Below are 246,542 nucleotides of genomic sequence, written 5' to 3' on the forward strand. Positions count from 1 at the left end.
AAGAGGACTGAAGTTGGGACAATTGCTAAGACACCAGGCTTCAAGGTGTGCGGGGAGTCTTACCTAACCAATGTTTGCAGTGGTGTTGTAGGCATGTTGGTCCAGGATATTTAGAGAGACGAGGTGGGTGAGGGAATGTCTGTTGGTGAGAGAGAGACGAATTTTTCAGGCTCTAAAGAGCTCTTCTTCAGGGCCCCTGAAGTTGGTTCAGTAAAAGTTATTACTTCACCCATTGTGTCTCTAATCATGTCTATTGTTAATGGACTGATGGCTGGCTTTCCCAGGTTCGTTCTGTTGGCCCTGCTCCCTTTCCCAAAAAAGTGCTCTTGGTTTAAAACCCTTGGATTCGGTGCTGGTTGAGGAGAGAAAGTGTTGCCCACCAGGGCACCCAGGGTGGTACATGTAGTTTCCCAGGTTTCTGGATGATGTTACTTTCCTTTTCAGAAGGAACTCCTAGAAAATTTAACTGGGCCCTTTTTGCTGATGGTAACACCTGGCAGAAGGGTTACATATGTAAGCCGGGTTTGAGTGAGCTCTCCTCTGACATCTAGTGATGAGCTGGGGAAGAGACTTCAGGACCAGACTGTGTTTGCGTAGACATGCCCACTCTGCCTAGGTGCGTAGCAGGTGGCTGGTATGTGGATTTTGTGTAAAGAGTCCTGAGGCAGTTTGACTTGCCTCTTTGTAGGGGTTAGCAACAGAAATCCTTAGACTCAAGCATGAGTCTTTTCTTGCAGATGGTGATTTCTAAACCTGACATCAGGCTGGGCAAAGCTAGGAGCTGAGGCCTAGAGCTTGTGTGGGAACGGTGGCCAGGGAAACTGCTTGCTGTGAGGTTCCCCACAACTTGCTCAAATCTGTAAAAGCTGGGTTAAGTGACGCAACCCCAGAACATCATGTCGTGGGAGCAGGGAGCAGCAGCGGGGATAGTGGCAGTAGAGAGAGAGTGGCCAAGCCGTGGCAGAGAAGCAGTGGCAGCTGTGAGCCAGTTGCAGAGGCAGCAGAGGCATTGCTTCACTCTCCCCCCCGCCCCCTCCGGGTGGGAGATGAATCCTGTGAACGCACCTCTGGGTCTTGGCTAACCAATGGTGAGCGGCATGCACGGGCGGGGGAGGTCAGTGATGTGGTAAGGGACATTCATTTTGTAAGACTTTCACGCTGGCTAGGTGGGAAACTGAGGCAAAGGACACTGCCCAATGCACTGTGAGGGCTGTTTGCTTCTGGTCTCGTGCTTTGGAATGTGGTCATGGTGTTTTCCCAAATTAATGCTGGGTCCCTTTCCCTTTTATTAAAGGTTTGACTTTATTATACATAGATTCAGGGCTTCCGAGTAGGGAAGTGTTACCACTTAGAGGTGCCAGGGATGGTGATAGATTTTACTAGATTACTGGGTGGGGGTTTGAGACAGTTCTATTTCTCAGATAAGCACAGCCAGACTGGGTCAGACCAAAGGTCCATCTAGCCCAGTATCCTGTCTGCTGACAGTGGCCAATGCCGGGTGCTTCAGGGGGAATGAACAGAACAGGTAATCATCAAGTGATCTGTCCCATCATCCAGTCCCAGCTTCTGGCAGTCAGAGGCTCAGGTTTTGCATCCCTGACCATCCTGGCTAAAAGCCATTGATGGACCTGTCCTCCATAAACTTATCTAGTTTTTTTTAAACCTACTATAGTCTTGGCCTTCACAACATCCTCTGGCAAAGAGTTCCACAGGCAGACTGTGTGTTGTGTGAAGAAATACTTCCTTCTGTTCATTTAAAACCCGCTGCATAGTAATTTAATTGGGTGACCCCAAGTTCTTTGTTATGTGAAGGAGTCAATAACATTTCCTGATTCACTTTCTCCACACAAGTCATGATTTTACAGACCTCTGTCATATCACCACTTAGTTGCCTCTTTTCCAAGCTGAACAGTCAGTTTTTTTAATCTCTCCCCACATGCAAGCTGTTCCATCCCTCTAATCAGTTATGTTGCCCTTCTCTGTACCTTTTCCAATTCTAATATCTTTTACAGATCTGCATGTAGTATTCAAGGCATATGCGTACCATGGATTTATATAGTGGCATTACGAGTTTTTCTAGCTTTTGCTGTTTCACCAGTTCAGGCTATTTGAATAGCTGAGGCTAGAGTTAAATCTCTCTTCAACTGTAGCTGCTGTGAAAAGTTTTTCTCTGTTAACCCAATAACCAGCCAGCCTCTGATATTTTCAATTAAATTCAAAATCAGTTTTCAGCCAATGTATGCAGAGCTCTTATAAAACATTCAACATTTCCCCTGGTTCTTGGATTCTCGGGCGAAAACATGTTTTTCATAAACTGCATTTCTGTGGAGTATAAAGAATGTATCACATCTTTGTGACTGTCTTCAATAAAGTCAAAGGGTTTTAAAAAGCTATGCTCTGCTTGCTTCCCCATGGCATAAATTAAAGAAGATGCCTGTATGTTTCCAGTTGTTTTGTGGAGTTTGTTTGCAATTCAAAATCTTGCAAAATACTGCTTCCAATCTGTCTATTCTGAAGGTTTGCCAAAGCTGAAGTTCTCTGGAACATGGAAGAGTGTCGTGTTGATGAGATCCTGCTACCTTCGTTGCTGTTTGACTTGTGTTTCTGTTCCTGGTTTACTCCTGACACCATGTCATGCTCCTGTCCCAGATATGGACTGGCTACAGAGTTTGCTTATTCATGCTAGATGTGTTCATCATAAGATCTGTTAATGCTCTGCCAAGTATGGCTGAGATTACTTAAATCTGGTGCTTTTACATACACTGCCCCCTGGTGACTGAACAGTTTAGCATTTCATTGCCGCAGTTCTTTTAGCCTAACCAACCCAGTTCTTCTTCGAGTGCTGCTCATCTCGCTTCCAATAGGTGTGTGCGCGCTGCGTGCACAATCGTCGAAGATTTTTACCCTAGCAACACTCAATGAGTCGGCTGAGGCACCCCCTGGAGTGGCGCCCTTACAGTGCCGGATATATGCCCCTGCCGACCCAGCACCCCCTCAGTTCCTTCTTACCGCCTGTGACAGTCGTTGGAACTGTGGAGCGTGGCATAGCTGATCTCCACCTCCCTAGCTCTTTACTTGTTGTACTGTAGATAGTTGTTTAGTGTAGTTTTTAATAGTTTTAACAGTTATAGTGTAGTTAATGTAGATCAGGGGTTGGCAACCTATGGCACATGTGCCGAAGGCAACACACGAGCTGATTTTCAGTGGCACTCACACTGCCCGGGTCCTGGTCACCAGTCCGGGGGGGGGGGGGGGGAGGGCGGGAGGGGTCTGCATTTTAATTTAATTTTAAATGAAGCTTCTTAAACATTTTAAAAACTTTATTTACATACAACAATAATTTAGTTATATTATAGACTTAGACAAAGAGACCTTCTAAAAACATTTAAATTATAATTATTATAAGTAAATGTATTACTGGCACACAAAACCTTAAATTTGACTGAATAAATTAAGACTCAGCACACCACTTCTGAAAGGTTGCCAACCCCTGGTGTAGATAGTACTTGGAGGGAACGGGGTTTATCCCCTTCCCTCCTCCCTGGTACCAGGGCCCATGCCTAGGTCTCCGGGTTTCAAGCCTTGCTCGGCCTGTCTCAAGCCGATGCCTACGGGAGACCCCCACGACTCCTGCTTGAAGTGCCTGGGGAATCCCATCAGCCAAATAAGTGTCGCATTTGTAAGGCTTTCAAGCCTCGGACAAAGAAGGAGAGGGATTTTCATTTAAAACAGCTCCTAAAGGAAGCGGCACTTAGCCCGGTGCCCTCGGCACCACGTGCAGACCAGGCGCCGTCGGTCCGAAGCGTGCCTCCGGCACTGGAACAACCCGGCACCAGCAAAGACTCTCGGCACCGGATGTCTCTGGCACTGGTACAGACGCGACATTGCTCGCTGTCTCCATGGCCCAAGAAGCAGAACAAACCACCTGCTGCTCCTGTACAGTTGCAGGCACCACCTGTGCCCCCATTGGAGCAACAGACCATACCGTACTGCCCCGTGAAGGCTCCAGCTCCGGCACCGTCGATTCCGGCGCCGCAAGCGCCATTGAGTCCGGTGCACACAAGCTCCCCGGTGCACACCATGGTCGAGCTCAGCCTGCCATCCACTCCAGAGACCTTCTCCACCGCTTGTGACCTGATTGCGCTGACTGAGCCTGGACCATCTCACCCTCCGGCACCGCTGGTGCGGACTGTCCCATCCATGGGGAAGCCCGCCTTCATGCGACCTCCATCGCAGAGCGAGACAGCTCGGCACCGATCTCGGTCCCATTCCAGGTCGCTATCCTGATCCCGTCGATGGTCCCAGTCTCAGCACCACTCGCAGTCCCAGCACCGATCCCCATCTCAGCACCGGTCGTATTCGCGGCGCCGCTCCGCCTCACGAAGGTCTCCCTCCTGGTATGATCGGTACCGGTCCAGATCTCGGCACCAGTCCCAGCACCAGTCGTCTCGCAGCCGATTCTGGCACCGCCCGGGCCGGAGGTCTTCGTTGAGATCTAGATCGGCCTCCCAGCACTGTTATGACCATCGGTCCCGATCCCGATCGCAGTACCGCCCGAGACCCTGGCACCAGTCCCCATTTCCCAGGCGCGGAGCGACAGAGTGGAACGGTGCAATGCAGCATGTGCGTTCGGCCCCACCTTGGCCTTCACGACCAAATTCGACGTTGTCCCAAGCGGGGAGTGGCTACCACATCCAGGGCCAAGACACGGATGGTACTTGCCAGGGGCAAGACAAAGGACAGGATCCTGACCGGGGACCCCCGCAATGGTCCTTTTGGACCCCTTGGGCATACCACCAAGCCCAAGGTGTCCCCTCAGGCGCTTCTTGCTCTGCCCATTCGGAGCCCCGGGTGCTGGAGGCCATTGTGAGCCGCCCTCCCCAGGTAGCCTTGGAGGCGACTGCCCTGCCATCAGATCAGGCCCAGGCCCCTACTGTGGTGGACCTAGGGCAACCGGACCCTCCCCAAACAGACCTTCCCCAAGATCCACTAGTCCCGGGGGTGTCCTCCTCATCCTCGCCTGACGAGGCTGTAGCAGGCATGTCCTCCTCTGGCCCACCGCCTGTAGATCATCGTGCACACCAGGAATTGCTATGTAGGGTGGCACAGAACATGAACCTCCAGGTGGAGGAGGTGGTGGAAGTTGAGGATCCGATGGTGGACATTTTATCGGCCGATGCCCCCACACGTGTAGCCTTGCCGTTTATTCGGACCATCCAGGCTAATGCCAATACGATCTGGCAGTCCCCAGCATCTATTCCTCCCACAGCCAGAGAGCTGGAGAAGAAATACTTGGTGCCCTCTAAGGACTATGAATATTTGTATATTCACCCCCAACCTTGCTCCCTCGTTGTACAGTCTGTGAACAAGAGGGAGAGACACGGCCAGCAAGCGCCCGCCCCTAAGTCCAAGGACGCCTGGATTTATTTGGGTGCAAGATATATTCAACTGGTGGCCTACAGCTCAGGGTAGCTAACCAGCAGGCCCTCTTGAGCCGTTATAATTATAACACCTGGAACTCGATGGGGAAGGTCAAGGAGTTGGTTCCTCAGCAGTCCAGGGAGGAGTTTGGAGTCTTGCTAGAAGAGGGCAAGAAAGTGGCGAGGACATCCCTGCAGGTGTCTTTAGATGCGGCGGACTCGGTGGCGGACTCTAGCCTCGGGCGTGGCTATGCACCACATTTCATGGCTGCAGGTGTCCGGTCTTCCACCGGAGCTGCAGCAGACAATTCAAGACCTGCCCTTTGATGGCCAGGGCTATACTCAGACAAAACTGACCCCAGACTTCAGAGTCTGAAGGACAATTGGGCCATCATGTGCTCTTTGGGCGTGCATACCCCGGTGACACAACGTAGGCCCTTCTGGCCCCAACCGCAGCGCACCTACGCTAACCCTTGACTGCGGCAGGACTTCACTAAAAGGCATGGCCGCGACAGTAGTAGGAGGCAATCTGGTCTCAATCAGGCCAGAATCAGGGCCCCCCAAAACCATCGGCAGGGCCCAAGCAAAACTTTTGAAGGTGCAGCCGAGGATGGAACACCAGTCTCCTTGCAGGATCCTTTCCCGCCTTTCTTCAACTGCCTCTCCTATTTCCTCCCTGCGTGGTCCTGCATAACGTCAGACCACTGGGTCCTACGCATGGTGGAAACTGGATACCATCTTCAGTCTGTTTCGCCCCCCCCCCTTCCACCCTGCCTCCCCGTCCCTCTTCAGGGACCCCTCTCACGAGCAACTCCTCTTACAGGAGGTACAGGTGCTCCTGTCTATTGGAGCGGTGAAAGAGGTCCCAAAGGATTTGAGGGGCAGGGGTTTTTACTCCCATTACTTCCTAATCCCCAAGGCAAAGGGGGAACTACGGCCCATCCTGGACCTGCGCGGACTCAACAAATTCATGGTAAAGTTGAAGTTCCTCATGGTTTCCCTGGGGACTATTATCCCTTCCCTGGATCCTGGAGACTGGTACATCGCCCTCGACATGAAGGATGCATACTTCCACATAGCAATTTACCCGCCTCACAGGTGATTCCTTCGCTTTGTGGTCAACCAACAGCATTTCCATTTTACTGTCCTTCCCTTCAGCCTGTCCACAGCACCAAGGGCCTTCACAAAGTGTATGGCCGTCGTAGCGGCCTCGCTCCGCCGACATCGGATCAAAGTGTTTCCGTACCTCAATGACTGGCTCATTCGGGGTCGCTCCGAGCTACAGGTGCGGTCTCATGTTCGGTTCGTCATGAGCTTGTTCAGGCAACTGGGCCTGCTGCTCAACACCGAAAAGTCCACTTTGGAGCCAACCCAAAGAATAGACTTTATTGGGGCGATCCTGGACTCGAATCTCGCCAGGGCGTGCCTACCACAGGCCCGCTTCCAGTCCATGATGACCATTATTCACGGCCTCCAAAGCTTCCCGACCTCAACAGCACGCACGTGTCTCGGTCTTCTGGGCCACATGGCCTCGTGCACCTTCGTGACCAGACATGCCAGACTACGCCTCCGTCCGCTTCAGATCTGGCTCTCCTCAGCGTACCGTCCAGGCCGAGATAGTTTGGACACAGTATTCACTGTGCCGATGGGGGTCTTATCCTCTCTGGGTTGGTGGCTAGACCCCCGCTTTGTTTGCGGAGGGGATGCCATTCCATGCCCCACAGCCCTCTCTAGTCCTGACCACGGACGCATCATCTCTGGGCTGGGACGCTCACATCGTGGACCTTCGCACACAAGGTCTTTGATCCGCACAAGAAATAACCCTCACATCAACATACGGGAACTGAGAGCAGTACTCCTGGCGTGTCAGGTATTCCACGAACACCTTCATGGCCGTTGTGTCTCAATCCTCACAGACAACACAACGGCCATGTTTTACACCAACAAGCAAGGTGGAGTGCGGTTGTCCCTCCTCTGTCAGGAAGCCATTCACCTGTGGGAATTCTGCATAGCCCACTCTATCGACCTGGTGGCGTTGTTTCTCCCAGGTGTCCAGAACACCTTGGCAGATCGCCTCAGCAGGTCCTTCCTGGCTCACAAGTGGTCGATAAATCCAGACGTTATCCATTCTGTTTTCCGGAAGTGGGGATTTCCCCACATAGACCTTTTCGCTTCTCATGAGAAGTGCCAGGTGTTCTGCTCTCTCCAGGGACGCTCCCCAGGCTCCCTGTCGGATGCCTTCCGTGGAAAGACCACCTGCTCTATGCCTTTCTTCCATTCCCGTTGGTCCACAAGGTCCTTCTCAAGTTACACAGAGACAAGGCCCGCTTAATCTTGATCGCTCCGGTGTGGCCCAGACAACACTTGTACACCACTCTCCTCGATCTGTCGATGACCAAACCAATTCCTCTACCATTGTGGCCGAATCTGATCACGCGGGAGCATGGCAGGTTATGTCATCTGGACCTGCAGTCCCTCCATCTCACAGCATGGATGCTGCATGGCTAACTCAATCTGAGCTGCGTTGTTCCCGCTCAGTGCAGCAAGTACTCTTGGGTAGCAGAAAGCCCTCTACTAGGTCCACATACCTGGCTAAACGGAAGCGCTTCTCCTGCTGGTGTGCCCTAAGCAACACTGTCCCTCTGGAGGTGCCAGTACCTACCATCCTAGATTATCTCTGGTCCCTGAAACAGCAAGGCCTAGCTGTCTCATCCATCCGAGTACACCTAGCAGCGATTTCCGCCTTCACCCTGGCGAAAACGGGCGCTCGGTTTTCTCCAATCCAATGATCAGCAGGTTCCTCAAGGGTTTGGAACATCTGTACCCACAAATTCGACATCCGGCCCCTACGTGGGACCTCAATCTGGTCCTATCTAGACTCATGGGTGCCCCCTTCAAGCCGATGGCCACCTGCTCGCTTCTGTACCTTTCCTGGAAAACAGCTTTCCTCATCGCTATCACCTTGGCGAGATGAGTGTCGGAACTTCGGGCCCTCACATCGGACCCACCGTATATGGTGTTCCATAAGGACAAGGTACAGCTGCGACCACCCCCCCACCTTCCTCCCTAAGGTGGTGTCTGCCTTCCATGTCAACCACGACATCTTCCTCCCGGTCTTCTCCTGAAGCGTGCGGCTTTGGAAAGGAGAGCAACAGCTGCATTCCCTAGATGTTCATAGGGCTCTCGCCTTTTACATTGAATGAACAAAACCTTTTAGGAAGACGTCCCAGCTGTTTCCGTAGTGGTGGCAGACCGGATAAAGGGCCTCCCAGTCTCCACACGGTGAATCTCGTCCTGAATCACATCATGTATTCGTGCGTACTATGACTTGGCTGGTGTCCCAGCTACACACCTGACCGCCCCCCTCCACTCGGGCTCAAGCTTTGTCCTCCGCCTTTCTGGCTCATGTGCCCATTCAGGAGATCTGTAGGACAGCGACTTGGTCATCGGTACATACCTTCGCTTCCCACTATGCCACAGTGCAGCAGTCCAGGGGTGATGCTGCATTCGGTTCAGCAGTCCTCCATTCTGCAACATCTCACTCCGACCCCACCGCCTAGGTAAGGCTTGTGAGTCACCTATTTGGAATCGATATGAGCAAGCACTCACAAAGGTGAGTAACCATCTTTTCTTTTTAACTGTTGTTCTTCGAGATGTGTTGCTCATATCCATTCCAAACCTGCCCGCCTTCCCCACTGTTGGAGTAGCTGGCAAGAAGGAACTGAGGGGGCGCTGGGTCAGCTGGGGTATATATCTAGTGCCATGAAGGCGACACTCCAGGGGCCTCCACAGCCAACCCCACCGGGTGTTGCTAGGGTAAAAATCTTCCGATGATTGTGCACACGGCGTGCATACCTATTGGAATGGATATGAGCAATACATCTCGAAGAACAACAGTTACAAAGGTGAGTAACCGTCTTTTTCTTCTAGGGTCATTTGCTGACCTTTTTATAAAGTTTAATATTACAGGCTGAGTTGGACTTTTCTGACCTGGCTTGGTACCTTCAATAAGCCTGACCTCTCATCACTGAAGGGTTTTGCCACTAGCCTGGAGCCTGCAAGGGCAGAGATTCCAGGCAACAGGTGAGAGAATTCCAGAAGACCCCAGAGAGACTTGAGCGGCCATGTGCCCTTCATGCCATGAATTGTGCAGGGTGCAAGCTGGCTTGTATAGTCAGGCACTTGTGAAAACAAAGTGTAACTGTGAGGGTGCAAAGCCAGAGCATGAATACAGCTGGGCTGATTTTAGGGTTACCATATTTGTGCCTCCAAATGGAGGACACTCCCCGGGGCCCCGCCCCAGCCCCGCCCATGCCCCCCCCGCCCCAACTCCGCCCCCTCCCAAAGTCTCCGCCCCCTCCCCTGCTTCCCGCGAACATTTGAGTCGCGGGAAGCCTGTAGCAGGTAAGGGGGAGTGTGGGGGGAGGAGGCGCGGCCCAGGCTGGCCCCCGGCGGCTCCAGCCTGGGTCGGCTCGGGCCCTGGGGTGCCGGCCCCGCGGCCCCGGCTCCCGCCCCCCGGCCCGGTGACCCCCCGGCCCCGGCCCGGCTCCCGGCCCCGGACCCCGGCCCGGCACCGCGCCCCCGGCTCCCCGCGCCCAGCCCGGCCTGGCACTGCGACCCTGGCCCGGCCTGGCCCCTGGCCCGGCACCCCGCGCCCGGCCCGGCCCCATGCCCCCGGCCCCGCGACCCCGGCCCCGCACCGCCAACCCCAGACAAAGAGGCCCCGGCTGAGCCCTCCCGATTTTCCCGGACATGCCCGGCTTTTGGGGATTTCCCCCCGGACAGGGATTTGAGCCCCCAAAAGCCGGACATGTCCGGGAAAATCCGGACGTATGGTAACCCTACTGATTTAGTTGGGGATTGGTCCTGCTTTGAGCAGGGGGTTGGACTAGATGACCTCCTGAGGTCCCTTCCAACTCTGATATTCTATGGTCGTTTGAAAAGCAGTCAGCCCACTGCCTGCAGTACTGCTCCTGGGACAGGTCATCTCTGCCTAGTATCTGATACTCTCTGCGCCGTCACAGGGCTTGAGAAAGGGGAGGAGGGAGAATCCTGTGATGAACCCCCACAGAGGCTGGCACAGCCTTTCAGTGGCTGAGGACAAATGTATTATTTGCTTCTGACTCACTGGGTCTATAATCCAAAAGTACACAGAACAATCACCATTGTTCATTTTAAGAGCCGGGATCCTGCCTCTTCTCCAAATAATGCATGTGTCACAAGGATGGGAGTGTGTCCAAAGCACTCAGCACCCTCCCCCCGCTCCTCAGCTCAGAGGGAAAGCATGTCCTCACCCTTCCCACGCACCTCAGGCAGGGGAGGTGGCTTTCTGGGAAGCTCAGCCACGCAATCGTGCAGAGCACTGCACAGAATACGCTGTGACCCGACAGGAAACCCTCCAGGGATGGGATTCTGAGCACCCAAGGCCAACGTTTTCTAGGCAAACAGAGGGAAAAGAGCTTTTGCTTTATTCCAGGCAGCTGGCCTGCACACACCGCCTAGCCTGAAAAATAACACCGGACCAGCTGTTCTGCAGCAAACTGATAAATAGGAACTAAAAGGTGCCCCATGCACTCCCATGGCAGCGGGCTCCTTATGCCAAATGATACGTTGTGCTTACTGCACTAATGCGTCTGTGCATGGATGCAGCATTGCCTGCCGGGCCCCACAAATCCAAAAATCATGCTTCAGAACCCCAAAAGTCATGAGACTGAACAAATAAAGCAGCAGTTATTTGGGGGGTTGTCAGCTGGTTTTTGAGCTCCCCCTGAAGTCCCCAGAGTATGTGCAGGACAATTTAGTGTTGAGAATTCATCCTAAACTGCACACCAAATAAAAAATGCAGGCTCCTCAACTCCCCCACTTCCTTCCCTGGCTCCTCATTGGCAAGCTCCTACAGACTCCCACAGCTGTCCCTCCCTCCAGCCTGCAATGGAGGGCTTCCCCTGGGCTCCTGTCACCTCAGGTCCCCCTCACTGCCCTGCATGCCAAGCACCCAGCTTCTCTCCCCAGCCCACACCTCCAAAGAACGCGGCACATCCTCTAAGTGAATCTCTCCCTCTGGATCCCCTGTGCATCTGTGCTGGCTGGCTCTGTCGACTAGGGCCCACTCGGAGCAGGAGCCATGTCTCTTGCTGGGGCCTGCACAAGCCCTAGCCATCGTGCTAGCAGACGTTAGCTGGTCGAGGTAAACCACAGGCTCCTCCACAGCCATTACCCCAACCTGCTAAGTCCTGTGAATTGCACCGGGCGCTGTCTTCACTAGGATTTCACTGCATGTTAGTGGCCTTGCAAGAGCTGGCACTGTTTAAGAGGCCCCTTTGCGTCTCGTGAAGATGCACCTGTAGAGCAACAGCAGGGTGCAGCATTAGTGAGGTGCGTAGCTCCTCCAGGGTGATGGCTGACAGTAGCTCTGTGTAGGTCTGGGCTTTTTTGTCACCTCTGGCTAAAGATTTACTCCTTCTCTGGGCCTGATTCTCCTCCTCCTTCTCTCAGTTCCACACCAGTGAAGTCTACTGGCTTCAGTGGTGTAACACCTGCCTTACACCAGCGTAAGTGACCTGGAGCCTGCTGTCCCTGGCGAGCCATGCTGAGCTGGGAGCTTTCTGCACCCGTGCTGAACACGAGGTTGGGCAGAGGAGACTCAGACCTCAGGCAGGCCCATGAAGGATGAGTGGGGGCGTGACAGGAGTGCGCTACGGCTGTATCGCCATACACGGTTACCAGATAAAGTGCCAGGAGATGGCACTCAAGAGCACAGAGCAGTTCTTGGGTGTCATGGGACCAATAAAACGTGCTGTGCCCTGCACCGGGGGTACTCTGGGCAGGTCTTTCCCTGGGGCTCGGAACAGGAGCTCTGCCCTGGTGCCTGAGTAGCAGCCAACTTCTCACCTGGTCTCATGAGCCAAGTTTACCAGAGCTTGTCCAGCTGTGCCTGCAAGGTGAGGAGTGAAAGGAAGCGTGACCTGCCCCATTCAGGCCCGTCCCCTCCTGTGGCAAGAGCCAGCCATGCAGTTAGTCTTTCTATTCTTATTGCTTCCTACGCTCTCCTGCCCTGAACCCAGCCTGACAGAGTGAGCCTGGGGCTGCCCGGCTCCTTCCCAGGCTGCAGACAGACGGATGCTGTCAAGGAAGGCAGATGTCTCGCTGGGAGCCGGTGCGACTGGCAAAGCTTGGCCCTGAGCAGGAAGAGAGAATTATTGTCCTGATGCTGTTGTTAAATAGCAAATATTTTGTTATCTAGTTATGTAGCTAGAGCTCCGCTGCTCCTCATGGCCTGCGCTGTTTCCTCAGCCTCCTAACTTACCCGATGAACAATCCTGCCGTGTCTCCTCCTGCCCATTCTCCTTTCATACAGATGGCTGGGATTATAATTGAATCTTGACATTCAAAAGGCATTCTAATGTAGGGTTACCATATTTCAACAAGCAAAAAAGAGGACGGGAGGAGCCCCGCCCTAGCCCCACCCCTGCCCCTCCCACTTCCCGCCCCCCCAGAACCCCCAACCCTCCCCCCGTTCCTTGTCCCCTGACTGCCCCCTCCTGGGACCCCTGCCCCTAACTGCCCCCCGGGACTCCACTCCCTATCTAAGCCTCCTTGCCTCTTGTCCCCTGACTGCCCCAACCCTTATCCACATCCCCACCCCCAGACAGACCCCTGGGACTCCCACGCCCCATCCAACCACTCCCCACCCCCTGACAGCCCCCCCCAGAACTCCCAACCCATCTAAACCCCTCTGCTCCCTGTCCCCTGACTGCTCCGATCCATCTCCCCACCCCTGCCACCTGACAGCCCCCCCCAGAACTCCCAACCCATCTAAACCCCTCTGCTCCCTGTCCCCTGACTGCTCCGATCCCTCTCCCCACTCCTGCCCCCTGACAGCTCCCCCCCAGAACTCCCAGCCCCCCACCCCCCGCTCCTTGTCCCCTGACTGCCCCCTCCTGGGACCCCTGCTCCTAACTGCCCTCCAGAACCCCACCCCCTACCTAAGACTCCCTGTTCCTTGTCCCCTAACTGCCCCCTCCTAAGACCCCCCCCAACTGCCCCCCAGGACCCTACCCCCTACCTGTACCCTGACTGCCCAAAACTTTCTCCACTCCCCTCCAAAAGCCCCCCCCCCGTTTCTTGACTGCCCCCTCCAGAACCTCCCTGTCCCTTCTCCTGCCCCCCCTTACCCTGCTGCTCAGAACAGGGTGTTGGGCTCTGTGCCAGCCGGACACATGGCTGAGCTCCCCTGCACAACACAAAACCCGGTCCCTGGCCCTGCACAGGGTTGCCGGAGCGGGCTGCAGGAGGAGGAGCTGCCGGCCGGCTCAGAATGCAGGGAGGGGGGGGTGGGAGGAGGAAGCTGCTCCGGAGTCCAGCCCGGGACTTTCCTGCAGCCCTCCCAGCCGCTCGCTCTGCTCTGCCGGGGGAAATCCCGGACATTGTGAGTGCTTTACAAATTCCCCCCGGACGCTATTTTTAGCACACAAAAGGAGGACATGTCCGGGTAAATCCGGACGAATGGTAACCCTATCTAATGCTGATGGGGCAGTTAGGTGGAGCCCCTTGTGCCACCACAGTAAGCATGAATGGGGCAGTTGTCTGTGATGTGTCATATGGTTTGTACCACACCAGAGTTACAATCAAACACAATTTGAGGTTCCATTTGTGCAGGAGATGTCCACACCTTTGTGCGTTGTCCAAACGTGTCTGAATGCCATGCGCTGCCTATGGGGAAGGCAGAATCCCGGGATTTCTTTCGTTGGATCTTCAATCAGGTCTTTGTTTGGCATGTCACAACAGCCCACGATTCGAGCCAGCAAGTGCTGGAGTCCTCTCTGATGGCCTGTATTGTTGATGCGTGGAGCCAGAAAGGATTCCTGGGTTTGAGTTGGGAGAGTGGCAGTGAATTGAAGTCTTGCTGTTGTAGTAAGATGAGGCCCTGAAACAAACTCTTGTGTCAGAGGCCCAGTCTGAGGCCTGAAGCCTGAACCAAAGTACTTCCAGGCATTGCTAAGCAAAAGCTGAGCTGTGAGCCAGAGGTAGACCCCGCTCACAGAAGTTGGCGAGAAGAGGGTTGTTAGAAGCATGTGCATTCACACATAAGTGCTAGTAAGAGGAACTTGTGCCAAGATGGCACCTATCCTGGACAGCCCTATACAAGGACACTCCATAGACATAATCAGGAACAGGCAGGTGCATCTTAAAGACAGGGTCAAAAGGACAGCGTGATGGATAGATCTGTTTGTCTGAAACAACATGATCAAAGGGGGAGACAGCACCCTAATAAGCCAAGGGGCTGTACCTCAATATGTCAGTAGGGATGAGTAATCTGTCCTGTAACTGAATAAAAGTAGGTCCCGGAGTGCGCATCTTTGTCCAGCCTACGGGGCAGTGGAAAGTCCCACCACTGACTGAGCTGTGTCCATTGCCAGGGGGCACAAATTCGTAGTATGTCCTGTAGAGTCTATAAGAAACTATTACTGTGCTTCGTTTGACAATAAACCTGGCCGGATTCCTTCGTACCTTACTAGAGTCTGTGGTCTTTGGGGGTTCTCTCGGGGTCTGCTGTGTCAGCTATCTGCGCAGAGCCGGGGCAGCACACAGAGGGAACATGCACGCAGCCAACTGTTATCATCATCGAACAAGAGCAGAGCACCACACCAGCAGCTACTGACAACAGGTGTATTGTCAGGTCCAGAGCAGCCAAGGTCCTTTTGTCCTCCTGGACCACAGCAGCATCTCACCTGATGTTGGCTGAAGTGATGCCCACCAACACTGGGAGCCACGCTATTGGCGTGGAACCGAGAGAGCCGCTAACAATCCTTAGCGCATCATTGATTTCAGTGTCATGAGACTGGCGTGGAAGCATCACACTCCCAGCATGTGCCAGCGAGCTGCTGGATGATGTTAACCTTTGTCTTTATCTTCTTTTTGATGTTGTCAGCGTGTTGGCGATAGCTCGGCATCCGATCTAGGGTAATTCCAAGGGACGAAGGACTGTGGTCATGTGACAGAGGCAGACCACAAAAGTCCACTTTCAGAGGCATTTGGGCCTCACGGTTGTTCAAGTGGAAGGCAAAGATGAGTGTTTTTGAAGTGCTGGGATTCAGGTACCAAGTTTTGAGTTACGTCTCAAGTGTTCGGAGGTCATTATTCATGACCTTGTCTGTGGCCTTCAGAGAGGATGCTTGTGTTGCTAGCACAATGGCCTCTGCATAGATGAATTTATGGGATGATGTGACTGGAATGTTTTTTTGTTTTGTTGCTGGTATAGAGACTGAACAGCGCAGGTGCTAAAATGGATCCCTGTGGGAGGCTGTTGTTCATTCTCTGTGATTTGCTGGGAGATTCACCAGGGCGTATGTTGACTCTTGTGTTGCTCAGCATCTCTGTGATGAGTCTGTGTTTGATTAGCATGGAAGGTTAATGATAACTTCAGCAGGAGACCTGTGCACCATACAGTATCATATGCAGAAGAAAGGTCAACCAATGTGGCTGCTGTTTTTAATTTTTGCTGGTAGTCAAATCCGATGTTGCTGGTTAAGGCCAGCACCTGGTTGCAGAAGGTACAACTGGTTCTAAATCCAGCCTGCTCTTTGGGACCAGTTGCTCCACTATTGGCTGTAACTTAGAAGTAGGAGCCACTCCAATAGTTTATAGCATCTGATAAGAAGGGAGATGGGCTGGTAGGTTTTTGGGCTGGTGGCCTCTTTTCCGAGCTTCAAAAGGGCTATGATCTTGGCTCTTTTATATTCTGCCAGAAGAGTGGACGTTGCTGAAGAAGTCTGCCAGCCACCTTCTTGCCTTCAGGCCAATGTTATTCAGGAATTCTGGATATATTCCATCCATTCCTGCTGCTTTCCTGGAGTCAGTGTTGGAGAGACCCTTGTCCACTTCATCTTCTGTGTAGGGGCAGAAAGGGGGTAAACTGGCACTGGCTAGTGCATGGTAAAGTTGTTTATGGACTTGCTGCCATAGGCAGCAGGTCCTGCCCATTGCAAACCATGAATGGGCCAGTTTCTATGTGTCAATTGTCAACTTCCCCGGCTGCCCTCTGTGCTTTCTTCCATGCTGCTCCTGTGCTCGGGCACGCTTCCTTCCTGCTCTGCAAGGCCAACACACACTCTTTTCTCAATGCCCCCAGGAGGTCTAGCTCAGCTGCATCACCATCAAGAAGTAAGGGACCAAAGACATTCTCTGACTCCTTTAGCAACAAAGTAAACTTAGCCAACCACACTGACACTGCCCAGCAGGCTTTAGCAACTGACTGTGACCAACCTTCCTCCCCCACAACCTGTTTGCCGTGTCAAGTGTGATGTTAGGGTGCGTGTCTTTAGGTGGGGACCTTGTGCAATTTTCACACGGGACAGCCATGGGCAGTCGGGGGAGACGTGACGTTCGGAAGGACACTGCGTTTGTGGTGACAGCCAAGCACCCGCTCCAGTGGAGGCTGAAGGGAGAGGCAGATTGGGGATCAGTGATGTGGAGGGGGCATCTGATGCACTGAGTGTGGGGAGACAGAGAGGAAGAGCAGAGCCCTGTGCTCCAGCCCCGGTTAAAGAGAAGAGAGCACGAGGAGCCCTTATGGGGCATTGGTGGTGGGGGGAGAGAGACTCAGAAACCAAGAGCAGAGAAAAAGTGCAGTGTGTAGGCCAAAGCAGCAGTGAGAGCGGAGGAGAGAGCCTGCCCTGGGGAGGGTGCTGCAGGAGGGACTGTGCCGTTGGACAGGCAGTTCGTTGAGTGCTTGAGGCTGAAGCCAACTTGGAGGGGTGGGGAGGAGACAGAGGTTGCAGCGGGCCCAGCGCACCCAGCGGAGGGGAGAGAGGACGGGAGCTAGAGGCCAGTGGGGCCCAGGGAAGAGGAAGGAGTGTGTTAGAGGCAGAGAGGAAGGGGCCAGAGGCGCATGAAGCAAGAACATTAATGAAGCAGGATCCCGGAGCATGGATGGGTGTCGTGTGGGCGGGCTGGAGGCTCCCAAGGAGACTCCGAATGTGGGTCCTGAAGCAGGTGCGCTGAGTGCCATGCACTGGCCTGCCCTGTCTCTGCACTACATGCAGCCTGACTGCAGACTCTGCGTTTGATCACTCGGTGCACGAGAGGGGCTGGTGTCTGGCAGGCGAGTGGAGGGAGCTCTGACCCAGCATGTCAGGCTGTGTGGGACTCAGCACAGATCTCTGTTGCCAACCCACCTGCCCTGTCTTCCTGCCCCATCCTACCCCCCCATCCAGCAGTGCGCAGCCATTGGAGCAGCGTTTAGCCTGCTCCCCAGAGAGCATTGCGCCCTACAGAGCATGGTGCCCCAGGAAAGGAAGGGCTGGGCTGGGAGAGAACTGCCTTTCCCACTCCAGCACCTGCCACCGGGAGTGGCCAGCTGGTCTGGCAGCCTCACACCGGGTCCCATTCAGAGCACAGCGCAGGTGAGATTTGCTGGTACAGTTTCCAGTGAACACCACTGCTCGGGCTGGCACTGCCCCAAACCTGCCCGGCCCATTCTGGTCCTGACATGCCACTCTCAGTGCCCCAACCACCCCCAATTACAATTCCTGCCTCAGTGTCCCCTTCCACGGATGGGCCTCCCACCCCCCACAGGGCTTCCAGCCTCTTCTCCCCAAAAAGAGCTGTGCTCCAGCCCCAACAGGCCACCTGCCCCCTCATTTGGCACAGGAGTGGGTCATTCAGCAAAGTGTTCACTGGGAATTTCCTGGCTCTTGTCAGCTTGTGACAACCTCAGTGCTCGTGGTGTTGGTGTGACGCTCCCTGAGTGACTCCAGAGTGTGGGTCCCAGCCTCAGGGCAGCCTGTCAGGAACCAGGGCATCCCCCCACCCCCGAAACTGGCTACGAGGTCTGTGCTTAGTTTTCACCAACCAAGTATCAAGTGTGATTTCCTCAGGCACCAGCACAGCCTTACCATGGGCTCACAGACAGTCCCCCTGGGCACTCCTTTGTGATGGCTGGTCCCTTCCACCAAGAATCACAGCAATATTCAAGCTGCTGCCAGTCCCAAAGGACCAGTCACTTACCCCAGGTCAGTTGCACCTCAGATCTCACACCAAAGACAGAGCCTGTCGCCAATCCTGTCATAAGCTATATGAAGCTTTATTAAACAGGCAAAGGAAACGAGAGGGTTATTTACAAGGTTAAAGCAGGGTCAGCAGAGATGCACATAGTCGAATAATTTCACTTAAATAATCTCTTGCCTGGATTACTTACAGACATTCTTACCAAGTTTCACTGCTTGATTAACTGTCCAGTGAGATCCAACAGTCTGCCTTTGTGACCCTGGAGCTGGCGTGGTTTGGGGATGCTGTGAAGAAGCCACAGGCAGCCGACCTGGACTGGAATGTCTGAAAGAGACGTCGCAGGAGACCCCAGGGTGTAAAAGAACAGCCCTCCCAAGAGTGAGAACTGTGTTATTCTCTGACACAAGTTACAATCTTCAGTTTCAAAAGGCAACAGAAGATTCTAAAATCAGCAAGATCCATATGTCCCTAGGGCTAAGCCAACCTAAACCCTGGGGAATCTCTTGATCAGTGGTGGGCAACCTGCGGCCTACAGGCCACAAATGGCCCGTCAGGGTAATCCACTGGCGGGCCGCCAGACAGTTTGTTTACATTTGCACAGCCGCCCGCAGCTCCCAGTGGCTGCGGTTCACCGTTCCTGGCCAATGGGAGTTGCGGGAACCGGCGCGGGCCACAGAGATGTGCTGGCCACTGCTTCCCGCAGCTCCCATTGGCTGGGAACAGCGAACTGTGGCCACTGGGAGCTGTGGGCGGCTGTGCAAATGTAAACAAACTGTCTGGCGGCCTGCCAGCAGATTACCCTGATGGGCCGCAGGTTGCCCACCACTGCTCTTGATTATGCTTAGAAACCTTTCTCCCAGAGTCCAAGCAGCATAGAGATATCAAGTTCCTTTAGCTTGGGGTTTGATCCCCCTCCTGCCATGTGTTCTGAACTGCAAACTCAGCTGATGGGAGGTGTTCACTTGCATGACTCATCTTCATGGGGGAGAGCAGAAGAACAAAGTCTTTTGTCCTTTTTAACATCCCACAATAGTCTGGTGTGTCTGGACCTTTCCTGTTGGGAAGGCTGTAACACCTTCTGCTGAAGCTCAGCACTTCACCCTAATTAATGCTCTCTCCCTTCGGGTGATTTACACAGTCACAGAGGCTCACAACACAACTGCTCAAATATCCCCTTACAATATGGGACACAGATGGTGTAAGTGAGATTAATGCCGGCAGCAACTCACAAGCTTTCAGTTAAAGTCTAAACACAAAACACATTTTTATAATTCTCATATCTGTTTTTACTATGCTAATACCCAGGTGAGCCACGCTGATCCCAGCCCTGGATTTGGCAGAGTTTAGTTGAGACGGGGACTTTGGTCTGAACTGGCACCTGGTCTGCCTGTGTCACAGTTGGTTTCTGCCATCCCTGCTGCCGGGGAGTGACTACCTCTTTCCATCCTTTGCAGCCAATCCTAGAAGGTGGGGGTTTTTTCAGGCTTGAGGAAAGTCCTGAAACATCTCAGACTCCCAGTCAGACAGCTGCAGCGTGTAGGGAAGGGAGGAGGGCACAGGAGAGCACAATGACTTAGGGCTATGAAATGCCTATGCAAATCCAGTGAGCGAAGAACCTTAACACTGGGAGGGAGCAGGTCGCAGGCATAGGTAAGAGCCAAATCAGTGTGTGAGAGTGAAAGTGTGCACATGACAGGTCTGAGTGTGCATGTGTGCATGAGTGTGTACATGCACAGGGGAGTGTGTATATTTATATGTGGGTAAGGGAGCAAGTGTGTGTGTCTGCACAGAGAGAAACTGTAAGGGTGGGTGGATTGGCTAGACTGGGGAAATGAATTTTGTTTTAAAAGTGCTAGTGAATGTGGTTTCAGAGTAGCAGCCGTGTTAGTCTGTATCCACAAAAAGAACAGGAGTAATTTGTTAGTCTCTAAGGTGCCACAAGTACTCCTGTTCTTTTAGTGAATGTGGGTTATTGATGTGTATTAAACACGACTCAGCACCTGGTTATTTACAAATGTGTTGGCTGGTTGTGGCCAGCCCTAAATCCATGGACTGGCCCCATGTTACGAGTTAATGTTTGTAATGTAACGTGTCAGCAAAGTGCTAAGTGTTGTTACATTACAAGGGCAGAAGCAGATGAGCCAGATTTGGGGAGCAGTTCTGTTGCTGCAGGCCTCCCTGGCTAGCCACTTAGAGCCTTTTTCTTAACACTTTCCACTGGTAGTGGCTGTGGGAGGGCTAGTGTAGACAGGGTGCTGCCACTTTTAATATTCTGTCATCTAACCCTGCTCAGAGGAAGCCTGGACAACATTGTGGTAAAAATGCCAGCGGCTGCTTGTGCCTTGAAAAGACACAGTAGCTAGGGGTCCCATGCTGCTAGCACAGCTGGAACTGCACCAGTGCTAGTGCAAAAGTGGGGAAGGCTAGGAAAATATGTGGGTAGCCCAGCCCAGAAAGTCTCACAGGACACAGCTCCACTAATAAACTGAGCTGTCAGCAACCAAGCTGGCGAGAGAGCCTGGGCGTGAGAGTGTGCGCACTGGCCAGGCTGTTCAGGAGTTATTTTTGCCCCATGCCTGCAGTGGCACAGTTATGCTGCCTTCTAGGTGCCTGTCCCACAGTTCCCAGCCTGTGTTTGGTACAGAGTCTTTCTGGGGTTATGTGTTCACTTATTAAATTTATTATCTGTTTTGCCATAGCACCTAGGAATTCCAGTCATGGACGGGAGTCCTTTGAGGCAGGCGCCATACAAACAGAACAAAGACAGTCCTTGCCCCAAAGAGCTTAGTATCAAACAAGAGCTGGAGTGTCTTGGGAACACAAGGAAGCAATTAGACAGTATGGTCGGCATGATAGGCAGTGGTCTTCGCACACCCGCAGCCTAACTGCTGCCTGCTACAGTGGCATTTCTTTGACAGAATCAAGTTCATTCAGTGTTGTACGTTTCCCCTAGAAATGTCCAGAGCCTTCCTATTAATTTTCTAAGAGATTTTCTGGCACGGTTACACCCAGAACACCCAGATTTTCTGATCTACAGCAATTAGCAGAGGAAATGTTCCCTTCCTGCTCTGCAGCTGATACAGTATGGGCCATGCTCTGTTCTGTAATTAATGGTGGGCCCAATATTTCACGTTCATAGTATAAAAGGGATTGAATTGCAATAACGATTAAAGCTGGTTGTTTGTCATAGCAAAAAGTTGGAAAAGTTTTTCATCATTTCAGTTAACAAAAGAAAAGCTCCAGCTCACAGGATCTTAAGGACTCGTCAATGGTTATGAAAAATAAAATAAATATCTTCTGTTTTACAATAGAAATTGTCTAATAGACACCTCCCCACACACTGCATTATCCCAGACTTAGGGCCCCACCATGGCCATTCCAATAGGCGCTAGCTGGCCAGGGCAACCAATAAGAACATAACATAAGAACGGCCGTACCAGGTCAGACCAAAGGTCCATCTAGCCCAGTATCCTGTCTACCGACAGTGGCCAATGCCAGGTGCCCCAGAGGGAGTGAACCTAACAGGCAATGATCAAGTGATCTCTCTCCTGCCATCCATCTCCATCCTCTGACAGACAGAGGCTAGGGACACCATTCCTTACCCGTCCTGGCTAATAGCCATTAATGGACTTAACCACCATGAATTTATCCAGTTCTCTTTTAAACGCTGTTACAGTCTTAGCCTTCACAACCTCCTCAGGTATGGAGTTCCACTGTTGACTGTAAAAAGAAGAACAGGAGGACTTGTGGCACCTTAGAGACTAACAAATTTATTAGAGCATAAGCTTTCGTGGACTACAGCCCACTTCTTCGGATGCATATAGAATGGAACATATATTGAGGAGATATATATACACACATACAGAGAGCATAAACAGGTGGGAGTTGTCTTACCACCTCTGAGAGGCCAATTAATTAAGAGAAAAAAAACTTTTGAAGTGATAATCAAGCTAGCCGAGTACAGACAGACAGTTAGATAACAAGTGTGAGAATACTTACAAGGGGAGATAGATTTAATGTTTGTAATGGCTCAACCATTCCCAGTCCTTATTTAAACCGGAGTTGATTGTGTCTAGTTTGCATATCAATTCTAGCTAGAATTGATATGCAAACTAGACACAATCAACTCCGGTTTAAATAAGGACTGGGAATGGTTGAGCCATTACAAACATTAAATCTATCTCCCCTTGTAAGTATTCTCACACTTGTTATCTAACTGTCTGTCTGTACTCGGCTAGCTTGATTATCACTTCAAAAGTTTTTTTTCTCTTAATTAATTGGCCTCTCAGAGGTGGTAAGACAACTCCCACCTGTTTATGCTCTCTGTATGTGTGTATATATATCTCCTCAATATATGTTCCATTCTATATGCATCCGAAGAAGTGGGCTGTAGTCCACGAAAGCTTATGCTCTAATAAATTTGTTAGTCTCTAAGGTGCCACAAGTCCTCCTGTTCTTCTTTTTGCGGATACAGACTAACACGGCTGCTACTCTGAAACTGTTGACTGTGCACTGCGTGAAGAACATCTTCCTTTTATTTGTTTTAAACCTGCTGCCTATTCATTTCATTTGGTGGCCCCTAGTTCTTGTATTATGGGAATAAGTAAATAACTTTTCCTTATCCACTTTCTCCACATCACTCATGATTTTATATACCTCTATCATATCCCCCCTTAGTCTCCTCTTTTCCAAGCTGAAGAGTCCTAGCCTCTTTAATCTCTCCTCGTATAGGACCCGTTCCAACCCCCTAATCATTTTAGTTGCCCTTTTCTGAACCTTTTCTAGTGCCAGTATAGCTTTTTTGAGATGAGGAGACCACATCTGTACGCAGTATTCGAGATGTGGGCGTACCATCGATTTATATAAGGGCAATAATATATTCTCAGTCTTATTCTCTATCCCCTTTTTAATGATTCCTAACATCCTGTTTGCTTTTTTGACCGCCTCTGCACACTGCGTGGACATCTTCAGAGAACTATCCATGATGACTCCACGATTTTTTTCCGGACTGTTGTAGCTAAATTAGCCCCCATCATATTGTATGTCTAGTTGGGGTTATTTTTTCCAATGTGCATTACTTTACATTTATCCACATTAAATTTCATTTGCCATTTTGTTGCCCATTCACTCAGTTTTGTGAGTTTTGTGAAATGCCACATGGTCTTATGAAAAGACCTAAGAAATCCTCTTTTTTGGTTGTGTTCCAATATGTGGCCTTATAATCAGGGCCAGCTCCAGGGTTTTTGCCGCCCCAAGCAGAAAAAAAAAGCAAAAAAAAAAGCTGCGATCGCGATCTGCCACAGCTCTACCGCCGCTGCTTCAGTCTTTGACGGTTGGTCCTTCCCTCCGAGAGGGAGTGAGGGACCCGCCGCCGAAGAGCTGGACGTGCCGCCCCTCTCCGTTGGCCGCCCCAAGCACCTGCTTGCTGGGCTGGTGCCTGGAGCCGGCTCTGCGTATAATGATGGACCACACCTTGCAGGCCTTATTCAGGCAAACTTCCGTGGCAGTGCAAATGTTGGCTACACACAAACCTGCACTGCAATAACTAAGGCCATGTCTATGCTAGGAAACAAAGTGTGTTTTTACACACCGTAGCTAACGTGTGCTAGGTTCCCTCCTAGAGTTCACCTGGACCAGCTACATTGAGCAAACCCTGCAATTTGCCCTTTCTGCACTAGGGTGTTACACTGGGTTGGCTGTCTGCTTGTAAAGCCACATTTTTTCCCTCTGTAGACATGGCCTAAATAGGTTTTAATTCACATCTTTTATTACTTCGGTGCCAGGTTGCACTTAAGCTAACTGCAATAGGACCCTATAAATCGGAAATAAGAGGCTGCACGTAGACTTGCAGTGAAATAGCTAATGGTGTGGATTAAAACCACTTTGGTTATTCTGGTGCCAAAGTGGAGAGCAGCCCAAACGAGCTGTGTCTGGGTATGGAGCTCTCTGGGTTTGACCCAATGGTTTTAGCAGTGTTTTCCCTCGCAGGGGCAGAGTAGACACGAGGAGTTAAAGGTGTCTAATGGTACTGATGGCATCAGAGCTTTATTATGCATGTATGATTCTTAACTAGCACGGCTGTGTTTGCTGTTAGCGTACAGGAGCGGGAGAGTTTATGGCCTTGGTTTACAATGTGAGTTAGTTGAAGTTGTTTCTAGGCTGTCCATGGGGTGACTCAGGAGAGACATGTCAGAACCAAATGCTACAGCACAGTTCTGAGAATCAGAGCTTTTGCAGCCTTCTTGCCAGACAGAATAGACGCACCAAGGCTATTTATCTGGAATGATCCTTGTACAGTCCCATCACTGCATTATCTGAGCACCTTGCAAACATTAGTGAAATCATCTTCACAGCACCAATGGGAGGTCTTATTATTATGATTTAACCATTAAACTATGATAGTGCCTAAGCAGGCAGGGCCCCATTGGACAAATGACACTCTGCTCTAAAGAGCTTACAATCAAAGAGACAAGCCTCAACAGGGGGATGAGACCAACAAAGAGGTCAGGGTGGGGTGGAGAGACGGAATAACAAATAACTATTTTAGGATGTGCACTCTTCATAGCTGGCCAGTAGCAGTGATTAGAGCTAGATTCTCCGATGCTCAGTTTCTGCGGGTGGCCATATAAAACGCTAGTGTAAATAGCTCTCTGCCTACCCATCAGGCTGCACTGCCCTGTAGGCATTATGGCAGAGGTGAATTGAAGGAGGGATGTGAAGGAGGATAAAAGGGTGGCTTTATGGATTTGGACTGGGAGCTTTTCCCATTCATAAGTGGGGCACAGGAAGAGATTTGGCATTTACTGCAGGTGTCATTGAAGAGCAAAGGTGGCAGTCAACCTGGAGCTAAGATCAGCTAGATAGGGTGTGCCCTGTAACACACAACCTATAACCTGGTGCTGCTGCTCAGTGTGCCATATGTCAGGGTGGGCGCACTCCTGGGGCAGGGCTGCTGAGGGAGTGCTCTGCTTGGGCAGGCATGCATGAGGGCAAGAGGCGGGGACACAAATTTGCTGGGAGAGAAGAGGCCACTTAAGTTAGATATTTTTAGCAAATACAATAGGCAAACGGCTGGACCCAGCTGATACAGATGGGAATGAAAAGGAAGCAACTGTTTACAAAAAAAATAAAGCCAGGGCAAAGTGGGGCGCCTCAGCACTGCCATCATACCAACAACATTTTCTCCATAGAGGTTTGCACATTTTTAATTAGCAAATGTAGCCCGGAGATGTGGGGCCAGACTCTCAGATGGTACAAATCGGTGTCACGCCATTGAGGAGCTGGCCCATGGTCGAAGGTGCTTGGGTATGGTGATGTGGATGGTATATAAGAACCTAGGCAGACTAGAACAGAGGCTTCGGGTTGTGGGGTGGGGGGAAGGATCCAGCCTGCCTAGGGACAGCCTTTACCCCACAAACACCCTGGTGCTCTCCCTTCTGCATGGTAGAAGGTAGCTCCACCCTAGTCGGGTGCTGTCTTTATTATTGCTGCTTTCACCACATTGGCTTCTAGATCTGTTAAGGCATAAATGATAAAGGTTGCTATCTGGAAGCTGAATGGACAACAGTGATCTCTGACCAGCCTCCTTCCAATGTGTGCAGCTGCAAAGTGTCATAAAGAGTTGATATTTCATTTCACCTCTAGTCTGTTTGACAAAGCTCCATTGTGTAAGCAGAGCAGTATGGCAGGAGGGCAGGGCAGGGCCAAGTTGTTTGCTGGGGCAGGAGGGTGGGGTGAGGGCGATGGGAAGTGCTTAGAAAAAATCTTCCATTTTAGCTGCAGTTTGTGTTCCTGGCGAGTGTCCAAGGGCATAGGTGCTAGAACTAGGGGAGCTGCCGCACCCCTGGCTTGAAGTGGTTTCCATTATATGCAGGGTTTGCAGTTTGGTTCAGTGGCTCTCAGCATCCCCACTATACATATTGTTCCAGCGCCCCTGTCCAAGGGGCTGCTTCTGCTGAAGTCTCTGCTCTTTCCCACACGTTCGTGAACCTGTTCGTGTTCAGGTTAAATAGGGTTACCATATTTTGAGTGTCCAAAAGGAGGACACTCCACGGGGCCCCGGCCCCGCCCCCAGCCCCTCCCCAACTCCACCCCTTCCCCAAAGTCCCTGCCCCAACTCCGCCCCCTCCCCTGCTTCCCGCGAACATTTGATTCGCGGGAAGCCTGAAGCAGGTAAGGGGGAGGAGGCACAGCCCAGTCTGGCTCCCCCGGCGTCCCCAGCCTGGGTTGGCTCGGGCCCTGGCGTGCCGGCCCCGGGCCAGCCCCTGGCCGAGCATCCCCGGCCCGCCCAGCACTGCCGGTCCCCAGGCCAGCCCCCGGCTCAGCACCCCGGGCCCCCAGCTCGGCACCGCCGGCCCGGCCCCTGGCCCCCGACTCGGCACCGCCGGCCCGGCCCGGCATCACCAGCCCGCCCGGCCCCGCACTGCCGGCCCGCCCGGCCCCCGGCTCGGCACCGCCAGCCCGCCCGGCCCCCGGCCTGGCCCCGCCAGCCCCGCATGTCCCGATTTTCCCGGACATGTCCGGCTTTTTGGGATTTCCCCCCGGACGGGGATTTGGAGCCCAAAAAGCCGGACATGTCCGGGAAAATCCGGACGTATGGTAACCCTAGGTTAAAGGATATTCTGAGAGAGTGACCACATCCCTTCAGCGTAGGAACATAAGAACGGCCAGATGGGTCAGACCAAAGGTCCAGTTAGCCCAGTGTCCTGTCTTCTGACAGTGGCCAATGCCAGGTGGTTCAGAGGGAATGAACAGGGCAATTTTGGGAGTAATCCATCCCCTGTCATCCACTCCCAGCTTCTGGCAGTTAGAGGAGAGTAAACTAGATTGAGAAATTCTTTCCAAAGTAATCACTGCTATTAGAAACCCAGGGAGAGTTATTTGAGGGAAAGGATTATTATGCGTTTTAACCTGACAGTGGCCCTTTAAATCTCATTTTTAGTTTGAGTGGGAAGTTTGCAATATTGCCAATCTCAAGAAATCAAAAATCATGAGTCTGACCTCCAATAATCATTTGATTTCCTCTCTCCTCCCCGCCCCCCAATCATGAGATTTGGGGGAAAAATTGTTTTTAGTCTCTTGACTTTCTAACTCCCCTTTACTCTTCTGCCGATGTGTGTGCGAGAATTCCAGCTTGAAAAGTCAACCTTTAATGCACACAAAATACATGCCTCTCCCTGGCTGTTCAGATTGGAGACTCCACTTACCCTCAACTCACTCCTAACTTAGGGGAACTGACATCCCTTTCCTGTGATCTCTAGGCATCACGAACGACTGCTGCTTGAAGCAGCCAGTTCTGGAACCCACCAGGGAGAGGCAATTCTTGATTCAGTCCTAAGTGCAGAATAGCATCTCATCCAAGAGTGAATATAGCTGAACCACTTGGTAATAGCAACCATAATAATTAATTTAACATTCCTGTGGTGAGGGGATACCAAAGAAGCCCACCATAGTAGCATTTAACTTCAGAAAGGGAAACTACACAAAAATGAGGAAGCTACTTAAATGGAAATTAAAAGGAACAGTCACAAGAGTGAAATGCCTGCAAGCTGCAGGGAAACTATTTAAAAACACCATAATAGAGGCTCAAACTAAATGTATGCCCCAAATAAATGTAAAAAAACCCCAAACAAACAGTAAGAGGACCTAAAAAATTCCACCATGGCTAAACAGCAGAGTAAAACAGGCAATTGGGGGCAAAAAGGCATCCTTTAAAAATGTGATGTCAAGTGTACTGAGAAAAATAGAAAGGTGCATAAACTCTGGTAAGTCAAGTGTAAAAGTATAATTAGGCAGGCCAAAAAAGAATTTGAAGAGCAACTCCAAAAGACACAAAAATGAACAGCAATTTTTTTAAGTAGCTCAGAAACAGGAAGGTTGCCAAACAATCAGTGGGGCCACTGGATAATCGAGGTGCTAAAGGAGCATTCAAGGAAGACCAGGCTATTGCAGAGAAGCTAAACAAATTCTTTGCATTGGTCTCCATTGCAGAGGATGTGCGGGAGATTCCCACACCTGAGCTGTTCTTTTTAGGTGCTAAATCTGAGGAACTGTCGCAGACTGAGGTGTCCATAGACGAGATTTTGGAACATATAGATTTAAAAATTTTATTAAGATGATGTTTAAAAAAAAGTGAACTGTACAGCGTTTAAGCACAGAAGTTTCTGGTTATCAGGGAATAACGTACAGATTATCGAGGTAGTACTGTTTAATTTAAGTCACCAGGACCCGATGGTATTCCCCCAAGAGTTCTGAAGGAACTCAAATATGAAATTGCAGAACTATTAATTGTGGTATGTAGTCTATTGCTTAAATCAGCCTGTGTACCAGATGACTGGAAGGTAGCTGATGTAATGCTGATTTTTAAAAAAGGCTTCTGAGGCAATCCTGGCAATTACAGGCCAGTGAACCTAACTTCAGTACCAAGCAAATTGGCTGAAACTATCAGAATTATCAGAACAGAATTATCAGACACAGAGATGAACATGATATTTTGGGGAAGAGTCAACACAATTTTTGTAAAGGGAAATCATGCCCCACCAATATATTACAATTCCTTGAGGGTGTCAACAAACATGTGGACAAGGGGGATCCAGTTTGTATAGTATCAGGGGGTAGCCGTGTTAGTCTGTATCTACAAAAACAACAAGGAGTCTGGTGGCACCTTAAAGACTAACAGATTTATTTGGGCATAAGCTTTCGTGGGTAAAAACGAAAAAAGTCTCTACACATCTGAAGAAGTGAGGTTTTTACCCACGAAAGCTTATGCCCAAATAAATCTGTTAGTCTTTAAGGTGCCACCAGACTCCTTGTTGTTTTTGAGTGTGTATAGTGTACTCGGACTTTCAGAAAGCCTTTGACAAGGTCTCTCACCAAAGGCTCTTAAGGAAAGTAAGCTGTCATGAGATAAGAGGGAAGGCTTCTCTCATGGATCATTAACTGGTTAAAAGACAGCAAACAAAGGGTAGGAATAAATGGTCAACTTTCACAATGGAAAGAGGTAAATAGCAGGGTCCCCTAAGGATCTGTACTGGGACTTGTGCTATTCAACATATTCATAATGATCTGGAAAAGAGGGTAAACAGTCAGGTGGCAAAGTTTGCAGATGATACTAAATTACTGTATGGATCCATCAGGAGCTCTTTAATGACCTGAAAATCAACAAGGAATGCTACAAAAAGTGGAAACATGGACAATTTGCTAAAGATGAGTACAAAAGGATCGCACATGCAGCAACAAAATCAGAAAGATTAAGGCACAAAATTAGTTACACCTAGCAAGGGACATAAAATGCAATAAGAAATGGTTCTTTAAATAGATTAGAAGGAAGCGAATGATGAAGGAAAATGTAGGTCCTCTACTTAGGGGGGAAGGAGAGCTAATGACTGATGACATCAAGAAAACTGAAGTGTTTAATGCCTATTTTGACCAAATAAATTTGTTAGTCTCTAAGGTGCCACAAGGACTCCTTGTTGTTTTTGCTGATACAGACTAACACGGCTACTCCTCTGAAACCTATTTTGCTTCAGTCTTCCCTAAAAAGGTTAATGGTAATGGTGACCAAATACTCAATCCGATTAATATTAACCACCGGGGGAAGAAATGCAAGCCAAAATAGGACAAGACTATGTTACAGATTTTTCAGATAAATTAGCTGTATTTAAGTTGGCAGGGCTTGATAAATTTCATCCTAGGTTACTTCAGGAACTAGCTGAAGCAAGAAGACCAGAGAAGAGCAAACACAGGGGAACAAAGAGGACCCAGGGAATTATAGACCAGTTAGTTCAACTTTGATATCTGGAAAGATACTGGAACAATTATTAAACAATCAGTTTGTAGGGTTATAAGAAATAGCATGGATTTGTCATGCACAAATCATGTCAAACCAACCTAATTCCCTTCTTTGACAAGATTACGGGTCTAGTAGATGGAGGGCAGCAGTAAATGTGATATATCTTGATTTTAGTAAGGCTTTTGACACAGTCTAACGTGATATTCTCATAGATACACTAGGGAAATGTGGTTTAGATGAAATTACTCTAAGGTGAATGGACCACTGGTTGAAAGACCATACTCAAGGAGTAGTTCTTAATGGTTCGCAGTCAAACTAGAAGGGTGTCTCTCGTGGGGTTCCACCGGGGACAGTCCTGGGTCTGGTACCATTCAATATTTTCATTAATGACTTAAATAATAGAGTAGGGTTACCATATTTCAGCAAGCAAAAAAGAGGACGGGAGGAGCCCCGCCCCTGTCCTACCCTAGCCCCCCCCGTCCTACCCTAGCCCCCGCCCCTGCCCCGCCCACTTCCCCGCCCCCCTCAGAACCCCCAACCCTCCCCCCCGCTCCTTGTCCCCTAACTGCCCCCTCCTGGGACCCCTGCCCCTAACTGCCTCCCCAAGACTTCACCCCCTACCTAAGCCTCCCTGCCTCTTGTCCCCTGACTGCCCCCTCCTGAGACCCTCCCCCCCCATCCTAACTGGCCACCTAGGACCCTACCCCCTACCTGTACCCTGACTGCCCCAACCCTTATCCACACCCCCACCCCCAGACAGCCCCCTGGGACTCCCACACCCCATCCAACCACTCCCCACCCCCTGACAGCCCCCCCCAGAACTCCCGACCCATCTAAACCCCTCTGCTCCCTGTCCCATTGACTGCTCCGATCCCTCTCCCCACTCCTGCCCCTGACAGCCCCCCCCAGAACTCCCAACCCCACCCCGCTCCTTGTCCCCTGACTGCCCCCTCCTGGGACCCCTGCTCCTAACTGCCCTCCAGAACCCCACCCCCTACCTAAGCCTCCCTGTGCCTTGTCCCCTAACTGCCCCTTCCTAAGACCCCCCCCCCAAATGCCCCCCAGGACCCTACCCCCTACCTGTACCCTGACTGCCCAAAACCTTATCCACACACCTCCCAGAAAGCCCCCCCCCGAACTCCCGACCCCCCCGTCTCTTGACTGCCCCCTCTAGAACCTCCCTGCCCCTTCTCCGACCCCCTGCCCCCCTTGTCGTTGGCCTTCGGTTCGCCTAAGGGCTCTCTGGGAGCTTGCTGAGTCTGAGCCGTTCTCCCGGCACGCTGGGGAGCAGCGGGGGAGGAGCTCCAGACTGCCGGAGGCGAATGCAGGGAGGGAGGGAGGGAGTGAGCTATGCTGCAGGGGGAGGAGGGACTCTCTCTCGCTGTCGGAGCCCCATGTAAGTGGCACCATCCGGCTGCCCTGTTAGCCGCACGTGCTCTGCATGGGGGGGGGAGGGAAGTCCGGACATTAACAAATTCCCCCCGGACGCTATTTTTAGTTCAAAAATCCAGACATGTCCGGGGGAATCCGGGGGAATGGTAACCCTATAATAGAGTGAAGAACATACTTATAAAATTTGAAGATGGCACCAAGCTGGGAGGGGTTGCAAGCTCTGTGGAGAACAGGATTAGAATTCAAAACAACTGTGACAAAGAATTAGTCTGAATTCAACAAGATGAAATTCAATAAAGACAAGTTCAAAGTAGTTCACTTAGGAAGGAAAAATCAAATGGAGAACTACAAAGTGGGGAATAACTGTCTAGGCAGTAGTATTCGTGAAAACGATCTGGGGGATTGCAAATTGTATGAGTCAACAATGTGATGCAGTTGCAAAAAAAGGCTAATATAATTCTGAGGTGTAATAACGGGAGTGTCATATGTAAGACACAGGAGGTATTTGTCCTGCTCTACCTGGTGCTGGTCAGGCCTCAGCTGGAATACTGTGTCCAGTTCTGATGCCACACTTTAGGAAAGATGTGGACAAACTGGAGAGAGTCCAGAGGAGAACAAGAAAACTGATAAAAGGTTTAGAAAACTTGACCTATGAGGAAAGGTTAATAAAACCCTGGGAATGTTTAGTCTTGAGAAAAGAAGACTGAGGGGGGACCTATTAACAGTCTTCCAGTATTTTAAGGGCAAGTAATGGGTTTAATCTGCAGCAAGCGAGTTTTAGGTTAGATATTACTAAAAATATCTAACTCTAAGGGTAGTTTAGCACTGAAATATGCTTCCAAGGGAGGTTGTGTAACCCCCATCAATGGAGGTTTTTAAGAACATGTTGGACAAACACCTGTCAGGAATAGTCTAGGTTTACTAGGTCCTGCCACAGCACAGGAGGCTGGACTTGATAATTTCTCAAGGTCCCTTCCTACCCTAAATTTCTATAGTTCTATGTTTCTGCTCAAGATTGTTAAGTACAAAGCTGATTGCAAAGGGATATCACAAAACAGGGAGCCTGGGCAACAAAATGGGAGATGGGCTAGATAGACCATTGCTCTGACCCAGTCTGGCCGTTCTTATTACTTGACTCTCTCCTTTTCTGGTTTATTTCCTTTGATAAAAGAAGGGCTGAATGATAAATAATTTGAGGATCACTGACCTAATTAATGTATCATGATTAATGTATATAGCACTTTTAAGGGTTAATCATCTTCTTTTGTACAGTAAGAGAGCTGATCAGCAGCATTCAAATAACCAAGTCCAGATTAGTGAGCCAGCAAATAGCTCTGGAAGAGGCTTAGTGTCGTCAATTAGGGTTGATAAGATACATATTACAGAACTTTAAACTTCTATCAAGCTCATTCATATAAGTGATGTCACAGTAAAAACAATATGGGATTGGTTTAGCCTTTGGCAAGAAGCAACATTTCCCTGTCTTCCCCAGCCCCTCACTTCTCTGTCCAAGACTGGGCAGCGCTCCCCCACACCCCGCTTCTCCCCCTGCTCTGGACCTCCCCTTGCACTCCCCCACCACCCTGTCTTGCCTCCTGCTGCTCCAGACTTCCTCTCCCTGCTGCATCTGCTGTGCCATCCTCTGCATACTCTCCTCCCTCCTGCACCTCATTCCCCTGCAACCCTTCAATCTGTCTCCTGCTCCCCTTACTTTCCCCACCCACCTGTTACAGGGTCTCTGAAGGTCTGTCTACACCAGGGGTTCTCAAACTGGGGGTTGGGACCCCTCAGGGGATCACGAGATTATTATGTGGGGGGTCGTGGGCTGTCAGCCTCCACCTCAAACCCCACTTTGCCTCCAGCATTTGTAATGGTGTTAAATATGTAAAGAATCAGGGGGGTAGCCATGTTAGTCTGTATCCACAAAAACAACGAGGAGTCCAGTGGCACCTTAAAGACTAACAGATTTATTTGGGCATAAGCTTTCATGGGTAAAAAACCCACTTCTTCAGATGCATGGAGTGAAAATTACAGATGCAGGCATTATATACTGACACATGCAGAGAAGAAAGTTACCTTACCAGTGTTGACAGGGCCAATTGGATCAAGGTGGATATAGTCCACTCCCAATAATAGATGAGGAGGTGTCAATGCCAGGAGAGGGAAAGTTGCTTTTGTAGTGAGCCAGCCACTCCCAGTCCCTATTCAAGCCCAAATTAATGGTGTTAAATTTGCAAATGAATTTTAGTTCTGCTGTTTCTCTTTGAAGTCTGTTTTTGAAGTTTTTTTGTTCAAGTATGGCTACTTTTAAATTTGTTATAGAATGTCCAGGGAGATTGAAGTGTTCTCCTACTGGCTTTTGTACATTACCATTCCTAATGTCTGATTTGTGTCCATTTATTCTTTTACATAGAGACTGTCCAGTTTGGCCAATGTCCCTGATGGTGTGGCTGGGTCCTCTGATGGTGTCACTATAGTAAATATGGGGACAGAGTAGGCAATGAGATTTGTTACAGGGATTGGTTCCTGGGTTGGTGTTTTTGTTGTTTGGTGTGTAGTTGCTTCAGGTTGGGGGGCTGTCTGTAAGCGAGGACTGGCCTGCCTCCTAAGGTCTGTGAGAGTGAGGGATCATTTTCCAGGATAGGTTGTAGATCACTGATGATGTGCTGGAGAGGTTTTAGCTGGGGGCTGTATGTGATGGCCAGTGATGTTTTGTTATTTTCCTTGTTAGGCCTGTCCTGTAATAGGTGACTTCTGGGTACTCGTCTCGCTCTGTCAATCTGTTTCCTCACTTCCCCAGGTGGGTATTGTAGTTTTAAGAATGCTTGATAAAGATCTTGTAGGTGTTTGTCTCTGTCTGATGGATTGGATCAAATTTGGTTGCATTTTAGGGCTTGGCTGTAGACAATGGATCGTGTGATGTGTCCTGGATGGAAGCTGGAGGCATGTAGGTAAGTATAGCGGTCAGTAGGTTTCCGGTATCATAGATTATTAGGGTTGGAAGGGACCTCAGGAGGTCATCTAGTCCAACACCCTGCTCAAAGCAGGACCAATCCCCAACTAAATCCCCAAATGGCCCCCTCAAGGATTGAACTCACAGCCCGGGGTTTAGCAGGCCATTGCTCAAACCACTGAGCTATCCCTCCCTCCCCCAAAGGGTATTTCTCACAAGGCAGAGGGAGGAAATGAACCTGGATTTCCCACCCGCCAGTAGAGTACTCTAACCACTATACCACACAGAGCTTATAGGGTGGTGTTTATGTGACCATCACTTATTTGCACTGTAGTGTCCAGGAAGTGGATCTCTTGTGTGGACTGGTCCAGGCTGAGGTTGATGGTGGGGTGAAAATTGTTGAACTCCAGGTGGAATTCTTCAAGGGCCTCCTTCCGGTAGGTCCATATGATGAAGATGTCATCAATGTAGCGCAAGTACAGAAGGGACTGTTAGGGGGCTTATTCCTTCACCCTCTCACTTCCCTGGTCCTTCTCACATGAACAGAGAGCAACAATACCCGAAGTCCAAAGGTGCAAATAATTCAATGTTTATTGGGGTGAACTTCCAGCAAGCATGATTCCAGTGGTGAAGCACTGGAATGCGTTACCTAGGGAGGTGGTGGAATCTCCTTCTTTGGAGGTTTTTAAGGCCCGGCTTGACAAAGCCCTGGCTGGGATGATTTATTGGGAATTGGTCCTGGGATGGACTAGATGACCTCCTGAGGTCCCTTCCAACCCTGATATTCTATGATTCTATGATTCTATGATTCCTTCCTCAGTGTCCCCCTTCCCAGCTCTGACGCCACAAAGCCTTGCCTGTGTCCCTGTTCCCATTCCCCCCCTTAGCAAAACATGATTCCAATTCCCCCCCTTACTTCCTGATTGACTGCAGACTATATAGTAAAACTTAAGTTATGCTTAGCTATACCTTAACCAATCATTTTACTAAAATTTAACTAACTAATCCTAACATATTGTAACATGATTATCTAACCAATTATATCCCATCACCTTAATTGGTTTACGCCCAACAAAATTAATTATACAGCAGACAGAAACAATCACAGAACCAGGCAGAGATTATACAGACAAACAATAGGGAAATGGGGACTACAATGATAGAACAACAAAGAAATGAGGATTTCACACCCCAGCTATTGATAAGTGATTTCTTTCCAGACAGGACGCTATCAAACTACGTTTTTTTTTAAATTTTCTAGGCTCTTCCCTTTCTCTGGAGGTGATAAATTGGATCACCTTTTTAACAGCCCAAAACTATCTTATTTCAGTGCCCGTTCGCTTCCCAGCTTATCGCTGCCCCTGCTGTTTAGCCAAAGGCTTTAGCCTAAGAACAAGGCCTTAGACTATCATAGTGAGAGAAGGCCTATAAACAGGCAGACTGTGATTTTGATTCTTGTTTTGTACTTCTATAACTAGCTAAGTAATAAGAATACACCTAAATTCTTAAAGTATAGGCCTTTGCAGACAGGCCTGAATATCTATATCCTAACAGGGGCGCTAGGGGACGAGAGCTGAGGAAGCGTTGTTCTAAGTCAGCCATAAAAATGTTGGCATACTGTGGGGCCATGCGGGTACCCATAGCAGTGCCATTGACTTGAAGGTATAAGTTGTCCCCAAATCTGAAATGGTTGTGGGTGAGGACAAAGCTCAGCCACTAGGTGTGCCGTGCCCTCATCAGGGATACTGTTCTTGACGGCTTGTAGTCCATCCTCATGTGGAATATTGGTGTAAAGAGCTTCTACATCCATGGTGGCCAGGATGGTGTTTTCAGGAAGATCACCAATGCATTGTAGTTTCCTCACGAAGTCGGTGGTGTCTCAAAGACAGCTAGGAGTGCTGGTAGCGTAGGGTCTGAGGAGAGAGTCCAAATAGCCAGACAATCCTGCTGTAAGAGTGCCAATGCCTGAGATGATGGGGCGTCCAGGATTTCCAGGTTTATGGATCTTGGGTGGGAGATAGAATACCCCTGGTCGGGGCTCTAGGGGTGTGTCCATGTAGATTTGTTCCTGTGCTATAGCAGGAAGTTTCTTGAGCAGATGGTGTAGTTTCTTATGATACTCCTCAGCGGGATCAGAGGATGGTGGCCTGTAGAATGTGGTGTTGGAGAGTTGCCTGGCAGCCTCTTGTTCATAATCCGACCTGTTCATGATGACTACAGCACCTCCTTTGTCAGCCCCTTTGATTATAATGTCAGATTTAAAAGCAACAGAGGGTCCTGTGGCACCTTTAAGACTAACAGAAGTATTGGAGCATAAGCTTTCGTGGGTGAATGCCCACTTCATCAGACGCAAGTAATGGAAATTTCCAGAGGCAGGTATAAATCAGTATGGAGATAATGAGGTTAGTTCAATCAGGGAGGGTGAGGTGCTCTGCTAGCAGTTGAGGTGTGAACACCAAGGGAGGAGAAACTGCTTCTGTAGTTGGATAGCCATTCACAGTCTTTGTTTAATCCTGATCTGGTGGTGTCAAATTTTCAAATGAACTGGAGCTCAGCAGTTTCTCTTTGGAGTCTGGTCCTGAAGTTTTTTTGCTGTAAGATGGCTACCTTTACATCTGCTATTGTGTGGCCAAGGAGGTTGAAGTGTTCTCCTACAGGTTTTTGTATATTGCCATTCCTGATATCTGACTTGTGTCCATTTATCTTCTTGCGTAGTGACTGTCCAATTTGGCCAATGTACATAGTAGAGGGGAATTGCTGGCACATGATGGCATTCTCAAAACTACGATACCCACACAAGGAAATAAAGAAACAATTCAACAGAGCCAGACGTGTACCCAGAAGCCTCCTGCTACAAGACAGGCCCAAAAAATAAACCAACAGAACTCCACTGGCCATCACCTACAGTCCTCAGCTTAAACCTCTCCAATGCATCATCAGTGACCTACAAACCATCCTGGACAATGATCCCTCACTTTCACAGACCTTGGGAGGCAGGCCAGTCCTCACCCACAAACAACCCACCAATCTTAAGCATATTCGCACCAGCAACCACGCACCGCACCATAACAACTCTAACTCAGGAACCAACCCATGCAACAAACCTCGATGCCAACTCTGCCCACATATCTACACCAGCAACACCATCACAGGACCTAACCAGAGCAGCTACAACATCACCGGCTCATTCACCTGCACGTCCACCAATGTTATATATTCCATCATGTGCTAGCAATGCCCCTCTGCTATGTACATTGGCCAAACTGGACAGTCACTACACAAGAGGATAAATGGACACAAGTCAGATATCAGGAATGGCAATATACAAAAACCTGTAGGAGAACACTTCAACCTCCCTGGCCACACAATAGCAAATATAAAGGTAGCCATCTTACAGCAAAAAAATCTTCAGGACCAGACTCCAAAGAGAAACTGCTGAGCTCCAGTTCATTTGCAAATTTGACACCATCAGATCAGGATTAAACAAAGACTGTGAATGGCTATCCAACTACAGAAGCAGTTTCTCCTCCCTTGGTGTTCACACCTCAACTGCTAGCAGAGCACCTCACCCTCCCTGATTGAACTAACCTCGTTATCTCCATACTGATTTATACCTGCCTCTGGAAATTTCCATTACGTGCGTCTGATGAAGTGGGCATTCACCCACGAAAGCTTATGCTCCAATACTTCTGTTAGTCTTAAAGGTGCCACAGGACCCTCTGTTGCTTTTTACAGATTCAGACTAACATGGCTACCCCTCTGTTACTTGACACCAATGTCAGAGTTGTTTCTGAAGCTGTGGATGGCGTTGCATTCTGTACGGCTGAGGTTATGGGGCAAGTGATGCTGTTTGTTCACAATTTCAGCCTGTGCATGTCTGCAGAAGCACCCTATGTAGAGGTCCAGTTTGTCATTTCGAGCATCAGGAGGAGTCTACACAGAATTCTTCTTCTTGTAGTGTTCATAGGAGGGTTCCTGTGGGTCAGTGCACTGTTCAGTAGTGTGCTGAAAATATTCCTTGAGTCAGAGACGATGAAAATAGGCTTCCAGATCACCGCAGAACTGTATCATGTTCATGGGGGAGGTGGGGCAGAAGGAGAGGCTCCGAGATAGGACAGACTCTTCCGCTGGGCTAAGTGTGTGGTTGGATCGATAAACAATATTGTCGGGTGAGTTGAGGGTACCACTGTTGTAGCCCCTGGTGGCATGTAGGAGTTTAGATAGCACTGCTCTACAGCCAAAATGCTTCTGAAATAAATGTAGTCAAACTTTACTAATTCTGGGTCACTGAGAACGAAAATGATGCTTAAAATTGTTGATTGGCTCTAGTTTTCAAGATATGCTATTGGGTCAGTATATACGACCCTTGACTTGGGAATGGCGGAGGATAAGTGAGTTATAAAGGGAAGGGATCTCAATTTAAACCAGAAATGACTAAAATACATCTTTGACTGGATCTATGAATAAATCTATGACTGGGTTTGGACAGTACTTGCTTTTTAGGCAAAACAATGAATGATGCAATCTGAAGCTGGTATTGCATCATACATGATATGAATTGCATCGTGTTATTCCTAGAAGTCATGGATGATGCAATCATAACGAAGCTTACATCACTCTGCTGAACAAATTGCCCTATATCAGCTCTAGAAATCGTACAGTGTCGTGCTCTCTTATATGTCAGTGTTTGATTTTGCAAAGGGACACATTTCTGTTTAGCCAAAGTGAGCAGAGATGCCTCGTACTTGTGTGAACAGTGCAGATAACTTCTGCTATGTTTGTGGTGAAGTGACTTTTGCATCACAAAAGTGCAGTCTAACTACTATGGTTAAGGAAGCCTATCACCTTTATTTTGGCTGCAAAATTGGAGATCAGGACAAGAGGTGGGCCCCACACATATGCTGCAACACTTGTGCAACAAAGCTTCGCCAGTGGTTGAACAGGAAAAGGAAATCTATGCCTTTTGCAGTGCCAATGATTTGGAGAGAGCCAACAGATCATACCAGCAATTGTTACTTCTGCATGGTGCCTCCAGTTGGGAAAGGTGTGTCAAAGAAGAAAAAGCGGACTGTGCATTATCCAAACATTCCATCAGCTATACGCCCAGTACCCCACGGAGAAGGACTGCCGGTTCCTGATGCACCAGAATCATTCTCACTTGAGTCAGACGAGGAAGAGGATGAAACTTCTGGTCCTGAACCATCAATGTCACAGGACCCACATTTTCTCCCATCCTCCTCCTCTGAACCACACCTCATAACACAAGGTGAACTGAATGACCTTGTCAGGGATTTGGAACTACCCAAGAGTAAGGCAGAGCTGTTGGGCTCCAGACTACAGCAGTGGAATCTCCTGGCAGGTGATGTTAGGGTTTCCATGTTCCGTGACCGTCAAAAGGATCTTGTCCCATTCTTCTTCATGGAAGGTGATCTTGTAGCCTGCAACAACATCGATGGTGTGATGGCAGCCCTCAACATCGTTCACGATCCAGATGAGTGGAGACTGTTCATTGATTCATCGAAGATGAGTCTTAAAGCTGTTTTACTGCATAATGGCAATGTTTTGCCATCAATTCCAGTTGGTCATGCAGTCCATATGAAGGAAACCTATGACAACATGAAACAACATTTGAGGTGCATAAACTATGACCAACATCAGTGGCAGCTTTGTGGTGATTTGAAGGTTGTTGCTCTCTTGCTTGGTCTGCAGACTGGATACACAAAGTACTGCTGTTTTCTCTGCGAATGGGATAGTCATGCAAGAGATTCCCACTACATCAAGAAAGATTGGCCACTCCGGCAGTCATTGGAGCCTGGGAGGAAAAGTGTTCAGCATCCACCACTTGTTGAATCAAGGAAGATTTTGTTACCACCCTTACACATCAAGCTGGGTCTGATGAAGAACTTTGTCAAGGCCATTGACAAAACACAAGCAGCTTTCAAGTACCTCCGTGGAAAATTTCCAAGGTTAAGTGAAGCTAAGATAAAGGAAGGTGTCTTTGTTGGTCCTCAGATTCGTGAACTTCTTCGAGATGATGCATTTTACCATGCACTGCGTGGCAAGGAAAAGACGGCATGGAAAGCCTTCCAGTTAGTGGCAATAAATTTTCTCGGAAACAACAAGGCAGACAACTACAGGTTGTTGGTGGAAAACCTCCTCAAGGCATACAAAAGCCTTGCTTGCAACATGTCACTAAAGATACATTTTTTGCACTCTCATCTAGATTTTTGTCCACCGAACTGCAGAGCAGTGAGCGACGAGCACGGCGAGCGATTTCACCAGGACATTGCAACAATGGAGAAATGCTATCAGGGCAAATGGAGCCCATCAATGCTTGCAGACTATTGCTGGACAGTGACAAGAGATGCTCCATTTAATGAATACAAGAGACAAGCCAAGAAGCGCCGAGTAGACACTGAATAGGACTAAACTATGTATATAATAGTTTTTTGCCTTTTGTTTCATAATAAATTTTATTTATATAACCCTTTGGCTGATTTTTAAAGTGTTACATAAACAGGACAGGTGAAATATTATCATGTAAAGCAACCATAAACTCAGAAAAGACCTAGGTTTACAATTTATGATTAAAACTCTACTATCTACACAATATACATAGACATAAAATGTAAAAACTTAAATATCTTAGAAACATTAGCCAATCAGTTGTTTTAATTGTCATATTTGAATTCAGCACACCAAAATACATAATAAATAGCACATTTTATCTCTGAAGCAGACGACTTCTCAAAAATTGTAGACCAGTGTAGTTTACTGTCCTTTTCCTCTGTAGAGAAGTGAAGTGTGCATTGTAAATGGCTTGTCTTGTTTTTGTAAAGTCCAGCCACGTGGAAGTCTGTGTGGAAGGTTGGTTTTATATGAGAGTCTCCAGTTTTAAGAGCTCATTCTTGATCTTCTCCTGTGTGCTGTACAGGATGCTGATCAATCTCTCATCATAGTCAGTGTAGTATGTCGATTGCAAAGGATTTTTTACCTTCAGTCCATTTGGTATGATGTCCATCTGTTTGCACTTGGAGAGGAAGATGATGTCTGTCTGTATCTGTGTGAGTTTTTTTATGAGGCTGATGGATTTCCACGTCTCTTCATGTGTCAGTATAATAATGCCTGCATCTGTAATTTTCACTCATTACATCTGAAGAAGTGGGCTTTTTACGTACGAAAGCTTATGCCCAAATAAATCTGTTAGTCGTTAAGGTGCCACCGGACTCCTCATTGTTAATATGTAAAGAAGTGTTTTTAATTTTAAAGGGGGGTCGCACACAGAGGCTTGCTATGTGAATGGGGTCACCAGTGCCAAAGTTTGAGAACCGCTGGTCTACACAGCAAAGAAAAAGCTGACTTGGGCTCAGGCTGCGGGGCTGTTTCATTGCTGTGTAGACTTCCGGTCTTGGGCTGGAGTCCAGGCTCTGAAGGTCCCAGGACTCTGGCTGGAGCCTGAGCCTGGAAATCTACACAGCAATGAAACAGCCCCGCAGCCTGAGCCCCGCAAGCCCGAGTCGGCTGGCATGGGCCAGCCACAGGTTTTTCTTTGTTGTGTAAATGGATCCAGACACTTCTCACAGTCAAGGTGTTCTGTCCAACCCCCTGAACCATAGTGTGGCTGCCCTCTTGCCTCTGGACATGGCTTCATCTTCACTGAATGCAGCGGCAGGTGGCAGCCAACTTTATTAAGTGTTGTTGTAGCTGTGTCAGTGCCAGGCTATTAGAGAGACAAGGTGGGTGAGGTAATTTCTTTGATTGGACCAACTTCTGTCAGTGAGAGAGACAAGCTTTCGCGCTTACGTGGAGCTCTTCCTCAGGTCTGGGAAACGTAATCGGCATGTCACAGCTAAATACAAGGTGGAACAGATTGCTTTGCACAAATAGTTAACCCATAGTTCAAGGGACCATTCAAGGTGAAGGGGGCGGGTAAGGGGTAAGGCAACTGGGAGGGGTTGTTCATGAGTTACAGATTGTTGTCATAAGCCATAAATCCAGTGTCTCTGTTCAGTCCAGGATTTTTAGTGTCTAGGAAAGTTACGAATTTAAGCTACAAGGCTCATCTTTTGAAAGTGTCTTGTAGGTTTCCTTTGAGGACAAGGCTGCTAGGTCAGACGTAGAGTGATTGCTTTGTGAGAAGTGTTCACCCACAGGAGATGGCGTGTTTTTATCTTTTATCATTGTCCTGTGTGATTTAGTTCATGTGTTCTCGAATGACTGGAGGGGTGGCACCTTTACTGGTACCCAGAAATATGTGTTAACTACTTATGCTAAACAATCTGATCCACCTGGTATTTAGCGCTGAGAACCTTTCCCAGACCTGGGAAGAGCTCCAAGTACGCTCGAACGCTTGTCTTGCTCCCCAACAGAAGTTGGTCCAGTCAAAGCTATTTTCTCCCCCAACTTGTGTCTCAACTTGTCAAGGGTAGCCTCACTCCCACGTGCAGACAGACTGCAGGCAAACGGCAGCATCTCCTTGGCTGCAGGCCCATTGACAGGAATAGGAGCTGGTGGCCACTTTTAATAAGGGGACATTTGTGAGCTGGCGTCTTTCATCACGTTTTCATAAGACAGGTAGAACCCCCCGCCCCCCCCCCCCCCCCCGAATCACTAGTGTTGTGATAAAATCCCCGTAACGAGTTTGGTCACAGAGTGGCGGTTGCCAGTGTCACTCAAACTGGCTGCAGCAGGGCCTTGTGCTGCCCACAGGTGAAGGGTGCAGCCGGACTGCTCACTGGGGAGTGACGGGAACGGGTAACTGGCTGTGTGTGTGTGTGGGGGGGGGTGCCAGCACCAGGAACCAGCTCAGAGCGAAGAGGCTGATGCTGTGAACTGGCCACATGGGCTATTGTCGCCAGGCAAGAGGATGTGAGGAGCATCCACAATTTAACTTGGCTGAATTTATGGATGATTTGACGGGGGAGGGTTAGACTAAGCCGGGGGTCAGCAACGTTTGGCACGCGGCTCACCAGGGTAAGCACCCTAGCGGGCCAGGCCAGTTTATTTACCTGCTGATGCGGCAGGTTCGGCTGATCGCAGCCCCCACTCACCGCGGTTCGTCGTCCCGGGCCAAAGGGGGCGGCGGGAAGCAGCGCGGGCGAGGTATGTGCTGGCCACGGCTTCCGCCGACCCCATTGGCCCGGGACGGCGAACCGCGGACAGTGGGGGCCACGATCGGCCGAACCTGCCGCGTCAGCAGGTAAATAAACTGGCCCGGCCCACCAGGGTGCTTACCCTAGCGAGCCGCGTGCCAAACGTTGCTGACCCCTGGACTAAGCCATTTGAAAATAATCTAACAGATTTCTGGATGAACACAGCACATGTCTGGGGTCCCTGGCTGCTAGGGGCTGAGAGCCCACCCTGCCAGCAGAAGGCGGTGGGAGCAGCCTGTGCTCAGCTACTCTGATAAGGTTGCCAACCCTCCAGGATTGTCCTGGAGTCTTCAGGAATAAAAGATTAATCTTTAATTAAAGATAATGTCATGTAATGAAACCTCCAGGAATTCATCCAACCAAAGCTGGCAACCCTACACTCTGACCACGGGCGGCTCCAGGCACCAGTGCACGAAGCGTGTGCCTGGGGCGGCAAGTCGCGGGGGACGGCCTGCCGGTCGCCGTGAGGGCGGTAGTCAGGCTGCTACGGGAGGTCCGCCGGTCCCGCGGCTTCGGCGGCAATTCAGCGGTGGGTAAGCCGAAGGTGCGGGACCGGCAGACCTCCCGCAGGCATGCCGCCGAATCCGCGTTACCAGCCGAAGGCTGCCTCACTGCTGTGCTTGGGGCAAAATACATAGAGCCGCCCCTGACTCTGACCATCAGGCCCGGTGTGTGAGGCATCCGTGCTAAGGCTGTGTGAGGGGCTGACACGCAAGCCAGCCTTTTGGCACCTTTCCCATCAACATTTATTGTTGGAGGAATATTTTATAAACTTTCACCTACTTTCCAATTCCTGAGCTCACAACTGGGGAAAGCCTGCTAGGCCCAAGTGTTACAACAGGTCTCTTTTAGCTGTTCACCACCCAAAAAACCCTCCCAAATAATTAAAAATCCATCCCCCTTCCCAAAAGGGCACTAACATGCTGTATGTAAACCCTGGCTTTGCATGTCCCTGCCCCACGTCTACCTTGTCTGCTTAGTCTGTGCCGGTAAGGGGCAGGAGCTGTCTCTTGCTACGTGTTTGTGCAGCACCGAGCACACAGGTTCTCGATTGGCCCCGGGCACTAACATACCACAAATTATCACTAATAATGGCACATGAGACCTGTCATCACTGGGATTATCCAGCATGCGTGAGGCTTGGAGCTAGCATGATGCTCCGTGTGTGTGAGGCTCAGCCAGGACTGTGAACCCCAAACAATTAGACAATGTTTGTACAGCACTAAAAACGTTAGACACCCAGTCATAATACTCAGCCCTTCTAATTATAGTGTAAGAAGAGCCAGACCAGGAAAGAGGCCTGGGCTGTGGGGGATGGAGGCCTGTGATCCAGTTAGAGGTAAAGAAACTAAATCAATTTATGGAATATTGGGCATCAAGACAGGTACAAACGGAGATGCTAGTGTTGTGTCACTAGGCATGACCCTAGGTAACTCGGGAGGGTGGAAGACCACAAGTGTCGATGAAGCCTTCCTGCACTAGGCCTAAATGAACCAAAGCTCCTCCATGTTTGAACTTTAATCGACCTAATAAGCCAGTAACAGAGAATGGAATGTGTAACGGTCAGTTATCAGTTGCAACACCGCTCAAACCGGTATAAAGCGGTAGTAATAAGGCCTGCATGCTTCTGGCTGAGAGGCAAAATAACAGATCAAAGGGAAAAGGACAAGATAATGGTTCAAAGAAGAATTACTAATGAGCTAGACTTATAGCCGCCAAGATGACTTAACTGCTTAAATGTAATTGCTACTGCTTAATGTAACTGCTATAGGGAGGAGGGAAAGGGGAAAGGGAAGAGCTTAGCTAAAGTAAAGTATAAAAAGAGAAAAACTGCTTATGTTGGTGTGCTTGATCTGAGACGTGCCAAGTCTCCTTGCACCACTTTGAGATCTCAAATAAACTTTGATTGCTTCTCCACCCTGGTGTGTTCATTGGTGCAATGCACACCGGGCAACAAACCCCGCTATTGCTTTCCTCGGGCACTCTGTGCCGGCAACACTAGGAGGGTGCAGGCCAGGCCCTTTCCCCAGTCTGACTAAGGGGTCTGAGTGACTCAATCTGGAGCATGACTTCAATTCTGAAAGCGGGGGGGAAAGAGGGGGGCAGGGGCTGGGGCTGCCTGGTCCCTGTGAGCTGTGTCTGGAACTGCCAAGATGCTGAGTGCAGAAATATTGACTTTGTTATTTTAGTCCAAAATCTGAGTGCAAATGGCACTGCAGGCAGGCAGCCCGGATTCCATTTTCAGTCCCCCTCTGCCTCCAGCACACACAGGGCACATCCACACCACAAATTAAGGTGTAACAGTAGCATGGCTAGTCATACCCACGCTCGCGTTCCTGTAGCTAGCATGGGTAACAATACTAGTGAAGTTGTAGCTGCAAGGACTTAAACATGGGCTAGCTGCCCCAGCACAAGCCCGCCGGTACCCTGGGTATGTATTTGGGTTGCTAACCACGCTTAAGCCTGTGCTGTCATGTCTTCACTACCATTGTTACCCATGCTAGCTAGATTAAAGATAGCAGGGGTAGGCCTACCCAGGCGCCAATCACATCTTAATTTGCAGTTTAGGTGCATTCTAAGTCCTTCAGAAGAGTGGGGAGTGGCAGGCCTCTCCAGGCAGGTAAGGAGCACGGAAGTGCTGTGGTCGCCTTCAGTGCCCAACCACAATGGGAAATTAAGAACAACCCTCGGACTCTTAAACTAGGGGCGTTCCCCGCTCTGACTGCTGTGCAGGAACATTGCGCTTCTGATGGACATGATGCCGACAATCGTCAGATTATTATTTAGTTGGGCTTGGAAACTGAAAAGCAGTTACTTGGCAAGAACAACACACTTTTATTGAAGTGTAATTGGGGCCCAGTGCCAGCTTGGCTCCTGCAGAAGGAACAGTGCTCATCACATCATGGGTGTGAGTCCTGTTCCAGAAGGAGCTCAAAGGGAGAAAATGCAGCCTCTTTGCAGCTCCATACCCTGAGATCAGTGCTAAACACAGTTGCATAATATATAAAAAGGAAAAAATGTGCAAGATGCAAAGAGCTCTGTATTGTGAATTATTTATACCTCTGGAGAAGTGGCAGGTGGGGCTCTGGGCTCATGTACTTGCCTGTCAATCAGTGTTTAAGCCATGGATGGGTGGGCAATACCTTCTAGCTTTGGACAAATTATTCTCCTCTCACTGTGTCTCCTGTAAAATCCAATCCTTGCATGGATGCAGGAGTGCACACGTTCACCAGTGCCACTGGGGCCCTCCAAACTCTGGTCACTTCAACCAGCTAGCAAGCCAGTGCTCGAGTCAGTGCTCAAAAGCAGGGGACAGCGCTAGGGCAGTGCCCGAGGACATGGTCAGTCTAACTTGGCTGGAGAGTTGAATGGTGCAAGCACCTGTTAGCAGGGCCAACGAGAGTGGGGGGGAAGCCGGTACAAATTACCAGGACCCGGCGGTTCGGAAGGGGGCCCGGCTCCCCCCTCCCCCCCCGTCAGCCCTGTTTAGCCGGTCCGCCCTTGCTGGGGGGCCCGAAAATTTTTTTTCACTGGGACCCGAACCCGCTTTCAGCAGCCCTGCCTGTCAGTAGAGCCCGTAGCCATACCAGTTCTTTGTCCAAGAGTGAGGGTAATTAACCATTGGAACAACTTACCGAGGTTCATGGCGGTTTCCCCATCACTGAGCATTTTTAAATCAAGACTGGGTATTCTTCTAAGAGATCTGCAGGAATTATCCTGGGGCATGTCTCTGGCCAATGTTACACAGCAGGTCAGCCTGGATGATCACAGTGCTCCCTTCTGGCCTTGGAATCTCTGGACCTAAGCAGAATTGTCAGATCAGTGCCCGATGGGCAGGGCCGGCTCCAGGGTTTTTGCCGCCCCAAGCGGCGAAAAAAAAAAAAGCTGTGATCGCGACCGGCGGCACTTGGATGGCAGTTCCACCGCGCTGCTTTCTTCGTCGGAGGCAGGTCCTTCCCTCCAAAAGGGACCGAGGGACCCGACGCCAAATTGCCGCCGAAGAGCCTGACGTGCCGCCCCTTCCCCTTGGCCGCCCCAAGCACCTGCTTGCTGAGCTGGTGCCTGGAGCCGGCCCTGCTGATGGGAGACCTCTAGGAAAAGCCCAGGTGCTGCGTGGAGCATGTGGGTGGCTCGGTAGGGGGCATTGTCCCCTCCCAGGCAGTTCTGGCACCAATGCTGCAGTGTGGAGTTAGGGGGTACTGGGCTGCAGGTGGCTCAGCGGGGTAGTAGAGAGACAAGCTGGGTGAGGTAATACCTTTTACAGGAACAACTTCTGCTTCAACATAGAGCTCTCCTCTGTGTAAAGGTGTCTCTCCCCAACAGAAACTGGTCCAATAAAGCATATTCACTCACCCCACTTGTCTCTCTAATATCCTGGGATTGACATGTCTACAACACTGAGTACAACAATAAGATGGGTAGTGTCCTCAATGTCCCAGAGTGGTGTTAGGCCTCACTGTGACTGGGACCTGAGAATCTTCCTCAGTTCCTGTCCTGACTTGTAGTGCAGTGCTGTTGTGAACTGTACCAGAGGGGGACCACCCTAGCTATGGAACGGTCTCTTTCTGTTCAGTGTGCCACTGCTCTCTCCTCAGTCATATCAGGAGAGGATAATATTGCTGCACACAGGGCTGCTGGGGGGTGGGGGGGGCAAGTGGGGCAATTTGCCCCAGGCCCTGGGCCCCACAGGGGCCCCGCGAGCCCTGGCCCGGCAACAGTCTGGGTCTTTGGCGGCATTTCGGCGGTGGGGGGCCCTTCATTGCTGCCAAAGATGCGGAGCGACTGAAGGGCCCCCCGCCACTGAAATTCCGCCCAAGACCCGGACTGCTGCCGGGTGAGTACAAACGCCGCAGCTCCCCCACTTTGCCCCAGGCCCCCTGAATCCTCTGGGTGGCCCTGGCCGCACAGTGGTAAACAGCTGCCACATTTCACCTCAGAGGTGGCTAGATTTCATTAATGGGGCAAGTGATCCCTGCATCTGTGTAAAGCCTGATTTATTTCCCATTTAAATCAATGCTTCATCTGGGGGCAGGGTTAGGCCCATAGCACATGAAGTGTTTTGGGATCCTTGAAGACACAAGAGAAACATAAAACACTGTTATCAAAGCCAGACGCTCACAGGGAAAGGAGCTGCAAAGAGACCATTGGCTCAAACCCATCTGAGTGGTCATGTGGACGCTCCAGATGGAAAATCTGAAGCCATGTACAGAATGCTACATCTCCTTGATATGTTTGTTTCCAAGCACTTTATGTCCCCTGTATGTTTGCGACTTTGCTTTGTTTGCTAACCTTGTTATTGCTGAGGGAGATTGCTCAGAAACACACCTGCACTGCACAGGTGCTCACCCAAATTTCTCCATCTCTAAGACTAAGGTCTGCTTAACCAAAGCCTGCATCCACTTCATGCAAGTAGGCCCCTCTGTACCCTCTCCTCTTTGGCCATCATTGGAGCAGCCTCTACAGAACACACTCCCTTCTCCTCTCTGACATCAACTCAGCTTGCAGATTCATCAGTATGCTTGTTCCCATAAGAATTAGGTTGACCTCATGTATGAATTGCCTACCTAGTAAGTGTCACCTCTGGGGTACATGGAGGGAGACCCAAGGAGACATTTTTTTCTGGAGAAACACTGAGGGATCTGGTTGAGTGGGGAGATATTTGGGTTTTCATGTCTCATTTTGGAAGCTTCACCTCCCTTATGTGCTAGAGGAATCTAGCAAGAATGTTTACATAGGTGACAAAGCTCCTCCAACACAAACCACTGGGACGCGTCAGCATGTGGAGCTGTGCAGTCTCCTAAGACAGTGGTTTTCAAACCTTTTTCCTGGTGAAGAAAATTGTTGATGTCTGTGACCCAACGGAGCTGGGGGTGAGAGGTTTGGGGCATTGGAGGAGCTCAGGGCTGGGGAAGAGGGTTGGGGTGCGGGATGGGGTCAGGGCTCTGGGCTGGAGGTGTAGGGTGGAGCTGTGCAGTCTCCTAAGACAGTGGTTTTCAAACCTTTTTCCTGGTGAAGAAAATTGTTGATGTCTGTGACCCAACGGAGCTGGGGGTGAGAGGTTTGGGGCATTGGAGGAGCTCAGGGCTGGGGAAGAGGGTTGGGGTGCGGGATGGGGTCAGGGCTCTGGGCTGGAGGTGTAGGGTCTGGGGTGGGGTCGGGGATTGGGGTGCGGGGTTGTGGTGGCATGGGCTTACCTCATGCGGCTCCCAGTCAGCGGCGCAGCGTGGGTGCTAAGGCAGGCTTCCTGCCTGTCCTGGCACTTCAGACTACGCTGCGCCCTAGAAGTGGCCAGCACCAGGTCCGGCTCCTAGGTGGAGGTGCGCAAGCGGCTCCGTGCAGCTCTTGCCCGCAGGTACTGCCTCCCCCAGCTCCCACTGGAACCAGCCAATGGGAGTGCGTTGCCGGTGCTCGGGGCGGGGGCAGCATGCGGAGCCGCGTGGCCCCCCTGCCTAGGAGCCGGACCTGCTGCTGGCTGCTTCTGGGGCGCAGCGCAGTGTCAGAACAGATAGGGACTAGCCTGCCTTAGCCAGGCAGCACTGCTGACAGGACTTTAAACAGCCCCATCGATGGTGCTGACCAGACGTGCCGCAACCCAGTGCCTTGCATTCTGCAACCCATACTGGGTTGTGACCCACTGAAAACCACTGTCCTAAGATGTGCTAGCTCATTCATCACGTCTTATATGCTGCCGCCTAAGGCTCAGAAAGAGGGACCTGTGCAGGCTTTTACATTGACTATCTCACTAACAGAAAGGAACTGTGTCACTCTCAGGACTTGTCGACACAAGAAAGCTGCACCAGTTTAACCTCTGCTGTGACTTTTGAACCAACTTAGTTAAACGGGTGCATAAGGCCAGGGCTGGCTCCAGCGTTTTTGCCGCCCCAAGAGGCAGAAAAAAAAAAACCCCGCGATCAGCGGCACTTCGGCGGCTGCTCTACTGCCGCCGCTTATTGGCGGCAATTTGGCGGCAGGTCCTTCCCTCCAAGAGGGACAGCGGGACCTGCCGCTGAATTGCCGCCGAAGAGCTGGACGTGCCGCCCCTTCCCCTTGGCCGCCCAAGGACTTCCTTGCTGCGCTGGTGCCTGGAGCCGGCCCTGCATAAGGCTGTGTGGATGCTCATAGTTCCATTTAGCTAAAGTCGATTCCTTCTTGAGCTGAGTCCTCCTGCTTTACACTTAACTACAAGTGTCCACACAGCCCTGTACACTGGTTTAACTAAACTGGTTTTAAGTCACCCCTTAGGGTGCCCCTTTCTCATGTAAACAAGGCCTCATTTTAGGGTGCAGCTTTGGGTGTGCCAGGTCCTTCTCAAGTGAGCATGTTCATTTGACTGCCCCTGCTCCACCTGGGAGAGCCCTGCCTAGCAGCTGGGGCAGCCATTTCAAGGTAGGAGCTATTTATAAAGAGCTCCTGGCTTCCTCTTTCCCCAGATCAGCTGGGGAGAGGAAACCTGTGCTGGGACCCAACCAGCTCCTCTGTAAACTCAGCAGGTACGGTAGTGTGTGCCAGCTGGCAAAGGTGCCAGATTACCAGTGAGAATGAGCCTGTTGCTCAGGGTGCAGGAAGGGGTACTGCTGTTGCTCAGGGTACGGGGGGCTAGCTGCAGGCTGACTCCTGTCACTCAGGATAGGGGGGTTGAGTGAGGGACTGATCTCAGGGCTAGCGAGCAGCAGAAGGAGTGACGCTTGTCACTCAAGGCAGGGAGATGGGCAGGAGCTGACCCTGCTGCTCAGTTTTATGCGGCAGCGACAGCAGTGGTGGTGACCCCATTCCCAAGCTGCCCTTGTTTATACATAAAGGGTGTTTGATACTTTACAGCGTGCTGTCTCATTCAAATGAAGGAAGCAGCTGGCAAGAGCCGGAGATGATTTTCTGTCGCTGAGTCTCAGATCCTGCCCGTGACCCTGAGGCACAATAAACCATTCACAGCAGCATGACCCCTTGCCACAGGAGGCTAGTTCCCTCCTCATCCCTGCCTCCTGCTCTGGGAACTGGCCAGGCAAGCCCTGCTCCTCCTGGCCCCAGGCATCACCGGCTGGGCCTTGGTAGTCAGTCATGTGGCTGGCGTCAGCCTCTGTTTGGAAGTGCTGCTGCCGCCAACAGTTTGGCCTGGAGCAAATGGCATCCCTGAATTGCCGTGGCCCTGCAGGACAGGAGCACAGGAACTGATGGTCTCTTTTAAGGCTCCAAATTTCAGGGAGAAGCTGTTTAAAAATGGGACATTTGGGCACTTTACAGACATGCCTGTGAGGCTGTACATGGAAGCATGTGCCAGGGGCTTGAGCACAGGATGGGGGATCAGGAAGCCATGGTCCAGATACCAGTGCTTAAGGAAGGCTCTGAGAAGGTCATGTGTCAGCCCCATGTCTCAGTTTCTCTATTTGTAGTGAGAATAATGCTAGATCCCTGTTTCCCAGAGGCCTGTGAGAAGTAATTATTTATTTGCAGTTATAGTTAGCTGGGCTCCCTCACCTGTTTGATGCATCCACCTGATGTCTCTCAGGTTCCACTTGGATTGTAATCTCTTCAAGGCAGGGATTGTCATCTTGTTCTGTGTCTACAATGCCTTCCTTCATTAGCTCACACAGCCCAACTGGGGTCTCTAGGCCATATTGCAACAATAACAACCATCAAGTCAGTATAATTAAAAACAGAACTCTGCTTTTTAAATATACCGGGGGCACTAGCCAGGATATAGCTAAGAGCCTCCCAGCTCCAGCTGTGATCCAGCTGCTTTGCACCACGCAGCTGTCTGAGCCTCACCAAAGGCTTCCTTCCTTTCCAGGCTTCTCTCTCTCCCACCAGCTGGGAAATTCAATCCAGGACAAGCAGGGCTGGCTCTAACTTTTTTGCCGCCCCAAGTAAAAAAAAAAAAAAGAGCGCCGCCCCGCTGTAACGCCCCCCCCCCAGTGCCGTGCCGCCGAAACACCCCACTGAGCACCGCGCCGCTGAAACAGCTTTCCTGAGCGCCGCGCCGCCGAAACAAAAACAAACCCCCCCCCCCCGAGCGCCACCTGGCTGAAACAAAAACAACAACAAAAAACCCTCAAGCGCCGCCCCACCGAACCAAAAAAACAAAACAAAAAAACAACCTGCGCGCCCCCCACCACCCCAAGATTGGCCGCCCCTTACAAGGTGCCGCCCCAAGCACGTGCTTGGTCGGCTGGTGCCTGGAGCTGGCCCTGAGGACAAGGCTGAAAAAATGGAAATGGCCCCATCAAGGGAAATACTTTGGCTTCTCAGGGGCTGTATAAACCCCTTCTCGATAAGGAAAAGAGAAAAAATGTGTCTTTCCTTTCTCTGGAGAAGGGTTAGGAACAAGATGCTGCAGTGACTTACAGCACAGAAACAGCAGAGCTAGGTGGGCATATATTCAGGGCCGGCTCTAGACACCAGTGTAGCAAGCAGGTGCCTGGGCGGCCAATGAAGAAGGGGGCGGCATGTCTGGCCGTTTGGAGCGAAGGACCTGTCGCCGAATTGCTGCCATAGAATGAAGCGGCAGTAGAGTGCCGCCGCTTGCGATCGCGGCTTTTTTTTTTTTTTTTTTTTTTTTTTGCTGCTTGGGGCAGCAAAAACGCTAGAGCCGGCCCTGCATATATAGCATTCAATCCTACTCTCTCCTAGTGCATAGGCTCACAAACAGGCCCACAGCCCCTTTTATCTGCTTTACCAGAGACCATTCAAATTTGCTGCCAGAATGTCATTGCTGGCAAGGCAGCGCTCTGTTTCCCCAGAACGGGGTGCTGCGGTTTTCTCTGAGGTCCAGTCCTGAGTGTTCTGGCTTCCCACGGTGTTTGTTAACCCAACAATCTGAATGCACTCTCTCTCTCTCCCCTCAGGCTCTTAGCCACCATGCTGAAGTCAAACAAGACAATAGTGAAAGTGGTCCTGGCAGTTCAGTCCGTTGTTTTCATCTGCTTCCTCTCTCATCTTCGCAGCAGCTATTCCCCCCAGGAAGAGAAGCCAGCTCAGGTGCACATCCTCATTCTCTCCTCCTGGCGGTCAGGATCTTCCTTCACTGGCCAGCTCTTCAGCCAGCACCCTGATGTCTTCTACCTTATGGAGCCTGCCTGGCATGTGTGGAGAGCCATGTACCAGAATAGGGCCAAACCCTTACAGATGGCAGCACGTGACCTCATCAGGTCTGTCTTTCTGTGTGACATGTCTGTGTTTGATGCCTACATGTCTACGCAGAGGAATAAATCTGATTTATTTCAGTGGGAGGCCAGCCGGGCCCTGTGCTCCCCCCCTGCATGTGACCACTTCCAGCGCAACCACATCATTTCCAAAACCGCCTGCAAGACCCTCTGCAGCAGGTACCCATTCAGCAAGGTGGAGGAGGCTTGCAAGACCTATAGCCACATTATCCTCAAGGAGGTCCGGTTCTTTGATCTGACAGTTCTCTATCCCCTTCTCACCGACCCCTCCCTGAATCTCAAAATCATTCACTTGGTTCGCGACCCCAGGGCTGTGTTCCACTCTCGTGAGAAAACAGTGGCTGCTCTGATGCACGATAGTAACATTGTGGTGGGGCCCCAGAAGAACCAAGGGGAGAGGGGGCCCTACAACGTGATGCAGGAAATCTGTAAAAGTCACATCCGGATTTACACTGAAGGCAGCCAGGCCCTTCCCAGCTTCCTCAAAGGCCGCTACATGCTGGTGCGCTATGAAGATATTGTCAACGATCCCCTGGCAAAGGCTGCACAGATGTATAAGTTTGCAGAGCTCCATCTCATACCCAAACTTCAGGTGTGGGTGTATAATATCACTCATGGGAAAGGCCTGGGGATGCAGGCCTTTGACATCGGCTCCAGAGATGCAGTGAATGTGTCCCAGGCCTGGAGGAAGAACCTGCCCTTCCAGAAAATAGCAAAGTTGCAAAATGTGTGCAAGGATGCCATGGACCTATTGGGTTATCGACTAGTGATGTCCGAGGAAGAACAGAAAGATATGGCACTGAACCTGTTATTTACCCAGGGCCTTCCACCCGGTGACCCAGGGAGCTGAATGCCGAAAATTTGCCTCCTGTTTGTCAGCTGAAGGCTGCAGAATTCAGAACTGTATGCACAAGTGAAAATGTGTGTGTGTGTGTGTGTGTGTGTGTGCATGCGCATATGTGTACAGAGTGATAATAGCAGTTGAGAGGGAACAGAACATCCAAGTAACAGTACCCAAAAGAGTCAGAAATCTCCCAGAAGGCCAATTTAATTAAACACCAATAAAACCACAATTAGCAGGTGTATTCCTGGAGACCAAGAGGCACAGTGAGTGTCAGACACTCAGGCCCCTACCTGTACAAATTCCATGTAAATCCCAGAACTTATGCATTTTTACCTAAGGATTTAGTGGATTTTCCAGCACTTGAAGTTTTTAAATCAAGCTTAGTGTCTTTTTAGAAGAGATGCTCTAGCTCAATCATAAATTATGGGTTTGTTGCAGGAATCACTTGATTAAATTTTCTGTCCTGTATTATGCAGGAGGGCAGCCTGGATGGCTACAATGCTCCCTTCTGGCCTTAAACATCTAGGAATCTATGCAAATATTAAGAGTCCCAGAACAGGTTTAAAACTCAGGTAACCCAAGTATCCTTGATCCACTCAGTTAGTTTTCATATCACTGTCAAACTACATGTAATCAGGGGATGGTCCTGCTATCGTGGTGAATTTGCCTGGCTTCTATACTGCCCCAGGGAGAATTGGAGGTGACAGGTTCTAAGTCGCCACCTCAACAATATTTACCGGATGCCTGCTTAAGCTCGAGAACGCCTCTGCCTTGCTCCCATCTGACAGAGACCTCGTAACCCCGATAAGGCTGGGGCCAGGATCACTGGGGGATTAACCCCCAGTCTCATTATGGGTTGCTCAGGACTGGGGCTAGGGTCTCTCCTCTGTGGGATACTCTCTCCTCCCCAGCCACTTCCCTGATCCACTGATCATTGCATTGAGTTTAAACCACGTACAATTTATTAACCAGCAACTGTAAACCAATCAGGGAAAAATGGAGATGGTGAAAGGATCCAGAAACCAACACAATGGGCACTGGGACACCATAAACTACAGTTTCTCTGGGGCTAGTCACAGCCTATTCCTACACATCCCAAGTCCTGGCTGCACTGCTGTGACACCATGGGTCAGACACCTGCCCTGGGGTGAGGGGTGGGGGATACACGCTCTCAGGCTCCAGGTGGCAGGACGCTTCTTCCCAGCATCAGCCCTCCCATTGGGGTCATGGTCCCTACTCCCAGTCTAGCCTTCAAGGCCCTCTTGTCTGGCACCATCTCCCTCCACTTCTGCCCAGGGCCCCCCTCACTTTCCCCTCTGTTCACTGTGCTCAGCTCCAGTTTGCTTGTGGCATGGCCAGCGTCCGTTATCCTATCTCTGGCCCCACAAATTTCTGCTGTAGCTCAGCCCTGGCACCCCACTGGTGCAGCTGGACAGCGCTGCCGCAGCTCTGGCTCCCCTGGCTTTCATCATAGAATCATAGAATATCAGGGTTGGAAGGGACCTCAGGAGGTATCTAGTCCAACCCACTGCTCAAAGCAGGACCAATTCCCAGCTAAATCATCCCAGCCAGGGCTTTTTCAAGCCTGACTAGGGTGACCAGATGTCCCGATTTTATAGGGACAGTCCTGATTTTTCTTATATAAGCATGGCCCCCCTTACAGTCATCATCTTCTCTCCAGATTAGCCTTACAGGGCCCAAATGCAGTGTTGCTAACTCTTGTGATTTTATCACAAGTCTTCTGATGTTTGGTGAATAAGAATCTGAAAACATGACCCCAAGTGAACCCTTCAGGCTCAGAAATCAAATGGCAAATAATAAGCCCTCAAAATGTACTATTATGGTGCTGTGGTAGCACCTGCTATAGATTTCTGTTCATTTTAAGAATGTATAACAGGTTTCATTTTATAGGTGTAGTTCTTTTTTGGCGCCCCTTTTGCAGTAAATCTGAAATGCTCTGGGCTGTGGCTCTACGTTGCTCCTTCTGCTGCTGATTCAGACAATGTCCGTTATACAAAGCACTGTTTGTTAATGGAGCATATTTTAGAATAAACACTTCTACTGCTGTCTAGAAAACAGAGTGTCACCCATTGGGATAGTGTGTGTGAAGTCCTTCTCTAGTTGATGGTCCACAAAGAGGCAATTACTCCAGGAGTTAAAGCAATAGGGGTTTGAACTGGGAATCTGACAGTTGAATGTTCAAATGCTCCTGCTGATCTGCATGGGAGATATTCTGATTACATGTGATTCACACAGTCAGAAGAAACCTGGGATAATCAATAAATTATGGTGTGAATCACCAAAAGAATACAGGTGTCTCACATTTCAGTCATTGGTCACGTATCTGGTCACACATTGCAGGTGTCACAGATTAGTAGGTTTGAAGGTTTATGAGTGATATTTCACACTAGTAGGCCAGACAAACACAGTAATTAGACATGCTAGGGAAGTGCAGCCACTCCTGGCTGTATCAGGTTACAAAAGTCCATGAGAGGTTACATCCTTGGGCTGGCAGGGAACTGGACTTCTGCCAGGTGTACTGATGTTTATACTCCTAGTGCTGGGTTGACATGGAAAGAGTTAACCTTGTCCTAGGAAGGGCCACAGCTGTTTGCAATGATTGCAAAGACTCTCGGGAGAGGGTGGAGACAGGTAGGAAAAAGAGAAAGAGGTAATAAGGTAGGGTTACCATACGTCCGGATTTTCACAGACATGTCCGGCTTTTTGGTCCTCAAATCCCCGTCTGGGGGGGAACTGCCAAAAAGCCGAACATGTCCGGGAAAATGCTGGCATCCCTGCCCCAGTCCCATGCTCACCTGAGCGGCTCCCGGAGGCTGCGAGCTGTAGGCGGATTCCCTGCTGCAGCGGCGGCTGCTGCTGCTGCTCCCCCCAGACACCTCAGCTCTGTGCAGCTGAAGAGCGGAGCTGCCCGAGCGCTACCAGCTTCACGGTTTGCCAGGCAGCCTCCAGACCCTGTGCCCCTGGCCGGGCGCTTCCCCTCCCGGGCTCCGGCTGCGCTGAGGAAGCGCCCAGCCGGGGGCACAGCGGGTCTGGAGGTCTGGGGGCTGCCCAGCAAAGCGTGAAGCCGGTAGCGCTCAGGCAGCTGTTTCGCATGGCTGGGAGGGAGGAGGGGGAATGCGGGGCGCTCAGGGGAGGGGGCGGAGTTGGGGCGGGGACTTTGGGGAAGGGGCGGGGACTTTGGGGAAAGGGTGGAGTTGGGGCGGGGCTGGGGGCAGGGCCCCGTGGAGTGTCCTCTTTTTTAAAACCTTAAATATGGTAACCCTAAATAAGGTCAGAGGAAGGAGGGGTGTAATGGGAAGAACTTGCCAGGCTCTCCAAAGGGACCAAACCCTGGGAAGGGCTATGAGAACTATTGAGCTATTGCCTAAAAGGGTGGAGGACTAAACCCTGTGTAGTGGGGCAGTAATCCCACTCCTGCCCTGAAGGGCTTAAAACAGCCCTGCAAGAGGGCTGTGGTGGTGAACTAGTAAGCCTGGGCTGATTGGGGAAGGCCTAATCAGGCCTCAGCAGGCCCTATAAAGGGGCTGCTAGGCTGGGAAACCCCCCAGGCTGCAGGCCTTGTTAAAGGCCAAGAAGGGTATTGGGGCTGCAAAGGGGCAGCCAAGGGCAGGCAGTGTCAGCAGGTCCAAACCCTCCTTGCCAATGATGAGTGGCAATTATGCTGCAGTCTGCCCCAGGGAATGGGGGCTAGATGGTGACTGGCAGTAGCCCAAGACTGAGGTGAGGTGGGGACAGGAGGTTGGGGGTTCCCTGGGGAGGGGAGACCCAGTGAGACTGTGGGGTACTGCATGGGGCAGAACCCCGAGGTAAGGGGCACCGGGAGGGACACTGGGGCCAGCGGCAAGCAGGACGCCAGCCTGCAGAGGGTGCTCCTGAGTGGAAAGAGCTAATTCCCTGGATGAACAGCAGGAGGCGCCGCACCGGTGAGTCGTCGCACAGCCACAAAGGGGAGAACAGGTGGGCCCAGAGAAGTGCAGGAAGACCATTGAGGCTGTGATAGCAGATGACAGGCTTTATGTTAATGGGTTATTTTGGACATTTTACTCTGGAAGACTTGGAGGCTAAACCTTTTCCAGTCTCCCACCATGGTGGAAGAAAATTGCCACCCATAGAGGAAACTGAGGCACAAGTGCCTCATCCAGATTTCTTCAGGTCTCCAGGGCTAGAGCACCCACAGATTAAAAAAAGGTGAGTGCTGAGCACCCACCGGCAGCTTTCCCCCCCCCCAGCAGCATCTTCCGCCTGCCCCGATCAGCTATTCCGCAGAGTGCAGGAGGTGGTGGTGGGGAGGAGTGAGGGCCAGGGGTGCTTGAGGGAGGAAAGAGACGGGGTGGAGAAGCATTGGGGGGAAGGGATGGAGTGATGGTGGGGCCTAGGCTGGGGACGGGGGAGTACTGCCTGTCATATTAGAAACTCTGCGCGTATGAAAATAGCTATCCCATCCTGGGTTTGAAAACCAGTCAATTTCTGTATGTTTGTAGTCTTTACAGAGAACATTCTCCCCTGTATGTTAATATTAGTGATAGGACAGGGACTCAAAAAGAGCAATGCATCTGGAAGAAAGCGACCTAGTATTATAGGAAGGGGGGTGGTAGCATGTGGCAGTAAACTGGCATAAGAGCAATTACTAATGGCATATTCTCCTGTAGAAGGTCCTCAGCTGGCTGCAGCTGGAACTTTGTGGTCAGGGCTAATCACTGACTTTGTCAGGAAGTCAAGATGATGGGAAGATAGTATTGAACAAACAAGATTAATCTGGACAATGGAAGGAAAGACTGCGAGAGTTAAACATGACCAGCCTAGAAAAAAGGCACCAAGGTAAGATTCTATTATGCTGTGTGTGTAAGTATCTATGGAAGGAGCTGCTCAACCAACTATGGTCACAATCTGAAACTAAAGAAGGCAAGGCTTATGGTAAATGGTTTTTTAGTCAAATGATATAGAAAGGCTGGTGGTATGTGAGCAATTAAGACGAGAACAGAATCTTCTCTACACTAGGAAAATGACCTGCTGCTGAAAATGGTTGTTAGCAAAGGAAAGTCTCAATCACATGTTCTGTAATGGCGCTGAAAATAGTTTTATTCTATCTGCACTAGCAGTTAAACCATCTTCAGCAATGGGTCAATTTCCATAGGAGACATTACCATATGTGTCTGGTTCTGCTCGTTAAGAGAGCGGATCCCTCTTGCAGCAAGACAGAGTATAGACTATATGATCCTTCCCTTCACAAAATGATCTTGTTTCTCTGTCACCCTTGGTTCAGGATGCTTTTTCTAATGATGCATACAAGGATGTGAGCTCATCAGTCTATCCGTCTATTCAACACAGCCTTGTTACATTCCATTTCGATGTTTTTCCATTTCTGTTGTAAATGTAAATCCTGTCCTCCTGCAGAATATCTACAAATGACTGTATGCCATATGCTAGCCATTCCTTCCAGAGCAGAGACAACTTCTGAATCTTAAACAAAGGGCTCAGCTACAAGATCATTGAGGAAATTAATAATAGAATGAATTATAAAAAGGCTGCTATTTGATTTACTTCTGTCTGTATTTAGAGCTTGGGTATAAGTCTAATTTGAATCCAAATTAAAGACCATGTTATCAATTCTAACACCCAGTACTGGTTCATACCCCTTAGCAACTCAACAGTATAGTATAGCCACAAATAGAAGATCTATATACTCCATCTATAAAGATTTCTTAACTATTCTACCTTATCACTCTGCCACCTGTATAGTGACCATAAAAAACTGGCTGATTATGATCTATCAATGCTGAGTGATGGTTTCCAATGCTTCTGGTATCCAAAGCTTCCCTTTTTGAGTTAGACTGTGAAAAAGATTTGGTGGAGAAGATTCTGGTGAGACATCTCACATTATCTAGATTCCTCAGATTCTCCTTGACCTCACCAACTTGTGAGCAGCGCTGGGTTTGGCATGGGGATTGTAGTAGTCTTTTTTGATGTTTTCCTCTTAAGGGTGGTGATCAGCTGTCTACACTGGTACTGTTAGATATTTTAGTTGCCTCCAATACTGTTGATCATAAGGTGGTGTTGATTTGCCAGAAAATCTGAGTAGGCAGACTGCTCTTCAGGGCTTAATTCCTGTCTTTTGGAAACAGCTCAGAGTATTTGCTCTTCTGTCTCAAGGGTTCTGTATTGTGGGATTCCACAGGGCTCCATTTAGATCTAAATCCCTTATTTTAGGCTCTAAGGAGGGTGAGTGAAGAGGCATGGAATACAATGTTATCAATATGCAGATGACTCCCCATTTTGTCTTTCTCTCATTCTGCCCAGACTATGCAGTTGAGCACCAATACTTCATTGAGATGGGGGGCATATTGAGGGCAAACTGGCTACAGCTCATTCCAGAAAAAAACTAAGGTAGTGATGGTGGTACGTTTGGGAAAGCAGCAAGAGATATTATTTAATTTCTCATTTGATTGCAGGGTGTGTCTACCACTCGTTGACCATGTTTGTCATTTATGGGGGTGTTGGTCCCACTTCCTTCAGGATGATCATATTTCAGCAGTGACCTGGGAACTTTTTTCCATCCGGGCCTTGCCTGGTGGTCACAAGTTTCTATCAATTGTGGGGCCCTCGCTATTATCATCCAGACCTTTGTCACCTCAGAAGTAGACACCGCAAAGCACTCTGTATGGGGCTACACCTGAGATCAACACAGATGCACAAACTTGTGCAAGGTGCAGCTGCCCACTGAAGTGTTCCATGTTGCAGGGATAATGTGACACTGATGCTCTGTAATCTGCATTAGCTGCCTCTTGGCTCCTGTGTGGAGTTTAAGGAGTTGGCTCTGACCTACAAAGCCCTAAATGGTTTATGACCTGCCTACTTGAGAGGCGCCTCTCTGCTCTCAGCAAGTCAGTTGAGCCACTTGAGCTCCTGTGATGTAGATGGTAGGGCGTTCTCAGACAGGGCCTGGTGGTTCTGGAACTTGGGGTGAGATCCATGAAGGGATGTAGACATTGCAATTCTCAGTGTCACAGCACTTAACTTTTAGGAGCCTAGAAAATCACAGGAACATCATTGCAATCCACAAAGCTGCATTAGGCGCCTAGGCTCCCTGTACAATTACAGGGGGGAGAGAGGCACATAAGAATGCAATCTACAAAAGCCAGCATGGTAGGCAGGGAGTTGCTAAGCTAAGCATGGGAGATGCTGATGAGCGGCCTGTGTGCTAAGCCTGCCCCCACCCCTTACAGAGAGAGGCACTTCCCTGCTGACTGGATTTAGGCACCTAGGTCTGCTTAGCGATCCATTAACAGGAAGCCCGCTCCTGCAGTCAGGTGGCTTAGGTATCTGTGACGCTCTTGAGTTAGGCACCTGCCTCGCTACATGCAAAATGCCCAGAGCAGGTAGAGGTGTCCACCTTAAAACTTCTGGCCCAGCAGTTAGAGCATTCACCTGAAATTTGGGAGACCCAGGTTCAATTCCTCCATCTCTTGGCCAGAGGGGGAAGAAAGGATTTGAATAGAGTTCTACCACCTCTTAGGCAAATGCTCTAATCAGTGAGCTATGGGATCTTCTGATGCGGGGTTCCCCCAGTCTCTCCTGTTGAAGTTGTTCTACTGTGGATAAATAATGAAAGAGTGACTGGAGCAGAGGTTATGTCTCCCTTGCAGGTGGGAGACCTAACCACTAGGCTACAGCATCATTTCCATGCTCTGGCCTAATGACTGGCAAAGTATTTATCCACAGTGGTGACTGAGTGAGCCCCACATCAGAATATTCCATAGCTCAGTGGTGAGAGCGCTCTCCTGAAAGATGGCAGAGCCCTGTGCAAATCCTTCCTTTCTCCCCCCAGCAGAAGAGGAAAGTGTGCCTGGGTCTCCCACATCCTAGGCAAATGCTCTAACCACTGGACCAACCATTACAAAGTGGCACCACCAACTCCTCTAGTGGGTTTTCAATGGGATGCGATCCGGTAGGTGTGCTCAAAGGCTGCCTACAAACATCTGGTCTCACCTGCCACTTAAGCAGCTGAACGCCTCTCTTCCCCAGTTCATGAATTGCTCTGGGACTTTAGGCTTAAGACAGGCATTCAAATGTCTAGAGAGAGGCAGTAATGCACATGCCCAGAAGGAGAAACATAGGCACTTTTACTTTTTACTTTGAAAAATGTATGCACCAAATGAGTTTTGGCACCTACAGTGTTGGACGGGAGTTTTGTGGATTACAGTGGAGCCAAAACTGGAAGTTAGGAGCTACATGTGAATTTATTATTCTCCTTTGAATAAAGGCTTTGAATGTTTCCCTATTGCCTTGTAATGGACTGGCTGTTATGGAAAACTATTGCTCTTTCACTGGGTGAGCTGCTGGATCATCCTGGATTAGCGCAGAACATCAGCTGCTGATGTAGTTCTTTCTAAAGTCCCTCTAAATCTGAACTGCACTCAATATATTGCTTTAGTTAAAAGGTAAGAGTCCCAGTGGCCAGTTCTTTGCTGAGGCCCAGGAGGTGTTAGGAAAACTTGTTTCTCAGCAGGTGCAGATTTTTTGTAAACCAGGCTAGTTATATTTCTGCAGGAACCAGAAGTCAGTCTGCATGGCATAAATTTTGTTGGTAATGTTTGTGTTGGATTAGCTTGGTTACTCTTACCTCAGTCCGGAGCTACATGATTGGAACATGAGCGTTCCCAAACTGAGCAGAAAGTCAGCCAATAAACAAATGATTTCAAGATTTACACAATTTGGGCTAACAATATGCTGCTGTTTTTTTTAAAACCCCCTCAAATTTCTCTAGTAGCTGAAGCATCTACAGTATCAGGGAAAAGCCAGGACAGTTAATTTTAACAAGTTCTCACTGTGTTTAGCTGGTTATATTTCCTAATGACCATAGCTGGTTAGACACTTGCAAGGAAATACCAAAGAGATGCACTCTGCAGCTGAAGTTAAACAATTAAAGCTGTCTTCATGCTAACGCAGGCAAAGGTGACTTAAAATGTTAAGGGAGGGGCTTGAAATAAAAAATATTGATCAGTCGTATGGGAAATGATTTGGAAAAGAGAGTGGGATGTTTATAAAAGAGCATCTCTGTGCACACAATCATGTGAATCATAGAATATCAAGGTCGGAAGGTACCTCAGGAGGTCATCTAGTCCAACCCCCTGCTCAAAGCAGGACCAATCCCCAGACAGAATTTTGCCCCAGATCCCTAAGTGGCCCCCTCAAGGATTGAACTCACAACCCTGGGTTTAGCAGGCCAAACCACTGAGCTATCCCTCACCCCCCACCCCCACAGGAAGATGCAGGTCTGGGATTTCTCCTACTGCAGGGATATGTAAACTCATGCCTTTTGGAAGTGAACTAAAAGCAGTTTTATACTGGGCAGGTTCAGAGTAATAAGGCTCCCTTTCAAGAATCACCTTTATAACAAATAAAATTTGTAAAAAGTGTGGGAAGTTTTCTCCTGAACTACTTTTTGCCTGGGCAAAGTGAGATCTAACACTCAACTCAAGGTGTTTCTTGATCTGGACTGAATAACAATAACTTTTGAAAACTGCAACCATTCAATTCCAAAATTTCAGAGAATGTTATAGGCATCAAAGGCCAGATTTCTATGGATTTTGGCAAAAAAATTGAAATGGGGAAATGAGGGACATATGGAGTCCCAGGTATCTGTTTAGGAGAGCCAGAAGCTTCAACCACCTCTGTAATGGTCTATAGATCAGAGAACCAGTTGTTGATAGCCATTGACAGATTCCAGTATAACAATAACAAAGACAATAAGATAGGTTCTTTAAAAAGATTAGGATGAAGAGAATGATGAAGGAAAATGTAGGTCTAATACTTAATGAAGGAGAGCTAATAATTGATATCAAGAAAGCTGAGGTATTTAATGCCTTTTCTTCAGTTTTCACTAAAAAGGTTAATGGTGACCAGATTCTCAACATAATTAGAATTAACAACAAAGCATAAGGAATGCAAGCCAAATTAGGGAAAGAAGTGATTAAATAGTTAGAAATATTCAAGTAAGCAGGGCCTGGTGAATTTCATCCTGGGGTACTGTACTTAAGGAACTAGCTGAAGCAATCTCAGAACTGTTAGCAATTATCTTTGAGAACTCCTGGAGGATGAGTGAGGTCCCAGAGGACTGGAGAAGGGCAAACACAGTACTTATCTTTAAAAAGAAGAACAAAGAGGACCTGGGGAATTATAGACCAGTCAGCCTAACTTTGATACCTGGAAAGATATTGGAACAAATTAATAAACAATCAACTTGTAAGCACCTGGAGGACAGTGGGGTTAAAAGGAATAGTCAGCATGTTTTTTGTCAAGAACAAATCATGCCAAACTAACTAAATTTAATCTTTGATAGGGATACTGGCTTAGTGTATAGGGGAGAAGTGGTAGATGCCAGATATCTTGATTTTTAGTAAGGCCTTTGACACAGTCCCACAAGATATTCTCATAAGCATACTACAAAACTGTGGTCTGGATTAAATTATTGTAATGTGGGTGTGCAACTAGGTGAAAGGCTATACTCAAAGAGTAGTTATCAATGGTTCACTGTCAAACTGGGAGGATGTTTCTAGTGTGGTCACAAATTGAATGAGTCAACAATGTGATGCAGTTGAGAAAAAGGCTAATATTCTGGGGTGTGTTAACAAGAGTGTTGTACACAAGACAGGGAAGGTCATTGTCCTGCTGTACTTGGCGCTGGTGAGGGCTCAGCTGGAACATTGTGTCCAGTTCTGGGCACCACACTTTAAGGAAAGATGTGGACAAACTGGAGACAGTCCAGAAGAGAGCAACAAAAATGATAGTTTACAGAACCTGACTTATGAAGAAAGGTTAAAAAATTTGGGCATGTTTAGTCTTGAGAAAAGAAGACTGGAGAGGAGGGGAATCTAAGGCTTCAAATATTTTAATGGCTATTCTAAAGAGTGTGACCATTACTTGCCATATCCATTGGATGTAGGACTAGAAGTAATGGGCTTAATGTGCAGCTAGGGACATTGAGGTTAGATAGAAAGAAAAACTTTCTAAATCTAAGAGAAGTTAAGCTCTGGAATATCCTTCTAAGGGAAGTTGTGGAATTCTCATCATTGGAGGTTTTTAAGAACAGGTTGGACGAACCCCTGTTGAGGATGTCTATGCTTACCTGATCTTCCCTCAGCAGAGGGCTGGACTTGATGACTTCTCAAGGTCCCTTCCAGCCCTACATTTCTATGATTCTACAATATCCCCAAACTTAACTCTGCACGGCCTCTCAATACAATTAAAAATTCTAACGTCCCGAAAGAGCAAAGAAAAATATGAAAATGGTGTAGGAGTTAGGGGTGCACACAGCCCTGGCATAGAAGGGAAAAGGGTGCACACAGAATCCCGAGTGGGAGGAACGGAGAACCTGGTATAGGGAGAATGGGGGTGCAAACTGAGCTCCTGGCTTGGTGTGTATGTCATACACACAGCCCCTGGCATGGTGGGCAGAATAGGGGACCTGGCATTGGGGAAAGGGGAAATGAGGAGGTTTACTGGAGCTGGAGTGGCTTCTCCCTGCTCCAGCCAACCTCCTTAGTTTACCTATTGACTGATCGGAGTACAGTCATTACAGTTAACTGCTCTAGTCTGAGAAACATGCTTTCATCTCCCCCATTCTTCCCTCATATTGTTTCCTCTATTTGCTTTATGCCTAAATATTTTTACATTTATACACACTTATATTTAACTAATATAACTTAAAGGTACTTCATATAACATGAAATCTCATAATGCATCTGACTAAATGTTATAGGTGAAGAGAAGGAAGTTCTTGGCTGCACTGAGTAATTGAACTTAATGTAGTTTTGATACTCAATAGTCCTTGAAACTTAAACCTATCTGGTAACTACTGCTGCTACTCATGTAAAAAGTGTTTAATCCTTTTTAATCTTATTACATTATTTGCCTCACTAGCTTGGGACCTCCACCTAAACACTTGCCTCTTCCATAAAAATCTAGAGAAACCAGTTTGAAAGGTTTTAATTTAGCATCCACATCATTGCACTCTTGCCATTTTGTTAACCAATAGGTCTTAGAGCACTTTGTAGAGGTAAAAACATGCTACTGGCATTTTAGTGGGTGCATGTATAACATTTCTCTAGCAAGGTCTGCTCATGTAACAGTGTTGAATTGGAGGGATATTCTCTCCCCACCAAGTTACAAATGAATTTAAAAATAATATATTCCCACATTTGCTAACTACCAATTCAACTTAAAACAAAACCAGAGCAACAGGCAGAGACAGACTAGAAAGACTTTAGCGGGACCCTTACTAGCTGTGTTTAAGCCCTTCCAAGCTTTGGTCAGGTACTAGTGATCAGAAAAAGTTTCAATCCTTAGCTAGCATTTGTATCACATACTAGATTAAACTCCCTACTAGAAAGTGTAATTTTATATGATATAAATATATTTAATACCTGCACTCTGCAGTGGAACCTATTCCTTCCTCCAAAGGCTTGGAAACAATGAGCTTAAAACCCATCCTGAGACTAGACAATCATGCCATCTGTTAGGAAGGACTGGTGGCTTAGCAGCTGCTACATGCAGCAATGCTAGAGAGTCTTACAGGATGTACAGGGTTATAAGACCGCTGAAGGGTACAGAAGTCTGGAGCATAAAGGAGAATCAAGATGCTTGCTCTGTACCCCAAGGCAAGTCTTGTCATCACATAAGCCTGTTTACTTTGACCTAGAAGAGAGAGGTTTGTCTGCCTTTGACCACAGGGAAGCCTTACAGGTGCAAGAGAGTGATGCTGTTTTTGTTTGTATAATGAGGCATACTTCCCACCTTAATGCAAATTAAAATATGCTGAAATGCAAGTTCATGTATCATCCCATCTCAACGGACCAATGTGCACACTCTCCCCCCCACCGTGTATAGGAAAAAGCAGATTTCCACTGCTCAGCCATTCGGCTCTGAAGAGATTAAGGAGCTCTCATCTTCACCCAATATTTTAGTTTTAGATTTATCAGCGGGGTACTCAGCATGTACAAAAAAAAAACAACCCAAATATAAAACAAGGCCTTGCATAAACATGGAAACTCAAGGGAAAAGTTTACAGAAAATGATGGAAAGGACAAACTGTTTGGCACAGAGGTCTTAATTTTCGATGTCAGATTTTTCTGTATGAAATGAGATTGCAGGTGGCTATCCTAGAGGCTTCAGAACATCTATAAATCCTCACCCTTTCTTCCATGACGGTCAGAGATGCAAGTCTCATCTCCTGCTCTCCTGTGAGGGTCCCAGTCCATGAACCATCCTTCACAAGTTACTATCTAACTCTTCCTGAACGCAATCCGCTTTACCACATTCTGAGCTCCAAATTTTTCTATTAATTTGCTTCTGACATTTTCATCTGCTTTTTGCAAATCTAAATCATCCTGTCTGGTCCATATAGGGTATCCATCCAAGCGCTGACTGTTATGTAAGAAGTAGAAAGTGGCCTCCACTTCACCACTGTTTTTCAGAAAGGCTTGTGTAACAGTTGAGAGGTCCATGCTGAATTCCTCCATGAAGTGCTGTACTGTCTTCACTGCATCTGCCACCTCAGTGGGGGAAGGGCAAGACCTTATGGGCTTTTCCTCCTCTTGAGGCTCAGTTTCATTTACAGCAGAGTCCTCCGCAGTTACCAATTCTTTCAGTTCCATTTTCTGACTGGAGACTGTTTTTTCAGGGGACTTCAGCTCTTCATCTTTTGCAGGATTTTCTTCCTGAAGGTCAGAGGTCTCATTTTCTGACTAGGAATAAAAGTTAGAGTGAGTGACATTCCACTATAACTCAGGCAAACAAAACTGCTAAATTAGGAGTCCAGAGCAGTGCAGTCCTCCCCTCCTCCCATATGAATCCTTCTAAAGTATACCGATATGTTGAACATGATAGCTGTGCCCAATAAAATCCAAGGTTTCAGAGTAGCAGCCGTGTTAGTCTGTATCCGCAAAAAGAAGAACAGGAGGACTTGTGGCACCTTAGAGACTAACAAATTTATTAGAGCATAAGCTTTCGTGGACTACAGCCCACTTCTTCGGATGCATATAGAATGGAACATATATTGAGGAGATATATATACACACATACAGAGAGCATAAACAGGTGGGAGTTGTCTTACCACCTCTGAGAGGCCAATTAATTAAGAGAAAAAAAAAAAGAAAAGCAACATCACTTGCCACATAACCTCAGCCATGCAGAACACAACGCCATCTACAGCCTCAGAAACAACCCTGACATCATAATCAAAAAGGCTGACAAAGGAGGTGCTGTCGTCATCATGAATAAATTGGAATATGACCAGGAGGCTGCTAGACAGCTCTCTAACACCACATTCTACAGGCCATTATCCTCTGATCCCACTGAGGATTACCTAAAGAAACTACACCATCTGCTAAAAAAACTCCCTGACAAAGCACAGGAACAAATCTGTACAGACACATGCCTAGAACCCCGACCAGGGGTATTCTATTTGCTACCCAAGATCCATAAACCTGGATATCCTGGACGCCCCATCATCTCAGGCATTGGCACCCTAACATCAGGCTTGTCTGGTTATGTAGACTCTCTCCTCAGACCCTACGCTACCAGCACTCCCAGCTATCTTCGAGACACCACTGACTTCCTGAGGAAACTACAATCCATCGGTGATCTTCCAGAAAACACCATCCTGGCCACTATGGACGTAGAAGCCCTCTACACCAATATTCCACACAAAGATGGACTACAAGCTATCAGGAACAGTATCCCTGATAATGTCACAGCTAACCTGGTGGCTGAACTTTGTGATTTTGTCCTCACCCACAACTATTTCACATCTGGGGACAATATATACCTTCAAGTCAGCGGCACTGCTATGGGTACCCGCATGGCCCCACAATATGCCAACATTTTTATGGCTGACTTAGAACAACGCTTCCTTAGCTCTCGTCCCCTAACGCCCCTACTCTACTTGCGCTACATTGATGACATCTTCATCATCTGGACCCATGGAAAAGAAGCCCTTGAGGAATTTCACCATGATTTCAATAATTTCCATCCCACCATCAACCTCAGCCTAGATCAATCCACACAAGCGGTCCATTTCCTGGACACTACTGTGCTAATAAGCGATGGTCACATAAATACCACCCTATACCGGAAACCTACTGACCGCTACACTTACCTACATGCCTCCAGCTTCCATCCAGGACACACCACACGATCCATTGTCTACAGCCAAGCTCTAAGATATAACCGCATTTGCTCCAATCCCTCGGATAGAGACAAGCACCTACAAGATCTCTATCAAGCATTCTTAAAACTACAATACCCACCTGCTGAAGTGAAAAAACAGATTGACAGAGCCAGACGAGTACCCAGAAGTCACCTCCTACAAGACAGGCCCAACAAAGAAAATAACAGAACACCACTAGCTGTCACCTTCAGCCCCCAACTAAAACCTCTCCAGCGCATCATCAGAGATCTACAACCTATCCTGAAAGATGATCCTTTACTCTCACAGATCTTGGGAGACAGACCTGTCCTCGCTTACAGACAACCCCCCAACCTAAAGCAAATACTCACCAGCAACCACACATCACTGAACAAAACCACTAACCCAGGAACCTATCCTTGTAACAAACCCCGATGTCAACTCTGTCCACATATCTATTCCAGTGACATCATCATAGGACCTAATCACATCAGCCATACCATCAGGGGCTCGTTCACCTGCACATCTACCAATGTGATATATGCCATCATGTGCCAGCAATGCCCCTCTGCCATGTACATTGGCCAAACCGGACAGTCTCTACGCAAAAGAATTAATGGACACAAATCTGACATCAGGAATCAAAATACTCAAAAACCAGTGGGAGAACACTTTAACCTGTCTGGTCATTCAGTGACAGACCTGCGGGTGGCTATATTACAACAGAAAAACTTCAAAAACAGACTCCAACGAGAAACTGCTGAGCTAGAATTGATATGCAAACTAGACACAATCAACTCCGGTTTGAATAAGGACTGGGAATGGCTGAGCCATTACAAACATTGAATCTATTTCCCCTTGTAAGTATTCTCACACTTGTTATCTAACTGTCTGTACTGGGCTAGCTTGATTATCACTTCAAAAGTTTTTTTTCTCTTAATTAATTGGCCTCTCAGAGGTGGTAAGACAACTCCCACCTGTTTATGCTCTCTGTATGTGTGTATATATATCTCCTCAATATATGTTCCATTCTATATGCATCCGAAGAAGTGGGCTGTAGTCCACGAAAGCTTATGCTCTAATAAATTTGTTAGTCTCTAAGGTGCCACAAGTCCTCCTGTTCTTCTTTTTGCCAATAAAATCCAATAATCCAAGTACAGCAATGCACAACACCCACGATACAGTGGAATGTGGAAAGGCAGGAGACAAGGGACAGGATTTAAATAAACTAAATCTAACCAGAATCAGGAATTAAGTTTTGTCATTGTGAATTGTGTAAATCTGCTCAAGAAGCACACCCTGCTTGTGACAGTAAGGTCTTGTCTACATTGCTACTTTACAGCGCTGAAACTTGCTCGCTCAGGGGTATGAAAAAACACCCCTGAGCAAAGCAAGTTTCAGAGCTGTAAAGTGGCAGTGTAGACAGTGCACCAGCGCTGGTAGCTACTCCCCTCGTGTGGGGTGGTTTTTTTACAGCGCTAGTGCCGCAACTACACAGCCATGTTAAAGCGCTGCCGTTGGTAGTGAAGACATGCCCTTAGTGAATCACTCCCTACTAGCCAATGGAGCGTTAGCACTTACAACTTAACTCAAAATGACAGTGATGGGCAGATGACCATTCTTTATCAACCATTTTTGGTCTCATCCAACATCCTCCAGTTTCTGGACAGGGTCAAATTGGAAAAAATTAGTTCATGCTCTTTTTACTTGATATGCCACAATGACACCATTCATAGTAAGTTGTGTAGTTAATATCCTTCCTCCTTAGATGCTTTAGCTAGCAGTGTAAAAGTTTAAAATGTTAACTCAGATGACTATTTAAAGTGTTAACACCTAGAAAACATGTCTTATTTTATTTATTATCTGGGAATCAATTGACAGTAATTTTGTAATGTAATTCATCTTAAATCAGAATAGAACATGGAAAACACATTTATTGCTGCTGAAACTATTTTTGCTTCTTCGTTATTAAAAATGTAAGCCATTGGTATAAAAAAGCATGCTGTATCCATATTAAGCCATAATTGCCCAGCTAGAGAGAATACATCTGCACCTGTGAATTAGAGAAATACTTCACAGGATGGCATGCTCCAGATGCTTACAGTCTTACAAAGGGCATTTTAGCCACACTTTCATTGTTAATTTGATTTTAGTCAGTTCTAGGTAACCCTGGGAAGCAGTTTAAGTTATAACCATGATTGTCGGATAGTCATTCTCCAGGGAGATGGCTGGTGTAACCCATGTGTTTATAACTTTATATATACATACCCCATCCTTTCCAATATTGCCAATACTGTCCTCTCTTTGGCACCAACACAAGATCAACTCCCTCTCTGCTACCCTGATGTACCAACCTGTTCTGACTAACCACTGAATTGTTCTCCCACAGTCACTGGTCCTGTTGTTTTTCATGCCACACAAATATTGCACCCACCTGATTTACCACCACTGTCAATTCCTGATTCAATGGTCAAGCTGAAAAGTATCAGAAGTGGGAAGCAGTCTGGGGAATGGTAAAGGTTTTTATCACAAGCAGAGCAGGTCTTGCTGTAAGTAGGGGCCCCAATATGGCCTGCTGCTGAAAACTCCTTTATCCCTGAACTAGCACACCCTAACTAATATTACTACAAAGCTGTAGCAAGAATCAGTATCCCGGTGTTATTCACACAGGAACAAAGTCATATTTAAGATTAAAGTTATTTATGAAGGTTTAAGTAGTAAATTTGAGGCTTAACTAAGTATTTTAATCTATACATCAGAAAACATTCAACACATCTGTGTGATCACGTTATGCAGATACAGCTATCCAACTATGAATGTATACCTCACTGCCTTCAAATTCTTTGTTAGCCAGCTGGAAAAGGCTACCCCCTTTTGTTAATTGGTCTTGAACCACTCCTTGGGGTACATCGGCTACTTCCTTCCTCCAGGACTCTGTTAGAGAGATAGAACATTAGCATTTGCTGTGTAACTGCAATGCTATTATCCTCCTAATCATAATTTGAGATTACATTTCACATCCTACTGACTGCTACAAATAATCAGTTTGGTAGTCTCCTAATCACTCTGAAAGGGTAAGAAGAAACTCATGTTCTGGCAGAGTTAATGGTTTCTGTCCAGACGAGGTATAGGGTGAGGAAGTCGTGGGTCTATGTTCAGTTTTAATAAAGATTCTAGGAGTGATCCAAGGAATTAAACCAGTAAACGTTACACCTATCAAAAAAAATCACACACCAAACAACCCTGATTCATTCCCAGAGACCATCCATTCTGTGCACTGAAGCGATCATGTCATTAAGACAACATGCATCTGCACAAGGGAGCCAAATTAAAGCCACCTGTATGACTTGAAATCTGGCATTTCCTAACTCTTAAGGTTGCAAAGTCAAGAACTCAATGCTCCTTAGATGCTTTAAAAAAAAAAATTTTTTTTTTAATAAAGCTGAGAAATTAAATTCAATCATATGGTACCAAACTGAACTTCCATGGATCACTAGCAGAGTTTGGACTTTCAGATTTACAGAACAGACTTATAGTTTATAAATTCAGAAGGGACCAGCAAGATCATCTAGTCTGACCTCCTGAACATTGCAGGCCACAGAACCTCACCCACCCATTCCTGGAATAGACCCCTAACCTCTGGCTGAGTTACTGAAGTCTGCAAACCATGGTTTAAAGACTTCAAGTTACAAATGAACGAACCATTTACACTAGTTTAAACCTGCAAGTGACCTGTGCTCCATGCTGCAGAGGAAGGCAAAAAGTATGTCAGTGTAGGTGCTCTACCTTCCTGAGAGGTGGTAGTTATGTCGACAGGAGAAAACCTCCTGTTGACATCCCACTGTCTATGCTGGGAGTTAGGTTGGTATAACTACATCCATACCCCTGACAGACACTGTTACACTGACCTAAATTCCTAATGTAGACCAATCTCAGTATCTTGTGGCAATGAATTAACAGCTTAACTGTTGGGGTAAATATTTCCTTTGATCAATTTTAAATTTGCCATCTTTCGTTTCCTTGTATTATGAGATAGTAAAAATAAACAGGGTAATGCTAATTTTCCTACACCACTTATTTTGTCTAAATATCTATTGTACCTTCCTACTCAACTCCTCTCTAAATAGTCACGTTTTCACTCTCCTCACATGAAAACCTTTCCACACTAATTTCACTGCCCATCTGATCTTTGTGCTCTCTTTCTCAAGACAAATCTACCAGAATTGAATAAAGGATTCCTGCTGATGTCATCCCATTACATTTATATAATGGCATTATGATTTAATTCCGTTCAGCCTAAATTACAATGAAAAGCTTCTGGATATGCCTATTAGACTGTGGAACAGTTTCTCCAAGGAATGTGGGGGCAACTCCAGGCTTGGGGCATTTCCAGCCAGACTCCCCCAAACACTGTAAGAGCATACTGGAGGAAACACTAGATCTCCTGCAGCTTTTGCAGCTCAGGTTTCTAGGATTTCATGAATACAGGTCACTGAGGTGTGTTTATGGCTGTGTGCCTGCTATGCTCACCTAATCCCAATGGCTGAATGAATGCTGGTCTACATGGGCGTGACCCAGGTGCTTTGCAGGCCACGGTGGGTGGGTGGCACTTATCCCCAGGCACACACAGGTGGAGAGATTACACAGGGCAGCGGCAGAGCTGGGAACAAAGCCCAGCAAGTCTTTACCCCCCGCCCCGCCGCCCCCGCTTATCCGCACCGCTATCCGCCGGCTGCCGGGCGCCCCTGGCGAGGCTGCGGGGCGGCGCGGGGCCGGGCCCGCCCAGCAGGTACTTGTGCTCCTGGCCCCGCAGGTGCCGCAGGTAGCGGTCTCGCATGGCCTGCCAAGAGTGCGGCGTCAGCCGGGCCCGCTCCATCTCCTTCCAGAGCGCGGTGCCGGTGACGCTGCCCTGCGCCCGGTCCCGCACGTGCAGCAGGATGGCCTCGTCCTCGGAGCCCGTGAAGGCAGAGCGGCCGGCCGGGGCTCCGGCCGGGACCGGGGCCTGCTCCGCCGCCAGCCGGTAGTGCTCAAGCGGCAGCCGCTCGTTCCTCTCCACACAGCACCGCACGTACTCGGTGGAGACGAAGTTGCCCGTGGCCCCCCGCTCGTCGGGCTGGGCCAGCAACACCGCGCCCGGCTCCTGCACGCGGCAAAGGCGCCCGCCGCCCGCTAGGATCAGCGGCGCGAGCTGCAGCTTGGCGGGCCCGGGCCGCACGTAGAAGCGCATGGCGCTGCCGTCGTCCTGCAGGAACAGCGTCCGCGAGCGAGCGGGGCCCGCGCGCTCCGAGGCCATGGCCGGGCGCCGCCGACACGCGCCTTAACTCGCACTTGGAGGCTTCCCGCCACCCAGCACGCGCGCGCACCCGTAATCCCGCCCCGCCCCTTCCCTTCCCTTCCTATCTGCGCGCGCACACAAGCCAGGATGTCGCCAGGCCCTGACCCAAATGGTCTCTGACCCGGAAGTGCTCCTTCTCTCTCGGACCGGCCCGGGAAGATGGCGGCGGCGGCCGGGGCTGCTCCGGCCAGTGACGCGGTGGAGGCTGAGGCCCCTCTTAGCAAAAAGTGAGAGCGCGGGGTTGGGGGTCTGTGCCGGGACCTGGGGAGCGGGCGGCCTGGGCGGGGCCCCGGGAGACGCGGCCCTTCGCTGATCCGGTGTCTGTTTCTTACTAGGTGACGGTCTCTAGAGCCGAGCGCTCGCGCCGGCGCCATGCTGAACCCAGCAGCCGCTCGGCTCCTTCGGGGCCGCTTTGGCTGGGCCTGGCGGGCTCGGCCTCCCCGCGCCGCCTGCCCCGCTCTCCGAAGGCTCCAGGCACTTCATGACCAAAGAAGGTTGGTGATTTGTTGCTCTCGTCTTGAGTGTCGCCACCTCCTTTCTCATGAAGTCCCTGCCCGGGGCGCTACAGGTGGTGGGCGAGTGTCTTGCGGTGTCAGTGACCTTCCCTGATGACAGGTTTCAGAGTAGCAGCCGTGTTAGTCTGTAGCCGCAAAAAGAACAGGAGTACTTGTGGTACCTTAGAGACTAACAAATTTATTAGAGCATAAGCTTTCGTGGACTACAGCCCACTTCTTCGGATGCATACGAGTGGAATAAATATTGAGGAGATATATATACACACCTACAGCGAGCATAAACAGGTGGGAGTTGTCTTACCAATTCTGAGAGACCAATTAAGTAAGAGGAAAAAAAACTTTTGAAGTGATAATCAAGATAGCCCAGTACAGACAGTTTGATAAGAAGTGTGAGAATACTTACAAGGGGAGATAGATTCAATGTTTGTAATGGCTCAGCCATTCCCAGTCCTTATTCAATCCTTTGTTGATTGTGTCTAGTTTGCATATCAATTCCAGCTTATGATTCCTGATGTCAGATTTGTGTCCATTAATTCTTTTGCGTAGAGACTGTCCGGTTTGGCCAATGTACATGGCAGAAAAGGGCATTGCTGGCACATGATGGCTCCAGAAGGGGCTCGTTCACCTGCACATCTACCAATGTGATATATGCCACAGAATCATAATACTCAAAAACCAGTGGGAGAACACTTTAACCTGTCTGGTCATTCAATGACAGACCTGCGGGTGGCTATATTACAACAGAAAAACTTCAAAAACAGACTCCAACCAGAGACTGCTGAGCTGGAATTGATATGCAAACTAGACACAATCAACAAAGGATTGAATAAGGACTGGGAATGGCTGAGCCATTACAAACATTGAATCTATCTCTCCTTGTAAGTATTCTCACACTTCTTATCAAACTGTCTGTACTGGGCTATCTTGATTATCACTTCAAAAGTTTTTTTTCTCTTACTTAATTAATTAATTGGTCTCTCAGAATTGGTAAGACAACTCCCACCTGTTTATGCTCTCTGTATGTGTGTATATATATCTCCTCAATATTTATTCCACTCTGTATGCATCCGAAGAAGTGGGCTGTAGTCCACGAAAGCTTATGCTCTAATAAATTTGTTAGTCTCTAAGGTGCCACAAGTACTCCTGTTTTTCTTCCCTGATGAATCCTCTCATGGAATCTCCCCCCCCCCTTTGCCTGGGGGCCCTGGGGCACCATAGAAACCTTTGTGCTTTGGCACTTGTCTGTGGAGCACGTGGTAGAGTGGAGGTCCTGGAGTGATTAAGGCCAAGATCCTCAAAGGTATTTAGGCTGTTTCTATCTTCCATTTACTTCAGTGGAGGTCAGGCGCTAAATACTTTTGAGAATTTGAGCCTAGAACATAAGAACGGCCGTACGGAGTCAGACCAAAGGTCCATCTAGCCCAGTATCCTGTCTACCGACAGTGGCCAATGCCAGGTGCCCCAGAGGGAGTGGACCTAACTGGCAATGATCAAGCGATCTCTCTCCTGCCATCCATCTCCATGCTCTGACAGACAGAGGCTAGGGACACCATTCGTTACCCGTCCTGGCTAATAGCCATTAACTATTAACCACCGTGAATTTATCCAGTTATCTTTTAAACGTGTTATAGTCCTAGCCTTCACAACCTCCTCAGGCAAGGAGTTCCACAAGTTGACTGCGCTGTGTGAAGAAGAACTTCCTTTTATTTGTTTTAAACCTTCTGCCTATTAATTTCATTTGGTGCCTAAGTAGGTTACAGATATGCATGGTGATTGTTATAGACTGGAGACTCTATATCTGTTGTGCCCAGGGGGAAAACACTTTAGTTTTTTCAAACTGTACTGTAATTATCCTTTGTGCTTCTCTCACTGAAGACTTTTACCTTATTTTGACTGTCTGTTATGTAAAGTTTCTAGGGGTGTGAAAGGTGAACAGTGTAGGGTCAGGAAAAAAACAAGCACATTTCCTCTATATGAGACAATGCCCAGCTAGTACTGCTTTCTCTGAATACTGCTGACTGTAAGGTGAGAGACTGGAGCAGCTCAGAATAGAATTCGGGTACTTATCACTTCCTATGAGGTGGAGCAAGGCAGCATGTCCTCTTGGGGAGATGAGAGAGAGTTAAGTATAAGGTGACCCTTGGACAGAATCTCTCTGGCAAGTGTTTCTTTCTGTAAGTTTCAAAGTGGCTTCTGTGTCTGTTTTCCTCTCTTTTTCTAGTGAGCTGAAGAGACGTTTGAAGGCCGAGAGAAAAGTAGCTGACAAAGAGGCAAAGCAAAAAGAGCAAAGTGAGAAGCATCTGAGCAAATCTGCCTTGACCCTGGGATCTGAGAACGGCAATGGAGCTGATGAGGAAAGCCTGGACCCCAATGTGAGTAGTTTGGCCAATGCCTGTTAGGACTATGAGAATAAGTCTTACTGATTCCTGTTTGATTGCTAATCAGTGCTGAGCTGGAGAGTTAGAAGGGAAGTGAACTATGGCCTGAGCCAGCTCTGAACTGCACCTTTTCAGGAACGTTAGCTGGGAGGCTATTTCAGATGGGTGTTTGGTTTATGTGCTTGCTTGGCCACTCATTGAGGAAGGCAATAACTGTCTGCAATGGGAATTTTGCCTGTACTACCTTAATACTTAAAATGTGAAAAAAAAATTTATGCACAATATAAAGATGATCAAAAAATCCAGTTTATTAATATAACTAATTTCAGCTGAATAAGAAATCTGCTCCCTGTGTTATATATTGTGCTAGCTAGCACAATATATGGTCTGTCTTATAGAATGACTGAGATACGGGATTTATCCTGCAAAAGGAGCGTCATTAGCAGCATTTCACTAGAGTTATGTTCCAACCTTCCAATAAAATCATGACTGATGTGGAGAAAGTAAATAAGGAAGTGTTATTTACTTCTTCATGTAACGCAAGATTCATAGATTATAGGACTGGAAGGGACCTCGAGAGGTCATCGAGTCCAGTCCCCTGCCCGCATGGCAGGACCAAATACTGTCTAGACCATCCCTGATAGACATTTATCTAACCTACTCTTAAATATCTCCAGAGACGGAGATTCCACAACCTCCCTAGGCAATTTGTTCCAGTGTTTAACCACCCTGACAGTTAGGAACTTTTTCCTAATGTCCAACCTAGACCGAACTAGGGGTCACCAAATGAAATTGATAGGTAGTAGTTTTAAAACAAAAGGAAGTATTTTTTCACATAACACACAGTCAATCTGTGGGACTCTTTGCCAGAGGATGTTGTGAAGGCCAAGACTATAACAGGACTCAAAAAAGAACTAGATAAGTCCATGGAGGATAGGTCCATCAAAGGCTATTAGCCCGGATGGACAAGGGTGGTGTCCCTAGCCTCTATTTGCCAGAAACTGGGAATGGGTGACAGAGGATGGATCACTTGATGATTACTTGTTCTGTTCACTCCCTCTGAAGCACCTGGCATTGCCCACTGTCAGAAGACAGGATACTGGGCTACATGGAGCTTTGGTCTGACCCAGTGTGGCCGTTCTTATGTTCTTAGCTGGACAGTGAGGCTGCAAGCAAGGATTACTAATATTCCCCACAAAACCTGCCTGAGGGAGAGGATATACAGTATCTCCTCACTTAAAGTCGTCCCGGTTATCATTGTTACGTTGCTGATCAGTTAGGGAATATGCTCGTTTAAAGTTGTGCAAAGCTCCCTTCTAACGTTGTTTGGCAGCCGCCTGCTTTGTCCACTGCTTGCAGGAAGAGCAGCCCGGTGGAGCTAGCTGGTGGGTGGTTGGAACCAGGGTGGACAGGCAACCCCCCTATCAGCTCCCCGTTCCCCTAAGTTCCCTGTGCAGCAGCTGCCCAGGAGGCTAACAATTGCAGCTGTCCCTCCCCCCACTGCCTTGTGCTGCTCCTGCCCTCTGCCTTGGAGCTGCTCCCTGAGACTTCTGTTTGCTGTGCGGGGGGGAGGGGAAGAAGAGAGGGGCTAATGTCAGGGTGCCCCCCTGCTCCTGCAGCCCGCTTACCCCATCTTCCATAGAGCAGGGGGGACACACAGCAGGTCTCAGGACAGAGGGAGCTCGCTGTCAGCAGCTGCTGTGGTCTCAGCAAGCTGATCTAATTAATAAGGCAGTGTACTTAAAGGGGAAATGCCACACATCCACACACACCCACCCACCCACACACACACACTCTCTCTCTCTCTCTCTCTTCCCTCCCCTCCATTCCTGCTGCTTTGTAGACTGTGAGAGTTAACCCTTGAGGGCTCAGCCAATTGCTAGTTCACCATTTAGCAGTAAGGCATTCCCTGGAAATATTCCACCCTCTGACTCCACCACCTCAACCAAGCTTCACAATCATCATCACTGTGTACCAGTATTAAATTGTTTGTTTAAAACTTATTGTGTGTATATGTGTGTGTGTGTATGTGTATATATATAAAAATAGTCTTTTGTCTGGTGAAAAAAAATTCCCTGGAACCTAGTCCCCTCATTTACATTAATTCTTATGGGGAAATTGGATTCACTTAACATCGTTTCGCTTAAAGTCGCATTTTTCAGGAACATAACTACAATTTATCTAAGGTTTGAATGGTAATGGCTTAAAGCAATGACTCTCTTCTTCTTGCTTCATCACTGCATTCATTTAGCCTCTTCTTAGTCCAACCTCTTAAGTGCCCTCTGCCTTTTTTTTGTGCTTTCTGTCAGAGGAGCTGACTCTTCTGAGATGAAAAAGCCTTAGTCACTCAGGTATTGTCTAACTTGTCAAATAAATATTCACAAGTCAAATCAACTCTGCTTTAACTTGTGAGCTGTACAATCCCTTTGGTGTCTAACATAAATGTTCTTGTTTATGACTGATGACAGCAATATTACAAGATCCGCAGTCAGGCAATCCAGCAGCTGAAAGGAACCAATGAAGATCCTTACCCACACAAGTTCCACGTAAGCCTTTCCCTCACAGACTTCATAGAGAGGTACAGCCACCTGCAGGCAGGAGATCACCTGAGAGACATTACAGTGAGAGTGGCAGGTAAAGACTCACCTGGGACTTGGGGGAGACAGTCTGCCACTTTGTGAAGACAAGCACTTACCATTCTTGGAGGGAGATAGATGGGAATGCCTCCACAACTCTGTGGACCTTGCTCAGCAATTCCTCATGGTGCTAAGGCTGTAGCAGGGTTGGGACCTTTGGGATAGAAGGTAGAGCTTTAGAGTCCTTGACAAGCAAGGGAGCAGGTCTGATGAGAGGGATTAATTCTGAGATTCCATTACCTTGCCAACCAATGATGGGATGGAGGTTGGTGATATGTTGCCTGGGTACAAGGTAGGAATGATGCTGTGCCTTGGCTTGGGCATGGAGTTGTATCTTTGTTTTGGGAAAATGGAAAGCGTTCTGACTTTGACTTGCGGTAACCATTGGACCATCTAACTTTGGGTTTCTAGGTCGAATCCATGCAAAACGTGCCTCTGGAGGGAAACTGATCTTCTATGATCTCCGTGGAGAGGGAGTCAAATTGCAAGTTATGGCAAACTCCAGGTAACTAGGGATAGCCATAGCAGCATTCTAAATCAAACTGTACTTTCTGAGAGGAGCAGATTAGCAGATGACATCTTCTTCTTCCGGATGCCTGTGAGCTTCATTTCAGATTCCTAGTCTGTAGCCAGGTGGTGGCGAACACAGTACAGGACCTCGAGGCTCCTATGCTAGCCAATAAGTGAATATTAAGTAATGAGGAGTCCGGTGGCACCTTAAAGACTAACAGATTTAATTAGGCATAAGGTTTTGTGGGTAAAAACCCACTTCTTCAGATGCATGGAGTAGAAGTGGGTTTTTTACCCACGAAAGCTTATGCCCAAATAAATCTGTTAGCCTTTAAGGTGCCACTGGACTCCTCGTTTGTGGGTACAGACTAACACGGCTAACCCTCTGATACTTGAATATTAAGTGTTTTGGGTGGGAAGAGACTCAGCAGAGCTTGATCTATGGACAAAAAGTGCTTAAAAGGTGCTTATTTTTCCACTTGCAGGAACTACAAATCAGAGGAAGAATATATCCACATTAACAACAAGCTGCGTCGGGGGGACATTATTGGAGTTCAAGGGAGTCCTGGAAAGACAAAGAAAGGGGAGCTGAGCATTATTCCCTGGGAAATCTCTCTGCTTTCTCCATGCCTGCACATGTTGCCCCACCTTCACTTTGGGCTCAAAGACAAGGTAACAACCACTCCTGGTGTTGAAGCCAAACTGGCAGATTTTGTGTGTGTGGTATCATTGGTATCAGTGCACCAAATGAAGATCAAGTTTTATTTTTTTTCTCTTTGGCAATAAGTATAATTTAGATTGTTCTAAAATTATCCATCCTTTTCAGGAAACTAGATTTCGTCAAAGATACTTGGATTTAATTCTGAATGACTATGTGAGACAGAAGTTTATAATCCGTGCGAAGATCATCACATACCTCCGGAGCTTCCTGGATGAGTTGGGCTTTCTTGAGGTAAGGTTTGGTACTTTGCTTCTCTCTGTTTGCTGGTCTTTTTCACACTTCTTCAGCCCCGAGGAGAAACCAACCCCACCTCACGTACAAAATGTGCATGGGAGTGGGAAAAATATACATATTGACTTTGGCTCAGTATACATGTTCTATCAATTTTGTGCCATGGAGCCACAAAGCACACTAAGTGCAATAGAGTTTATTCTTCTTTGTCTGCTCCCTTTCAGGTGACAGGGCAATTTCTGAGGGTTGCTCTTTGACTGAGCAAACCCCAAGTTAGCAATTCAAGTTATCAATTATCTTTGTTCCCCCATTGCGTTCTTCCATAATTGAAGTTTGTTAAATAACACCCTTGAGAATGAGGGGACGTTCTCCCCTCCCTCCACCCACCCCAAAAAAGAAGTCAATCTAACTTACAATAAATACTACCTATGTTTCATGCAAGATATAACAGCGAACAACATACCAGAACAAAAGACTTGTTTATTTCTAGATACTTCCAAATTCCTGTTTCCACTTCCACTCTCAAAGTATGACTCTCTTTGCTACCCACTACTTGGCAAATTTTAACCACTTTATCTACTGGATCCACAAAAGCTGCTAGTGGAGTTGTTTGTGTGAAATAACTAATGAATATATTGCGGGTCTCAAATATTAAACACAGATTTGTGCTGTGTCAAGGTGCCATTACTTCATGACTGTACGTTTCCTATTTTCCTGAAATTAATCACTTGTAAACTACCATTCAAATAGGCCATTTAGGCTTGGTGATCATGCTGGAAATTAACTACCGTGCAGGAGAAACAGCCAGTGTCTTTAATACAAAGTGACTTGGGAAGGCATTGCCACACAAACTCTACAAAAGTTACTCTTTCCCTTCAGATCCTAGATCCGTTCTGAATCTTCCTTCAATAGAGACTCCCATTTGGCTTCCATTTCCTATGTTGTGGACAGACCTTTTTGCTTCCATTGGAACCCTGAGCCTCATTCTGAATCAGTATGAGAAACTCGTTTTCCTTGTTTTTCCCTGTTTTAAATGGTTGCAGTTGGAATAAAAAACTGCTTGTTTTGTACTGTCCCTAAATGAATAACAGAGCTGGATTAATTTCTGCTAATGCAACCCAAGCACCGGACCCCTAGTGGTGGTATTGTACCTAATGCAGTGGGACATGCAGTCTGCAACCCCTACTTTACTTGTGTGGAGGTTAGAGCTGACTGGTCAGCACAACCCTGACAGTGGGTAGAACGAGGCAGACTCTTGTGGAGCCTAACCAAATTGTAAAATTGCCCACATCTTGGGGAGCCCTTTTGAAAGAGGAGCGGGTATCATTGGTATTGCCATCATTTGGGTGAATTGCCATGCCACATCACCTTCTTCCCATCACTGATGGCTGTTTTTAGAAAATGTTTATTTTATCTATATACCTGGCAGATCCTTCCTTTCCCTGGCATTTTACTCTTTATTTGGGCCTAGTGATGTATAGTACTCTTGAATAGACTAAGTTGTGAGGCATGTGGTTATACTCCATTACTCATGCACCTTTAAACACCTGAAAAATGCAGCTTCCGTGAAAGTTAGGTTGGCATAGTCTCCAGGAGCGCTGCAGCCCAGAGAGAGAGAAATCACATGTTGATTTTGCCTGCCTACGTGCTCATATCTACAAGACACATATTTTGAAAACCATTGTATACTGTAGAACTCCTTTGGGGCTCCAGAACTCTGTCTCTCCACACAGACACACATGCAGACAGACCCCTTCTCTTCTCTCCCTCCCCCCCCCCCCCCCAGCTAATTTTAAAATAACAGATCTAGCCGTATAGCCTTATGCTCCTGGAAACTTTTTCAGATGCAATATTTTATATCTTAATTTTAAATAATTAAAACCCCCATCTTTTACCAAAGCAATTACATTTAAAGTAGTGTAGTTTTTGCAAAGTGTTCAGGTAGTGAAAGGCATTCTGCTTCTTTCAGTATTTATTTCTCAGTTGGTTGCTGTCAGTTGCTGCCCCAAGGAACTTAGTGTAATTGGTGAAATGGAGCAGATGGGACACATTGAGAAGGATTGATTAACTTTTGTTTCCATATACATAATTTCACTTGTCAGTGTAGTTTTACAAGGTTTAGACTTCCTGAGAAGCCAGACTTTCTCTGCTGGAGGTTGGTGATATCACTGCAAATGTCTTCAACAGCTTGGCCCAATCCCTGTTCCTTCGCCTACTCCACAGCTCTTTAATTGTGCAGAATATAGTTGTTCCTGCTAAGCGCTTGATAGAGAAGATGGCTTAAATAGACTGACCTTGTTGACTACATAGGAAAATCTTTTATTTCAGAATAATTTCTCTGCTCATGATGGTGAATGAATAAATAGAATGTAGAGATTTTATATCTGAGCCAGGTTCTCTCTTTAACTGAAGTATTTATTGAACACACATTATCAAAATAGTTGTAGCATGGGGAATGGAGGGGAGGGTATGATTGAGTCGGGGGCATGAGAGTATTTGAGCTAAGGTTTAACACATTTTTTTTCATCAGATTGAAACTCCCATGATGAATATTATTCCAGGCGGAGCTGTGGCTAAACCTTTCATTACACATCACAATGAACTGGACATGAAGTTGTACATGAGAATTGCGCCAGAACTCTATCACAAGGTGAGAGGTGATTCCCCCAGTGGGCTAAGCATCACACTTTTCTGACTTTATCTGCCTTCCCAAAATGTGAAGCATAAGATTGAAGTAACGATTAGACTAAAGGCCAGCAGATTTAATTGGGTTGACAAAAGCAACCTTGCTGAGGTGGAGCATGGCTAAAGAGGTGAGCAGGAAAGAGGCCCACATTGATTGGAAAATAGTGGATGTCAGGATAATTGAACCAGAGTTCATTAGGTTTGTCTAGTGCTCCTTTTACCTCTGTTTTTTGCTGATAAGCTTGGGAATGTAGATTTGTGCAATTTTGTGCTAGTCAGAACTTTCTTGACTTCATTTCAGAAGGCTAATGTGACCAGCTGGATTTCTTTGTTTAGATGTTGGTGGTTGGAGGCATGGACAGGGTATATGAAATTGGGCGCCAGTTCCGGAATGAAGGAATTGATTTGACTCATAATCCTGAATTCACAACCTGTGAGTTTTACATGGCTTATGCAGACTATCATGACCTGATGGAGATCACAGAAAAGCTGCTTTCAGGTGACCTAACTAATATTAATTAAAGGAGAATAAGAATCAGTGTGAAGATAGCATGTGATACAGCATGGCATTGATTTTAAGTGCAGTTTTATCTTATAGGAATGGTGAAGCACATTACTGGAAGTTACAAGGTCACTTATCACCCAGATGGTCCTGATGGCCATGCCTGTGAGATAGATTTCACCCCACCCTTCCGGAAAATCAGCATGGTGTGTGAACTGGAGAGAATCCTGGGAGTGAAACTTCCAGCAACGGATCACTTTGAGACTGAAGGTCAGATGAGGAGTCTGTGTGCTTTCACCTCCCCCTCGCTATTTTGGGGCAAAGACCTCTAACCCCCAGTCCATGTTGATTTATAAGCTGCCTTTAATACTGTTTATTACAAGTTGTGTTCTAATCAGATCTGCATGTAAGCTGAGTAGATGGGGTTGCCTGACTGTGGTTTTGTTTGATTTAACTACAAGATTTCAGAGTGTAGTCTTGATGCCCTGCAGGTTCTTGTAAGGGTCAGCAAGGTTCTGCTTGATTGCCTTTAAGACTTCATTGTGTATACATGACACTGTTGGGAGAGTTAGTGAGGAGGCCTGGCTTGAAGTGTTTTCACTGCATTGACACCCAGTGTTGTATCTCTGTTTCGTCTGTCTCTTAGGGAGCAGAGAAGACCCTCTGTATCTGGTAGTTATTAGGGTGTGACAGGTTGAATCACAGAAACCCCCTTGGGGCTGCCAACTGATGTGCCAAGACTACTTCTGCCCCTGCTTTCCTGCCCTGGCAGCTTGGGACTTCAGTGCCCTGCCTGGTTTGAATCCAGACCCGCTAGCCTGCTGCAAACCCAGAGCCAGGTCTGAACCACATCCCCTAACAGCTGTAGGCTTAAACTGAAAGCAGCTTAAGAAGTGGTCCTGTCTTTAACACTCAGATGCCCAACTCCCAATGGGGTCGAAACCCCAAATAAATCCATTTTACCTTGTATAGAGCTTATACAGGGTAAACTCATAAATTGTTCGCCCTCTATAACACTGATAGAGATGCACAGCTGTTTTGCCCCTCCAGGTATTAATACATTCTCTGGGTTAATTTAATAAGTAAAAAAGTGATTTTATTAAATACAGAAAGTAGGATTTAAGTGGTTCCAAGTAGTAACAGACAGAACAAAGTAAATTACTAAGTAAAATAAAATAAAATACGCAAGTCTATGTCTAATAGAGTAAGAAAACTGAATACAGATAAAACCTCACCCTCAGAGGAATTCCAATAAGCTTCCTTTTACAGACTAGTCTCCTTCTATTCTGGGTCCAGCAATCACTCACACCCCCTGTAGTTACTGTCCTTTGTTCCAGTTTCTTTCAGGTATCCTTGGGGGTGAAGACAAAATGGAGGGGTCTCCCCGGGGTTTAAATAGACTTTCTCTTGTGGGTGGAGACCCCCTCCTCTCTCTCTCATTGTCCTTTGAGTGTTTCTTGATGGGGCACTTAATTTGCACATTCCTTTCTCAAGAAGCTGACCAAATGCTTTACTAAGGCTACTTAGAAATCAAGCAAGTACACAGCCAATATTCATAACTTCGAATACAAAAATGATACATGCATATAAATAGGATGAATAGATTCAGTGCATCATAACCTTTACAGAGATGTTACATGGCATATGTAGCATAAAACATATTCCAGTTATGTCATATATACATTCATAAGCATATCTCTATAAAGCCTTATGGGGTGCACCGTCACATAAGGCATGGAGTGCAAATAGGTTGGGGTAGCAACTGGAAGATTATATGGGGCCCTGTGGCTGAAAATGCATCTGCCATTTGTCCCTTGAGTTGACAGTTGTGGAGAGCTGCTTTTAGGTGATTACATAGCAGCAATGATTTGGTTGGGTAGTTATGATCTTTTTTCCTCAGATGTGAGCCTTGCTACCTCTAGACAAGGCTATAATGCACTATACCGCAGTCTACACCAGTGGCTTTCAAACTTTTTTTCCAGTGACCCAGTTGAAGAAAATTGTTGATGCCCACGACGTAACGGAGCTGGGGCAGAGGGTTGGGGTGAGGGCTGCTGGATGGAGCTGGGAATGAGGGGTTCAGGGTGTGGGAGGAGGTCAGAGCTCTGGGCTGGTGATGACGGGTTTGGGGTGCAGGGGAGGGCTCAGGGCTAGGGTGCAGGAGGGGGCCATGGTTCTGGGGTGGGGCCAGGGATGAGAGGTTTGGGGTGGGCTCAGGGCTAGGGGTGGGGCAGGGGATTGGGGAACGGACTTACCTTGGGCAGCTCCTGGTCAGCGGTGCAGTGGAGGTGCTAAGGCAGGCTTCCTTATGTTCTTATGTTATATGTTCTTATGTTCCTGCCTGTCCTGGCACTGCGGACTGCGCTGTGCCCTGGAAGCGGCCAGCAGCAAGTCCACTTCCTAAGCGGAGGTGCGCAAGTGGCACTGCATGGCTCTTCCACCTGCCCCTGCGCGCCGGTGCTCAGTGTGGGGGAAGCACGTGGAGCGCCGCCCTTCTCTCCCCCCACCCCCCGGCCTAGGACCTGCTGCTGGCCGCTTCCAGGGCGCAGCACGGTATCAGAACAGGTAGGAACTAGCCTGCCTTAGCCAGGCAGCACCGCCAACGGGAATTCTAACAGTCCAGTCGGCAGTGCTGAGCAGAGCTGGCGCAACCCAGTGCCTTGCATTCCGCTACCCAGTACTGGGTCGCGACCCGCAGTTTGAAAACCACTGGTCTACACCTTAAATATATCTGAAAACTAAAGCTAGTGAACAATTTGGTAGTTCTCTTAAGTGGAAAATCTCATCATGATCATGTGACATTAGGATCTGCATGGGTTTTCTGGCTTTTTCAGCTGCTTGATTTCGTTTTGTTAGCCCTAAAATAGCTCTGGGACCTGCCTACTTGAGAGACTGCCCCTCTCTTTGTGTGATACTGATGCTACTGCAATCAGCAGAAGTGCTTAACATAGGAGCCCCTTGATTTATGAGAGTGAAGGCTGCTGGCAGATATGCTCTTTGAGGACCTGTCAGCTTTGGAGTATCCTCCCACTGCCTCCTTGATCTGAAATGGTCCAAATCTGTTGACCATTAGGACATTCTTCAAAACTCCTCAGTTTGAGCAGGTATTTGGGAGAAATGATAGATCAGTGGTCCCCAACGCGGTACCTGTGGGCGCCATAGTGCCCGCCGGGGCATTTATGTGCACCCTTCTACTGACAAGGGAGCGCTTCCGCTGGACAACCCGCCGCCGAGGAGTGCGGCCGCCGGACAACCAGCCACCAAAATGCTGCCGAGAAGTGGCAACGCCAAGAAGCGTTGCCATCGAAATGCCGCTGAGTCGGTGGCGACGCTTCTCGATGACGCCGGTTCTTGGCGGCATTTCGGCAGCTGGTCGTCTGGCGCCCGCCACACTCTTCTGGGAACGTGAATATGCTATTGCAACAGAAAGGTTGGGGACCACTGTAATAGATCATCTTTGTAGATAGATATATATTTTTTTTTTATGCCGAGACTGGCTGTTTGTCCACAGTGGCGCTCTCTGTGTGGGATTGTGTTTATAACTGTTGTCAGAGCATCTAGAGTCTGGGATTAGGAATCTTATGTTTGAGTTTAAATTGGCAGCAATTAATACTGCCCTTCGTGCTCTGTGGAAGGCTGAAACTGTATTCCTTAGCTGGTATGTCTCACAGTGTATTATGACAGAAAATACTGAAAGTCATTCCAGTCCTTCTCCATTGTGTCTGGATCATTCTGCAGGTGGGAAGGAGGGGGAGAAGAACTGACTATATGAACAGCTTCTCTAATATTTTGCATTATGAAACAGAAACTCGCAAGTTCTTTGATGCTATTTGTGTGGAGAGAGGTGTTGAGTGTCCACCTCCCAGGACCACGGCCAGGCTTCTTGATAAGGTAAGTGGAGGTGGCTTTTTCATAATCCTGAGATCTGGCCCTCAGTCCTCCTCCAGCACACACACAGGTAGGGACACACCCAGCTGCAGAAAGACAGACACTGAGATCAGCTCTGCATGGGAAAGTTCAGCTAAGGAACTGCCCAGCACTCAAGTGCACACCCCCTCTGGAGTGTAAACCCAAAATTGTATCCTCTTGTGCTGCACAGAGAACTGTACAGCATAAGCTCATAAAATTCGCTCCCTCCCTCAATGTGGAGGAAGATATGCGCAGCTTTTTGCCCTCCAGTTATGAATTCCACAAACTGGTTTTAGAGAAAACAAAGACAAGTTTATTAACTACAAAAGATAGATTTTAAATAAGCGTTAGCAAAGAGATCAAAGCAGATTACTGAGCAAATAAAACACACGCAAACTAAGTTTAATATACTAAAGAAACTGGTTACAAGTTGTAATTTCTCACCCTAAATGTTGTTTTATGGCAGATTGCAGAGGTTCTTGAAGACAAGCTGCTCTTGCTTGCAGCTTAAAACTCCAGGTATTTCTTTCACAGGCCAGACATCTTCCCAGCCTGGGTCCAGCTCTTCTCCCCCGCTTTCTCTTTGTTTCTTAGGCCTTGTCTACACTGGCAAGTTACTGCGCGGTAAAGCCACTTTCTGTGCTGTAACTCCCGAGGTGTACACACTGACAAACAACTTTGTGCGCAGAAACTCCTCAGTTGCAGCGTTGCAAAAAAACCACTTAGCCGAGAGTAATAAGCCTTAAAGCGCAGAGGCTCCAGCGTTGTATTGGCAGAGTAAACATATTGCAGCGCAGAAAGCAATCAGTTGGCCTCCGGAAGTGTCCCATAATCCCTCAAGTGGCCGCTCTGGTCATTGTTTTGAACTCTGCTACCCTGGAGACATGTGCCCCTCCCCTTTCAAAGCTCCATTTCTGACAGCCCTTGCATGCTGTGCTGATCTGCTCCAGGACACAAAGCAAACTATTAATGCGTAATGCTTGTGCTGTGCAGAGAGCTGGGGAGGGAGGCGGGGGCTGATAGTCAGGGTTTCCCTCTCCCCCTGCCTAGGACTGGTTGGTCCTGCTGCTGTCTGAATTCACAAGACAGCATGCTGACACACTCTGTCCCCCAAAACACACGGTCTCTCTCCTCCCCCACCATACACACACACACTCTGCCTCCCCCGCGTGCACACTTCAGTTGACAAGCAGCTGGCAATGTAGTAGGATGCCCATGGAACAGTGGGATTGGGAAATCTGCATCATGTGACGCTGTGCCTGCCCCATGAGGCACTGCAAACCCTTCCCAAAGCACCCTGCGGCCAGTTACACAGTGGGATAGCTACCACAGTGCACTGCTCTCTTTGCCGTTGCAAGAGCTGATAATGTGGATACGCTCCACCGTCACGAGCACAGTGTGGACACGCAACAGTGGTTTAATTCCAGCGCTTTAATAAAAGTGGTATAACTTGTGCAGAAACTTGCCAGTGTAGACATACCCTTAGATATTTCCAACAGTCACCTTGGGCAGGGATTCAGTGAAGAAAGAACACCGATTAAGTCACTCCTTGGCCTTAAATAAGTTTTACATATGGCGGAAACCCTTTTTTCCCCAGTGTGGTTATCTCTCCCCACCCCCAGTGGAAAAATACTGGTATTCTATTAGGGAGTCCAGTACCAGGTGATGTGATCACATGACTCTGCAGTGTCAAAGCAGCCATGAGTCAGAGGTTGTTTCTGGCATCCCAGGAAAGCTTCTAAGGAAGGTGGGAGATTAGCATCTTCAAAGACCTATTGTTTTTTCTAATGGCCTATCCAGACTGATTGCATTCTCCAGGTGTAAACCCAGTTGTAATTGATAGTCAATATTTCTAACTTCTATACAGAAATAAATATGCATGCAAATAGGATAATCATACTTAGCTAATCATAACCTTTCCAATGATATCTCACAAGACCCATCTTGCATAAAACACATCTTAGTTATGCCATATTCATATCATAACAATATCTCTATGAAGAATATGGGGTATAGCGTCACAGACCTGTTTTCCATGAATTTATCTAATTCTTTTTTTTTAACTTAGTTATGCTTTTGGTGATCACCATGTCCCATGGCAATATGTTAATTGTGTGGGGAAAAAGTACTTCCTCTTGTTTAGACTAAACCTACTGCCTATTAATTTCATTGGGGGACCACTGTTTTTTGTATTGTGGGAATGGGTAAGTAACACTTCTCTCTCCATTTTTTTCCATACCATTGGTTATATTATATACCTTTTTCATATGCCCCATTAATTGTTTATCTTCTTAGCTGAACAGCACTAATCTTTTTAATCTCTCCTCATATGGAAGCCATTCCATGCCCTTGATAATCTTTGTTGCCCTTTTGTGAATCTTTCCCAGTTCCAGTATATCCTTTCTGAGATAGGTGACTAGAACTGCATGGTGGGTACACCATGGATTTATATAGTAGCATTACAATATTTGCTGTCCCTTTCCTAATGGTACTTAACATTCTGTTAGCATTTTGACTGTTGCCATGCATTGAGCTGAAGTTTTCAAAGTGAGTCCAAGATCTTTTTCTTGAGTGGGAACAGCTAATGTAGAACCCATCATTATATATGGGTACTTATTGGAATTATTTTTTCCAATGTGCATTACTTTCAGTTTATCAGTGTGGAATTTCATCTACCATTTTGTCACCCAGTCTTGTGAGATTCCCCTGAAATTTTTTGTATCATCTGCAAACATTGCTACTTCACTGTTCACTCCCTTTTCCAAATCGTTAATGAATCGGTTGAACAGCACAGGTCCCAGGCCAGATCCTTGGGAGACCCTACTATTTACCTCTTTCCACTGTGAAAACTGGCCATTTCTTCCTACCTTTTGGTTTCTATCTTTTAACCAGTTACTGATCCATGAAAGGACTTTCACTGTTATTCTATGACTAGTTTCCTTAAGAGACTTTGGTGAGGGACCTTGTCAAAGACTTTCTGAAAATCCAAGTACACTATATCGATTGGATCACCCTTGTCCACATGCTTGCTGATTCCCTCAAAGAATTCTAATAGATTGGTTAGGCGTAATTTCCCTTTACAAGAGCTGTATTGACTCGTGTTTTTCTGTGTGCCTGATAATTCTGTTCTTTAGTATAGTTTCTACCTGTTTGCCCTGTACTGGAGGTAGGCTTACTGGCTTGTGTTTGCCAGAATCACCTCTGGAACCCTTTTTAAAAATCTGCATTATGTTAACTATTTTCCAATGATCTGGTACAGAGGCTTCTTTCAGTGGTAGGTTACATATGGAGAGTAGGATCTGGCCCTCTGAAAGGACCTCAGTTCAGATTCCATAGGGGTTCAAGGTGAAGAAAGGAAATGGCTTGCAGTCTTGCTTGCCTTTACCAGTCCAGAGGTCAGAGGTGCTGGCTTTGTGGAGGTGGGGGGACTGCAGCATCTATAAAATGATTGTGTAGCAGAGATGTACATGAGACTTTCAGTGAATCAGGATGTTTGGCTACATCTAGGAAAACACACTGGAATTTAATTCAGCCCTTTTCCTGTTGCCAAAGAGAATTCAATAATACCCCAGAGATGTTATTCTGTGTCTGTTTATAACAGAACACGTTGTACTGGTGGCAGAGTGATGCAGGTCTGTAGAGGATTCTGGATTGATACCTGGCCTCTTAGTTCCTGGGCTAGTAGGATAAGAGAGAGCTATTTTAGTACAGTGGATGGTCCCAGGTAGGAAGAAATATCTTATAACAGGGATGGCCAAACGGTGGCTTGCAGGCCGCATGTAGCTTACAGTTAAAGTGCGGCTCACCCCAGCCCCCCTCTCGTTCTCCACCTATGAGACTGGGGGGGAGGGGGTTTGGGGCTTCAGACCCACAGGGTACATGCACCAGCCGGGGCTCGGGGCTTTAGTAAGAGCAGGGATGAAGCCCCGGCAGGCGCCTCCCACAGGACTGAAGCCCCGAGCCCTGCCAGGTGCGGCCTGGCTCTCAAACTTCTGAAGACTGTCATATGTGGCTTGGAGAGTCAGTAAGTTTGGCCACCCCTGCCTTATAACCTTGCAGTGACACTTCCTCCCAGTCAGTTAGAAGCAGTGTAGATCAACTCTGAAAGAAATAGGGGATCAAATTTTATTGTGGAGGACCCCTCCCTCCCTCCACACATTCTGCATGAGTGGAGAGAAGAGTGTAATTAGATTCACATGTCCCTCCAAAATGTAAGGTAAATGTATAATACACATACTGGCCCTTTGCTTTGTTTTCCTCTTTTCTGCCCCTTCTCACCCCAACTATTGCCTGATTGTTTTTTTTTCTGGGTGCTTTGTCTAGTGGCTTGTGCCACAGATGTCAAAACTGGAATTAAACTCCAATACCACCCTGAGACACTGTAGGTAATAGCGGTAGGTTTATGTTCTGACACTGGAGTTCTTGTTAAACTGGATGAAGTTTAGACAATAATCTTGTGTTTTATACAGTCCTGGGCTAGATCAGATTTTAACCTCTCCAAGCAGGATGCTTGGCCTGTCTTGCAGGGACTCATCGCTGTCAATGAAGACGTTGCCCTAAGTAGGCTTTTGAAGTAGTGAGTCATCTGTCTTATGGCACCTCCTTCATTATGAGATGTTCTAACATGAAAGTTCGGTCCTCCTGTTTTTCAGCTTGTTGGTGAGTTTCTGGAAGTCACCTGTATCAATCCCACATTCATCTGTGATCATCCCCAAATCATGAGCCCTTTGGCCAAATGGTAAGCGTATGAGATTTTATATAAAGTCATGAAATCATGACAACCTTTTTTATCCCCATGAGAAAAATTGTCTGTGAAAAGGAAAGCTTGACTTAGCAAAGCTTTTGATACGGTCTCCCACAGTATTCTTGCTGCCAAGTTAAAGAAGTATGGGCTGGATGAATGGACTGTAAGGTGGATAGAAAGCTGGCTAGATCGTCGGGTAGTGATCAATGGCTCCATGTCTAGTTGGCAGCCGGTTTCAAGTGGAGTGCCCCAAGGGTCGGTCCTGGGGCCGGTTTTGTTTAATATCTTTATTAATGATCTGGAGGATGGTGTGGACTGCACTCTCAGCAAGTTTGCAGATGACACTAAACTAGGGGGCGTGGTAGATACACTAGAGGGTAGGGATCGGATACAGAGGGACCTAGACAAATTAGAGGATTGGGCCAAAAAAAACCTGATGAGGTTCAACAAGGACAAGTGCAGAGTCCTGCACTTAGGACGGAAGAATCCCATGCACTGCTACAGACTAGGGACCGAATGGCTAGGTAGCAGTTCTGCAGAAAAGGCCCTAGGGGTCACAGTGGACGAGAAGCTGGATATGAGTCAACAGTGTGCTCTTGTTGCCAAGAAGGCTAATGGCATTTTGGGCTGTATAAGTAGGGGCATTGCCAGCAGATCGATCCCCTTTATTCGACATTGGTGAGGCCTCATCTGGAATACTGTGTCCAGTTTTGGGCCCCACACTACAAGAAGGATGTGGAAAAATTGGAAAGAGTCCAACGGAGGGCAACAAAAATGATTAGGGGTCTCGAGCACATGACTTATGAGGAAAGGCTGAGGGAACTGGGATTGTTTAGTCTCCAGAAGAGAAGAATGAGGGGAGATTTGATAGCAGCCTTCAAGTACCTGAAGGGGGGTTCCAAAGAGGATGGAGCTTGGCTGTTCTCAGTGGTGGCAGATGACAGAACAAGGAGCAATGGTCTCAAGTTGCAGTGGGGGAGGTCCAGGTTGGATATTAGGAAACACTATTTCACTAGGAGGGTGGTGAAGCACTGGAATGCATTACCTAGGGAGGTGGTGGAGTCTCCTTCCTTGGAGGTTTTTAAGGTCCGGCTTGACAAAGCCCTGGCTGAGATGATTTAGTTGGGAATTGGTCCTGCTTTGAGCAGGGGGTTGGACTAGATGACCTCTTGAGGTCCCTTCCAACCCTGATATTCTATGATTCTATGAAAGATTTGGTGCCATGTGGCAGTTTTGGACGTCTGACACTTGTCCAGGTCTTGGTTCCTGAGCCAAGGAGCCCATTTCATAGGGCATAAAATACAGGGGGGAAATGTCTATACTGAGTGCCCTGGAGTTTCACAGTGGTGACTGTCAGAGTGGGCATCTCTTCTGAAACCGTGACCTTGTTGTTTTTCATGAGGAAGCTATGTTAGTTTCTGAGCTGCCTGGTGACTTATCTCCTCTGCACAGGCATCGCTCTCAGCAGGGACTGACAGAACGCTTTGAACTCTTTGTGATGAAGAAGGAAATATGCAATGCATACACGGAGCTCAATGACCCCTTCCGGCAGCGGCAGTTTTTTGAAGATCAGGCGAAGGTAGGGAATTGTAGAGATTAGAGACCGAAAACATTTGTGGTTGGGGTGAATGCCAGAATGTGTATTTCCAGTTTACACAGAGTCCTATCTCCTCTTTCTATGTCCCCTGCTGGCTGTTCTAAACATTCCGAACTAACATCACAGGAATCTACTGGCACTGAATCTCTCAATCAGATGGGTCTAACATAAGCTTTTGTAAGAAATATCTCCTACATCAAGTCCAGTCCTATCAGCTCTGCCGGCCACCAAAGGGAGAATTGTTAGAGGACAAATGAGTGATGCAGCAGGCACAGAGGGAAGAGTTTGGAACAAAACACATGGGAAAGATGGAAAAAATGGAGAACCAAAAGAGCTTGTTAACTTTTTTCAAGAACAAAATACTTATTGCATTAGACAATTGATTCCTGAACACTTTCTTAATATATCTTCGATGTATGCAACTGCTGTAGACTGCCATCAGGGTGTAGTTCAGCTATGAATTATATTGATTATGAGAGGAGATATTGACAAGATTATCTATTGAAATGTAATACTAAAAGTTTTAAAGATACCTCCTATAATCCCTTCTTCTGGTACTAGTGGAGTGCTGTGTCTCCAGTATCCCCAGGTACATTTCTTCACATATGCCAGAAGGAATCCTGTGCAGCTTGAGTGCCAGAAACACTGTTTCACAAGACATTTAACTTGGTTAGAATTAGATGTTGTGGGCAGCACCCATGCCATTTTCTAAGGCTATGTCTATACTACTGCGGTAAGTCGGCCTGCACTATGCAACTCCAGCTACGTGAATAATGTAGCTGGAGTCGACGTACCTTAAGTCGAGTTACCGCAGGGTCTACACCGCGGGGGATTGACAGGAGAAACTCTCCCATTGACTTGCCTTACTCTTCTCATCGGGGGGTAGAGTACAGGGGTTGACTGGAGAGCAATCTGCTGTTGATTTGGTGGGTCTTCACTAGACCTGCTAAATTGACCGCCGGTGGATTGATCTCAGAGCATCAGTCTTGGCTCTAGTGTAGACATAGCCTGTGATGTAGCCTTCAGACTACTTCTCCAGACGATAATACCCCGGGATGAGGGGTAAGATCACCCCCCTGTTGTTCATTTCTTCAGCTGATTTTACAAATATTCAGACCCTCCTGGAACATAGCCTCCTAGGTTCTAGGAATGTAGTAGCACCCCTTTGTGGTGACATAGGAATTAGCAGGAGTGTTGACATTTCCTGCACTATGGGCAGTGGGAACTACATCTCACTGTTCATTAATCATCTAGGCAAAAGCAGCAGGTGATGATGAAGCCATGTTCATAGATGACAACTTTTGCACTGCATTGGAATATGGACTTCCACCGACAGCTGGATGGGGCCTGGGCATCGATCGGCTCACCATGTTCCTTACAGACTCCAATAATATTAAGGTAATGGACCACCTGGAGGAAATGGGGTGTAAGAAATCCTGCAAGGTACTCTCTAGTTGTAAAACATAAGGCTACTTATGTAATATGAGACTCTGATTGAAACACCTGTCTCCTTCCACATCTCATTCTAAAGGCCAGGAAATTCAGAGTTATAGCTGAAATCCAAACTCCATAAGCACCATTGTGGGGGATTAAATGGCGTAATGGTTAAAATTGCCTTTTTTCTGAATTAGGCATTTCTGGGGTTTTCTCTCTGACTCCTGGAGTTTCATGATATCCATTATGGGACCTGGGGAAATGCAACTTGAGCATTGAGGAAGTAAAGAGGGTTTGTAATATTTAAGTATGCACGAATCAAGTACTTACAATTTGCTGGTTTAGGGGTTCTTATTTTTATGCAAAAAGGAATGTGAATGGGAGGTAAGGAATAGGGAGAGGGGGGAAGCTGATGGTGGTTGGTTCCCCCCACAGGAAGTGCTGCTGTTTCCTGCTATGAAACCTGAAGACAATAAGAAGGAGGTCGAGCCCAGTCCTTCTGCTGAAGGCACCTCAGTGTGAGAGGCTGCTGATCCTTGCCTATGTCCGGTTGGGAGGAAGATGTTTGCTTTGTCTTCAGTAATGAAGGGTCATGGCCAAAGGTTGCTCCTGCCTTGAAGAGACCAGTGAAAGTTGCTGTATCATGGTTCCTGTAAATGAATAAAAGACGGCACTATCCTGCCTCCTCTTGCTTGGTGTTTGTGTGGAAGGTGGTGGGGTGGCAGCAGCTGTGCCTAATCCAGGGTTTTACCTGCCTGCGTGCAGCCAGGTTTGGACTTCATGGGATGGAGCATGTGGTTTGAAGGGGTTCCTCCCACCTGTGACAGGTCTGCAGATCCCTGTCCTGCAGGATCACGTGGGAGCTCAACCTCGGTTCCAGCCTGGTAGAACTGCAGTTTTTCCTCCATTTTCCCACCCACGGCTTGCTAGGAACCGGCACTGGGTTGGGAGGTACAGGGCCGGATTAATCTTTTGTGGGACCGGCGCCAAACATATCTGTGGGCCCCTTCTGAGGTGGGCCTAGTGGCACCATTGTAAACCCGGTACTGAATCTGAGACATTTTTCATTTTGATCACACACCTCTGCAAGCCTATATGTATTGCCATACACAGCTTCCTCAGCCCCCAGTTTTTCTCATTGAGCTGTACCCATGTGGGTTTACCAGTGTCCACAGTGAGCAGAACTTTCATAATGATCAGGGGAAACTCTCCACAGGGGGAGGGATAGCTCAGTGGTTTGAGCATTGGCCTGCTAAACCCAGGGTTGTGAGTTCAATCTTTGAGCGGGCCAATTAGGGTTCTGGGGTAAAATCCGTACTTGATCCTGTTAGTGAAGGCAGGGGGCTGGACTCGATGACCTTTTGGGGTCCCTTCCAGTTCTATGAGATAGGTATAGCTCCATTATTTAGCTCCTTCCTTATTCAGAAGTTCTGTAGTCATGTCACCCGTACCACTCTATTTCACCAGTCACTATATGTGGTCCTGGCCTCAGCTCAACGAAGTTCCACAGCCAGCAGATATCCAATCAGTTCTGACAATCCCCTCCCCTGGTGCCCATTCTGCCATTTGAGCGAGCCACTTGCAAACACCATTTCCCCAATCCTGGCTCAGTAAGCAATTCGCCACTGGGACCCTGAAATCACCAGCCTTTCTCCCTTTGCTCTGATTTACATGCTATTCCAATACCTGGTCACCAACACCTCTCCTCATGTGTTTCCCTTCTACCCTGTTTGTGCTCCCCAGTCAGTTGGTCCTATTCTCCCCCTGTAACCTGACCTTCCTCTTTCCCTGCTCCCTTTGACATTCCTTTTCTATTGGTGACCTTTGTTCCTTAAGGTTAACTCCAGTTTCTTTCTCTGCTCCTAGCTTAATGGCCCCCAATAGTCACAGAGCCACCTGTAGCTTCTCTGGCTACAGCCATGGGGCCATTTGCCAAAGGCCAGCCTTAGACAGCTGCAGCTTCAAGTCACAGGAGGGTTGGCAATTCCAAGGCTGAGCATGCTTGAACCTTGCGATGGCAGCAGTAGGTACTCTCAATCCTCAGTATTAGCCCTAGGCAACTGCAGTTAGGTGCTTCCCTACTCCAGGCCATGGCTTTGAGATACCCCTCACCTGCAGCAGAGGCCCCCAGTGTCATCAGACATCACCAGTGTGGTGCTCTGCTCTGTCCAATGTTGATAACAGTCGGCTGTGTGTGTATGTGTTCTCCCTGGGTGCGGTCCCAGCTCTGCGCAGATATCTGTCACAGCAGATCTCGAGTGAACCACCCAGTGACCACAGACTTCGATAAGGTATGAAGGCAGCCAGCCAGGTTTATTGCCAAACGAAACACAGTCTCCAGCTCCCCAGATCAGATATCTACAGTTCTGCTAGTACAGGGGTTCTCAAACTGGGGGTTGGGACCCCTTGGGGGTTGTGAGGTTATTACATGGGGGGGTCATGAGCTGTCAGCCTTCACCCCAAACTCTGCTTTGCCTCCAGCATTTATAATAGTGTTAAATATATAAAAGTGTTTTTAATTTATAAAGGGGGTTGCACTCAGAGGTTTGCTATGTGAAAGGGGTCACCACTACAAAAATTTGAGAACCATGGCTAGTACATATGTGCTCTCTGACAAAGGACCGGCTCAGTCAGTGGCAGGATTTACCACTGCCCCCTAGGCCAGACAAAGGCACCTCCTCAGGGGTGCATTCTTATACACAAGTACAAACAAGTTACACATCACTCCTGATGTATTGAGGTACAACCCCTCTATGTGTTAGGGTGCCACCTCTCACCTGGTACATGTTGGTTTGGACAAAACAACACTATCCCTCATATCCTTTTGACCCTGTCTTTGGGATGGGTCAGCATGTTCCCTGTTATCTGTGTGGAATGTACTAGTATCAGTGGTTGTGGTGCCATCCTGGCACATGTTTATATCTCTAGTGTCCAGTACCTTTTAGGTATGTGTATTTTTGCAACATTAGCCCTTTCCTTGCCAGACTATGAGCAGGGCCTGCCTCTTGCTCACAGCTTAACTTTGCTTTATGTTAAAGTCTTGACCATTACTTTAGTTCAGGTCTTAGGCTTCATACTGGGCCTCTGATACAAGGGTTTATGTTTCAGGGCCTCCTCTTACTATATTATGCACCCCTCAGCTAGCATATAGTCATGCAGAAGGTGCAGCCTGGATGATTTTGGAGGCTGGGATGCCAGAAGGTTCCCCATCCCCGAGCAGTAGCTCTGCAACAAACTCACACTGCCCCCCTCCGCAGTGGGACCGGGACCCTGTGAAGACAGTGGAGTTACCCCGTGTATAACCAGTTCCACCCAAAGCCTGTTGAAGTAAGTGGGAGTCTTTTCATTCATTTGTCATGGGCTGCATATAGAGTCTAGAATGAGGTCCTTTGCTTCTAGGAGCACAGTGCATTCTAAAACTATGCTGCACTGGTTTACTATTGTAAACAGGAGGGTCTCACATGACCTACTGAATAATCAACACCCCCATTCTGAAAATATCAGGTGGTATGGTTACAAGATGTGCACAGAATGCAGGCCTGCTTCCTGCATCGTTGCAAAACTGCAGTAAAGTGGAACAATTTTCAGTTTGTGAGATTAGAGGATATCTGGATCCATATTGTAAGGCTGTCCCACATAATGAGGAAAAGTTGAGGTGCTTTGCTGTTCTTTTGTTCCACTCTTAGTTTCTGTGGAGAACTTGCCAATGCAATATTACTGTCATCTTTTTATGGGAAATCAAACTAAAAAAATGGTAATGGTTGTTGAAAATAGCAATTCTGGTCCTAGTTAGCATTGGGAAGAGGCCAGCATTTGTTATTAAATTTTAGCTTACTTTTTCTACAGCAAATTATAGTGGAGACTTGGGAGAAATGAAGTAACAGAGAGTGGCCCAAACTGAACCTGAGTATTCCTGAACTTTGAGGATGTTCAAATCTGGAAGGCAGGTGCTAGATTCCCTTTCTGAATATTAGACAAATCTGGAAAAGAAGCTCAGAAATGGAAATTGAGTCACATCCTCGTGCATGCCTGGTACCTAAAGCTGCCCAGGTCCTCAAGTAGAACCTCTCTTTCCTTTCTTACTATTTTAACTTCTCCTGGTGGGGTCCACATACCTCTGACCCTTGCTAGGCTTCAGGTAAAGATGCATTGTCTATTCATTCCACCCAATTCCTTCGCTGGGGGCTGCCAGCCAAGGCCACCACTATTGCTAATCCAGTTTGGGGAAGTCTCCTGAGAGCGATAGCTGGGCCGACGCCTTGTGCATACATGTTCCCCACTCGCAGCACCGCTTCTAGCGGCCGGCTCCCCACTCACCGCAAGCTCAGGGCGTCAGGTCGCACCAGCCGGGCAGCTACCCCTCCCTTTCCGGTTGGTAGCAGCCAAGGGCATGCTGGGAGATGATGTTCCTTTTCTGCTCCAGGGCCGGCTCGCCAAAGAGCTGCGGGGTCCCTCGGCCTCCGGCCTGGATCCATGCGGGCAGGGGCGAGAGCTGGGGCGCTGGTGCCGGTCTGGGGCCGCGGCGGGGGTGCAATGTCTCATACCGGGGGGTGGCCTCCTGCCCCAGGGCTGCCCGGGAAGGGTTTGCTCTGGGGCTGTGGTAACCGGGGTACCGCCCCTCGCCCGCTACCAGGGAGCCGTAGGTCTTCGCGGGCCCGTGGCTGGCGCGAGCCCCCTCCCAGCAGCGCTCCTGGGCGAGCCCCGCGCGAACAGCCACGTCCGGGTCAACCTTACAGTCTCCGGCACGGGATGGACTTTTGCGCATGCGCTCTCCTCTACCCCCGCCCCTAGAGCGCGCCGGCTCGCAAACGTCCTCGTGCGCGGGGGGCTACGGCCGTAGCTGCAGAAACCAACCTCCTGATAGGTCGCGGGCGAAGCTCGCCTTGGGGCCCGGGCTCTGCTTCCAGAGCAGCCGGGAGCTCGGCAGGCCCGGGTGAGTGTCGCGGCCGGGGTTCCCTGTCCGGCCCCACCCCCACCGCAGTCTCCCGGCGCGTAGGCGGGGCTAAGCTGGCTGGAAAGAAGGCGGGGGCCAGAGATTGGTTGTGTTATGGTAGCACCTAGAGGTGCTCCCTGTGACCAGGCCTCCTTGTGCTGGGCGCTCTGCAGACACCGGGAGAGTCTGCCGTCTGAATGACAGTGGGAGGGGGAGGGAATTGTGCAGGGCAGGTCAGAGCTGGGAATAGAAACTGGGTCTCCTGACTTTCAGTCCAGGGCCTTATCTATTAGCCAGCGCCTTCTTTGGCACTTCTCCAGCCCTCCAGCGACTCTGGGAAACATCTAAGGGGATTAGCTTGTTTGAAATACCACCTGCAAATAAAGTTCTGCTGTATTATGATGACGTGTAGGTGGGAACTGATGACACTAGGGAGGCTGGGGGTTTGGACGGGGGTACTAGGAAAGGGTAATATGTGGTGGTGGACTGGGAAGGGCAGGTGATGCTTTTCTGGTTGTTTTTATGCTGTATCCCAATTCTGTTCAGAAGCTGATGTGGCAGCTGTAGCCATGTGGTCAGCTGATGAAGTTGCTGGTCTGTGCTACACACATTATAGCACCAAGCTTCCTAAGCAGGGGAAGCCGGATCCTAACCGAGAGTGGACTTTACTGGCAGCTGTGGTTAAAGTGGAGTCTGCACCTGAAAGAGAGGCTTGCCTTAATGTTGGGAATCTGCAGGGTGAGAATGCATCTTCCTTTCTCAGTAAATGCCTGTTATGTGATTTTAAAGGTGACCTGTAAAGGAAAAAAATTGTGAGTTTTTTGCCTAAAAAGTGTTTGAATTCTTTCTCTTACTTTTATCCTAGAAACATCAGGGATGTTAAATATTCTTTTCCTGTTTAGTGGAGATCTCCACTGGAGGACCCTGAGAAGTAAAGTGAGATCTTTTGCAGATCTTATTTGAAAGGACAGGGATGTGACTCTAGCAAAATTATCTTCTCTCAGGAAAAATGGAGTACATAATTATTGCTAGCCCAGTATCCTGTCTCTGACAGTGCCCATTTTCGGCTGCTTTACAGAAAGGTCTGTGAAACCCTATAATGAAAAATAATGGCATAATCTGCACAAAGGAAGATGTCCCTTCCTTTCTGTTTATATCACCTAGAGTTTTGTTGTGCCACACATCATTGTATTGTCTGATCACTTCCCATGTAAAATAGACTGGCAATAGCAAAGTTCCTAGTGGGCTTTACAGAGTGTCTTACTCTTCTCCCTTTTTTGGCTTTTGAAAACTCTGCAGGGGCCGGCGGTTTGTAATGTGTGTTTTGTGAGTGTGGCAGATAGGAGGGGTTGTTGGTGTTGCCAATATCAGTCTTGTCTTGGTGGAAGGGCTCTTTCTGGAGGAAGGTTTTGCAACACTTGTGAAGGGGCTTGAACTCTGCAGTCTTCTGCTCTCTGGAAGCTTGTTCCATAGCCACATCTCTTTGATTGAGACCACTTTGTCCCTGGCTGTCACATGCTTTGTTCTGGACTTTCTGATTTGCATTGACCCAACTCTCTTGGCATTTTACAGTTTGGAATTTGATCTCTAATGTAACTGGTCTTGAGTCATTAATTGGTCCTCATCTTCAAGCAGTCTTAAAACTGGCATTGGAAATGGACTGGGAGCCAGTGGAGGGACAGTGCCATGCGGTTAATGTTCTCATGGCACCCTAAACCATGGAAGAGGTGGACAACCGCAGTTTGCATCAGCTGGAGCTGTTGCATTATTCTTACATTCTGCTTCAGACACAGTGAATTACTGTAATCTAGCCTGGAGGTGACAAATGTGTGCATCATTGTGGTCAGATCCTCATCTGGGAGGAAAGGGAGGAGTTACCTAGTAAGCTGGAGGTGAAAAGTGGCATTTTTAGATACTGATGCGACCTGGTCATCCAGGGTTAGTGGGAAGTCTTCACATCACTTTGATGAATGGACATTGTGTGCTTTCAGCGAGAGGGTTCTTCGGTGTTACTCTTTCCGAGCAACTCCACCAGATTTAATAGCCTCACCAGGGTGAGACTGTGTCCCAGCTCATTCTTCAGTGTTTCCCCATTCTGTCCAGCATCACTTCCTGTCCCACATTCTAACCCTCATCAGGTAGTGGTTGATTTACATCCTAAAGCATGAGAGATTAGACTGTCATATAATGTGGATGTTATCATTATTCATATTAATGTTTAATCCTCCTAAGTCCTTGGCCTTGGTGACATCTTGTGGCAGAGAGTTCCACATGTCAGTTGTTCAATGTGCACAAGTATTTTATCACTTTTTAAATGTAAAGGAAGGAAAAAGCTAGAACTTTCTCCCAATAGGCAGCTGACCCACCAGGAAATGTCTGTACTTACTGCGGGCGGATCTGTGGTTCCAGGATTGGACTCCTGAGTCATCTCGGGACCAATATGTAAATCAGTGGTAGAGATGATCCTTGAATTGAGGGATCACCGATGATGAAATGTACTGCCTTTCGATTTCAGTGAATGTTCCTTGTTCTTGTATTATGAAAGAGCATAAACAAGTCCCCAACTGACCTTCTGTATACCATTAATTGTTTTATATGCATTTATCATATCCCCTCTCTGAATGAAACAGTCCAAGTCTCTTCAATCTGTCCTTATACAGAAGTCTTTCCAAGACTCTAGTCATCCTTGTTGCCTTTCTCTGGAACTCTTCTATTTTGCTATATCTTTCCTGAGAAGAGGTGACTAGAAATGAACACCATGTTCAGGGTGCTATGAATCAGGATTCGGGCCTTGTTGTGCTGGGTGCCGTAGCAATGCATATGAAGAGATAGACTGCACAGTCTGAGGCAGGAACTAAGAAGACAAGTGACTACAAAGGATGAGGGGACAGGATCACAGTGAAATACATACCATTTTTATGGAGTTTTGCAGCTGTAGGACCCGTTTGGAGAGTGGAAAAAGAGGATCAATTGAAAGAAACTGAAGGAGTGATCTGAGAGGAGAATTGTGAGAGGACAACCACAAAAGCCAAGATGGTGAGATTTCAGAGTGTTACAGAATTACAGGCTCTGGGTTTGGGCCAAGAAAAGGCAATAGAAATCTTGGGGAGAGAAGTTTCATTGGAGCTGAGGGGATAGAAGTCAGACTGGAGGGGGGTCCAAGATGGAGCTGCAGAAGAGGAACTCTAGACAGTGGTTGCACATGGCATGTTCTCAAATTTGGAGGTGAAGGGGAGAAGGAGATAGGGTGGGCAATATTTGGAGAGGCAGGTGAGGTTGAGGGATGGCACTTTCAGCATTCTCATGTTGTGAGGGGAAGGGGTTAGGGGCGAGTGAGATTAAAGAGGAGTGTCAGGGAGGGATGAGGGGGCAAAGGAGGTCATGAGGCAGGAGGGGGATGGATGTGGTCACTGTTGCATGTGGAAGGTTTAGAGGAGGAGAGCAAATGACAAACCTCTGTCAGTGATGAGGGAAAATATGGGGAAAGGAGATACAAAGATTTTGTGGTAGATTTTTGTCAATCTATTTGAAAGAGCAAAATTTTGCGTAGAGAGGGTGAGGGAAGGAGGGTTTAAGGAAGGTGTCAGACATAGTGACTTGGCAGCTGGGATTGTGGATGTGGCCAGGTCACCACTCTCCCCTTTCTCCAGATCATTGTTAGATATATTTTAACACTAGTCTTAATATGGATCCTTGGTGCAACTGCGGTTAGCCACTTAATCATGGGAAGTGGTTGGTTATTTCTGCTTTGTTTCCTGTCTTAGACTCCCCATGTTGCTTATAATTTATTGGGACTTTCATTAATGACCTATCAACATGTTCTCCTGTATCCTCTGTTTTCTTGACATGCTCAAAGATTGAAGAGGCACAGTTTTCCTTTACAGAAGCTGTGCTTTTTTGTCCCTATAGTATCCTCTCTATCTTGGGGTTGCATAAGTCTGTAGTCATCACTTCAGCTGCTTTACATATTACTAAAGTAAAAGTTGCTGGTCTATAATTCCCAGGATCACTCTTAGTGCTGGACAGAAAAACGTTTGCTACTTTCCAGTCCCCTGGCATAATAATTGATTTTTAATGAGTGCATATTTTTGGTAGTAGCTCATCCACTTCATCCTTAAGCTCCTTCTGAACTCCTGGATGTACCTGCTGCTGGTTAATTTATCAGTGTCTCCTTTGACACCCCAGTCTCCGACGATGCCACATTTACCTTTTCTGTGGTGTCCTTGTCCTCTGTAATTGCTTAATCTGGTGATTCAGTGGAACCACCAGGTTTTTGTGGGCTTCGTATTTCTGATGTACTTAAATTATGTCTTTGGCTATTTGTTCTTCCAATTCTGTCTTAATTAAAGTGGAAGTTACAGAAGTGATTACATGCTGTAGTTTATGTCTGGCTTGGGCTGGATTTCCATTTTCTGATGGATGCTTGCTTTGATTTGCATAACTTCTTGAACCTTGCCAGTTAACCATAATGGCTTAATTTTTTGCTTTCCAGCTTCTTTTTTGTTTGGGGCATACATGTCTTCTGTATCCCTCTTTCTAGTTTTTTATATTCTTCCCAGGATAATATTGAAGAAATTATCTCCTGATCACTTTTGCTTCAATTCCTCAGCTACAGTTACTTCCTGAACCAACTCCTTACACCCCACTCCTACACATAGCCTCTCCTCTGTGCACTTTGGAGTTAGCTGTTCCAAGAAGCAATCATTTAAGCTGTTGAAAAATTGCAGTTTAAGTTTTCAGAAGTGGGTAATGATTTTTTTTGAGTGCACAACTTGATGCATCTTAGAGGTGCCTGCTTTTCAGACAGTGCTGAGCACCCACCCTTTTAAAGTGTCTCTGGGCATCCAAAATCGCTAGTCACTTAGCAAATGTAGACCTTCTCTACCATGTGTTCTGATGTGAAACTGACCAATTAGCATGCAGTGAAATAGGCAAGACCTAAATTTCTGAGTAAAAAAAACCAAACCCACACTTTGACATTCTTCATAAGAATCCAAAAAAGGATACTAACCCAATTTATTTTTTCTTAGCAAGTCTCCTTTAAAAGGGGTTAAGGGTAAACCTGCCGCATCAGCATCTCCTTTGTGCTATGCATTGTATGGTGCATTTCCCTTATGTCGTCTTCCCTATTTGGGGGTCCCTGAATTGATGGTCACCTTGTGTTGTCTGTGTGTAGGACCTCATGTCAGTGCTCCCCTCTTCCCTTGCCACATGCCATGTCTTTCCCCCTACACTGGTGCTGTGCCTGGTACGTGACTTTCCTCATTTCAGTGTGTGTCTGGTAGTCTGGTACATAGCCTCCCCCTCCAGTGGGGTGTGTGTGTGTGAGAGACAGGTGTTACTTCATCCTTCCTCTTGTACCTTGTCTCGTGTGGTGCCCCCATGTGCTGTCTGATTGAAATGATCAAATTAGGGTGATTCTTTTAGAAGTGGTTCAGCTAACTTTAGTATTTTCTTTTTCAGTAACTAAGGAAGTTGTTGCTATGGGGACTGGAACTAAGTGCATTGGCCATACAAGAATGAGGAAAACTGGTAAGTATGGTGTAGAAACCAAGACTACCGATCTTGGCCTCTTTATTACTTGTCATTGGCATGAGCTCAGCCTCCTGAAATGCAACAACAGTACAAGACAAAGTCCCAACCCTATAGGGTTGGGTAGACAGCATTACCATCTAGGTTTGCTGTACTGAGCTCCCACTATCTGCAGCCCTTAAGAGAAACTGACAAAAGCCATATAAATGGACATTGTCAGGTAGTGTAGGTCCCAAATGTATGCGTGTTTACAAAAACAACAAAAAAGGCAAATCTTGTTTTCTAGTCTGATTCCTTCAGAGCCTATTGTGAAAAACACCACAGTAACCAAGCTCCAGAAAAGTGAGAGAAAACGCCTCTTATTTAGCTGTAATCAGCAGCTAGATACCGCACTGATTTCTCTATAAGTAACTGAGAGCTGCTGTGAGAAGTTATTCATCCTGTCTCCTCCCTTACTATGCATATTCATAACAGAGGAGGACCAGACTGCACTTGGCTACTCCTCCTTGGAGAGTGGGGGGGCCACAGAGACTCATGTCAGGAAGTATCCTGGGCAGGAGACATGGCCAAGAGCCTTTCAATACAAGGCTCTTTACCTCTACCTCTGGATTCTGGGGAAGACAGTATAGCAAGAGAAGAGAGCAGGTCTGGCAAAGCTGTTTCTGTGCTCTATTGTGCATTTTGCGTATAAACACATTTTGAAGCCTTTTTATTTTTTGCCTTGCACTAAATGCTATGTCTTGGATTGCTTATTATGGATCTTTCTGGGGTCAGCACCACCACAATGTAATATTGATCTGGATGGTTTCATTATTTATTTTTACATTTTAAATAAAAACAGTTTTCTAACTTAATTTTTTTTATTGCATTGGTTGCAACCAATATGATGTCTTGTAAGATCTAAAGGGTGACATTTACCAGACATATGAGTGAAATTGAGTAGGTTTTTTCATCATCTAAGTTGAGTGCAATGAAACTTAAACAAAGAGAGCCACTGTTGAAAAGTCAACTAGATTTTAAAATTAAATTTTGCTTTAATAATCTCGGGTAGCATTGGTAACCTGACAAATCTATTAAGAGAATAGGGAAAGTTTCTTTGGTGCTATTAGCAATCTCAAAAACCTATACGTCTAAGGCAAAAAGACAACTAGAATGTATATGGATTTTGTGATATTTAAGTTTAATAATTTAATAAAGTGCATTTTAAAAAGTGCAAGAGATTACAGTGAAATGCATTATACAGTACAGTGATGAAAGTGCATATGATTGCATTAAAATGTAAAGAAAGCAAGGATATGTGCTTTAAAGTGCTTTACATAGATATGTGATTGGCAAAAAGGACATTTCTGAGAACCTAAATGGTTTCTTTGCATCATTCTTCGCCTTCAAAAAGGAGAGTCCTAGCCCACATCTGCTGTTTCCTGGTAACAAAGCAGAGGTAGTCTCAGATCTTGAGATGACAGGAGAAGAGATGCTAGAGCAAATCAGTAATATTAAATACAGTAAGTCACTAGGCCCAGATGGTCCATCAAGTTGTGAAGGAGCTCAAATATGAAGTATCTGAACTGCTCACAAAAATATGCAATCTTTCATTAAAAACAGCTACTGTTCAAGAGACTTGGAGAGTAGCAAATGTTGTTGTCCTTTCAAAAAGGCTCTAGGGCAGGGGTTCTCAACCTTTTTCTTTCTGAGCCCCCCCCCTCCCCCCAACATGCTATAAAAATTTCAGGGCCCAGCAAGGGAGGTGGGGGACTTGGGGCTCTGGGCCAGGGGTGGGCCCTCGGGCATAGGCATAGTTTGACTTCTATTTTGGGGGGGCAGGGGCCGGCAGGGCTTGGCCAGCTCTGCAAAGTGGGGTCCAGGAAGGCAGTGCCACCTCTACCCCCTGACTCACTTCAGCAGGCCACCCAGCCTGTCTGGGTTGTGTGTGGTGGGGGTTCAGCTCAAAAAGTTTGAAAACCACTCAGGGTACAGGGAGGGGTTAGCTAGGGGCTGTGTGCGAGCGGGGGGGGGGGGGGCGGTAGCTCCAGGTGCAGGAAGGAGGTAGCTAGGGGCTGGGTGCAGGCAGAGGGGTAGTTCAGGATGCAGGCAGGGGGTAGTTAGGGGCTGTGTGCGGGCAGGGGGTAGCGCAGGGTTGCAGTGAGGGGGTAACTAGGGGCTGTGTGCCTGGAGGGCTCCCCTGTGGTCACTGCTTCCCAAGGGCTCTGCTGGCCACGGAGAGGGTCCCCCTGCCTGGGTGGCTCTTACCAGCTGCTTGAGCTGAGGAGCAGCACCAACCCTGGGCACCAGCAACAGCGGCAGATGGGGGAATCATAGAATCATAGAATCATAGAATATCAGAGTTGGAAGGGACCTCAAGAGGTCATCTAGTCCAACCCCCTGCTCAAAGCAGGACCAATTCCCAGCTAAATCATCCCGGCCAGGGCTTTGTCAAGCCGGGCCTTAAAAACCTCCAAGGAAGGAGACTCCACCACCTCCCTAGGTAACGCATTCCAGTGTTTCACCACCCTCCTAGTGAAATAGTTTTTCCTGATATCCAACCTGGACCTCCCCCACCGCAACTTGAGACCATTGCTCCTTGTTCTGTCATCTGCCACCACTGAGAACAGCCGAGCTCCATCCTCTTTGGAACCCCCCTTCAGGTAGTTGAAGGCTGCTATCAAATCCCCCCTCATTCTTCTCTTCTGGAGACTAAACAATCCCAGTTCTCTCAGCCTTTCCTCATAAGTCATGTGCTCCAGACCCCTAATCATTTTTGTTGCCCTCCGCTGGACTCTTTCCAATTTTTCCACATCCTTCTTGTAGTGTGGGGCCCAAAACTGGACACAGTATTCCAGATGAGGCCTCACCAATGTCGAATAAAGGGGAACGATCACGTTCCTCGATCTGCTGGCAATGCCCCTACTTATACAGCCCAAAATGCCGTTAGCCTTCTTGGCAACAAGAGCACACTGTTGACTCATATCCAGCTTCTCGTCCACTGTGACCCCTAGGTCCTTTTCAGCAGAACTGCTACCTAGCCATTCGGTCCCTAGTCTGTAGCAGTGCATGGGATTCTTCCGTCCTAAGTGCAGGACTCTGCACTTGTCCTTGTTGAACCTCATCAGGTTTTTTTCTGCCCAATCCTCTAATTTGTCTAGGTCCCTCTGTATCCGATCCCTACCCTCTAGTGTATCTACCACGCCTCCTAGTTTAGTGTCATCTGCAAACTTGCTGAGAGTGCAGTCCACACCATCCTCCAGATCATTAATAAAGATATTAAACAAAACCGGCCCCAGGACCGACCCTTGGGGCACTCCACTTGAAACCGGCTGCCAACTAGACATGGAGCCATTGATCACTACCCGTTGAGCCCGACGATCTAGCCAGCTTTCTATCCACCTTACAGTCCATTCATCCAGCCCATACTTCTTTAACTTGGCGGCAAGAATACTGTGGGAGACCGTATCAAAAGCTTTGCTAAAGTCAAGAAATAACACATCCACTGCTTTCCCCTCATCCACAGAGCCAGTTATCTCATCATAGAAGGCAATTAGGTTAGTCAGGCACGACTTCCCCTTCGTGAATCCATGCTGACTGTTCCTGATCACTTTCCTTTCCTCTAAATGTTTCATAATTGATTCCTTGAGGACCTGCTCCATAATTTTTCCAGGGACTGAGGTGAGGCTGACTGGCCTGTAGTTCCCCGGATCCTCCTTCTTCCCTTTTTTAAAGATGGGCACTACATTAGCCCTTTTCCAGTCATCTGGGACCTCCCCCGATCGCCATGAGTTTTCAAAAATAATGGCTAATGGCTCTGCAATCTCACCCGCCAACTCCTTTAGCACCCTCGGATGCAGCGCATCCGGCCCCATGGACTTGTGCACGTCCAGTTTTTCTAAATAGTCCCGAACCACTTCTTTCTCCACAGAGGGCTGGTCACCTTCTCCCCATGCTGTACTGCCCAGTGCAGCAATCTGGGAGCTGACCTTGTGCGTGAAGACAGAGGCAAAAAAATCATTGAGTACATTAGCTTTTTCCACATCCTCGGTCACTAGGTTGCCTCCCTCATTCAGTAAGGGGCCCACACTTTCCTTGATTTTCTTCTTGTTGCTAACATACCTGAAGAAACCCTTCTTGTTACTCTTAACATCTCTTGCTAACTGCAACTCCAAGTGTGATTTGGCCTTCCTGATTTCACTCCTGCACGCCTGAGCAATATTTTTATACTCCTCCCTGGTCATTTGTCCAATCTTCCACTTCTTATAAGCCTCTCTTTTGCGTTTAAGATCAGCAAGGATTTCACTGTTTAGCCAAGCTGGTCGCCTGCCATATTTACTATTCTTTCTACACATCGGGATGGTTTGTTCCTGCAACCTCAATAAGGATTCTTTAAAATACAGCCAGCTCTCCTGGACCCCTTTGCCCTTCATGTTTTTCTCCCAGGGGATCCTGCCCATCTGTTCCCTGAGGGAGTCAAAGTCTGCTTTTCTGAAGTCCAGGGTCCATATTCTGCTGCTCTCCTTTCTTCCTTGTGTCAGGATCCTGAACTCGACCATCTCATGGTCACTGCCTCCCAGGTTCCCATCCACTTTTGCTTCCCCTACTAGTTCTTCCCTGTTTGTGAGCAGCAGGTCAAGAAAAGCTTTGCCCCTAGTTGGTTCCTCCAGCACTTGCACCAGGAAATTGTCCCCTACGCTTTCCAAAAATTTCCTGGATTGCCTGTGCACCACTGTATTGCTCTCCCAGCAGATATCAGGGTGATTAAAGTCTCCCATGAGAACCAGGGCCTGCGATCTAGCAACTTCTGCTAGTTGCCAGAAGAAAGCCTCGTCCACCTCATCCCCCTGGTCTGGTGGTCTATAGCAGACTCCAACCACGACATCACCCTTGTTGCTCCCATTTCTCAACTTTATCCAGAGACTCTCAGGTTTTTCTGCAGTATCATACCGGAGCTCTGAGCAGTCATACTCCTCTCTTACATACAACGCAACTCCCCCACCTTTTCTGCCCTGCCTGTCCTTCCTGAACAGTTTATATCCATCCATGACAGTACTCCAGTCATGTGAGTTATCCCACCAAGTCTCTGTTATTCCAATCACATCATAGTTCCCTGACTGTGCCAGGACTTCCAGTTCTCCCTGCTTGTTTCCCAGGCTTCTTGCATTTGTGTATAGGCACTTAAGATAACTCAATGATCGTCCCTCTTTCTCAGCATGAGACAGGAGTCCTCCCCTCTTGCGCTCTCCTGCTTGCGCTTCCTCCCAGGATCCCATTTCCCCACTTACCTCAGGGCTTTGGTCTCCTTCCCCCGGTGAACCTAGTTTAAAGCCCTCCTCACTAGGTTAGCCAGCCTGCTGGCGAAGATGCTCTTCCCTCTCTTCGTTAGGTGGAGCCCGTCTCTGCCTAGCACTCCTTCTTGGAACACCATCCCATGGTCGAAGAATCCAAAGCCTTCTCTCCGACACCACCTGCGTAGCCATTCGTTGACTTCCACGATTCGACGGTCTCTACCCCGGCCTTTTCCTTGCACAGGGAGGATGGACGAGAACACCACTTGCGCCTCAAACTCCTTTATCCTTCTTCCCAGAGCCACGTAGTCTGCAGTGATCCGCTCAAGGTCATTCTTGGCAGTATCATTGGTGCCCACGTGGAGAAGCAGGAAGGGGTAGCGATCCGAGGGCTTGATGAGTCTCGGCAGTCTCTCCGTCACGTCGTTTATCCTAGCTCCTGGCAAGCAGCAGACCTCTCGGTTTTCCCGGTCGGGGCGGCAGATAGATGACTCAGTCCCCCTGAGGAGGGAGTCCCCGACCACCACCACCCTCCTCCTCCTCTTGGCAGTGGTGGTCGTGGAACCCCCATCCCTAGGACAGTGCATCTTTTGCCTTCCAATCGGTGGAGTCTCCTTCTGCTCCCTTCCCTCAGATGGGCCATCTAGTCCACTCTCCGCATTAGTACCTGTAGAGAGAACATGGAAACGATTGCTCACCTGTATCTCCATTGCTGGTGCATGGACGCTCCTCTTTCTTCTTCTGGAGGTCACATGCTGCCAAACCTCCTCACAATCCTTCTGTCCCTGCTGCGCCTGCTCTGAATCTTCAGAACAATGTGGCCGTAGAAGCATCTCCTGACGTCTGTCAAGGAAATCTTCATTTTCCCTTATGCAACGCAGAGTCGACACTCGTTTCTCCAGCCCTCGAACCTTCTCCTCCAATATGGAGACCAGCTTGCACTTTGTACAGACAAAGTCACTTCTGTCCTGCGGAAGAAAGACAAACATGGCACAACCTGTGCAGGTTACAACAGCTGATCGCTCACCTTCCATATCACCGTCCTCTTAGAAGCTTCCTCAACTGTTGCAGGAACTACTCTGAGAAACCTGCAGATGAAAGCCTCAGTGCGCTCTCCCCACGCGAACTCCCAGGCAAACTCCTGCTGTTAGCCTCTGCTGTTCGCCGCTCAGCTGGTTCGCTGCTGACTGCCCTTATATACCAGTCAGGCCCACTCAAGGCCCACCAACACAGCCCCCCTAATGCAGCACTTAGCGTACCTCCTCTTGGACAGCTCCCAGGCAAACTCCTGCTGTTAGCCTCTGCTGTTCGCCGCTCCATAGTACCATCCAGAGCAGTAGCTGCCCACACTGCCCGATTCCGGCTTCCCGCCTCTGACCTGGCCAAGGAGTGGGGCCTCAGGGGCGGGGAGAGGAAGAGGGATATATGTGGAGCTGCTCCTGGGACTGCCCCACTCTGGCACTGCAGTGAGGGTGGCAGGGTGGGAACCAGTGCTCAGGGTTTCAGCCCCACAGTTCAGGATTTCAGCCCTGTGGTGGGGAGCACAGGGGCATGGGGTTTCAGCCCTGCGGCAGGAGGCGCTGGGGCTCGGGCTCTGGGTTTCAGCCGCGGGGTCCCGTGATCCCCCTGAAAGGGCTCATGTACCCCCATGGGGCCACGGACCCCCTGGTTGAGAACCACTGCTCTACGGGTAATTTGGGGCAATATAGACCAATTAACTTTACATCTATACCTGGCAAATTAGTTCTGTTTTTAAATTTTTGATTCAACCAACAAAACACCCAGAAGATCATGATATAATAGGGTCTAACCAGCATGGATTCTGCAGAGGAAAATCTCATTAATCTCTTAGAATTTCTTGAACATATCAATAAAGTAATGGATAAAGGGGAAATAGTTGGCCTAATTTATTTAGCCTTTCAAAAGGGCCCTCACTAGAGGCTATTAAAGAAGCTATGTAGTCATGGTGTGAGAGGCAAAGTATTGTCATGGATCAAAAACTGTCTAGGAGACAGAAAGGAAAAAGGACTAAATGGTCAGTTTTCATCATTGAAAAAGGTTAACAGTGGGGCCTCAAGATTCTGTACTAGGTCCCATGTTTAATATTAAATGATCTCAAAACTAGGTAAGTGCTGAGGTAGCAAAATTTGGGAATATCTGGGGATCACTGTAGACTGCTTAGAGACCTCTGCATCAAAAAAGCAAACAAGGTTCAGATGCATGAGGAATGGCATGGAGAATACCAAAAATAGTATTCCTTTATATAAATCGGTGATGCGACCTGTGCAGTACTGGGTCCCCCCTCCCAATATTTCAGAATGGGAGGGGTTTCAGAGAAGAGCAAACATGATGAAGGCCCTGGAAAAGTCACATGAAGAGAGATTGAAAAGATTGGTATTGTTTACCTTAGAGAGGAGATGATTAAGAGGGGACATGATAAAAGTACATAAAATAATGAATGGTCTATACAAGGAAGAGCAGGAGCTTCTGTTCCCCTTGTCTAATAACAAGAACAAAGGGACATTCAATGAAATCAAAAGGTGGGAAATTAATAACTTATAAAAGGAAACACACTTTCACACAATGTGCAATTACACTGTGGAAGTCAATGCTGCAAGGAGTAATTTGAAGTTGAGAACTTTAGATTTAAAAAGGGATTGGACATCTATATGGATACCAAGACCTATCCAGAGGTCATACTCTAAAATTAATTATGCCTAATTTTGGAAGAGTTATTCAACCTTGTGGTTCAGGCCTTAAGTCAGTCTCTAACTAGTAAAGACCAGGATGAGATTACCCATATTTGTCTACTGCAAGGCTCTTCCACCTTCATTTGAAACAGCTAGTTCTGGCCCCTGAGAGAGAGAGAATACTTGACTAGATAGACTTTGGTCTGGTTCACTGTGGAAATTTCCATGTTCATAATACATGGGTAAAATCTTTAATTTCCTGTTTCAGAATCAAAAATTGTAATTAGACTCACCTATAGATATTTCACTAACATTTGTAGTAACTCAAATTTATTTCTGTACATTAATATTTCCTGCACTTTTCTGTTCCTAGAAATGGGTGGAGGCTTTCTGATTGTCTAAAGCTTTCTATGATTGAATTTTTGTAGACAAGGGTCATCATCCTCTGAATCAGACACACAAAGTTCCTCCTGCACTTATTTAATCAGAAGAAATTTTGCTTGTAACAGGCAAAACGCATTCAAATTTAGTAAATATTTCAGTTCTCTTCAGTAAATATATCCCAGATCTATTAGCAGCCTTTAGTGTATTAACAAGGGCTCATTATCAAATTTCAAAACATCACCAATTTTCATATTCAAACCTATCGACACTGAATGTTACCTTCTCTAACATTAGTAGAGGAACATTCTAACATTTATTTACGTTGCTAACAGATGATCCAACCAGCCTTTGCTGTTTTTAAAACCTTCCTGAAGCATTAACTCTGAGAATTCCTTGGCTTTTGTCTGGAATGCTGTGTTTTTTAGTCTTACCTGTGGGCTGTGGTTTTTTTGTTTTGTTTTGTTTTGTTTTGTTTTGTTTTGTTTTTAAAGAAGGAGGGTAGTTATGGAGATCACTGAAGATACAGCTCTGCAATCCTAAATGCTTTGGGAAGTTCATTTCCAGTGGGCCCACATCCAGTGTGGTGAATAAATTCTTTGTTTTCCAGTGTGCACACCCATATACTCCCCATCACTATTATACATGCCTGCTCTGAATGCTGTGGAATGAGATCATTACAGGTCTCCCATTCAAGTACTGTCCCAGTTCTGCTTTCCTTGTAGGATCTGACTGGATCATAGCCCAAAGAGGTATGGCTTTAGGTGATGGTCCTTTGGGTTGGTAGTGTGCGGCAAGAGTCACTGCACCATGGTGCAGGAGTGTGACAGTAAGCATTTATGGTAAATGAGTTGTTTAAATACCTTAGGATAGCCTAGTTCAGACAACTGCACTAATACTAGTGTCAGACCCACAAAATGCTGGGGCAGAGCTGGCAGACTGCACAAGTCTACCTCTACTTGTTGTTGCATGTGACTTTTTCCTTCTGTCTGGTCCACAGTAATGTTGGATTATTTAATTTTTTTGGATGCTGCTGCAGGGGATATTCTCAACGACAGTCATGCTGAAGTCATTGCCAAGAGGAGTTTCCAAAGGTAAGACATTAAACCCCTTGTGGTGGTATCTGTTCAGTGGTCTGTTTGGTCATATCCACTTTCCTCAGGACGTTTACGCTATTGTAATGTAAATGCAGGTGTCCTTCACCTGTAAGATTTGGAACACAGGCCCTTTCCCCTCTCCAATGAGCTAAGCTGTGCAAGAAGAGAATGGAAGAGGCTAGCACCTCCCATGTTCCTTCCACAGGCAATATGTTTCTGTCCTGTGCACAGGTCTGTTTTTTTCCCCTTCGGGGCCCCTCTCCTGTCCTACACACCCAGGCTTCTTCCTGCCCATTGTATACAGACTTTGCAAAAATAACTCTTCACATGGGGCTGATTCCAGGTCCTTTGGGCTCACTATGAAGCTTCTGATCAGACAGCAGGTGTCCTTGTGGAGGCTTTTGGATCACATCTGCCTACAGAAGACTAACCAGCCACTTGACTCACTGTAGTACACTTCAGTGTCAGCTGGCTAGAGGTTTGTGGGTAGAGCCCTGCAAATCCGCAGATATGTGAACCATTTTTTGCGGATTGTGGATGGATGCAGATCCAAATTTTATATATTTAAAGCCCTGCAAATCTACGGATATCCACAGATCACTTTTGTGGATCATAGATTGGATGCGGATACAAATTTTGTATTAGTCCAGGGCTCCATTTGTGGGCCTTAATTTAATTATCTTTACTTCTTCCTCTCCTAAATTAAGGGAGTGATTCTCAGTAACTCTTCTTGCCCTCCAGGTATCTCGTCCACCAGCTGTGGCTGGCAGCCTCACACCAACAGGGCAGCATCTTCAGCCCAGGGACTGAGATTGGGAAATGGAAACTCAAACCACACATCACCTTTATTTTTTTCTGCAGCCATACCCCCTGTAAGTACATAAGAGCCAATCCCTCATGCTCTCATCCCTGCCTGGTGCATGTGAGCCAGCTACCCCAACCATGGCTGAGAGAGGGTGAGCCAGCCTCCTTCATATCAGTAACATATGCAGTGGATCAGCATTGGCCTGGCAAATTGGTGCGCTGCACTTTCTACCCTATTGGGTATATTGATGTGGGAAGGGAGCATACGTATAAGCCAGTACCTGGCTCAGTACATACAAATGCTTCAGTCTCCCCTGATTAGATAGAGACATGGGCCACCATTTTCTTGTCCCGAAACTAGCTTCTGCCAGTGGTCCTGTCATACTAAAAGCCTGTCATTTTTCCTGGTTGCTTTGCTTTACCTGCCTACTCACCTCTCATAGGGCGCCCAAGTACGTTTATTATACTCTGTGGGCTAAAGATAATTATTTTATTCCCCAATCCCCCCAAAATCCAAAAAATTAGGATTTTTTTATAAATTGAAATCCAAAACCCATGCTGTATGACTCGCTTCACAGCAGATTTATTCCCCCAACATAAAAAGATGCACTGTCCAAAATGACAATGTTGCAATTCTATAAGCGAAACCCAAGAACACGAGTCCCCAGCCTATTAAGTAGTTAGGCCTATTGATGTTTCATATGTGCTGTGACAAAGTTCCTCCTCTATCTTGGTGGGTCCTGCGCTTATTGGTGGATTTTCTTGCCTCAGAGATTCACCATGTGGGTTGGGGAACAGCCCAGAGACCTTCCCCTCTGGAAGAACCCACAGTCCAGATCAATTGGGAGGTTTGGGGGGAACCCAGGCCCGCCCTCTACTACGGGTTCCAGCCCAGGGCCCTGTGGACTGCAGCTGTCTATAGTGCCTCCTGTAACGGCTGTATGACAGCTACAACTCCCTGAGCTACTTCCCCATGGCCTCCTCCAAACACCTTCCTTATTCTCACCACAGGACCTTCCCCCTGGTGTCTGATAACGCTTGTGTTCCTCAGTCCTCGAGCAGCACACCCTCTCAGCTCCTTGCGCCTCTTGCTCCCAGCTCCTCACACTCACACCACAAACTGAAGTGAGCTCCTTTTTAAAACCCAGGTGCCCTGATTAGCCTGCCTTAATTGATTCTAGCAGCTTCTTTTTAATTGGCTCCTAATTAGCCTGCCTGCCTTAACTGGTTCTAGCAGGTTCCTGATTACTCTAGTGCATCCCCTGCTCTGGTCACTCAGGGAACAGAAAACTACTCATCCAGTGACCAGTATATTTGCCCTCTACCAGACTCCTGTACCCCACTAGTCTGGGTCTGTCACAGTGCCCTTAGATACAGATACACGTTTGTCCCATGTTTGCTTTTTCAACACTGCCCGTACTACAAAGGTTTCACTAAAACATTCCAAATATGCTGAACCATGCTTGACTGAGAAGGAACTGGCATGGTCAGAGTGCAGCCCTTCTAAAAAGCAACAAACTGTGAATTTACATCCATGATTTTCCACCATTTTGATTCAACAAACTGATCCAGTCTTCTTCACTAACATAGATTTGGGACAAGAATCTGGATCTTCAAATCTAAGTGTGGGAAGAGAAGGAAGGGTACTCAGGGTTATGTTCTGTCAGCTATGTATCAGCCCCTTCCTGTTCTAGGTGTAACCCGGAGTGCCTGGGGTAGCCCTCGCTGAAAATGCTAAGATCAGGGTAGACTGCAAAAAGGAGAGCAGATTCTCCCAAAATTGGTGGTTAACACTGAAATTAGACTCACCAACCAGTCACAAACTGTTTCCCCACACTGGTTATCAAGAAGCTAAAAAGAAATCACACAGCCCACTTTATTGCATTCCAGTTCTCTGGCTCCCAATCACATAGGTCCAATACAGTGAGAAGTTATTTAAAAACTCTGTTTACTATACAGAATGTTCTTCTGACCCCAAAGAGCCAGCCACACTACGAGGTCAATATTAGTGCTGCCAGCCAATCCTTTAATGTCTAAAACTAAAGGTTTATTAGAAAAGAACAAGAAGAGTTGTTAAATGGTCAATCATATAAATATATATATTTATATTTAGAGAGAGACTTCAAAGTCCATATACCAGGTTCTTAGCAGTATTGGTGAGTTTGCTGGCTTGAAAGTCCCTCTGAACACATCCATCAGTCCTTTGTTCAGAGCTTCAGTTTGTAGAAAAGTTGCTTCGGAGGTAAGAAGTAGGATTGAAGACAAAACGGAGAAGATGCAGCTGCCCTTTATATTCCTTTTGCCATTTGGCTTGTACTTCCTGTGTCCCAAACACAAGTTTCACAGCACATAGCATGGAAAAGCCTTAAGGCACATCTACACTGGCAAAGTTAGATCACCGCTCAGAGAGCGCTGAAGAGAAACCACTGTTGTGTGTTCACACTGTCAGCTGCCTGCACAATAGCGTGTTCGCACTTGCAGCAGTACTCGGAGCAGTGCACTCTGGGCAGCTATCCCACAGAGCACCTCTTTCTCTTCAGCCACTAAGACTTGTGGGAAGGTGGAGGGGGTTGCCGGGCATCCTGGGTCCTGTCCCAATGACCCGTGATGCATTGCTTCGCATCCTAGAAATCCCTGTGCTTCTGTCCGCATTTGCTGCCATCTTTCAACAGTTTGTTTACTGCGTGCCCTGCCTTTTCGGGCTGCAGGAATGGATCCTGAACTGTTGACCAGTATGCTGCTCGCTCTAACATATCACGAGTGGCAGTGGAGTTATTTCTTAAACTGCAAAGGCAAGAGGAATGCGATATTGATCTCACCACGCATACTAGCTATGACACGAGATTGCTTGTGACATTCACAGAGGTGCTGACCACAGTGGAATGCCGCTTTTGGGCTCGGGAAACAAGCACTGAGTAGTTGGATCACATTGTCATGCACGTCTGGGATGAGGAGCAGTGGCTGCAGAACTTTTGGATGAGGAAAGCCACATTCATGGGACTGTGTGATGAGCTTACCCCAGCCCTGCGGTGCAAGGGCATGAGAATGATAGCTGCCTTGTTGTTGGAGAAGCGTGTGGCAATTGCACTGTGGAAGCTGGCTACTCCAGACTGCTACCGATCGGGCGGTAACCAGTTCGGAATGGGAAAGTTGACCCTTGGACTCATATTGATGGAAGTATGCAGGGCCATTAATCGCATCCTGCTCCGAAAGACCATGAGTCTGGGCAACGTGCGTGACATTGTGGATGGCTTTGCATAAATGGGCTTCCCTAATGACGGAAAGGCGATAGATGGCACACACATTCCAATCTGGCACCAGACCACCTAGCCACCAAGTATATTAATCGGAGGAGGTATTTCTCAGTGGTTCTCCAGGCACATGTGAATCACCATGTGCATTTCACAGACAGGAAAGATGCATGACCCACGCATCTTTCAGAACACTGGCCTGCTCAAGAAGCTGCAATCAAGGACTTTCTTCCCGGACCAAAAGATCACCGTAGGGGAAGTTGAAATGCCCATTGTGATCCTGGGAGACCCCACCTACCCCTTAATGCCGTGGCTTATGAAGCCATATACGGGCAACTTGACAGCAGCAAGGAGCGTTTCAACAACAGGCTGAGCAAGTGCAGAATGACTGAGTGTGCTTTTGGCTGTTTAAAAGCCCGCTGGCGCTGCCTCTATGGGAAGCTGGACCTGGCTGATGACAATGGTTACAGCTGCGTGCTGAACGTTCCATAATATTTGTGAAGGGAAGGGTGAAAGCTTCACTCAGGGCTGGACCGCAGAGGCTCAGCGCCTGAAGGCTGAGTTTGAACAGCCAGAGACCAGGGCACAGCGTGGGGCCATAAGGATCAAGGATGCCTTAAGGCAGCGATTTGAAGCTGAAAGCCACTAATATTTGTTGCTGTGATGAGGATTGCAGTGCTTGTAATGCTAGGAGGTGATTGGTGCACATGATGCAATAAGGGGATTTAACATAATTGTATGTTGCTTTGCAGAGCTCTCTTTGCTTTCAATTAATAGAATAAAGATTGCTTTCAAACCTACACAATTCTTTTATTAAAAGACAACAAACGGAGGAGAGAGTCAAATGAAAAAATACATCAGCATGGAGGGGGATGGGGGATGGGAAGGTCCCAGGAGGAGGAGGGGACCCGGGATGGCTAAAGCTTTGTGTATGTCCAGGGATCATATCCTGCCTTCTCCTTTGGAGTACAATGTAGTGGGTACTGTACTTCAGCAGGGCCAAACTGCAGAGGGATGGGTGTTGAGTGCAGTGGGTAGTGGGAGTCCACACTGCTGCACTGTGAGGAGGGAGGAGTGGAATGCCGCAGGTAGAGTGGAGCCAGGAGGTTGATAAGAGTGTGTTGGCATTGTCTGTGGGGTGCATGGGAAAGAGTTTTGTGAGAGCGGCCGCAGGACAGGGCGGGCGCGTTGCTGCTCAGTTTGAAGAGCTAGTGTTGCCTGGAGTGTGTCTGCTTGGTGCTTCATAATGTTTAAGAGCTGTTCCATGGCTTCTTTCTGACATGCTGCGTTGTCCTTTCGGTCCCTCTTGCTGTCCCGCCACTCCTTCAATTCCCATTTCTCAGCAGCTGAGTGCATCATAACATCACACAGTAAGTCCTACTTAGTTCTTCTTGGCCACTTTCTAATTCTGCGCAGCCATTCTGCCGCCGATAACAGGGAGGCTGGGCTCCCAAGGTCATCTCTGTGAAGTTTGAATGCAACATTTTACAGAAGCGGTATTGTTTGCAACACACACAACCCTGATTCAGTGCTTTAAAACACAGCCAGTACTCTCACACCTATCACTAACTGGCTGACTCCAGGCAAGCACACATGAGCCACAAGACCCTCAAAATGGTGAGTAACCACAGGGGCAGGGTAAATCACTCTTCCCGGACACTGCTGGAAAATGGGCACGTGGCTCGGGCACTTGGGGAGAGCCAGCACTGTAGGGGGGGGCTGATAATCATTCCTGTCCCCACACTTTCAACAGGATGTGATCATTATGGAAGATATCTTGCTGCTGGTGGACTGAGAGCAATCAATGGGACACAATCATTCCGGGGTACAAAATATATCGGAAGGACAGAACAGGTCGTGCGGGGGGGGAGTGGCGCTATATGTGAAAGAAAATGTAAAATCAAATGAAGTAAAAATCTTAAGTGAATCCACATGTTCCATAGAATCTCTATGGATAGAAATTTCATGCTCTAATAAGAATATAACAGTAGGGATCTATTATAGACCACCTGACCAGGACAGTGATAGTGATGATGAAAAGCTAAAGGAAATTAGAGAGGCTATCAAAATTAAGAACCCAATAATAGTGGGGGATTTCAATTATCCCCATATTGACTGGGAACATTTCACTTCAGGACGAAATGCAGAGATACAATTTCTCGATACTTTAAATGACTGCTTCATGGAGCAGCTGGTACGGGAACCCACAAGGGGAGAGGCAACTCTAGATTTAGTCTTGAGTGGAGCGCAGGAGCTGGTCCAAGAGGTAACTATAACTGGACCGCTTGGAAATAGTGACCATAATACAATAGCATTCAACATCCCTGTGGTGCGAAGAACATCTCAACACCCCAACACTCTGGCATTTAATTTCAAAATGGGGAACTATGCTAAAATGAGGGGGTTAGTTAAATAGAAGTTAAAAAGTACAGTGACTAAAGTGAAATCCCTGCAAGCTGCATGGGCGCTTTTTAAAGACACCATAATAGAGGCCCAACTTCAACGTATACCCCAAATTAAGAAACACAGTAAAAGAACTAAAAAAGACCCACCGTGGCTTAACAACCATGTAAAAGAAGTAGTGAGAGATAAAAAGACTTCCTTTAAAAAGTGTCAAGTATCAGGGGGTAGCCGTGTTAGTCTGTATCTACAAAAACAACAAGGAGTCTGGTGGCACCTTAAAGACTAACAGATTTATTTGGGCATAAGCTTTCGTGAGTAAAAACCTCACTTCTTCGGATGCATAGAGTGAAAGTTACAGATGCAGGCATTATATACTGACACATGGAGAGCAGGGAGTTACTTCACAAGTGGAGAACCAGTGTTGACAGGGTCAATTCAATCAGGGTGGATGTAGTCCACTCCCAATAATAGATGAGGAGGTGTCAATTCCAGGAGAGGAAAAGCTGCTTCTGTAGTGAGCCAGCCACTCCCAGTCCCTATTCAAGCCCAGATTAATGGTGTTGAATTTGCAAATGAATTTTAGTTCTGCTGTTTCTCTTTGAAGTCTGTTTCTGAAGTTTTTTTGTTCAATGATAGTGACTTTTAAATCTGTAATAGAATGACCAGGGAGATTGAAGTGTTCACTTACTGGCTTATGTATGTTACCATTCCTGATGTCCGATTTGTGTCCATTTATTCTTTTGCGGAGGGACTGTCCCGTTTGGCCAATGTACATGGCAGAGGGGCATTGCTGGCACATGATGGCATATATGACATTAGAGGATGTGCAGGTGAATGAGCCCCTGATGGTGTGGCTGATGTGGTTGGGTCCTCTGATGCTGTTGCCAGAGTAGATATGGGGACAGAGTAGGCAACGAGGTTTGCTACAGGGATAGGTTCCTGGGTTGGTGTTTCTGTGGTGTGGTGTGTAGTTGCTGGTGAGTATTTGCTTCAGGTTGGGGGGTTGTCTGTAAGCGAGGACTGGCCTGCCTCCCAAGGTCTGTGAGAGTGAGGGATCATTTTCCAGGATAGGTTGTAGATCATGGATAATGCGCTGGAGAGGTTTTAGCTGGGGGCTGTATGTGATGGCCAGTGGTGTTCTGTTATTGTCCTTGTTGGGCCTGTCCTGCAGTAGGTGATTTCTGGGTACCCGTCTTGCTCTGTCAATCTGTTTCCTCACTTCCCCAGGTGGGTATTGTAGTTTTACGAATGCTTGATAAAGATCTTGTAGGTGTTTGTCTCTGTCTGAGGGGTTGGAGCAAATTCGGTTGTATCTTAGGGCTTGGCTGTAGACAATGGATCGTGTGATGTGTCTTGGATGGAAGCTGGAGGCATGTAGGTACGTATAGCGGTCAGTAGGTTTCCGGTATAGGGTGGTGTTTATGTGACCATCAATTATTTGTACTGTAGTGTCCAGGAAGTGGATCTCTTGTGTGGACTGGTCCAGGCTGAGGTTGATGGTGGGGTGGAAATTGTTGAAGTCCAGGTGGAATTCTTCAAGGGAATTCTTCCTTTCCGTGGGTCCATATGATGAAGATGTCATCAATATAGCGCAAGTAGAGGAGGGGCATTAGGGGACGAGAGCTGAGGAAGCGTTGTTCTAAGTCAGCCATAAAAATGTTGGCATACTGTGGGGCCATGCGAGTACCCATAGCAGTGCCACTGACTTGAAGGTATAAGTTGTCCCCAAATCTGAAGTGATTGTGGGTGAGGACAAAGTCACAAAGCTCAGCCACCCCCAACCTGAAGCAAATACTCACCAGCAACTACACACCACACCACAGAAACACCAACCCAGGAACCTATCCCTGTAGCAAACCTCGTTGCCTACTCTGTCCCCATATCTACTCTGGCAACAGCATCAGAGGACCCAACCACATCAGCCACACCATCAGGGGCTCATTCACCTGCACATCCTCTAATGTCATATATGCCATCATGTGCCAGCAATGCCCCTCTGCCATGTACATTGGCCAAACGGGACAGTCCCTCTGCAAAAGAATAAATGGACACAAATCGGACATCAGGAATGGTAACATACATAAGCCAGTAAGTGAACACTTCAATCTCCCTGGTCATTCTATTACAGATTTAAAAGTCACTATCATTGAACAAAAAAACTTCAGAAACAGACTTCAAAGAGAAACAGCAGAACTAAAATTCATTTGCAAATTCAACACCATTAATCTGGGCTTGAATAGGGACTGGGAGTGGCTGGCTCACTACAGAAGCAGCTTTTCCTCTCCTGGAATTGACACCTCCTCATCTATTATTGGGAGTGGACTACATCCACCCTGATTGAATTGACCCTGTCAACACTGGTTCTCCACTTGTGAAGTAACTCCCTGCTCTCCATGTGTCAGTATATAATGCCTGCATCTGTAACTTTCACTCTATGCATCCGAAGAAGTGAGGTTTTTACTCACGAAAGCTTATGCCCAAATAAATCTGTTAGTCTTTAAGGTGCCACCAGACTCCTTGTTGTTTTTAAAAAGTGGAAGTCCTATCCTAGTGAGACAAATAGAAAGAAGCATAAACGCTGCCAAATGAAGTGCAAGAATGTAATAAGAAAAGCCAAAGAGGAGTTTGAAGAATGGCTAGCCAAAAACTCCAAAGGTAATAACAAAATGTTTTTTAAGTACATCAGAAGCAGGAAGCCTGCTAAACAACCAGTAGGGCCCCTTGATGATCGAGATACAAAAGGAGCGCTTAAAGATGATAAAGTCATTGCGGAGAAACTAAATGGATTATTTGCTTCAGTCTTCACGGCTGAGGATGTTAGAGAGATTCCCAAACCTGAGCCGGCTTTTGTAGGTGACAAATCTGAGGAACTGTCACAGATTGAAGTGTCACTAGAGGAGGTTTTGGAATTAATTGATAAACTTAACATTAACAAGTCACCGGAACCAGATGGCATTCACCCAAGAGTTCTGAAAGAACTCAAATGTGAAGTTGCAGAACTATTAACTAAGGTTTGTAACCTGTCCTTTAAATCGGCTTCTGTACCCAATGACTGGAAGTTAGCTAATGTAACGCCAATATTTAAAAAGGGCTCTAGAGGTGATTCCGGCAATTACAGACCGGTAAGTCTAATGTCGGTACCGGGCAAATTAGTCGAAACAATAGTTAAGAATAAAATTGTCAGATACATAGAAAAACATAAACTGTTGAGCAATAGTCAACATGGTTTCTGTAAAGGGAAATCGTGTCTTACTAATCTATTAGAGTTCTTTGAAGGGGTCAACAAACATGTGGACAAGGGGGATCCAGTGGACATAGTGTATTTAGATTTCCAGAAAGCCTTTGACAAGGTCCCATACCAAAGGCTCTTACGTAAATTAAGTTGTCAAGGGATAAAAGGGAAGGTCCTTTCATGGATTGAGAACTGGTTAAAAGACCGGGAACAAAGGGTAGGAATTAATGGTAAATTCTCAGAATGGAGAGGGGTAACTAGTGGTGTTCCCCAAGGGTCAATCCTCGGACCAATCCTATTCAACTTATTTATAAATGATCTGGAGAAAGGGGTAAACAGTGAGGTGGCAAAGTTTGCAGATGATACTAAACTGCTCAAGATAGTTAAGACCAAAGCAGACTGTGATGAACTTCAAAAAGATCTCACAAAACTGAGTGATTGGGCAACAAAATGGCAAATGAAATTTAATGTGGATAAATGTAAAGTAATGCACATTGGAAAAAATAACCCCAACTATACATACAATATGATGGGGGCTAATTTAGCTACAACAAGTCAGGAAAAAGATCTTGGAGTCATCGTGGATAGTTCTCTGAAGATGTCCACATAGTGTGCAGAGGTGGTCAAAAAAGCAAACAGGATGTTAGGGATCATTAAAAAGGGGATAGAGAATAAGACTGAGAATATATTATTTCCCTTATATAAATCAATGGTATGCCCACATCTCGAATACTTCATACAGATGTGGTCTCCTCATCTAAAAAAAGCTATACTGGCACTAAAAAAGGTTCAGAAAAGGGCAACTAAAATGATTAGGGGTTTGGAACGGGTCCCATATGAGGAGAGATTAAAGAGACTAGGACTCTTCAGCTTGGAAAAGAGGAGACTAAGGGGGGATATGATAGAGGTATATAAAATCATGAGTGATGTGGAGAAAGTGGATAAGGAAAAGTTATTTACTTATTCCCATAATACAAGAACTAGGGGTCACCAAATGAAATTAATAGGCAGCAGGTTTAAAACAAATACAAGGAAGTTCTTCTTCATGCAGCGCACAGTCAACTTGTGGAACTCCTTACCTGAGGAGGTTGTTAAGGCTAGGACTATAACAGCGTTTAAAAGAGAACTGGATAAATTCATGGTGGTTAAGTCCATTAATGGCTATTAGCCAGGATGGGTAAGGAATGGTGTCCCTAGCCTCTGTTTGTCAGAGGATGGAGATGGATGGCAGGAGAGAGATCACTTGATCATTGCCTGTTGGTTCACTCCCTCTGGGGCACCTGGCATTGGCCACTGTCGGTAGACTGGATACTGGGCTAGATGGACCTTTGGTCTGACCCGGTATGGCCGTTCTTATGTTCTTATGAGGGTGAGCAGGGAATCAAGGGAGGGTCTTCTCCAAGCCTGCGGCTTCCGCCCTGGCCGCTATGCGGCTTGTCTGTATGCAGCAATGGTCTCTTCCACCCCCACCCCTGCTCCCGCCTCCCATGACAGCACAGTGGCATGGTAAAGTTACCATTAATGGGGCAAGAAACAAAGCAGCTCTGCTGAAGAACCAGCAGCAGCGGATTGCCCAATAGCTCCTCAAGATCTCTGAGGGAGATTCCCATGAAGTGAGGAAGTCAATCAACAGTCTGTTCTGCCGCTCAGACTAGGCATGCGGTGGGAGACAAGCATGCTTTCTGCAACTCTCCTGCCCGCAACAACTCGCTTCAGCAATTCTCAAAGTCAGATCCACTTACCAGGGACCTCCTCTCCTGTTTGCGCTTCACCAAGATCCGACGACTGTGACTGGCTAGGCTTCTCCGGGGTAGAAAAGAGCTCCTGGCTGCATGCATCTCTGGCCTCCGAGTCATCCTCTGCCTCTGGGTCCCCCTCCATATCCTCGTCCAAGATTTCCTCCTCCTGTCTCGGTCCACTCTCGACTGGCATGCGAGCCCACAAAGTATCCACAGGGGCTTTCGCAGCGGAGGTGGGGTTGCCACCGAGTATCATGTCCAGCTCTTTGTAGAACTGGGTGCAGCACTGGAGCAGCGGTTTGCCTCCCACGCCTTGTGGTAGGGGATACGCAGCTCCTTCACTTTGACCCCACGTTGCAATGTGTCCCGGTCATGGCCCCTTTCTGTCATGAATCGTGAAATTTGTCCGTAGGTATCATAATTCCTACAGCTGGAGCACAGGTGGGACTGCACAGCCTCCTCTCCCCAAAAGCTGATGAGGTCCAGCAGCTCGGCATTGCTCCAAGTGGAGGATCACCTGGTACATGGAGGAGGCATGGCCACGCTGAGACCACTGCATGCATCACCGAGCAAACAGGAAGGGGACTTTCAAATTTCCAAAAGAATTTACAGAGTGGGGATGACGGCATGGTCACCTGAGGGCAGAACAGTAGAGTTCAAACCGATGACCAGAGAGGTGAGAACAGGCATTGTGGGTAGGGTGACCAGACGTCCCGATTTTATCGGGACTGTCCCGATATTTCCTTGTTTGTCCGGCGGTCGGGACACTGGACAAACAAGGAAATGCGCCGGAGCCTGGAGCCCGGAAGTGCTCGCGCCCCCCCGCCCCCGCCCGACTCCGCCCCCTCCTCCCCCGATTGGCTCCCTCCACGAATCCCCGCCTCTTCCCCGGGCTCACCATTCCTCCTCCCTCCGCAAGCGCTGGAGGGAGGCCTGGGAGACTATGGGGAAGCGAGACTCAGGGGGAGTGCGGGGCCGGGGTGAGTAAGAGTCCGGCCTGGTCCCCAGCAGGCAGGACTCAGTTGGGTGGTAGGGAGAGGAGGGGGGCGGCCCGTGGGGCCAGGCGGCGGCTGTTCTCACCCCCGGCCAGCGGGACTCGGGAGCAGCCGCTGCTGCAGCTCCCACTGCCGCGGGGGGAGGAAGCGGCCATGGCGCTTGGCGGCTGCGGCTCTGGCGCCCCCGAACCCCCCGAGCCGGGGCCTGCTGCAGGGACCCAGCAGCGTGTACGCTGCGCCCAACCCCTGGCCAGTCGCGTCTGGGCTGCTGCCCAGTTGGTGCTATCGCGCGGCGGCCCCGGGGTGGAGGCATCAGCAGCCCAGCCCCGTTCGTTCCCCTGCGGGACCCGAGCGGAACGGGGGGGGCTGGGGCCTGCTGCCCCCACTCCGGGGCTGCCGCGTGATAGCACCAGCTGGGCAGCAGCCCAGACGCGACTGGCCAGGGGCTGGGCTGGGCGCAGCGTGCGCGCTACTGGGTCCCCGCAGCAGGCCCTGGCTCGGGGGGTTCGGGGGCGCCAGAGCCGCAGCCGCCAAGCGCCATGGCCGCTTCCTCCCCCCGCGGCAGTGGGAGCTGCAGCAGCGGCTGCTCCCGAGTCCCGCTGCCTGGGGGTGAGAACAGCCGCCGCCTGGCCCCGCGGGCCGCCCCCCTTCTCTCCCTACCACCCAACTGAGTCCTGCCTGCTCGGGACCAGGCCGGACTCTTACTCACCCCGGCCCCGCGCTTCCCCTGAGTCTCGCTTCCTCTGAATCTCCCGGACCTCCCTCCAGCGCTTGTGGAGGAAGGTGTGTGTTTTTTTTTTTTTTTTTGGCCCCCCCTCCACCACGCCCCCCCCCCCCCGCGTCGCCCTCCCCCCCGCCCCCCCCGCGTCCCGATATTTGACTTGGGTGATCTGGTCACCCTAATTGTGGGACACCTCCCGGAGGCCAATCAGAGCGCTATAATCGCCACGGTGTCTTCACTGGCACTGCAGGTCTGTAGCCACGGTGCCGAAAGCTGTACGCCTCTCGTTGGGGTGGGATTTTTAAAGCACTACAGCGGTGCAATTTCTGCACACTAAGTGGCTTGGCAGTGTGTACATCTTGGGAGTTACAGTGCAGAAAGCTGCTTTACTGTGCAGAAACTTGCCAAAATAGACAGGGCCTTAGAGTTCTCTGTCCACTGGCCTGCCCTTACATGCCTTGCTGACTCAGAAGGTGTATCCCCTGGCTCCTTTCAGTGGGTTCATTGTACAGCGGATGACCCTTGATTGGCCATCAAACCGGCTAGGTGGTGCTGATGGCAATCTGTCTGGGGTGTCACCCAGAAACACAGCACAAGTTTGGAAATACAGATGTACCATACATATCTATAACACAATACAAAGGTGTTACAAATATATAAATAACATTATCATACTTGGCAAATCATAACATTTTCACTGACACCTTACATGGCATATCTGGCACGATTATTGCAATTTTATAACATTGATAATATTATCAGAGTTTCCATATTCTGTACAGTGTCACACTAGGCTCAACCCTGAACTTTGTATTTGGGATCAGTCATTTTAGCTAAGCAGTAGAAAGGTTCTGTCACTTCTCATGGGAGTTTTTCATTATTATTTTATTTTATTTATTTTGTCCTTGTGTAGTTCCATTTCTTTGTTAATTAGATCAAGTCAGATTTCCACTGAGACTGCAACAATACTGTCATCTGCCTGCAATCTGTCAAGACTCTCTCATACCTCCTTTAGTTGTTTTTGTAATTTAATGTTATTGTTTTGATCCATCTCTGCTCTGTTCAGTGCAAATTGCAACATTCTCATGGTAGCTGGAAGCAAATGGAAACACAGTCTTCCTGAGAGTTCCACCATGTATCATTGCAAAGCTGGGGTGTCAGTTATAAATTTTTAATCAACTAATCATGCCACTGATGTAACTGCTTTCTCAATAAGGTTTAAATAGTTGTTGAACACTAATGTGCCAGACATATCAGATGATTAGAAAAATTCTCAGCTTCAATCTTTTCCATTTTAGTTTCTTCTAAGGAAATGGCGAAGATCTTGTCATTCTTTTCACTGCATTTTTGGGTGGTATTTTCAGCAACTTGGACACAATGTTTTGAAAGGGGGTGGGATTCAGATATAAGATCATTAGCATTAAGCAGGAATGCAATTTCCCCTGTATAGATGTGTACACACATTATCATATCATTTCTCATGCTTGACTAGCCATCTAGCATTAAGTATTTATCTTGATTCCTGTGGGAATTGACATTTAATTTTTCCTGTTTCTTCATTCACAACCTCTATTAGTGTACATGTGAGTTTAAATCTGTTTGGAAAAGATTGTCCAGGGCACAATGCTTTATTCCTTTCCTTTTATGGCTCGTTTTGTGCTATGCTGAAGGTGATATTGTTAGCATAGAAGAGAGTTGCAACTTTCTTATTGAGTTTAAATCTTGGTCTTTCTGTTGCTTCAGTTTAATAATTTCTGACTGAACTTTGCTATTTTAGTGCCAAACTAACAGAAAATGATGTTGAAGAGTTGATGGAAAGCCTGGAACCAGAGACCTTAAATTGTCATCATGGCTACATTTTGAGGATGACAGTGACATACTCATTACTGTTCTGTGCTTTTGCTTAATTAGACAGTCTTATTCAATGGCACATTTGATCTTGAAATACATGGACAAAAATGGATTGTCTACACTTCTGAGATGAGCACACATCTTTTCTTTTTTGATATTTAACCCTTGACACTGATATTTTTACTTTAGAATTCTAGTTTTCACTACTTCAGTCACTTGCTTCCTGTCACTTCAACTTCAAGCATGCTGAATCAGATAAATGCTGACGTTAATCACTGAACGCTAATCACTTGTTTGCTATATTGATTGGTAGCTTTCACATTTACTACACTTAGAATAAGAAATAACCACCTAGTGGATTGAATTCTGTGAAGACTTAAAAAAAAAAATGATGAGCTACTTAGTTAAATATAGTCGTCTTATCAGCTGTCCTGCCCACCTTCCAGAAATTTCTATATTCTATCAAACAGAAACACCCAAACAGTTCACAACTCCATCTATTCCTCTCAACATGATAGTTGATTCTAGCCATGTCCTTACCACAAATGACTCCACCTGTTCCTCTTTCCTCTCCAGAGTTCTAGATTGCTCAGTAAGAAAGTTATATTTTCCTCATTGGTGTTAACAGGAAACTTAGTGTTTTCATTACGTCAGCTAACTTCTTAGAGTAGTTTGTTTTAGAGTGAGATTTTCAAAATCTTTGTCCCAACTCTTTCCAACCTTTGTGTTTTGTTTCTTGTAATGTTAATCTTCTTGTAAGGGGACTGTAATCCTCATTTCCTGGTTGGTCAACAGCTGAGTTTTGGGAACTGACAACGTCCCATCGTGGAAGGGTACGAGAAGTACAGGGAAATAGTGAACATCTGCAATCTTTACTCCAGGTTAACAACGTTTTTTGCATGTCAATTAATGGAACAGTGAAGGTACCCACTGACTGAACGCATATGGAACCTGAATTTAGTTCTTACCTCGTGAAACAGAGTTGGTTCCTTCAGGATAGGCGTGAGGTCCATTGCTGGAGGAGCGTGAGGGCTCCTTGAATTAAATATAAACCAGGTCTGAATTCTCGTTCAAGTCTAATTAAAGTACACCTCTACCCCGATATAACGCTGTCCTCGGGAGTCAAAAAATCTTACCGCATTATAGGTGAAACCGCATTATATCGAACTTGCTTTGATCCGCCAGAGTGCGCGGCCCCGCCCCCCCTGAGCGCTACTTTACCGCGTTATATCCAAATTCGTGTTATATCGGGTCGCGTTATATCGGGGTAGAGGTGTACAGTGCAGTGTCATTTGAAGAGGTTATTCTCCCTGGTACTTCAGGTACTTCTTTTTTTGTTTTTGTTCAAATCTTTAAAAACACGTGGTGGTTGCCTTATCTATGAAGGGGTCTGCATTAAATGGCAAGGAGAAGCAGAAATCTCTTTCTAGGCCAGTGCTAATGTAACTTCCTTTCGTCTAGGTGGAGATGCCTCCATTATTCCAATGACCAAACCAGAGGACCAGCCTTGTGAACTGGTTAGTAGAAAAGATCCAACAAGGCATTCAGCAGATTGCAGTGGCAACCATGATCCTGTGGGTCCAGAAAATAAAAGGAAAACAGAGGAAACTGCAAGTGATTATGTGACCAAGAGAATGAAAACTGTCATCAGTGATTCTACATGTGAGGTCACTGAGAGAATAGCTGCTCAGTATGTTCCTGGCAATCAACAAAACATACAAGACACAAATACCAGCCGCTCTGAATTTATTACAGATGGACAAAGAGAGATCTTAACGTGTGCTAAGGAGACCGGACTAATAGGAGCCAAAGTGATGGATGTTTATAGAACCGGAGCAAAGTGTGTGCTGGGAGAGAGGGATGATGCTCGGAGACCTGGGGTAGAATATCATCATGTTGGGTTACTACGAGTGAAGCCAGGCCGTGGAGACAGGACCTGCTCCATGTCCTGCAGTGATAAACTAGCTCGCTGGAATGTACTGGGCTGTCAAGGAGCCCTCCTGATGCATTTCCTACAGCACCCGGTGTATTTCTCAGCGGTTGTAGTGGGGAAATGCCCATATAGCCAAGAGGTCATGCGGAGAGCAGTTATTGAAAGGTACTTGATCCATAGAAGACCAGGAAGAGTGTACCAAGACTGAGTCATGGAGAGCAATGCCTGTCAGTGTGGTGTAGGGACATGGGTATTAGAAAGTTTGCAGTGCTCAGTCAGACAATCAGCAGAGAGATCAAAGTGATAAAGCAGCCATGTGTGGCTTAGAGGGAAGGTGACTGCTCCTGATGAATCAATAATGAGAATTTGATGTTCTCCAGGAAACACTTCTTGGGTTTCTAACTCTTGCTGTTCTTAATCCTTTGATCTGATCCTAATCCCCCTATCATCATGCAGTCCCTCAAGAAAATGACATCCTTTTCTCTTCGATCCCTGCTCTCTCTCTCCTCTCTTCCTTTTCACATTATAGACAATCCCAACAATGGTTCCTTTTCTTCTGATATTGCTCCCAGTACTCTCAAATCTGTCTCTCTGGCCCCTTCTTAAAGGGGACCTACTGAGATTGATATTGAGTTTGCATTTTTTTTTTTTTAATGAAATACAAAGAACGTCCTGCAAGAATTTTATCAAAATAAAGTTGTTGTTTTTTCCTACTTGCTTTTGACATTTGAAATTCAGGACTTGTCTACCTAGGAAGATTCCCTGGTGACTGTAGATCCAGTGACATTGTGTCACACATGACTTAGTGCTGCAGCAGTTGAGAGGGAAAGATTTTTAGTCAGACTGTTTAAAACTGTTTAAGATGCTTTTGTTAATACCTGTTTAACTCTTAAGACCATTGAACATTTAGGGTTTTTGTTTGGTTCAGACCCATCCAGCTTCCCTTCAGTTAAGCTATCAGAGCACATGATTCATACTCGAGCCTCCACCGTGGCTCTCCAGCAAAACTAGGGAAGGCCAAATTTAGAAATATCAATTTTCTTTTAAAACATAAAGGATAACAATATACTACTGCTATCAGTTACTCTTTTAATTTACCTGGCAGAGGTCTGTGCTGTGGATTTAAATGTCCTGGGTTCAGAACCTGCTGATTGCCCATGCAGGGATCAGTATAATTCTATATGATAAAATTTCTGTTTCTTCAGTTTTCTTTTTACAAACTCCAGGAAATGTCATTAAAAAAATACATTAGAAGACCATTAAGGTTGTAAAATGAAGCTCTCAAAAGTTTGGCAATGCCAAAATTAAGGTTGGCTATGCTACCTTAATTTTGCCTTTTTGTGCAGCGGCATTCTGATACAGTCTTAGATGATCACATATCATGTGGGAGCCTCTACATTTATTTATTGACAAATAAAATTTGCAGAATTTTAAAATATTGTGCACAGAATTTTTGTTTTTTTGGCATAGAATTCCTGCAGGAATAATATACTACAGTTTTTACTTACACATACTATGTATCTAAGATTGTTTCTTCTGGTACTGTGTTTAAATCTGTGTATGCCAGACAGTCCAGGAAAATAATTTTATTTACAAAATGCACAAGGCATGAATTCTGGTGGAGACCTTTCCTCACTCGCTCTGTACCTTACAAAATAAGAGATGTTAAAATAAGGAATATGATTTGTCCTTTTCTTAATTTAATTATATTACTCCTGGTTTTATTCTGAGAATATGTGATACAGCTCCTAACTGGGAAGTTGTTTGTATTAGATTATGGAATAGTCTGTCAATGCAAGTGGTGGATGCCTAGTCTCCAAGGATAGCTAACTGATGCAAATTGTGCATATTTGAACTTTTTAACTATTGCTTATTTGATTTACCTTAAGTTGTCTACATTAGGAGTTTGCACCAATTTAATTAGATCTCTTTTAAAATGAAATTGGTGAAATTTTCTAGTATAGATAAGGCTTTACTAAGCTATTTGGCTCAGCAATGTCATGAGGTACAGAGTTCCACAGATCAAACAAAAGTTGCTTGGTAAAGTATTTCCTTGTATCTGTTCTGACTTCATAGCATTTCAGTTTCATTAAGTGGAGGTTGCAGGGTTATAACTGGGAGTCTGCTGAAGGATCATTTCAGTGACTTGCATTTCTCCATATCTACTGTAGGTGTCAGCACATCTCATTTTTACCTGATGGTTTCCATGTTCAGGAGGTGAAAATGTTGCAGTCAAATCTTCAGTTTAAACATAGCCGCCATGCAATTCAGACAGGTCATGCTAATGGCAAAGCAAAGCTTGTTCCTTGTGGTGCAGGTGAGTGACTTGGACCAATTCCTTAAATACCTACAGAGACCAAAGAGTAAATGGCATGACTTTGGTATATTTTTCCTAAAGCGTTCTCTCTTTAGGGTTTTATGTAGCAAGAGACCGCTTTTATGCCAAGACTTCATCATCATTAGTAATTATGATTAATATTAAATTATTCATACAGCTCCTGAAGTGTGCTGAAGACACTTCACAGAATGTGTAAAAGACTTGGTCAGTGCCCTGAGAAATTTACATCAATAAGACTATATCCTTGTTTCAGTTAGTTATGCATTCTTGTTGGTGTAGGAATGCAGGAGTTGCCATACTGGATCAGATCCACACCAGCTAGCGATTCCTATGTATATAGAGCGTACAAAATAGTATGATGTAAAAGTTTTATTGGCATGAGTCTGGGATGTCTGCCTTATTTATCAGTGGCAGTGATAATTCTCATGCCTTTGCAAAGTATTACATGGATGTCACCACCACATGTGTAATATGCAGTTTCTCTCCATCTGTGGGATATACATGTACCATCTGCTACCATGTACTTCTCTGGCTTAGCTGAAAATTGACTTGGAATGTTTAATGGAGATGTGCCTAGGAATACTGATACATGAAGAAAACTGGTGGAAGGATTGTAAACAAAATAATAGCCATGTCACAGGTTGGATGGGTGCTTAAATAAGCAGGTCCAGGTGCTCCCAGTTTGGCCAGTTAAGAGGGCAGGGCAGCATCTGGGGCTATAAAGAGAGAGGTTGTCAGTAAGGAAGTGGGAGCACAGCAGAGAGTCTGCTGGGAGGGGAGGCAGTGTAGTTAGGGGAGAGGGGCAAGCCCTGGGAGGTGGTGATCAGTTAAAAGAGCAAGGAAGAATCCTGCAGGAGGGACTGAGATAAGCAAAGGGAAAATCCCCTGGGAGCTGTAGCCCAGCGTGGGCTGTGGAACTGTTTTGTTTTTTACTTGTGTTTAGAAAATAAAACTGACCTGAAAAGAGACTCTGGGTGTGGCAATAGGTCCTTCACGGGCTGAAGACATGCCAGCACTGTACAAACCACCTCTGGCCATTTGGTTGCCAAAGATTTCTGTGTTAGGACTGATCTTATTTAGCAACTTCATTGGTAGGGTAGAATGGGAAAGAAACAGTATATTAATAACATTCACTAAATTGGAGGATATTGCAAATGCCAGTGAGGAATATATTTAGCTACTGTGGTGATAAGAACTCGAAATAACTAAAACAGAAAGAGATTAGAAACATTTCCAGGAAATAACAAAATGAGATTTCTCTTGGAAAAATGCAGCTGATTCATCTGGGAAAAGATAATCTGAAACACAGGTACAAGAGGAACCTTAGAAGCAATAATGCTGAAAGAGACCCAAGGTGGGAGTGGACTACAAATCAGACTAGAATTTTTTGCAGTGCAATACAGCAGCTAAAAAACCACTGCAATTTTGAGCTGCTCCCACAGAGGCATTGCATCATGGAGCTGAACGGCAGTGGGTTCTCCATATGCTGCTTGATACAACTACACCTGTGCCATGTTACCAGGAAGACCGAAAAAAAGAGGGAATTCAGAGATGAACAAAAATAACTTATCATGAGGCTGTAGAGATTTGTAAGGAGAGAGTAAAGGAGCTGTAGTTAGTCTATGCAATGATAAATTGGGTACATTATTGTTAGTGTTTTTTATGTATTTATGTTAGAATAGCACTCACACAGTGCTAAGCACTTTCAACCCGTATAAGAATATATAGTCCTGGTACCAGTGACCTTACAATCTAAGATGAGTAGAAACAGACAAAGTATAGGGGAGAGGAATAGATAAATATCAGCTCTTCCCTGCTCTTTTACTGAGCCTTTATTCATTCGCTAATTTCTGATATCACTTTTAAGGATATGTCTACCGATATTTGAAAGGTATAAGTGTGAAAAAGGTTGAGGGATTGTTTAGGGTGGGGGGAGGCAGCAGCAAGAATATAAGCTGACTAGTATGCAAAACTTTTGCCATGAGATGGAATATTCCACAATCTAATATCTCAAGCAAAGCAAGGAGAAGCCTTGTTGTCTGGGTCACTTAAAATATGTTTGACCAAAACATGACAGAATGTATTGAAGGGAACTCTCCTGCCTTGTGGAGAAGAGAGACTACGGGCCAGGTGTTAAAGGTATTTAGGTGTCTAAAGATGTAAATACATGCTTCTGAAAATCCCACTAGGTGCCTGTCAGCATCTTTAGGTTCTTATATACCTTTGAAAATCTGCCCCTAGATGACTTGATTGGTCTTTGCCATCTCTAATTTTTTGTCTGTTTCAGGAGTCTAGTGGGTTATTGGGAAGGGAAGGAATGTTTAATCAACATGTTTCTGTATGAAACTCCAGACTCATCCCTGATGGGACTGGAAAGATTACAATGCTAGTGGCATATTCATTTAAGTTTACCTGAATTAGTCTGGGTAGTGGTATATTGGCATCACAAACCCTTTTGTTTTGCAGTATTGAGAGTTGTGATTTTCTGCTGAGAATCTCTTTGTTCATGATCTTTTTTCCCCCAGCTATCAGCTGGAGTGCTGTCCCTGAGCAACCTCTAGATGTCACCTCAAATGGCTTCAAGCAAGGAACAACAAAGAAAGGAATCGGAAGTCACCAGACCAGGTGTGGTGGTAGTAAGGGCTTGTGATGTCCCTCTGGGAGTGTATCCTTATCAATGTATGTTCCCCTCTCTCTTTTACTTTGACATAGAGTGTGGTGTGTAGGGACTGTGGGCATCATTAGGGGGTAATGCGATGGGAAAGAAATCCCCATGTTTGTTCCATCCCAGACCATGCTCCTACTGCACAGAATAGAGAGTAGGGGCGGGGCAGGTTGAATCTGTGTGTTTATAGGCTTAGCCCCTTCACTGGGATGTTTCTTGTTACCTTTGCCTAATAGAATTTTTCTAATAATTAAACCAGGGGGGATATTTTTAAATGAAACCAGAATCTTTTGTTGATGATGTAGACTAAATTGTCATTCTCTGCCTAGCAGAAGGCAGTGGCCTCCAACCTGGTTATTGGGTAGGAGATGAGCCTGTTATTTGATAGAATTTTCACATATGGCCACCCCCTTTTCGGAGAGGATTGTTCCAGTGCTTCCTTTATTGTTGGAGTAATTGATTTCTTTGGTTGCACTTGTTTGAGATGTGTGTTTTCCCTTGCAGGCTGCAAATCTTATTTCTGCCTGCTTTGTGTGAAGTGTAATCCCTTTATTGGAAGCTGGAACACTTGTGGTTTATTTCTAGCACTTCTGTCTTACTTTTTCCCATGACACTTGCTCTTCTGTGGTCATTAACATGTCAAAAATGGAAGCTGGCCTCTGTCCTCAAAGCTGTACTTTTAAGAAGAGATTGCTGTTTTGTCCTGTCCTGACCAGTTTGGAATGAAAAATTTCCTATGGTATTATCCTAGAATCATAGAACTGGAAGGGATGTCGAGAGGTCATCTAGTCCAGTCCCCTGCACTCAAGGCAGGACTAAGTATTATCTAGACCATCCCTGACAGGTGTTTGTCCAACCTGCTCTTAAAAATCCCCAATGATGGAGATCCCGCAGCCTCCCTAGGCCATTTATTCCAGTGCTTAACCACTCTCACAGTTAGGAAGTTTTTCCTAATGTCCAATCTAAACTGCCGTTGCTGCAATTTAAGCCCATTGCTTCTTGTCCTGTCCTCAAAGGTTAAGAACAACAATTTTTCTCTGTCTCCTTGTAACAACCTTTTATGTATTTGAAAACTGTTATCGTGTCCCCTCTCAGGCTTCTCTTTTCCAGACTAAACAAGCCCAGTTTTTTTCAATCTTCCCTCATAGGTCATGTTTTCTAGACCTTTAATAATTTTTGTTGCTCTTCTCTGGACTTTCTCCAATTTCTCCACATATTTCCTGAAATGTGGCACCCAGAACTGGACACAATACTCCAGTTGAGGCCTAATCAGCGTGGAGTAGAGTGGAAGAATTACTACTTGTGTCTTGCTTACAATACTCCTGCTAACACATCCCAGAATTATGTTTGCTTTTTTTGCAACAGCATTACACTGTTGACTCATATTTAGCTTGTGATCCACTATGACCCCCAGATCCCTTTCTGCAGTACTCCTACCTAGGCAGTCATTTTCCATTTTGTATGTGTGCAACTGATTGTTCCTTCCTAAGTGGAGTACTTTGCATTTGTCCTTATTAAATTTATCCTATTTACTTCAGACCATTTCTCCAATTTGTCCAGATCATTTTGAATTTTAATCCTATCCTCCAAAGCACTTGCAACCCCTCCCAGCTTGGTATCATCCGCAAACTTTATAAGTGTACTCTGTATGCCATTATCTAAATCATTGATGAAGATATGGAACAGAACCGGACCCAGAACCGATCCCCGTGGGACCCCACTCGTTATGCCCTTCCAGCATGTCTGTGAACCACTGATGATTACTCTCTGGGAATGATTTTCCAACCAGTTTTGCACCCACCTTATAGTAGCTGAATCTAGGTTGTATTTCCTTTGTTTGTTTATGAGAAGGTCATGCGAGTCAGTATCAAAAGCCTTACTAAAGTCAAGATATACCACATCTACTGCTTCACCCCTATCTACAAGGCTTGTTACCCTGTCAAAGAAAGCTATCAGGTTGGTTTGACACGGGTACAGAAGTTAAACTGACTGGTCTGTAATTCCCCGGGTTGTCCTTGTTTCCCTTTTTATAGATAGGCACTATATTTGCCCTTTTCCAGTCTTCTGGAATGTCTCCCATCTTCCATAACTTTTCAAAGATAATTGCTAATGGCTCAGATATCTCTTCAGTCAGCTCCTTGAGTATTCTAGGATGCATTTCATCAGGCCCTGGTGATTTGAAGACATCTAACTTGTCTAAGTAATTTTTGACTTGTTCTTTCCCTATTTTAGACTCTGATCCTACCTCATTTTCTTGGTCAGTCACCATGTTAGATGACCAATTGCCACCACCCTTCTTGGTGAAAACCGAAACAAAGAAGTCATTAAGCCCCTCTGCCATTTCCACATTTTCTGTTATTGTCTTTTCTCCCTCATTGAGTATCAGGCCTACTCTGTCCTTGGTCTTCCTCTTGATTCTAATGTATTTGTAGAACGTTTTATTGTTTCCTTTTATGTCCCTAGCTAGTTTGATCTCGTTTTGTGCCTTGGCTTTTTTAATTTTGTCCCTACATACTTGTGTTGTTTGTTTATATTCATCCTTTGTAATTTGACCAAGTTTCCACTTTTTGTAGGTCTCTTTTTGAGTTTTAGATCATTGAAGATCTCCTGGTTAAGCCAGGTTGGTCTCTTGCCATACTTCCTATCTTCCTATGCAGTGTGATAGTTTGCCATACTTCCATACTTCCTATGCAGTGTGATAGTTTGCTCTTGTGCCCTTAATAATGTCTCTTTGAAAAACTTTTGAAAAATTGCACTACTGTGGACGAGACTGCTGGTTTCTGTAATATGAACGTGTCTGGGGATTGACATATCGACAATGTTGATAAGTTGGGATGTGATAGCTCAGAATTGATGATGGGATATAGAGACTTTTGCCTGTGGGTTGCTGGTTCAATTCCAGTTCAGGTGAGTGATGACCAAAAGTTGTAGCTTGTTCAGTAGCTTGTTTGAAAGTAGACTCATAGACTTTAAGGTTAGAAGGGACCATCATGATAATCTAGTCTGACCTCCTGTACAGTGCAGGCCACAGAACCTCACCCACCCCTGAAATAGACTTCTAACCAAGTTACTGAAGTCTTCAAATCGTGGTTTAAAGACTTAAAGTTATAGAGAATTCACCATTTACACTAGTTTAAACCTGCATGTGACCTGTGACTCAGGCTGCAGAGGAAGTCGAAAAGCCCCCAGGTCTCAGCCAATCTGACCTGGAGGAAAATTCCTTCCTGATCCCAAATATCGTAATCCGTTAGACCCTGAGCATGTAGGCAAAACCCACCAGGCAGATAAATGGGAAAATAGTTGGCAGTATTGGCCGTGTTCTGGTACTGTAGTCAGGTGTCCACATCACCAGTCCATTAACTGGTGCCTTGCATGGCCTGTCTGTTTTCCAATCAGCTGGGAACTGAGCAGTAGTGAGCGAGGTGATGGGGAGGAGAATCCTAGATTTAGTCTTACGGAAGGAGAGTAGGAGAAAAATCTCCTTGACTTAGAACTGCTGTTTACCTCTATTAAAAGCCCACTGTACAATGTTTCCAGCTCCTTTCTAGGAACAGGAGGACCAAGAGCTTTATAACTTCAGTGTGGTATTTGGGAGAATATTAATTAATATAGATGATCCTATTTGATTTTTGTAAGTATTTTTGTAAATTGTTTGTACATTTAGTACAAATTGTTTGTTTGTACAGTGAGAGGAACCAGCCAGAGACACTAGCCCATGGGAGCAGAACCAGGAACCTTTTGGACCTATGAATCCTTAGATCTTTCTGCAATTTTCATTGGACTCTTCCTGCTCTGTGCTGATTGGCTGCTTGTTCCATCCCTCCCTCAGTCTCCTCACCTCATCTTCACTCTACATCTGACCCTCTTCTCCCCTGCCCTGTCCCCCTCATTCCCCTTCCCTTTTCTTTCCCTTTAGCTTATCTCCTCTTAAGTAGCCCCCCATCTGCCTTCCTCCCCAAAAGTGGAACTAGCATGCTGTTTGCTGTCATCACATTGCTCGCTCTGCTGGTGTGTTCTATTCCTTCCCCCACCCTGTGTCTGTCTGGTCTAGTTACACTGTAAGTTCTTCAGGGCAGGGACTGTCTGCTGCTCTGTATTTGTACAGCGCCTGGTCCTGTTCTTGGTGGGCCCTTAGGCACTGCCGTAATAAACATGTTAAATAATAATACCTGCTCCTAGAACTGTGGATAAGTGCACTTTATATAATTGCAATAAAGTCAGACCAGAGAGACCAAGAACTGGATGGACTATGGAGGTTGAATTAACCTCTCATCCTGAACGGGTGAGCTGATGGATGGTGTGAGGGAAGCTTACAAGACTGTGCTCCATACTATATCTGTTCTGTGGCTAAGTAGGACTCTCTTCATTTGCACTAATTTAACACATTTGAAAAAAAAAATCCGGTGTTGATCGACCTGCAAAGGGGTGTATATCCTTTTCTTTCTTTGTGACTAAAGCTCAAAAGTTTATTTTCTAACGTAAAGGCTTAGTTTGTTACATTAAAAATTCATGTTTTGTCTACTGTTTTTCCTGGAAGACTTTATGGATCGCTATTATTGCTAAAATTATATAATTGGCTCTTTATGATTTTTAGGATTACGACATAACAGATAGCAAGGAAATGAAACCTGATTAACTGAAGGAGGAAGCAGTTTTATACAGTCTTTTGGCTTTTGTTAATAAAAATTAACCAAACCACTAAACATAATAAAATATCTTTGTTAAAGGCTCAATATTCTAAGCATTCATTTAAGGCTGAAGGCACTCCCCATTCTACTTTCCTGGGTTCTCCAAAAAGTCTTCTGGCAAAAACAGGGAAGAGAAGACTTGATATTCCTGCTATTTCTAAGGTTAAAAAATTGTCAGGAAAAAAACTATTTAACAAACTCCACCTTCTAGGCCTTCCTTATAAATCATCATTTTCAAATGGCACTCACTTTCCTTATTTACTGATGGACCTTTTGATGTCGCACCACTATACTGTCCGAGTGCCTCGCAGCCAGTAATGAGTGTGTCTGCCTGGCACCCCTGTGAGGCAGGGCAGGATTTTTATCCCCTTCCCCTTTGCCCCCATCTGTCTTATTGAGGATTTTATTCACGATAAATAATGTAATTGTTGGCACTTCTGTCAAAGTCTTGTGGGTTGTTCTCTTGCTTGATGTTTGGTGCTGAGCCCCTCGTTTCTGAGATGGATGTGGGCTGGCAGGGGCACAGTCTCTTGCACAGGATGCTGTGGGGATATTGAAATGTCCCCTCTGCAGTCTGCCATAGTACTGGCTAGGATGGCTTTACAGCTTGCTTCTTGGACAATGTAGCTCTTTATCAGTGTATCACTTCAAGTGAAGGGAAAGGAGAGTGGGGAGCTCGGATGGAGCAGCAGAAGTTAAATCATTACGGATCCCTTTACATCATTCAAGAAATTAACAAAGGGTCTTTGTCTGGGCTGTGCTAATGTGAATTGTAAAGGTAAGCATACCATTCCAGATTCCCATGCCACTGCTGAACACAGCCAGAAAGAGAGAGGCCCGAAAATGCTCCTGATACAAAATTCTGATTCACTCTTCTGTAGTATCCCACTGCTGTCTTTGTCAGGGTACACTAGCCTACGGCTGTTCTACGGTGATTCTATGAATGATTACCTCTCCCTTTTGGCTTTCCATGACCCTTTCTTTCTCATCATTTCACTCCTTTCACTTCTCTAGCAAACTCATTATTTGAACATTTAAAACTATAATTAGAAAACCAATTCTAAATTATCTCAGAAACCTACAGAACTGTTAATTGTAGTTGTATTTTATCTTTATGGCCTCTTTCTAAATATTTATAAAATTACCACCATTTTGTGGTTTGAACAGGGAATAACTTTGTAAACGCCCTAAAAAAATTCATACAAGATAGTGTTTATAAGTAACCAGACTTTTCCAGTAAGTGAAGATAGTTACTGTCACCTCCACAAGGCATAGAATGGAAGCAGGGGACCATTTTCTCCAACATATCAACCTCATCTGCAAAACTCTTTAAGGTTTTACAAACAAACAAAAGTGCATTTGTTGAAAAGTTCCTTTCTTGTGTCATCCTCTTCTTCTCCCTGAGAGCAATTCTAGATGTACAAGATTCTGGGAGGTGGCTAGTCATTTGTAAGATTATCCTAGGCAAAGCATTTATAATTGAGGGAAGGAGCAAATTATCTATCATTGCTGTAGGCCTAATGAGACAGGTGTCCACAGCAAAACTGCTGTTTTATTTATCCTACAGCTGATGATTTGAATTCAGTTTCCTCTTCCTATTAGGTCCCGGATCTGTAAGGTGGAACTTTTCCATGTATTCCAAAGGCTGGTGGCTAGTATTTCACAGGAGAATCTGCCAGAATCTCTCAGGTGAGGAATTACTCTTTCTGATTGGTTATAAGGAGAATCTCAACAGATCCCAAGAATGGCTCTGATGAAACCAGAGGCTGCCAATATAATGAAATTTTATTTCTGCTGGGATCAGCATTAAAATTTGACTTTTTAAGGCTACAACATTTGGATATTGGCAAATGCAGTATACGCTTTCTTACATCTGTTACCCAGTTGGAGTTAGCAGTAGTGGTACCTCTTGTATTCAAGTGAGACCATGATATGAAAAAGTTCTTCTTCGAGTGATTGCTCATGTGTATTCCACTATAGGTGTGCGTGCTCGCCACGTGCACCGGTGCCGGAAGTTTTCCCCTTAGCAGTACCCGTAGTGGGGGAGCACCGCTGCGACCCCTGGAGTGGCGCCTCTATATCGCGCCATAAAGGGGGCTGCGTGCTCCCCCCACCCTCAGTTCCTTCTTGCCGCCAGTGAAGGTAGTCCGAACTTCTGCTCCAGCCTTGGCTGCAGTGCTTCTATCCTTAGTGGTATCCAGTTCGAATATGAACACTTTCTCTAGTTCTTAGCCTGGCTCGGGGCATGCCCCATGGTCTAGGCTTCAAGTCGTGCGACTCTTGTCGCAATTCTGTGCCCAGAAGCGATCTGCACTCCCAGTGTCTTCACTGTCTGGGCGAGGCTCACATTAGTGAGCGTTGCAAAATCTGCCGCTCTTTCAAGCCCCGGACAAAACGAGAGCGTGAGATCCGACTCTGGGCACTTCTGATGGAGTCAGCACTAGCCCCGGCACTGGCACATCGACCCGACCCCACGCCAGGCACCGCGTCTTCGGTGCGTAGTGAAGCACCATCCCTAGCTAAGAAGCAGGGAAAGACTCAGCGGCGCCGGGAGAAAGAAAGGGGTTAGGCCAGACCTGAGCTGGGCAGCCCACAATCCCCGTCGGGACCTAGACCTCCAACTCGGGCTGAGCGGAGTAGTCCGGTCCTGTCCGCGCAAGTGTCTCCCGAAGTGCGGATGCCTTCGACGGCAGAGGCAGCCCAGGCCGCGCGCGACATCTTAGCCCTACCAATGCCGGGAGCGCCACTTCAGTTGGGCCCCCGGTCCCGAGGGAAACCACCCTTGGGCGCACATCAGCCCGCCCCGGACATGTCAGAGATCGAGGTGCCTTCCCAGGTTGAAGGGCTGGCCCGAAGCCCGCGACACACTTCCGCCCTGCGGGCCGGGTCTTCTGGGAGTGAGTTTGACTCCTCTGATCGCAGGGACCGTAGACGCCGGGGCAAGAGATGGCGCCGCTCCTCTTCAAGCCGGAGTGAGAGGAACAGGTCTCGGCGCCAACGGCACCAGCATTCTTACGCCAGCGCCCGCCGCGATAGACGCCGCGCTCGGAGTGCGTCCCGGGAGTCCCCGGCACCGCAGCATCATAGCCACAGTCGCCGAAGGGAGTTGAGAGACAGCTCCTTGGAGATCTACCTGTCCTCGTCATCGAGGTCAAAATCTCGGGGCAGGAGACGTCATGACTGGGACCGTTCCAGTTGATCGTACGGCACCGTGCAGTCGTCCAGGACCTTGGCGTCGGCGCCCAGCTGCCCTTCTCCGGGCCACTCTGCACCGCAGGACCAAGCGGCTCTGCTGGGCCCCCACGCGTCTCAGTGGCAAGGGGTTCCCTGGCAAGGACAATGGTGCCAGTGGGCACCGTGGCCCCAAGCACCCACACCGCCGAGACCCCGCTCCGTGGCTGGAGCCTCTCAGGCCCACTCGGCGTCTCCGCCTCGGCACCGTGACCAGGTTGCGGGCACCGAACTACCGGCACCGACCCCAGGCCCGGGTCCGGGTCCGGAGTTCAAGCCGCTGGTGCCGCCGGACGTTGAAGGCACCATGCCAGCTGCCTCCTCGGCGTCGGACGAGTCCATTGCGGTGCCGCCTCCCGTCTCTCAGGAGGACTTTAAGGCTCACCAGGAGCTACTTAAAAGGGTGGCGTCGAACCTCCAGCTCCAGGCTGAGGAGATGGAGGAGTCCTCGGACACTTGAGTCAATGTCCTGACCTCTTCGGCACCGGGCCGTGTGGCCCTTCCTCTGCACCAAGGGGCGATCAATATTTCCACTGGCCTTTGGCAGACCCCGGCCTCCCTGGGGCCCATTGCTAAGAAGGCCGAGAGGAAGTATTTTGTGCCCGCAAAGGGGCACGAAAACCTCTATACCCACCCAGCTCCGAACTCTCTGGTGGTAGAGTCCGTTCACCACCGTGAGCGGCATGGCCAGCCCACGCCCACATTCAAGGACAAGGACGCTTGGAGACTTGATAACTTTGGAAAAAAGGTTTATTCCTCGGCGAGTTTCCAGCTCAGAGTGGCTAACCACCAGGCGCTACTGAGCCACTATGATTTTAATCTGTGGGGGTCACTCCCAAAGTTTGAACCCCTCCTTCAGGACAAGGACAGGAAGGAGTTCTGGGCCTTGGTCGACGAGGGTGCGGTGGCAGCCAAAGCAGCTCTCCAGGCGGCTTCTGATTCGGCGGACACAGCGGCCCGTTCGATGGCTTCGGCCATCTCCATGTGGAGGGTGTCGTGGCTCTCGCTGTCGGGGCTGTCCGTGGAGTCCCAGTCCATCATGCAGGACCTGCCATTCGACGGGAGGGCCCGTTCGCGGACCAGACAGACATGTGTCTGCATGGGATGAAGGATTCCCGCACCACCCTGCAGACACTAGGCCTGTATGTCCCACCCACCAAGGATAAGCCCAGGCCTCAAACCTCCACTCCTCCGGCTCGGGGCAGATACGAACCCCCGCCTAAAAGGCAGAGGGAGCAGAGGTGTCGATCCCAACGCCAGTCCCGTTTGGCCCCACGGCCTGGCCCCTCGAAGGGCAAGAGGCCAGGGAAGAGGCGTTTTTGACTCATTGTGGGGGGGTCACCGGGCCTGTTGCCAGGGGAAACCCCCCCCCCCCAGTTAATAAAGTTGAGTTTTGCCAACCATTTATCTGCCTTCCGACAGCAATGGTCCCGTATAACGTTGGATTGATGGCTCCTCAGCACCATCTCCCAAGTGTACAGGTTGCAGTTCGTTTCGCCCCCTCCCCATTATCCTCCATCCCGGGAGCCGGCCGGAGCTGTGGAGAGGGTACCTCGGGAATTCCAGGGCAAGGGATTTTACTCCAGGTATTTCCTCATCCCGAAGGCAAAGGGCGGGCTCCGGTCCATCCTCGGTCTGCGGAATCTCAACCAGTTCCTGGTTCGTTGCAAATTCCGCATGGTGTCCCTGGCCTCTATTATTCCATCCCTAGACCCGGGGGATTGGTTTACGGCTCTGGACCTCCAGGATGCGTATTTTCACATCCACATTTTTGAGGGTCACAGGCGCTTCCTCCGTTTCCTGGTGGGTCAGGACCACTACCAGTTTACGGTCCTCCCCTTTGGTCTTTCTACTGCCCCTAGGGTCTTTACAAAGTGTGTGGTGGTGGTGGCGGCCCACCTCAGGAGGAAAGGGCTGCAGATCTTCCCCTACTCGACGACTGGCTGCTCAAGGGCAAGTCTCGGTCTCAGGTGCAGGAGCAGATGAACTTCCTGCTAAACACCTGCGCAGCTCTAGGCCTAGTGGTAAACGAGGAGAAATCCACGTTAGCCCCAGTTCAGGGCATAAACTTCATAGGAGCGCTGTTAGATTCCCGGGTGGCCACGGCCTCCCTCCCACGGGACAGATTTGAGATGCTCAAAGCTCTCATCGCCTCGGTCACGGCCTTTCCGGTAACTACGGCACGGGTGTGCCTTCAAATCCTAGGCCATATGGCAGCATGCACCTCTGTGGTGCGACATGCCAGGGGTAGGATGAGGCCCCTTCAGCTCTGGCTGGCCTCCCGTTACTCCCAGGCCAGGGACGGCCTGGACAAGGTCGTCATGGTGCCACCAATGGTGGTGGCAGACCTGCAATGGTGGTCCCTCCCGAGGAACATGCTTCAGGGTATTCCCTTCCGAGATCCCCCTCCCTCACTAGATCTAGTGTCGGATGCCTCAGACCTGAGATGGGGAGCCCACGTGGGGGGCTTCAGGACCCAAGGTATGTGGTCACCCGAGGAACTGACCCTGCACATAAATGTCAGGGAGCTCAGGGCCGTGCGCCTGGCGTGCGTGGCATTTCGCCAGCACATACAAGGGAGGGTGGTCAGAGTCCTCACGGACAACACGACCGCCATGTATTACGTCAACAAGCAGGGGGGCATGCGTTCCCGGGCCTTATTCCAGGAAGCCCAGCTCCTGTGGGAGTTCTGTATAGCCCACAACATCCTCCTGCGGGCCTTTTACCTGCCCGGCAAGAGCAACACGCTCGCGGACCGCCTGAGCAGGGTTTTCTCCCAACATCACGAGTGGTCCCTGCACAGGGAGGTGGCCAGGTGGATCTTCCTACAGTGGGGTACTCCCCAGGTAGACCTGTTCGCCACCGCCCAGAATCGCCTGTGTCCCTGGTTCTGTTCCAGGGCGGGAGAGGGAGACGGGGCGATATCGGATGCATTCCTGCTCCCATGGTCAGGGCCCCTGTTGTACGCCTTCCCGCCCTTCCCCCAATAGGCAGGGTCCTACAGAAGGTGAAGTCAGACGGGGCGAGGATTATCCTCATAGCCCTGGACTGGGCCCGTCAACATTGGTATGGGACCCTATTGCAACTCTTAGCGGCCCCCCTCGCAGGCTGCCGCTCCGCCCGGACCTCCTCTCCCAGGACGAAGGTTGTCTCCTCCACCCCAACCTGGCCCCGCTCCACTGGACAGCGTGGCTGCTCCGTGGTTGAATGAGGAGGAAGGGAGATGTTCTGAGGATGTGAGAAGTGTCCTGCTGGAGAGTAGGAAACCCTCCACACGTCGAACCTACCTGGCCAAATGGTATCGGTTCTCTATGTGGGCGAGGGATAGAGGTTCCTCTCCCTCTTCCGCATCTATCCAGCTCGTCCTCGATTACCTCCTGTCCCTTAGGACCCAGGGGCTGGCGCCCTCCTCGATCAGGGTGCACCTGGCGGCCATTTCGGCTTTCCACCCCCCGGTGCAGGGCCTTTCAGTGTTTTCACATCACGTAAAGCAACAGAGGGTCCTGTGGCACCTTTAAGACTAACAGAAGTATTGGGAGCATAAGCTTTCTTGGGTAAGAACCTCACTTCTTCAGAGTGAGTGAGGTTCTTGCCCACGAAAGCTTATGCTCCCAATACTTCTGTTAGTCTTAAAGGTGCCACGGGACCCTCTGTTGCTTTTTACAGATTCAGACTAACACGGCTACCCCTCTGATACTTCACATCACATGACGTCCCCGTTTCTAAAAGGGTTAGATCGGGCATTCCCTTACGCCAGACCCCCGGTTCCGCTCTGGGACCTGAACCTAGTGCTCTCCCACCTCACAGGGCCTCCTTTCGAGCCTTTAGCCACATGTTCGTGGTCCCATTTATCGTGGAAAGTGGCGTTCTTAGTGGCTATCACCTCAGCCCGCCGGGTCTCGGAGCTCAGGGCCCTGACCTCTGAACCACTGTATATGGTTTTCCATAAGGACAAGCCCTCACCCAGCTTTTTTGCCGAAGGTAGTCACGGCTTTTCACATGGATCACGATATTTTCCTCCCGATACTCTGCCCTAAGCACCATTCCTCTAATGAGGAACGCCACCTGCACATGTTAGACGTGCGCAGAGCGCTGGCCTTTTACTTAGACAGAACCAGGCCATTTAGGAAGTTCCCCCAGCTGTTTATTGCATTGGCCGAGCGCATGAGGGGGTGTCCGGTCTCCATCCAGCGGATTTCCCGCCTGGATCACCTCATGCATTCACACCTGTTACGACCTAGCAGGGGTTCCCCTGCCTCCTATAGTGAAGGCTCATTCGACGAGAGCTCAGGCCTCGTCAGCTGCCTATGTGGCTCACGTCCCTATTCAGGACATATGTAGGGCTGCTATGTGGTCCTCTGTCCACACCTTCTCCTCGCAGTATGCGATCGTCTCCCAGACGCGGGATGACGCAGGGTTTGGTAGGGCGGTGCTCTGCCCAGGTAACCCTTAAATCTTAAAACTTAAAACTCCTACCCACCTCCATTAGGTGTAGCTTGGAGTCACCTATAGTGGAATACACATGAGCAATCACTCGAAGAAGAAAGGACAGTTACCTGTTCTGTAACTGGCATTCTTCGAGATGTGTTGCTCAGGTGTATTCCACATCCCGCCCTCCTTCCCCTCTGTCGGAGTTGTCTGGCAAGAAGGAACTGAGGGTGGTGGGAGTACGCAGCCCCCTTTATGGCGCGATATAGAGGCGCCACTCCAGGGGTCGCAGCGGTGCTCCCCTTCTATGGATACTGCTAAAGGAAAAACTTCCGGCACCGGTGCACGTGGCGAGCATGCACACCTATAGTGGAATACACTTGAGCAACACATCTTGCCAGTTACGGAACAGGTAACTGTCCTTTTGGGGGGGACTTGCTAGTTCAGGTGAGCAAGGATGAGAAACAGTCGGGTTAAAATCCAGCAAGTGTTGGCACAGACAGAAACCAGTGGTGATAATTAACCACTGTTTGGTATCTGCGAAATGATTAGATGGGTCTCAGTGCATTCCCTAGTGCACAGGTGTCCACATCACAAAAACCACTGTTGTAGCTGTTACTAATTGCCAGTAAAGGCACTAGTGTCAGCAGAGAGAAGTCAAGGGTTAAAAGTTTCTCCCTTCAGGTCACAGCGAAAGCCCATGGGGAGTGGGGGCCATGTGAACAGCTTGCATGTCTGCTTCCTGTGCTGTATCTGCTTTGTGTATAGAGACTTTTACTAAAAGCAGCAGCTCTTACCTAGTGGGAATTTCATTATGTTACTAAAGAAAGCAATGCATAAGTTTTTAGGCCGGAAGGGACCATTCGGATCATCTAGTCTGACCTGCATATAATACCACAGGCCATAGAACTCCGTCCACCACTGCTGCATCAAACCTATAACTTCTGGTTGAACTCTAGATCATATATGTTAGAAAGAGACCTCTAATCTTGATTTCAAGATTCCAAGTGATGATGAATCTATCACATCCATTGTTAAACCATCCAAAGGTTAAATATCCCAACTTCTTGGGGAAAAAAGTCTTATTTCCAGTTAGGATTTTTCAACTTCCGCCTATTGGATCTCATTTATGCTTTTGTCAGAAGGCTCAAAGATCCCTGAAAAATCTTCTCCCCATGTAGATACTTCTAGACTGTGATCAAGTTGCCCCATAACCTTCTATTTGATGAGCTGAACAGATTGAAGTCTTTAAATCTCTTTCTGGGATTTTTTTTTTTTTTTTAGACCTTGAATCATTTTTGTTCCTCCTCTGAGCCCTCTCTAGTTTTTCAACATCTTTTTGAAGTGTGGACATGAAAAGTGGAAACATTATTTGAGTTGAGAGAGGCAATACCACCTCCCGACTTCTGCTGGATATGTACATGTTTTAAACATCCAAGGATTTTCCCTTTTAGCCACAGCATTGAATGGGGATCTCTACTTCAGTTGTTTGTCCAACGTGACTTCATAACTGGGATGGTAGGAGCTGGGTTTGTGTGGCGCATTGAGGGCGTGCTGCTGCGTGATTGGAAGGTTGGCTATGTGGTGCTTACATAACACTCTTTCACCTCAAACCTTTTCAGGATTCCTGTGGTTTTGTAATTTCCTATGGCATTTTTGTCCTTTGTCATTTTCTGTCTCTGGACTTCTCCTTGTGGCACAGTTCAGCAGACACACAGATACGAGTGTCTCTGATACAGGCTATGCAAGCTTAGTGTGTACAGCAGGGGGACCTAGCTCTCCACTCAGCCTGCCCTGCTGCTTTCCTGCTACCAACCAAAACACTATAGCACGTAACTTCAAACCGCTATTCCCCCTCCGCTTCCCCTTCATGCCACCTTCACAACATATTCTCTTCCTTCACTCTGGGCTCTGATTCAGAGTGGACTTTTGCTATTGATTTCCAAGCTGTCAAACCGTCCCTCCTCACTCTCATTTGTTTACTGCCTTTCTCACCGATCCCCTGACTGTCTGCCTCACTAACTCCTTTTCTTCTGCATTCAAGTGCATTCTGGTATCCCCTACCTAACACTCCCAAGACTCCACTTTCTTACAGCCATCAGTCCATCTTCTCTTCCTCCTCCCCACTTTGCCTCCTAAGTTCCTGCCTTCATTTCTCTGATTCTCTTCTTGATCCCTTGCAATCTGCCCCCCTTACTCTATTGACACATCTTTTTCCAAAGTCACCAACTGCCTTCTCTGGGCCAAGTCCATGGGTCCCTTGTCTGTTCCCAGGTCTTTCTGCTACTTATGATTATTGATCAATCCCTCCTCCCTAACAGCATCTACTTCTTGGTCTTTGGGACTCCATGCCATCCTGGTTCACCTATCTCTTCAACTGTACTCTCCTTTCTCTTCCCCTCTCCGCCTCTCACCTGGGGGATCTGTATGCACACTGTATTTAATTGCAACACATCTCCTGTGGAGAGCTTGTTTGCTCCAGGGACTCTGATTACTAATTCCTTTAAATTGCAGGGTATGAGGCCTTGGAGATATGGCAGCATAGGTATCTTTCATCATGGCTGGCGGGCTTAGTCCTTTGGCTAGTAGGTCTGGCTAAATTTTTTAAGACTTGCTTGTAAACTTTCATTTAAACACAAGCACAAATGCAAGAGGAGGGAGAAGCTTAGCTGAAGTTAACAAGCGTAGTACCCCTGCACTCTCACACTGTCACTTCTTTCCAGAGTATTGTTCCCCCAGTCTGTAGGTATGGCCTGCATTTTTTGTCCCTAGATTCATGACCTTGCATTTTGTTTGAATGGGTCTGTCTTACCAAGCAGTCGAGATCATTCTGTATGACTGCTCTGTTTTCATCATTATTTATTGCTTCAGCAGTCTATCACCTGTACTAGCAATGATTTTATATTTTCTTCCAGAGCATTGATAAAGATATTAGATAAATAGGCCCAAAACCAGATCCCTGGGGGACTGTATTGGATGCACCCCAATTTGAGGGCAATTCCCCATTAACAATTACGTTTTGAAGGTCTGTCAGCCAGTTTTGAATCCACTTATGTACATTGTGTTTATTTAGTATAGTTCTAATTTTTTAATCAGAATGTCCTTGTGGTACTATGTCCTAGTACATTATGTTAACACAGTTACCTTTACTAACTAGATTTGTGAGCTCAAGTATGGATGAAGACTTGAAAGTAAAGTTTGAAACTGAATAATGGATCAAAGGTGTGGCTTTTGTGTTGTGGAGAAGAGTAGGTGTTGAATACATGCACGTGCCAATGTGTCAGATTTTTTCAGAGATTTGCCTGGGGCTGCAGGAGAATAGATCATCTCTTTTTCTGCCTGCCAATCATGTGAGCATTTCTCGTATAACACTGATTTACATAAACAACGAGGAGTCCTTGTGGCACCTTAGAGATTAACACATTTGGGCATAAGCTTTTGAGGGCTAAAACCCAGTTCATCAGATGCATGGAGTGAAAAATACAGTAGGCACGCATATATATTACAGCACATGAAAAGATGGGAGTTGCCTTACCAAATGGGGGGTCAGTGCTAACAAGGCCAATCCAATCAGAGTGGATGTGGCCCATTTCCAACAGTTGGCAAGAAGGTGTGAGTATCAACAGAGGGAAAATTACTTTTTTGTAATTTACAAAATGCTTTTTCCCAAGTAGCTGAGTACTTTACAGAATTACAGATTATATCCAAGGATCCCCTTTCTGCCCTCCGAAATGCAGCCATCACAGTGGTACCACCACTAATAGTACACTGTATCTTAGGAAGAAGGGTATAATTAGCCAGTAGAGGCCTAGTCTGTCTGCTAGATCCATGGGTCTGAGGTAGAATGGCAGTAGGCCTTTTCATCTCTTTCCATTTATTCCCACAAAACTCTTGCAGATTAGTATTTATATGCCTGCCTGTTTGCCAAGTGGGTCAGGAAGAGCAGTCAGTGCAGTGCAGACTGGCCTCTCACAGGGTTGGGTGTTTGTTCAAAAAGGAAAGGTTAACCTCCTGTTAATAAGAAAACTGAAATCTGTCCATTGTTGTGGTGCATTTCCTATCAGGGAGAAGAAGTTGGAGACCTATTGGGAGTACAAGGAAGCTGCAGCAAACTATCAAGAAGCTTGGAAAGTGCTGCGTAGCCAGGCCCTAGGAGCCTGGGTCAAGAATACCAAGGATTACCTGCAGTTTACATAAAATGGCAGCTGTGTGAGCCCAGCATTGATGGAACCTTCAGACACAGAGTGGGAGATGTTACTTTAGAATGTGGGCCAAATTCTGGCTGTCAGTTGAAGCCAGGACCTTGTCTCTAAGGCCCAGCTGTTTAAAGTGATTTGAGTCATTGCAATGCCTCACTGACTTAGGAGACTAAATCCCATTTTCCAAGGGAGCGTGGGATTTAGGCTGAGCACAGCAACACCTCAATACCTTTAAAAATCTGAGCCTGAGGGAGGGGGATAGAAAAGGGAACTTGTTATGGTTGCTTGTTTGTCATTCTTTATGAAATATTAATTAGACCCCAGTGGTCTTGGGTGGTCACTTCTGAGCTGTATTTACCATGGCGCATGTCAAGGTTGAATCCCCACTCTGGCACTTTGAGTGCAGAAGGTGGGGGCCTGCAAGGATTTTAAAAATTAATATGTGCCACTCCAGGCTTGTATTACACTCCCAAGGTTACAGCTTTTCTCTGACCTTGGTTTGGTAAATGCTGCCACCACCCAAATGCAAAAACCCCCTTGATCCAGCAAGGAGCACTTGGGAATTCCTCCTTGTGAGGTACTCTCAAGCCCTTTCACACCCCCCCCCCACCCTTTCCCCCCCGGGGAAGAGCTGAGAAAGAAAACAAAGGAAATTAGCTGTTGCCACTAGCTAATTAAACAGCATATGCACAAACCTCTTAGGACACCAAAAATCCAATTCTGTTCTTAAAAAAGGTAAATTTTATTAAAAACAAAAAAGAAAAAAACACATCTTGAACTTAGGCTTTTGCTAGATTTTAAAGGAGCACTTCCAAAAATTAAGCACCCAAAATAGCTTTCTTGGGGGTTCAGCTTAAAAGTTACAAGCAAACAAAAGCATTTGTGGTTAGCACAGGGAAGATTCCCCCCCTCCCCCCCAAAAAAAGATTTTATTTATAGAAATAAAGGAAATAACCCTAATCACATCTTTGTAGACATTTTCTGATGTACTTACATATTTGGGGGGCGGGTTCAAATAAGTAATTATAGGTATGATCTGATGGTTTCTCATACCTGGCTTAAAGCGGCTTATAGCATTGTAGCTATGTGTCTCCTCTCTCCGGAGAACAACCACAGACAACAAAGGGGAGTCTTGTTTCAATTTTTAAAAGTTCTAGCCATCCCCTTGGCTCTTTTGGTCAGGTGCCCACTCCTTTCTTTTTACCTGTGGACTTTTTAACCTTTACAGGTAAAGCAAGTAGAGAACAGCTACTCAGAGGGATTTTATAGCTAACTGGCTGGCTGGGTGTCCATAATAGGGAGCTACCCCCCCTTCATTTATCACAGCATATGAGTAGGGGAACTCCTGATCCATCTACTACCAACTCTGATATCTTTGACAAGGGAGATGAAAGTAGGAAGGGGTGACATGCCAGCCTTTTGTTCTGCTGTGGAAAAGATACAGCACCCAAATCTGTTGGCTTGGCACTATCTGTTCTCTCAGACCTCCAAGCCAAGACCAAGACCAATCCCAGAGGACCGAGGTATCTAGTCACCCTACTGATGAGAGATAATTTGATGAGTTGGGTAAAAATGGGGCTCTTAATTAGTCATTTTATTTTTTTATATCCAGATCGTTCCATAAAAGCCTCTGCATTTTACAGTGGGGAAGGTTTTTAAAAAAAATATGAATCAGAGAGCAGAAAGGATGCCACATTTCCATTAAAAACAATTTTCAGTGAGATAAGACACTATGAAGTCTAAGCCAACAGATACATGACAGAAATACTAACACTGAGACACCCAAGCCTTTTATTCACCATTTCTCCTTGGGAAAACAGATCTTGGTTTTATCAGTAAGGGCCTCATGTTACAATGTTACCATTTGGCTTATGCCATGTGTTAACTGAGCCTGTAGAAGCTGGAGAGGCTTCTGGTAGCAGTATACAGTCCCTGACAGGCTTTGCTTTAATAGATGGGTCTCAGCAAAATATTATTAGATGACATCAGCATGGCAGAACAGTCTAAGACTGGTGGGAAATGTCCTAGTCAAACTAGAAGTGTTGTGTGGTCTACCCAGATTCTTCCATCTGGGCAGTTGACAGTTCACATGGACATATTTTCTTCCTTAAATCCAACACTGAGATTATATAATCACCCAAGAGCCACTGTTCTCTCAGATGTCTGTCCTGCTGTAGCCTACATTTTACAAAAACATTGAGCAGAGCGATGGCAGCTGTATCCTGCTCTAATGCATAGGAGGGAGAAATGGAGCTAAGCCTATTGCCTTCCTTGACAATCCTTTTGGTTCACACCGTGGCTAAATTATGGTTTCCTGTAGGAAGTGATAAAGCTGGAGGAAGAGATAGCCTGAGTCTAATCTGTCTCCTCCCACACTTTTCATAGCCAGCATCAACATCCCAGCCCCTCTTGAAAGAACTGAGCTAGTGTAGGGGTAAAGAAGCTGCTATCTAAAACTTGTGTAAGGAACCAGCAGCTGGAGGTCAAGCCAGATCCCAGTATATTTTGGGATTGGGGTGAACTGCAGGAATGTGAAGCATCTAGGAAGAGGGTATGGTCGCTTGAGATGGAGAAGCAGCAGGTCTTAGCAGTTAGTGCACTATAATACACTAATATAAAAACAAACCAGTACATTTTCAAACTCATTACCTCCTCCCTTTCCTAAAGTCTTGTGAGATACCATGTAGCCAGCGTAAACCAGATCTTCTGAATGTGCTTGTTTCCCCCTTTGTTATTCATAAACAGGGTCTCCAGTGAACCTGCAAACCAGACTGGAATGTTTCCATTTCCTCTCCAGCTGTAATGTTAGAACAAGTTGTATAAGGCTAGTTGTACTGCAGCCAGTCTAGCTTTTAGATCAGCAGTTGGGGGACGTAGGTTTTTTTTAACTCTTTCCTAAGCTTTCCCTGTGCCTTTGTACAATGAGCTAGTGTGCCTGCTTCTACTAAGGCATGGCAGGGGGAGCCAGCAGCTTTGGGGCTTCTGCCCAGTGTCATTAACCTTTTGGGATGGGGACAATGAGAGAGTCAGACATGCTGCAGCCTAGGTGAGTTGTTAGTGAACCCACGCCAGAGGGCAAGAATTAAAACACCAAACAAAACAGCACTTGAAAGATTCCTTGGCTGAGCTTGTGAGGCCTTACACACAATTTAATGTTTGCAGTGTTGCAGGAATGTTGGGCCCAGGATATTAGAGAGACAAGGGGGGGTGAGGGAATATCTTTTTTTAGACCAACTTCTGTTGGTGAAAGAGAGGAACTTTGCAAGCTCGTTTCTTTCACCAACACAAGTTGGTCTAATAAAAGGTATTCCCTCATATCCCTTGTCACTCAATTTAATGGCATTTCTCTCTTTCATGAGAAAAAAGGGTTGAACATCACATCCGATCAGCTCCAAAATGTTAAGTAATTGTTGAGGCTGGGGGATAGATCCCTACTGATTTTGGTGAAAAAGGGGAGGGGGACAGTCACGGGCATCTGGTTAACAGAGCTATCAGCTTAACGCTTCTCTGTAATTGGCTATAGCTCACAGAACCAGAGACAACCATGAAGACATTTCCCCTTAACAGCACCCTCAGTACTGTCTAGCCTGCCAATACAGTTTAAAATATTGACATCCTGAAACAGAAAAGAAAGAATGGAGAATAAGTGGGGGGGAGGAATGGAATGTGTGCACACAGAGCCCCTGGCATGTTGAGGAATTGGGGGGTGCATACAACCTCAGGGGGGCATAGGGAACCCAGGGAAGGGGGTGTATACAGTGCATGTAACATGGGGAGAAGGGACAACCCCTGGTGGCAGGGGAGAATGGGGGAAGTAGGGAATAGAGACGAGCACAGTTCCTGGTATGGGAGACCCTGGCAAAGGGGCGAACAGGGTGAAGAGAAGAGCTCCAGGCATGAGGGAGGGGATGGAGTTACAAGAAGTCCCTGAAAAAGTTCTTGTTTTACACCCTTTCTGCATTCTCCAGTGCATAAGTTGAGCTGCCACTGCCAATACTGAAGGGTTTAAAAAAAAGAGGGAATGGGGTGGGGGAAGTAGTCATGTGGGAGCCAAACATCCTGGCTCAGTCACTTTTTTTCCATTCTATAAGTGAGAATGGTTCTACCAAAAGCAGGGATGTGCAGTAAGAAAAATCGTTCGCTCTGTTATGCTGCCAACCTACATGTATCCACCTCTTGATACAATATAAAGAGACCTTTATGGAGCCCTTTCTCATTTCTTTGCTGCAGTCTTTCTTGTGCAGTTCTTTCCTCATGACTCCGGGCTGCTGAGTCTAGACTGGCCAGTAATCTGTGAGCTAATGTAAGAAGAAATAAAGTCATCACTTGTTTTTCAGATATTCATGAAGGAAATTCCAAAGTCATTTCAGCCTGTCATGCTATTGTGGTTAAAGCTTGTTCCTGTCAAGGTTTGGGTAGCTGCGCTTGTGTATTACTAGGGTGTATTTAAAATTTTCAGGGAAGGCTAAGTGATAAACCAGTGAATCATGTTTCTGAATTATATAATCAGCTGCTTCAATTTATGTCCTAACTAGCCAGAGCCTAGTTTTCCCTATGGACAAATGGTGCAGTGTTTCAGTTTAAAGGATACAAAGCTCCTTTTTAATGGTAAAGGATACAAAAAAAAGCAGCTAATCCTATTGCCTTCCTTCCAAGTTTTGAAAACCAGGGCCAGAAAGTCCCTCCAGGCAGAGACTTGCTATGCCAAGTTTCTGCCCAAAACAAACATAGATGAGTGTTAACTCATGAAAAAAGAGGGTTCACAATGGAAATGATGACAGGACCTTAACTGCTGCAGCACTAAATTAATGAAAGGCTTATTGATTAAGAGCACTTTTTCAGATGCAGGGAGCACATGCTACACTATTGAAACCAGCTTTAGTAACAGGCCTCTTTCCAACAAAAGAAAGATAGTACCAGTAAATGTGACCTTTAAAGCCAAACATAGCTTTAGATATAGTGTAAGCTCCTGGAAGCTTCAACGTGTGTAAATTCAGCAGTAGGCTCACCATGATAACCGCCACGTTGACCCTGGCACGTTTAAAAAAAACAAAAACAAAAAACAACCCTCACTAGCACCATAGTGTTAAAAAAACAAAAAACAGGTTCTGTTTGCAGCCTGAAGTATTATGGTTAGTGATTTCCTACTATACTATATTAAGAGAGATGCTAATTCTCCAATAACTCAATTCTTGCCATGTAGCTATCTGCCCTACCCATTATAGCATGAGCGCCCCGGCACATAATTAGAGGCTTCCTCCTCTTTACTTGGCAGCACACATTCTCCTTGTTCTACCCTGTGTAGCCTGAGTATGTAGAAGCAGTGTAGCAGTGTGAACCCAGTGATAAGGAAGTTGAAATCTTATTGCATGATTAATTCTGTTTGTTCTGGGTTTGCGCAAAGGGTGGGCCCTGATTGCCAAAGGCCAGTGCTGTGATTCAGTCCTGGTTCCCCAAGGCCCTTGTGCACCATTGTAAAGAGAAAGTGAAGATCAAAACTATTTCAACTCCACTTACTTTTCTCAGAGCCTGTTTACGTTTAGAGCAGGGGTGAAAGTAATATTAAATTCTTACCGGTATGGAGGCCCAGCCTCGGGCAGATGGGGCAGAGCTGGGGTCAGCCTCCCCCAGCCAGCCCATCTGTGCTGCCTGGCCTGCGCTGCCAGGGGCTCCAGTGGCAATTTAAAAGGGCCCGGGGCTCCAGCTGCTGCTGTGGTAGCGGTGGCAGTAGCCAGGAGCCCCAGCCCCTTTTAAATCACCAGCCCTGGGGCAGCTGCCCCTTCCCCCCCACTCCCCTGGGTCAGTGGCCCGGGGCTGTGTGTGGCAAAAGGGGCATTGATGTTAAAGCATTGTGGCAGCACTTTAATGTTGGCTGGGTACGGGCCGGTACCGGCTTCTTACCAGTACACCGTACCCATCCATTTTCACCCCTGCTTTAGAGTACGTCTACAGCACAGCTGGAAGGTGTAATTCACAGCTCAGGTAGCCATACATGCACTGCTTGGTTGAGCTTGTGAGCTGAAAATAGCAGTGTGGCCACAGTGGTACAGGTGGCAGCTTGGGCTAGCCATCCAAGTACGTACCTAGGACCGTGGACATGATTGTACTTGCCTCTGCCACCATGCCTACGTTGCTATTTTTAGTATGCTAGCCCAATCATGTGTATGGCTGCCCAAACTGGGATTTATAGCTCCAAGCTGCTGTATAGATGTACCCGTTGAGGGTTGTGATGTAACTATACCTATTTTCCAATCATGAATTTGGAGTGACTTTTAATTTTCATGAAATAAAGCAGTGGTTCTCAACCTGTCCCCCGCAGGTCGCTTGCAGCCCAATAAGCACAGAGCTGCAGCCCATGTGACAGCCTCAGGGCCATACACGTAGTATTGGATGCGGCCCACAATGGTAAATAAGTTGAAAACCACTGCAGACTGAAACTTCTCGTAAGAGTATATAACTTTCTCTCACCTATGTTTGCCCTGGCCTGCCCCCTCTCTGCTAATTCCAATCTGGACCTCTTCTACTTAATAGAAGGATTGTCTTGGGAATATGTTCCTTCCCATTCAGAGTCATGCAATATCAGCAGCAATTGCTTACCTGGAACAGGGTTTATATATTTAACTGTCTTCTGTGCAATTATTGATTTTGAAAAAATTAGTCCTACTGTCTCTTTTTGCTCTTCATTTAATCTCCATCTCCTACCTAGTGTATTATTCTCTCCCACTCCTTTGCTGCCTGGTCCTCTTCTGCCCTTGCATGTGTTGTCCAGTATCTTGACTGTCAGCCCTTCCCCATATACACAATCCCATTATCCAGTTCCCTCCTCCCCAGCATCCTTGGACTGAGAGCTGGGTCCCATTGGCAACTCTTGGCTCCTCTCCTAATGAGGACTGGTTGCTCCAGCCATGGTGGTTTGGTCCCCAAGGACAGATCCTTGTTTCCTCCTTTTATGTGCATTAGTGTGCTCCCTCACTGTAGAATCTTGCCGGCCAAAATTAAGGTCAAGAAAGGACATTGGCCACATAACAACATGTGTGTGGGAGGAATTTTTATTGTAGTTATTCCTTAATAGAATTCAGAAAGAGGAACATTAACTTAGTTCAATATGATAAGCATCTTGCTACTGCTCAGAATAATCTAGTGAAGCCAGTGTTTCTAAGAATAATTAATATTTTAATTCTTGTCAAGCTAACACCTCAAACTAAATCCAGAATAAATGCATGTTCCTCTTTTTCATGTTGTAGTAGCCCAACTACTTTGCGTCAATATATAAACAATGTCATTAAATATGTGTTCCAGAGGGGTGAGGCTCTGGGAACTTATAGCCATGAGAACAATGCACAATAAAGAAAAAAAACTCGAAAAACTCTGATAATTTACCAGTCTAATAAAACAAGACCTATCAATATATTAGGAAATTAATCCAGTTACAAATGCATGATGTGTATGGGAGAAACCTCTGTGGGTGTCATAACTGAAAACAATTGGCTATTTACAAGATACATAGCGGGACGATGCAGCAGCCAGACCCCAGCATTCAGAAGCCAAATGTGTTTTCTCCACTGTAGGCCACATATAAGAATCCATCCTCATCCTTCTCCTTCTCATAAAGCTGTCCCATAGTTAGGCTTGAACAAGGGGAAAGAAAAAGAAAACACAATGAGAAGTTGCTCCAGGCAGCAGAGCTGCACATGGTAACAATTACTGTATGGCAAACAGAGATGAAAAACAAAGCTCTAGACTAGAAGTGTAAGTTTAAATATGTGAATGAGAGTATCTGAAATGCTATTGATTCCAGAGAGAGACAGCAGGCATCCACATCCCTTAATCATCACCAATATCCCTGGTTGCTCCTGAGTCCAGATGTTCTAGCACTGGCATCCATAAAGAATTTCTGTGAATCTGCTAAATGCTTGGATTTTTATTGTTAATTTTGTGGGTCTACACAAATGTGGATTTTAGTAGATGCTGTTTGAGGCCTAATGCACTGGTATGTTTCCAGTCTAGAAGTGTTGAAGCTGAAGTCTTGGGATGTCATCACTTTTAGTGGGATCAGAACCTCAATAGCCCACTTCTATTGTTGTAGCTGAAGCACCATCACCACCTATAATTAAGATTGTGTGAACATTTCTATTTATAACTCCCCTTCCCCATTACAGTGTTCAGTTCATAACCCGCTGGACTAATTTTCAAGGCCCAGTCTCTATCCAAAGATGAATTCATTCTGAAAGTTTGTGCAAAATATATTTCAAATTCAACCACTTTAAATGAGAGGTTGGGGGAATGGACACCTTCCCTATGATAAAATAAAAAGGGACTAATCTGAGTATCTCTTGCTCCAAAATGTCTGTGGGTAGCAAATTTAAATTTGGCAGGAAACTAATCCTCATTGACAAGAAGGGCCTTTGAGTGTCCATGTGAAAATAAGTTTTGATTTGACCATGTGATGAAGGCTTTAGACTCGTTTTATGCTGTTCCAGTATTTTGGGAATACCAACATTCCAAACAAAGAAAGGTTGCACTCAGCCTGCAAGTGTGGTTAACCTCACTGCATATGACGGAATTAATCTGCTAGAGGGTGCATTGAAGAAGGTAAGGCTTCTATTATTCTCTGCCTCATTCGCTGCAGTGTAAGGTGTGCGATGATGTCTGTAGTAGTCATGTCTCATTAATTGCACAGTGAGGTAAGAGCATGCCCTACATGCCATTGTCCTAAGTGTGCACCTTGTATAGAACAGGCTGCTCCAGTGCTGTCTATCCAAATAGTTCCAGATGCTGCAACTTTGTATTTAATGACATTTTGTAAGTGTTTGTTGAATATTAAGTGATCTTTAAAATTAAAAAAAAAGTCCTGTGACCTATTATGCTGCTTTATGATGTACAATGGCCTGAAAGATTTGTCAAAAAACAGGTTTTATTTCCTGTTTGTTGTTTAAATTGGACAGGCAGCTTTGTGCCCCTGCAGGCAGCCTGAGGCACTGTGAAATTGTGTTAGCACAAGAGATGAGTAGCTTGTGGGGGAATGGATTTTCAGTGAAGCTGTTTGGCTGAGTGTGCGAGGCCTTACACTCACTTGACAGCATTTCTCTGTTTGGAGATAACACTATGACTCCTGAATGCCACATCCCATCAATAACGTCTCAAGGAATGTTCTGTGCAACAATGGACATAACCTTGTTCATTTTAGTGTGAAGTAGAAAACAGGAAGGGGGTAATGGAGGACATGTGAGCCCCTGACATCTGGTTAGTAGAACCAGCAGCTTCAACCACCTCTGTAATTGTCTAAAAATCAAAAAATGAGTTGAGGCAGCCAGTAACACATTCCAGTCTAATACTGCTCATTTTAACTCTGCCCATCCTCCCGTTTCGAAATGTTGACACTCAGAAAAAGAAAGAAAAGAAAAGAAAAGTGGAAGGAAAGGGAGAATGGGGAGGTAGTAGGGGTGCACACAAAGCCCCTGTCATGGGGGGAGATGTGAATAAGGGGATGGGATGGGATGTACTAGGCTCTGAGGCCCCCTGCTGGAGGCCTCACAGCTCTACCACACCCCGTCCCAAGAAAGAGCAGTAGAGGTGAGTCCTCCAGGCTGCAGAGAGAGACTGCAGGGAAGCAGCCAATCAGATCCCAGCAGGCTCATATAAAAGGAGCTGCTGGGCAGAGCAGAGAGAGCAGAGGCTGAGTGGAGCTAGGGAAGTAAGGATGCTGCTGGCTATAGGGACTCAAGAAAGACTTCATCCTTAAGGTAAGGGTGAAGATGCTGGGGCCATTACAGGGGGTGGGTTGCAGTGAGTCCTTTAAGCAGAGGAGTAGCGGGGTGGCACAGAGGAAGCATGTGGGGAAACAGAGGAATACAAGGAACCTCCTGCTATGTGCAATGAGCTCAACCTACAGAAGCAAGGAAGTGTCTTACCCTCTAGTTAAACCTTGTTTTTTGTTAATGTTTGGGCAAAAAGATGCCTTTGTTAAAGAGTCAACATTCCTGTCCATCTAGTTAACATGTAAAAGTTCACAACTCACATTTGAGATACACACCCAAAGAGGTGTTACTGCACTACCAGGAAGATCAGACTTGAGTAACCAAGCAGGAAGGAAAAAAAAAATCCCCTTTCAGGCCTCATACACAATAAAGAAGCAAAAGGGGGGACCCACAACATGCAATTTTTTAAAATCCTTTGCAGATTCTCTGAAGAGACCATTAAGGTTGCATGGTTTTAAGCATTCAAACATCAAGTAATGCCTTATCTCTGCCATTATTACATGCTGTTTCTCAAATAATGCAGTATAGCTTCTGCTACAACCTTTGGTGCCTGTGTAGTGTCTGCTACTACAATGTGTTTTTCTGTGTATGCCAGCCAGCCAATAAAATGTATTTATATACAAAATGCATAGTGAATAAGACAAGGGGCCATTTCTCTTCATTCACTTTGCATCCTACAAGATTATAATTCAGTACTGTATTATTTAAGAAAGTAGGTGGCTATCTGATTAGTCATACATACCAGGGGGCAGATTTAAGGGTTGTTCCAAGAATCCTGACTATGGTATTCACTTTGGAGCATTTAATCATGCAACCTTAACATTCTCAATGGAACTTTGACCGTTGGTATCATGCTTGGTGCTGTGGAGAACATAGAGTAAGCACAGTACTTGCCCCAAAGAAATTACAATCTAAGAGGATTTTAGTGACTCTCTCTGCTGGATACTAAAATGATTCCTGAACTCTTGCTGAAGTTTAACTTTGTTAAACTTGCTTTCTTGGCCAGAAGTTCACCATCTATGTCTCAGACTCCTACATGGCATATCAATAACCTTCCCCACCATCCTTCCCTGAGGCATGTCACAACTGAGTTGCTTTACAATCATCTTTTTTTCTTCCAGCTTATTCTTATAAATAAGCTGGGGTTTTGTATTTTGCCAGCATTTAAATAAAATGAGAAAAATGAGAGCAATGATATTAAAATAGCAAACCATTCTTCCTTTACTTCCTCAGTGAGCTGCTCCTCAGTATATCATATTGAGGGGTTAACACTAACATCATAGCAGAATGCAGTCCATCAGGCTTATGCAGTGGTGCAAGTAGAATTAATTTCTTACTGGGATGCTGCCCTCATGGGAGGGACACAAAAGGGGGACATGTGACCTCCCCCACATGACTTTCTCCCCCCTCCCAGCTCAGGGCCCCTGCACTCTCCCTGTCCCCTCCCCATGATCCATCCCACGTTACCTGTGGGGGGGGAAGGGGCTCTGTCCTCCTCCTACTGCACCAGAGACTTCTGAACCACAGGGCTCTCTGAAACTGCAGCAGCAAAAAGAGCAGAACGTGGGGCCACTCCTCTGGCGAGGTTGTACCACCCACAGCCCTGTCCTCTGATGGGGTTACTGTACAGACCCCAGACAGGAGACATGGCTGCATGGAAGGGCTGGGGGCAGGGTGGGGGGGTGGTACAGCTGCGCCAGTGGAGCTGCTGGCATGGGGCCACCCGGTGGCCTCCTGTGTCTTTCTGGTACGGAGTACCAGTTATAAATATCTTACTGGTATGCACCACTGAGCTTATGTATCTTTAGTGAAATGCACACAAATTCCAGTCTAATGGCCTCTCACCTGGACTGTGGGACAGTCTTGTCTACAAAGAGGAATATCGCTTTCTCAGATGGCAGTTGAATCCTCTTCCTGATGATCCACATGAATTGGGCCACAGTGATGTCAGATGGAACCAGATACTTCCTCTTATCAATGTCAACAATCTGAGAGCCTGAGACCTTTTCCACAATGACCTATTAAAGCATAGATAGAAAGATGAGGCTTTGCTGGGCGGATCTAGACAGACTATTCTCTCTTGCTAGGACAGGTTTACAATGCTATGGGCAGGTGGATGTCAAACAGAAGGTGAAACGAATCCATCCATCCCTCTAGACAGCTCAAAAAACCCTGCTCAATGTGCCGCAGTCAAAAGAGAAAACAAAATGTTAGTATGCATAAGTAGGGCCCTACCAAATTCACAGTCCATTTTGGTCAGTTTCACAGTCATAGGATTTTAAAAATCGTAAAATTCATGATTTCAGCTATTTAAATCTGAAATTTCAGTGTTGTAATTGTAGGGGTCCTGACCCAAAAAGGAGGGGGGGGGCACAAGGTTATTGTGTGTTTGGGGGAGGTGCAGAAGGGGGGGTTGTGGTACTGCTACCCTTATATCTGTGCTGCTGCTGCTGGCGGCAGCACTGCCTTCAGAACTGAAGAGTGGCGGCTGCTGGCCAGGAGCCCAGCTCTGAAGGCAGAGCTGCCGCCAGCAGCAGTGCAGAAGTAAGGATGGCCTGGTATGATATTGCCACCCTTACTTCTGCACTGCTGTCTGCAAAGCTGGGCCCTCAGTCAGCAGCTGCCACTCTCTGGCTGCCCAGCTCTGAAGGCAGCAGTGCAGAAGTAAGGATAGCATGGTATGGTATTGCCACCCTTCTGTGCTGCTGCTGGCGGCACGCTGCCTTCAAAGAAGATAAAGCAAATACAGAGGATGTTCTGAGATGGGTGACAAAAATGAGGGAATGTGAAAAACCATCAGGACGATTCAGACAAAGAGGGGATGTGATAAAGGTATATAAAATAGTGAATGGGCTAGAGCAGTGGCTCTCAACCATTCCAGACTATCGTACTCCTTTCAGGATCTGATTTGTCTTGCATACCCCAAGTTTCACCTCACTTAAAAACTACTTGCTTACAAAATTAGACAAAAAAAATTGTCAAGAACACAAGTGATCTCTCTTCTGCCATCCATCTCCATCCTCTGACAGACAGAGGCTAGGGACACCATTCCTTACCCATCCTGGCTAATAGCCATTAATGGATTTAACCTCCATGAATTTATCTAGTTCTCTTTTAAACCTTGTTATAGTTCTAGGGGTCATCAAATGAAATTAATAGGCAGCAGGTTTAAAACAAATAAAAGGAAGTTCTTCTTCACGCAGCACACAGTCAACTTGTGGAACTCCTTACCTGAGAAGATTGTGAAGGCTAGGACTATAACAGAGTTTAAAAGAGAACTGGATAAATTCATGGTGGTTAAGTTCATTAATGGCTATTAGCCAGGACGGGTAAGGAATGGTGTCCCTAGCCTCTGTCTGTCAGAGGATGGAGATGGATGGCAGGAGAGAGATCACTTGATCATTGCCTGTTAAATTCACTCCCTCTGGGGCACCTGGCATTGGCCACTGTCGGTAGACAGGATACTGGGCTAGATGGACCTTTGGTCTGACCTGGTACGGCCTTTCTTATGTTCTTAACAGAATAGCCCCCACTCTGCTGCTGGGCTTCTGCCTGCATTTTCTCCTACAGCTACCTAGGTTAATGACAGGGGTTTTTGTTTAAATCAAGAAGTTTAGTTTAAAGGTTTTAAAGAATAGCAAGTGTACGTCGCCCCCTTCCTAACTCCCTCTCAAAACTCCGTTAGCGGCCCCTGGTCGCTTGCTTGCAGCTTTATAAAGCCCTGACTAAGGCTCAGCCAATGAACAGAGGCTTCTAGATGTCAAACCTTGTTTAGAAGCTCACAGCTTCCAACACATTCTTACTGAAAAACTGCTGACTCATTTTTACCGTATAATTATAAAATCAACTGGAATATAAATATTGTACTTACATTTCAGTGTATAGAGCAATATACAGACAATAACTTGTATATGAAATTTTAGTTTGCACTGACTTTGCTAGTGCTTTTGATGTAGCCTGCAGTAAAACTAGGCAAATATCTAGAGGAACTGATGTACCCTCAGAAGTACGCGTACCCCTGGTTGAGAACCACTAGGCTAGAGAAAATAAAGCTCTTTCCCCTATGGACATGTATTTCCATAATTGTCTACTAAGGGGTTTCTTGTACCTTCTGAAGCATGTGGCACTGGTCACTGTCAGGGACAGGATATGGGTCTAGACCACTGCTAGACCCTTACTTTCCTCTTATTCAGTAAGCACAGGCCTCCAAGGGTGTATTGAACATACAATCATGAGTTCAGTGATGTAGTTACTCCCTGGAGCCAAAGGTCACAGCATAAGTAAGGGTGTATGCTGAGAAAGTTCTTGCAATTTGATAAAACTCCTTTACACCCTATCACTGATATCCTCTGCAACCTTAGCCTGACCTTTTATCCTAAGCCTAATTTGTTTTGGAAAAGACTGAGGTGCTAGTGATTAATAAGGAAGCTGGGACTAAGCAAAGGCTGGCTTCAAGCCTGTAAACTATATCTGTGCTTCTATCTTGTTATAATGTAAGGCTGAAGCAGTCTACAGGAATTATTTTGAGGACATTCTATGGCCTGTGTTAGGCAGGAGATAAGACTAGATCATAGAATCATATGACTGGACCTCAAGAGGTCACCTAATCCAGTCACCTGTACTCATGGCAGGACTAAGTATTATCTAGACCAGGGGTAGGCAACCTACAGCACGCGTGCCAAACACGGCACGCAAGCCAATTTTGAGTGGCACGCTGCCTGCCCGGTGAGAGGAGGGGTGGAGGGGCCAGAAAGCGCCACGCTGGGGGAAGAAGCGGGGGAGGAGGGAAGCTTGGCTGCTGCAGGACCAAGCTTCCCCCCTCCCCCCATTTCTTCCCACAGTTTGGTGCATTCTGGCCCCTCCTCCTCCCCCTCCCTCTGCCTGCCGGTGATGGCCCTTGCGAGGGGGCCGGGGGGGGGGGAGAACGGAGCAGAGCCGAGCGGCGGCGTGCTCGCTGCTCTGCAGAGCAGGCAGAGAGAGGTAGGGACGGGCCTTGGGGAAGGGGGTGGAACAGGGCATATCCCTCCCAGCCCCCTGCCCTAAGCGGCTCATGGCAGGGGGCTGGGAGCACCCCCATGAGCCGAGCACCCCAGCCTTCTGCCCTGAACCCCCCACACACCCAGCCTTCTGCCCTGCACCTCCACACACACCCCAGACTTATAGAGAGCGAGACCTTCTAAAAAACGTTAACATGTATTACCGGCACGCGAAACCTTAAATTAAAGTGAATAAATGAAGACTCGGCACACCACTTCTGAAAGGTTGCCTACCCCTGATCTAGACCATCCGTGACAGGTGTTTTGGAGATTTTTAAGAGCAGGTTAGACAATGATGGAGATTTCAAAACCTCCCTGGGAAATTTATTCCAGTGCTTAACCATGCTGACAGGAATTTTTTCCTAATGTCCAACCTAAACTGCCCTTGATTCAATTTAAGCCCATTGCTTCTTGTCGTATCCTCAGAGGTTAAGGAGAACAGTTTTTCTCCTGCCTCCTTGTAATAACCTTTTATGTACTTGAAAACTGTTGTTATGGCCCCCGTTCCCCCAGTCTTCTCTTCTCCAGACTAAACAAACCCAGTTTTTTTCAATCTTCCCTCACAGGTCATGTTTTCTAGATGTTTTAATCATTTTTGTTGCTCTTCTCTGGACTTTATCCAATTTATCCACATCTTTCCTGAAATGTGGTGCCCAGAACTGGACACAATGCTCCAGTTGATGCCTAATCTGCACGGAGTAGAGCAGAAGAATTACTGCTTGGGTCTTGCTTACAACACTCCTGCTAATACATCCCAGAATTAGGTCTGCTTTTTATTTATTTTCAACAGTGTTACACTGTTGACTCATATTTAGCTTGTGATCCACTATTACCCCCAGATCCCTTTCTGCAGTACTCCTTCCTAGGCAGTCATTTCCCATTTTGTATATGTGCAACTGATTGTTCCTTCCTAAGCGGAACACTTTGCATTTGTCCGTATTGAATTTTGTCCTGTTTACTTCAGACCATTTCTCCAATTTGTCCAGATCATTTTGAATTTTAATCCTATCCTCCAAAGCACTTGCAACCCCTCCCAGCTTGGTATCATTTGCAAACTTTGTGCACTCTCCATGTCATTATCTAAATCACTGATGAATGATTAGTGTCACAGTTGTTCCTTCTCTCCTTTTAGAATCTATATTACAAACTTCTACTGGCATAATTGTCAGTCAGATGCATGAAGAGCTGTGATTCCAAACTGACATAGCTATGTCAGCAAACATCACCAGTGGAGGTACAGTTATACTGGCAAAGCTAAACTTTTACTGCTAGAGCTTGTTTTGTTTGGGGGAGGAAAGTTTCCGATACTGCTACAAAACCCACCTTTGTCAATATTGCTCTGTCCAAGTAGGAGTGCTTTGCCAGTACACTATACCAATAGTCCTATACTAGTAAAGCACTGCTAGTGTAGCTATGGCCTGAGATTGGCAATGTCTACACTACAGGTGCTACAGCACTACAGTGGTGCTGCTGTAGTGACACATGTGCTGACTCTGTGGGTGCTCCAGGACTACATTGAGCAGTATGCTCTTTATAGGATCCAGGATATACCTGGAGTAGTGGGTGGGCCTGAGTTCCGGCATTGGCAAAGTGGTGTGAACCATGAAGTGGGAGTCAAGTCTAGCCCAAGCCCCAAGAAGGGGACAGAGCTCATTTAGAAACCTGAGAAGGGCTGAATTCAAAGGGCCTAGAGCTGGAGCTGAAGATCCTAGTGAGAACAAAGACTGTTCACTTTTTGGACTTAGCTATGCAAGAAGGGGTTCATTTTGACTGTGTGACCTGGCTGGAGGGCTGAGCCACTGAAGACCCGCCAAGCAAGGTCAACAACTGATAGGGGTGCCAGGAGCAGGAAAGACTGTAGTACTGCACCCAGCTGCAAGTAAGCACTCAAGAGGTAAGTGTTCCCTCTATATCTATATAGATAGATCTGACATGAGAAATTTACCATTCTTATTGCACACCCATAGGGCTCAAACTATTGTAATGATTCCACCCCAAGTTGATGATATCCATCCGAGCTTCAACACCGCTAATTCCAGCACCCATTCACACAAATGAGCTGTGTATAATTTTCAAAATACTCTAAAACTCAAATGCGGTTAAATTACTTTAAAAACTGGTATGCTGCAACAGGAGCTGGGGTATATTTTGTGGCACAAACTTGGGGTCATTTATATAAGAGGGTACAGCCCCCACAATATGAAGCTGACCTCAATATTTAAATTACTCTAAAATTCACATGCACAAGGAGATGGTCTTGAAAATTTATATTCAGCAACAGGGGCAAGGGTAAATATTCAGAGGAGCAACAGAACACCCAATGAGATGAGTGCGACTGTTCACATGTCTCCTAGCTATTGTCAGGCTGTATTCACCTCAATGAGGTGTTCTCATTAAGTGTGAGACATGATACATCTTGATTTTAGTAAGGCTTCAGACACTGTCCCACATGATGTTCTCATACTCACACTAGGGAAATGTGGTCTAGATGAAAGTACTATAAGGTGGGTGCACAACTGGTGGAAAGACTATTCAAAAGATAGTTATCAATGCTTTGCTGTCAGACTGGGAGGGTGTATCTAGTGGGATCACACAGGGACGGGTCAGTCCTAGTCAATATTTTCACTTATGACTTGGATAATGGAGTGCAGAGTGTGCTTAAATTTCCCAAAAGAATGAGGAGTACTTGTGGCACCTTAGAGACTAACACATTTATTTGGGCATAAGCTTTCGTGGGCTAAAACCCACTTCATCAGATTCATGCAGTGGAAAATACAGGAGGAAAATATATACACAGAACATGAAAAAAAAATGGGTGTTGCCATACCGACTATAACGAGACTAATCAATTAAGGTGGGCTAATTATCAGCAGGAGGGAAAAAACCTTTTGTAGTGATAATCAGGATGGCCCATTTCCAACAGTTGACAAGAAGGAGTGAGTAACCATAGGGGGGGGGGGGGAAATTAGCATGGGGAAATTGCTTTTGCTTTGTGTAATGACCCATCCACTCCCAGTCTTTATTCAAGCCTAATTTAATGGTGTCCAGTTTGCAAATTAATTCCAATTCTGCAGTTTCTCATTGGAGTCTGGTTTTTTGAAGTTTTTTTTGTTGGAGTATTGCGACTTTTAGGTCTGTAATTGAGTGACCAGGGAGGCTGAAGTGTTCTCCTACTGGGTTTTTGAATGCTATAATTCTTGATGTCTGACTTGTGTCCATTTATTCTTTTGCGTAGAGACTGTCTGGTTTGGCCAAAGTACATGGAAGGGTGGCATTGCTGGCACATAGATGTACAGGTGAACGAGCCTCTGATGGTATGGCTGATGTGATTAGGTCCTATGATGGTGTCCCTTGAATAGATATGTGGACAGAGTTGGCAACAGGCTTTGTTGCAAGGATAGGTTCCTGGATTAGTGTTTTTGTTGTGTGGTTGCTGGTGAGTATTTGCTTCAGGTTGGGGGGCTGTCTGTAAGCGAGGGCTGGCCTGCCTCCCAAGATCTGTGAGAGTGAGGGATTGTCCTTCAGGATAGGTGGTAGATTCTTGATGATGCGCTGGAGAGGTTTTAGTTGGGGGTTGAAGGTGACGCCTAGTGGCATTCTGTTACTTTCTTTGTTGGGCCTGTCCTGGAGTAGGTGACTTCTGGGTATTCTTCTGGCTCTGTCAATCTGTTTCTTCACTTCAGCAGGTGGGTAATGTAGTTTTAAGAACGCTTGATAGAGATCTTGTAGGTGTTTGTCTCTGAAGGATTGGAGCAAATGCAATTGTATCTTAGAGCTTGGCTGTAGACAATGGATCGTGTGATGTGGTCTGGATGAAAGCTGGAGGCATGTAGGTAAGTATAGCGGTCGGTAGGTTTCCAGTATAGGGTGGTGTTTGTGACCATCGCTTATTAGCACTGTAGTGTCCAGGAAGTGGATCTCTTGTGTGGACTGGTCCAGGCTGAGGTTGATGGTGGGATGGAAATTGTTTTTCCATGGGTCGAGATGAAGAGGTCATCAATGTAGTGCAAGTAGAGTCGGTGCGTTAGGAGATGAGAGCTGAGGAAGCGTTGTTCTAAGTCAGCCATAAAAATGTTGGCATACTGTGGGGCCATGCAAGTACCCATAGCAGTGCCGCTGACTTTAAGGTATACAAATATAATAGCCCACCTTAATTGATTAGTCTCATTATAGTTGGTATGGCAACACCCATTTTTGTGTGTGTGTATAGATATAGTAGGAAGATAGATATAGATATCTATATCTATATTTTCCACTGCATGCATCCAATGAAGTGGGTTTTAGCCCACAAAAGCTTATGCCCAAATAAATGTGTTAGTCTCCAACATGCCACAAGTACTCGTTCTTTTTGCTGATATAGACTAACATGGCTACCACTCTGAAACCTTAAGTTTCCAGATGAAAATACACTGGGATGGGTTGCAAGCAATTTGGAGGACAGGATTAGAATTCAAAATTACCTTGACAAATGAGAAAACGGGTCTGAAATCAACAAGATGAAATTCAATAAAAACAAGTGCAAAGTACTTGGGAAGGAAAAATCAAATGGACAACTTCAAAATGGGGAATAATTGACTAGGTTAGTGCTACTGGTGAAAAGAAATGAGGGTTATGGTGGATTACAAACTGAATGAGTCGTCCACGTGATGCAGTTGCAAAAAAGGCTAATATCATTCTGGGGTATATTAATGGGAGTGTTGTATGTAAGACAGGAGATAACTGTCCTGCTCTACTTGGCACTGATGAGGCCTCAGCTGGAGTACTGTGTCCAATACTGGGTGCCAGACTTAGAAAAGATATGGATAAATTGGAGGGAATCCAGAGGAGAACAAAAAAAGATAAAAGGTTCAGAAAACCTGACCTATGAGGAAAGCTCAAAAAAACAAAGTGTATTTAACCTTGAGAAAAGAAGACAGAGGGAGGACCTGATAACAGTCTTCAAATATTTTAAGGGCTATTTATAAAGAGGAATATGATCAATTGTTTTCCATGTCCACTGGAGGAAGGACAAGAAGTATCAAGCTTATACTGCAGCAAGAGAGATTTAGATTAGATATCAGGAAAAACTTTCTAACTATAAGAGAAATTCAGCTCTGGCATTGGTTTACAAGGGAGGTTGTGGAATCCGCATTATTGGAGGTTTTAAAGAACAGGTTTGACAAACACCTTATTAGTCATGGTCAAGTTTACTTGGTCCTGCCTCAGTGCAGGAGACTGGACTAGATGACCTGTCGAGGTCCCTTCCAGCCCTAAAATTTCTATGATTCTATCCAATTCAGCTGAATCTGCCACTTTACACTCCCACAATCCTCTTATGTAGCAAAAGGTTGTGCAGAGCCCCTTCTTCCTCTAATACCCCCCTGAAATGGGGTAGGGAATATCTGGCTCCTATCCTCTCCCCCTTATTGCCTCCAGCAGATACATGTGGTAAGCAATGGGCTGAGATGTACCTTCCCTCCACAACCCATGGCATACCAAGCCCTATCAGTGGCACAGAGGAGCCAGGAGGACGACACTGCTGGTAGCTGAATGATAATGAGGTCTGTGAAAGAGCTCTCATTTTCCCCACACAGATGCACCTCAATCATGCCCCCGTCCTTACCATATTACTTTAATAATAATAATAATAAAAAAATAACCTAGGGGATTTCACTGCCCCAAAACTTCATTATTGCAGAGTTAAGGTTGACAATCAGTGCCTTGTACCCTTCCAGAATGCCAAATGCCCCTAGAGACACAAGGTGGGTGAGGTAAAATCTTTCATTGGACCAACTTCTGTTGGTAAGAGACAAGCTTTCTCTCTCACTAACAGAAGTTGGTCTAATGAAAGACATTACCTCACCCACTTCCTCTCTCTAATACCCTGGGACCAACACGGCTATAACTACACTGCATACAAATGTCCCCGTAGTGAGTCTTCTGTCAACCAGGAAATACAGATGTGATGTGCACACCAGCCCCACACTGCAACCTTAACTCTGTCCTCTGAGCGATGCCCAAACCTACCCCTGACAGACATCATACCACACTACCTTACCAGATAATATGGAGTGCAGTTGGAACAGAGCAAGAGTACTGTAGGAAAAATCTAACAGATCTTGTCTTCATTAAAGCAAAAGTTATGTTTAGTTCAGGCATAGTGAACACCAGCTAACTGCCTGTGCTATGCTCAACCACTTCACCCGGAGTTGCCAGATGCTACCACTCCTTGACCTTCATCCTAAGGAATCTCTGGAACATCATCTGCATTTACCCCTGCACTGTATCACACTGTCACAAATACTATCCAACTGCTAGAAATCCTCATAAGAACAGATTGTTGTGCTCCACTACTTGCTTAACCTACATAACTCAATACAAAAACAAGGGACCCATGATCCACCCCCCGGGGGCAGATGCTCCTCTGATATTGCAATATGAGCTCTAGCAACATAAGAACCTGCATCAAGTAATCTCCACCCCAGTTAATACTGCTACTCTTAAAAAGTCAAGAGCATTTGGAGTGTAGGCATGTGAGAATACAGTTGAGGCATACCATAACACAGAAAATGGTACATTTACTTAGTCATTCTTCATATCCACTTATTACACAGCAACTCTGGATAGGGTGACCAGATGTACTGATTTTTTTTATAGGGACAGTCACAATATTTCAGGCTTTCTTATATAGGCACCTATTACCCTCCCACCCCCAACTCCCTGTCCTGCTTTTTCACACTTGCTCTCTGGTCACCTTAGCTCTGGATGATCCATACTTAGTTTATTCCTAGTGGCTATTGTGAGCTCCAAGGGTGGGAGAGCTAGGGGTGCAGAATAAGGCCAGTGTGCACATTATATATGTATTTCCTAGTTTTCAGAGGTTTAAGTATAGGGGCATTTGACATTTGGAAGGGTATGAGGCACTACCGATTAACAAACTCTGCATTAATTGAATTATTGGGCAGTGAATAGACCCTTATGATTAGTTGCTACCCCCAGTAGCAGATCCAATGGAGCAGTAACCCCAAAAAGCTTTTACAGAATTTAAGTTTTCATTAAAAAGGAGTGGGGGGAGGAACCCTACATGTCTTGGCCTTAGGATTGCAAGGAATCTTCCCGCTCTGGCTCCATCAGCACTACAGCTCTATCAAAGCCAGCAAATGGGTACCTGGCAGGGTGAAGGGTGTTCTGCTTTAATAAGGTTTCCTGTAGCATGGTTAGGACAGCAATTATCATATAGAAGTGCATTACCGACCAAGTTGACAAAGAGCACCATTTAAGTGTATTGTAATATCTTAATATTGTTGGCTGCACTGAGGTTATAGGATAGTGAAGTCAGCTAAATATAGTATAGTGCACAGCTGTATATGTGGGACTCAGCAAGGCTGCCACCCCTCTCCCACAGCATCCATCAGACCCAGAACTGTGCAGGGGAGAACCTCCCTCTGAGGGCACTAGGACCAACATGGTATACCCCCTTCTCCACAGCATAAGAGAGGCCATACTGGGTCAGACCAATGGTCTATTTAACCCAGTATCCTGACTGATGCTTCAGAGGGAATGAACAGAAGAGGTCCATTATTGAGTGAGTCATCCAGTCCAGCTTAGGGACACCCAGAGCATGGGGTTGTCCCTGACCATCTTGGCTAATAGCCATTGATGGACCCAACTCTTTTTTTAACCAAGTTATACTAATGGCCTTCACAACATTCCAGCAACAAGTTCCACAGGATGACTGTGCGTTGAGTGAAGAAGTACTTCCTTATGTTTGCTTTAAAGCTGCTGCCTCTTAATTTAATTGGATGACCCCTGGTTCATGTGTTTATGTGAAGGGGTAAATAACACTTCCCTAGTCACTTTCTCCACAGCATTTTTTTTTTTTAAAAACTCTATCCCCCATTCAGCCATCTCTTTTCCAAGCTGAACTGTCCCAGTCTTTTTAATCTTTCCTCACATGGAAGCTATTCCATACTCCTTATTTTCATTGCCCTTCTCTACAAATTTTCCAATTCTAATTTTTTTTGAGGCGAGGCAACCAGAACTGCATGCAGAATTCAAGGTGTGGGCATACTATGGATTTATATAGTGACACTATGATATTTTCTGTTTTGTCTATCCCTTTCCTAATGGTTCCTAACATTCTTAGCTTTTTTGACTACCGCTGCATGTAGAGTGGATGTTTTCAGAGAACTATCCACAATGACTCTAAGATCTTTCTTTAGTGGTAACAGACAATCTCGAACTTGTAATTCTGCAAGTATTTGGGATTGTTTTTCAGTTTGCATTACTTTTCACTTAACACTGAATATCATCTAACATTGTCACCCAGCTTTAATGAGATCCCTTTGTAACTCTTCGCAGTCTGCTTTGGGCCTAATTAGCTTGAGTAATTTTGTATCACCTGCTAATTTTACCACCTCACTGATCACACCCTCTTCGAGATTATTTATGAATATGATGAACAGCACAGGTCCCAGTATTTTAGGGGCTCTATTTACCTCAGTTTCCCCCATATATTCCTACCCTTTGTTTCCTCTTTTAACCAGATACTGATCCATGAGAGGACTTTCCCTCTTATCCCATGACTGCTTATTTTGCTTAAGAGCCTTTGGTGTCAGACTTTCTGAAAGTCCAAGTACACTGTATCAACTGGATCATCCCTATGTGCTTGTTGACACCCTCATAGAATTCTAATAGATTAATGACACACGATTTCCCTTGTGACTGTGGCTTAGTACTGAAGTTAGGGTACTGGCCTGTAAATGCCAGGATTGCCTCTGGAGCCTTTTTAAAACTAGGTATTACATTAGCTACCTTCCAGTCATCTGGTACAAAGGCTAACTTTAAGAAATAGGTTATATACCACAGTTAGTAGCTCTGGAATTTCATATTTGAGTTCCTTCAGTACTCTTGGGTGAATACTATCTGATCCTGGTCACTTATTTAATTTTATCAATTTATTCCAAAACTACCTCTACTGACATCTCAATCTGGGCCAGTTCCTCAGACTTGTCACCTAAAAAGAATGGTGCAGGTGTGGGGACTTCCCCTACATCCTCTGCAGCGAAGAGCAATGCAAAAAATTAATTTTAGCTTAAAAATAGTCTCAATGCAGTCTGCAAGCATTTCACCCTGGTGACTGTTTCTTTTAATTTCTATTTGCTAGCTTCCTTGTTTTTTGTGTACTTCCCTTCTGAAGTTAAATGCTACTTTAGTGGGCTTCTTTGGATTTTCCCCCTACAAGGATGTTACATTTAATTACATTATGGTCACTATTACCAACTGGTTCAACTATAGGCACCTCTTGGACCAGATCCTGTGCTCCACTTAGGACTAAATGAAGAACTACCTCTCCCCTTGTGGATTCCAAGCCAAGCTGCTCCAAGAAGCAGTCATTAATGGTGTTTATAATTTTTCTCTGCATCCCTTCCTGAGGTTATTTCATATTGACTGGGTATATGATAGTTGAAATCCCTCACTATTATTGTATTTTTCGGTCTTTGTGGCCTCTCAAATTTCCCTCAGCATTTCACCATCACCATCCTGGTCAGGTGGTCAGTAGTATATTCCTACTACTATCCTCTTATCGTTCAAGCATGATATTTCTATCCCTAGAAATTCTAAGGTACAGTTTGATTCATTTAAGATTTTTTACTTTGACTTTTTCACATGGAGTGCCACTCCTACACAAGCAAAACCTACTCTGTCATTCCTATATATTTTGTACCCTGGTATTACCTTGTCCCCCTGATCATCCTCATTCCACCAAGCTTCCACAATGCCTAGTATATCAAGATCATCATTTAATGCCAAGCACTCTAGTTCACTTACCTTAGTATTCAGACTTCTAGCATTTGTATATGAGCACTTGTAAATCTTGTCAATGTGAGCATGGAGAAAGAAACTCTAGGGAGGAGCCAGCCAGAGACTCCTAGTTAATCGTGAGACATTTAAAGTGTTGTTGGGCTTTAGAGCTAACACCCCAATAAAATAAATAGGGGTCGGCAGGAGTTCACCTCTTGTGAGTCACTGCTTCTGGTTGGGAAGACTCAGGAAGGCAACACTGTACTGGTTGCACTCAAGTTACATCTGGAAAATCATCTTTGCAATGAAGAGAACCAAAAACTTTTTAAAATGTGGGTTAGTCTGGATATGCCATGCAAGCTACATAAACACATCAAGGGGGGGCAGATGTTCCACATTGCTGTTCTACCATACATTACTGTTAATGCAGGAATCACTTGCTGAAATTTTCTGCTCTGAATAATCCTAGAGGTGAGACTAGGGGCTGTACTAATGTAGCACCACTGCTATAGTGCTGATAGTGAAGATTCATAGATGTTCTATGCCAACAGGAGAGGGCTCGCCGGTCAGCATAATTACTCCACCTCCCTAAGCAGTGCTAGCTGTGTCGGCTGGAGAGTTTCTCCCACCGACATAGTGCTGTCCACAACAGCGCTTAGGTTGGTGTAACTTAAGTCACTCAGAGGGGTGGCTTTTCCAACTCCCCAGTGAATTAAGTTATACTGAAGTGAGTACTAGTGTGTACAAGCCCTAGATGATAACACTGGTCTCTTCTGGCCTTAAATTCCATGAACCTGGGAGGTAAGGTTGGGGGGGAAGAAATGGGGGGGGGGGGGAGAGATGGAAGGATGGCCACAGAAGAAAAGAAAGGAGGATGGTGGGTTAGATATCACCTGCAGATGGAGGAAAGGACCTGCCTAATATTGACCCGCTGCTGTCTGCTCCTCCAAGTACCAGACAAGAACAGAGGCGTGACAGGCCTTATAGGGGAAACCAGGGTGTCTTGGAGGGGAGGGGCCTGTAACAGAGGTACCAGTCTCTCTCAGGTGTTTCTACACTGCCCATCACTTTCATATCAGAATGCTGCATAAATATGTTAGATCTGTAGAGTGAGTCCCAGAGTCAGCTTCAGAGAGGATTCTGTTCATTCCCTCTTCAGGTTCCAGAAGCTCTACTGTGGGGGGAGGGGAGGATGGGACAGCTAGTATGAGTTGCTCTCCTTTGCTCTGCCCAGCATAGTAAGAACAGCCTAAAAAAGGGATCAAGTTTCATGCCTTAATTGGTATTTGTGACTTACAATTAAAAAAAAAAAGTGAGGGAGCTTCAGAGGAAATGAAGTGGGTGGAGTCATGTTAGATTTACTCACCTGAAGTCAGTTGGGTTAAGATTAAGGTTACTCAATTAAATTCAAAATACTTTGTTGGTACTAACAAGCTATACAAATGGTATCAAAGGTAAGTCCCAGCTGCAGTAGGAATATAACCCCTAGTGACAATTGTCAGTAATGGATCCCACCTGGCTCACCTTCAGATGCTAGCACAGAGGTGGGCAAACTATGGCCCACAGGCCACATCTGGCCTGTGGGACCCTCCAGCCCAGCCCCTGAGCTCTAGCCCCCACAGCCTCAGCTCGCCCTGCCGTTAGTGCAATGCTCTGGGCGGCGGGGCTGAGAGCTCCTGGGGCAGTGCAGCTGCAGATCCGGGGCCTGACTCAGTGCTCTGTGCTGCGCAGTGGCGTGGCTGGCTCCAACCAGGTGGCATAGCTGTAGTGCTGCTAGCCACCGGTGCTTCAAGCAGAGTGGTAAGGGAGCGGGGAGGGGGGGTTGGAGAGAAGGCAGAGTAGTTCAGGGTGGTGGTCAGAGGGCAGGGGTGTGGATAGGGGTCAGGGGTGGTCAGAGGGCAGAGAACAGGGGGGTTGAATGGGGGCAGGGGTCCCCAGGGAGCAGTCAGGAAGGAGAGAAGGGACTGGATGGGGTGTCGGGGAGCAGTCAGGGGCAGGGGTTCTGGTGGCAGTCAGGGGACGGGGAGAAGAGGTGGTTGGATGGGGCAGGGGTCCTGGCAGGGCAGTCAGGAATAAGAGGAGGGGTTGGATAGCCTGGCGGGGGGCAGTCAGGGGACAGGGAATGGGGGGGTTGGATGGGGCAGGAGTCCCGGGGGGGCCTATCAGGGGGCAAGAAGCAGAAGGGGTTGGATAGGGGGCGGGGCGGGGCCAGGCCACACCACACCTGGCTGTTTGGGGAGGCACAGCTGCCCGTAACCAGCCCTCCATACAATTTTGGAAACCCGATGCGGCCCTCAAGCCAAAAAGTTTGCCCGCCCCTGTTCTAGCAGGTCTCAATCATACACTGTGACTTTCCTGAAGTGGTCTTTTCCTATCGGGTAAGAGGGCCCACTAATGCCAAACACCAGTGTCCACTACTTTTCAAAGTGAGGTTTTTTCTTTTAAATAACAAATCACCTGCACACATGTATCTATTTCAGACTAAATGCTTCTGGGGGCATTTGTGTATTATACAGTACCAAGTGAAATGGCAGTGTTAACTAATTGGTAGTAACTAATATTTAGCTCTTACATAGTACTTTTCATCAGTAGATCTCAAAGCATTTTACAAATAAGGTAAGCATCATTATTCTCATTTTATAGATAGAAACTGAAGCACAGAGAGATGAAGTGATTTGACTAAGCAGGAACAGAGCTAGGAATAGAACTCAGGTCTCCTGAGTCCCTGTACAGTACTCTATCCACTACACCACATTGCCTCCCTAATAGTCTGTAATAGATCACTCTACTAGTATAGATAAGGCCTAAAAGATCAGCCTCAGGCCTAGGAGAAATATTTGATATGTCAAACATCTGCCCCAGGGGGCAAGTCAATATGTTTGAGGTTTAAGCCCCAACAAATGAAGCATTTGCTGAGGATGGAATGTATCAATGCATTTTGGGATTGATTCCCGCCGTTCTTTGTTGCGGGTTGCCACATATCAGAATACCAGCTCTGATGTCTCTCCCAGGGTTGGTTACTAGAAGCTGGTCTGGATAGAATTCTGGCTATCCTTACTTACTCAAAGAGACTCAGTCTGGGAGAGGGATACTTGTCAAGATGTGAAGTTTATCACCAGGAGATTGTTGATGGGCTAGGAACTGCACACCAGGAGGCAGTTGGATTGGGAAGGGGCAGGTTCAGCTCATCAAGAAGTAGTCAGCGTGGGACAAGCAAGAATAGTATCAGCATGGACTTGAGGAGATTAAGGCGACTGTCAGAATGGAGTTGTGATGTGGGCTTGATGGAACAGAGTTAGGGGAAGGAATATACCAACAAGATAAGGGTCACAGGGTTGCTCCCTGGTTTGTCTGATGGGGTTCATTCATGCACTGGGAGGTTGGGGTGGGGAAGGGTGTGTCAATATCTGGTACTCAGACAGGGTGCAGAGGTTTGCTTGCAGGTATGTGGCTAGAAGATGTTGGAGGTGTTGCTCACCAGGATATGGCATGAGGTGTGGTGACTTAACTCACTAGGACGGTGGTCTCCGAACTTTTTTGATCACACACCCCATCAGTAAAAAATTTTTGAGCACGCACCTCCTGCTCCCGGCACACCCTGAAGGATCCTCTTGTACACCCCCTGGGGTGCACGCACCCCACTTTGGAGACCACAGCACTAGGACACAGCTAGAGGGGAATCCCTTACAGGGACATGATCTCAGAGGGGAGGGAGAGTCATCCACTACTAAGTGGTCATATGGACAACTGTGCAGAAAGGGTTACCCACTAAAATCCTGTCAGATTGGGTGCATGAATGGAGAGCTCACCAAGATGTGACTGAATCATAGTTTAAGGCCAGAATGGATCACCAGATCATCTAGTCTGATCTCCTGTATATCATAGGCAACCAACACCCACAAAACTCAATAAATGAAATTAGATCTCCACAGGAGACCAGAGTATTATGTGTCACAGGCAGAGAATAGGAGGGACCAAAGTGCAGCAGTGCCAAAGGCCCCTGCAATGGCAGGGAAATGACTGGACAGAGAAATGGATATGGTACAAGGTGGAGTCCGGCGGCACCTTAAAGACTAACAGATTTATTTGGGCATAAGCTTTCATGGGTAAAAAACCACTTCTTCAGATGCATGGAGTGAAAGTTAGATACAAGCATACATCTGTAACTTTCACTCCATGCATCTGAAGAAGTGTTTTTTTTTACCCATGAAAGCTTATGCCCAAATAAATCTGTTAGTCTTTAAGGTGCCCCAGGACTCCTTGTTGTTTCTGTGGATACAGACTAATATGGCTACCCCTCTGATGCATAGTACAAGGTGTCACTCACCTGGATGTAGTCAGGGCATATGAGCATGCACAGAGGGTGAGTCACTGAGATGTGACCTGGCTAGAGATCAGGCATGGAGGAAGCAGTCACTAGGATGTAGCTAGGTGAGGGCTGCTCCAATGAGATCACTCATTGGGAGGGTGACAGTATTGGGACCAAAAAGGTGTCTAGAAGATATTATTTGGGAAGTCGGGGATGGTAGTTACTTACCAGTACATAGGTGGGGGTAGATGGTTGGAGGGTTGTGTTAACAGCTAGAAGCATATGCTGCATGAGGCTACTCATCAGAATGTGATCAGAGCGGTGGGTCGCAGGGAGGAGAGGAAGTTTACTGCACCTGGACAGAGTAACAGGATATGGGGGAGGAAGTGGTGTTACAGGAGTACTCACCGGCACACGGTCTGGGTATTTGGCTCGGATTTTTGCAGACTCTACACATCTGTGCTCTGTAAACAAAACATTTAATTAGAAAAATGACAACATGGCTTACACCATGGGCAACGTATGGTAGACCTAGGAGAAATAGGCGAGATGAAGGAGACAGGATCACATAGGAGAATCTTTCCTGCCAGCTCTCTTTCATACCTCCCTATGCTACTTAAGGGACTGAACTCCTGAGTAACAGCGCTGGGGTCCCCCAGGGATGTGTCTCTACTAAAGATGTGCAATGGATTGGTGAGGGTTGGTGAAAGAGGGTCAGTGCCCTCTGCCTGTGGGGGAAGGGGGGACTGGAGAGAGGGGTATCACTGTGTGTGGGGGAGGGGGGCAGTGAGAGGGTGAACTAGGGGGGACTGGAGAGAGGGGTATCACTGCGTGTGGGGGAGGGGGGCAGTGAGAGGGTGAACGGGGGGGGAACTGGAGAGAGGGGTATCACTGCGTGTGGGGGAGGGGGGCAGTGAGAGGGTGAACTAGGGAGGCCTCTGGAGAGATGGTGGCCGAGAGGGGGGCCGTGCTGCGGGCTTTGCGTACGGCACCGCTCGAGCTGGGAGCCTGGTGAGACCTGGGGGCCGTGGGGGAGCAGTGGGTCAGGGCCCTCCTGGGCTCGGAGGGGGCGGGTCAGCAGCGGGGGCAGTGTCCCGACCCAGCGCAGCCCCAGCCCCGCCTCCTTACCCAGCGCATGATCCTCCTTGAACATCCACTTCATGGTGCGGGGCGAAGCGGAGCCAGCGGGGGTCGGTGCCCGGAGGTCCGGCCGGGGGGGTTGGTGCCAGGTCGGGCCGGGCCTGTCACCGTCACAACAACAGCTCGGCGGGCGGGGCTTCCTGCTCACAAATTCCCTAGCAACCAGGCGAAGGGGCGGGGTTTCCGGCCTACGGTGACCGAGCAACCGGGATGGGGGAAGGGCCCTGACATCCGGGGACCTTGGGCTGGGGTCACGTGGCGCGTACGAAGCTTAAATGGTTTGCGCCTGTTTTGACGTTCGTGTGTAAGGCCAGGCGCGGTGGTCCCCCCCCCCCCCGCCGCAGTGAGGCAGCCTGCTCGCCTGGTAACCGTGTCCTCTTTTCGCAGCGCCCTCCCATCGCTCCCGCCGCCCAGCCCGGTCCCAATCCTCCCCCAGCTAGGCGCACCAGACAGCGCCGCTCCTAGACCCCAAGTCAGCCTGCGGTCGTAGGAATAACAAAAGCGTCAACAGCGCTGGCTGCTCCCGGCCCTGGCACGGAGCCCGCGCATCGGGCTAGCTATACTGCGAGTCAGTGACCGCCCCGTAACGTCGGGACGGGAGGCGGAAAGCCCTGTGCAAGCCCAGCGCGAGCGAGGCGTTTTCTGTGCCAGTTCGGAACTAGGAAGGAGAGAGATCCCCTCGCATTAGCAGGGATCGTGAGGTTTGCCTGAGGAGCCCCCTGGCACCGGCTCAGGAACGGGCAGCGACGGCACGACCCGTAGCATTCCCCTGTCGCCCCTTGTGTGGCTCGTCCCGGAACGGGCCCTTTGGACTGAACCGTAAGGCGCCCGTCCCCGTGAGCCCCCGTCGGGCGGGGGGGGCGGCACTCAGGCCTGCAGCAGCAACCGCCTCCCTCCCGCAAGGCGGCGGGTCGCAGACCCCCGCCAGGGACCCTGGGCACTGCGGGAACGGGAGGGACGCGCGCGGGCCGAATTTGGCAACCAACGCCCGGAAAGGTAGAGGCGGAGCCCCAGGCTTTGCCTCTGGTTCGCTGTTGAGCCCACGGGTGCATTATCATTGGATAAGGTCATACTCATCCCACCCAGCTGGAGTCGGGCACTCTGATTGGTTTGATTTCTTGTCAATCTCAGTCTAACAGTTGCCCTGGTAACGGAGTCTGGCTTTGGCGGACGCCTGAGGCCTGCCCGCCATGGCCCAGCTGGAGCTCTTCTCCCACCCCGGGCCCGGCGTCCGCTACCGCGCCGGGCTCTGCTCCACAGCGGCGCTGGGGCTGCTGCTGCTGTGGGCACTCACCTACCTGCCGCCGCTGCTAGTGGCGTATCGGAGTCAGGGTGAGTTAGGTATCTAAAAGGGTGTCATGAGGAGGAGGGAGAGAACTTGTTCACCTTAGCCTCTAAGGATAGAACCAGAAACAATGGGTTTAAACTGCAGCAAGGGAGGTCTAGGTTGGACATTAGGAAAAAGTTCCTAACTGTCAGGATGGTTAAACACTGGAATAAATTGCCTAGGGAGGTTGTGGAATCTCCGTCTCTGGAGATATTTAAGAGTAGGTTAGATAAATGTCTATCAGGGATGGTCTAGACAGTATTTGGTCCTGCCATGCGGGCAGGGGACTGGACTCGATGACCTCTCGAGGTCCCTTCCAGTCCTATAATCTATGATTCTATGAGCTCCCCGACCGGGGGACAGCCCGGACCCAGCCCACGTCCGGTCCGGTGCCTGGCACCCCCCTCGCCCGGCTTCCAGGCCCTGCTGCCCCACCCCCCACTTACCCCCTGGGGGCTGCCCCCTCCCGGCCTGCCTGGCCCCAGGCTCCAGGGCTGGAGCCCAGCGAGGACATTCCCTGGGAACTAAGTATCGGGGGGTAGCCGTGTTAGTCTGTAGCCACAAAAACAACGAGGAATCCGATCACACCTTATAGACTAACAGATTTATTTGGGCATAAGCTTTTGTGGGTTAAAAACCCACTTCTTCAGATGCATGGAATAAATGTTAGTCTTTAGGGTGCCACCGGACTCGTTGTTGTTTTTCTTGGAAACTAAGGCACCCAGCCATCCACCCCCAACCTGACACTCCCTGACCCTGGAGGTCTTGCCCTGGGTGCTGACCTACCTACTGAGGCGTGTCAGAGCCACTGCATGGCAAGGACACCTGTGGCTGTCGGGCCCCAAGGACCCCTGCCTTGCTGGCCACCAGCCCTTCTAGTGCTCCCTTAGGTACTATACCCTCATCCAGCCCTCCAGCAGCACCTCCCTCCACCCTGGACCTCCATGCCCTGCCTACCATCAGTCTCCCAGGAGATGATGTCCCACAGAGCCTCTGAGGCAATGATGCCAATTGGGGTGGCCTGGTGCGAGAATAGCGCTGTCAGGTTGGATTATGGCCTTGATTTCTCACAGGCTTTCTTTTAATTCCACTGAATGAATCTGCCTGGGAACAGACTCCACTCACAGGCAGTGAGTTATATGGGCCCATGGTGCCCATGCTCCACCAATATTCAGGAAGGTGGTCCTGGTTCCACCAATATTTGGGCTTATATTTTCAGAGCCATTCCATCCATACGATGGACTGGGGCAATCGCCTCAGGTCCTGTGCTTTGGGGGTCCCACTCTTCAGGGGGACGTGGGGTCCAGGGCAGCCTGGGGACTAGCGGGGCGCCTGGCGCTGGCAGCAGCAAGCGACCCAGACCACCCTGCTCTGCCCCGCCCTGCCTCTTCCCACCCCTGCTCTGCCCCTTCCCTGCCCCCATTCCACCCCTGCCCCCACTTTGCCTCTTTCTGTCTTCTGCCTCCTCCTGAGCAACACCGGGAGCTGGTGGGGTGGGGCGGAGCGGGCTGGGCTGCTTGTTCTGCATGCGCCAGGCCCCCCGCTAATCCCCTAGGCTGCCCTGGACCCCACGTTCCCCTGAAGCGCGGGGCTCGGGGCGGCTGGCCTGGACTGTCCTATGGACGGGACGGCTCTGCTTGGACCCATTGTGGGCACCACCAAAAATTATACAAACTTGGTGCCCATGACTCCAGTAGACTCAGAACCGTCTCATCCCCCAGCTCAGGGCAAATTTTAATTGGGTGAGTGAAACTGTGGAAGGCCAGCAGCAACACCAGGGAGAGGTCTGACCCTCCCAGGGTTCACTTCTCCTTCACCCTCATTCCCAGCACTGATTCTCCCATTGTTTCTCTACTTGCAGGACTTTGGCTGAAGCAAAGTACCTACATGGAGCAGCCCACAGTACAGTTTCAGTATGAGGTGCTGCTGGTGGCTATGACTGGAGCTGACCCAGGCAGCTTCCTGGCTTGGAGCACATTTCCAGCCTTCAACCACCTCCAGGAAGACCAACTGCGAGTTCCACTCATCTCGGTAGGTTACCTACAATGGGGTGGGGTGGTAAGTGGGTGCCAATTGGGATGCCCTGTTGTTTTAATTATCTGTGTTTGGGGTTCGTGTCAGTTGCCCCACACAGCAGCTTGGGAAGCCTCCAGTGATGAGGGAGGTGGTGACACCAAGTAAAAGGCCCTTATGGGCTGCGGGGATATGTGCAGACCATGAGGGTATATATGATGCAGTAGAGAATGAAAGAGGAAGACATGAGGGAAGGAGGTACAGAGCTAAAATAAGCTGGTAAGATATAATTAGAAAAACATTAAAGAGAGAATGAATGGAGAATGCTGAACAAATAGCTGCATTGGATAAAGGGAAAATAGACACTGGAAGAGATTTTCTCTGCAAGTAGAGAAATAGACACAGTGTCGAAGGGAAAATAGACACTGGAAGAGATCTAAAAAAGAAATGTCACAAAGGATTGTGTAGAGTGTCTTTTGGTTGGCTATTTGATAGTGGTTTCAGCTTCTAACCTCTTGATAGTAGTGCCCAAGTGCCTTGTTCTGATTTCAGTGTCAAACTGTTCTACCTGACAGTCTTGTGAGAACATAGAAGATTAGGGTTGGAAGAGACCTCAGGAGGTCATCTAGTTCAACCCCTTGTTCAAAGCAGGACCAACCTCAACTAAATCATCCCAGCCAGGGCTTTGTCAAGCCGGGCTTTAAAAACCTCTAGGGATGGAGATTCCACCACCTCCCTAGATAACCCATTCCAGTGCTTCACCACCCTCCTAGTGAAATAGTGTTTCCTAATATCCAACCTAGACCTCCCCCACTGCAACTTAAGACCATTGCTTCTTGTTCTGTCATCTGCCACCACTGAGAACAGCTTAGCTCCATCCTCTTTGGAACCCCCCTTCAGATAGTTGAAGGCTGCTATCAAATCCCCCTCACTCTTCTCTTCTGCAGACTAAATAAGCCCAGTTCCCTCAGCCTCTCCTTATAAGTCATGTGCCCCAGCTCTCTAAACATTTTCGTTGTCCTCCGCTGGACTCTCTCCAATTTGTTCACATCCTTTCTGTAATAGGGGGCCCAAAACTGGATGCAGTATTCCAGATGTGACCTCACCAGTGCCAAATAGAGGGAAATAATCTCTTCCCTCGAGCCCCTGGCAGCGCTTCTACTAATGCAGCCCAATATACCATTAGCCTTCTTGGCAGCAAGGGCACACTGTTGACTCATATCCAGCTTCTTGTGCACTGTAATCCCCAAGTCCTTTTCTGAAGAACTGCAGCTTAGCCAGTCAGTCCCCAGCATGTAGCAGTGCTTGGGATTCTTCCATCCTAAGTGTAGGACTCTGCACTGGTCCTTGTTGAACCTCATTGGATTTCTTTTGGCCCAATCCTCCAATTTTTCTAGGTCACTCTGGACCCTATCCCTACCCTCCAGCATATCTACCTCTTCCCCCCCAGCTTAGTGTCATTTGCGAACTTGCTGAGGGTGCAGTCCATCCCATCATCCAGATCATTAATGAACCGAACATTGAACTGTAGAGTCCTGTCATTTCGCTAGTCTGCTTGTTGTGAGTTCAAGGCAAAATGGATGCTTAGCAAAATGGATGTAGCATTATAAGGATATATCTTTTTCCCCCCTGCACATGTAGTCTGTTCATCTTGAGATTCTTTTTTTAGTGTCTGCTTGCTGTAATTAACTTCCAGATATCTGCCTGTAATAAGAGACCATTACCAAGCCATGCATTTCTGATAAAGTTCTTGTATCTTATAGACTAGAGAAGAAGACAAGAATCATGATGGCAAAATGGACCAATTACATTTTAAATTAGAGCTTCCTCTACAATCTACAGAACAAGTACTTGCTGTCCAGCTAATTCTGACTTTCTCCTACCAATTACATGTGAGTAGCTCAGATTCTGTTAATGTAGGTGGCCCTATCGCAATGCTATTTGAGTGCCCAGTGTGACATTCCTGTAGCAATAATGTAATAGATAATAAAAAAGATCATTATTTACATTTTTATTAAGTCTGCTGTATGTCAGGACTAACTAAATCAATGTTTGATTTTTCTCCCTACTTTCCAAACAAAGGGACATCACCTTTGGTTACTCCTGACTGAGCTTTATGGTGCGTATGTCACCAGACTGCTAGAACTCTCCAAGGCAGTAGTACAGTGCAGGGGACAGAAAGAATGCATGGCACTGTGTGAATGCCAGTGTAGCTATGGGGTTCTGGTGGGCACTGAGAATATGCAAGAGTTTGTTAGAAAAGGATGCTACATACTTACATTCCCTTATCTTCTTGCCATATCTAGTGAAATGTCAGCCTCTAGGGGTGACAGTGGCAGCCATTTTAGCAGATATTCTTACCACTTTTTCATATGTTCTTAGATTTTAGAGCCAAGTGTCCATTGTGATCTACTTGAACCTCCTGCATATCACAGTCCAGAAAAAAAAGAGATCTCTCGTTTCTCTAGTTGCACCTGTTCCTGCACATGCACCTCTCCTGAAATGGGAGAACAAGCTTTGGCAACTTGCTGGAACTAATCCTTAGATCAGGTGAAGGCTACACCTGCCACAGTGAGGTTTCAGTAGGTGTTAAGATGAGGAATAATTGTAAAGCATTGTGTTGGACACAAGACGACACAGGAAATGGCATATTTTGTTAGGGATAGGTCAGATTTTGTTTTTTTCTGGTGCTTATTGCCAACTGCAGAGAAGAAGACTTAAGCTTGCGTAGCAGCGCGGCCTGGGAGTCCTTTACCATAACTTTATATTTCCTTATTTTCAGCGGTTTAAGTATAGGTGCGCTACCAGTCAACCTTAATTGTATGTTAACAAAGGTTGGGGGGTTTGGGGCAATTATTAATATGTGGAAGGTTCTGAAATTCTTTGTGCTTTGCCCTTATAATAAATTAGTGTAGGAATCTTCCAGTAGGTTACATGGCCAAAAAGGGCCAAGGAGCCATCTACTTCAGCTCACCCTTTGGGTAGGAATTCCTGCTTCTCAGCATGCATATCCCATGATGAGCATTTTTAAAGTATTTATCTCAGATGAATTTACATTTGCTTAATCATTGGGTTTCCACTATGTCAGATGGCCAAATGTTTGTCTTTTTCATCAGCTATAAAATGTTGGATTCCCTGGTGTGACGTAGAATTCTGTGGGGCTTCTATAAACTAGTTTGAGTAGCAGTTAAGGTAGTTAACTTCTAATAAACAAATAAACACATTCATATAGTTTTCTGTAAGGCATTTGAGTTGGTACTTCATGACATTTTGATTAAAAAACTAAAATGATATAAAATGAACCATGGCACACAGTAAATGGATTAAAATCTGGCTAACTGATAGGATTCAAAATGTAATTGTGAACAGGGAATTGTCATTGAGCGGGTGTGTTTCCAGTAAAGTCCCGCAGGGATCGGTTCTTGTCTACACGCTATTTAATATTTTTTTTTTTATCAATGATCTTAAAGAAAACATCATCACTGATAAAGTTTTCAGATGAGACAAAAATTGAGGGAGCAGTAAATAATAAAGGGGACAGGTAACTGATTCAGAGCGATCTGGATCACTTGGTAAACTGGGTGCAAGCAAACAGGATATGTTTTAATATGGCTAAATGTAAATGTATTCATCTAGGAACAAAGAGTGAAGACCATACTTACAGGATGGGGGACTCTATCCTGGGAATTGTGACTCTGAAAGAGATTTGAGGGTCATGGTGGATAATAAGCTGGAAATAAGCTCCAAATGTGACACTGTGGCCAAATCTGCTAATGTGATCCTGGGGTGCATAAAGAGAGGAATCTCGAGTAGGAGTAGAGAGGTTATTGTACCTTTGTATTTGGCACTGATGTGACTGCTGAAATGCTGTGGCCAGTTCTGGTGCCCACAATTCAGGAAGGATGTTGATAAATTGGAGAGGGTTCAGAGAAGAACCCAATGATTAAAGAATTAGAAAATGTACCATATAGTGCCAGATTCAAAGAGTTCAGTCTATTTAGTTTATCAAAGAGAAGGTTAAGGGGTGACTTAATTACAGTCTATAAGCATCTACCCGGAGAACAAATATTTAATAATGGGTTCTTCAATCTAGCAGAAGAAGGTACAACACAATCCAGTGGCTGAAAGGTGAAGCTAGACAAATTCAGACTGGAAATAAGGTGTAATTTTTTAATAGTGAGGGTAATTAACCATTGGACCAATTTACCAAGGGTCATGGTAAATTCTTCCTCCCTGACCATTTTAAATCAAGATTGGATGTTTTTTTTCTAAAAGATATGCTGTAGAAACTATTTGGGGGGAAGTTCTATGGACTGTGTTTATACAGGAGGTCAGACTAAAAGATGATCACAGTGGTCCCTTCTGACCTTGGAATCTCTGAAGCCTCATGTCTAAAATTATCTGACACTAAAATTTAAGAGCTAAGAAGATGTAAAATAAAACCCATACAGAAATTCTCTAGACTTATAAAGGTAGAAGATTTTTTGGAAAGTTTCCCTATATTCAGTTGTATCTACTGTTCACTGTTTCAGAGGATGTCAACATTTGTGATGCAGAGCATGGCTTTTATCCAGTCGTCCTCCCCTATTCCAGGGTCCCAGCTTTATGTGAACGGAGACCTGAAATTGCACCAGAGGCAGTCACTTAGCCATTGTGGAGTAGACATCAGATACAATGTGAGGAGAACCTGTCTCCCTTTTTCTTCTCATTACCCTTTCTGCATCAGTGATGACCAGAATTACCCCTACCCAGAATTTCTAAACTAAGGTGTGATTGCTGAGCTGGAGGGTGGGAGAAGGTCCTGTGGCTGCCAAGCCATTCAGACCAAGGACTGGGATTATTTATCTTTACAGACAGAACCACTTTGTGTAAAAAAATTGGGTAAAAGCAGCTTTCTGGAGAGTGGGGCATGAAGGTTTTATATTGGCATTAAAGTATCACCTTGTGTAACAGGTATCTGTGATCAATGGCACCAGCCCTTTTGCAAGTGACTACGATCTCACTAACATCATTGCAGCATATCAAGATAGAAATGGTAAGTCTGAACTAATGGCTACCAATCCCAGGACAGTTTATATGTGACTACATATAACAATGTTTGGTGGCTGTTCTCTGAGGATTTGTGTTTTCGGTATCAGTTTGAAAGGCCCCTTAAGGACTTTCATTCTTTTTTCATTGCAGTAACAACAGTTCTTTCTGATTCCAACCCTGTTTGGCTGGTAGGAAGAGCAGCAGATGCACCATTTGTGATTAATGCCACTATCCGTTACCCAGTGGAAGTTATTTTATATCCTTTAGCAGTTGTGTGAACTCCAGTGAGGTAACAAGGTATTTAACAATGTTCTGCACTTAAAATACAGTGTCTGTCCCATTTCATCTGTATGTAATATCAAAGGAGTGGAAAGGTTACTAAACTTTTCTTGGTAAATATGCAGATCCTAAGGTGCAGCAACTTGTGCTTGGAACATTAATGCAGTTTTAGAAACCTGTTCTAGCTCTGTTATGGCTCCATCTTCTAGTGGTTCTCTTATGAAAAGGATGTTCAATTCCCTTAGTCCAATTTTTTTTTCTCGATTTATTTCTAACCTCTTCCTTCTCTAGATATACATACATACATACATACATCTATTCAGTTGTGCTGCATTTAATTTTAAGTTTTCAAGTTTTGTTGGTGTAATAGAAGTTTCAGATGCTTCTTATGTAATGCTCCTTGACTCTTACTACATATCAGCCAGGTTTCTGGGAAATGATCAAATTTGCCTGGATCCAGTATGTTAGTATCCTACTTATCTTTCTTTGGGTGTTTGACAGGATAAAAATCTTCGTGTTCCAGAATCAGGTGCTGACCACAATACCAGTGTTGCCAGTTTCCTCTTATAAACAGCACCAGTCCTGAGAAAATACCTGAAATGACTTTAAAGAGACTTAGGATAAGAGAGTCTACTTAATTTTCATTCTCTTTAGAATTCTCGTATTTCTGAAGATGGGGAACTTCGTAAGTTACATTCTGGATCATGTTCTGTTAATGCTACAACAGACTAGAGTGTCTGGACATTTTTATTTCTTTGTATTTAGTAGCCCTCATGTTGCTGTGAGAGAGCACTGCTTTGGGATTGTGTGCTCTCACGTTTTTGACAGTTCAAGAAGAATGTTATCTTTTGCAATATGACTGCATTTCAAAAGCCATGCAAGCCAACATGGCACCTGTTCTGCTGAAATCTATACCACCTTTGGCTGATCAGATATGCTTTTAATTTGGCTAAAATACACAATATAATAATTGAAAGCCACATGGTAACAATAATTGTGTAAACTACTTGTACTGTCTTAGTTTTGTATATAAGGGCACCACTAATCAGTTCTGAAAACTGAAGTTCTATCAAGCCTTTCAGTGTGTTGAGGAGTGGGAATGGGAGGGGAGAGATTTTAAAAGAATGGGGAAGAGGCAAAGGCACACTTCCCAAGAGTTTGTGGTTCCACGTATGCTTTCATTGACCTGGTACATGTTCCAAAATCATGAACAGGCAACAGTCCTGTCACTTTCTGTGTTGCTCCTTTGTTTTGAGGACAGAATGTTAACATGATGTGAATTAGGTTTTATTAAATGCCAGATATTTTGAAAATGCAATATTAGGTGTCATTTTTTCATTGGATGATGGGCAGACTTAAAGTTGATGTGGGAACATTAATGATCATTTTGGGACTTTATTATTTATTTGTATTACCGTAGCACCTAGTCATAGACCAGGACCCTATTGTGGTTGGTGCTGTACAAGCACAGGACAAAAGGACTGTCCCTAACCAAAAGTACAATTTAAAGTATGATAATTGACAAATGGATACTAACAGATAGATGAATGCAAGGAAACAGTGAGACTGTACTGGCCAGCATGATAGGCAGTGGTAGCAGTTCACCAACAGTGCAGCCATTGTTTGTTTGTTGGCATCATGGCAAAGGAGAGTCTTTTAAGGAGGAAGTTAAAAGCGGTTAATGGGGTAGCTTTATGACTGTTTACTGGAGGCATCTCTCAAGCATGAGGAACATCATGGGGTGGGGAGAGCACGAAGGTGTTTGCCTGAAAATGTAACAAGTGGCGATGGAGGGAGGTATAATTGGCCAATTAGAGGAGACAGTCAACATCTTGATCGCGAATTAGAAATGATAGCTAGGATGAGCATAGGCCATTAAAAGCCTTGAAAGTGAATATAAGCAGCTTATGTTTGGTGCAATAGAGAAGGGGGAGTCAGTGGAGGGATTCAAAGAGAGTAGTTACAGGGTCAAAGCATCAGCATTCTGAATGGAGATGAGCAGGGCAAGATTGCATTTGTCAAGGCCAGAGGAAAGGATGTTTCAGTAATCAAGATGCAGGACTGGATAAGAGTTTTAGCTGTGTGAATCGATAAGAAAGACCATATGTTAGATGTTATGCAGAAAGAATCAGCAAGACTTAGATATAGCCTGGATTTGAGGACTTAGAGAGGTCTGAGTGGAGAGGAGAATGAGGGTGGAATACTGGTTCTGCACTTTGGCTAGCAAAAGGGTATCCGAGAACCTGACATACCAGGGTACAATCCAGACTAAAGAGCAGGTATGTCACCCTTTCCCTGCACTCTTGGGTAATGTCTTGCTGAAGTAGTTCCCACCTGGGCCACTCTCAAACAGCCTTCCAGCATGCAAGCCACCCCCTGAGTGTCTGTCTGTAACAGCAGCCTGCCAGCCACACTTGGGTTACATTCTGGCTCTCACCAGCCTTGGATGTACTGCAGGGTGACCCCAACACACCCTGTCCCAGATTTCTCCCCCAGAAATATGTCCTGTACTCTCCAGCCCTCTCCTGGACAGTACAAAATATTTTAAGTCCAGAAATACTATATCAGCTTATTATCTCAAATGGTTATCAGGCACTTCAGTTTAAACACACTGGATTAGATAAAGCAGTAAACCAAGTTTATTAACTGCAAAGAGGTAGATTTTAAGTGAGTGTAAGTAATGAGGCATATACAAGAAAAACAAAGATAAGATGTTTAATAAAACCTAACTAATAAACTGTATCAGATTCAAGCAAAGTTTCTTACCACATGCTTTCAGCAGTCTTTCTGACCAGAACATGTCGGTCAGGATCCCTCCCCCAGAGACGAACAAATACTTCCTTTGTTGTTTCAGGTGGAGTGAATGCAATGGGCAGGAAGAGAGAGGGGGGTGTCTTAGGGTGTTTGACCCTCCTTTTTATAGTTTCAGTTCCTCTCTTGAAAAACATTTCCAGCTGGGCACTAGGAGACAGCCTATGTGGAAGGATGTTCCCTGATGGGTTTTTCTTACCTGTATGAGTTTTCTTTGTTTCCCTTCCTGCTTGATGACTGTTTACTACTTAAATGCAAATTAAGCAGAACAGACATTCCTTTGTTTAGGACAGATGTTTGCCAACCTCAGTTTGGGCAGGGCTGTTCGGCTTGGAACATGTGTTAAGAACATCATACAGGGAAATCTTACATCTTTACATACAGTGTTGCCACACAGTATCAGAACAATAGTGCCCAGCACATTATGAGTTTCAAATGATACCTTAAAAGACATGCTTCATGCAAAAATTATTACAATAGTGTGTAGGGTTGAACACGGCTATATTCTGTCATACTGGAAAAGGGATTCAGTGGAGTGCTAAGTTAGGCTGAAGTCAGGCTGGAGAGGGTCTAGGATGGAATTGGAGGAAAGGAATTTCAGACAGTGATTGTAAACTGTTACCTATCAGCTCTGTGTTCTTGGGGAACCAGGGTGCAGTACCCAGCCTGCCTAACTCACAAAAGACCTTCCTCCCCCCACAGCCTCTCTTGAACCAAAGCCGATCAGAAGAAAGATTTACAAAAAGCAATGAAAAGGCAGTGGGAGACACACCTAAACCCCTCCGGACAAGGGTAACAGGATTACAGAAACTCCCCTAGCCTCATTTGCATCTAAGGTGGGACAGGGAGGCATCCCCATTAGCGAACAGAGATTCCAAGGCAAAAACCACATGGAACTCTGGGACCAGAAAAGCAGGGAAGCACTGCATGATGGGGGATCTCTGCTCCAGATGTTAATGAACCCATGCCTGCACACACCCAGCTCAGTGGTTATCAGACCAATTCTAGTAATCTTCTATTGGTATCTAAAATACTGAAACTGTGTAACTGCATTGTGAGCTCCCTGGAAGGAACACCACCCATAGCCAGGAATGATCAGTTCCTATTGTCTAGCCTGAACAAAACAACTTTGGTATACTCCCTTACAGGGCCGGCTCTAGGTTTTTTGCTGCCCCAAGCAAAAAAAATTTTGGCTGCCCGCCCCAGCCCTGGGCTCTCATCCTCCCCGCCACCCCAGCCCTGGGCTCTTCTACCCCCCCCCCCCCCGCACTCCCTGCCGCCCCGGCACTGGGCTCTCCACCCCGCACCCCTGGGCTCCCCCCCACCAGTGCTGACTCCACCCGCTCTCCCCTCGCCTCCAGCTGGTCCGGTGCTGGCAGGGTCAGGGTAAGCAGAGGGGCTTCCGGGCCGCGCCTCAGCCCAGGGTCCCTCCAGCCAGGGCTCCCGCCTCCAGGACCGTCCGGGACCCAAGAGGGCAGAGCCGTTGGATCACCCGGCAGAGGGCTGAGGAGCTGAGGCAGGGTAGCCCCAAAGGAAGCGGAGCCCCGGAGAGCGGGACGCGGGCCCTGCACGGCAGCGCCCCGCCCTCTATGGCCCCGCTGCTGCTGCCACTTCTGGCCTCCCTGCCGCAGTCCCTGGGCGGCTCGGGCTGCTTCGCCCAGCCCCGGCTGCGGCGCTGGGGGGCGGCTCCATGTGCCCCCTGGAGTGGCCCCCAGCCCGAGTGTCCCCCGCTCAGAACCGGCCTGGCCCAGCCACAAGGTGTGGTGTTGCTCTCCCGCGGCGCGAAGCGCAGCGGCCCCAGGGCACCCCACATGCACGACACACTGCTGATGCCAGGGCCGGCTCTAGGCTTTTGCCACCAGAAGAAAAAGGAAAAAAAAAAGACGTCCAGAATGCTGCCCTTGAAAATATGCCGCCCCAAGCACGTGCTTGGTTTGCTGGTGTCTAGAGCCGGCCCTGCTCCCTTAGGCCATCAGTTTACCCATAAACAGATCTCGTATTTGCCCTTGAACCATTGTTCTTTCCCTACAAAAATCCCTACCCATGCTCAAGTAAGTGTTCTGATGCCTGGATCCAAAATCTGCATCAGTTCCATTGGAACTTCTTCATCTCCTGACTGATCGTGCTGGGGGCTCTGCCTGTCTCCAGCACTCCGGACCCTCAGCTACCACCACCTCTCTCTCTCTCGCCTTCTGACCCTGACTTGTGTGATCAGTTATAGTTTTCTAAATCTGACTTTTATAATCAAATTTAAGTTAGATTTAATATTATAACTGTTTTGTTTGTTTGGCTTCCCTTTGGTTATTACCTGGCAATAAATAACTTTATGGTTAAGCTGGCTGCTTCTCCCCCCTCCCGGATGTTTTTTGGCTTCCTCATTCGCGCTGCAGCAACGCTCCTCGTACCTAAGCTAAAGATCCCTGCAGCGCCCAAAAATCCTGTGGGTTTGCTCATCAAGTGGGTTACTACCAGAACAATTGTAACGTGAAAGTAGGGATAGGGATGTGCTGAACCTGGGGCATATGAGGGTGGCAGCTTGAAAGTGCTGCTCGACCCAGCCTGCTCAGGCGTATTCTATTCCAGTGCGGTACCCATGGCATATTAGAGTGACAACTTGGAGGTGCTGTTCGACCCAGCCTACTGAGTCCAGGGACAGATAAGGGGTCAGCTTGCGAGTGCAGATTAACCCGGTCCACTCCTACGCACTCTGTTAATGTGTATGGGTGTCTGTTCATCTGATTCTGGGGTTGGAAGAACCCAGCCCTGGGGAACCTAGGTCCTGCAGGATAGCTTCATTGGGAGGGAACTTGCAGAAGTAGAGCTCTGTATGAGAACACAAGTGACACAAGCAGTACATTGATAGAATTACAGAACCTCCCCCCCCCCAGAAGAGTAACCATAATAAATGAGCGTACCCCAAAGTAACGGGCAAATCTGGTAACAAAACAGTGCTTTCAGTGAGCTTTGAGGTGAAAAGGAGAGGGGAAATGGGGCAAGTAAAGGGGTTAGAGGAGGAGAGGCAAGTGGGGTCAAGGCTGTTTATTTTTATTTATTAAAGATGAGACTAAAGTGTACTTGTATTATAAGGTGAGTGAGAGATTAAGGAGAAGAGTAAGGTAGCAGATGGAAGGGGACATGAGGGAGTTTAGGAGATGGGCTGGAGTCACTGGGGAAAGTAGAGAGGTTAGAGGAGGAGAGCAGATGAGAAATTTCTCTGTCTATGACCTGGGAGAGGGAGACAAGAGTTGTAGGGGATCATACATCGCATCTTATTTTGCCAGTTTTCTCTTGGAAGAAATCAGCAAGATTCTATGCAGAGAGAGAAATGGAGGCAGGAGTGAAGCATGGAGAGAATCAACAACCATATCGATGGCAGGGAGGAATGGACTGAGAGCGGACAAGAAGTTAGTGCTGATGGACTGGAAGTCACAGAAAGTCAGAGTGATGGTGTGTGAGGAAGGGGGGAGATGGGTGGTGCAGCAAGAGGCCACATGGCTGGAGAGGGAGGATCTCAGCAGCAGAGGGACTGGAGAGAGAGCAGTGCTTGGTGAAGACCATGTCAAGTGAACAACTTTTGGTGAGTGGGAGAACTGAACCGGGGCTGCTTGGTCTTCCCTGCTTGCAGAGCTGTCCCTAGGGTATGGCTAATCAGAGCGACTGCCCCAGGCCCCGCACTTTGTGAGGAGGTGGATGGGGAGGTGATGCAGGAGGTGGGCGGGGGGGGTGAGCGAGGAGAAGCCCCCCACCAACCTCCCTCTTCCCCCAGCACCTTCTGCCTGCCGGCAGGCCCCACCAATCAGCACCTCCTCCTCCCTCCCAGCACCTACCACTGATCAGCTGTTTCGTCTGAAGGTGCTGGGTGGGAGGGGGGAGGAGCAAGGGCGCCGTGCGCTCTGGGGAGAGGGTGGAAAGGGGCGGGGGTGGAGCCTTGGGGAAAGGGATGGAGTGGGGTTGGTGCCTGGGCGGAGATGGGGGGAGCACCTCCTGGCAGATATAAACTCGGCGCCTATGTCCTGGGTCCTACACCCTCTAGGGATGCCCCTGCCTACTTGGTCTCCTCTTAGTTCTCAGCTTCTTCTGGGCTACCTGTAAGTCTCTCTGCTTTGGGATAGAGCACTGAGTCCTCTCAGAGTCTCAGTTTCTCTGGACTACCTTCCTGCGTTCCCTGCTTTGGCAGAGAGCCTTGACTCCCAGGCTGCTTCAGTGAAGTCCCCTGCTTTTTCCAGACCCTACTTCAGGGCCTCCATGTGGTTTCTCTACCAAACTCTGTTCTCTGCCTTTTTATGAGTCCCAGATGCTGATCAGGCTGTCCCCTGGCCTCAGTAGGTATGTTTGTGACAGTGCACCCCATAAGGCTTCATGGAACTATGCTTATGAATGTATATATATATATGACATAACTGGAATATGTTTTATGCTACATATGCCATGTAACATAACTCTGTAAAGGTTATGATCTACTGAATCTATTCATCCTATTTGTATGCATGTGTCATTGTTGTATTCAAAGTTAGGAATATTGGCTGTGTACTTGCTTGATTTCTAAGTAGTCTTAGTAAAGCATTTGGTCAGCTTCTTGGGAAAGGAATGTGCAAATTAAGTGCCCAATCAAGAAACACTTAAAGGACAATGAATCTTGGAAGGCTCCAATCCACATAAGAAGTCTACCTGAGGATGTTCACGGTAGCATGTAAACAATGGCTGCTGCCTGTAAAAACTGAGTCACGCATGGACATGTGACTTGCCCATGTGACTCCAAAACTCCATCTTGGAGCTGGACTTTGCATAGGAGAGAGGAGGGGGTCTCCACCCACAAGAGAAAGTCTATTTAAACCCCTGGGAGACCCCTCCATTTTGTCTTCAGCTGGCTAAAAAGATAGCCTCTCCACCCCCAGGGATACCTGAAAGAAACTGGAACAAAGGACAGTAACTAAGGAAACTTACTGGAACACTACTGAGGGTGAGATTTTGTTTGTATTCAGTTTTCTTACTGTATTAGACTCAGACTTGCATGTTTTATTTTATTTTACTTGGTAATTCACTTTGTTCTTTTGATCCCAAAGGACCAGCTACACTCCTAGGTCAATATATAACTTAGATCTTACCCAAAAATTACGCTGATGCCAGTCCTTTAGTATTTAAAATTTTAAAGTTTATTTATAAAAAGAAAGAAAGGTGAGTTAAAATTGATTAACGGTATTAAATACATACTGTAACTTGCAAAGTTTTTGGTTTAGGCTTGTAGCAATGATGGAATAAACTGCTGCCTTGATAAGTTTCTGGTTGCTTTCAAATCATTGGAAGGACCTCAGTCCCTTAGGGCTGGTCCCCACTTAGTCCGGACTTAGGACTAAGGTACGCAAATTCAGCTACGTTAATAACTTAGCTGAATTCGAAGTACCTTAGTCCGGACTTACCGCGGTCCAGACGCGGCCGGAAGTCTGCCCCCGTCGACGCCGCGTACTCCTCTCGGCGAGCTGGAGTACCGGCGCCGACTGTGAGCACTTCCGGGATCGATCCGGGATCGATTTATCGCGTCTTAACCAGACGCGATAAACCGATCCCAGAACATCGATGGCGTGCCGCCGGACCAGCCGGTAAGTGAAGACTAGGCCTTAGTTAGAATGCTTCCATTAGTATAAGTTCATAGTTTAGAGGTTTGAGCAGGAAAGAGGCAAAATGGAGGTGTTTCCAGGACCTTTTATAGCTTCTGCCATGTGGAGGGAAACCCATTGTTTTAAACAAAGTCCTTAGCACAGCTAGTGGAAAATTACAGGTAAAAGATGGGAGTTTTGAGTGACATGGGCAAGTCACCTGTCATGCCTGATTTTGCTTAGTTATAGCAGGAAGCCATTACCTATACTTCAGACAGTACATTTGCAGGACAGTCCATTCAGTGTAGATGGGCGTCTCCCATAGTCCATTGTTAGTTAACTGTTTCTTGATGAGCCATTTAATTTGAATAGTCCCTCCAAGATGTGCAAGCTAAATACCGTGTGGGGCATTACTCCAGGAGCAAACATTTGAAATTCAGGTATAGAGCCAATACTTATAACTTCAAATACAAAAATGATACATGCATGCAGATAGCATAATCATAACCTTTTCATAGACATCTTACATGCCACATTTTGAATCAGATTTGTTGCAAATAAATAACAGTGGCTGCACCAATGATCGATATGGTCATATTTTAATCAGATAACGTCTCAGCTTGGACAGGATGTTTCCACTTGTACAGAGCCCTACTCCACCATGGAGACTGAACTTAGGGTATGTTTACACTATGAAATTAGGTCGAATTTATAGAAGCCGGTTTTATAGATATCGGTTTTATACAGTCGATTGTGTGTGTCCCCACATAAAATGCTCTAAGTGCATGAAGTCGGCGGACCGCGTCCACAGTACCAAGGCTAGTGTCGACTTCCGGAGCGTTGCACTGTGGGTAGCTATCCCACAGTTCCCGCAGTCTCTGCCGCCCATTGGAATTCTGGGTTGAGATCCCAATGCCTGATGATGCAAAAACAGTGTTGCGGGGGGTTCTGGGTACATGTCGTCAGGCCCTTCCCCCGCCGTCAGAGCAACGGCAGACAATAGATTCGCGCCTTTTTACCTGGGTTACCTGTGCAGACAACATACCACGGCAAGCGTGGAGCCCGCTCAGCTTAGCTCAGCGTCACCATATGTCTTCTGGGTGCTGGCAGACGTGGTACTGCATTGCTACACAGCAGCAGCTAATTGCCTTTTGGCAGTAGACGGTGCAGCATGACTGGTAGCCCTCATCGGCTATCTGGGTGCTGGCAGACGTGGGGCTGCATTGCTACACAGCAGCAGGTCCTTGTCTTTTAGCAATGGATGGTGTATTATGATTGGTATCTGTCGTCGTCGTACTCCTCAGTGACTACAATCAGAGGCACCCGGGAAAATTCTTCAGCAGATTCCTCTAAGAAATACTGCACCAAACTTTCCACTCTGGGCATCTGATTCTTGACGATGATGGCTATCAATCGTAGTACATCATTTTCTGCCAAGCACCCAGAAGATGCCGATGGCTATCAGTCATGCTGCACCGTCTGCTGCCAGCTTAAGATGTAAAAAATAGATGGACCAGATTTGTTCTGTATTCATTTGCTTCCCCCTCCCTCTGTGAAATCAATGGCCTGCTAAACCCAGGGTTTTGAGTTCAATCTTTGGGGGGGGCCATTCTGTGTGACAGTTGTTTGTTTTTCTCCCTGATGCACAGCCACCTTTGTTGATTTTAATTCCCTGTACCTGTACGCCATGTCATCAGTCGCCCCTCCCTCCGTCAGTTTCACACCTTTTTTCAGACCAGACGCCATAGCACTGGGATCATGGAGCCCACTCAGATCACCGCGGCAATTATGAACACCACGCGCATTGTCCTGAAGTATATGCAGAGCCAGGACATACCAAAGCAAAACCAGGACCAGCCAAGGAGGTGATTGCAACGCGGCGACGAGAGTGATGAGGAAATTGACATGGACATAGACCTCTCACAAAGTACGGGCCCCAGCAATGTGCAAATCATGGTGTTACTGGGGCAGGTTCATGGCATGGAATGCCGATTCTGGGTCCGGGAAACAAGTACAGACTGGTGGGACCGCATCGTGTTGCAGGTGTGGGACGATTCCCAGTGGCTGTGAAACTTTCGCATGCGTAAGGGCACTTTCATGGAACTTTGTGACTTGCTTTCCCCTGCCCTGAAGCGCCAGAATACCAGGATGAGAGCAGCCCTCACAGTTGAGAAGCGAGTGACAATAGCCCTGTGGAAGCTTGCAACGCCAGACAGCTACCGGTCAGTCGGGAATCAATTTGGAGTGGGCAAATCTACTGTGGGGGCTGCTGTGATTCAAGTTGCCAGGGCAATCAAAGACCTGGTGATATCAAGGGTAGTGACTCTGGGAAACATGCAGGTCATAGTGGATGGCTTTGCTGCAATGGGATTCCCAAACTGTGGTGGGGCGATAGATGGAACCCATATCCCTATCTTGGCACCGGAGCACCAAGCCACCGAGTACGTAAACCGCAAGGTGTACTTTTCAATGCTGCTGCAAGCCCTGGTGGATCACAAGGGACGTTTCACTAACATCAACGTGGGATGGCCGGGAAAGGTACATGATGCTCGCGTCTTCAGGCACTCTGGTCTGTTTCGAAAGCTGGAGGAAGGGACTTTCTTCCCGGACCAGAAAATAACCGTTGGGGATGTTGAAATGCCTATCGTTATCCTTGGGGACCCAGCCTACCCCTTAATGCCATGGCTCATGAAGCCGTACACAGGCAGCCTGGACAGTAGTCAGGACCTGTTCAACTATAGGCTGAGCAAGTGCCGAATGGTGGTGGAATGTGCATTTGGACGTTTAAAAGCGCGCTGGCGCAGCTTACTGACTCGGATAGACCTCAGCGAAACCAATATCCACATTGTTATTGCTGCTTGCTGTGCGCTCCACAATATCTATGAGAGTAAGGGGGAGACATTTATGGCGGGGTGGGAGGTTGAGGCAAATCGCCTGGCCACTGATTACGCGCAGCCAGACACCAGGGTGGTTAGAAGAGTACAGCAGGGCGCGGTGCGCATCAGAGAAGCTTTGAAAACCAGTTTTGTGACTGGCCAGGCTACGATGTGAAACTTCTGTTTGTTTCTCCTTGATGAACACTCTTCCCCCTCACCCCCCCCCAGTTCACTCTACTTCCCTGTAAACCAACCACCCCACCCTCCCCTACCCCCATTCGAGCACTGCTTGCAGAGGCAATAAAGTCATTGTTACTTCTCATTCATGCATTCTTTATTAATTCCTCACACAACTAGGGGGATAATTGCCAAGGTAGCCCGGGATGGATGGGGGAGGAGGGAAGGAAAAGGACACACTGCAGTTTAAAATTTTAAAACTTTAACACTTATTGAAGGCCAGCCTTCCAATGCTCGGGCAATCATCTGGGGTGGAGTGACTGGGTGGCTGGAGGCTCCCCCACCATGTTCTTGGGCATCTGGGTGAGGAGGCAATGAGACTTGGGGAGGAGGGCTGTTGGTTACACAGGGGCTGCAGTGGTGGTCTCTGCTCCTGCTGCCTTTCCTGCAGCTCAACCATACGCTGGAGCATATCAGTTTGATGCTCCAGCAGCCAGAGCATCGACTCTTGCCTTCTGTCTGCAAGCTGACACCACCTATCATCTTCAGCCCGCCACTTGCTCTGTTCAGCCCGCGATTCATCCCGCCACCTCTCCTCTTGTTCATATTGTGCTTTTTTGCACTGTGACATTGACTGCCTCCACGCATTCTGCTGTGCTCTTTCAGCGAGGGAGGACATCTGGAGTTCTGTGAACATATCAGTCCGAGTCCGCCATTTTCTCCTTCAAATCTTCACTAGCCTCTGCGAAGGAGAAACATTTGCAGCTGGTGGAGGAGAAGGGAGAGGTGGTTAAAAAAAGACACATTTTAGAGAACAATGGGTACACCCTTTCACATTAAATTTTGCTGTTCACATTACACAGCACATGTGCTTTCGTTACAAGGTCGCATTTTTCCTCTTATATTGAGGGCCTGCCGGTTTGGTGTGAGAGATCACTCACGCAGTGCCAGAGAACAGAATTCGGCTTGCAGGCAGTCATGGTAAGCCACAGTCTTTTGGCTTTTTTAACCTTCATAACATGTGGGAATGGTTTCAAACCACAGCGCCCTCATTTCCCATACCAAGGACCCATTGGGTTGGCCATTTAAAATGGGTTTGCAGTGTAAAAGGAGGGGCTGGGGTTTCCGGGTTAACATGCAGCACCAACCCAACTACCCCCCCCCACACACACACCCAATTCTCTGGGATGATCACTTCACGCCTCCCCCCCACTGCGTGGCTAACAGCGGGGAACATTTCTGTTCAGCCGAGCAGGAACGGGCACCTCTGAATGTCCCCTTAATAAAATCATCCCCTTTCAACCAGGTGACTGTGAATGATATCACTCTCCTGAGGATAACAAAGAGAGATAAGGAATGGATGTTGTCTGCATGCCAGCAAACACCGGGACCATACGCTGCCATGCTTTGTTATGCAATGATTCCAGACTACGTGCTACTGGCCTGGCGTGGTAAAGTGAGGGCATTAATATCACATCCTTCATATACAGAGTTTTTTTACGCAGATAAAGTCTTTCTTTGTTCCCATTAAAGGTTTCTTACAAAAGTGGTCTCCTCTTATATCAATTTATATACCGATGTTCTTCCCAAAGCCTCATGGTAATAAGGGAGAGGAGTTACTGCACACTCTAGACAGAAGAACTTTAGTGTTTTGGTCTTTGTCTCAATTGTTTTTTGCATTTGAGGACAGAATGAAGGGCAGTCCATTTTCTACACAAAGGATTTTTCCATGGATAGCCGGTTGTATTCACCTGTGTTGCCAATTGGCTAACATGGAACTGCTGGACAGAGTATTGGGTCATTTAGCTAGATCCCAAGCGGCTTCTGTGGCACTTCTGGCTCATGTGCCCATATTAGATGTTTGGCAAGTGGCAACCTGTTCTTCCTATCACAAGTTTGCTTCCCACTATACAATCTCAACAATCTAGAGATGATGCTAAATTTGGACGAGTGGGTCCTCCAGTCCTTGTTCAAATAGACCGTGAACCCACTTCCAAATGGGATTGCTTGTGAGTCAATTCCAGTAGAATGGATGTATGCAATCACTTGAAGAAAAAACAGGAGTGTTGCACATGTCCATTCCATGACCCACCCTCCTTCCCCTCTCTTTCAGAGTAATCCCAATGGGAAGGAACTGAGGGGGTCTGGGGCAGCTCAGCCCTTTATGCCTATGCAACGTGCACAAGACAGCAGAGGGTGCTCGGGCCACTCTGACAGGTTCTGCTAAGAGTAAAAACTCTGACAACTCTATACTGGAGCACGCAAACACCTACAGTGGAATGGGCATATGAAATACATCTCGAAGAACAACAGTTACAGAAAGCTTAATCACCGTTTTTAACAAAAGGTGGAGAAACTGACTAGGGGAGAGGCTGTTCTAGATTTAATTCTAACAAACAGCAAGGAACTGGTTGATAATTTGAATAAAGACAATGGACTTCAAAAAGGCAGACTTTAGCAAACTCAGAGAATTGGTAGATCCCATGGGAAGCAAGTGTAAAGGGGAAAAAAGAGTTTAGGAATGTTGGGAGTTGTTTATAGAGATATTATTAAGGGAACAAGAGCAAACTATCCCAATGCCTTGGAAAGATAGGAGGTATGGTAAGAAACCACCCTGGCTTAATCAGGAGATCATCAAGGAGCTGACACTCAAAAAAGAATCCCACAAAAAGTGGACACTAGGTTAAATTGTGAAGGATGCATTTTAAAAAACAACACAAGCATGTAGAGATAGAAGTAGAAAGGCAGGCACAAAACGAGATTAAACTAGCTAGGGACATAAAGGGTAACAAGAAAATGTTTACAACTACATGAGAAGCAAGATGAAGGACAGTATAGGCCCATTACTCAATGAGGTGGGAAAGATAATAATAGAAAATGCAACAATGCCCAATGACACATCAACACATCCTCTTCCCCTGCTCCCCAGGCAGTGGCAGATTTAGAGTTAGTGGGGCTCTGTGTGCAGCTTCATTTTGGGCCCCCACCCTCAGGACCCAGCCAAGAAAAGAACATTCTCTCATCTCCTCCCCCCCTCCATTTTTCATTCTTTTTCTCTTCATCCTTCTCTTATAAGTAATGGGAAGTAAATGAAAATAAAGTGAGGTACCTTGATTGGAGCAGGAGGTTGGGGTGCAAGTGACCGACACCCCCCCCTCTGGCAGCGGCTTCTAGGTGGTGGGGACCACAGGGGGTTTCCGCATGCCCCTCTCCGCAGGTGCCACTCCTGCAGCTCCCATTGGGCACAGTTCCCAGCCAATGGGAGCTGCGGAGTCGGTGCTCAGGGCAGGGGCAGCCCATGGAGACACCCCCCCCCCGGGGCTGCAGGGACATGCCCTCCGCTTCCAGGAGCAGCACGGAGGAAGGGAGGCAGAGCGGGCAGGGAGATGCCCTAGCCCTGCTGCTGGCACGTCTCTGTGCCTCTTGGGGGAGGGGAGCAGTGGGTCGCTGTGAGCTGCTCAGGGTGGGGGCAGCACACGGAGCCAGGGACACGCAGAGACGTGCCAGCAGCCGACCCCTTCTGGGAGCCACTCGGGGCCACTGACCATGGCATGCAGGCAGACTGCTTGCCTAAACCCTGCTGCGCCGCTGGCCGGACTCGGGGATAGGTTGTCAAATGAAATTTGTCCTCAATTTTGGGGGCCCTGTACCAGCGCATGGTTTGTTTCATGGTAAATCTGCCCCTGTCCCCAGAAGTACCACTGGAACAACGTGGTTCCTCCTGCATCATGCCTGTGGGTGTGGGATAAGATCCTCCGGGAATTCCAACAGTGCTCTTCCACCCCATGTTGGAGCCCCCCCCCTTCTCTTTCCCAGGGTTCTCCCCAGCCTGGCTCCTTTCAGCTCCCTGCCTGCCCTGCGTTTCTCCCCAGCCCCGCTCCTTCCCTTTGCCCCATGGTTCTCTCCAGAGGCCAGCCCCATTCCTCCCCTCCCCAGCCTGCCCCGTCCCTTCTCTCCCCTCTCCGCCTGTCCCGTGGATCTCCTCCCCCCTTCCCCCGCCTGCCCTATGGCTTTCCCCAGCCCCGCTCCTTCCCCCACCCCGCCTGCCCCGTGGCTCTCCTCATCCCCTTCTTTCCACTCTCCCTCCCGCCACCTGCCCCGCTCCGGAGCCGTTTGTCGCGTTCACACATAAAGAATCAGGACACGATCGTCAGGGGCCAAGCTGGCGCGGACAGGAGGGGCCGAGCGACCCCCCTCTTCGCCCCCGCGCGTCTGACTCCCCGGGACCCCTGCTCCCGCTCCACGGGGGGTGCTGCCTGCGGACCGGCCCCTTCCCGGCTCCTCCCGCCGCGCTGGGGCTCGGCCACGTCTGAAAGCGGCTCATTGTCTGCGCGTCCCGCTCGGCGGCGTCTCCAGCGAGCGGAGGAAGCGGCTGCAGGTACCGGCTGGGCTTGGCGGGGGTCGCTACGTGGGAAGTTCGCTGGTTCCTAGGTGGGAGCTCGCCGCGCGCTCCCTGTATTCGAGTTCCATTCTGGGCTCGCCCCATAGCCACTCCATCCCCCTGGCGAGACCCGCCTGACTCTCCCAGAGCCCGGCTCCCCTGCCGGCCTGGGCAGTAGGACTGGCCCCCAGGGAGCTGCCACCCCTCCTCCCCCCAGCAGCGGCTCCTAGCTCCAAGCCCCCACTGGCACTTGGGGCCAAAGGGGAGCGGAGAGGACGGGCTGGGGTCAGGGCTCTCAGGGGTTGTTCCCGTTTCTCCATGTAGCGTTGTTGTAGCTCTGTGGGCCGCAGGATGTTGGCGAGACAAGGTGGGTGAGGCCGGGAATGTGTTGGATTGGACCAGCTTCTGTAGGGAGAGAGACCAGCTTTCTAGCTCTTCCTCAGGTCTCTGTGACTTGGCACAACTTGCTTGTGCCTTGATTCACTGTCTGTAAAATGGGGATAATGATCCTGTCCTAGTTTGTCCTGGGGGTTGTGAGGCTAAATTGATTAATGTCTGAAATGCTTTGTGGTCCTCAAGAGTGAGGTGCTGTGAAGTGCCAAGTATAATAGTAGTGCTGACAGGGACCAGCTAGTACACCTTGTTGGAGTAATATGGGTCTCTGCTAGGAAGCTTGGAGGAGGCTTTTTTAAAAGGGTTGAAGCGCAACTACTGCCTGTGATTTATTTACGAATTCTAATGAGAAAACGATGGGAATGAAATTAAAAACTGACAGAGAGATGGGAAGCATTGGTGTTTCGGCACAGCTGCCTAATCTGTAGCAAAACACCACGTAGGAACTCTCTTACTGAAATCTGAACTGGCACAGGCACTCCTTCACCGTTCCAATAAAGCAGATTGACTCTTGTCTGCTTTCTGTCTCTATTGCTATTCACAATCTTTCTCAAACCCTTACCATAGCCAAAGGAACAATTTCCCCAAACTCATGCCATACATTTGCTAGTTTTGCCCACCTGTATCTGGGGAGTCAGCATGGTCTGGTTCAGTGGTCCCCAAACTTTTTCTGTCATGCCCCCTTACCTGTTATGGAATTTGTCTCTCCCTCCCTCAGGGCCGTGGTTCATAGAATCATAGAATATCAGGGTTGGAAGGGTCCTCAGGAGGTCATTTAGTCCAACCCCCTGCTCAAAGCAGTTCCAATTCCCAACTAAATCATCCCAGCCAGGGCTTTGTCAAGCCTGACCTTAAAAACCTCTAAGGAAGGAGATTCCACCACCTCCCTAGGTAACCCATTCCAGTGCTTCACCACCCTCCTCGTGAATTTTTTTTTCCTAATATCCAACCTAAACCTCCCCAACTGCAACTTGAGACCATTACTCCTTGTTCTGTCATCAGGTACCACTGAGAACAGGCTAGATCCATCCTCTTTGGAACCCCCTTTCAGGTAGTTGAAAGCAGCTATCAAATCCCCCCTCATTCTTCTCTTCTGCAGACTAAACAATCCCAGTTCCCTCAGCCTCTCCTCATAAGTCATGTGCTCCAGCCCCCTAATCATTTTTGTTGCCCTCCGCTGGACTCGTTCCAATTTTTCCACATCCTTCTTGTAGTGTGGGGCCTAAAACTGGACACAGTACTCCAGATGAGGCCTCACCAATGTCTAATAGAGGGGAATGATCACGTCCCTCGATCTGCTGGCAATGCCCCTACTTATACAGCCCAAAATGCCATTAGCCTTCTTGGCAACAAGGGCACACTGTTGACTCATATCCAGCTTCTCATCCACTGTAACCCCTAGGTCCTTTTCTGCAGAACTGCTTCCTAGCCATTCGGTCCCTAGTCTGTAACAGTGCATGGGCTTCTTCCGTCCTAAGTGCAGGACACTGTACTTGTCCTTGTTGAACCTCATCAGGTTTCTTTTGGCCTAATCCCTCTAATTTGTCTAGGTCCCTCTGTATCCTGTTCCTACCCTCCAGTGTATCTACCACTCCTCCCAGTTTAGTGTCATCTGCAAACTTGCTGAGAGTGCAGTCCACGCCATCCTCCAGATCATTAATGAAGATATTGAACAAAACAGGCCCCAGGACCGACCCCTGGGGCACTCCACTTAAAACCGGCTGCCAACTAGACATGGAGCCGTTGATCATTATCCGTTGAGCCCGAAGATCTAGCCAGCTTTCTATCCACCTTATAGTCCATTCATCCAGCCCATACTTCTTTAACATGCTGGCAAGAATACTGTGGGAGACTGTACCAAAAGCTTTGCTAAAGTCAAGGAATAACACATCCACTGCTTTCCCCTCATCCACAGAGTCAGTTATCTCCTCATAGAAGGCAATTAGGTTAGTCAGGCATGACTTGCCCTTGGTGAATCCATGCTGACTGTTCCTGATCACTTTCCTCTCCTCTAAGTGCTTCAGAATTGATTCCTTGAGGACCTGCTCCATGATTTTTCCAGGGACTGAGGTGAGGCTGACTGGCCTGTAGTTCCCCGGATACTCCTCTTTCCCTTTTTTAAAGATGGGCACTACATTAGCCTTTTTCCAGTCATCCGGGACCTCCCCCGATCGCCATGAGTTTTCAAAGATAATGGCCAATGGCTCTGCAATCACATCCGCCAACTCCTTTAGCACCCTTGGATGCAGCGCATCCGGCCCCATGGACTTGTGCTCATCCAGTTTTTCTAAATAGTCCCGAACCACTTCTTTCTCCACAGAGGGCTGGTCACCTTCTCCCCATACTGTGCTGCCCAGTGCAGCAGTCTGAGAGCTGACCTTGTTCGTGAAGACAGAGGCAAAAAAATCATTGATTACATTAGCTTTTTCCACATCCTCTGTTACTAGGTTGCCTCCCTCATTCAGTAAGGGGCCCACACTTTCTTTGACTTTCTTCTTGTTGCTAACATACCTGAAGAAACCCTTCTTGTTACTCTTAACATCTCTTGCTAGCTGCAACTCCAAGTGTGATTTGGCCTTCCTGATTTTCACTCCTGCATGCCTGAGCAATATTTTTATACTCCTCCCTGATCATTTGTCCAATCTTGGGGGATGGGGCCACGGCCAGAGGCTGAAACCAAGGCTGGGGCTGTGGTCAGGAGCTGAGGCCGTGGCTGGGAACAGAACCGTGACCGGGAGCTGGCCCCCAGGAGTCCCAGACAGATTCCATTATGGGTAAGGGGAGGACATGACCGAAAAAGTTTGGGGACATGGGCAGTGGGTACAATAGGCCAGGTAGGAATGCTAGAACAATTTTTATAGTGGGGGTGCTGAGAGCCATTGAATCAAACTGTAAAAACTGCATATAATGGAAACCACTTAAAGCCAGGGGGTGCTGCACCACCCCTCGTTCCAGCACCTATGAGGCCAGGGGAGGCTAAGCCTCCTCTAAGCCAAGCACTGGCCCCACCATGCTCTGCCCTCTTCCCCCGAGCTGGCGTCCAAGCTGGTGGGAGCTCAGCTCCGGCCAGAGGCCAATGGCCCCGCACTGGGGCTGGCTCTGGGAGCAGCCGGTGGGCTGGTGTTGGTGCCGACGCTGGGAGTGGCAGGCCAGCTGGCACTGATGTTGGGGGCGGCCCGCATGCCAACACTCGACACTGGGGGTGGCCTGGGGCAGTTCGGCCAAGGCTCCTCCAGCTGTGTGTGTGGGGATGCACTTGGGGCTCCAGCGGATGGGGGGGCCAGGCCGGGCCTTGGGCACAAGGGGCGGGTCCACATGGCTAGCCTCTCTGAAGGGGGGGAAGGGGGCTCATGTGCACCCTATGTTTGGGGACCACTGAACTAGACCATGCTGACTCCCCAGGTGCAGGTGAGCAAAACCAGCAAATATATGGCATGAGTTTGGGAGAATTTGTTCCTTTGGCTGTGGTAAGGATTTGTGAAAGATTGTGAATAGCAATAGAGATGGAAAGCAGACAAGAGACAATCTGCTTTATTGGAAGCTTGAAGGAGTGCCTGTGCCTGTTCAGATTTTAGCAGGGCTGAAGCTGGGGCGGGGGCAGAGTGGAGCTGGGGGCAGAGCAAGAGTGGCGCTTTCTCCCACCCCTGGCCCCACCGCATCCCACCAAACATTCTTCTGCACCCCTCTCAGAGGGGCGTGCCCCACAGTTTGGGTGACTACTAGTCTAGTTGTTGGAGCACTAGATTGAGACTCAGGAGACCTGGCTTCCATTCCTGCTCTGCCCCTGACCTGTTGTGGAAACATGGGTGAGTCACTTCATCTCTCTGTCCATCTGTTTCCCCTCCCACCTTGTGTCTGTAAAACACTCTACATAGATTGTAAACTCTTTGGGACAGGGATTGTTTTACAATGTGTTTGTATAGTGACTGCTACAACTGAGAGCGGGACCTGTAGATATTGCCAGCCCTTTGCCAACCACCAGTAGCAGATGTTGGGGACCTACAGGTTAGTTTCTTGTTGGAGGACAAATCAGTGATGTGGACTTATACACAAGAATATACATCATCCTTGAGCACAGTGTTCACATATGGCATGCATGAAAACCCTGCTTTCAGAAATCTCATCACAAACTTTAATGCCTGGTTCCTAGGAAACAATTCTACCAAAAAAATTTACTCTAGGTAGAGAGATTAGCACAGAGATGAATTTCTCCTGCTGTTTGCAAAAGCTCTCCCAAAAGAAATTGCATCACGAAACTAACAACATTGCACCATTTCTTCAAAGACTGTATGCTATTTCTGTGCGAAGAAAAAGAAATTGTAAGAACTTGTGTAACAGCACCATCTGGTGAATCCTGGCATATCAGTATAAATAAATAATAAGTATTTTTTAAAAATTTATATTCAGATGATACGTGATGGTTCTTGAGAGAACCCCACTTTACTTTACTTTGCTACAACTTGTGAAAGAGTTTAGAAATTTATCAAGTTACACAATTAATATGGAGATAGATTTAATGTGGCCTGAAAATAGCATGACTGGGGAATGCAGCTGAAAATAGTACAAACATGTTTAAATACCAAGGAATACATATAAATACCAGTAACATCCCAAGACCAATGAAGATAGCTGAAGGGGCGGCTCTATGTATTTTGCCACCCCAAGCACGGCAATCAGGCGGCTTTTGGCGGCATGCCTGCGGGAGATCGACTGGTAACGTGGATTCGGCAGCATGCCTGCGGGAGGTCCGCCGGTCCTGCGGCTTCGGCGTACCCACCGCCGAAGCCGTGGGACCGGTGGACCTCCCGCAGGCATGCCGCTGATGGCTCCCTGATTGCCGCCCCCACAGCGACCGGCAGGCCGCCCCCCACGACTTGCCACCCCAGGCATGCACTGGTGCCTGGAGCCGCCCCTGGATAGCTGCACCACTAAGGGTATGTCCACACAACAGCTGGGAGGTATAGTTCCCACCTCGGGTAGATGTATACAAGCTAGCTCTGCTCAAGCTAGTGAGCAGTGTGGTTGTGATGGCACGGGCAGCAGCTCAGGCTAGCCAACTGAGTACTTACCTCAGATGGGGTTGTACTTAGGTGGTGAGCTTAAGCTGCTGTCTGTGCTGTCACAGCCACACTGATATTTTTAGCTCATTAGCTTGAGCAGAATTAGCAAGTATACACCCCTCCCAAGTGAGGAATTACCCCCACATGCGGAGCAAATGTATCCTTTGAAAGGAAATCCAGTGAAATGGGTTTGTGGTTGGTTTATGATTTGAAAAATGAGAATTTATATAATTTGTAAAGTGGTATGGTTATTTCCATAACTTTTTGATGGTGTTGGGTATATATGTGTATTCCTGGAATTGGTCCCTCCTGCAAAATAATAGGAGACAAAATTAATGTATTGAAAATGTCTGCTCTACTGAGGTTCTTATTTTTCTTTCATGTGCTTCCTTGCAGTTTATATCATACTTTGGAACAGAGAGAAAAAACAATCTGTAATCTAATCTCCTTCATTATACTAATTTTAGTTGTAATTTGTAACAAAAGTTTCAGACAGAAGTATAACTTTTTTTAAAATTCACAATGCCTCTTTAATTGCCACAATAATACATAAAACAAAAGGAGTCTGGGAGGAAGACAAGGCAGACAGGTGAATTACAAAACTAACTATTGACACTAAGTAAAAGGTTTTATACTTATATATTTTACATTTCATATGTGTAAAACTGAACAAAATAGTTTGTGTGACCGTGTCTATATCAGCAGAGATGTATGTGGAAGTTCATAGGAGAGTTAAGGTTGAGAGTCACTTAATCTTTAAAAGATGACAGTTATAAGGGCTCTAAAATGATGACTGTGATTGTCTTGAAGTTTTCTGTGCTTCATGGAGTTACAGGGTAGGATTAGGGGTCCAAATTTGGGGTCATCTGTGCAAGGTGTTCTCAAGATGCAGCCTCCCCTCCTAAAATTCAGCTCTTCATATAATCACTTTGTTCTTCTAAATTTTTTTTGCGCACATCTGGTGCTCAAACTATGGCTCTAATCCTCCCTAAACTGATCTCACTGGTTGGGATTTATCTCAGCTAGTGCATACTTCCTCTTTGGGGAGCAATATTGAAAAAGTGACTAAAGATCAAGTTTAGAACTTCAGGTCAGTGTGAGGTAAACTGACACATCAAAGAGTGAAATGCACATCGGGTCATTAGCCATATGGTTTTCACGCAGTCTGCTGTAACAGGAGTAGGATGTCTCAGGCCTGGTTTACACTACAGAGTTAGGTTGACACAAGGCAGCTTACATCAACCTAACTCTCTAAGCATCTACGCTAAAATGTTGTTCCTGCTGATGTAATTCGCTCACTACACCAACTTAATAACTCCACCTCCATGAGAGATGTAGCACTTAAGTCAACATAGTTGGGTTGATGCAGTGTCAGTGTAGGTACTGCGTTATTACGTCAACTTTAGTGGCCTCCACAATGGTGGAGGTGTCTCATAGACTCATATACTCTAAGGTCAGAAGGGACCATTATGATCATCTAGTCTGACCTCCCGCATGATGCGGGCCACAAAAGCTGACCCACCCACTCCTGGAAGAATTCTCTCCCTTGACTCAGCTGTTGAAGTCCCCAAATCATGATTTAAAGACTTCAAATCACTGAGAATCCCCCAGCAAGCGACCCCCGCCCCATGCTGCGGAGGAAGGCGAAAAACTTCCAGGGCCTCTGCCAATCTACCCTGGAGGAAAATTCCTTCCCGACCCCAAATATGGTGATCAGCTGAACCCCAAGCATGCGGGCAAGATTCTCTAGCCAGACCCTCTGGAAAAAGTTCTCTGTAGTAACTTTTAATATCCCATCATTGACCATTGTTGCTAATTACCAGCGATGGCACATTATTGACCTATTGACTAAAATCACTTTATCCCATCAAACCATCCCCTCCATAAACTTATCAAGCTTAATCTTAAAGCCAGAGAGGTCTTTCGCCCCCACTGTTTCCCTCGGAAGGCTGTTCCAAAACTTCACCCCTCTGATGGTTAGAAACCTTTGTCTAATTTCAAGCCTAAACTTCCCAACGGCCAGTTTATATCCATTCGTTCTCATGCCCACATTAGTACTGAGCTGAAATAATTCCTCTCCCTCCCTGGTATTTATCCCTCTGATATATTTAAAGAGAGCAATCATATCCCCCCTCAGCCTTCTTTTGGTTAAGGTAAACAAACCGAGCTCCTTGAGTCTCCTTTCATATGACAGATTTTCCATTCCTCGGATCATCCTAGTGGCCCTTCTCTGTACCCGTTCCAGTTTGAGTTCATCCTTTTTAAACATGGGAGACCAGAACTGCATACAGTACTCCAAATGAGGTCTCACCAGTGCCTTGTATAATGGAACCAGCACCTCCTTATCCCTACTAGAAATACCTCACCTAATGCATCCCAAGACCGCATTAGCTTTTTTCACGGCCACGTCACATTGCCGACTCATAGTCATCCTGCGATCAACCAGGACTCCGAGGTCCTTCTCCTCTTCCGTTACTTCCATCCGATGTGTCCCTAGCTTATAACTAAAATTCTTGTTATTTATCCCTAAATGCATAACCTTACACTTCTCACTATTAAATTTCATCCTATTACTATTACTCCAGTTTACAAGGTCATCCAAATCTCCCTGTAGGATATCCCGATCCTTCTCCGAATTGGCAATACCTCCCAACTTTGTGTCATCCGCAAACTTTATCAGCCCACTCCTACATTTGGTTCCGAGGTCAGTAATGAATAGATTAAATAAAATCGGACCCAAAACCGAACCTTAAGGAACTCCACTGGTAACCTCCCTCCAACCTGACAGTTCACCTTTCAGTACGACCCGCTGCAGTCTCCCCTTTAACCAGTTCTTTATCCACCTCTGGATTTTCATATCGATCCCCATCTTTTCCAAATTAACCAATAATTCCTCATGCGGTACTGTATCAAACGCTTTACTGAAATCGAGGTATATTAGATCCACCGCATTTCCTTTATCTAAATAATCTGTTACTTTCTCAAAGAAGGAGATCAGGTTGGTTTGGCATGATCTACCTTTCGTAAAACTGTGTTGTAATTTGTCCCAATTGGCATTGTCTTCAAGGTCCTTAACTACTTTCTCCTTCAAAATTTTTTCCAAGACCTTGCATATTACAGATGTTAAACGAACAGGCCTGTAGTTACCCGGGTCACTTTTTTTCCCCTTCTTGAAAATAGGAACCACATTAGCTATTCTCCAGTCAAACGGTATCACCCACGAGTTTACAAATTCATTAAAAATTATCGCTAACGGGCTTGCAATTTCTCGCGCCAGTTCCTTTAATATTTTCGGATGAAGATCATCCGGTCCGCCCGATTTAGTCCCGTTAAGCTGTTCGAGTTTGGCTTCTACCTCGGATACGGTAATGTCAATCCCCACTCCTTTATTCCCATTCGTTTCGCTTCTACTATTCCTCAGCCTTTCATTAGCCTCATTAAATACCGATGCAAAATATTCATTTAGATATTGTGCCATGCCTAGATTATCCTTAATCTCCACTCCATCTACAGTCTTAAGCGGTCCCACTTCTTCTTTCTTTGTTTTCTTCCTATTTATATGGCTATAAAAGCTCTTGCTATTGGTTTTAATTCCCCTCGCAAGGTCCAACTCTACACGGCTTTTGGCTTTTCTCACTCCATCTCTACATGCTCTGACCTCAATAAGGTAGGTTTCTTTGCTGATCCCTCCCATCTTCCACTCCCTGTACGCTTTCTGTTTTTTCTTAATAATCCCTCTGAGACGCTTGCTCATCCAGCTCGGTCTCAATCTCCTGGCTGCGAACCGTTTTCCCTTTCTCGGGATACAGGCCTCTGACAGCTCCTGCAACTTCAACTTGAAATAATCCCAGGCGCCTTCTGCCTTTAGATCCCTAAATATGTTAGTCCAATCCACTTCCCTAACTAGACCCCTTAATTTATTAAAGTTTGCCCTTTTGAAATCGTAAACCTTAGTCTCTGATTTAATTCTGTTAATCTTTCCATTTAGTTTAAACTGAATTAGCTCATGATCACTCGAGCCAAGGTTGTCCCCTATAACCATTTCCTCAATGAGGTTCTCACTACTCACCAAAACCAAATCTAAAATGGCATCCCCCCTCGTTGGTTCAGCAACTGCTTGATGAAGGAATTCATCAGCTATCACGTCTAGGAAAATCTGAGCCCTATTATTGTTACTAGCATTTGTTCCCCAATCTATATCCGGGAAGTTAAAGTCTCCCATGATTACACAGTTCCTATTAGTATTTACTTCCCTAAAAACGTTAAAGAGTTCTCTGTCCATATCCAGGCTAGATCCCGGCGGTCTATAGCACACCCCAAGCACTATCCCAGGGGAGGCTCTAGTAGTTCTTTTACCCAATGTGAGTATTGCCCAGATAGACTCCGTCTTATCCATTCTATCACTTATTATTTCTTTACAGTTTACCTCATTATTGACATACAATGCTACTCCCCCACCTTTACCTTTAATCCAGTCCTTCCTAAACAGCACATACTCTTCCATACCTGTACTCCAGTCATGACTACTGTTCCACCACGTTTCAGTTATTCCTACGATATCCGGTTTCATTTCTTGGACCAGGAGCTCTAATTCCTCCATTTTGTTACCTAGGCTTCTTGCATTGGTGTATAAACATCTTAATTTATGCCATTTGGCCTCTCTCACATTTGTTATCCCATTTGGTATGCACACTGTACTGCTAGTATGACCTTTCAGTCTAGTATCCCCCCCCACTCCTTATGTCCAATCTCGTCCCCCCGGCTATATCCGTTCTTATCTCATTGTCCTCCCTCTCAATGTTATAATCTGGTGTGGAGATTAACTGGATATCTCCCAACCGTCTCCCCCAAATTCCTAGTTTAAAGCTCTTTTGATGAGATGAGCCAGCCTTCCTCCCAGAAGTCTATTTCTTTCCCTACTCAGGTGAAGTCCGTCCCGTGAGAACAGTTTTCTATCCCCGAAAGCCTCCCAGTGGCCATACATCCCAAAGCCCTCTTTATAGCACCAATCCCTTAGCCAACTATTTATCATCACAATCCTGTCACTCCTTTGCTGCCCTTCTCTAGGAACAGGCAGAATCCCACTGAAGATGATCTGAGCCTTGATTTCCTTAAGCGTCTTCCCCAGCCTGGCATAATCTCCCTTGATTCTCTCTAACGAGAACCTAGCCATGTCATTCGTTCCTACGTGAAGGATGATCAAGGGGTTCTTACCTGCTCCTTTTAGGATCCTTTTCAGCCGCAGGTCCACATCCCGTATCTTAGCGCCCGGTAGACAGCACACGCTTCTGTTCTCTGGGTCCACCCTGGTCACAGGCCTGTCCAACCTCCTCAGTAAGGAGTCCCCAATCACGTAAACCTGCCTTTGCCTGGTGACAGTGCGATCTACTAATCTATCCCCTGTTCCCTCTAGTTGCAACCCCTGTCCATTCCTATTTTCCCTTATAATCCCTCTTATGCCATCCTGTATCCTCCCGGGGCCCAGATTTGGTGCTGTCTCCATCAACTCCTCCCCTCTTTCTATGGGACTAGCCGCTCTTCTCTTTTTCCTCACCCTGCCCACTTCAGTTACCACCTGCTGCACCCCTTCCTTGTTTTCCAAACATCCAAACCTGTTCCTGAGCTCTATTTCTCCTTCACTGGCCCTCCTTTTCCTTGACCTGCTTCTCATGGTCACATGCTTCCACTGCCCTTGTTCTCCCCCCGGCATTCCCTCCTCACAGGTCTTTGCCCCTGCTTCCACCTGTACCCCTGAGCATTCCCCTTCAGCCCCTCCTTGCCTTTGCTCCATCAGCTGCTCGAACTCCCTTCTAAACTCTATCAGGGTATCTACCTGCATCTCCAACCCTCGAATCTTTTCCTCCAGCAGCTTTATTAGGCAGCATTTCATGCACACATACCTCTGCTCAGGCATCGCTGCTAGGACCATGTACATACCGCAGCTGCCGCATGCGATCATCTGCATTGTTTCCCCTGCTGCTTGGCTCATGGCTGCTGTTGTCTGAGCCTGCCTACTCAGCTGTGCCCTCTGCACCTGGGGAAACACAGCACACAGGGCACCACACCCTCCTGCCTCCCCTTTCACCTCCCCCTGTAAACTCCTACTCAAACTCCGCTGTTCGCTGCCTTCTGTGCCGCTGATCACAGCTGTGCTGCTGCCTGGCTGGGTGGCCGCTTTTATAGGCCCTCTCCTCAGCCAAGCTCCGCCCCCTAATCAGGGCTCAGCTGCCCGCCCAGCACGCTGCCCCTACAGGCCTCTACACATACAAGCAATACAAAGACAGACGCAAATACAGGTACCTTCTCCTCCAATGGAACTCCCACTCAAACTCCCCTGTTAGCAGCCCTGTTCGCTGCCTTCTGTGCCGCTGCTCGCAATGCCCCACCATGACCGCTCTGGTCACTGATTTGATCTCTGCTGCCCGGTGGCCAGGTACACTCCCCTCCCCTTTTTACAGCCCTGCAAACTTTTGAAATTCCATTTCCTGTTTGCTCGGCATGGAGAGCTCATCTAGCAACTGCCCAGCTGAGCATGCCAGCTACACGCTGCAGACACGCTCCTGCCCGGAGTACACGGGAGGTGGGTCTGTGGAGAGAAGAGACTGTGCAGACACAGCTCTGATCCAGTCATAGAAATGTTGATATCTACGACCAGATCGCTTGAGGCATGGGGGAGAAGGGCTACAAGAGGGACCTGCAGCAGTGCTTCATGAAAGCCAAGGAGCTGTGGCAGGCATGCCAGTAGGCAAGGGAGGCTAGTGGTCACTTTGGTGCGGAGCTACATACATGCTGCTTTTACAAAGGATTGCATGGCATCCTTGGTGGAGATCCCACCACCACCCTCAAGAGCCCCATGGATACTTCGGAGGAGTCAGTCACAGGCCCCCAGAGTGAACAGTGAGGAGGAGGGTGTTGAGCGGGAAGAGAAGGAGGACTATGGGGCTGCTGATTGGGGGATCCAGTGGCGCAGTGAGCCAGGACCTGTTTCTGACTCCAGAGCAGTCCCTACAGTCCAGCACGCAGGGCCGGTGCTTCCATTAAGGCAAACTAGGCGGTTGCCTAGGGCGCCAAGATTTGGGGGCACCAAAAAGTGGTGCCCCCAATTCCCCCCCCCGCCCGCGGCAGCTACCGACCCCCCCACCCCCGGCCCGGGGAGCCGTGCAGCAGCTCCCCACCCCAGCTCATCTCTGCTCCGCCTCCTCCCCGAGCACGCCGCCCCCGCTCTTAATTCTCCTCCCCTCCCAGCTTGTGGCGCCAAACAGCTGATTAGCGCTGCAAGCCTGGGAAGGGATGAGAATTAGAGCGGGGGTGGTGTGCTCGGGGAGGAGGTGGAGCAGAGGTGATCTTAGCACAGGGAAATTCACAAGCTAAAACAAAAGGTAATCTAACGCATTTCTTTTCTGCTATTATTTACTATTTCTGCAAGACTAGATGCTTAGTTCAGATATACTTAAGAAGATGTAATTTCCCTGCCTGGTTTCTTGGCTGGCTCCGAGAGAGACAGACCAAAACCTTCCCCCACAGATTTGAAAGTATCTTCTCCCCTTATTGGTCCTTTTGGTCAGGTGTCATCCAGGTTATCTGAGCTTCTTAACCCTTTACAGGTAAAAGGAATTCACCCTTTACAGGCTAAAGAGGGATTTTATGCTACCCTTAGCTGTATGTTTATGACAGGAAGGCTGCCTTATTTCTTCTGTCCCATGCCACTCATCAATTACTTTAGCAGGCGCCATTGCAGCACACAGGCTAGCAGCATGTGGACCCAGTCTGCAGCCGGACACGTGCAGGAGCTGTTCCTTTTCAGACTCCGTTATCCTCAAGAGTGAGAGATCAGCCAAAATCAGCACTGCCCATGGAAAACGATGCCAGTGTTCAGTTCAGTTGCCCTATCCCCATATACTCATGCCCCCACACCCTGCTTATTGTCCCAACTCACCTTGAATTGTTTCTTTTTATGTCTGACTGCAAGCTAGCCTGCAAGGAATTGTCATGCAATACTGCAGGAGCAGGCGCACTGTGCTTGCAATGCTCATCATCACAATAGTGCAGAGCTGTGGCAGATCCATGCTTCTTACAGAGATGGTGGACGGTTTTACCCGGGCATGAAACATTATGGGATGCAACTAAAATTATGGGATGGAGAAAACTGCTTCATGGGATGTTGAAACCATGTTCCCAGTAACCACTGCATGACTCGTTTGCTCACATGAGGCATTGCAAACCCTTCCCAAAATACCCTGAGTTAGATGGTGGCGAGTAGCACAGTGGGCGAGTTGCCCACGGTGCACTGCTGTCTGCATCGATTCAAGCACTGCTAGTGAGGACGCACACCACTGACACAAGGAGTGTAGTATGGACATGCAAAAGTGATTTAATTACTGTCAACATAACTTAGGTAGACTTAATTTTGTAGTGTAGACTTGCCCTCAGTGTTGCAATTAAACCTGAGCTAAACCCATATACGATACACTGATTTTCAGCCACTCTTGGCTGCCTTCAGCAAATGTATGTTATGAACATTGCTGTCTGCCTGCATTCTGCGGGGATTCCTTTTGGAAGTTTAGCCCTGAGACCAAAATTTCTGATGTAAGAGAGAGATGTTTTAAAGTGCTCTTAAAATCCACAAACAGACTATGGCCTGGTCTACACTACAGAGTTAGGTTGACGCAAGGCAGCTTACATTAAACTAACTGTGGAAGTATCACCACATAAATGTCGCTCCTGCCAATGTAACCATCTTGCTACGCTGACTTAATAAATCTACCTCCATTAGCAGCACAGAGTCAAGGTCAATGTAGTTAGGTCGACGCAGTGTCTGTAGTCACAGTATTACTTACATCGACTGTTACAGCCTTTCAGGAGCCATCCTACAATGGCCCACACTGACAGTACTATCAATACAAGCGCTCCTGGTGACGCACACTGCTGACATAAGGAGCAAAGTGGAGACATGCACAAGTAATGTAGTTACTGCAGTGGCTGTATGCTGACATAAGTTAGGTCGACTTCATTTTGTAGTGTAGACATGGCCTCAAATTTTGCTTTAGAAGTACTATCAAAGAAATTAGTATTAATTAAATAGAGGGAAGATGAAAGAGTTTTATAGTAATGTGCTCCTCAGCCATTTCTGGAACAACGGAATTGAATGGTATCAAAGGAAAGCCATCTTTTGGTTAAGGGGTCCCTGATATGCACTCCCCTGACATCAGTTGCTCATAACATTTTTAGATTCAACTTTTTTGGTGCACAGTGAAGGAATGGGGTGGGCAGTCAGAGGAGGGAGGAGGAATATGGAGGTGTGTTCGAGCAGTGCAGGATGTGGGGGGGTTGGGAGGGTAAATGGTGGGGGACCTGCTCCTTTGCCAACCTTCGCCCCTTAATGCTGTTTTCTGGCACAGCTATTGAGTGGCCAGTACATGGCTAGACAACAACCATTATTAGTGCAAGGGATCGTTCAAACACTGATTTTTTGAAAAGTCAGTTCAGTGACTTAGAGCTTTGATGAAAAATTGGGTTTCCCCCCAAAATAGTTTCCTCAATGAATAAAGGGTTGTCCTCAAAGGAACCTTTGCTGTCTGGGCGCTCAGAAGTGCTGACAGAGCAGAGCCATAAAGTGGAAGTTGGATATCTTTCCATTCAGTGACATATGGGAGGGGGGAGGAAGAGAAGTGGACCCATCTTTGCCCTCCCTCCATCTCTTCCCTACAAATACCCCCATCCTCCACAATTCTTCCTTATAGCTGCTCCACCAGGCCCAGGGACGGGGTTTAGGGGTTCCCCTTTCTTCCTTGATCAGGAAACAATGGAGGGGAGCCCAGAACTCCCCACCTTCTCTCTGCTGACTCCAGCAGTAAGGAAGGGACTCTAGGCTTTCTGCTCCTCACCCCCTTCATTCTGCTGCTTCTAGGAGGAAGGAGGAAGTCAGAATACTGCAAAGGAGTGAGGGGAAGAAAGGAGTCAGAGCTGTGTAGTGGGGGATACAGGAGGGACTTTAGCTCTGCCCCTTCCAAATCTCCTCACATCCATAACCCCCATTTCTGTCCCACCCCTTCAAAACATGCCACAACAGTGCCGAGATTGGGATGAGGAGCTGGGAATGAATGTGTCTTTGCTTCAGTCTTTACTAAAAATGTTAATTCTAACTAAACGCTTAACACAATATTAACAAGAGGGAAAGGAACACAAACCAGAATAGGGAAAGACCAGGTTAAAGAATAATATTTAGATAAGTTAGATGTATTCAAGTCAGCAGGACCTGATGAAATTTACCCAAGGGTACTTAAGGACTAGCCAAACCAATCTCTGTACCACTAGCAGTTATCTTTGAGATCTCATGGAGGCCCGGTGAAGTCCCAGACAACTGAAGAAGAGCAAACATGGTACCTATCTTCAAAAGGGGAAAAAAGGAGGACCTGGGGAATTTTAGATCAATTGGCCTGACATTGAACATGGAAAGGTGCTGGAACAACTTACTGAACAATCAATTCGTTCAAACCTAGAGAATAATAAGGTGATAAGTAATAGCCAGTATGGATTTGTCAAGAACAAATCATGCCAAATTTCCTTTTTTGTCAGGGTAATTGGCCTAGTGGATAAGGGGGAAGCAGTAGACACGATATATCTGGAGTGTAGTGAAGCTTTTGACATAGTCCCATGTAACATTATCATAAGCAAACTAGGGAAATATAGTCTAGATTAAATTACTATAAGGGGGAGCACAACTGGTTGAAAAACTATACTCAAAGACAGGTTTCAGAGTAGCAGCCATGTTAGTCTGTAACCGCAAAAAGAACAGGAGTACTTGTCGCACCTTAGAGACTAACATTTATTAGAGCATAAGCTTTCATGGGCTACAGCCCACTTCTTCGGATGCATATAGAATGGAACATATATATATCCTCAATATATATATATATATACACACACACACACATACAGAGAGCATGAACAGGTGGGAGTTGTCTTACCAACTCTGAGAGGCCAATTAAATAAGAGAAAAAAAACTTTTGAAGTGATAATCAAGATAGCCCAGTACAGACAGTTTGATAAGAAGTGTGAGAATACTTACAAGGGGAGATAGATTCAATGTTTGTAATGGCTCAGCCATTCCCAGTCCTTATTCAAGCCTAAGTTGATTGTATCTAGTTTGCATATCAATTCCAGCTCAGCAGTCTCTCATTGGAGTCTGTTTTTGAAGCTTTTCTGTTGTAAAATAGCCACCCGCAGGTCTGTCATTAAATGACCAGACAGGTTAAAGTGTTCTCCCACTGATTTTTGAGTATTCTGATTCCTGATGTCAGATTTGTGTCCATTAATTCTTTTGCGTAGAGACTGTCCGGTTTGGCCAATGCACATGGCAGAGGGGCATTGCTGGCACATGATGGCATATATCACATTGGTAGATGTGCAGGTGAACGAGCCCCTGCTGGTATGGCTGATGTGATTAGGTCCTATGATGATGTCACTTGAATAGGTATGTGCACAGAGTTGGCATCGGGCTTTGTTGCAAGGATAGGTTCCTGGGTCAGTGTTTTTGTTCAGTGATGTGTGTTTGCTGGTGAGTATTTGCTTCAGGTTGGAGGGTTGTCTGTAAGCGAGGACAGGTCTGTCTCCCAAGATCTGTGAGAGTGAGGGATCATCTTTCAGGATAGGTTGTAGATCTTTGATGATGCGCTGGAGAGGTTTTAGTTGGAGGCTGAAGGTGACAGCTAGTGGTGTTCTGTTATTTTCTTTGTTGGGCCTGTCTTGTAGGAGGTGACTTCTGGGTACTCGTCTGGCTCTGTCAATCTGTTTTTTCACTTCAGTGGGTGGGTATTGTAGTTTTATGAATGCTTGATAGAGATCTTGTAGCTGCTTGTCTCTGTTTGAGGGATTGGAGCAAATGCGGTTGTATCTTAGAGCTTGGCTGTAGACAATGGATCGTGAGGTGTGTCCTGGGTGGAAGCTGGAGGCATGTAGGTAAGTATAGCGGTCAGTAGGTTTCCGGTGGTATTTATGTGACCATCGCTTATTAGCACAGTAGTGTCCAGGAAATGGACCCCTTGTGTGGATTGATCTAGGCTGAGGTTGATGGTGGGATGGAAATTATTGAAATCATGGTGGTAGCGATTGTGTATGTCCGCACTAAGCGCATTAAGTCAGCGGAGTGCGTCCTCAGTACTGTGTCTAGCATCGACTCACGGAGCGGTGCACTGTGGGCAGCTATCCCACAGTTCCCACAGTCTCCACTGCCCATTGGCATTCTGGGTTAAGCTCCCAATGCCTGATGGGGCAAAAACATTGTCGCGGGTGGTTTGGGGTACATGTTGTCAGTCTCCCCTCCCTTCCTCCCTCCCTCTGTGAAAGCAACTGCAGACAATCATTTCGCACCTTTTTTCCTGGGTTACCCATGCAGACGCCATAGCATGGCAAGCATGGCGCCTGCTCAGCTCACTGCTGCTGTTGTGGGCATTGTAAACACCTCACGCATTATATTGCAGTATGTGCAGAACCTGGCTAAGAGACGGCAGCACGAGAACAATTGTGAGGAGGACATGGACACAGATGTTCCTGAAAGCACAGGATGTGGCAATTGGGACATCATGGCGGCAGTGGGGCAGGTTGATACAGTGGAACGCCGATTCTGGGCCTGGCAAACAAGCACAGACTGGTGGGACCGCATAGTATTGCAGGTATGGGATGATTCCCAGTGGCTGCGAAACTTTTGCATGCGTAAGGCCACTTTCCTGGAACTCTGAGAGTTGCTTTCCCCCGCCCTGAAGCTCAGGAATACCAAGGTGAGAGCTGCCCTGACAGTTGAGAAGCGAGTGGCGATAGCCCTGTGGAAGCTTGCAACGCCTGACTGCTACCGGTCAGTTGGGAATCAATTTGGAGTAGGCAAATCTACTGTGGGGACTGCTGTGATTCAAGTAGCCAATGCAATCATTGATGTTCTGCTATCAAGGGTCGTGACTCTTGGAAATGTGCAGGTCATAGTGGATGGCTTTGCTGCAATGGGGTTCCCTAACTGTGGTGGGGCGAGAGACGGAACGCATATCCCTATCTTGGCACTGGGCCACCTTGCCAACCAGTACATAAACCGCAAGTGGTGCTGCAAGCACTGGTGGATCACAAGGGACATTTCACCAACATCAACGTGGGATGGCCGGGAAAAGTGCATGAATCAAATTCACTTACCAGGGGCCTCCTCTCCTGTTTGCGCTTCACCAACATCCTACAGCTGTGACTGGCTAGCCTTCTCCAGGGTAGAAAAGAGCTCCTGGCTGCATGAATCTTTGACCTCCAAGTCATACTCTGCCTCTGGGTCCCCCTCCACATCCTCGTCCAAGATTTCCTCCTTTTGCTTGGTCCACTCTCGACTGGCACGCGAGCCACTGAAGTATCCACAGTGGTCTTTGCAGTGGAGGTGAGGTTGCCGCCGAGTATCACATCCAGCTCTTTGTAGAACCGGCAGCTCATGGGCGCAGCACTGGAGTGGCGGTTTGCCTTCCGCGCCTTGTGGTAGGTGTTCCGCAGCTCCTTCACTTTGACCCTGCACTGCAGTGTGTCCCGGTCATGGCCCCTTTCTGTCATGCATCGTGAAATCTGTCTGTAGGTACCATAATTCCTATGGCTGGAGCACAGCTGGGACTGGACAGCATCCTTTCCCCAAATGCTGATGAGGTCCAGCAGCTCGGCATTGCATCAAGCAGGGGATTGCCTGGTGCATGGAGCAGGCATGGCCACCTGGAAAGATGTGCTGAGACCACTGCACGCATCACCGAGCAAACAGGAAGGGGACTTTCAAAATTCCAAAGGAATTTACGGGGTGGGGATGACGGTTGGTCACCTGAGGGCAGGGCAGTAGAGTTAAAACCAATGACCAGAGAGGCAAGAACAGGCATTGTGGGACACCTCCTGGAGGCCAATCGCAGCATTGTAATTGACTACTGTGTCTACACTGGCACCGCAGCACTGTAGCCCCAGTGCAGAAAGCTGTACGCCTCTTGGGGTCTTTTTTTACAGCGCTGCAACTGCGCAGTTTCTGCTCACTAAGTGGCTTCGCAGTGTGTACACCTGGGGAGTTACAACACAGAAAGCTGCTTTACTGTACAGAAACTTGCCAGTGTAGACAAGGCCTGACTCGTGGACACTGTGATCCTACAGAGTCAGGTGGTCTTGTCAACTGATACTAAAACATTACCTGGGACTTCTTCGGAAGTGGGGTCAAGTTTGAGAAATAAAGGATTCCCGCCTTATGTAAATCCTATTTAAGGGTGGGGAGGAAAGCAAACAGGACTCCTCCTCTCTATGGCCCAAGAAGAAAGACTGCAAATGGGAAGGCAAGGGGAGAGTCCAGACTGAGACGTGTTCAGTCTGAAAAGGAATATACCTGGAACTCTGAACCACAGAAACTTTGCAAACTGCCTGCAACAATATCTAGGGTGAGAAATACTATTTGTAACCAATTTCTTTAGTGAAACTTATTTTGCATGTTTGATTTCATTTGCTTAGTAATCTGCTTTGTTCTGTTTGTTACCCCTTTTACCACTTAAAATCTGTATTTTATAGTTAATAAAATTTGTTTTATTATTAAACACAGTTTCTGTAATTTTTAACTGGGGGGCAGGGTGCACACCTCTCTCCACATTGAGGGAGGGGGTGAATTTCATAATATATCTTTGGGTCTGCACTCCAAGGGAGGTGGACATCTGAGTGCTGGAGCAAGTCCCTAAAGCTGAGTCTTTCCAGAGCTGATCTGCAGCTGGGTGTGGCCCTGCCTGTGTGCGTGTTAGAGGAGGTTTAAGAGCCTGGCTCAGCAAGACAGGTTAAAGGGGGTCCATGCTAACAGAACAGGTAGACTCAGCGGTATCTCAGCATATCAGGTGGCTTCCCAAGGGATCCAACCCGTACACTCCCATCATGAGACTGGCTTCCTTAAACGCAGGATCAGAGTAGTCAATGCTGAGGTAAGTCTGTTACAGTGCTCCTATATGCTGTGTTTTCTTTATATGATTGCATCTCTGCTCCTCCAGTTCAGCAACTCTGGCATCAAGATGTTGTATTTGGGCTCTGTGGGCCATGAGCTTCTCTATGGGTGCCATTGTAATCACCGTATACAGTGTGTACTTTGTGCAGTAAACTGGGTTGCCCCCATGCTGCCTAAACTCTTACTACCTCCGTTTGTTGTTATGCTGGTGATTTTACTCTATGGCTGGGTACTAGGTTGACAACCTATGTTTCAGACATATGTGAGAACATCCAAAATTACAATGGATAGGAACATTTTTAAGGGATAAAAAACCTCATATTTCAGGACATAAACTGAACTGTAACTGATGGGAGGGTTAGGAAGCAAACTTCTCCTTTGGCAACATTTCCCAAACTTTTGATAGCTGAGTCCTATTACAAATAAATTAAACCAATTGCTTCCCTACCCTGCTCCATTCAGCCTCACCATGTGTTGTTAAAGTCCCATCCAACTTAATTTATCAGAGGGGTAGCCATGTTAGTCTGGATCTGTAAAAAGCAATGAAGAGTCCTGTGGCACCTTAAAGACTAACAGATGTATTGGAGCATAATCATCACCAAGGGAGGAGAAACTGCTTTTGTAGTTGTTCACACCTCAACTGCTAGAAGAGGGCCTCACCCTCCCTGATTGAACTAACCTCATTATCTCCAGACTGATTCTTGCCTGCATATTTATATCTGCCTCTGGAAATTTCCATTACATGCGTCTGACGAAGTGGGTATTCACCCACGAAAGCTTATGCTCCAATACATCTGTTAGTCTTTAAGGTGCCACAGGACTCTTTGTTGCAACTTAATTGAGACATTTTCTATGCTCTCCACCACCTATTGGGGCACATTGCCATTCCATGATTGTGCATTACAGGGTTTCTTGCACCTTTCTCTGAAGCATCTGGTTTTGGCCGCTGTTTGAGACAGCATACTGACTAGATCTGAACTAGTGTGGTAAGTCTTGTATTACCTTTGTTAAAGGCTAAGGCTTTTTTATTTGTTTATTTTACAGATTTTATTTACTTTCGTATACTAACAGTTGAACAACTTACTCTCTGCAGCACCAGATACCCACTCCAAACTTCCTTCTACTCTGTGCTCACTCTTGCACTGCCTTTTTCCCATTCCATTTACTACCTTTCTCAGCTCTCTTGCCAATAGACTCACTCTGCAGTCTCCATAAGTCAGAAACAAGTTCTATCCAACATAGCACATAAATACAAAAAAGAAAAGTCTTAACAGTACAGTAGTCTATCTAAATTATAAATAAATTAATGGAGATAGCCTATCTCCTAGAACTGGAAGGGACATTGAAAGGTCATCGAGTCCAGCCCCCTGCCTTCACTAGCAGGACCAAGTACGAATTTTGCCCCAGATTCCTAAGTGGCCCCCTCAAGGATTGAACTCACAACCCTGGGTTTAGCAGGCCAATGCTTAAACCACTGAGCTATCCCTCCCCCTCTGCTGTGAGTTGTATCGTCATTATGCCACTGCAGTTGTTAGCAAATACTAAACAGCTTTTTCCTCTCCCTTTTCAGTGTATTAGTTGCTTTCCTTCAGCCAGTATGATGAGACTTCGGATTTCCAGCACTATTGTTGTAGTTTTCCTTATGATTCAGACTGGATTCTTACTATTTATGTATGCTCGACGTAGCAGCTTCATGCCTCAGTCTGAAGAGAAGCCATCTCGGGTGCACATCCTTATTCTCTCTTCCTGGAGGTCAGGATCTTCCTTCGTTGGCCAACTGTTTAGCCAACACCCTGATGTCTTCTACCTGATGGAACCTGCCTGGCATGTGTGGGTAACGATGTACCAGAACAGTGCCAAAGTCTTACATATGGCTGTTAGAGACCTAGTCAGGTCTGTCTTCAAGTGTGACATGTCTGTATTTGATGCCTACATGCCTTGGAAGAGAAATGTGTCCGATCTGTTCCAGTGGGCAGTGAGTCGGGCACTCTGTTCAGCTCCTGCCTGTGATTCCTTTCAACGCACCGATATTACCAATGAAATGGCCTGCAAGACCCTTTGTGGCAAGTACCCATTCAGCAAGGTGGAGGAAGCTTGCAAGACCTATAGCCACATTGTCCTCAAGGAGGTCCGGTTCTTTGATCTGACAGTTCTCTATCCCCTTCTCACTGACCTCTCCCTGAATCTCAAAATCATTCACTTGGTGCGTGATCCCAGAGCTGTTGCCAAGTCACGAGAACAATCAGTAAAAGCCTTAGCTCGTGACAATGGGATTGTTCTGAGCACCAATGGCACTAAAGTGGAGGACAGCAAATATAAAGTAATGCAGGAAATTTGTAGAAGTCATGTTCAGATTTATGAAACAGCTACTCAAAAACCTCCAAGATTTCTAAAAGATCGCTATTTGATGATCCGTTTTGAAGATCTGGTACAAGATCCCTTATCAGAAATCAGAGACATGTATACATTTGCAGATCTTAGACTGACCCCCAGACTTGAAAGCTGGATCTATAATATCACACATGGCCAGGGACCAGGAAAGAAAAGGGAAGCCTTCAAAATCACCTCCCGAGATGCAGTTAACGTTTCCCAGGCCTGGAGGAATATTCTTTCCTTCCAGAAAATTAAGAAAGTACAAGAAGTCTGCAAAGGTGCTATAAATATGCTTGGCTATAAACTTCTGGATTCTGAGAAAGAGCAAAAAGATTTGTCATTAGATTTAGTGTTGCCAAGACAAAGAAACCAGTTCAGTTGGTCATCATTTAATCCGAAAAACTAAGACATATTACTCTGAGAGGTTTTTTGGAAATTTTATGTATCTACTGTGCAATGTGTAGGTAGTATGAAAAGATTTGGCTGTCAGATTTAATCCTAGTCCTAGCTGCTATTTTTTTCAAGTGATGGAAGTTTGTTTGTTTTTTCTTCAATTTCACACACTGGAGAATGTGAAACAAATGAGAAATGCAGCATGAGATTTGTCAGTTTGCAGACTTACAGCTGAGGTGCATCTTGTAAATATTATAATTTAATATGTTAAACTATATGTCTTTCAAAGGTGAATTAATGGAGATGGAAAATGTCTTTTTTATTTATTGAGTAATACTTTAATTTTTAAACTTTGATTAAACTCAGGATAACATTTGATTAAACATTTTAAGGAAATCTCAACATCATCTCAAAAACAAATGCATGGAAATCAGGATGGCATAAATTCTCTCAGCTTTCTGCATTCTTTTTTTTTTTTTTTTAGTATCCCCTGATATATTGTCTTTTGTATTCTCCCCTGACACCTCTTCAAGCTATTTTGCAGCTCTGTGTTTTTTGAAAACTTGTCTGAATCTTTTTGTGTGTGTTAATTTTCAGTAGTGCAGATCATCCTGGGAAACACCAGAGAACTGAGGTTACTTCTAAAAATGACCTATCTTTGGGTCAGCTGTGAAATCCTGAATTATTTTGTCAATAGATTTACCTGTGCTCTGATCTGAATGGCAGAGTTCTCACCAGCTATTTGATCAAGGCACTGGAGTAGAGCTTTTGCATTGGAGTATGGAATCTAAAAGCAGAAAATAGAAGTAGAAAATTAGAATGAGGGAATCATCGTGGTAATAGCCTGTTCAAAAGAACATAATCATATGCTCTATAACTCCATGACACACATAATAGGAACAGACCTGCTTCTACAATCTGTGTAATTTACAGCTTTTTTAAAATCAAATTCTAGTTGTAGTACTGAAGAGTCATTTCATTTCTTAATGAAATTCACCACAGCAAATATGTCTGCCTTTGAAGCTTGTGTGTTATTTATACTTCCGTATGCAATTCTTTGACAGAAACAAATCTTGAAGCAGAAATAAAGACTAATATAAAACTTTTCATCTGAACAAAGGCATTAAATCATCGAACATTTAATCAGTTTTGGATACACAGTTAATATTAATTGAGGGAAATCATTAAACTCTTAATTTTGGAAGTGGTTTGGGTAAAATCTCAACTAAGTATATACTAGGGCTGTCAAACTATTAAAAAAAATTAATCTCAAGATTAAAAAATAATCCTGATTAATCAGTTTTAATTGCACAGTTAAACTGTAATAGAATACTATTTATTTAAATATTTTGGATGTTTTCTACATTTCCAAATATATTGATTTCAGTTACAACACACAATACAAAGTGCACCGTGCTCATTTTATTATTTTGGATTACAAAAATTTGCACTGTAAAAACATAAACAAAAGAAAATTTATTTTTCAATTCACCTCATACAAGTACTGTAGTGCAATCTATTTATAGTAAAAGTGCAACTCACAAATGTAGATTTTTTTTTTTTTACATAACTGCACTCTAAAATAAAATGCAAAACTTTAGAGCCTACAAGTCCACGCAGTCCTACTTCTTGTTCAGCCAATGGCTAAGACAAACAAGTTTGTTTACATTTATGGGAGATAATGTTCCCCACTTCTTATTTACAAAGTCACCTGAAAGTGATGTGCCAGATATGCTAAACATTTGTATGCCCCTTCATGCTTCGACCACCATTCCAGAGGACATGCTTCCATATTGATTATGGGTTCTTCTTGATAACAGTCCAAAGCAATGCAGACTGACGCATGTTCATTTTCATCTTCTGAGTCAGATGCCACCAGCAGAAAGTTGATTTTCTTTGTTGGTGGTTTGGGTTCTATAGTTTCTGCATCAGAGTGTTGCTCTTTTAAGACTTCTGACAGCATATTTCACACCTCATCTCTCTCAGATTTTGGAAGGCACTTCAGATTCTTAAACCTTGAGTCAAGTGCTGTAGCTACCTTTACAAATCTCACATTGGTACTGTGACACCGCACCCCATATTCTTCATAGTGATATTATTATGATACGGTTATAGCATAATTATGTTGCATTTTATGCAAGATGGGACATGTGAGCTGTCATTGGAAAAGTTATGATTTGCTGAATATGATTATCCTATTTGTATGCATGTATCATTTTGTATCTGAAGTTATTAATATTGACTATGTATCTGTATTTCAAATGTAGTTACACCTCAGTAATGCCAACTAGACAAGATGCTGTCAGTCTAGATAGCTGGTTGGAAAGGACCTATTCAGGACAATGAGACATTAGGGAAAACAATAGGCCTTAGGAGAAGCTTATCTCCTACCTGGTGATGAGCCTTCCTGAGAACACCACAGACAGCCTGTAAGTGAAGCTGCTATGACTCTACAAGGGCAGGTGACCAGGTCACATGTTGCTGGACTCCATCTTGGGATGTAAGTATTTTTCCACAGACTGGTCTGGGAATCAAGCTTTGGAATAAAGGGTTCCCACCATATGCAAAAGCTACATAAGGCAGAGAGTGACATCATCTGTGGTTCTTCACTCCCCACACAAGAGGACTCCTGGAAACACCTGAGGAACAAAGACTGAACTGGGGGAAGTGCTGGACATAGGCTAAAGGGATTTCTAGCCTGTGTATGAGACACCTGGAGCTTCCAAGCTGTAAAGAATGTGCAGCTTGCCCCGTAAGAATCTGCAGTCTGCTTGAATCATCTCTTAGGGTGGGAATCTGCTAATTCATATCCAAACTATCTAGTATATTAAGCTTAGTTTGCGTTTTTTATTTATTTGCTAGGTAATCTGCTTTGATCTGTTTGCTATCCCTTATAATCACTTAAAATCTATCTTTTGTAGTTAATGAACTTGTTTTGCTTTATCTAAATCAATGAGTTGGAGTGAAGTGTATGGGAATCATAGTTCAAGGGGCAAAGGCTGTTGCATGTTCCTCTCCACATTGAGGGAGGGGGTGAACTTTATGAGCTTCTGCTGTACAGTTCCCTGTGCAGTGCAAGACGGTATAATTTTGGGTTTATACTCCAGAGGGGGTGCGAGCTTGGGGAGCTGGGAGTTGTCTTGGCTGTAGCCTTCCTATGCAGGGGCTGGTCAGCCAGCCTGCATGTAAGTGCAGCTGGGTGTGTCCCTAGCTGTATGAATCCTGGTAAAAGTGCAGGCTGGAGAGCTTTGCAGCTTATCACAGCAGTACAGTGTGAGAGGGAACCCAGGCTGGTGGATCGGGGGCTCAGTGGTACCCCAGTTCCAGGTGGCACCCCAGAGGGAACCTGTCACAGGTACTTTCTTTGCGTTTTGTCAAATCTGCAGTGAAAGTGTTCTTAAATCAAACCACATGTGCTGGATCATCATCCGAGACGCCATAACATGAACTATATGGCAGAGTGAGGGTAAAACCACAGAGCAGGAGACAATTCTCCTCCCAAGGAGTTCAGTCACAAATTTAATTAATGCATCATTTTTTTTAATGAGCATCATCAGCATTGAAGCATGTCCTGTGAAATGGTGGCCGAAGCATGAAGGGACATACAAATGTTTAGCATATCTGGCACATAAATATCTTGCAACGCCAGCTACAACAGTGCCATGTGAAAGTCTGTTCTCACTTTCAGGTGACATTGTAAATAAGAAGCAGGTAGCATTATCTCCCGTAAATGTAAACAAACTTGTTTGAGCGATTAGCTGAACAAGAAGTAGGACTGAGTGGACTTGTAGGCACTGTACATTTTGTATTCTGTGTTAGAATTGAAATCAATATATTTGAAAATGTGGAAAAACATTCAAAAATACTTCTAATAAATTTCAATTGGTATTCTATTATTGTTTAACAGCGATTAATCGTGATTATTTTTTTTAATTGAGTTAGTTTGTTTTGAGTTAATTGCTTGAGTTAACTGTGATTAATCGACAGCCCTAGTATATACATGTGTGTAACAGGGCAGTGGCCCTTTAAGGTCCAAAGCAGTAGTGACTCCTTTCCATGTGTCCAGGAAAAAGCAGGTGCAGGCCTTGAAGCAGTCAGTTGGCTAGAGGATGTTTGGGCGAGGGTGGGAAGGTATAAGAAAAACCGAGACCACTGTTCCCTTAGGGGAGAGAGACCCTTGTAAAGTGGGCAGGGCACTTCTCTCCCAGCTCTTCTCTCCTAGCTGGCTCAGATAGGTATTTGGGTTAATTAGACATGCCCGGGAAGGGTCAGGTGGCTGGGGGCAGATGACTGAAGTGGAGGAGCCTAGTCCAGCCAGTGGAGATGGCTGCTGGAGGAAAGAAACCAACCAGCATCCAGGCCCAGGAAGAGGGTTGTGCAACCCCTAGATTTGAGGGGTGAGTAACAGGTTGGGGAGGCCAGAACTTAAAGCTGCAGTTCCAGGAAGGAGGGCTGTGAAATCCCCTGAATTTAAGGCAGGCGGCGGGAGGGGAGCTCTGTTTGGATCCAGATGGTGCTTAATTAATTAGACCCTAGCAGAGGGGGAATATTATTTTAAAGACCTTTTGCTGTGAGTAAATTATTTCCAGAGACTCAGAGAGAAACTGAGGCAGTATGCCTGCAGGGCCTCCCCAGACCACAAAGGGATGCCAAAGGATAGCACCTGTCTACAATGGTATTTGAAAAGATCTTCCTAAGAACACCCCATGCATTCCTATGGGGCAATGCAATGTTTTTAACATTGTGTAGATGAAAAATAGAACAGGACCCTAATCATTCCCCGTACCTTGCAAGGGCTGCTCTGTCAGACCATAGCACAGTATGGGTGCTGTGATGATTTAAACCTACTTGAGGAGAAATATAACAGGAACTTAGTACATATTGTAACAACTGTCCTGTGGAACAAGAACATGCATTCCAAAGAGATCTGTCATGTTTTTTAACTTTGGAGATGACTATCAAAACCCTAATATTTCTCCCTACTTTGCAAGGATTTTCAGTTTTGAACATACCATCACATGCATTCCAATGAGGTCAGGATGAAAAGTATAACAGGTCTGCTAAGGTACTCCATACTAATAGATGTTAAGTCCAGAAGAGACCATTATGATCATCTAGTCCGGGGTGGGCAAACTTTTTGGCCCGAGAGCCACATCTGGGTGGGGAAATTGCATGCAGGGCCATGAATGTAGGGCTGGGGCAGGGGGTTGGGATGTGGGAGGGAGTGCAGGGTGTGGCAGGGTGTACGGTGTGCAGGAAGGGGCTCAGGACAAGGCGTTGGGGCAGAGGAGGGGTGTAGGGTGTACGAGGGGGCTCAGGGAAGGGGGTTGAGGTGCAGGGGGGGTGCACAGTGCTGGAGGGGGCTCAGGGCAGTGGTGCAGGGAGGGGTGCAAGGGGCTCAGGGCACGGGGTTGGGGTGCAGGCAGGGGGCTCTGGGCAGGGAGTTGGAGGGGTGGGGTGCAGGAGACATTCGGGCTCCGGCCCGGCACTGTTTACCTGGAGCAGCTCTGGGGTGGCAGTGGTGCGCACCAGGGCTAGGGCAGGCTCCCTGCCTGCCCCAGCCCCGGCCCCGGCCCCGGCCCCGTGCCGTTCCAGGAAGCGGCTGGCACCATGTCCCTGTGGCCCCTGGGGGAGTGGGGGCAGAGGGCTCCACGCACTGCCCTTGCCTGTGGGTACCTCCCCTGAAGCTCCCATTGGCCGCAGTTCCCCGTTCCTGGCCAATGGGATCTGTGGGGGGCAGTCCCTGCAGGTGAGAGAAGCACACGGAGCCCTCTGCTCCCCCCCACCCCACCCAAGGGCTGCAGGGACATGGTGCCGGCCACTTCTGGGAGCGGTGCGGGGCCCGTGGCAACACGGGGGTGGCAATCCTGTGGGCTGGATTCAAAGCCCTGATGGGCCGGATCCGGCCCGCGGGCCGTAGTTTGTCCACCCCTTATCTAGTCTGACCTCCTGGAACGTGCAGGTTGTAGAATTTCACTAAGTGATTCCTGCATCAAACCCATACCTTCTGTCTGAGCTAGAGCACATGTTTTAGAAAGTATCTTGATTTGAAGACTTCAAATGTTGGAGAATTCACCACAATCCCAGGTATATTGCTCCAATGGTTAGTTACCCTTGCTGTTAAAAATGTTCACCTTATTTCTAGTCTGGATTTGTCTAGCTTCAGGTTCATTGGATCTTTGACCGCTAAATTAGAAAGCCCTCTGTTATCAGAAATCTTTTCCCCATATAGATTCTTATAGAGTATAACCAAGTCACCTTGTAAGCTTCTCTTGGATATGTTAAATAGATTGAACTGCCTAAGTCTCCTGATGTAATTCAGGTTTTCCAGAGTTCAAATCATTCTTGAAGCTCTGAAGACTTTTCAAATTTTCAACATCCTTTTTAAAGTGTAGACAGCAGAACTGGTCACAGTATCCAGTAATGGTCTCACCAATATTGTATTTGAAAGTAATACCACCCTCCTATTCGATATTCCTCTGCTTATACATCCACAGATAAATCATGTCTCTTTTAGCCATAGCAGTATCCAGGGAACTCCTGTTCAGTTGGTTGTCACCATAAACCCTAAGTCCTTTTCAGTCATTTCTTTCCAGGATACAGTCCCCCATATATAAGTGTGACATACATTCTATGTTCCTATGTGCATAACCTGGCATTCAGGTGTATTAAAACAGATGTTGGTCAAATGAGCCCAAATTACCAAGCAATCCAAATCATTGTGTAACTGACCCATCCTTATCATTATTTACCTCTCCATCAGCCCTTGTGGCATTGGCAAACTTTACCCACAGTGATTTTATATTTTTTTCCAAATCACTGATAAAGACATTGAATAGCTTTAGGCAACGAACAGATCCCTGAGCGATGCCACCAGAAACACACACCCTGGATGATAATTACTTATTTACAGTTACTTTTGAGATCTGTCAGGTAGCTATCTTTTGAAATATACTACACCAATTTTGTATAGCACAGTGGTTCTCAAACTTTTGTACTGGTGACCCCTTTCACATAGCAAGCCTCTGAGTGTGACTCCCCCCTTATCAATTAAAAACACTTTAAAATATATTTAACAACATTATAAATGCTGGATACAAAGTGGGGTTTGGGGTGCAGGCTGACAGCTCATGACCCTCCCCACATAATAATAACCTCACGACCCCCTGTTTGAAAACCCCTGGTATAGCACAATGTTTTAATCAGAATGTCACGTGGGATTAAGCCTTATAGAATCATAGAATATCAGGGTTGGAAGGGACTTCAGGAGGTCATCTAGTCCAACCCCCTGCTCAAAGCAGGACCAATTCCCAACTAAATCATCCCAGCCAGGGCTTTGTCAAGCCTGACCTTAAAAACCTCTAAGGAAGGAGATCCCACCACCTCCCTAGGTAACCCATTCCAGTGCTTCACCACCCTCCTCGTGAAAAAGTTTTTCCTAATAGCCAACCTAAACCTCCCCCACTGCAACTTGAGACCATTGCTCCTTGTTCTGTCATCTGCCACCACTGAGAACAGCCGAGCTCCAACCTCTTTGGAACCCCCTTCAGGTAGTTGAACGTAGCTATCAAATTCCCCCCTCATTCTTCTCCTCTGGAGACGAAACAATCCCAGTTCCCTCAGCCTCTCCTCATAAGTCATGTGCTCCAGACCCCTAATCATTTTTGTTGCCCTCCGCTGGCCTCTTTCCAATTTTTCCACATCCTTCTTGTAGTGTGGGGCCCAAAACTGGACACAGTGCTCCAGATGAGGCCTCACCAATGTCGAATAAATTTAAGTACATTATGTCATCCAAACTTGTAATGTCATTAAAAAAGAACGTGTTTGCTTGACAAAACTTATTTTCCATAAACCATATTGATTAGGAATTAATTATGCTGCTGTCTTTTAATTCTTTACTGATTCCATCCATCTCAGCTTTCATATGATTTTTTCATGGGATTGATGTCAAACTAGCCTGCCGATGATTAGCTAAATCATTCTGTTTACCCTTTTGAAACATTGGTGCAACATTCACTTTTTTTCAGTCTGGTGGAAATTCTTTAGTATGCCAAGGTTTGTTAAATATTAACATCAATGGCTCAGAGAGCACCACAGCTGATTTTTTTAAAACTGTTGCCTGGATGTTATCCAGGCTTGTGGATTTTAAAATGTTTAACTTTAGGAGTTGCTGTTTAACATGCTGCCTAGTTACTGTTGGAAAATAAAGTACTTAATTTCCTTTGTTCATTATATTATTCTGTATTGCAAGGAGAGCCTTCTGAAGCCTAACATTGCCATGCTGCACAATAGATTAATAGATTCCAAGGCCAAAAGGGAACATTGTGATTATCTAGGCCAGTATTTCTCGAACTGGGGTCCGCGGACCCTTGGGGATCTGCAAGTGTACTCCAGGGGGTCCACAAGCCCTGCTGATCAACTCCTCCCCCTTCCTCCCAGTGCCTCCTGCACGCCAGGGAACAGCTGTTCTCCAGTGTGCAGGAGGCGCTGGGGTGGGGATGGGGTGCTCAGGGGAGGGGACAGAAAGAGACGGGGAAGAGGAGGGGCGGAGGTGGGGCATTGGGGGAATGGGTGGAGTGGGGGCAGGCCCTGGGGCTGAGCGAGGGCCTTGGTGGTCCGTGGCAAAATTGTAAATCAAAATGGGGGTCCTTGGGTTACTAAAGTTTGAGAACCGCTGATCTAGGCTGTCCTTCTGTACAACACAGACCAGAGACCTGCCCCAAAATAATTCCTAGAGCAGATCTTTTAGGAAAATATCCAGTCTTGATGTAAAAATTGCCAGTGCTGGAGAATCTACCACAACCCTTGGTAGATTGTTCCAGTGGTTAATTACCCTCACTTTAAAAAAATATGCCTTATTTCGGTCTGAATTTATCTATCTTCAGCTTCCAGCCACTGGTTTGTATTATAACTTTTTTTGCTAGATTGAAGAGCCTACTATCATATACTTGTTCTTCATGTAGATGCTTATAGTCTGTAATCAAGTTACCTGTTAACCTTCTCTTTGTTACGCTAAGTAGATTGAGCTCCTTGAGTCTATCAGTATAAGGCAGGCTTTCTGATCCTTTAATCCTTCTCGTGGCTCTTCTCTGAACCCTCTCCAGTTGATCAACATCCTTCTTGAATTGGGGACATCACAACTGGACACAGTATTCTAGCAGTGATCGGACCAGTGCCAAATACAGAGGTAAAATAACTTCTCCACTCCTACTCAAGATTCCCTGTCTATATATTCAAGGATCACATTAGCCCTTTTGGACACAGCATCACACTGGGAGCTCATGTTCAGGTGCTTATCCACTGTGATTCCAAAATCTTTTTCAGAGTCACAGCTTTCTCAGGATAGAGTTTCCCCATCCTGTAAGTATGGCCAACATTCTTTGTTCCTAATTTTTCTGCCCTTGTAAATTAAAAACTTACACAAGCCCCATATCTCTCCAGTGCTTTTTAGGGTGAGCCTCCAAGGCAATGAGAGACACCCAGTGTCTGTGCTTTAGGGTTAGTGTGCAGACGCAAAGTTTTAGGATGAGCACCTGAGATAAAAGTCTTTAAGGAGAGCACATGTGGTGGGGAGGGTTGATGCCAATTCACTGTTTTATCGTATGTCTCACACTATTTTGTTTTTCTGCACATTTAACATGATGATCTCACAATTGCTGCCACCAACTTGTGAATATTCCTATATTAAAAATATCCGCCTTTTCTCATTACTGACAACGAAGATTCCTTGTGGCACCTTAGAGACTAACAAATTTATTTGGGCATAAGCTTTTGTGGGCTAGCGCCCACTTCATCAGATTCATGAAGTGAAAAATACAGGAGCAGGTATAAATACATGTAAGGATGGGGGTTGCTTTACCAAGTGTGAGGTCAATCTAACAAGATAAATCAATTAGGAGATAAATCAGGAATAGCATCCCCGATACCATCACGGCAAACCTGGTGGCTGAACTTTGTGACTTTGTCCTCACCCACAACTATTTCAAATTTGGGGACAATTTATACCTTCATGTCAGCGGGACTGCTATGGGTACCCACATGGCCCATCAGTATGCCAACATTTTTATGGCTGACGTAGAACAACGCTTCCTCAGCTCTCGTCCCCTTAGGCCCCTACTCTACTTGCCCTACATTGATGACATCTTCATCATCTGGACCCATGGAAAGGAGGCCCTTGAGGAATTCCACCAAGATTTCAACGATTTCCACCCTACCATCAACCTCAGCCTGGACCAGTCAACACAAGAGGTCCACTTCCTAGACACTACAGTGCTAATAAGCGATGGTCACATAAACACCACCCTATACCGGAAACCTACTGACCACTATACTTACCTAGATGCCTCCAGTTTTCATCCAGACCACATCACGTGATCCATTGTCTGCAGCCAAGCTCTAAGATACAACTGCATTTGCTCCAATCCCTCAGACAGAGACAAACACCTACAGAATCTCTATCAAGCATTCTTAAAAGTGCAATACCCACCTGGTGAAGTGAAGAAAAGGATTGACAGAGCCAGAAGGGTACCGAGAAGTCACCTACTACAAGACAGGTCCAACAAAGAAAGTAACAGAACACCACTAGCCGTCACCTACAGCCCCCAATTAAAACCTCTCCAGCGCATCATCAATGATCTACAGCCTATCCTTAAGGACGATCCCTCACTCTCACAGACCTTGGGAGACAGGCCAGTCCTGGCCTACAGACAGCCCCCCAACCTGAAACAAATACTCACCACCAATCCAGGAACCAAACCCTGCAACAAACCCCGGTGCCAACTCTGTCCACATATCTATTCAAGGGACACCATCATAGGACCTAACCACATCAGCCACACCATCCGGAGCTCATTCACCTGCACATCTACTAATGTGATATATGCCATCATGTGCCAGCAATGCCCCTCTGCCATGTACATTGTCCAAACTGGACAGTCTCTACACAAAAGAATAAATGGACACAACTCTGACATCAGAAATCATAACATTCAAAAACCAGTAGGCGAACACTTCAATCTTTCTGGTCACTCAATAACAGACCTCAAACTGGCAATTTTTCAACAAAAAAACTTCAAAAACAGACTCCAACGTGAAACTGCAGAACTGGAATTAATTTGCAAACTGTATACCATCAGATTAGGCCTGAATAAATACTGAGAGTGGTTGGATCATTACAAAACCTAAACTTAATTTCCCCATTACTAATTTCCCCCTACTGTTATTCACACCTTCTTGTCAACTGTCTGTAATGGGCTCTCTCGTACCACTTCAAAAGTTATTTTTTCTCCCTTGGTATCCGGCTGTTAATTGATTTATCTCGTTAGACTGACCTCACACTTGGTAAAACAACCCCCATCCTTTCATGTATTTATACCTGCTCCTGTATTTTTCACTTCATGCAACTGATGAAGTGGGCTCTAGCCCATGAAAGCTTATGCCCAAATAAATTTGTTAGTCTCTAAGGTGCCACAAGGCCTCCTCGTTGTTTTGATGATACAGACTAACACGGCTACCACTCTGAAACCTGTCATTACTGACAGTGATTAAAGCCAAGAATTCCATACTCAAAATAATTTGCATTTCTATTTGATCTTTAGATGTAGACGGGAGGCTGAGACTAATGATGTAACCAACTTGCTGTGTTTTCAGAAACACAAGCCAGACTTCTCTAAAGAAAGGGGGCTGCCGATTTATAGGTGGGAAACTATAGGAAGATGGGGGCTGTATGGAGCAGGTGGTGACTGAGGAGTTTCAATTGGCTGTGGGTTAGGGTTAGGGTTTAGGGTGAGGGGGTAGGGTGGGGTTAGGGGGTTAGGGTTAGGGTTTAGGAGTTAGGGTGAGGGGGTTGGGGGTTAGGGTGAGGATGAGGGTAGGGGTTAGGGTCGGGGTCAGTGCTTAGAGTGAGTGTGAGGGTTTAGGGTTCAGGGGATAGGTTAGGGTTAGAGGGTTAGGGTAAGATTAGGGTTGGGGGTTAGGGTCAGGCTTAGGGTTAGGGTAGGGTTTCGGATTGGGGTTAGGGTTCAGTGAGGTTTAGGTTGGGGTTAGGGGTTATGGTTAGGGTGAGGGGTAGGGTTGGGGATGGGGTTAGGGTTAGGGTTGGGTTAGGGTTGGGGTCAGGGTAGGGTTAGGTTAGGGTTAGGTTAGGGTTTAGGGTTGGGGTTGGTTTAGGGTTAGGGTTGGGGGTTAGGGTTAGGTTAGGGTTTAGGGTTAGGGTTAGGTTACGGGTTAGGGTTTAGGGTTAGGTTAGGGTTTGGGGTTAGGAGTTAGGGTCAGGGTCAGGGTCGGGTTAGGGTAGGGTCAGGGTTAGGGTTTAGGGATAGGGTTAGGGTGAGGGGTAGGGTTAGGGTTGGGGTTAGGGTGAGGGGTAGGGTTAGGGTTGGGTTTAGGGGTTAGGGTAGGGTTAGGGTTTAGGGGTTAGGGTCAGGGTTAGGTTAGGGTTGGGGTTTAGGGATTAGGGTTAGGTTAGGGTTTAGGGTTAGGGTTTAGCGGTTATGGTCAGGGTCAAGGGGTTAGGGTTAGGGTTTAGCGGTTAGGGTCAGGGTCAAGGGGTTAGGGTTTAGGGTCAGGGTTAGGTTAGGGTTAGGGTTAAGGGGGGGTTGGGTTAGGGTTAGGGTTAAGGGGGGGTTAGGGTTAGGGGTAGGGTTAGGGGTGAGGGTGAGGGTAAGGTTTAGGGTTAGGGTTAGGGGTTAGAGTTAGGGTTGGTTTGGGGTTGGGGTCAGGGTAGGGTTAGGTTAGGGTTAGGTTAGGGGTTGGGGTTGGTTTAGGGTTAGGTTAGGGTTAGGGGTTAGGGTTAGCTTAGGGTTTAGGGTTAGGTTAGGGGTTAGGGTTTAGGGTTAGGTCAGGGTCAGGGTCAGGCTTAGGGGTTAGGGTTTGGGGTTAGGAGTTAGGGTTAGGGTCAGGATCGGATTAGGGTTAGGGTAGGGTTAGGGTCAGGGTTAGGGTTAGGGTTTAGGGATAGGGTTAGGGTGGGGGTTAGGGTTGGGTTTAGGGGTTAGGGTTTAGGGGTAGGGTTAGGGTTAAGGGTTAGGGTTGGGTTTAGGGTTAGGGGTTAGGGTAGGGTTAGGTTAGGGTTTAGGGGTCAGGGTTAGGTTGGGGATGGGGTTTAGGGTTAGGGTTAGGTTAGGGTTTAGGGGTCAGGGTTAGGGTTAGGTCAGGGTCAGGCTTAGGGGTTAGGGTTTGGGGTTAGGAGTTAGGGTTAGGGTCAGGATCGGATTAGGGTTAGGGTAGGGTTAGGGTCAGGGTTAGGGTTAGGGTTTAGGGATAGGGTTAGGGTGGGGGTTAGGGGGTTAGGGTTGGGTTTAGGGGTTAGGGTTTAGGGGTAGGGTTAGGGTTAAGGGTTA

General features: G+C 47.1%; 7 protein-coding genes and 1 long non-coding RNA gene across 39 annotated transcripts; 5 read left to right on the forward strand and 3 right to left on the reverse strand.

The window, feature by feature from the left end:
* Positions 1–8,835: 8,835 nt before the first annotated feature.
* On the forward strand, positions 8,836–57,027 carry LOC101944879 (carbohydrate sulfotransferase 4). 7 transcript variants are annotated; one of them, XM_065567707.1, is made up of 4 exons: positions 19,863–20,078; positions 34,343–34,411; positions 34,503–34,562; positions 53,556–57,027. In XM_065567707.1, exons 3-4 carry the CDS (start codon positions 34,519–34,521, stop codon positions 54,721–54,723), a joined length of 1,212 nt encoding a protein of 403 aa, XP_065423779.1. In that variant the 5' UTR covers positions 19,863–20,078; positions 34,343–34,411; positions 34,503–34,518; the 3' UTR covers positions 54,724–57,027. The 7 variants fall into 7 exon arrangements, with proteins under 7 accessions (XP_065423777.1, XP_065423783.1, XP_065423779.1 ...); XM_065567708.1 differs by lacking the exon at positions 34,343–34,411 and adding an exon at positions 34,899–35,001; XM_065567709.1 differs by lacking the exon at positions 34,343–34,411 and adding an exon at positions 44,988–45,055.
* A 2,372-nt stretch (positions 57,028–59,399) lies between these two features.
* On the forward strand, positions 59,400–97,802 carry KARS1 (lysyl-tRNA synthetase 1). Of its 4 annotated transcripts, XM_065567696.1 has the most exons (15): positions 75,348–75,484; positions 75,593–75,751; positions 77,994–78,144; positions 80,619–80,784; positions 81,198–81,291; positions 81,782–81,968; positions 82,123–82,248; positions 84,779–84,898; positions 85,270–85,432; positions 85,532–85,705; positions 89,241–89,326; positions 93,997–94,082; positions 95,541–95,667; positions 96,940–97,083; positions 97,555–97,802. In XM_065567696.1, the coding sequence occupies exons 2-15, from the start codon at positions 75,630–75,632 to the stop codon at positions 97,639–97,641; spliced, it is 1,833 nt and encodes a 610-aa protein (XP_065423768.1). In that variant the 5' UTR covers positions 75,348–75,484; positions 75,593–75,629; the 3' UTR covers positions 97,642–97,802. The 4 variants fall into 4 exon arrangements, with proteins under 4 accessions (XP_065423771.1, XP_065423770.1, XP_065423768.1 ...); XM_065567699.1 differs by lacking the exons at positions 75,348–75,484; positions 75,593–75,751 and adding an exon at positions 59,400–59,556; XM_065567698.1 differs by lacking the exon at positions 75,593–75,751 and having other exon boundaries at positions 75,344–75,484.
* On the reverse strand, positions 67,677–75,215 carry TERF2IP (TERF2 interacting protein). The gene is made up of 3 exons (XM_065567723.1): positions 74,642–75,215; positions 72,747–72,856; positions 67,677–68,480 (listed from the first exon to the last, which is right to left on the reverse strand). The coding sequence occupies exons 1-3, from the start codon at positions 75,213–75,215 to the stop codon at positions 68,019–68,021; spliced, it is 1,146 nt and encodes a 381-aa protein (XP_065423795.1). The 3' UTR covers positions 67,677–68,018.
* Positions 85,271–101,576, reverse strand: LOC135975691 (uncharacterized). The gene is made up of 2 exons (XR_010592691.1): positions 101,437–101,576; positions 85,271–89,409 (listed from the first exon to the last, which is right to left on the reverse strand). It is a non-coding gene; the product is annotated as an uncharacterized LOC135975691 (long non-coding RNA).
* ADAT1 (adenosine deaminase tRNA specific 1) lies at positions 97,942–164,357 on the forward strand. 11 transcript variants are annotated; one of them, XR_002888217.3, is made up of 11 exons: positions 97,942–102,052; positions 102,599–102,790; positions 107,516–107,584; positions 116,965–117,019; positions 117,764–117,894; positions 133,480–134,116; positions 136,123–136,268; positions 138,815–138,914; positions 145,245–145,331; positions 154,459–154,651; positions 155,366–155,504. XR_002888217.3 is itself a non-coding variant. In XM_008164153.4 (10 exons), the coding sequence occupies exons 2-10, from the start codon at positions 102,622–102,624 to the stop codon at positions 155,496–155,498; spliced, it is 1,527 nt and encodes a 508-aa protein (XP_008162375.2). In that variant the 5' UTR covers positions 97,942–102,052; positions 102,599–102,621; the 3' UTR covers positions 155,499–164,357. The 11 variants fall into 11 exon arrangements, 10 of the variants coding, with proteins under 10 accessions (XP_008162375.2, XP_042712912.2, XP_008162377.1 ...); XM_008164153.4 differs by lacking the exon at positions 154,459–154,651 and having other exon boundaries at positions 155,366–164,357; XM_042856978.2 differs by lacking the exon at positions 154,459–154,651 and having other exon boundaries at positions 102,602–102,790; positions 155,366–159,705.
* Positions 162,534–185,688, reverse strand: GABARAPL2 (GABA type A receptor associated protein like 2). 3 transcript variants are annotated; one of them, XR_006176045.2, is made up of 5 exons: positions 185,515–185,649; positions 184,795–184,850; positions 167,104–167,276; positions 166,001–166,119; positions 162,534–163,128 (listed from the first exon to the last, which is right to left on the reverse strand). XR_006176045.2 is itself a non-coding variant. In XM_042856982.2 (4 exons), exons 1-4 carry the CDS (start codon positions 185,546–185,548, stop codon positions 163,038–163,040), a joined length of 534 nt encoding a protein of 177 aa, XP_042712916.2. In that variant the 5' UTR covers positions 185,549–185,688; the 3' UTR covers positions 162,534–163,037. The 3 variants fall into 3 exon arrangements, 2 of the variants coding, with proteins under 2 accessions (XP_042712916.2, XP_005310256.1); XM_042856982.2 differs by lacking the exon at positions 166,001–166,119 and having other exon boundaries at positions 184,615–184,850; positions 185,515–185,688; XM_005310199.5 differs by lacking the exon at positions 166,001–166,119.
* Positions 164,903–205,779, forward strand: TMEM231 (transmembrane protein 231). 7 transcript variants are annotated; one of them, XM_065567733.1, is made up of 7 exons: positions 164,903–165,243; positions 188,715–188,884; positions 190,630–190,758; positions 193,399–193,542; positions 193,820–193,901; positions 194,048–194,153; positions 194,591–195,494. In XM_065567733.1, the coding sequence occupies exons 2-7, from the start codon at positions 188,741–188,743 to the stop codon at positions 194,760–194,762; spliced, it is 777 nt and encodes a 258-aa protein (XP_065423805.1). In that variant the 5' UTR covers positions 164,903–165,243; positions 188,715–188,740; the 3' UTR covers positions 194,763–195,494. The 7 variants fall into 7 exon arrangements, with proteins under 7 accessions (XP_065423805.1, XP_023957703.1, XP_042712915.1 ...); XM_024101935.3 differs by lacking the exon at positions 164,903–165,243 and adding an exon at positions 185,762–185,890; XM_042856981.2 differs by lacking the exon at positions 164,903–165,243 and adding an exon at positions 186,212–186,345.
* Positions 205,780–209,872: 4,093 nt separating this feature from the next.
* LOC101937890 (carbohydrate sulfotransferase 5) lies at positions 209,873–241,431 on the forward strand. 5 transcript variants are annotated; one of them, XM_065567717.1, is made up of 3 exons: positions 209,873–210,012; positions 231,343–231,422; positions 232,007–241,431. In XM_065567717.1, the coding sequence occupies exon 3, from the start codon at positions 232,034–232,036 to the stop codon at positions 233,213–233,215; it is 1,182 nt and encodes a 393-aa protein (XP_065423789.1). In that variant the 5' UTR covers positions 209,873–210,012; positions 231,343–231,422; positions 232,007–232,033; the 3' UTR covers positions 233,216–241,431. The 5 variants fall into 5 exon arrangements, with proteins under 5 accessions (XP_065423789.1, XP_065423790.1, XP_065423794.1 ...); XM_065567722.1 differs by lacking the exon at positions 231,343–231,422 and adding an exon at positions 227,948–228,139 and having other exon boundaries at positions 209,884–210,012; XM_065567720.1 differs by having other exon boundaries at positions 209,944–210,065.
* Positions 241,432–246,542: the final 5,111 nt, after the last annotated feature.

The sequence above is a fragment of the Chrysemys picta genome, chromosome 14 (assembly GCF_011386835.1).
Source record: "Chrysemys picta bellii isolate R12L10 chromosome 14, ASM1138683v2, whole genome shotgun sequence".
NCBI classification, from domain to species: Eukaryota; Metazoa; Chordata; order Testudines; family Emydidae; genus Chrysemys; species Chrysemys picta.

Coding starts and splice junctions, on each gene's coding strand:
- LOC101944879 (XM_065567705.1), top strand. CDS start 8,892: ATGCCACAGTGCAGCAGTCCAGGGGTGATGCTGCATTCGGTTCAGCAG. Junction 8,981..53,555: donor ACTCCGACCCCACCGCCTAG/GTAAGGCTTGTG, acceptor CTCTCCCCTCAG/GCTCTTAGCCACCATGCTGA.
- TERF2IP (XM_065567723.1), bottom strand. CDS start 75,215: ATGGCCTCGGAGCGCGCGGGCCCCGCTCGCTCGCGGACGCTGTTCCTG. Junction 72,857..74,641: donor CCGGCAGCCGGCGGATAGCG/GTGCGGATAAGC, acceptor TCTCTCTAACAG/AGTCCTGGAGGAAGGAAGTA. Junction 68,481..72,746: donor AAGAATTTGAAGGCAGTGAG/GTATACATTCAT, acceptor TTTTATTCCTAG/TCAGAAAATGAGACCTCTGA.
- KARS1 (XM_065567696.1), top strand. CDS start 75,630: ATGCTGAACCCAGCAGCCGCTCGGCTCCTTCGGGGCCGCTTTGGCTGG. Junction 75,752..77,993: donor GCACTTCATGACCAAAGAAG/GTTGGTGATTTG, acceptor CTCTTTTTCTAG/TGAGCTGAAGAGACGTTTGA. Junction 94,083..95,540: donor ATGAGCCCTTTGGCCAAATG/GTAAGCGTATGA, acceptor TCCTCTGCACAG/GCATCGCTCTCAGCAGGGAC.
- ADAT1 (XM_008164153.4), top strand. CDS start 102,622: ATGTGGTCAGCTGATGAAGTTGCTGGTCTGTGCTACACACATTATAGC. Junction 117,020..117,763: donor GCCAAGAGGAGTTTCCAAAG/GTAAGACATTAA, acceptor CTTGCCCTCCAG/GTATCTCGTCCACCAGCTGT. Junction 117,895..133,479: donor TTTCTGCAGCCATACCCCCT/GTAAGTACATAA, acceptor CCTTTCGTCTAG/GTGGAGATGCCTCCATTATT.
- GABARAPL2 (XM_042856982.2), bottom strand. CDS start 185,548: ATGAAGTGGATGTTCAAGGAGGATCATGCGCTGG. Junction 184,851..185,514: donor CAAGGAGGATCATGCGCTGG/GTAAGGAGGCGG, acceptor TTTTGTTTACAG/AGCACAGATGTGTAGAGTCT. Junction 163,129..167,103: donor AAGACTGTCCCACAGTCCAG/GTGAGAGGCCAT, acceptor CCCTTGTTCAAG/CCTAACTATGGGACAGCTTT.
- TMEM231 (XM_005310194.5), top strand. CDS start 186,717: ATGGCCCAGCTGGAGCTCTTCTCCCACCCCGGGCCCGGCGTCCGCTAC. Junction 193,543..193,819: donor GAGTAGACATCAGATACAAT/GTGAGGAGAACC, acceptor CTTGTGTAACAG/GTATCTGTGATCAATGGCAC. Junction 194,154..194,590: donor TACCCAGTGGAAGTTATTTT/ATATCCTTTAGC, acceptor GACTCTTACTAC/ATATCAGCCAGGTTTCTGGG.
- LOC101937890 (XM_065567722.1), top strand. CDS start 228,002: ATGGACACAGATGTTCCTGAAAGCACAGGATGTGGCAATTGGGACATC. Junction 228,140..232,006: donor GGGACCGCATAGTATTGCAG/GTATGGGATGAT, acceptor CTCCCTTTTCAG/TGTATTAGTTGCTTTCCTTC.